Here is a 244,381-nt window from a genome sequence, read left to right as displayed (position 1 = left end):
GCGTCGCCATTACAGCTAATGCAGGCTGTTAAAATGAAGGCTGTCAGGCCAGAAGAGCATAAGAGACCTTAGGAAGACAGTAGCTAAGGAGCTGGCCAGGGTCTGCATTTTTAAATCAATACAGCTGATTTAATCACAATGTTTACCTTTCTCTTAAAAGCATTATGGATTTTATAAGCATGTTACAATAGGCAGATCTTTGATGGCGCTCGGCCTGGGGGTTTGTGACGCGCACCTGTTGCTGCGGGCCGGACTGGCGTCAGCTCGATTCCCCGGAGAGGAGCTACCTGGGGCTCCTGAACTGGAAAAGGTCGGCACGCTGGGTTATATCCTCGATTCAAACACAAGGGTCACGACCCGAAGGAGGAGGCTGGCAGGGACTGTGTTCTGAGAAACACCAGTGTTCTCATGGGCCGTGCAAGTGATCACATTAGTGAGGCCGACACCTATATAAAAGCCAGCATAACCTTTAAGGCATCGGTGGGACTTTCCGCACAGCAGTGGCAACAAAGGGCAACTTTTAAAGACGACTTCTGCTCTTTATCACCTCCTTGAATGTATCAGAATTAGGAAACAAGGCTACCAGCCGACCCTGGGACCCAAGTCCCCCCCCCCACACACACACACACACACATACACCCAGTGCAAGCTGGGGAAATACGGAGGACGTTAAAGGTAACGGTGCTGCAAAAAAAATAAGGTAAATTGGACACCAGTGGAACTGCACGCGCAGGCAGGTACTGAAAGGTCGCCCTGCGATAGACCCTGTAACTATTAGAGTTGCCCTACCTAGAGTGCCTTCACATTGCGAGCAGCCAGCCTGTCACACAGCGTCCTGAATTAAATATCACACACTACCAGAAATCATTTCCATATTCCCCGGTGGATCAGACAGGGTGTGCGCGGCTCATAAATAAACAACAATGCGCGGTACACCCAGCAAAGAGAAATATAATTCTGTGCCCGCATTTCATACAACTGTGTAAAATTTAATGTCTATAAATACACGGGATTGTATAAACGGGAGAGGGAGCAAGAATAAGCATTAAGAATAAAACCTCGCAGAAATCGATTTCGCCTTGGAACATATTATCTCTCCAATTTATTTATTTATGCCACTGTAAATGGTACAATAGTGACTACATACAAACACCAAGAGGAGTTTTATGAGGTAACCTCTCCCCTTTGTTCCCTTCTGAATCACACAGCGCACCTTCCCCCAGACGGAGCCCTTACCGGGAAATGAGGAGTAAATGTGTGGCTTGTATTAATCCCCATAAAATCAGTTTGGGTTTTTGTTTAGGGATTTAAGCAACGGCCACATAAAAACAAAAAACAGTAAAGCCATTCTTATGATAATGCACCTTGCAAACAGGCACACGACGCTGCTTGGGGTTACAGCCGCACTTATTTCTTTTTTTATTACTAAATATATTTAAAGTCAAACTGTGCAGGTACATATACATGCTTGTTAAAATAAATAAACAGTATTTGTATAATAAATCCCCACAGTGGGAATGTGCGGGAACAACCGAGGGAGTTCAGCAGTAATAAACTGAGAAACGCCCTATTGGACAGAGCCAGTGTTAGGGAGGGGCGTGGCTTTGCCAGAAAACTCGACGAAATACCTGCTTTTTAAATGTGTCAGGCGGCACAAAAATGGGGAAAAAAAAGAAAGGCAACGAAACAAAGACGGGGACAGAGAGACACAGATGTATGCAGAGAAAGACAGATATAGACAGATGGATACAGAGAGACAAAGAGAGGGAGACAGTGAGGGAGACAGAGACTGAGGGACAGAGACTGAGGGACAGAGACTGAGGGACAGAGGAGACAGAAAATGAGAAGGGGGAGAAGAAAACAAAGAATGACAGAGGGAGGGAGACAAAGAGAGGGAGACAGTGAGGGAGACGGAGACTGAGGGACAGAGACTGAGGGACAGAGACTGAGGGACAGAGACTGAGGGACAGAGGAGAAGAAAACAAAGAATGACAGAGGGAGGGAGACAAAGAGAGAGAGAATGACAGAGAGAATGAGGCTGTTCACTCAGCGTTTCACACGTTTGCCGTTTTACTGCATCCGTTTCCCGCTATATTAATATGGTATTATGCACAATAATGGTTTTATGGATTTTAAATGGACATCATTTACCAACACTGTGCACTGCTATTACATGAAAGGACAATTTTATGCCCTAAAATGTAAAGGCTGCTCTCCTTTTACTTCTTCCCCGTGACGAGCTAGGAGCTCCCATACACTAACTAAGCTTTATTATTTGCAAGGTCGTTATTAAGCAGGTCGACTCCCCTGGCCTCTGCAATCCCCGACCGCGACAGCGCATTTCCGTCTGCAAGCGTGTGCCCGCTTCATCCGGCCGAGAGCGCTTCCGTGCGATCCATTCTGGCTGCCTTTCCTCCCGGGCAACGGGGCAGGAACAGACCCACTGCGTGAGGCGAAGAGAATCTCTTGCACTGTGGGGCACCGTAGTTCAGAAACTCCTACAAAGCGAAAAAGGTGGGGGGGAAACAACAGAGGCGCAAAGTGACGGGGTCTCACTGCACACTGGATTTACACCCAGTGACCAGTTACATTTGTGGGCCCAGTTCAGTGGGAGCGAGAGGAGCAGGAGAGGAGGCCAGAACTCCTAGGCGAATTACGCAGATGTGTGTAAAGGAGCTTGGGGGGGAGGGCTGCATGGCCTGGCCTGCCCACCATTATTATTATTATTATTATTATTATCATTATTATTATCATTATTTTTATTATTACTATAACCACACTGGAAGGGAAAGCAGCAGACTAGCTGGGGTTATGCAGCAGTCAAAGCTTTAAGAAATAGATCCAAAAAAGAACGGGACTCGATAATGGAGAGTAGAAGTACTAATGAGAAAGGAAGTGGCTCCATTCGTTTTATTTAGGCCTCGCTTGCCACGGCATAAAGCTTCAATAGGCAGCCATTAACGCTCACTCTGTTATTTTCTGCACTGATGACAGAAACACACACCCACACTCCAGCAGGTGCCCTAACTGCATTATGCATCCTGTGTGTCTTACAGCGCCGAGCGAGTGACCTAACAGGGAAGCAATTCCTCAGCATGCAGGGGGGGGGGGGGGGGCGCCACAAATCAGGCCCGCAGAACATGACCCTTCCACATGCTGCTGGTAAAGATGAGAGACACAGACAAACACACGCATGACAGCTGAGCCTCCGTGGGTGGCACGGGCCTCAGCGATCCTGAAACAGGGCATGGCCACGATCCGGGAGACGCAGAGGGCCCGCGTGGCGGCTGGTAGCTGGGCGGGTGGACGGCGGAGGGACGCAGGGCGGGAGGGGCAAGGGGAGGGGGCACGGGAGGGACAGTGGGCCGGAATGGAGCAGCGCCGACAGGTTTACGACATTCATTAATCCCCCCGGGCGGAACAGCGGTCACACAGTGTGGGTTTCGCTTTATTAGTTTGTTTCCTTTATGAGTTACATTAAGTACAGTTGAGTGAGAGGAAAACATACTCTAACTTAAGTGTGGCAGTTGAGGAGATTAACGGCTCTCTGCCTGAGCAACTACCGGCTGGCGGGGGTGTCCATCAATAGCAAACTCAAGGAGCCTCACAGACAAGGGAAAGTGCCACTCACACTAGGCGGGGGGGGATTAAACATATAGAATGGTTTAGGCTCGGGATGCACCGGGGTCCTCCCCCGGACCACCCTTCTGGATTAACGCAACACACTAGCCCACAATCTTGGCGACAATCACTGAAACAAACTATGCAAGTCCTGGGCTGGGGTAGTGGTGGTGGTGAGGGAGGAGCAAATCCCACAATTTAATAAACTTGTGGCATTTCGATAACATACTGAAATTAAAATGGAATATTTAAGGAGGATGTTATGCAAACCTTTGATACATGTGTTGTTAACTGAGGTTGTGGCATGAAAGTCTCCCCACCTCTAGCCGGTGCTTCCCAGCTGTGTGTGTGTGTGTGTGTGTGTGTGTGGGGGGGGGGGGGGTCTTCATTATCTTAGACACCGTGCCCCTCTATTGGCTTTCATCCGCTGGTAATTATCACATTAGATCATTTCACCCAGCTGACATTAATTCAGCTGCAGTGTGATGGAGAAGAACATCTTTGACAAAGGAGAGACAAACACACACACACACCACACACGTGTGCATACACACAGTCCACATGTTCTTATCTTTTGTGGGCCCCGTCTTTCAGCATAACCCTAAGTATGAAAATCTTAACCCCCCCCCAGCCCTAACCTTAACCATAAGTAACCAAACAAAGCACAAGATTTTTTGGCATTTGTAGTTTTTTGACTGTAGTCACTGATATATATATATATATATATAACTGAGTATATCCTTGTGGGGGCAGGAGTAAATGTCCCCATTAGATAAGAATTGCAGGTTTTTATCATATTGTGGAGAAATCTGGTCCCCACAATGTAATAGTTACAATAGCACACACACACACACACACACACACACACACACACACACACATGCACACAGAAATCAACAGACAACCGACAGACACTGTGCGAGCCCCAGATCAATTACAGCTATGAAAACACAATAGATTTTACATTACAGCCCCAATTCTCATTACTGCTGGAGTTAATGTTTGTTGGATTGCGTCCTTCTTGCCAGCATGCTGAAGAGAGGGATCAATGCTGAAGGATGTCGCATCTACAGCCAGAACTGATCTCCAACTTAATCAGAGACCCTCCCTTTCATCCAGACTGCGTTTACACTCTAAGCCCCCCCCCCCCACCAGCAGCACCACCCAGGGTCTGCATTCCCCTGCGTGGCGTGCTCCATTTGAGCAACCCGACTGTTCGCGGTGGCAATGCCTGCCCAGAGGACCACCGGCGCTCCAAAAGCCAGCCTTCGAGGTGCAGAGTTCATTCCCTAAACCGCAACGCTATACGACTGCCTTAAGTATTTCACAGCAGGCAGAGCCAAATCAATACTGTGTAAACCCTGCCTCTGAGAAAGCAACCACATCCATCTGCCTTCCCAACAGATTCCTTTTTCCGGCGAGTCCCGCTGACAAGCGCTTGCTAAAAATCGCCAGATCTCCTGCTGGGCTACCTGACCCTGCATTGCGCAGGGGGTACACAATTGCTACCCTGCCTTTTGCAACCTGGGTCGGTGGGGGGGGGGGGGGGGGGGCGGAGTGGGGGGAGTGGGGGGGGGGTCACCATCAGATCGGTACTGAATCCACAATTAGCGGCGATGTTAATTAAACTGTGGACGAGGCTGGAGAGAGCAGCTGAGCATTAAATATCAAAGACGGAGCAGTGAAACAAGTGCAAGTCGCAGGCAGATGGGCTTCGCCCCCCTGGCTGGGTGTCGGATTCTCTCCCGCATACAGCCGTTCCGATCCGTCTGCGTTTTTAATCATGATAAAGCTGCAACAGGATGCAGCTATAGGTGACAGGAAGGACAGGAAGAATACTTCCTGGAACTACTTTACATCTGCACAGTGAGCGTGTAACATGTGTACACAATGCTGCACTATGTGTGCCTCAATACTGCATGTCTACGTGTGTGTGTGTGTGTGTGTGTGTGTGTGTGTGCGTGCAGGTGGAGCCTGCCGGTGCTTTAAGGAGGTGGGGCTTCGGCAGGACATTAAGCTGCAGGCCCGTGATGAAATAAGAGCAGATATAAAAGCGCAGGGTCTCTGTGATAGTGGACAGTTTTTACAGTAAATAAAAGGCTCATCTCCCAGCATCTGGCCCAGAGCTCCACAGCTTCCCTGGATTCCCACACCCATACACAGCCTCTCCCTGCCTATCTATCATTACTGCAATTAATACAATGGAAGTCCGCTGGGCTACTGCCACCCTCTCTTGGCAGCAGTGTTAAAAAATTAAGTGCACGGGAGCCTATACCTGCCAAATAGTGAATCATCACATTTATGAAATATTAAAGGGGGGGGGGGTGTCTTTTCAACAGTTTTGAATAATGGACCTGCTAGAAAGTATTTACCAGTGGTTACCCCCCAGTCCAGCTCTGCAGTGGGAGATCCCGACCTGCGGTAATTGCCTCTTGGCTGGAGCCTCACTATGGACTCCCTAGGCTATGAGGAAGGGGCTTGGTTCTCCCCCCCCCACCGGTCAGGCACACCTGGTTCCTACAGCCAAAAGATAAACGTGCTACCAGTACTGAAGTGCAGGCATTCATCGGACGGTGAGAGGATTCTGGGAAGCGTGCAGAGCGGCTCCCGCATCCTGACTGTCGTTCGCGTTCACATGAAAGCCCAGCACATGCTCAGAGATGAAAAGCTCTGAAGGGGGTCCACTGACTGGCTGGAAGGAAGGGGTCCCCCCCTCCATGCCTGGAACCCCCCCAAGCAGGCTGGGCCTGTGGCTCCCCACTGTGGACGATGCAGGTGGCTCAAGTTGTTGTGGCCCAAATTACATTTCCTAATTGACCCTCTTGTGTCTCTGGGAGAAATAGGGAGAGCAGAATAGTGGCTTGTAGTCTCTAATTGACCCTCCAGGTACCTTTGCAGAAGAATAAATGAACCCTGGGTAAATAATAGACCCTGATGATTAATAGCAGGGGTTAGGGCAGATCACCCCCACCCCCACTGCCTGGAAACCGTTAAAACGCAGAGCGGGTCCTGGGAGAGTACAGCCGGGGGGCGGGGGGTAGCGCTGGGGCAGGTTAAGCCGGGTCAGTGGTGAGGCAGGGGCCCTGGGAGGTAAAGCAGCAATGCGAGGCCTTCAAAAATAAAAAATAAAAAACAGGAAAGAACCCAAGCACATGAGGTCTCACGGGAGTGGTCACCCCACGGTCAGGCTCCAGTCAGCACTCTGGACCACAGCACTCGCCCCCCTCCCCGCACTCGACACGCTCCACCAGACATCATCATCACCTCCTCACTGCTCTGTGTACCTTTCAGATGTGATAAGCTTGCGTTTAAATCTTTTCCATTTTTGACATTTACACACACCTGCCTTGGCGATGGTTTAATTACATATTACAGTGACATTTACAATAATGCATTTCATAGTCTGGCCTAGTAGTTCCACTTAAAAATATAAGTTTGCAGAGAACAGTCTGCTCAAGGAGCACTGTGCGTAACTGAGGGCTGGACAGCCACGTACAATCGCACAGGCCATAAAATCACATCGCTGATCGTTAGCCAGGCCCAACTGAACCAAACTGAAGGTAATCCAGTGTTTTAAAATATATGACTTGACTTAAGGGACTGCAATGGCTGTAACCCATGGATTGGGGGGGGTGGGGGACACACGTCACCCTGATACAAAAGGGGGCTTTAGAACCAATGGTCTGTCATTTCAGAGTAAAACTGCAGTCAAATTAATTCCCAGTGGATGTTCCTTCAGCCCAACGTGTTTATGACTGCCGTTCTCTCTCCTGGGTTTTCGGCCGAGGTCTGAGGAGCGTCTACTCTAGAGAGACGACCTGGCACCCTGTCATCACCGGAAAGCACAGAGGACGCACACTCACTCGAAGGTGCCACTGCCGTGCCAATATCCAGACATGCACAGCCTTCGATCTCCGACAGGCACGCGGTCGGTGACTCCAGCCCGCTCGACAGAGACAATGAAAAGGCAATAAATTCAGAGTGCGCTGCGAAGCGAAGTGGAGGACCAGGGGTGGGGTCCACTAGGGTACACACCCTCCTGGTGGTTCCCTGGACGGCCACCCCAACAGATAGTGGGCGGATCGGTACGGGGGGTGAGGTCCCCATTTTTCAAGCACGCTGTAATTTCCTAAGACTGTCTATTGATCGAGGAAGGCTTGTCTCCCAAACAATGCCACTTCAATCAGGGCCCTTGGAGCTGGTGCAGGACCCTGCCAATATGAACGGTGACTGATTTAAGAGATGGATAAAAAGCAGATAAGTCGAACTCAGATCCTGTGATTAATGGAGCTCCCGGAACAGCCCTGGACTATGCATCATGATTTAACCAAAAGCCTTGATGAAGAGATTAGGAGGGGTGGAAATGCATTACTACAGGAAAATTTCAATATATAGAGAGAATAAGAAAGTGTGTGGGGGGGGGGGGGGGTGGAATTGGTAAGCAATTGAGGGGAAAAAATCCATCTCAAACATTTCCATGAGCAAATCACTTGAACAAATAGAGCACATCAGTCATGAATCAGACATTGGATTCATTTTGGATTGTGTATTAAAAATGTGTGACTTCCTTAAAAAGGCCCCACTGGTCAAAAAGAATATATGGATTGCCCCCGCCAGAATCATTAACGGGAAAATTTATATGAAGTCACTGGCACTACAGAGAGCAGTCAGATTCCAAAAACCCAGCAATATGTAATGATACCAAAACGTCTCCATTATAGTAAACAACTCTCCTTCGGACCAGATCCTACGTTTTACTGGGTGTGACTGAACACTCCAAGTACCTCCCCAAAAATATAAAAGAAGATGACATTTGAGAAATTCTTCCGCAAGTTTTCCCGAAGATGTTTGTTTATGCGAGTACACGTAAATACGGAGTGAGCTTTACACCGGAGCCTGATCAAGTATTAAAGCTCGAGGCCTCCACACCTCAAGGCATCCACGGCTAGACCTTGGTCCCCGATGGTGACAGCTCTGCTCACACTGCAGCCTGGCCCTCTATAAAGAGTCATGGGCCATCCAGCTTAGAACCTCCAGAACCACCTGGATGAGAGTCACATCACTGCTGTAGCACCCATCAAACTATGGAATTACTTTCCTTAATAGGGCACTAGGCCTATGGACCCCCCCCCCCCCCACCACCATCACCAATTACACCTGCCAGCCCTGGGATTAACAGTATACTCTTGTCAGTATGGGGTACAGATTGACGCTTCTATATTGTACTGCCATTTATTACTATCATGGCTGTTTTAACTACAAAACTGCATCATCAAATGTGATGTTTCTTTGGCTTAAATGAGCCATTTAGCAGTACAATTTATACTTCTAATGAATGAGAGCACAAATTAAGAGGCAGCGTAGGAAAGCATTACTGCTCCTCTCAGTCTGCATCCTTTAAAGCTCAATATCTGGCAGACTTGGATATAATTAAGAGAATAAAACTGTGGTACTTTGAAAGGTCAGGTTCACAGCCTGATTTTTTTTTTGGGGGGGGGGGGGGGGGGGGCTAGGTGTTTAGAGGAATGCAACCAAGACTCGACACATTAACAGAGAGCCGGACTCTCAGGCCACGCTGCGGCTTTTAGGCAACATTACCCTGCACGGCTCACCTAGACGCTGCACGGCCGCCTCTGGTGCATACTGCACTGCTGCTGATCCATGGCTTTCAGAAAGTACTGGAACATTGCGTTCCCACTGACATGGCAGCCCTGTAATCCAAAGTGAAGGCCCACGCACTGTCCACGGACAGGGTGTTTGGGCCCAAGCCTAGTTGAGTACAAACCAGGCAGTAAGACCACTTTGCATTATAAAGAGAGAAACATTAGCTGATATCCCACAAGCAGATCATGCTTTTTATTCTGCAGTCATTTTGTACCTTTAGTTTACCAGTGTGGGTGATGGAGGGCAATAAAAACACCGTAAAAAAAAAAGCTTTCTTTTGGATGAAATGCTGTCATTACAGATTCCTCCTGAGGAAAATGATGGCATTAGCTAAACTCCTTGAATAACTCTATAAGCCTTTTTTTCCCACTTTACGATGCAGTCGCAATACTCGAAAATCACAGCGCTCTCGAATAACAGACACGCAAGGCGCAGAGAACCCTCAAGCCGGGAGGGGAGCCCAAATACACACTCATATGCCCAGCCCAGATGCCATAAAATAAAGGTACAATTTTCTTCTTAAATACGGCAATTACTTCAATTTTTAACAAGAACACATTAGTGTTATTACTATTATTACTCTTAAGCGATTAATGGTATGGCTGACTTGAATACCATTCAGTCTTCGTCTGCCCACAGAGTCCTGGTTTCCCTATCCCAACATACACAGGGATGGTCTTCTCATTCAGAGAAGCCCAGCATGTCTTCAGCTCTGGCACCATCACTGGGTGGAAATCTCTGCACTGGGAAGGTTATTTCTGCTTGCTTCCAGTTCGGTTTCAGATGCCTTCTACAGCCTCTGTTCGGCAGTTCTCCCCTTCCTACTTTTCTCCTCAAAGAGGAGCCTGCGAAACATACCTAGCCACCTGCTTCCTAGCTCTGAGTCATTTGGGGGAGTAGGAGCTGTTGGTGTAACACTGGGAGGCCTGGCTTGCATTGCCAGGGCTTGGCAGAGGCTGCAGTGCAGTGAAGGACATGCACTGACCCCCGATTGCTCAGCAGCTGACAGGCGTTCGCCAGACAGCAGCCCATCTCTAATTTACATCGGATCCGACTGCGCGCGAGGAGGCGGCCGGATCGAGGCTATGACCAGCCCTGCTAATCACAACTGACAACTGGAAATGGGGGTAGAGTAAGGGAGGGGGGGGTAGGGAAATACAACTCAGTGTCAGGAGGGTATAAGGGGGAAGGGTGCAGCAGTTAGGTTGGTCAGAAAGGGCAGAACCTCAGCCCAAAAAAGAAAACTGAGCTTCAAGCCAAGTTCAACACAAGATTAAGTGGCTTCTGCTGACCTAACACCTTACAACTGTAACGTCACTGCAAGAAGCAGCAGTGAATGCAAATGTGTACAACAGCAAGGAAACGCGGGCGGAAGTCTGTGTGGACAACAAAGGGCAGAAGCACAGGTAATTCATGTTTTCAAAGAGAAAACGACAGACCTCAGTGATACGCTGTAACCCAAGTGACCACTTACTCTGGTCCTTTATATATATCTGTGGACCTTGCGTGGCAGGACTCTGAATAAAATGTGCCAACACATGTTCCTTCATAAGGAAATGAAGACACAGCCCCAGACAGTGCCATACCTGTGCTTGCATTACAGCCAGAAAATGCCCCCCTTTCTGACAAAGTTGCCTCTCTATAAAGCGGCTACCATACTTAGCCAGCAGGGCCTTTTGCTTATTTAATCCAATCTGCTACAAGGAAACACCATGGCCAAGGACCCAGCTGCATTTAACACAATTAAAACCGGGGTCATTAGCACACGCCTTGTGGAAGCAGCCCCTGATCCCAAGGACAGACCAAGGGCTGCGAGAACATGTCCGCACCATTAAAAGCTATGTTCATTTGTATGTCGCTAATGTATCAAGCAACGCTAACAGAACAAGGCTTTCTGCATCAAATACATGGTGAGTAATTACTAACACAGGAGTCCCATACAGTACTTAATCAAAATGGAGATACTTGGGGGGGGGGGGGTAGGGATGGGGGGGGGGACGGTTTACCGACACTGCTTGAAGAATAATTCATGTGTTAGTCAACATAACGAATATGGAAAACCACATTTGCTGGGATTTTTGCCCCCCCCGAGTCTCCCGTTAAAGACTACGCATAGCTTCCTGAAGAGCAGCAGGTCATGTGACAAAGCCAAGGTCAGCTGGGGGGAGTAACATTAAGCAGGAGCGAAGGCCTACGGAACAGCCCGGAACTGCCTCCGTGCTCCCAGCCCGAGGATCGTCGCCCAATTAAAAACATGAAGACCCTAATTTCAGCCGACCGCAGATTTGTACGAACAGGACAACACGTCACCTCCTCTTACCCAGAGAGGCCTTGATAACGAGGAGAGTCTCTTTGCAGGGGCAAAACACTGCTGATGTTGGCAGATGTTAAACACGGCGCATTTAAAGTCCCTCTGTCTGACAGTTCTGCTTAAAGTGGGGATTCCTGTGAAGCTAAGCGAGCGAGTGTTTAAAAGGAAGCCTGTGCCAGCCTCCATATCACAGCCCGCATTTTACCGTAAAAAGTCACTCCTTCGATTAGCGTGAAGCCTCACCTTCAGCCAAGGCTAAAGCGAGGGCCGGCTGTGCTGCTTAATAAGTGGAGGCCGGGGAAATGGATGGACAATGCAGAGTGTTCCAAGCACATGGGAGGGGATGGGCGGAAAAAAAGCATCTCGCAGAGTCCTGAGCAGCGCCGCTCACCAGGAGACAGATGAGATATTAGGCCTTACAGGTAAAACTGGCTGCAGTTATGGCTCCTCTCCTTAAGAGACGACATGCCGTACAACTGTCAATGTCCTCATGCATATTTAATGGCTTGTTAAGTGCCTCCGAGATAAGTCCCAATCCCACATATCCGACTGCAGGGGCTCGTGGACCTGAGCACTCTTGGGACTGTGGGGTAACCTCTCAAGCTTTTTCAGACGGGGGCAGGGGCAGGAAGGGTGGGACGCACTGCGTTCTGACTGGACTGCACTGTACTTTCATACTGATGCAGAGATACAGTGAGAAGAGGCTGGATGTCTGCGTAACAAAGTACCTCTAACGAGTCCCTGGAAAAACCCAAATACTCCACAGATCTGACAGCTATCATTTCATCATAGATCATTACTGCACTGCATTTACCCCGATGTTAACTCTAAATTTTACTAGTATGGTATATTATCTATTCGTCTTCTAGGTGTACCTGGAGGACACATGATAGAGAGCATAAGTACGCTTACACATATACATGAACATCTACACAACCATCCATTCATCCATCCATCCATATCTCTATCTACCCAGCTCTCTGTCTATCCATTTTTTTTTAACAAGACTAGATTTGCCTTCCTACAACCAGGGCTACACAGATGCAAGAGAGAGTTCGTTTTCAGCAAATCAACCGTGAAGAGCAGGACAATCAGTACTACATATTAAGAGGAAAACCTCTCCTTCTGCTTCAAATCCAGCTAAGAGAAACATCTCCTGCAATTCAGTCAGCACTCAACAAGAGAGCTGTTTGGGTCGGCAGCCAAATCCAGCAGGGCAGCTCAGAGAAGCACTGTGTGGCAGGGAATCTCACGGCGAAAAACCCGGCTTGACTGGAAGTGATAGACACAGCCTGCAGCTTTGAAGAAGATCTCACCCCAATGGACCGAGGTCCCAAAGCAGGACAGGACTCCTCCACACCTGAGAAAAATGTGGATGTGTAATTCAAACACACAAACAGACTGCCCTGCCTTTCATTCATCATGGTTCGTTACAGGGAGCATAGATATAACAGTGCATTCACACAAAAATGGGTCTGACGTATGTGTCCTGATGCTTATTTCCACTGGGATTCACACAGGTGTGAGATTTACCAGGCGTCATACCTTCCCCACCTCAATTCTGTGGACATGATTATAATCAGGCAGGCTTCCAGTCCTGCAAACAGATATACCCTAACCCTGGCACATCCCCTTTCTGCCCTGGCACCTCCCTCTTCCATGCCGGCACCTCCCCTTCCTACCCGGGCTCCTCCCACTTCCATGTGGGCACCTCCCCTTTCTACCCTGGCACCTCCCTCTTCCATGCCGGCACCTCCCCTTTCTGCCCTGGCACCTCCCCTTCCTGCCCTGGCAGTCCCCTCTTCCATGCTGGCACGTCCCCTTCCTGCCCTGGCACCTCCCCCTCTAACCCTGGCAACTCCGCAATCTGTCCCTGCGCTGGTTCACAGGTCTGCCACCAGGCAGCCACTGAAATGGCATCAAGAGATTCCAGCACTCCGGCATCACCTGTATCCACGAGTGCAAATCGGGAGCAGCACTGATGTGGGTAATGGATGCCAAGACTGTCCCAAGGGTTTCGCTGATTACCCAGAGTGCACTGCTCACTTGCTGGCCCCTCGCCCCAGCCCACCGCCAACCCCCATGCCCCACACCCACCCCACTCCGCCCCCACGGCGGCCTGGCCAGCGCTTCCGCTCCATTACTTATTAGTGGTGCTAAAGAACACCATTTCCTCCCTGTGGCTGATAAAATATTAATCAAAACAGAGGAACAGAGCGATTCTCCCAGTGTGGATGTCTGCTAATGGTAATACATGGGGATTGGAGAGAGGGAGGTGGAGGTCTAATAGCTTGTGAGAGAGGAGTGGTGGGGGGGGGGGGGAGCAGAGGAGTGGGCGTGACATTGGCCGTCACACAGGAGGTCTACAAGTTTCTTCCGCTGACTGACACCAAGCCCACTGTCTCCAGCTCCGAACCAAATGAGTCTCCGCAGTCATGGCCTTTAATCGGCTCCGCGAGCAGCAAGGGGCGTACGGTCAACATCACTCATCGTCATCTCGGGGCCCGACAGCAACACATCAGCAGCAGGTGCCGTGCCCTCATGCAGGGCGCAGGCTGTGGCGGAGGGGCAGGCGTGGCGGGGCGGGGCGTGGCGGGGCGGGCAGGAAGCTGGCTGCCGACCCCTCGGCTCGAGCCAGCACCTGGAATTCCGGGAGTGACTCCCGCGCCAAAGCAGAAAGGGGGCGAATCTGCGAGCCAAGGGCTAAGGCGAAGACGGGAGTCGGCCAGCCAGATGCCCGACGAGGTCCGGCTCACTGGGCGAGAGGCAGCAGGCACAGAGACAAGAGACACGCTTTCCGGTTTCACCCAGACTTCACCTCCTCCTGCCTGTATTGATGGGAAGCAGCTGGTCCGTCTATTGAAGCTCCGCCCTGCTCGACGGACGTGCTTATAATGCAGCCGAAAAAAATATGGGGAGCCAAGATCAGAACAGATCAAATAAAACAAACAGCAATCTTCCAGAGCCTGCAACAGCCCTATCCCACCATGAATGGCATACATAAAACAGCTTCCCTAGCCGGACCAGTCTGCATGTAGGACATGAGCGTTCCTGTGGTCATTAAAATGAAAAAGTGCCCCTTGATGCAGCTGCCGTTGAAGTACCATTAGTAAATGGAGACAAATTCAGCCGGATCCAGGCTTTGCATGAAAGGCCCTGCAAACCAGACACTGACAAAGAGTCTCTGAGCCTGATTATTTGTAGAAGAACATCTCATAACAATCAGGGGAAAGCTGGAGACAATGCAAGTTCTCCAATAAGGTGGTTTATCACTATTTTAACACCATCATTCGCAACAAGCCTTGATATCCTGATTTAACATACAACAAAATTGCCAGAAAGTGCCAGAACAACCTCACCAGATCACTTTGAGGCAGAGCAGTAGAACTGGCTGATGACTCTGTCTGAGATGCACCAGGCAGAGGTGTCACTGCACATACGCAGAGCTTGCAGCGCAGCACACATGCAGCAGTTTAAACACTCCTTCTCAAGCCAAAACCTCCACTGTCACAGGCCACATCACCCCTCAAGTACGGCAGCAGCGCCAACTCAGTAGGTCAGCAGCCTTGTCCTTGAGGGCACTGCCGTTGCTTCCAGTGGGCCATCTCCCATGGGGCACAGGGCTATTACACATCCATATTCAAATCCCCAGGAATGTGATACACCCCAGTGTAATTGTACCAGATAATTGCATTCTGACCAATCAGAGGTTCTTCCTTGGGTGGGGGGGGGGGCTGTCAGGTAGGAGAGGGTGAAAATTTTAATTCAATTATAATTTTTTTCTGCAATGGGTGGCAAAACAGGTAACGTGTTTTTTTTTTGCTGAGGGGTCCACAGAGGCCACACATGACCTTGAATCTCGTTATTCTCAAAATTCATGAGTGTTTCATGCAAGATTAGAAAAAAATTAAGCACCAAATAAGGACAAAAACAAATTTAAGTAGGAGAGGTAAGAAAAAAGGGCAAATAAACGATCTTATGGCAGACAGGTGATCTGTGGATACGCTGCTAACCCGTCTGTCCGCTATGTGTGTCGCTGCTTAACGTGGACAGTTAGACACGGCTAACCTTGCGAGAACGATCGATGCTTATTTAGAATATCACTGATTAACAGTTCTGATTATTGATTATGCCATTCGCCTCAAACGAGCCCGAAGCATCCAATAAGTGGTTAACCTTACAACGGATCTTGCCGTCCCCGGTTTCTGTCAGACGGGTATGTGGACAGGTTCAATGCTCAGAGAATATGCAAACCGGATTGCCTCTTCCCCATTTTATGGAATATGCTTAAGGGGAGACAGCATGCACACACACACACACACACACACACACACACCCGCCAAATCATACCCCGCCTTGCGCCACGTGCATATTAATACCAGGTGAAGAAATTCGTCGGCGGTTTGTTATGTTATCCACCCAAAGGACGCACAGAGGGTGTTACGCTGAGCTGCCGTAATATTCAATTATTGTACGCACAGCTCTCCAATCTGCTCCCAATTGCTCACAACTGCTTCCATTTAAAAGAGGAGACAGAGCTCCATGTTGACACACGGGGATGTTCCCCTGACTGAGACATCAGACTTAAATTACAACACCATCTGTTTCCTCTGTATGCTTTTAGTTCAATTCTGAGTTCTGCTATAATGAATACGTAGCTTCTCCCATTCGTACCCCCGTGACGAACCGCCAGACGCTATATTACTATAATCTTTTCCCATTGTAATTTGAAATTGTTTCATGTTCCCTGTTAGATTGAACCTGGACAGTGGCCCCCACACTGTAATAGAGTTTTTCACCGAAAACGTCACTTAATAATATTGGAAGAGCACGGAAAACATGCCACGACTGGCACTTCGGAAAGACTGGAACACAGACTGCCGACCCCTGAACCCACCCCTGACCCCCCAAGAATGACTTCATATTCACATTCATTTTACACACAAGTTAATATAGGCGGCAAATGTCTTTCTGCTTTATATTTCATTATATGTACAGTGTACGACTCATATTTATGAGCAAAGAAGTCCCACTGGTAGCAGTCTTGGCCACACCCACATAAAATATACTGAGTGATCCGCTCATTAGCATATTCCACAACAGAATATCTATATTGCAGAAAAAGCGGGAAGACAGACACTTGGAGGGATACAGCATTAGGGGACGGACTGACACATTAAGCACGAGCGGTGTTGAGATGCAGTTACATTGATGTAGGCAGATGCTCGCCATGCAGATTGACGGGCGTTACAACCCATGGATGAGAAGGAGCAAAACACCAGGTCTCAGCGAGACGCAGGCGGCTGCACATCACAGCGGCTGGGGGCCGCCAGCGGACTCTGAAATGCACTCAGACCAGGGCTGCAGGCCGCTGTCAGGGGAGGGCGCCTGATTTTTGAAATCAAATTCATTGCTCTTTAATACCTACTTTAAAAATTCAACAGAGAATAAATCATACCTCTGTCTAAGTGTGAGTGTGTGTGTGTGTGTGTGTGTGTGTGTGTGAGAGAGAAAGAGAGAGACAGCGTATCAGGCCGGACACGTGGTCTAGTTCAGGCCCAAGCTCATGTGCACAAGCCTATATTTGTCTCAGGAAAGTTTAAGTCCAACTTTTGCACAGAATTATAGGTTTAAAAACCAGGGAACCAAAATCCAGGGGTCTGAATTTCATTCCATTCTTAAATTGTGATGCTTTACCGTGCAAAACGAAACATTTTTTTGTCCATACAGTAACTGCTGGTTTCATTTTAACAGGGAATCAATGGGACAGTTGTTGGATATTTAAAAGCTCTTGCCAGGGATATTGGCCCCCTGTACCTTACCTGCTCAGCCATCTATGTGGTTTTAGAAACACACATGCATGCAGTTTAGCAGTCTTTCCCTGGTTTTCTTTTTCCCCATTTAATTTTTTTTAATTTAATTTCAGAAGCGTTTTCAGAGGGTCTGCACTCGAGTTTGGTCTTTGTCATATTTTCAGTATGTCCTTCCGAACGACAATGACAATGTAAACATCAAAATAATTAGAAGGTCGCGTGGAATTGTTTGGCCTTCCCAAAGCTGTATGGAATTGTTACATCATTATTATAAAATACCATTATTATAGAATATCATTATTAAAGTGCAGAAACCCTGTCGGTGCAAAACCTCCAACTGGTAAACTCGACTGAACGGCTGTTGTGACTAAACTGCTTCTGCTGCAACGTTACGCCTGATCTGGGACCAGCAGTAGGAGCGGCAGACGAACTGGCAGCTGCTGATGATCCGCCATTCACCCCTTTGAATACCAGCATAGCACTGGGGCTTCTCTCATTTCCCGCGAGAATCGAGGGCCTCAATGCCCATTTTACCCTTTAGGAAAAGCCTTGTGACATATTTAGCATCTGGACTCGAAGCAATCGCTCGTCGATGCCAACCAGCCTTTGTATCTGTCATTGAATTTCCCATTTTCGCTGGCCCGCTTCCCATCCGTTCAGCAAAAAGCATGCAAAATAATGTTAGCTGAAAATGCAAGACACGTGAGAAACACAAATCCACAAAAAACTGACTGAATCACACAAATTGCACAATAGTGATACATTCTGGTTATAGAGCTAAGAGCACTCCATCGGCCCGTCTGTAAAGGAGGTGCGGGAGGGCGTCATAGTCCCCATGAGCTCCAGTGAGGGTCGCTGCTGTAAGACAGTAAGGGGTGTCTGGAGGGGGCGGAGTCCAGGCAGGTCGCAGCACCAACTGCTCACACCGGTGCAGTAGGCGTTAGGAAGCATGCAAACTGCATGGGAGGGGGTAGGATATCTCCACGGTATCATGAGAGGTCACAGATGTCAAGGTCAGCGGCCAGCCGCCTGCCATCGTCATCATTTTCAAGCCAACGCATGGGTCCGATGACCCTCCTCTAGCCGTCCTACAGAGCGTGCTGCCATGCACATCACGGAGAGCTGGGGAAGCCGCAAACACATTTTCCCTAAAATGCTGAAATATGCAGTATGCTTACAAATAATAAGCTGGGTATGGATTGAGTGAGTATTACTCTATATGCTTAGTCATATGAAACAAATTGAATGACCTCACCGCTACACTTCCACTGTACCCACTGCAGGTGCAAGGAAGAGGCAGGGAATCAGCAAAGAGGAGGTGAGAGCCAGTGACTCCTTCCTCTCCATCTTTCCCCCGTCAGAGGCGTGCGCTCATCGCGTCAGCGCACGGCAATCCACTTCCCAAGGTTAAGCCTTACAGAAATCAGTGGCCATCAGTTGTCACCAGCCCCCCCCCCATCCCCCCTCTTGTGTCACCTTCACCTGGGGGGATCTTTAGGGGAAATCAGAGCGTCCGTGTTCAACTGTGTACCCCTAACCCGCCACATCTGTCAGCGCCTGATTGGCTGCGCTATTGGGACAGAGTTCAGGAAGAGTTTGCAAACCGCGGGCGATTAACAAGCTATTCCGAGATGCATGGGAACAGCTCGTGCAGACAGCTCAGAGGCACCCTTCCACCGGCAGGTGAGAGGGGTTACGGAGGAGCTCACCCCCGACGCACCTCAGCGTGTAAAGCAGACGCATCCGCGGCCCTGACACTGACTGTGGACGACAACAATGACAGCATCTGTTCAAATAGGGCGGAGTGGGGGGGGGAGCCGATGAGCTTGCAGTTGTTTGTAATTCAGAGGGGGGGCCCACGCTGACAGACCCTCCTGACAAAAGCCATCGTGCAGCCAGCAGCAGCATCGAGTCCAGCTGAGGACAAATTTCAAGATGAACCAGAAATCAATTTGCCATCAAATTTTCATGCCTGTCCCGCACTCTCGGTGGCATTTTAATTACCACCACACTGGACCAAGGGTGCTAAAGATATTGACACTTAGCTGCGTACAATAAACTTTATTGGCAAGGCATGCCTGATTGCAGTACTAAACTAGAATAACAAGGAATATGTGAAGGTATATTATACATGCGGTGGAGGAATCGGGGGCCATAAACCGCACAGCCCCCCGCACAATCCCGCCCTGACGCCGGCCGACAGGCAGCACAAAGAAGCTGGATCTCAGTGCTTGTCACCATGGCCTGACCGCAGTGCCGAACAGCCCACTGGGTCTCAGCACGGACCGTCAGCCTAAAGAGCCTGCTGAAACCACACTGGGCAGACAGGGCAAGCTAACTGTGGTGGAAATTCACCCCCAGACAAGACCCTGGCACAGAGGGAGAGATGTGCAAGGAGAGGGATTATTACAGAGGGGTGAGAGAGATGTGCAAGGAGAGGGATTATTACAGAGGGGTGAGAGAGATGTGCAAGGAGAGGGGTGAGAGAGATGTGCAAGGAGAGGGATTATTACAGAGGGCTGGGAGAGATGTGCAAGGATATGCATTATTACATAGGGCTAGTAGGGGTGTGCAAGGAAGGGGGTTATTACAGATAAAAGGGAGAGATGTGCAGGGATACAGATTATGTCATAAACGGAGAGATGTGCAGGGAGACAGATTATGTCATAAATGGAGAGATGTGCAGGGAGAGGGATTATCACAGATGTCGAGGGAAAAGTACAAGGAGTGGGATAATTACAAATGGCAAGGAGTGTAATTATTACAGATGGCATGGAGAGATGCGCACGGAGCGGGATTATTACAGATGGCATGGAGAGATTACAGATGGAAGAGAGCGAGGTACAGCGAAAGGGTTTATAATACATGACAGAAATTGATGCAAAGAAACATTGGGTATTCCAGTAAAAAGGAAAAGAGACAGAGATGGACACATAGACAGAAGAAACAGCAAATAGATTTCCTGCCATTAGTGATCTACAGCCAATCCTCTGTCTGTTTCAGATATACTGTTAATGACTATCAGTTGGCATTTAAATCCTTAGCTTTCTGAATTGTTCCCATCAATGTATTGGCACATGTCTGATTGAATGCTCATCTGTCGCGTGGAAATGAGGCTGGATCCTCTTTGTCACATTGACTGATGCATTCAGGTCCGAAACAGCAAATGCGGGAAGTAGAAATGTCACGCTTTAGCCCGCACCCCACTCTTAATATTCATGTGTGAAAGAGGTTGTATGGTGATTTCAGGAGACCAGACCTTAAAGCAAGACAAGCAGATATTATGTGCCTGAATCAGAAAACAAGACAGATACCCATAACAGATATGGTAAGTCCAACACGCCAACATGCACGTGAAATGTGGTAAAACAAAACCCCACAGACGTATGTTTTTAAGGGGGACCGCCCCCTCGGGAGAGGAGTGAGGAGAAGGGCTGTACAGACAGGTCCGCTGGCGGGGCAGATCAGAGGCAAACCCAGGAATGTGTGCCATAACATTTTTAAAAGAGTACAGTCACTTCTATTAATTCCCCAACATTAGAGGCTTGCAATACCTACAGGGTAAATTCCTTCAGAGCGCCACGGAAAGCAAAGAATCCCCCTTTATGCTCACTTAAAAAAAAAAACAGAATTGACGAGTGGATGTGCTAAATCAATTCAGCAAAACTGGCAGCGAGCCCGAGAGACATCCAGATAGGGACACGAGTGGGAAAGGAAGCCCACTTTACCGCCCTGCGGGGGGGGAGGGGGGGGGGAGGAAATCATGGGGGTGTGCTTGGCTGGAACGACAGGCTGGGACACAGCGTCGTGCGACTCTCAGGGAGAGGGTGTCCGATTTTGGCCAGCCAACATGACCACTGGAGGCGTGCGTGCTGCCAACAAGCTTCAGTCTCAGCCAAGTGGGGGCCGTGGGAGGCGTGGGGGTCGTGGGAGCAGAAAAATGTGGACATGGGACAGGTATGGCAGAAGAGACCGGTAAATTTATACCGCATTTATATCAACACCTACATAACTTGCGGGTTAAGTAACAGTTTTTAAGACTTTAAGACTAATTCATCGCAGCTTATTTACGCCGAAGAGGGTTTTTCACTCCAGAAGGTTTCCAGCTCACACCCCAACTCTCACATGCGGACGTGAAACTCGGTGGACCTGCACCAGACTGACCAAACGCTGTGCGGCACACGGCCAGGCAGCGCCACAAGAGGATTGGCAGTTGCTGAGGCCGTGCGATGTGAAAGGTGGCTGACCTGGTTTGGACCTAAACACTCAGAGTTCAGCGAGGGCTTGGTGCGCCATCAGCTGGGAGAGGGGAGGCAGGGGGGGGGGGGGTTACGACCATGTCTACAACATAAAGATTATGCGAGGCAACTGGTAAGCTGGAGCAAGTTCACAGACTACCATCTAGCACTGGTGTTGTACCAGACCACCAGTCCACTGGATTTCTAAGAAGAACCATTGTGCTGGAAATGCCACATGCAAACAGCTTTGTTATCATATTTACTCACAGTTTTCGTTTTACATTTACATGAAGAAAAACACCAAATTCCTGTTTCTTCTGCTTTAAGTGCCAAAAAAACAAATTGTTTTCAATCAGGCTAATCCACTTATTCATTTCTTATGATCTAATTACAGTATTTATATACAGTATTTCACAGAGGAAAAGCCTCAAGCTGGTCCTGGTCTCCAATACTTATGTCTACAACGTCTTAATTGTTTTTCCATCGCTATTGTGAAATGGGGGGGGCTTGTACCAATACTCTTCAATGCTGTTCAGAGGACAAACTGCGGGAGGAAAAAAAAAAATCAAGAAATATGTGACGATAGCTATACAGAGTTGAACATAAACACAGACCAATCTGTGCTTCATAATCCTCTCAGAAAAGGGAGCAGAGAGTTACACCACAATGCCCCCTACTGGATCAAGTCTATATTTATTGGAAATTAAAACACACCCTCAACAAATTTGCTGTTATGTCATAAAAATACATTAGTTTACATAAAATATTATGCATAATAAAAATAACTCGAACCCACACACTGTTCACACCTAGTTTCTTCCCCAGTCATTATCAAATCGAAGGTAACTGCTTGGCACTCAAAAACCCACCTTAATGTCAATGACTGAGTGAGACTTTGGGGCCCAGCTGTGCTCTTAGCAAACAAACAAGGGTGAGGGTGAGGGTGTGGCTTCAGAATGATGTCAGCACACTAGGATACGCACCGAGAAATTTCAAGCCGTTTGGCACTGAACGCCATATGCTTTCTGGGACACCCTCTACCACTACATGCAGGACACACAATAGGCTGTTTCTTCATGACAAGTTGGTCTCCTCACAACTGTGCCCCCCCCCCCCCCCCTACCGTTTTACCCTTTTTCAATACAAGTGATTAAAAATACGTTATTTTAGTATTTGCTTTTCTTTTTGGCCATGAGCTCTACCTCTATACGCCTGCTAAGCGTGACACACTGATTAAACATCAGCTTCTAGGAGCACATCGGCTCCTTACTAATCTCTGGTCAATCCCACAGTGAGATGGTGAGGTGTCCCAGTCCCACAACTCACGCAAACACTCCAGAGGATTAGGCAGGGCACACATGTAGTCAGCATGGGCAAAAATGCCCCTTTTCACTCTACAGGGACATGCTGAAGCACTCTAAACATGTACCGAGTAATGCACCGCGCAGTGATGTAGGGCATGGTAAACACACATAGAGTAATGAACTGTACAGAGCCGCAGGGCACTGCAAATACGTACGGCGTTATGTACTGTACAGACGCAAAGCACAGTAAACATACAAAGTAATGTACTGTAGAGACTTAAAGCACTGCAACCATGTACAGAATACTGCACAGCATGGAGATGTAAAGCGCCGTTAACACACAGAGCAACAAACTATAAAGACTTAGAGCATTGCAAATATGGGCACTGTAATATACTGTAGAGACAGCAAGTACACAAAATTATATGCTGCACACAAAGCACTGTACACTTGTACACAGCAAGACAGAGATACAGACCATTTTTACACAAAGTAATGAGAGATGTTATAGGGAAGTTAAACTTATAGAGAAGTAAAGGTGTGATTCTGAGAAAAGCAGCCATGACTGATTAGGATGGAGAGAGACAGGAAGGCTGAGAGTCTGTATGGGTACAGGACAGTACAGATGGCCGTGGATCCCTAGAGAAAGGAGATGACTTCCATATGGATCGAGTGCTGTCAGGAAAGAGCTTGTATTCTTTAAAGAAATATAGCTGCATGAAAATGGAGGCTTGAACCTTAAAAAAACACCGCTTATATAAACAGCATTATGTTAAAAAAAACACAGGTAAGAAAACACTGAAAGTAATACAGCATTAAATAAGTTTTTTATGCCTGATTTTCATTTCACCGCTTGTGTTTTTCCATCTGTTGAATTATGTAGGAGCCGTTATTTATCATTCAGAGCCACCCTGTTCTTGATCTACACGTTGTCTAGGGATAGCACTTCTGAGATTGTGTTTCAGTGATCAACACACGAGAGGATGAAGAGGCCAGCTCCTCCAGCAGATGGATCCTGTTAGCTGGTGTGCAGCCCAGTGACGAACCTTCACCATCCAGAGGCTGTCCCAGTGCCAGCCCTGGGGGCGCGGGAGCCTTGGCACAGCACAGAAGCCACTCACACTCACTGCACCGTGCCATCTGATGCCTGGCTGCCAGTGAGGTGGGGCCATCGGGAGCAGGGGCCTGGACAGTGTCCGTCCCAATGGTATAGTAAGACACTGCAAGGGGGAAACTGCTCACTGCAAACAGACTGAACTGGAGTCATATTCCATCTGAAACAGACTTAGAAAAAACACAAAATGTGCTAAATCCAGGCAATCAGTTAATACACGGGCGTGCAAATGCTTTGGAAGTGGACCAAAAAGATCCAATAATCGTCCTTTTTTTCCTCTACACACCACACGAAGCAGGAATGCATAAATGACGCCTGCAGGGCAGAGGTACCCCCTGACCAACGGGCTTAACAAGAGCAGTGACATGCCACATTGTTAGCCCAGCCGTCTGGCTTTATAGATAAACATCGTGTGGGACTGACGCGTCGGGCTGCAAATCCCTGCAACGATGCCGATGAGAGGAGGCCAAGAGCGCAATCCGACCAGGCTGCATCTACGCTGTCCGCAAACACAGAAACGAGCGGAAAGAAAAAAAAAAAACACAGAGCTGTAAAGGTGTCTGCAAGTGCAACAGTACATTCACATGTTGGAAATTGATGCAGTTAAGCAAGAAAAAATGCAGCCAAGGTATAAAGAACCAGAAAAATGTTAGCATAGGTGTGTGCAATTCAAATTTAGCCATTCAGTTAGAAACATTACTAACCCTAACAGCTTTTTTTTGCAATTTGAGAATGTACCAATAAGGCATTGGTTGCATTTACTACTTCATCTATTTGAGTACAAAAGATAGCTTAATCGAAACTACACAAATATTCTCTTTTTCTTGTCTTTAAACAGCCGAAATACAATCACAGTAATAACAGTTAGCGGCAGGCTTGGAACACGCTTCAAAGAGGGGGGAAGCGTTTTCACTGCTCTCCTTTTAATTAAACGGGTTTCCCGCAATTCTAAGCCAGGCAATCTAAAATCTCTTTGATCTTTTAACCATGGGACAAACACACACGTTTGAGTGCGAGTCAAGTCACTTTTTAAAAAGTTCCTTGACGCCGGGCAATGCCTGACGCATGTCATACAAACTCCTTAACTCAGAAACGCCTGTGGAATAAAATTGACCATTTTCCTATCGAAAATCATCAAGCATGTTCTGCCATGAAATTATACAGGATAAGTCGAAATACTTCAAAAAGCATATTACTGTAATAATAATGAGCAGCATTTTTTTTAAACTATTTTAATGTTTTTTTTTTTTGTTCCTTGCAGTCAACATTTTCCAATGAGCAACTCTGCATGTTACCAATTCACAATGAAATATTTAGCGTTTCCAGTGTTAAGCTTTTAGAATGATGTTTGTGAGCTGTTTTTGGTTTTGGGATCAAAAGAAAAAAAACATTTTCAGTAACAATTAAGGTACCCTGTCATAAATGGATTCAATTCTGAGGAAAAGGGGGTAATAGAGGGAGACGGAAGGCAAAAGGAGGCAAACGCCAGGCAGAATTACACGAAGAAGCCGGCTCAGTATCTAGGTAACGTGGAAAACTGTTACAAAGTTGTTCCCAATTAAAGAGTCTGTGTCATTTAGTGACCTGATCTGCTCGTCGCTGTACATCCAGATCCAACCCTCTGAGTGCTTGGAATCTCTGAGCCACTGCTGACCGGGCTCCAGCCAGACACACCTCCGGATAAAACGCTCCATCGCTCATTCGCAAGGGCTGAGCTTTCAGCCTGGGGTTTACCAGAGCAGTGATGGGGCGGTCTGGCCCACAGCAGAGTGCGGAGCCAGACCACCCTGTTGCCGGTTGTAAGGTATATCAGAGCCCACTCACACATGCACTGTCTTGTGTCACTGAAGGCAAAGCGGCTCACTCAGACACCTGGTCCCAGGGGTTAGAGGGTCACACAGGGCAGGGAACTGAGTGGGATGCCAGGGTTTGTGCTCCAGAGTCTGAAAGATGAACACTTTGGGCAGATCAGCTAGCTCTGGTTAACCCGACCTTTTCAGCAGAGCATTTACGGGGTTACACTTTCTCGAGCCGCTCGCTTGTTTTCACGAGCGCCAGCCTACATGTTGTCTCATGTTACGCACGATCATGAGGTACAACAGCAGAGTAAAAGCCCCAAGCATCAAAGTGTTTGATGCCAGCTGCCCCCCCCATCACTCAGAAAGATGAAGGCACTCTTTAGTTCGCTTGCAATTACACCTGAAGATAGCCATCAGCAGAGTGAGTAAGCACAGCACCAGAGCCTACGTCACATTTCCGGGCACATAAAAGCAGGGGAACATTAGGGAGTACTTCGACAAGTCATAAGGTATCAAGTAGTGTGACAAGGAGGCAGAGAAGCAGACCCATCACCTTCCCAGCTTGGGCTGGGGGAGGGCGGTGAAGGCGTATCATACCCCCCTGAAGGAGGGGAACCCTGAACAACACCACAAGCTCCCAAATTCCCTGCACTTCAGTCACACTTGCCTCTTGCCATTAATCTGGAATGGCTTGATTCCTCCTAAGTAAGATGATGAAGATCCACCGACTGGGCCCTGCGGAGACCCGTGGGACAGGCACACACCTGAAGAGGCCAAAAGGGTGCCTGATCTGGGACAGCTTGTAGCAGAGTACACCTGTCTGGACAGATCCGCAGTGTAACTGATACTGAAACAGGCAGGAGCGGGTGAAGCGTGGAGGCCTGGACCGCGACGGTATCGATGTTTCTGATGCACCAAGGTAGAAACGTGGTATTCAGCCCAAGCAGGAGACCCCACCATCTGTGTGATTTTTTTCCAGTCTATCAGAGAAAGGCAAAGCTGTTCATTGGAAAGCATGAGGATTCTCATCCACGCCCATCTGACAGGGAATAAAACAGCAAGCATAAACACAAACAGCACCGTCAATTAGCAGTGAGGCTCCTTCCATTCACCTCGCTTTCATCTCTAATTTCCTCATTAAGTGGACAGTTTTTTTTTTTTTTGACTCTTCCAGTGTTACTGTCCTTATTCTACCAGAGCAACCAAACACAATACTTTAAAAAAGCATATTGTTTGTGTATTCAATGGAGGGGGGTGTGTGTTCGGGGGAATCAATCAAATTAAGAAATCATTAATTCCGGATCCAGAGCAGATTTAATGCAGAGACATGAAACAGCCACCTTATTTCCAATAAAGACATCATCTCCCACTTTGTTTAATCCATCCTCAATGGTACCTGCAAATATCAATCGCTTCTGTCCCTAAAAGAGCAATTGCTCACATTTAGGCTCAATAAATGTTCTGTTGAGAGTCTCAGCAGGGCTGGGGGAGAAATGTATGATTTCTAAAGCAGAGTTCTGAAGGTGACTGTCGTGACATTGGGATCGCCAAGCGGTGGCCCGACACCAGCAGATCCATATTGTAAACAGTGGCCTGATCTGCCTAACCCCACACCCAATCTAGCTGGTCTACGGCCATGGCCACGCCCCCATCCTATCACCCACTAAAACCAGCTTGAAAATGGGTCAACAAAGAAACACGTCTGGGGAGGAAAAGCCGGACAACGACCTGAGCAGTGGACGCAGAAGCAAAACACACTAAGCTAACCAGTCTTGCCACGTTAAGTCCGCGTGCGTGACATCACTTTTCCATCTCTTTCTCCTGATGCCCTGAGGCTGTCCCTGCAAAGCCACTTGAAGGTCAGCAGAACTGGCTTTGTGATAATGAGGGTTTGGATGAGTCTGATGCTGAAAGGCACAGAGAGGTCAAGAACAAAAGGGAGTTTCACACATCAGAGCTTCCTGAATATGCCTCGCGTGCTGTGCGTACACTCCTGCATGTATGCCATGCGAGCTGTGCATGCCTAACTCAAGTCCACGCAAGAAGGGCCACCTGCTACAGTCAACCAGCATAACCGGCAGGTATGATCAAGCCCTCACTCATAACACGTCACATTGGCAACCAGAAGTTACATACCAAAGAGATGGGGCACTTTTTAGGGTCCAATGTAATACCCATAGAAAAGCTTCATCCTCACAGTGAAATAAGGTAAGTTTATATGGTCCTAAATATGGAAAAACCCAGGTACTTCATATTCGCCAACTACTTAAAAGCAAATGCAGCCTGGCTTGGGCTACACAAATCATCAGAAAGGTTAGAGAATCCACAACTGCAATCAGATTTATTTGAGCAAATCCATGACCCATATTTAATGATCACTTAATACCCAGCACTGGGAATGTGCAGGTATTCACTGGTGACACCGTGGTATTTGCGTGCATTAAATAATGTCAAAAAGCCACAGAGCTTCTCCCATGCACATTACCTTTCATGTATATGCAAACAGACTTAATGCATATGCAACTGTGCGTGTTCAGAATGCAAAGGGTGGGGAAAACAGGGAGAGGATATGCTAATAAAGGCCTAATACGATTTATCAAAGCCAGCAACAATTGTTAAAGAAAAGCCCATGATTATTATATGATATCTAAAAACCATGGGATACCTGCAGCCATAAAAATACAACAAAAAGAACTAATCTATTCACTTTGAGACAAATAGCATTTTGATATAAATATCAGTCATAGAGGTTTGGAGAAAGAGTAAAGCAGGTTACGGCATAAAGGAAGTTCACCGCTTGGTTATGATGGAGACGGCCGCTGTGCCTCTCCTGAGCCTCTCTGCTCGAAGATCCAGGGCTTTGCACCTCTTCAGAAGTGACAGCTTCTGCACATCCAGCTCTGGAACATCTCGCCACTTCATTCACAGTGTTTTATGACCGATGACTCCAGCCCAGAAATATCAGAGGCTTCAGTTTTTCCTTAAACATGAGCGTCTGACAGACGTCTCTCTTGATTTCACCTATAATCGTACCCCTTCACCATTACTGTTAATCAGCTTAACCGAAACCACTTAGCGCTGTTGTACACGCTGACTTCCCTAAGTCACTCTGGACGAGAGGACCAGCTAAAAGGATTACAATTAAGGTAAATAATGTTGTTTTATGGTCAAAATAACAAGACATGGCATACAAGCTAAAAAACATTAACTCAAAGCATATTTAAAAATGCTAATTCGAATCTGAATCGACTGAGATGGATTAAGATCTGCAACTGCGAAGAATGAAAATCATTGCTATTATTTCCACTAATATTTATCAGTATTCAGGTCAATTACAGTATATTGCTGGAAAGAGCTGTAAAATTAACCCAGCAAACACCGCAAGCATTTGAATCGCTTGTGAATTCTTCTCCCCTTTTTTTATAATATGAACATCAGGCAAATGTGGCCTCATTTCAGTTAATGGACGCTGCAGAAGACCACGATGATGAGTAATAATCTAAAGGATCTTTGAGTGCAGTCCTCAGCCCTGCACTTGTCTCTTCAATGCAAAATGTACTTTTCGATATTAAACACATGAAATATTTATTTAGCATATTGTGTGTGACCAAAAAAAAATCTAGTTTACGCTGCTATTGTTTGAGGGAATGGAAATGTGACTCTGGTTGTCACAGACACACACACACACAAATGCACACACATGTGCACACAGACACAGACACAGACACACACACACACACACACACACACACACACACACAATACACACAGGAGAGGGCCGAGAACGAGGAGGAAGGACACCTGAGAGTCAATATTGTCAGGCCTATCTGCTGAGCTGGCGATATGACATGCAAAGCGGATTGACGGCGAGGCTGTATGGCTTCGGGGGCTCAGGGTGCCGCTATCACTGGGGGGGGGGGGGGTTTCTCCCTGTACTGCCTGTGCAGAGTGCGATGGGTCTTTCTGATCACCCACCCCACAGAAACCAGACAGTCATGCGGCCCTCAAAGATACACCAATATAAATACCAACCCAGCAAGCCAATGGAGAAGCCTATAGACCAGTGGGAGGGGGCTGGCAGGAGTCAAATATAGCAGCACGAATGACTGTGTTTCAGGACGTAGCTTCAGGCATTTCAGTGGTCCCTCCTTATAACAGGGTCATCTTAATTCCTCTCGCGGCGTCACTAAAAGACACGACTCCGTGCCTGGTGTTGACCGCTTGCTTCCTCTTCTCCCCCTGCAGCTTCTTCTACGGGGGGACGTTACATCTTTGAAATTAATTAGCAGCCAGCGTCTTATTGAGCTAGTCACGTCGCTTAACTGAAACTGATGAAATATTGGTAAGCAGCGAGGAGTAGGGGTATAAGTATGTGAAGAAGGTCAAAGGTTAATCCTTATTGATTTTCCCAGTCTGAATACAGCACCGCTGGGAGAGGTCGGTTCTGTTGGCAATCAGCTAGCACAAATACATTATAAATCTTACTGTCCACATCCACTGATCACTGTCGCTAACTCCCTTTGCTAAAGGCCACTGGAAAAGGAGGTGGTGAACCATGGGGACAGAAGGAGGAGAGTCCATGTGATAAAATAATGTGAAATCACACAGTTGTGCACAGCTGGACACTATAGATAGCTGGACAATGTCCATTCTCTGTCTCTGTCTTCGAGCTCGACAAACACAAAACACTGTTTTCACTACAGAATTAACATGACTGGGGTAGAGAGGGAAAAAATGGAATTGCTAATCAATCCCACACGATCACAAGATCAATCTGCCCTTATATTATTGGCCTAATTTTGCCAGATAATATCTAATCAACAATGACTCTCTCTCAATAGCCTGCTAATGCATTTAGGTAGTGCTTAATGAGCAGCCCGTTCGCCGTAGACAGGGGGGTATTTTAAGGCTGCTGCCCTCTCGTTAAGAGTCCTCCTCACCGGACTCACTCAGTGCAAATGAAACGGAGCACGGGAACATCTATCACGGCGCTGCTCTTGCCACACGTCACAATACCAATAGGCAAAACCATGTGGCATTTTTAGAAGCCCGCTTTTACAAATTGACATATTTATATTAAAATCGTTTGATCTACAGCCAAATCGTGATGAATGTGAAACGTGAGCTGATTAAGTCGGAAAGCGAGTCAATATTTTTGTTCGGGGAAAAAATAATGAAATCATAACGACCTCGGCACCGCGGCCGGGCAGTGTGCCGTTGTCGAATTCGCATTTATTTGCATCACCAAAGAGGCACGTCTGCTTACCTACTCATAAATTTTATCGATACCCTCAGCATTAGGGGAAACCACAGAAACATTAGGGAATGGGTCAACGACAAAAAAAGAGAAAACTTTAGGGAAGAGCCTTAAAAATATCAGACTTCAGAATTCAGACTTCAGACTCTGACCTACAATGGCCAAGAAGCCAAACCACAGAGCAAAGGGCAAAACACCAATTTTGATATTTCATAGTCACTTTAACAAGTATGAGAAGAAAGGCAGGAGAAAAGTACTTCTTCAATTTCTTAGGCGCTATGTGTCGGCACAAGAAAAGGTTTTTACCAACAATTACTTTATGCAAAATGCCCTAACAAGTATAGCTAAAGAAAATAATTTTGCAAATGAATTTTATTTTTCGCTTCCTTTCTATTTCTCTCTCTCCTTAATCCTATCATGCAGGCAATAAGTGTATGCACCATGAACACATTTAATTTTCCCAGTTAGTTCTCAGCGAGCCTAGAGGTAAGGTTTAATAAGGATCAATGGCACTTTATCTAGGACAGGACCCACTTCACAGCATGCAAATTAAACACCAACACTTAAAAAAAAGAAATGGATTTAATTAAAAAATGTAGAACCACAGGCTCTGCAAATTCAATTAAAGGATTTATGCAAAGGTTCGCTACCTTTTTGTGTTCCAGTTACTGCTTATATAATGAGCTCTTCATATTAAAAATCAATAGGTAATCTGGAGTAGACGATCGTCCTCTTCTGAACATTTTTGAAATCAATTTGAGATGTAGTCCATCAGGCTCGGCGTCACGGGCGAAGCCGGCCTCGCTTTCAAGCCCAAGTTGGACGGCTTCCTCACGTCCACAGGGGGCACGAGCGGATGGGGGCATGAGGCCAGAGCAGACCAGCAGGTGAGTCATGGATCGGGATTTCTTTGATAACGATTAACTGGGGATGCAGGAACCCAGGATGCTGGATCGCGGCCAGGAATTCAACAGACAGAGAGGAGCCACTGTCCGGGCAAAGTTGAGAACGTGCATGAACAAATTTAATGAACAGAACCTTCGAAAGGCCCATCAACACAAGTCTGTCGAGAGTTATTTAATGTGGGCCATTGGTCATCATCCCCGTTGAGCTAATCAGCCGGGCCCTGGTCACTCACTACTATCCCTCCATCTTACTATGGTCTGAATGTTCACATTTAGAATTAGGCCCACAGCAGCTGGCGATACCCAAAACACTCACAGGGGCATTAGTGGGAATCGGAGGAAAGCCTGCAGCCCCCCACTCCACAAGAGTGTAGCGCTGGGCATCGCTGAACCAGAACAATCCCTGCACCAATCACATTCATTATCCCCGGGTAACTCTACGGTATGGCAAATTTGTCCCTTCCCTACTGCCGCATACACTGTAATAATTATTACACTAATTATTACCTTAATTGATATTTTAATTTCCTTTCCTCAAATCCTGAAAAACAGCTATGCCGGAGTGCGTGAGGATAATAAATTCCTTCACAGTTGCAGATGCCGCGCCTGCTTCCATGTGTGCATTCAAAAGAGTTTTGGCAGATATCAGGCAGCAGGAACGCTTCACGCATGCTCAGGCTCCCATCCTCTCCCCTCTAAGAGCTGCCAGGTTTGCTCCAGGGGCAGATGAAAGATGGTAAGAGGCACTAAGAGGGTAACTTTCCTATGTTAACAGCAGAGCAAGACCCTTTGGTGAGGAAGAGGAGGAGGCTGGCTAGGGAGACTCTGGTGTCCTCCTCCTTTATTCCTTTTTGTGGATCTTCTCTGGTGGAAATGCAGCAGTTCAGAGGCTGAGAAGAACACCGTTTGAAGGCCTGGTGAGTGGTGGAGCCTTTGAATTCAGCATGAACCATTTCACTGAGTGAGACTGAGTTCCCTGAATTATTCCCCTGACTTATCTGACACTCCTAAATCTTTACAGATTCTTTAACCTTACAGGTAAGAGTACTGACGGCAAGTCAGGTCTACAGGAACAAAGAGGGAGCTTAGGATGATAATCTCTCTGCATCCAGGCTGGGCAAAGCTCACACAGGAAAATAGTGGTCCGGGTGTCTGATTTGTGTGGGCTGAGTCGGCCTGGAGTCCTGGACACGGCAGCTTTGAGGGAGCAGGGAGGAAAACAGAGGCACGCTTAAGTCCCATGCTCCAGGGCAAACGCTCCAACAGTACTCTCTAAAATAAAGAATAAAATATTCTCCGAGACGTGATTGTCACTATCGTATTGGCAGCCTATCAAATCAGCAGACAGGGGGCCAATCATATGACAGAGATCTGACCACATGTACACCAGATATAAACAGGAGACAGACACACCATCATCCCCAGAAATGCCGGAAGATGCTGGTAGGTCAATTGTGATCAGGAGTGTTTTTGGCTCATTTTTTTTTTTAATATGCTTTTTCATTGAAATGAAATGGTATCTCAGTGGACAATAATCCCAGTAACTGGATTGTGCTGGGACATGCATGTCAGTGCAGGAAAATGAGATTGCAGGCTTTCAGGTCCTAAACTCTCTGGTTGGCCTCTAAATATATGATGTGTGGGTTACATCACATTCATTCCCCTGTCTGATCAGATTAGAAGATTAAAACCCAGTATGTCCTTCGATACCCAATACTGATACTAAGCAAACATGGCCAGGCAGGAACGGTGCACTGAACCCATGCAAAGAATTAAAGAAGAAAGTCCAGCAAATAAAGTGCTGGATAATTAAGTGATAAATGCAGGTCAGCACTCCACTGCAGTGCAGTGCTGCGATTCGCAGATCATATCCAAACACTCAGCGCTCTGCATTATTTTATTTTTTGTAGCTATACAACACTTGCAGGCATAGACGATGTCATAAAGCCCATGCATACCAATTATATTGCTGTGTAGCACTGATCAGTGCACATATTAAAAAAAAAAATGAAAAAACAATCGATAAGAGAATATGTGGCAAAAATTGACATAAAATGTGCTAACTGGTTTAAAGTGGGCGATGCCATGGACACACAAAAGATGAGTCTGTCGCATGGACACTGGGCCCTGGGATAGTGTGCTATTATGACACCAACATGTACTGGTATGGGGGGTTAAATCAATGCAGACTGAACAAGCGGAGGGGGGGGGGTGGCAGCAGACAAGGCCGGGACAAATGACCAGTGGCAGGCGAGGGTGTTGGGTCATAATAAAAGTACAGTAAGACCTTAGAGAAGAGGAGAAGAGCGAAACTAGAGTTACAGGCTGCCTGTAAGATGAACCCAGACGGTCTGTTCGCAATCCTGTGGCTACTAAAAATAGCCTGCTTCCCGAGCCTAATGCAGGGGCCCGGGGCCAGTCGGCAGACTAGATCCCACTCCCGAGTCCCCTACAGACGTCACCCTATACACATAACCCATTAGCGACGTCCTCCGTTCATTCAAAACCGTCCCATTCATAAAAAAAGTCCATGTCTGTCCTCCCCCCCACATCCTACAAGGTTTCTGTAACTGGATATATGCTAGATGGCATCACCAAGCCCTAACCTCTGTGTCCTTCCTGATTCGCTCATTAGCCGCGTGCCGCATCTGTCTGGGTCGCAGGTTCCGTCTGCTGTCCTGCGTGTGATTTCCGCAGTAACTCCGCCAAACCCCTCTCGGCTCCGCCGTGAATCACTCAGGCCCAACAATGCAAAGCCACCAGCAGGAAAACACTCCATATAGCTTATAATAGACATTCATCTAATACGTCCATGTTTTCATTTGTCTACCGCAGCACAGAGCTCTGGATAAAATGTCTTCACAAACTCCTTGAACCAGCCATCCAGCAGCGGAGTGTTTGGGCTCCTCTGCACCCTGCCAGGCCACATTAAAAGGCTCCCATGCCTCTCCCAGTTCTAATCACCTCTCCCAGTTCTAATCAGCAATTATGACTCTATTAGAGTGGTCTGACAGCTCATTTGGACCTGGCTGAGCACTGAGGCCAAGAGCACCAGACCCCTGTCAGTGATGGTTCTGCTTCAGCGAGCTCAGCCGTGACCGTGAACGGCACACATACGGGGGGTGGGGGCGGGGGGGGTGAGCTCCCCAAGATAGCGACGCTTGACCTTACAATCGTTCAGCGGGGGGGATTTAATGGTCCCCCACGAGACGCCCCGGAAAATGATAACGGAGGAGGCGGGGGGAGCGGGCGGCTGGACACTTCATTAAAGCAACGGCACTTGGTTTTGTTAGGCATTAATAGAAACGGAGCCCTCGTTAGGTGCCATGTAAAAAGATCTACCACAGGGCAAGAGACTTCGGTCAGGTGGCGTACAGGGGAGAGCAGATGAGAGGGGAGGCAGGTATGGACATGAGGGAGTGGGGGTGGGGGCATTCAGACCCCAACAGGAGGCCTCAGAAGAAGCCCTCAGCAAGTTGCCTAAATTACCTCACTGGCAAGCAAGATGAGAGCTAATGCTCTAAGGAACTTGTTAAAGTCTCCCTTTTAAAGCAGGCGGCTGCTGAATTACGGCTGCTGGGCCTTGGTCAAAAGTTCATCATGTGCATATGTAAAAAGGTAGCCAGGCGCCTCGGGCAGGGACCAGGGGAGAGAAACTGCGACAAAATGCTGAAGACGCTCTGCTGCGGCTGAGGAAGCTCCCCCGAAAGGGCTCCCGTGGGGCGGCGGCCTGATTGGAACAGCCCCCAGCCCCATAAGGCCTCTTTCCCATCATGCCCTTCTCCCCCCTTCCGTCCCTATTACAACACCATAAGGCTTCGGCTTGGCCAGCAAATGTCAGACTCAAGCTGCTAATGTCGCCGTTAGACGCCGCAGACAGGCATCTCAGGCCTGACAGGGGGTCAGTAAACGACTTGTTCTTCTGTCTGCCCCTCCCCCAACCCCACTTTTTACAAAAACACACAGTAGACAGAACCAGGAAAACAAGCAACGTCCTCCCACTGAATACACACCCTCCACTGGCTACTAGAGAAAGATCACATTATAAAAAATTACACGGGTTTGACATATACCCGCCCCCCCCCCCCGGCGAACATAGTATACAGAGTATATAAACTATCAGAGTGCATAATGTACAGGCGGGTCTTTTAACAGCCACAGTATGGATTTTGAGGAAGGGCAGTAGACCTGACGCTGCGTGAAATGTGATCCTCCACCCTCTTCTGGAAATCTGACCGCCAGGTGGTTCGGCCCACAAGCAGGAGGCGGCGAGAGCATCACCAGATTAACAGGTGTGCAGGTCCCTCTCAGCCCAAAAGCCAGCTCACCCACAGCCAGCTAATGAGGATGTGCGACAGGGAGTGAGAGCTCTCCCACGGGGTAACCCTGACTCTGATGGCAAAGCGTGCTGCCTAAAGAGGTTAATAAAAGAAAAGGACGTCGGTTCGGGAAAGAAAACAAAAAAAAAACAGTGAAAATATTGAAACGAGAAAAACACGGAGACAAAAGTAAGACCCACTCTTAAAACAAAGCACAACATCTGCAGCATCACCTCAGGAAAATTATGAAAACGTTTACTGTTACCATAAATCATCTCAATGTGTGAAATAAAGGCAAATTCATTTCAAGGAAGCAGTTGCCTCCGCTGGTTTAATATTGTGTTTTGGCATCTCCCTGTCAAAGTTATGCTTGTGTTTGCAGCCTAGTGGAACCTCTGTGCATCCCAGCAGTGTGTACAAGCAATTAAAACGATAGCATCTTTACACCCCGGCAACCAATAAATGAAACAATATCTCCCTTTTATTAAGCCCCTTCACAACTGGTGCGGTAGCCAGGCAAGAATGAATAAAGGAGGCACATCTATAATGCCACGTTGTCTCACAAATTTAACAGAGAACAAGCGTTTAAGTTTAAGGGCTCTGTGAGGAATCTTAGCATTTAACTCGGTCGGTAGACACAGCCACAAGAAGACGGCTTTAAAATTTGTCCTGAGAATGGAAGAACAACCCGAAAAATGCATCAGTAATATTCACTTCAGTGCTACAGGATGGATATATGAAGAATATTAGAGTTGTGCCCATCCTCCAGTCCACCCGCCGTAATGAGGATATTTACAGTCTTACAGATCAATGGGTTGTACGGAACCACAAAGGGTGGGAGAGCAGAAGCTTCCAGCCAAGCTGACTGGGTGAGCCGCTATGAAACCAGCGCAAGAGAGGAGCTTTTGTGTGCAGGGGCTCTGACCCCCAGCTCCTGCGGTATCTGGAGGAGGTCTTGAGAAGCTGCGGCTTTTGGCAAGCCACGCGGTACACCCTGACATCTCCCTTCCACTCCCCCTGACCCCCCCGGTGAGACGCAGACGGCTCGACCACCACAAGCGGATGAAAGCCGGAGTGAGATTCCGCCACCCCGCTCCCCCCGCTAGCCCCCACCGTCCCCACCACCACATCCGAGATCAGAAAATACAGAACCACCTGATATTTACCACCACTTCAAACGCTTGGCGGCCAGAGAACCGCTGCAGCTAAACTGGTCTAGTGGACCTCGCACATTGCTCAGGTCTGCAGTACCGAGGCCAAGAAAAGGTCAGTCCGCCGAGAGCTGAGGCACTCCCTTCGCTCACTCAGGGCAGGGCTGCGAGGAGCGCAGATGGTTACTCTATCCAGTTGACTATGAGGCCATGAAACTCAACCCACAGTCAGAGCGGGAAGCTGAAAGAGGGACTATGTACACTGCCTGCACCTCTGAAACTGTTATGTGACAGGAGTTCCCAGGAGCTCAGACCTGTTTGCTGTGTAAATACCTATCAGCCAGTTTAGTCCTTCAGGAGGTCTTCCTTAGCGGGCAACATGACCTAAAACAATATTTTGAAATTCACTTAAATCCTGCTTCAGGCATTAGAAATCTCTAGAGGTCTGGTGTGTGAATACCACAGGTCTGGGGATTGAAGGGAACCGAGGGGATCGATGGGGCCACCAACAGCACAGGGACCCCGTAAGATGTTCTTCAGAGCGCACGCCACGGGTAACCAGAGCAGTGTGTCCGAGCCCGTCACAGGCTTTGTGTGGAGCCTTGTAGCTGCATTCTGCCACACAGTACCAAGCGATGGAGCTGGTGGGGGGGGCTCCTCTCAGGTTCCCGCGACACTATTTACTTTGGACTGAGCCAAAGGTTTTTATGGCAACGTTCTCCAAGAGGGCCAAACCCCGCAGCTTCCCATTACTTGGATGGGACCTGAGTGCTTGCCCTGTTCCCACCCCGCCTCCGCCCCCTCCTTCATGCAGTCGTTTGCGGTGGTTTTCCTCGGTACCTCAAAAGAGGTGGGCGCAGCTGAGAAAACAGGCCGGCTATGTGCTGAGTGCAGCTGGGCCCAGGGGCTGCGAACCACCCGCCCTTCCGTTTGGGCCTTTTACCTCAGAGACAGGAAAGGTAACCGCGACAGGCCAGAGATGAGGAGGTCGTCACACCAACGGGGGGAAGCCCTGGAAAAGCAATCAGTTCCTTCTACATGCCCATATACCCACACACACAAAGAACAGTCACGACAAGCTGCCCCCAATGGAAGGCTAATGGCAAAAAACAAAAAGAGAAGAGGCATGCCCCCCCCCACACCTCCCCCTTGTGCCACAATATAACAGCCTTTTCAGCAAACTAACAAGCAAAAACAATAAAGAAAGCAATACCGGGAGACTTTCATAAATTAAGATGATTCAGCTGCGGCCATCTGTTTGTTTAGTTCCAACACTTTCATCAAAGACAATAAGCAAAAACAGAGAAGTACCAGAAAGGGCTCTTTTAGGCTCCACTGTTTTGAACTATCTTTTTTAATAAAAAGATTGTGTGGAACCAAGGTGATATTTCATCTTATACAGCTTAAGACTTAAACACAAAGCAGTTTGACAAACGAGTGCTTATAATCTATTTTTTGACCATTGTTATTTTCGGGTAATTTATTTTATTTTAAAAAATGCCTTCATTGTAAACACAAAAGAAAATACTCTTGAAAGTTTTATACATAAAGGCTGGGTCCTCAGTACTTGCTGCTATTTTTATACCAAACTTTCCTATCCTAAATTTCATTTTCATTTTTAGCAAATGGCTTTTATTTCCACCATGGCGGGAGTCTACGAATGGCAGGTGAAATTAACTTGATAAATCACAGATGTTAAATTATCAAACAGGCACCTGCTGCTCTTAGATGGACCACCATTCGCCACAAGCGGCACAATACCGGCACCCCAGCGTGGCTCGGCCCCCGCTTGGGCCTGTCCTGCTTCACACGGCACAGCACAGTGCGTCCTCCGAGTCTCTCGGGTCGGGGGTATCCAGTGGCCTGCAGAGGTGCAGAGTGAGGCAGCGTATGTCCTGCCTGCTGGGACGCTTGTTCGCTGGAAACGGGAGCCAGCTCCGAGGCAAGGACCGAGAGGGAGTGAGTCCAAATCCCGAAACCCAATACTCTCCTGGCTTATGCTTGCTCTGGCGCATGGAGAAGCCGTTTACAAAACAAAATAAACCGAGGGAAAGGGACTCTGGGACAGGAGGAGAAGGCAGAACCAATTGGCTCTTCCAGGGATCCCAAAGATTTTCTTGTTACCAGCAATCAGCACTCAACAAAAGCTGTTCCTCTTGTGCTCAGAGGAAGGCCAAGAACAACAGAGAGGCTGAAAGAGCAATTGTACAGCAAAGCACATACAGACACCCCCTGCATGTCACCGATGGGCCACTCAAATGCAACATCTACTCCAGCACCCAGCAATCAGGTCCAGGCTTCATATTCTCAGGAGCCATCAAGTTCACCACAGCCTTCATCACAAGAATAAAGAGAGGCATTGTGTAATTAATAAACACGCAGAAAATCTCCCTCACGTCAGTGCAAAGGGGAATCAAATGCTAATAGCTATTAAGCAACCAGTACACTCCCACCAAACATTGCAACAGACCAGCAGAGAGCCTCAGACGAACACCTTGGGATTGTGTGAAAGCTTAGACCCACCAAAGACACAACCGACCTGTTACAGGAATGACCAGCTGGCCAAAAGAGAGCAAAAAGGTGCAGGACTTTCCGGTCTTACCATGGACTTGGTGAAGGGCCGTGCCAAGTTGAAGAGCAGCGTCATCAACCACCAGCTCTGGTGAATGGAGGTGTACATCATGTTTCCGGGATGAACTGCGTTGCAAGTGACGCCATGCGGTGAAAGCCGTCGATGGAGCTCATTGGAGAACAGGATGTTGCAGAGCTTGGCACGGTTGTACGCCAACATGGACCAGTACTCCTTCTTAGGAGGGGACAGGAGCGGGAGGTCCACCTTCCCACATGAATCCACCAGGTCCGTAAACCTGCCGACACATTGAACAACCCTTGCATATTTTCTCTTCCAGCAGACAAACAACACAGAAAGGTCCATTAACACTCCAATGGTGGATCTAAATGAAAAAAAAAAAGTTTGCTATTATCACAGATTCTAACCTTATAAATGGACCTGAACCCACAGTCCACTTGACAGAAGAAGGGAGACACATCTCTCTTTGAATGCAAGAGCATCACCTTAAAAAGCTCACCAACAGCTACATTACAGGCAGATTTCAGAAGATGCTCTCCTGGGATTGATTAGCAACAGGACCAACCTACAGCAGAGCCAGTAACACTAAAGCAGTAGGTCAGCAGCATACAGTAAACAAGGATAGAATGAGTTCTGGCACAGTGGGATGCTCAAACTGTATACTAATGTCACGGCTGAATACAAATCAAAGAGGCAAGAAGATGTCGCCCTAATTGTCTCTGACAGAGCTGTTAAGTGCCAGATGTTTGACAGAGTAAGTAGGTGGAGCACAATGAATTCAGTTATCACACCATGTCAGAGACACCTCACCAAAAGAGGCCCTCCTGCTCACAAAGCCTGTTTGCGTTCCATCAGGCAGTGGGACACGCTGCCTATTCACATCACAATATGTCTATTACAACACAATAAATCAGCGCTTTTCAACAAGCACGTCTGGATTGTTTCACAATATCTCCTGGCTGTGGCTGTTTTCTCCGGGATAGTCAGCAAGCCCATCTGGAAACTTTCTTTAGCGGAGCATCTTATAATGAGGCTGTTTGCGCCCAGGTATCGGTAGGCAGCAATAGCAATAATAATAATAATAATCATTTATTGTTTATTTGTTTGTGGGACATCAGGACAGGTTTATAAATGTAAAAGGAATATCCTCACTGTGTGGCATGTGTTTATCATTGTGGCTTTTTGTAGTGTGATGTATGTGTTTGGGTGTAAATGTAATTTTTTCAGGCTTTTGGGTAGTGCATGTGGGACGACAGCTATGCAGGAACGGAGGGGAATAATTATTAATTATTATTATTTCTTTTATATTTGTATCCCATTTTGGCACCTCCAGCCGATGAAATGATGTGCAACCATGCAAGTAACACAGTGACTGTTTTTTTTAATGTGGAGCCAGGGGGCGGGGCCTGATGGGGGCGGGGCCTGATGGGGTGGGGCCTGGGGGCGGGGCTGAGGAGTATAAATAGCTGAGCAGAGGGGGCAGATGCTATGTGCACCTGGGTACAAATAGACGCTTCATTATAAAAAATCAGTATGAGCCGCTGATAAACCAATATATCAGGACCACGAGAAAACACCACATACCTAGAAATATACTGATGGTCTGAAGCATTCATATGTCTCCCACGTGAAAATGAAGCAGTACGCAATGTGTATTGACTTAGTTATGCCCACCTGGAGATCATGCAGGTCCCACTTAGCCGCCACTGGGGTTCTATGTTTAAGGGGAATTTATAAACACTAAAGTGTTCTACCTCTAAAGGAACTCTATAATCCCGTTCATGCAGCTGACAAACTATCGATGGACAGGGCATTAATTAATTACTAGATATCCTGTTTCGACTAGTCATCAGAGGACCAGTGGTGTGGCTTACCTGACTGAAGTTTTTGATGGCCTGCTTGCTTTTCCTTCAAGCCCCGTGGCCGCATAATGTGTCTACATGTAGTGATTTGAGCCCCCCCATAAGCCCTCAGCGCTGGACAGTGATAAAGTTCTGTTTTGAAATGACAGCTTCTCTCAGTTTCCTGACCGTCTCCATTTCTCCCCCAGCCCCCCAAGGTCAAGGTTTTATTTGATTGCTTGGCACCCATAAACAAGTTATCTGCAGCGATGGTCAGAGGTCAGCGTCTGAGCATCCAGAAATGAAATAAGATAAAGTAATTAAAGAGGAACTGAAACATAGTGCCTTCAATCAGTACTACTGGGTAGTGTGAGAGTTATGAAAGTTGTTCTTTTTTTTCTTTTTAATTTCCAAACGTTTTCCTAGTACCATATCCGTGTGAGTAGAAATCCCCTTTTCAGCGATGCGAGCACTGAGATTCTCAGTGTGTGGCTTCCCGGTCTACCCCTACAAATTGTTCTTAAACCTTCCTTTATCTTTTTTGCCTCTCCAAAACCATACACGCAGCAGGACATCGACAGTGGGATGGCTGCAATTTGCTCCCCCACATGAGAGCTGCGTGGTGGCGTTGGGTAAGCAGCGCCCAGCTCAAGAGAAGTGACACGGTTCACAGAAGGTTACACAGACTGTTTGTATTTTCCTTTGGGGTTGTGACCTGCCTTCTTCTTTACCCTCTCCTAGAAATAAAACTGTTTCCTAGCTACAGCTACAGCACTAAAGAAATACTAATTCACCTTGCTTCAACTTGCTTTTTTTCATCGTCCAGTACAGGTCCCAAGCAAGTTCGGAATCCAAGGCAGCAACAAAGACAGAGCCTCAAACTAGAGTCCATCAAACCGGACTTCACCACACCGTTGTCCCCACAGAAACAGCCCCAGCTGTTACAGCCAGCCAGATCTATCTAGGAGTTGCTCCACTCTGATCCAATCAATCTTTATTCTTTCTCCAGCCAAAATCAATCCCCATCTTCCAGGGAGCGCAAACCGAAGCGCTCGGTGAGAAGATGCTATAACTGAACGTCAGCTGCTCAGAAAATACCGGCCACGTGGGGGTTGCGGGAATGGCGGTGGGAGGGTCCACAGAGAAGTCCTGGAAATATTGAGACATCTGTGAATGATTCGGATGGCAAGTCCATCTATCAAGGTATGGTTTGTTTCAGCTCATGTTCTCCCAGTGATAAACAACTAAACTTGGTTGCCATGGGGCCAGGAAAGGCAGAGGAATTCTGCAGGGGGGAGGCCGCGGCAGTAGGACCACGGACACTTACCTGTGGGACTCCGAGGACACCACCACTACGCGGGCGGGGACCGACCGACGCAGCACATCTTGCAGGCACTGCACCAGGTAGAAGTGGCCCAGGTGACAGATCTGGAAGGTGGACTCCAGTCCATCCTCCGTCATCTTCCAGGGCTGGGTGCACACCCCTGCATTACACACCAGAATGTGCAGTGGCCTGGGGGGAGTTGGTGAAGGGAGATCGTTTAGTGTCTGATAAGGGGGAGGGGGGCTGGACATAACCAAAGAATAACAGATTGTAGTGATGGCAAATGCGTACTGTTGAAAAGACTATGATTCTTAATGAAGAAGTTGGAAAAACACTAACAATGAGTTTTAGTAAACAGTGGTATCAATAGATACATATTTTGTGCATTCTTAGGATTCAAACTGAAAAAAAATGTTAATGGAAACACTGAAATTTAGAAAAATCAAATACTGCAAAAAAAGTTTTTGCATTCGTTTGACGTGGTTTTTGTGGAGACTCAAAAAGGAAAAGTGCTATGAAACAGAAGACATGCAAGTCATGATAATTAGTTGTTAAAGAGATATCTCATGAAAAGCGTAGGCCATGGTAAAGTAAGACACATGGGTATTAATGTCACGTTACGATAAATGGCAAATATTAGGCGCAAGACATCCATTAATGGAAACACCTTATTTCATTTTGTTTACTTATTGCAAATTCGCTTATAATTGCGACAAAAATTTAATGGAAAGAGAGTTAATGAGTCCTCATCTGTTTCAGGGGAAGAGATGGAAAAACCGCCCGAGTTAAATCAGTTATTGAAACTGGAGGCCAGTCAGATCCACAGGAGACCTGGATCAGCTCCAAATTGTACTGAAGATGAGTGAACGCGGAGGGAATGAGTTTTAAATGTGCCGTGGTCCGGGCATGAAGAACATATCTGGATACATTGCAGAGGACAGCGGCTTCCCTGCCTCCCACCCCAGGGGGGGGCCAACATCAGCTCGAAATGTCCCATGAGCTCCTGTGGTAGGACCCAACGGCACCGGGCCACGATAGAGAAAGAGCCGGGAAGAAGTTGGCGCGTAATGGGCGACTCAAAGGGGTCATCGACTTTCTACTTACTGGACACTTATTTTCCGTTGAGGACAACCCCCACGAGGCTAACGAGGTAGATGCCGAGGGCAGCCACGCACATGCCAAGACAAACAGCCTTGAAAAGTCATCATAACCCTTTGAGTAGGAGATGCCTTGGACAAGGGGAGCGCAGCCAGGGGGTTTGATCACAAAACCTTAATGGGCATCAGAGTCACACGGGACAGGGGTAAAGGTTCTTGTGCTCGTTATACTTAAAGACCATAAAGCTGAGGATTTGTCTTTGTAGAAGCAAAGACTCAAAAAAAAAAAAAAGACTCCGCAAAACAAAGAGACATTCTGCCTAGAATCGACATACACAAGTCATAAGAGCTCTTACGTGTGATGAAACTGATGGAGAAAACAGAATGGGATTCCCTCAAAAAAGGGAGTGCGCACATACGGACCAGTCAGACATGAGAGAGGGAAAACTCAAGAGCTGCTAGTGGGTCGAAAGTGTAGGTCCCACAGCTCGGACCTTCAGAACCCTCTCAAAGTACAGCTGATACCTTCTGACATACAAGTGATTCTCAATGGCATGCAGCTACAGCAAATGGTTATGTTCCGGTAGGATACCGTACTGTAACACAGGGTGGGGGGGGCATCTGAGGGAGTGGAAGCCTCGTTCCAGTGGACCCAAAACCAGTCCGTGCAGAACAACCCATAATACACCCCACCAATTTTTAATTTCTTCCATTAGAATTAATTATGAGGACCACAGGCAATTTGTGTACTCTGTGTTTAAGACTGCCTGCATAATTAATTAAAAACTGGATGCTGGAAAATGAATCTACAAATTGTTATGCCTAACTATAATAAGCTGTCATGTGCCATTCAAGGGAATTGTATGTTCACCTTCGGGTTATAATGGAAGCTGTTCATGTATTGCATCGCAGTGGGCACAGCCACTCCAGTGAAAGCGAGCTGAGCTCTCCCAGTGTTAAGAACGAACCACAGAAGAGCAACAAGTACAGCGGCACTCCTTAAGCAAGCCTAAATGAATCGCAAATGACGCTGTGCACAATTTGAGAAGAACTGAAGGTCACCCATTACTGGAATGAGAGGGGAAGAACCACAAAAAACCGTCTCGCATCTTAGAAGCCCGGAGCTGGAAGCCACCATCAGCTGCCGAGGAGTAACCTTGAGGTCTCCTCCACAGCTTGGGCCCCTTCCAGCTGTACAGGGCGCCCACAGGCTGCGACGCAGATCGTCAAGCCTGCAGCTTCACTGCCAGCAGAGACACACACTCTGAAACCACGAATCCAGCCGGCGGTTTAAACGGGGGAGGGGCCTGGCGCATGTGAAAATGGATACCCTTGTCAAACAAGGCATATTTGTCTCGCTGGAAAATGACCCATTACTTCTTTGTTTATTTTAGGTTACGCAGAAGATGTTTTATTTCAATTCAAAGGACGGTTAAGGCGTGGTTGTAGGTTTCACCTGTTTTGAGTAGAGAAGGCAGAAAAGCTGCCGCTGGAGAGAGACTCCAGGTCCTGAAGGTGCCAACGGACGGGACCAGCTTGAATGGCTCCCCTGTTCTCTGCTAACTGCTCGGCACGCTGAGGTTTAACCATCTGCATGAAACACTCATCTGTCTTCTGGGCGGGCACCTCGAACCAACGCTACACTCGCAGATGTTTCTCAGCAACAGAGAATAATATTTAATCAAATTGCCTGTTAATTATTTCTTTTTGAAGGTGTGTGCGAAAACTAAATATCCCTGTTGAAAAGCGGAGCCTGGCAAGCATCTGCAGCAACATGAAGGAAAGAGTGGACAGGGCTTTCTGGTGCTTCCAAGAGGATAAGATATATGGGCCAAAGACCAATAGCAGCAGAGGCGTGTGGAAACGTGGAGACCAATAGGAGCAAAGACATGTAGATCATGTGCAGACCAGCTGACCAACATAAGTTACGAGAAAAAAAAACAGCCGGGCACACACCTCACCCACCCTGTCCCGCCAGGGGATGTTGACCTTGCGCTGTCCCATTTCTAGGCATGATGGGCAATCCCAGTTTCACAAACAACGATAGCTGTCTACTCTAATCTTTACGCTTCCCAAGCTTGTGAAACTGCTCAGAAAACATCAGTTTCACGCAGATGTTTAACGACCTTTTTGGAGGTAAATACACAAAGATGACAAGGCCAGAGAAACACTGTCAGTGTAACAAGTGCAGCTGCCTCCACGCCTCCGTTTGTCACTGCAGACGAGTGTCACTCAGCACGTTCTCTGCCTTGGACATAAAACGCAGAGCACAGCGGCAGTGGACACAGTGTCACCGTGCCTCCGCCATGACAGACAGCCACAGGCGTCTCAGCTCTGTTCACTGTGCTCGGTATTTTACCGCACAGAAAAATGAAGTATCCGTTTGACACCCGGGTGTATCTGTAACTGGTGCTGACCACCAACCCCTGGACCACCGAGATAAAAACAGCTTGCCTTTCGGCGAGTTTATCCTTGCCGAACGCACTGCGTTGGCTGCACACCAGCCATACGGTAAACAAAGGGCAGCTGTCATGTTGTGTTGCTACACGGCTATTAATCATGTAGACAGGAATAAGAAAACAGTTCAGGAAACAAGAAATTTGATCGAAGGTCAACACAGTTTCTTAATATACGAATGGATTCAGCGAGTAACTGCAGGGAGTTTGCAAAAGTCCTTATTCCCACCCTAATTTACAGGCTCAAACTTTACAAGCGCTGATATATTTTTATTTCTCAGGGTGAGGGGAAGGCGTGCAGATGGGCAGTCTGGAGTCTGGCTGCAGTAAAGAAACCATCCATTCCAAACAAATTATAAATTGTAAAGATTTATCATCTGAAAGTTACAGGAATATTTGGAATTTGCATATAAAAAAGCAATAAAATCACAAATGTAACTCCTTGCTGTACTGCAAGTTTATTCAGAAAAATTATAGGCTGTTCCACTTTACAAGGGAAGAAACAAACACCTCTGAAGAGAGAAATCGAGGGGAAAAAGCTCGCCTTGATAATAAAAGAAAGAAAAAAAAAAGATAATTAAAAAATACACCAATTGCTTAATCACAAGTTTATTTATTAACAACAAAAAAGGAAAAAGACTGCTTTTAAAATTACAACAGAATCCATCCCTGCAGTGTCTGCCGGAGCCACAACGAAATGCCAAGATTTCGGTTCTGGTTCCTCTCCCATAACGCCGGGCTAATTCTAGGGGAACGGGCCTGTAATTTCACGACGTGGCTTTACAGCTAACGCGTGGCCTTACTGCTGGCCCCACGGAGCTCTCACTTCACGAGCGAAAGCTAACAAATGTTTTTAATAGTGTAGCCTACATTATCGCCATCTCCCCTCCAACACATTAACGCGTTGGAGCTTCTCTGGGCCAGAGCCATTATGCGAACATGTGCAATATGTATATGAATCAGCTGGGAGAAGTAACTACCGCACAGGGAGGAATTACACAATATATTTACTTTAAAAACCCCTGGAGGGACAACCCCTGACCCAATAATAATCTCCCCATAAAGAAAGCAAATGCTTTACTCCAATCTAACCTGGACTTTGGTCATTAAGAGTATCTGTGAATTGTCCATGGAGCCTTAGTTCGGTCTGTGGTACAGTCAAGCAACAAACGCTCGCACAAAATTATATACATGGATCTTTTTAAAAGAGTGTATTAATTGGATTTGCCCCCCCCCCCCAAACAGTTTATGGCATGAAGCTATTCTAGTAATAATTTGACTGTGCAGGGTTTTTTAATGCAAATGGCCAAGCAATGTCATGTGTATAATTAGATGGGTCATTTGACGAGTTTATTACATGACATAAGAGAAAAACAGAAAAACCTCCCCGTATATACATTTTATTATATATTTTTAATTTGTTTTGTTCCCCAACCGATTGGCCTTATTAGATGATGGTAATGGCCCAGACCGTGGAACACGGGCCGCAGTACAAGAGCGACGACGATCTCCCTTCTAAACGTTAGGGAGCAGACGCGAGCCAGCTAGCGAGGTGGTAAAGAGGCAAAAGAAATTAAAAACTTGACATTTGCATGCCGGAGGTCAAATGATTCAAAAAGAAAAAAGGGAGTAAGGGTTTTGGTGAGGAGGGGGGCTCTGATTACATTTCACCTGCCAATGACAATGATTTTGTGTGTTTGTGCCTGAAGACATACGAGCTGTAATAGAGCTGAGAAGGCCCCCTCGACAGCTGCTCACTGCCATTCACACCTGAAAGGATCCATGTTCTGATGAAAATTAATGTACTCTGACATCCTCTGGGACTCCCCGGGCCTGGGGAATAGCTAATGAAGAAATACAACCTTCCCAGCCAGGGAGGAGCCATTTTATGCTGTGGAAAAAAGGAAGGAGTCAAAACCCAGCATGGACCCAACCAAGACTGCATCATCTCTGACCAAATCCCACCCCGCGACTCGAATCCCTCTGCTTGGACCACAGACGCATCCACCCGTATCTCGACGTCCACCTTCCTAGTTGGACTACTGTGTCCTTCTTGGGTTTACTTGAGCTGCAGGATCTCCTGAAAGAACCGATGCTCATGAAGACCATGAAGTCCAGCTCTCAGCTTCAGAGCGTGAAATGTAGTCGCTCACATTATACACATCATTTTTGGGCTCTGACTGTGAACGATGGACATTCCTTGCCCAAATGTGGGGCCGGGCTTCACATCAAAAAGTGGATCAGACCAGATCTCACATCTACAGGTCAGTTCAGTTAGAAAAACTGAACTTCACATTAAAAATTCATCACCGGCAGAGAGGAGTTTCTCTGTTCCTCTCTTTCTTTGTAGTGTGTGAGATGCAGGTGTCGTTGACATTATCAAGCAGCTAGAAGCATCTAGCATTTCAAGAACATTCAAAATAACACCATCAATCTTCAGTGAGTGGCCACAATTGAACAGCCTTTAAATTGAATCGAAGTTACACCTTTCAAACACCCTGTCAAATTGTAGCCACGGGTCTCAGGTGTGTGGTGTGAGGGTGTGGATCAGTAGGGCAAGGCAGGGGACCACTGGGGTCATGGGGGCCCAACGTTAAGGGCCAGACACCAGGTCTGAATAAGTCCCACTTTTTCCACAGGATCGCAGCGTTCAGTGTGGGTCACTGGGCCAAATAAATGATTTGGGTCCCAAATGGATTCCAGCTAATGGATTAATCTTTTTTCCTATTAAATGCAATCGGACTCTATTATGAACCTTCAGAAGATCCATTTCAGAGGCAATGGTATATAAACGGGGGTGAATTTGCACATGCCTGACTGTGTCTCTCCGGAAGCCGCTGAACCATGGCAGAGAGAAAATCTTACAGGACAGCGCAGCCCCCCCCCCCCCCCACCAACCCCCCCACCTCTGTAAGTTACCAACGAACAAAAGTATAGTACATCTAGTTTCCAATCCTCAACCGCCTTTGGCACCGGGGTCACTTTCAGCAGTGAAACAAAGAGAGGTTTTAAATCAGGGAGGTGGGAAATGACCCTTCATTACCAATTCCAAGCCATGAGGCGCAGGCTGCTGGCTGCTGACCAAGGAGAGGGTCTTGGCACAAGGTGCCCAGCCGGAGGGTTTGCCCATGGCGGTCAGAGCCCTGGGGCTCCCAGAAGGCCAGTCAAGGACCCCGGCTGGCTGAGGACACATAAAATTCCTGTGGGACACGTGGGGGGGGGGGGGGTCGAGATACAAACAAAGGGACAACATGGACAACGTGGCAATCTGGCCGCGAGCTGACCGAGGCAGAATTCTTGTCCGGATGGGCGTGTCTGAATGACATGTGCTCTGTTAGTGGCTAACTTCATCGCTGCCGGACGATGCACCGCAGACAGTGCCCTCTGGAACCCTCTAATGGCCTCCGTGAAGGCGAGCAGGCCAGCTTTGGCAGGCCGGAGCCCAGTAGCAGCCAGCTGTCTCATGCTCTGTACCGCCTCTGATTTAAAGCTAATTTAGCTTCCCATCTCAGAGAGCATACGGTGCATGACGTGTTCACCAAGCCGTGAGCGGCTGCCCAAATCCAACCCCTCGGAGGCTGTTTTAACCCAGAAAATTACGTTATGAGGGCATCTCTGCCAACAAGCTGAAGGTGGTACAGCAGCAAAGGTCCATTTGAGCTGGTCCGAATGTCTGCACCACAAATACTGTAACCCTACCTGTCATCCTCTTACCTAAATGCTCAGAAACTGCATCCAGCTGCAGATTTGGGGAACTAAATGCAAAGGCCCCACAAACACAGGAAGTCACACGTGCTCCTATGTCTTCCCTCTGCCTCCTTTTCATTTTCCATTTCATTTTATACATCTGAGAATCTGCATCAAGAAATGAAATGTGGGGAGGGGGAATCACAGGAGTCTGCTTGCGGAGAAAAGCATGAAGACAGGATTCCCTCTTTCATCCACCGTTAAACCTTGCCACACAATTCTGCCCAAACACCTGGAAAGCCCTTGGCGAAGACCTTCAGGACGTGCTCAGAGCCCTTCTCTGTGCACTCACTGCACACAGCTGTGTAAACACTGGCAGCCTGCGCGAGACACATATACAAAACGCAGGCAAAGGCGATTCAATACGGCCGACTCAGATACCGCCATTACCGCCCTCATACTGGTCCATTAGGTTATTATTAGTGCTATTATTACTGATGCTTAGCATAATTTAATCCCAAACAAATTACACTGGCTACAATTCCACCCTTTACTCATAAAGAACACAGCACCAGATTTCCTCCCGGGCCTCAGTGAGTAAGCTTTATTTAAGTTACTTAAGAGCATTATCTACTGAAAACAAAAAAAAGGATTAAACTGTTAAATTTCAACTTGTGTTTACGATGCAATTATTCTAAGAGTGTACCGTGAGCTATGGTGTTTCAGACACCAACCAAGTGCCAATGCAGACGTCAGCCGACCCTGGGGTCTGTACCGAACACACGGGGCAGAAAATGGCCGAATAGGCCAATTAGATCAATCGCATTCCAGAAAAAAACAGCAACACTCTGCCTATACCCCTGATGCTAGGGCCTCTCCGAAGACCTCCAGAAGCTTAACCAGAGGAAGCGTTTGTGAATGCCATCTCTATTTTCTCCTGTCAAGGAAAAAACATAACTTCATCAGGTCTGGGCTATAATTGGTTTAACCAGGGGGCTGTGAAGGACTTATTACTCTCCAGGAATCAGTCTCACATAATTATTTTGCTTATTGACTGGGGATGGAGCGGAATAATGCAGGCGACGCGCCTGTTATTACTCCATGACCTGGTCCTGCACCTTTCCCCAGTTTAATTTCCCTCCAGCCAAGGAGTGAAGAGGGTCTGCCTACCCACTACGGACATGTGATCGCGAAAGCGTGGACGGCATTTACGACACCGAGACAGAAAGCTGACTTTATTATAATTTCGGCAATCAGAGAGTGGGGGGTAGCAGTGTGATTAAAAACAGCAAAGCAAGATGTTTGCTGGGGGGGGGGGGTGGGAGAGTGCGAACGCAGAGGCTAATACTGACGGATGGGCATTACATCCCGGTCACATCCTCTTGGGCTCTTGCTCTAATTAGCTCGCCTTGATGTGAAAACACCTCTGCTGTGATTTTCCTTAAATGAATATTGGCCCAAGGTTAAAAACCCCTCACCCCTCCCCCATCACTCAAAAACCTTGTCTAAGCCAACGGCCTTCATGTTACGTGACAGGTGAACTGACCAGTCACAACCGTGCGTCCTCCATGAAGGCTGCTGGACACCTTAGCCACAGCTACTAAAGGCGCGAGAGCCTCTTCAGACAGTCACTTACAGGTTCTTGGCTTTGAAGGCCTGAGCGAACTCCTTGACGCTGCGCAGCGAGGCCAGGTCCAAGGTGATGGCTTCTACCTGGGCATTGTGCTGCGGAAAGAGCAAACCAGGCACAACGGAGTAACCTTCTCATTCTGTTTATGCAATTTTATTCATTAAAAATGAAAATGAACGAGGCCCGGAGAAGCTCATAGAAGGTTATTGCTACATCATGAGTCAGACACGAGACTCACTGTCATTTAGGGTATTATCTCCAGTCTTAAGATGATAATGATACAAGTACCAATGCTGAACTGCTGAATAACAGCTCTGTGGTTTTATGATTTCATCACAGCAGTAAAGTTGTTCCTCCTAACCCTACCAAAAAAACTGTCACATCAACACTTTGCATGGGAGATGAGAGAGCTGTCTTCTGGCAGGCCCTGGGTTACAGGTTCCAGTCCTGCCCAGGCTGTGTGAACACTCCGCACGCTCTGTGCTTCAGCACGGTTGCCTAAAGTCAAAATCCGAATGCAAGCTTTCAGTGTACCAGCAAGTGCCCGTCATTTACAGATGTTTAACTTTTTTTTTTTCTTTCCTTTTAGCATATATGGAAATATCAATTCCATCAACAGTTCAGACACAATTTTGGTGCAGTGTTTCCGTAACAGATTTTCAAAACACGCACTGACATTTCAATATCAAGCCAAGATCAGCTGCTTCTTGTCGATCAGCAGAAAAAAAAGGGAAAAAACCATTAGTGACTGTTATCAAATACACAAAAAATACAGTTTAAGTGGCCTGCGAGAAAAAGAATGTGGGCAGGTAACAAAATGGCAGCTGTCTTAAACTACACATTACTAACAGAAATATTTCTGCTTTTGGGGTAACACATGTCAGCAAATTGTCAGAACTATATAATCTGCCCTCGAAAAATGCATCATCATTCTGCAATAAGCATTACAGACATTGTCAAAATCTCACTCTCGAAGCAGTTTGGTTCACACCATCTGTTGTATTGCCACAGTAAAGGAGGAAACTAATTATGATTAAAAATTGATAAGTGTTTACAGAAATGGATACGCAGCACAGTGTTCTGGTGTCTGTTATTCTCTGCGTCTGCATGCGCATCCAGGGAGCTTCCAGGACGGGCTCCAGAAAGCCGGGACAAGCTGTCAGTCCTACAGACTAACTCTGCGGAAGGACGCACTATCATCCCCCGTCCCTGGGATGGATACCTTGGGACCGTGGGGTCAGCACCACAACAGAGTACCGCGTCGGGTCACAGTGGGACCCAGACGTGCCACACATGTACCGATTTGATCCTCACGGCACGGACACTAAGTTAGACTCCGGGGCAGCGGCATCTTCATGGCAGAGTTACGGCGAGGGCTTCCCGCCGGCACCCCCCACCTCACCTGGATCAGACTGACAGTAAGTGGGGAGGAAGCGGAGCACGAGAAACAGTGTGCTCACCGTAATGTTCTTTAATGGCATATAAAACAGGCCCCAAAATAAAAATATTGATGACAAAAGCAGGATGCATGATGAAGGGCCTTTTTAAACATTTGCTTTTAGGTGTAAGAGCAGCCATTTCCCTGACTTGTTATGAGTCAGCTGCCTTCGCGAGTCCATAACTCCGTCTGGGGTGAAAGCGCAGCCCCACCGCCTAAATACCACGTAAAAAGCCCATTACTTGTCTTCTCAGGCGACTCCTGGCACATTGTAGACGAAGTTAGATCACATTTTGGAAATTTAGGGCATTGATGGATCCCTTTTTGTAGTCTTCCTAAGCTCTGCCCGTGACAGCGACTGATCGGCACGAGCCTGCAATGGCATTAGGGGGACAAAACGAGCTGCGGTAGCGAATTCAGCCGTATTTACTTCCAGCTCACAGAGGCTCAGAATCAGAAAACTTTCATTATACCAGAGGAAACTACTTGTAATTAGACTCTGCAGTACAGAGCTACACAAAAATACAAACCCAGATAATGCACAGTACCACATAAAATGATTTATACTTGTTTTTATGTAGAACATACAGAAATGGGAATATACAAGAGGGTGAATATGATTATATGTACAATAAATATTGCACAAAAAGATAAATAAATAGATACAAATTGCATGTTCCTTGTGTGTGGCACCTGACTGCCTCTACCACTTTATTTCCCCACTTCCACATCAAATCCGACTCAGCAGGACTTAAAACAAAGCTCATAATTAAAGAAAACAGCTTGCAAACACATTACTGCCACTGGATGAGGTATCAGACATCACCCCACCCCTCCTAACCCCCCCCCCTCCCAAGAAGCTCACAGCGAATGGGCTAACACCACAGCAGCGCCTAAGCCTTCAAAAATCGGTCCCTCGTCAGGGGGCAGTCTGATGAATAGTTAACAACCACGTCTTCAAATTAAAAAGGAGGGAGCGGGGTTCCCACTGTGTGCCGTTATGACAGAAAGTCCTTCGAGGTCGTCCCTGACATTGACACCCCCACACCCCCCACACAGCAGAGCAGGGGCTCGTGACTAAAGCCCAGAACCCAATCTCTGATTAGGACCCCCCCTCATCCCAACACCCCCAGCGCTGCCGGCATGTGATTCCTTCACAGAGCCCAATCTGTCAGCACACAGGAAGGACCCACCTAATAAGAAGCCTTATTTCAGAAAATTAACTTTAGCCTCCAGGATTCACTCAACTTGGAAATAATAGATAATCTGGAGATGTGGAGTCAAGCGGCCACCTGGGGGGGGGGAGCCTCAGACTTTGCAGAGATGTTATCAGAGAGCGGCCGTGTATGTAAATGGTGTTAATTGATGTCAGGGAGTAGCTACTACCGCCTGTACTGTATGAGGAGGCCCAGGGAGATCACGCCGTCTGGCAGGATGACATTAACACCTGCTCTTTTATTCCGTTTGTTTATGTACAAGATACATATTTGGATTTGTTTCACAGTAAAACCAGAGACAGGGCACAACACTCGCTCTTCCCACTAAATACCAGGGAGACTCCTGAAAAACGATAGAAAGTCAAGAGCCATTCTGTGTCATTAAATGCTGGAGGTCGGACAAGGTGGCTGCAGTCTTGTGACTCGCGGCGAACGAAGGCCTGACGAAGGAGAAGCGCAGGAAGTACAGTATCGCAGGCCTGGGATCCAGGCGACATCAGCTTGTTCGTTTGCACTGACGGATACACACCGTGATGCTAAGCGCTACTGTACAGCGCCGGCTGACTAATGGTCTGCATGTCGCCTTTAAGGGGGGGGGGGGGGGGGGGAACACACGTCTTTAAAATATTTTTACGCACTCCGTTTTGAGCTTCAGCAGGCTGTTAACAAAACAGGAACCCTGACAGCAGCTCGGCATGGAGATTTAGGGCTGTTGTATCTCGCACAGCAACGTTAAATCGCCTGTAAGACAAAGCCACTTCCGTGATGTGTTACCCCGCTCGCCCACCGCATGCCCCCCCCCCCCCCCCCCACCGCAGACCCCGGATCCCCCTAAATGGCTAACCTGGTGGATGACAGGTACTTATCTCGGCCTCCGCACTTTCTCTCCCAGCGGCATTAATAACCCAGCGGTAGCCATTAGTACCGATGATTAACAGCGAGCCCCATCACAGGAGACCGGGCCCGAGCACCAAGCGGGAGCGGAGTACAAGTCGCCAGCCTGTCAAAGATATATTACCGGGACAGACAGAACCAGCAGTGCCAGCAACATCCATCCCGAGAGCAGTGTGACAGGGACCCTGTTAGGGTGAAGCTTTCCCGGTGGATGTTCAACTATTCGTGAAATGCGAGTGGCCATTTCCAGACCCACCAACCACTGCGAACTGCCAAGCATCTCCCCCATCATCAAGCTGGCAGCGTCGGTGGGACATTCCCTTCCTGTGGGGAGATACCGCACTGATAGCAGCTCTCTGACTGAAAAAAAAGATGGAGCTGGGACACGATTCTGCTGGCTGCATGAAGTCCAATTCCATAACTCAGCATTAACGGCAGTCCTGAGCCTAGGACACCAACAGCAGCCCATTCAGTGCTCGGCACAAGAGCAAATGGAGAATCAGACCATTCTTTTTAGGCTTATTACAGGAGATTCAAATCTGCAGATCTGAAGATACTCTGCACAACCACGGTGAATTACACCCATTACACAATTCAATTACGAAGCTACCGCGACCCCATTTAGTGAATGACAAACTGATGCATGGACGGACCCCCCCCCCCAAACCCCAACTCGCCCCTGAAAAGAGGACCATGGCAGTAACTGAGGTCGAGCTCTGCCGGGAATCTACTTCTCACGACTCGGCTCTTTTCGCACCTGTCCCACACGACACGCCAGGGCACGCTATGATGCACTGCAAGAAAAATACAACATCGATTTCCTACTAAACAGCAAACATTAACTATTCATCATGGAAAATAGATTTCACAAAATGAGCAGCACTTCATAATACATTCCTCTACCAACTAAACATCCATAAATGAAAAATATCTGAAGAAGAAACCAATTCATTAATTTACATGTGACAAACACTTGAATTGGGAGAACAGAAATGGCAAAAGAGTGGTTGTGTAAGTGCAGACACCGACACTAAAAATAGAATGAATAACAAGGAACGACCGCAGCTATTTTGCAGAGCGGCATGAGAGGGACGCCCTCATGCTTATCCAGGTACAGCACAGTCGTCGACGCACGTGAGACACGCAAACCCCAAAATACCAGAGCACTCTCATTCCATAAAATGACAGACTGAGAGCTGTGAGCGAATGACAGACTGAGAGCTGTGAGCGAATGACAGACTGAGAACTGTGAGCGAATGAGACTGAGAGCTGTGAGCGAATGACAGATAGAGCTGTGAGCGAATGAGACAGAACTGTGAGCGAATGACAGACTGAGAACTGTGAGCGAATGACAGACAGAGCTGTGAGCGAATGAGACTGAGAGCTGTGAGCGAATGACAGATAGAGCTGTGAGCGAATGAGACAGAACTGTGAGCGAATGATAGACTGAGAGCTGTGAGCGAATGACAGACTGAGAGCTGTGAGCGAATGACAGACTGAGAGCTGTGAGCGAATGACAGACTGAGAGCTGTGAGCGAATGACAGACTGAGAGCTGTGAGCGAATGACAGACTGAGAACTGAGAGCGAATGACAGACTGAGAACTGTGAGCGAATGACAGACAGAGCTGTGAGCGAATGAGACTGAGAGCTGTGAGTGAATGACAGATAGAGCTGTGAGCGAATGAGACAGAACTGTGAGCGAATGATAGACTGAGAGCTGTGAGCGAATGACAGATTGAGAGCTGTGAGCGAATGACAGATTGAGAGCTGTGAGCGAATGACCGACTGAGAGCTGTGAGCGAATGACAGACTGAGAGCTGTGAGCGAATGACAGACTGAGAGCTGTGAGCGAATGACAGACTGAGAACTGTGAGCGAATGAGACAGAACTGTGAGCGAATGATAGACTGAGAGCTGTGAGCGAATGACAGATTGAGAGCTGTGAGCGAATGACAGATTGAGAGCTGTGAGCGAATGACCGACAGAGCTGTGAGCGAATGACAGATTGAGAGCTGTGAGCGAATGACAGATTGAGAGCTTGTGAGCGAATGACCGACAGAGCTGTGAGCGAATGACCGACTGAGAGCTGTGAGCGAATGACAGACTGAGAGCTGTGAGCGAAGGACAGACTGAGAGCAGTGAGCGAATGACCGACTGAGAGCAGTGAGCGAGGAACTCATCAGGGCGAGAACAAGGCCAGAGAAACGCCACTGAGACACACTACGCAAACCCATGTCAAAACAGCTGCCGAACTGCATGCTGTGACTGCGTCACTACGCACAAGCCCTGCTAGGCGTGCGTCTTCTGCCATAAAGTGTCACATAAAAGCGGCAGGGCTGAGCCGGCGCACACATGGCATAAACATGACATACGGCACGAGCGGAAGGATCCGGGGCGACGCGGCCGTTACCGGCACGGCCCGCCCCTATCAGCGGAGCCGTTAATCCAATTTACTGGGGGAGGATCTGGGTGTGTGGCGGAGCCGCCGAGATACGCGGTGCGGGGAACGGAAAGTGTCTCCACAAAGAAGAAAGGAGGCGTGGGTGGGGGAAGGGGGCGTGCCAGGCTGGGCTGGAGCGAGCCCAAAAGGAAGAGGCGCAACCTGGCTGCCCGCTATCCCCCTGCAGACTCAAGTCTTGCGAAGAAAATAAAGTTTATTGCCTGGAAAGAGGGTGGTGGAGAAGGGAGGGGGCAGGTTGGGGAGAGCATGTAAAAAGCACTAAGCGATAGAGGTGAACAATTAGACAGATGGCCGGGATTCGGGGGAAAAAGAGAGGGGAAAGCACAGGCGCAATCGTTCAGTGAATTTTACGATTTTACGAGAAGGCTGACAACTCCGCAGCCCTTCAAGGGCGCAGGAAAAGTTAAAGCCGCCAAAGCCGTCGCAGTTTAACATGGGAATAACTGCTGAGTGCGCATCAGGAATGGCGCAGGTGATAACACCAACTTCTGCTAGCTAAATAAGTTCCTCCCATTTATTTCGCCTTTCACGGCAATGAAGGGAGAGAAAAAAAAAAAAGAAAAACCCACACGATTAGAAATAGCAAGGAAAGAAAATGTGCACTTCCATCTTCATGGACCGCAGCTTAGCAGCAAATTATATTTAAAAGGAGCTCTAGGTCGCTGAAGGTGACAGTTAAAATTTGGGGGGGGGGGGGGGGGGAGACAGAGTACGACTATATGACAGAGAGCACCATTCGGAGGATTTGCCTTCGAAAACAAAAAGAAAACAAACTGGCTTTGTTGACAGTTATAGTCAAACTAAAAGCAAATGGTAACAAAGGAGACCGACCGAGTAAGGTGTCGATCACAGTTGGGGAGGGTTATGGGGACGCACCAGGTGACCGCTGACGGCTCTCGGGAAATAAAATGTCGGCCGGACCCATCTCCTAGGGAGAACAGCTGTCTGTAACATGTGGATGACCTTTCTGACACCCGCTGTAGCGGGGGGGTTGGGGGGGGCGGGTGCCTGGGAAACTGGTCCAGAATGAAAATCACCGCTCGGTTCTGGAAGAGCAGCTCCTCAGAGAGGACAGCGTGAGACCAGCCCAGCCCCCCGCCCCACACCACCACCCTTTCCATCTCCGGTAAACCCGCCCAAAAAACCCAAAAGCCGAGTCCCTCCCCTGCAGTTACAGCGGGAAAAGAAAAGTCCGTAACTGCATTTTACAAAGATGCTCATTTGCAGAATCCTTTGTTTCTTTCCTTATTTGGCAGCAGCTGACGCACCACATCAATCTGATGAAAGCAAGCATGAGTAAAATACTAAACTACGCAGGAGATTTAGCTTAAAAATGATTTATGGGTCATTGCACAACTCATGACTCAACAGTGTATCTGTGTACATCTGTGTGGCACTATTCACAGAGCTGACCAGCCTATCAGTGATAAATCCAGCCTCTGATGCAGGTGGACGCGTGTGTTTTTAGTGTTCCATCGGGCCCTGGGAATGCGGAGCACAGCCACTCGGCATCTCCCAGCACGTCCTCACCCTTTGTGGCCCAGACCAGATCCCACGGAGTCAGGGGCCACGCGGAGCCTGTGCAGCACGGCTGATCGCTTTTCACCATGAGCTTAAACAGCAAACAAGTACACAGGGCAAATCCGTCCCCTGTCCAGTGAGCTCTCCTCACTCTCTCTCCCTGTTTATTAATGCACGATAATCTTTATTGGGGGATGGAGTGATATTATCACATGTGTAAATGCCACAATCCGGAGGCACCTGTCTCATGCCGACAGCTAGTTGGAATGACCAGCATCACAGGTAGACAGTCATCATAAACAGTTATTTTCAAACAGGTAACAATAAACACTATATGGCACTATTGGTCTGACTGATGAGGCCCGACGAAAGGATAAAGTAAGGAATGAACGGGCCGGACACAAACGTCAAGTCAGAGACTTGAAAGATGAATGCAATAAAACTGCGAGCGAAGGAAGAAGATTCACGCTGGTGAACTAAGAGGGAAGGCGGGGGGGTGGGGGGGGGGGGGGGGGGGGGGGGGGGGGGGGGGGGGGGGGGGGGGATGTCTCACATCGGAGAGCAGCGCTAATGCAATTAGAAATCTGGCCCTCCGATTCAATCAAATTAAGAGATGAGATGGAACCCTCCTGCCCCCCCCCCACACACACACACACCAAATGGAATGGCAAGACACTCCACTGACCCATTTAACGGTTACAGGCTACCTTGTAACAGATCTGGCAGCGTGGGCCTCCCACATCCTTACCACCCTGAGACCCCAGAGGTTCAGTGCAGTGGCTGTGGATTGACTGTAAGAAAGATATCAAAAAGGTCTAATAATCCAGTATCACATTGGGAACTGGTGATATTAACAATGCACTACATTTTAACAGACATGGAAAAGTCCCTATTTGCCCTATATTAGTGTCTTTTTAAGCTGCATCTTCTTGGCTAGTTTGGTCGACAGCCTCCTCCGCAGTGTTCAGGTAGAGACATGCAACTGGGACAGAAATCAGCAGTGAGAAATCAGCAGTGAGGACATAGGAGCGCAGTGACTTAGGAACGACACCTAATAAACTTCTGCCGTTTCATTCCGTAGGGACAGGAGGCTGCCTTTGAGAAGAGAAAGGGAAAAAATTTGAATTAAAAAAGAATAAAGAAAAACAGTGACCTTTCCTTGACCAACCCACAAAAAATTTGCTCATCGACTTTTTACGGCTGTATTTCACGATACACTTTTTAAAGAAGGAGAAAAAAGGAGGAAAATGGCAGAGCATGAGGCTCATTCATCATGCTGTCACAATTATGACACTTGTTCATAAATACCGTCCAATCTCCTCTCCACCTGGCTGAGTGTTCCATTCAGCCTACCAGTACCCGCCCTAATTACCGCCCCCCGCCCTGCTCACACCTCACCCCGCAGTCCAGCCCGTTATCTCCCCCCTCCCGAGAGAAGCTGCAGGAGAACCTTTAATTGTGCACTGCACAATCCTTCTCACACACACTGGATGCTCCTACAAACACACCCAGGTGTCGACACACTCTCAGATTTTATCTTGCACGCTGCAGCATTTTTTCTTTGAACTGTTTTCAGAACAAATATACATAAGTATGACTACTGAACTATTGTCAAATTGATTAAAATAATAGCTATGAAACTGTAAATAAGTCTATAAACATACAAATAATGGAACCCCACACAATGGGATACACATACATACTACATGCAGCACGCAGTGTCACATACATACACATACAGAACAATTAATAAATCCAGCTACTCTTGAGGAAGTGAAAAAATGTCTATTCAGCACATGAAGGCAAAATATGCAATTTTCGCAGGTTAAGTCTATAATAAATTGATTTCTGTTTTCTCTGACATGGTTCCTTCCAAATGAAAGCCAGATAATTGAAAGATTTTTGCCTTTTCTCCACCCGTTCCGTAAAATCAAGCTGCAAATCAAATTTTGTGTTCTGGGATAGAGAAAAGATGACGTGAGGACTCCGAAGCGGTCCCTCGTCCCACGCTGCCCCCTTTACACGCGCTTCGGAAGCGCGCCGTTTCGTGTGAAATGGTCATGACTTTTCCCAAGGAAAGTACCTGTTTTTAAGAGGAGGGAGGGGAAAAAATAACTGACAATCAATACAAATTGATTCAAATAAGAGCAAAACCATCATGCAGTAGAAATATGGATACACAAAATAAAAACGAAAACGGTAATATTCGTAATACATTTGGAACCTAAGCAGGTGTGAGATTATGTTTTGCTGAAATAACAGGCATTAAAGTTTCACCGTGTTTACGGATGACGTCAAGGGAAACCGACATTCAGGCTCTGACCTGTGTACGGATTGTACTGCTCTGTAAAGCTGTCCAGCTCACAGCTAAACTAAAGGGCGCTTTTCCAGGTACCATACTTTTGGTACTGCAAGAAGGTCCAAAAGTACGGTACTTCAAGGTGTTGGTGTTCCACTGGCGTAAAAACTGGTAACAACGCCGAATAACATCAAAACCGAGGCGGAGTATTTTGTACTGAATTCGAAAAATGGCTATAGTAGGACTGAGAACATGCGATATTAATCCCATCACATGTAATGCACATCCAATTCTCACATCACTAGTCAATTTGATTAAGATCAGACTTTTTCTCTCCTTCAATTTGTTACGGATATTATAGTGCAGGAAGTTTAAGTCTAGCTAAAACATTTTTACTCTGTTGTAGGAAAAAACCGAGCAAGTTTTGCAATTTAATGGTTATTCCTTTTCAAGATTATCTAATAAACATTTAAAAATCAGTTTAAAATTTATCTCCGCTGCTTTTTCATGAGCGTGACTTCTCATCGTAATGATTTTCATCCTCCTTTTTTGTTTTATAAATACCCCAATATTTATTACATCAAAAACACATTGCAATATCTGAAATTTCTCCAAAACTGTGCTATCATTGTATATTATAACAAAATACTTTATTTCTTGTTATGCTATCCTGATCCTGCTGTACCTGTTCTTCCCACCAGATCACAATTTAAGCTCGTGTCACTTCTTTTTTCCATGCATCCATTCTTATTAATTTTAATATTTTTATGTATGTGACGTAATAGGAAAATCCCAATCCTAACAAGGTGAAAGGAGCCATATCGCCACCTATTGTAGCGGAGTCGGACATACTACGATCAATAAATCGATTCCCTTCCCGTGCATGTATAGTGGGACAAGGACAGTAGTCCGATTAAATGGAGTAGTCGAGCCATAACCGAAGCTCGACTTAGCTGTGCATGTAATCGTACTGAGTGATGAGTATAAAGTTGGACCATGAAAGCGGACCGAACAGAGCTGTTGTGTTTGTTACTCGCCTCGCTTCCGGGCCGCACCGAGCCAGTGACCCCGGTAAGTACTGTGAGGCCAAATAAAAATTACAAACGTTTGACTGAAAAATGTGACAAAAAATCACATTAAATGCATAAATTGTGTTGATTTGTGATAATTTTACTGAATCACAATTTCCGGATATATTTCATTTATAAGCCTTACAGCACTTAAGCCTAGTATAGTACACAGAATATACGATCACTGTTTAAATATTTTAATTGGATTGGATCGATGATCTATCACGCCCACTGTCGCCATTAGCCAATGATATTAGGGGCGTGGCCGAGCGTACGGACCCTAACAGCGCCACTGAAATTAGGTCCCTAGCCAATGGCAAACAACGCCGGAGATTATATACTGGTAAATGCCGACACCTCCGAGCGGGGGTCCCGATCCGCAGTTCATCTGGAGTTCACATCCGAGTCTGAATGTAGTTTATTATACCCCGTAACCGTAATTTGCCATTTGAAAGCTTGACTTTGGGGACGTCTCCTATTAAAAACGATTAATGTCGAAACGTACTGATGTTATGCACCGGAGGGAAAAAGAAAACATACTCTTACTAGACACCTTTTACTGTTGCTCTGTGTTCATGAACGGGGGACGTATCCTAAAACACTATCAATGGTGGAATATATCCTTCTAATCCGTACAATTAGGGTTAGTGCTTTGCTTTGAACATTTACCGGCTTCAAATGTTTAGTGCAATTTCTATCTGCTTCCTCTCCTTTTTTCATAGTCAAAGTGTACAATGAGAGAAATCTAAATTTGCATCTGTATGTGATGGAGATTGAAATAATGTATCTTCATCGTCTGAGGGATTGAGAGATTCACACCCAATTTGCCTCGCCACTCGTGCAGGTTTGCATACTGTGCACATTTCGAAAGCTGAGTGCCATGTCCTTCCAGTACCCTGACGGCTGCATTTTAATACAATTTCCTATTACGCCCTAATATTTCAGAGCTACAAATAAGCCCTAACAATCACATATTTACACGGGCCTCATTTGGCAATTCAGCACTGGGCATTTGCAGCATTACGAATTGTCAAGTTTGTCAAAAAGAACTGAAACAGTTCGAAACAGACTGGCGGAAGCACCCACTACACAACTAATAACGAATCGGTAAAAAGGTCTAAATTGGCAATTTCATGTAAATATTTAATCTTAATTAGCACCGTATTACGAATCAAATATCTTTTAATCTACAGATAAATCTTGTTATAAAGCTTTATACCGATTTTGGCATTTTAAAAAACAGTGACAAATCCTTCCGTGTTTCTTTGCTGTTTAAATTAAGTCAAAGAAATTTGTAAACATTTCTGCTTCAACTGCTGCACTTAAGGTATTTAAAGAGAAGTGATGTGAAGACGGAGGCCCGTAACGCCTCTGTGAAACGGAGCGCTATACGTGTGCAACATTAGACTAACAGAAACACAACCTACACTGTCCTCGATTTGGCACCAAATAATTATGCCAAAAAAAAAATAAACACTGTTATGGCATATTGTGCTGTAATATTAAGCATCCTATCAATGCACGACTTTTATTTAGAGTCACATTCCATAAATGCAAGTTTTATTTTGATAAATTAAAATTAATTGGTCAGCATAAGGCAGGTGGCTGTTAATTTGTGAATTATTTCCTACTGCATGCTGCTCAAGTCAGTGTGAGCAGTCGGCTTTGCATCAAAAACACCAATAAGCGGTGAATTCTGTGTGTGTGTCTGATTCCGATTACGCTGCTTATGTTTAGACATCATAATGTTCATCTTTCTGTGAAAAAGATGTAACAAATTTACAAACATTGTTTGAATTCCACAGTAACTTTCGGCTGCAAGGTGTCAGCAGAAAGTTCACTTGGAAGGAAGCGGCATTTTATATCCTGTCGGGTGTTTTTTACTTCTGATGAGATTTTCGTCTAATTGAGGACCCAAAACAAGTGGATTCCAAGCGGAGCGCGTGACCACAGGGGAGGATGAGGGTAAAAATTGATTGTCCTCCATTCAAAACAGGGCTATTCGGCATGAGAGACGTAAAACACAAGAAATGCCTCTGACAGGAGCCACTTTGATCTTCCAAGTTGTCATCCAAGCCACGATATATTTTATTCTCTGCATCGTACAATCTCACACACGCCATTAATAAAGCCCTTTATTCAGACTACACGTACAGTTAGTGCTACACAGCATCTAATGCATCGCTGCGATGCTTCAAACGCTTTGTTATTGAATGTTATCGGTTTTAGTCAAAAATTCTCATGGCTTTTTTAATTTTCAAATATGTTTCTCAAAGTAATATATGATTGTAATAACCCCCCTCCCCCTCTCTTTGAATGCATCCCCCAGTTTTTAGGGAACCTGAACACACAGGCTGAAGTGATGAAATCTGCACCTTCATTAAGGCTCCCCAAATCAACACTAAATCTTAAAACAGAAATGGCAATGAGGCCCCTCTTTATCGCAGTGACATCAGCATTGCTCTTCGTTTAGGAGGGGAGTCTGCTCCCTAATTGGCTCTGAGATTCCGTTGCTATCAAGAGCAAACCGGGCTTTAAGCTACAAGATTCCCATTAAAAATAAACGAGTACGAAAATGAGTCTAGCTTTGATTGCCCTACTCATAATGAGCGACGTCTCACGATTTTAATACGTCCCCCTTTTGCTTAGAAAATGTTTATATTTCATCAACACGTTGGACCGATTCCGCAAACAGCAGGCAAGTTCTGAAACACAGTTTCACTCAAAAATAGAAAAACACACAGCGACCCCCCCCGCCTCCCCCGGCCCTGACCACCCCCCCTGTTTAGTGTAAGAAACATTGGCTCATTTCCTACATGAGCGAGCTCCTCAATTTAACGCCAATCTTTTGAAGGTAATGTCACACCGTCTGATCTCCACAACCTTCAACACGTAACACTGCGTTATCTACATTCTCAAAGAAAAAAAAACGAGGGGAGTGACAGCGGAAAACACCTCCATCTGTTTATTTTTCCACAAAGTAGCCCGGCTTGAGAATGGTAAGACGTTTATGTATTCAAGTCGAATTGGACAGAGACTCACACTCCCACACATGGTAATTAAAATAGGATTAAGCTGCAAATTAAATGGGAAAAAAATATTATTTGGGACAATATCCTGTAGCACACAACGTTCTGTTTATATTAATGCATAATTCACATATCAAGGCAGGCTGGTGGAAGCCTACTGTGAAATAGGAAGAAATACGTATTGTTTAAAAAAATTTTCTTCTTCCAGACTTTTAATAAGGGCTGTTTCTGAATACTGTTATGCAAAATAATAGCCTGACTTATTTACTGTTTTCAAAAACTATGTACAATATATCAAAATCATGTTCTGCTATTATTGCATCTCATTATGGTTGACAAGTCCTTAATTAGTAAAGGCAACTCAACATTTGAGAATATGGTATCCTGAAAAAAAATCCATATATTTTTGTTTGTGTTCTACCTGTTTTCTGTTTAATGACTTTATACACGATGACTCCCAAATCATTTTCCACCAGCGAAATACATATATCTCAAACAGAAGCCTGAATCCGGGTCTTGGTAGTAATCATCACAAATGAAAGTTATCCTAAAACAATGACTCACATTTATTACATGAATACATGACAAACACACAATGACTAAGCTAATCCCCCCTTCAGTCGAACACCCCAGCAACACTGCAATGTTTCATTACAAGATGACCCTTTATGCACAGAGGACTGAGCTGCATTGCATTAAATAGCACAAATAATTAGCCCACTATCTGCTCCGTTCCACCCAAAATATGACCCCTGTCATGTATTTATCCTCAGTTCCGTTTATAAGGATTGATTACCTCATTGATGAAATAGTGTCCCCTTGTTTTACCAGCACTGGGATTAGAAGTAGATTTTGGAAGGTGAAGCTTTCCGTTATCTCATTAAAACTGATTTTATTTAGGTTTAAAACCATACCTAGAATTCTGGAACTACCTCAATGTAACAAAGATCTTTTCACTGGCCGTCATATGAGGGGCTAATGCAGATTGAACGTAGAAGCAACAATGTGGTTTTACTGAAGACGGCTCTTAACTTTTAACATGAAAAGGACACTGAACATGGCCCTGACTTCTGTTTCACTGTCCTATCTATAAATACGTGAAGAAGGGGTTTACTGTGTGTGTGTGTGTGTGTGTGTGTGTGTGTGTGTGTGTGTGTGTGTGTGTGTGTGTATCGGGCTGCAACAGAAGAGTTATATGATAGACCAAGGGCCTTAAAGCGATGCGATGGAAGGAAAAATAAATTAATCAAGCTGCCAAATAAGAGGGCCGGGGGTTTGACCTCTTTCTGCTCTCATTACTTCTCCATTACCCTTTTTAAAAAACATCCTCTTTGTAAGATCACTAATTAAGGATCATGAGTTTGAGGGAGGGTAGGTAGAGCGGGCTGGGGCTGGGGCGGGGGGGGGGGGGGGTGGGGGGTGTGGGCGGTCAGGCTGATCTATCGCTGCTGGAACTTACTTTCATTTGTCATTCTAATACCTCACTTCTGAAACCTTTTTGGGAGGAGGCACTAATGGATCATCATGGACTGTAACTGTCACCCCACCTCCCTACTTTAAGTGCTTTTTTTTCCTTTTTTTTTATAAGAAGCGTTTGTACAATTGCAGACTGTCCTTGTAGGGCTGGGGCTCTGTTCCTCTCTGTGGTTACACCTGGAGGAGGAAAACCGTACGAAGGCAAAGCAAACAGACTCCCCCCTCCCCCATTAAGGCTGACCCGCCCCAGGACCCACAAAACCCCAACATCCCCTTCTCAGGTGCCCAGGAAACAGCAGCTCTTCACCTGAGGAGGCTCACTTGCCAGCATCTAACTTTACACTTGTATTATTCTGACTTTGCTTTTTAACATGTTTTTCTCAGAGGCTGTGTGTTTTTTTAAGGTATTTATTTTATTTTGCATTATTCGGATTTTATTAGTAACAGGACGTTCCTTTCCTAACATAACAGGGCAGCACTGACAGACTGGGAACGGACTGGAAAAGGGGGCCATAAAGTCCGTGAATGTGGTTGACCGCGCCTACTCCTCCCGGAACACGGCAAACAACACACGTGGTAACAAACATCTGGAACAGATGCCGTAAATAAGGCACACGCTGAACGGTACCGGGGTCGTAGGTCGACAAATCAAAGACTGTCAATGGAACAGAAGCTGACAGCGAATAAATGATGGACTGTGGACAAATTGCGTTACTGCTTTAATTCTGGGACATAATCTCATTTGCTGTTAGAGAGACCTTTGGCAGAGAACAGCAAAGGAAGGGTGTAGGACACCGAGGAATGAATCTGAGGGGGTCTGTGTCGGTTCTACCTGTAGATGACAAACGAATGAACAGCCTCCAGTGAAGAAACACAATAGGTAGTTTAAGTGGACCATCCCAATAAGGTTTCAGATTAAGGACGGAAGCTGCAGTATGGAGTGTGGGTCTTGGTGTCTGGTGTTGTCCAGTGTTCCTGCTGTTGCTCCATTAACCTATTAGCAGCAACACAAGATGCATTTGGAAAAGTCCTAACATCAGGACAGTCAACATAATGCCCCATATTTACCATCACCTGTTATTATGAACCTGTCTGACAGGCGCTTCCCTCCAGTGGAGACTGAACTTGAGTAATGTGATATTTCACATGCAGGATAAGAACCGTTTCCATACAGATTCTGACAATATTACTGAGATTCGACGACATACCCAGCAATCGGTGCAAAAGTATTTTGTAGAAAGTGAGCATTTTGTCCCTAATGTGGCTGGCAAGCGTCCTTGAGCATTGCTCTGTCAGTCACTCACTCACTGACGCCACTCTGCGCTTAAGGCGAGGTTCTCTGCCCGAGAGCGGCTGCCGGTGCCAGCGCTGCGTATCGCGAGGCCGGGTGGGGGGAGGCGTTATGAGAATAACCAGCTCGGAGTAAGGATCCAGACCCCTAATAGCACGTAACCGAAAACAACGCCCATTTTCCTCATTAAGCTCAAGGTATAAATTCCTTAAACCATGAAATTACATCTGAGCCCAACTCTCGGAATAACCTGGTTTGCAAACGAATGATCCATGCAAAGCAGTAAAATGCCGATTATTAAAATAATAGGAGGGATTCCAATTTGCATTTCCCAAACTGTTCCGCACACCCTGTTTGTTTACGCCCGGTTCCCCTGGCTGTTTCGGCAGAGGCGTGGTGGGTACGAGCAGCCAGCTCCGTACAGTGCCGGTGGGGGGCGGAGACACAGTGGGCTTACAAAGGCCGTTTGGATTGCATTATATCTCGAAGGAGACAGGAGACCCCAACTCTCTACTTGAGCAGAATAATGCACTCGATATCTAATTAACCCATGGAGACAGCCCAAAATAGGGTTCTTTCACAGAGACCCAATACCGTTTTGGCTCAGGCTCTTTGACGCACCAGGCAGCTTGTGGATAACTTAGAGATTATGCTCTCCTACAGTAGCAGTCCTTGAGGTGGAGCAGTTTAGGAAGAGTGACCCCCAGATTGTCAAGACCAGGGAACTGGGGGGGGGTGGCCTGATCACCAGGTAGACACCCCCCCATGTGTGTGAGTCTCCTCTCCGCAGCCTCCGAACTCACAGTAATAAAGAAAAATATCAAAGTTCGGACAAAAACAATAACCTGCCTCTTTGAGCGCCTGACCCGTCATCCCAAATGCAGAAAAATGACGCAGGAATCGGCGCTAAGGGTTGCATTACTTCTGAGTTATGGGCTGGATTTGCAATTCATAGCGGTGCTTTCGCAGAGCTGGCCACTGCGGCCAGACCTGCACAGTCAATATCCCGCCACAGGCAATCAGACAGATTTACGGAGCTCAGCGGCCCCTCCTGGTACATTACAATACCACCCCCCAGAAACACAGTTCTGAGGCAAGCAATGCCTGTTTGAGGACAACTCCCCACAAAAAAGAAAAATGGCAAAATGTATATTTTTAACAAGATAGACTGGGAAAGTGTAATAATGGAGGGGAAATGCAGACAGACGAGGGCCCAGGTGCTGCCGTCCTGCCCGTCCGCCTCCGTTTTTACACCATCATCACTTTGTTACAGACCTGAAAACTTTTATAGCAGGAGTCAGGATGCTTCTGATTGCCGGAGCCCGTGAACCCCAACTGCCCATGATGATTGAAGTTCCGCGTGTCAGTGGTGACACAACCACCCCCCTCATACCCTCCTCTTTAGCCTCTCGTGATTGGGCGGTGCGTGACAATACACGTGCCAAATTCCGGCGGTTTAAAACAACAACATGGGACAAAAAAATATATCAAGTAATCTGACGTGACCGGCTGAGGTCAGACCTCCTGGCTCGCACTGGAAGACTCGCTCCTGTCACGCATTTGTCCTCACTGTAGACAGACGCGCGGTAAATCCTGTTATTCAACGTCGGATTCCAGCCAGGAGTAGGACGGAGCGCACGGCCATTTCACAGGCCCAAGCCCTAAGTTTGGTAAATCTGACCTAGTCACCAGCAGCCCAGTCCAAGGGCCTTGAGCTCGGTCCTTAATATGCAGCTCTTCATCTGCTCTACCAGGCGAGAAAAACACACACATCTTCTTGAATTAGCCAAGTACCCCCCCATCCTTTTTTTCCCTATAATTTCTTTTTTTTTTTTTTTTTTAAACCTTCTTGTCCCATTATGGCTCAGCAAGACTTCCGCAGGAACCGGTGTCCCTCTCTGCTAGGCACAGCAGCCTAAGCCGGCTCCCGGTAAGCGAGCGAGGAAAGCGCTCACTTCCCACGGTGCGTTATCTGTACGTGACAACACTCAACGGCATCATGGGGGGGGGGGGGGGGGGGGCGATTCACACCTTCTCTGCACACTTCCCATCTTCAGCACTTTGGCTGTGGGGAGACAGTAACGGCAGTGTGTGCTAGTCAGCCGGACAGCCTCTGTTGAGCTTGAGAATAACCCCCTCCCAATCCCACATGAGACCGGAACCATCCCTGGCTCATCCGCGAGTGGGGCTGACTGCTCGGTTGGTTATGCTGGTGCCTAACCACAGCAGCATGAGCAAAGGCCAGCTCTTGGATGACACTGATACAGTAAGTGGCCACTATTCGGATGAAGTTCAAATTCCCCACAGGGTCAGACAGAGCAAGGAGACCAGCTGGGCCGCCTTTCTCCATTCTCCCAGCTGGAAGCGCAGGCTCACAGCTGCACACCATCCAGTGCTGCCACGGCGACCAAACTTCCATCGAGGTCCAGTCACTAACTGATCGCTCCATCAGCATACAGCATGTTATTACAGCATGAAGTGATACATGGACTATTCTGGATATTAGCGGCAATAACAGTAGTATATTTGTTTGGCTGAAGCTCTTAAGTCAACTTAATAACAGCTATAAACATTATTTGATAAAGGTGGTAAGACCAGTCGCTCTCTTCATATTTTAGCTTCCTGTTTTTACTGCTTCCACCTGTTCTTTGCAGCCTGTTCAAGATTAACCTTAAAGCTCCTTCCTGAATCTCCTCCTTCTCCCGCCCCTTCGTCTGCAGGCCGGTTGCCTCGGCCTCCACGGCAAACTCCCGTATAAAACCGGCTGACTTTCCAAATGGTCTACAACAGTCGCACCAGTAAACAGCAAGCAGTCAAGCCATCATTCCTGCATGTTAACGAGGGGGTTGTTCAGCCAACAGCGCAGCGCAGCAGAGAGGTGGGCAGGCGCGTATCTCCAAAAGTATGGATGCGAGAGGAGAGGCGGGGGGGGGGGGGGCCACCGCGCACCGGCGGAAAATTCTGCTGAACCCAGCTGTGGATTTTTGGGGAGGTGAGGCAATCTGCATATCTCACCAGCAACTGCCCCTGCAGTACATTCACCGCCAGTCGCTAATGCAGTCCGATCTTTGTGCCGGAACCTTGCACCATCCGTCCCTATGCACCATATAATCAGAGATTATCGCTGCAATTTAAATTATTATCGGTGAGCAGATGCCGGCACTGAGAGTAACTTCACAGTTTAAAATTTCACTCCGTCTGGCTGATACCGCGGGCCGCGCTAACCACGCTTATCACAGGTGTGGGGGAGGATGCCCCCCCCCCTCTACACTTCCTCTGATGCCTCGCAGTAATTAAGGGAGGCGAACGTTTTCGTTCTCTATAGCCCTGCCAAACACGCAGAAACATTGATCATCGCCGACTTTAATTAAATTGTTCCTGCCTGAGTTTCACTTTCTCTCCACGTAAGATAGGCAGACAATCTGTGTAGCGGTTTTCAAAAAAAATGAAAAAATCCCCCTTTTTTCCCCTAATTGTCAAGTCGCGGGAGCAAGGTGATTAAATCGCTAAGAAATAAATGGGAATGTTAAAAAAAAAAAATGTAAAAACATGATAGAAAGGTACAGTTTCTGGCATTGTAATCGAATATTAGCTGAGAAAATATAGTCCGGGCCGCATTAATCAAACCCTTTACCTAGTGGGTAGCCATATGGTGAAACAGCATGTGAACTCTGCAGACTTGCTGATCTTCAGTAACTGGGTGCAATTAATTCCACTGGCTGCATCCATCTCGCGCTCTCATTTAAGGAGGAAGGGGGCGCATTCACCACCGAGCCATGTTCAAAATTGGGGGGGGGGGGCACGCTTGATGAATGAGCCCGACAGAACCGGTTCTATTAGCATATCTTGAGAACCGACGCACAAGAAGAGGCCACCTTCGGAACAGGCCGACGTGGGCGTGGCTGCATTCATGGACCCGCCTGTCCAGTCCCTGCACACATCCCCGGCCAAGTCCGAACCCTTCTGCACCGGCTCTAAGCTACAATCCTGCTTTTCCTGCGTTCTGGTAGCCCTGATAGCACCTTCATCTGCTTCAACAAACTCCCAATCCCCTTCTGTGGTTTGACCTCCCAACCTATGAAGATGAATGAATCAGGTTACAGAAATGAGTAGCATATGACCACCGACTCAGACTTGCTCCTTGTAATCAATGATCACATGTTTTAATATATGTATGGTCCAATTTTAAAACAAATGGTGTTAATTAGGCCTGAAAAGGAAGGGTATATGCGATTCATTTGGCATGCTAAATTTATGACCATTAAAGTTATTCAATCTTGAATCCCGTTCTTGGGAACAGTGTGTGACACGCCATGGATGATCTGTGATTCCCAATCATTCTGCTCCCGGCTGGTTAAGGCTGAGACTCACAGTCCCTTCAGGTCACACCTGAGCTGACAGTCTGTGGTCTGACAGCCTCTAGTCTCGCAAGGGCGACCGTCTGCCATCGATCATGACTGTTCAGAAATGTTTTAAAGACAACAGGATGTTTTCAAAACGGGGGCAGGCTCTAGGCTTCATCCATCAAGGTGCTCAGGCCTTTTTTGTGATAATTCATCACGACGCTGTGTTAATAGGCCACCGTACTCACGTCGGGGGGGGACTGATAGAAACGAGCAGGTGAATTTATCTTTGCCCCTCCTTGTCCCACCCCCCCATCAGAGCTCCGGAAAGATGATTTGAAACAACATGTTTGTGTCAATAACAGTGACCGGTGACAGGAAGCTGAAGCGTCATCCACACACACACACTTCTCTGGTTCCTCCATCATCCTCAAGACTGAGTGTGGCAACAGCGAAGCCTCAGGCCTGAACTAACAGCCATGGTGAATTAAAACACACAAGATATCAAGAGAATAAAAATAATAATAGTTGGCCTTGAATATCGGCCGATCGCAAATATTCTGGGGGGGAATTCCACAGAATTTTCTCTATTTATAATTACATTTTCTATGTTTTTTAAATATTCTGTTTTACTCCGTGTACTTCTCTTTCAGGTCATTACACAAACGCAATCTGTAAGTGTCGAAAGAATGAACATGTTACATCGTCGCTGACGTACTGTGTAGTTCGCCTTGTGGCGATTTGCATTTGTGTTTGGGGCGGGGACCACTGGAGGCAAGTCGATTTGGGCAACATTCACACAGTACTCTGCAGAAAATAATAATGTAAACATAACATCACAACACTTTACAATAATAAGCGAGGCAACCGCTAACTTTTTTCTATATCCACTTTCAGAGGTCTGTCAATCAGTTTGTATTATTTACTATGGACCGTGGGTATAAATGCGGTTCGACATAACTCAGGTGTAACTCTACGTACGACTATACAGTATAACAACAATTTATGTAACATTTGCATTGAATTAGCTATTATAACTAACCTAGAGATGATTTAAAGTCTACGAAAGAATGTTCATAAGTTGTATGCAAATACTATGTCATTTTATATAAGGGACTAGAGCACCCATGGACTTTGGTATCAGTGGTTAATCGACTGTACAGTTAATCGACTGTACGGTTATTCGACTGATTAACTGAACCGACTGTTTGTTAAGAGAATTAAAAACCCAAAAACAGGGCGACTGCATGGTAAGTGTAAATTGAACTGATTACCCTGACAGGCACAGACTGGGCCCCCGCACTGACACCCCTACGGGTTTGAGCCAGGAGGTCTGGGGAGGGAACTGCGTATCACAGCAGCAGGAGAGACAAACCTGACACACCTGAGGTGCTGGATAAAACAAATGTGTATCGTAGTCACAAAACTTCCCTCTCATTTTCAAAAAAGAATAAAAAAATCATTCATACTCTTTCTCCACAATTTCCATAGAAAGAGACAACTGGAGCAAAAATAATCCTGAAACTCGGAAGCCTGACTTCCCGTTAAATCGAGTGGGATTATGGGATGTTTATGAATGGCAGATACTTTTTTTTCCCTTTTTCGGTTCGAAACTCCTCTCAGCCCTAAAAAAAAAAAACCTGATAGTTCACTTCTACCACGGACACAGAAGTGGAAACTGTAAAAGTAAAATTAAGTGGTTTAAGCTGTCGAATTGCACTCCGCTGGCAAATACCTATGGATAATTATCAGAACATACACAGTATGTGAATTCAGCGTCTAATTAGGGTCTTGTATGTACTTCGTTTAAAGTCATCAGCCTTCGATTGCGTTTGACTTGAGCTGTAACCAAGCTAAGAACCACAGCCCCTCGCCTCCTCCCTGTAAGTCAGACCAGGGCGGTTCATCTGGTTTGCACATTAAATTCAGGCTCTGGCTTTGAGAGACCTCTGAAATTAACTGGAATTAAATTAAAACCTACACTTCACTTCTGTAAGCTGGGAATCTGCCAAGGGGGCGTTTTACATGCCATAAAAACTAAAGAATCGTTTTAAAAAAATTGTAGTAACAAAAACAAAAAAAGAAAAACGAGCAACACATATTTTTGAGACAAGAGAGAAATATATTGGGGGAAAAAAAATCACCAAAAATAGCAAGCAGTTTAGCACATGAAAGAAATACAGAGGCATCAGATTCCCTGGAATTTATGGGTCTCAGAATTAAAAATCTCTTTTTATTTTACGTTTTCATAATATATCACAGTGACTTTTAGATTGCTGCAGTAGCAGGGAAAGTCTTTGAGCAGATGGGAACATATTACTGCAAATGATGACTGCCATGATTAAAACCTACACAGACCTACAAAAATAAATATTCACCAGGGTGAGGCCGGGATGCAAATACAGCGACGCAGGAACGGCAGCCGACCGCCTCCCCGCCACACCTGTGCAAGCCGCCGTGATTTCTGCGCCTGTCAGCTCGCCTCCGTCCGCCACCTCGTTTAAAAAACATTTCGGCCAGCGCGATGTATGCAAAAGTAAGCATTTAAATCTGTGCCTCCCACGACCGAGAGTGGGGACACGGCTACACCGTTAACGCCGAAAAGCCAGATGGCAGAAACTCTAACGCAAAAAATATTTATGTAAAATTCACATGGAATAAAACATACTTCCCATCATTAAAGAGCAAATGTAATATACTGTACATTATTTAGAACAGGGACCCCCCACCACGAATGCATAACTCTCATGGGTGAATAGGACCCTAAGAACCTGTGGGGGGGGGGCTTTAATATTTCGTTTTCTAGGTCTTTTTCATGGTGAACTGGATGATGGTGACGGCATTTCATCAGATACTGCGTCGCAGACCCCCTGCTGGAAAACCCCTGAATTACAACACAGGAGTTACATTTAAAGATCCTCACAATGGCATGATGTTAAAAAAAAACACAATAACTCTTTGGCATGCTGTTACTCTGAAAGGCCGAAATGGGGAAATTCATACTGGGGAAAATCCAGCTGTAACCCAGTACTTTCGACTGCTGGTACTCAGGACAACATCATGAACCAGATCAGAACCAGATGTGGACGACATGAAACTGTTCACGGCTTTCAAAGTAAAAGTCAGAAATATATTACAGCTCCACTGGCCAGACAACTGACTTTTCCTATTGTGAACCAGGCTAATAAGGTCATGCTACAGGAGACCCAAGCAAGCCATGACAGGTAATGACAGGACAGCATGAAGAACACCTGCACTTTTTACAGCTTCAACCCAGTACGGCACCAGTAACCACATCTCCCCATTCCACTAACACACTGGGACTAGTACAGCACCAGTACCCAGACACCTCCTGTTTTCTCCTACAGCTATTTTATTGGCCTGGGTCTTAAGCAGGAACATCTGTAAAGACCATGCAGGTCAAAACATCAACAATCAGACCAAATACAGATTTTATAGGAGTCGTTAAGTGTGCGAGGCCTCTTTTAATTTAGTGCTAAAGGGTTAATATCCAAGCATCACCGGACGCTGCAGCCCTTTTATAATTGCCATTTTTATCATTAACAAATATATATTAGTGTTGTAGTATTTCCCTTGGCAGAGGTCCTCTCTTCCAAAGTGCGGTTATGGGTCCCTGTGGAGATGCCCAGAACTGCTGACAGCCATGAACCACTCTTACAGTAATATTACTGAGCTTGGCACAGAGGTACCTTTACAGCCAGTGATTGGCTATAATTTTGACTGTCACTTCACATTACAGCAGATATTATTTCAATGTATACACAACACTTTCTTAATGGACTACAGATCTCTCCCCACGCCACTGCTACTGACATGATGAATAGCCGCGTGGTAACGGCAGACCACCAACTTTGCGTGGAGGCGAAGCTGCGCGATTGGAAGCGGTCAGGGCCGTAATGCAAACAAATGAAAGGCGATTAAAAGTGCTCATTATTAGTGCCTTCACACGGAGGGAGGGGCCGTACAGTGTCTCGATCTTTGATAATGGGGGGCCACTGCAGAGTTCAGTGCCAGAAAAGGTGCTTTTCATATACAGCTGCTTGATTATAAGGAGCTTTCATCCAACGTGACTTTTTTCTTTTCTTTTTTTTATTTTTAAAAAACACTTAAACGAATTACGAAGCTGAGCATTCTGGGTATTATTACTGCATGCGCCTTTATGAAGCTGGGAAGCTGCCAGCACCTGGGTGGAACATCAGTTTGCTTCAGCACTTATAAGCCGGCTGTTGCACACTGGTCACTGAGCAGGCCCCTGAAACCCGTCTCTCTCTTACAAACTGTTTGCTAGGGGGTTTGTCTTTGGAGGAGGAGGAAGAGGAAGAGGAGAGGAGAGGAGAGGAGAGGAGAGGAGAGGAAGAGGAGAGGATAGGAGAGGAGAGGAGAGGAGAGGAGAGGGGGGGGGGGGTGGGGGTAGAGATTTGCAACCCCAACCTCTGTCAAGTCCCATTTCATTTCACCTAAAACACTAATGTTGCATTATTCATTCACATGACCCTCTCCCCCAGCCCCCACCCCACAATATGAAATTCATGTAACACGAAACAAATGTCTGCTTTTTCCTTCTGTGACGGTATGTAACCGATTACAGCTTTATTTTTTTAACTCTGCCCTGAGATGGACCGGTATCCCATCCAGAATGTACCCTAGCCCTCTGCTGCTTGGGACAGGCTCCAGACCCAGACCAGGACAAGCAGTTGGAAGAAAGATAGATGTATGGATTTTTTAAACTTGACAGTTTCTTACACCCCATTTTCTTGACTTCCAGCCCTGTGCTGGATTTTTCCTTGACTAGACTTTGCCCCTGACATTCTGCCGTCCACAGCCCCCACAGTGCCCCCCCAAAGCCAGATATATTACAGCCTCAGGGTACTGCAGTAGCATCCATAGCCATACTACAATTTCCATACACCATGACAGCACCCACCACTAGCTATACTGGAACACACTGTGATAACAACCATGGCTAGGCCTAGTTTGGGCTTAGGGCCTTATAATAATCCACAGCTAACCCTAACACAACGTCAGGGCACAGTGATAGCATGTAGCATAAGCGCCAATGGTAGCCAAGGGCTCCATGGAAGCAGCATTCAGAGCTAGTGTGCAGGGGTGATGGTGCAAAAATAATTCTGCAGCGTATTAACAGTATCACTTCAGAAGCAAGCACTGCGTTTGCAAGCAAGGGACACACAGCTCAACACGGAATGGGCAAGACGAGGGGGGGGGGGACAGACCTGCAGCCCAGACAGACATTGTTTGCAGACAGCAGCGTGTTTAACAAGGCCAGCAAATGAACCCGGAAACAGCCCCCCCACTGTGACACATTAATTATAAGTTCGGTATACAACCTATCCCAAGCCATGAATATGTAATGCTTTAAAATGAGTCATATTCACATATCAGAACCCCAGCAGTGCATAAATACAAACTATCCATCACTGGCCTGTGAAAAATTAATGAGAACTCACCACTGCTCCTGCAGCTACGGTAGCCAAGGGGTGAGGACAAATGATTAAGCTCTATTTTAAGAAGTGGGTTGGGAAAGTTCATGGGTTTTCTAGGAATGTCTTTGGGAGAGAGAAAGAGGCCACTCTAGATCAAAAGCAGAGGAATGGCAGGTGGCAGGCAACACTCCGAGCATCGCGAATTTGCATCCCTCAGTTCATAAAAAAAAAAGTCTATTAAAAAAGTAAGACTTGAAAAACACTGACCAAGTAATAATGTTAGAATAGACAGACACAGTCACCGAACTCCCACATTGACATGTGGAGCAGACGTCGCTGTACTTCGGAAATTTGGAAGCATTGGAACTGGGAACCAGTACAGTGCTCTGTCTGTGTGTGTGTGTGTGTGTGTGTGTGTGTGTGTGTGTGTGTGTGTGTTTGTGGGGAGGGGCACAATGTAGCATCAGAATTTAAGGATCCCAGTTTCTTCTCATAATATATTGAAAAAGAAAATCACACAAAAATGGTAACAATCGCTACAGAGAAAGCATTTGCTTGGCCTGCAATGGCACATTTATAATTTAAATGAATGCAAATGAGTCAATGAGAGGTGAAAATGGGTCGTATTTTCGGGGTCTGAGCCCCTGTGTTTACTATTCCTGATCTCTGCGTGAGCCCTGTGTTGGTACCACTCCGGGGCCTCACGACAGATGTGTGACGATGAGGCGGCCGCGCTAACTGCCCGCCAAACATTCCGGGCTGTTATTACAATTTCCGCAGCGCCACGCGCTCATTAAGCCGGCGTGACATTTTACGGCCCTGTGTTATGCAGGAAAAAAAATACTAGTTCTATTATTCGAGAGCAGGAAGTTGAAACAGCTATGCCTGTACAAGTTAATTAAACTCGGAAGGAGAGGGGGTATTTACGAGGGCAGGAAAACCGGGAGGGGTGAGTTCGGGAATTGGCGTCTGGCACCCCGCCGTCAGTTACAGTTTGCCGGATAAGTTTGCGCTCAAAGTGGCTAATGCAGCATCAGTCTAAATCTCGTTTAAGGATGATTCCAAAATATCATCACACATTCATCCCAGGCCAGGAGCTTGAGGTGTCAAAATGCCTTTGGCTCAGATTAAATCAAAGGCATAAATAAAAGCGGGATCATATGGAAGCTGTTTCATTACTGGCTGTAACGGGGAAGCGCAAGCACTCTCCAACCGATAAACACAGTCAAGGAAAATTACGGCGTCGCACTGCAAATTGTCCATGTTAATATCGCAGTTTGCTTATCTAACGGCACTCACCCAGCATGACATAAAATACCAGTTTAAATGAAATCGTTTGCATATTTTGAGATAGGTGAGACGATTTTTACAGGAGCGTCGACCCCTTCAAACAAGCTGCTCAATTAATCAACTGCGCGTTCCTTTGGCGGCACCCCCCCCCACTCCCAACCGACACATACAGACACACTCCACATAACCACAGCAACATCATCACTGCCTGCCAAAAGCAGGCCCTGGAAAGCCAGTACCCCTCACGGCAATAAGCAAGCCATCACAATGGGCCAGGAAGCTCAGAATCCAGCAGTGAGGGCGAGGGCTATATATATGCGTGTGTGTGTGTGTAATTGGAGCCCGCATTCGGAGACTCATACTGGATTGGACTGGATTGTGATCTATGCCAGGTATATGCTGAATGTGGTACGTGCCCGGTATATATTGGACGTGGTATATGCCAGGTATATGCTGAATGTGGTACGTGCCCGGTATATATTGGACGTGGTATATGCCAGGTATATGCTGAATGTGGTACGTGCCCGGTATATATTGGACGTGGTATATTCCAGATATAGGATGAATAGGGTACATACCCGGTATATATTGGATGTGGTATATGCTGAATGCGGTACGTGCATAGTATGTATTGGACGTGGTATATGCCAAGTATATGCTGCATAGGGTACATACCCGGTATATATCGGACGTGGTATATGCCAGTGAGCAGATAGTCTGGCACTTCTAGTGAAGGTGAAGGTCTCCAAACCAAAGCCAGGTTCTGGGGACCTTTTATTTATAAGTAGCGATGTGGTGATGAAGAGGGAGTCGGAAACCAGAGATTAAAGCTGTAAATCTTGCGATAGACGTCCTTCGTTTTATTTTGCATTTTACTCTCTCTCCCCGTTACCAAGGACAATTAAAGTAATTTAACTCCATTTTCTGGATGTCTGAATGCGCGCTGTGCTTCTGCTCCCTGGTCCGGCCGGTGGGGCCTGCGTGCCGATGACCATTAAGCAGCCTTTTTTTTCCCAGGAATCAGCGATACGGTTGTTTGAGAGCAGAAGCAGCTGGCGGTCGCACTCCCACAAACGACACGCCCCTTTCACATCTGCAGCGCAGAAAATCGGGCTTCAACCAGCAGTAAAAAGCGATGCGTTCATGGTTCTGAGTGCGCACACCCCAGGCCTCTCTATAATCTGCAGAAGAGCAGTTATCCAGACTGCTTTATTTTTCGCAGATTTATTGGAATTAATATGCACTGGCATCCCATCCACGGCGTACCACTGCTTGGGACAGGCTCCAACCCTACCCCTCCCACCATCCAGGGTGAATAGTTAAGTGATGTATGAATGGAATTAATATGTAACAAAAATTCCAGGAAGACAAAAACAGTCTTTACCTATAAAACACAGCCTTGATTTGTAATTAAGAAAAAAATGCTGCATATTTAACAGTTTTACATAATGACCTTTTTTGGGTTCATTGCAGCTCAAGGCAGACAAACCAAACTCTGTCTGTGGCACAAGCCAGGCAGTGGATCAGGCCGCGACCTCTGACCTGGACCCACGTGGCGCTGGGACTGCACCGCTAATCTTCCAATTCCCTGCTCCGGCACAGACGTAAAACAATATTGCCAGAGGTCCCCGGCAGGCCCCGAGCGCAATAACAGTCTAAGTATGAAGAAAAGGCAGCGAAGCACTTCTGTCATCTCCCTGGGAACAGATCCGATCACAGGTCAATGAAAAGTTTGTTGGTTTTCTTTTCAAGCTCAAAATGAGGGCTTAACCCATAATATACGCTACAGGTCCCCTGGTAGCAGTTCAGGTTTTTAGCGCCTAGAAATTACAGCTGTTCCGGCCCTTTCCGCTCAGGCTCTGCGACAGGTGCTGCTCTGGAGTGGAAAATCACGTGCGCAGAACTGATCGCCCACCCTTTAAGACGCTGTCTCTGTACTGACCATGTCCCAGTGTTTTACATTTATTACACGTTAAGAGGAAGAGCTGTTGGCTACAGCTTGTCCAATAAGCACCCAATTCCCAGACCACATCTCATTCATGGGGATCGCTGGCCATTATCTCTAGCATGGGTCAGCTTACCAGAGATGACACTGCAGGAAAGTACAGCTCCAAGCTCCATACCATGAGAGTCCTGACCTCTGTACAGATGCTCTTATTTACGAATGCCATCAAAGATTCTGCATAAAGGCGATAATGCGGTCCTGATTGACAGATATAAGCTACAGTCACCTCTTGCACCTTTTCTGTGTACCGGAGACGCATGCTGTGGCCTTCAGACTGTAATAACGCGCCTGAGGCAGGGTGAAGGCTGTCCTACGCAGTGAAGCCCCATCAGAAGAGCAGAGCACAGCAGCATGCCACACACCATGCGGGACAGGCTCTCCATCTGAGCCGCATTCCATCCACCCATGCCCACAGGAAGGGAGGCAAATGTGGTCAAATAGTAAGATTTATAATAATAATAATAAATTAATATATTTTCTAGACAGGAGAAAAACAGGAGGCTAGTTAAAGGAGTCCGGAGGCATATTTATAGACCACACACAGAGAAACACACGGCAGGGTTGACTGGAAAACAGAAGATTAATGCCAGTGTTCTCTAACACCGGGAAACCAGACCACAACAGATCACATGACCCAAGACAAGACAGGCCTTAAGTAGCGGGGTCCCCAGTTTGCGGCACCACCCTTAAGCTACCCCCCGTTAACAATACCCCACTGCAGAGTGTGTCCACGTCAGCTCTGAGGGGTCCTGATCGTGGCTTGGAGCTCAAAGCCCTGGAATTTTCTCCTCGCCGCCGCCACCACCTAGTCAGTGATTCCCGCCCCCCTCTCTCCCCTACCCCCACACGTGGGCACCTGAAGCAACGGCAGACGCAGTGGGGCTTCCACCCTGCCAGCATGCGGGCGTGGGCGTGACAGCTGCCCGCGCGGACGGAAACGCACAGAAGCATATGCCTGATGGCACCCTGGCCGTGTGATTCTTGGCTCCAATTAGCGCCGGGCTTACTGCGAATCCATCATACCGGCCGCCGGTTAGCGACCGCGCGATTGGTCCGGGTGCACCGCGGTCGCGAGGTGCTCAACATGCTGCGCTCGGCTGAAATGCCGTGCTGGAGGCCATCACCGCGGAGAGAGAGAGAGAGAGAGAGAGAGAGAGAGAGAGACGCTCTGTTCATCTCACCAGATCTTCTAAAGCAATGCTACCCCCCAACCCCCCCCAAACCCCCCCACCTTTACCTGTCGGCACTGAAGAAAAGAAAACAGGCCTTGAGCGGCTTCCGGCTTATTCTAAATATCGATGTGTTATTTAATACGCTGCATTATCATAATCAAAATACCAGAAATAATAAAGCAGAATAATATACACACAACCAGAAAGTGGCTCTGACATCTGGCCTGCAAGGAATCTAGATATTAAGTTCACAAACAAATTAGCATTTAAATGAGGCAGGGTTTTATTTTTCAAGGTTAGGGTGTTTTTTTATGAATATTAAACCGTATTTCTTTTGTGGCGGATCTCATTTCTACAGCCCACTGTTCCAGGGCCGTGTGTCGATGCCGGTACAGGTGGGCAATATCACTGATTAATGACCTGCTAGCGAGGAGTGGGTCCGCACCAAATGCAAAGAGTCATTTAGCTAAAGATTCCATCCTCCCTGCAGTAATGATGAATTAACATCACGTACCCCCCGTCTCCTGTCTCACGGGAAGTTCTAACCCAGCACGGTGTTCCTCTACCAGGAGGAGGGCGAAGTGCCCGGTCAGGCAGAGGCGAGACCAAGGTGAAGAGCGCTCTGAGCATGGCGAGGCCAAGGCAGACACATTCAGCTGCTTCATGGGCCCAGCCGCTGATCCAGAACCATAAATCAGCCACGTCCGCATGTCCGTCAGACGTGGCAGCTGCTCGTACACCAGCTCTGGGACTATGCTTCCTGCGTGGGGTCATAATGCACCCCACTCCAGAATCCCTTCTAAAACCCACATTTTTATTTTAATTTGTGTTCAGACAGCAGATGATTAAGTGCAGGACTGAGGAGGAGATGGTCCCTAAATGTCCTCTAAATGGGGGGGTAGCCAGCAGAAGCTCACCGACCTGAGGGCACCGAGAGGCTGGGTTGTGTTTATATCGGAGCTAGGAGCGCAGAGGCTTTGCTTATCTGGGAGCTTATCGAACGCTCTAGGCTGCGGTATAGTAACAAGCTGCTTGGTTCGCACGTTTAACTACTGTTTGTACATGGAGATAAGGGCGATGTTAGCTGCAGGCATGACAAACGGTGAACACGAGGCACGTACACAGCCGTTAAGCCCTCTCCTGTCGAGGCGACAGACTCGCCCAGCTGCCATCAAGCAACAAGCCCAACGTTTCTAAAATTAATCTCCCTCATAATACGGTTGATTCATGAACCTGTACAAATGCAAGTTATTTCCAATCTAGCGCTCGTGAGCGCCGCCTTTGTAATGACAGGTGGATTAACTTGTAAGCCTGGCGACGTAGCTGCCTGCTTTTGCGGGTTTTCCCCAGCGCTGAGCTCATGGTGCGCTCACTGTAAATAAAGTCATCAGGATACTCCATCGCCAGGGGGGGGGGCGCAAATGCTATCCGCCAGCCCCTCAGCTTCACACTCACCCGCTGGCCTGTTCAACCATCCAGGCCCCCCCGATGGAAGACTTTAAGTGCTCCGATCAGTCTGTAGCCAGGATTCGCACCCCCCTACCCCGCCTCCCGGCCCACCCCCTTCAGTAACGGAAACTCAAATCGAGGCTGGATTCATTTCTGCTAATAAATAGACCTTTGCATTGAAATGATTAAATAGTACCCCCCCCCCCCCTTTAGCTGGACTGACATTCACAAATTAAATATCCAAGATGAGTTTAACGATTCCTTATAGGGAGGAAGAACAGCTCTGTTTGTTTAGGGCCTACAGAAGGTGTGGCATAATCAGAGCCTAAGAAAAAGCCCTAAAGCAGCGAATTGGGAACTTTAGATGACAAACCAGAGGCTTCTGTTCAGTGACACGATGAAGCAGCCTGCAGGATCTACCTCACCGCTCACTCCGGATCTTCCAGCCAGGAGAGGTTAACCTCTCGAGTGTGTTGGGGAGACACTTAATTCCAGACAAAGAGCTGGACCCGAGTGAGAATTAGGCTTCTCCGCACAGCCCACCCCCTCCACGGCACCATCAGGCTGCCCCGTCACCAGGCCCCGACCCCGGGGCCGAAGGCCACACCACCAAGGTCACACTGTGCTACGCCAGGACAGCTAAACGTCCCCCTCGCTAACACGTTCTGACCCACTGTACACAAGAGCAACATCTCTGCCGCCTTCAAGACAAAGTGCTGAATCGTGAATTTGGACGCGGTCAGGTGGGACCGGGGGGGGGGGGGGACGCGAGGACGCTTTCACCGCGCAAACGGGCGACGCAGTGTCGCTGGCACACGCCACCGAAGACGCTCGCGCTTCCGCAAAATGAACAAATACGCGCCATGATTTACTGGCAATCTGTGTCTGCAAATGAGGTTTTGCGGGCAGGCCGGGCTGCGGGGGGGGATTCATGACGCTGCACAGCCTTCGCCATTTAACCCCGTGAAGCCAGAGTCCCATCTTCAGTAGGAGACGCTGCTATTCTACTACAGCGATAGTGCAGACGGCTGCCGCGGTCAGCTGACTCACGGTCGTTAAGGAGCCGAATGCGAAGGATCTGACTTCAGAGAGACGTGCCGGTTGGATCTGCTGAGCCCCAAAATGCGCCCCCCCCCTCTCGACGGGACCTCCGTACTCCTTCTACAGTACATCTCAACCATCATTTGATACTCTGGGGTGAGGGAGGCAGGGCAGGAATCCCAACTCGAGGAATGAAAACAAGACTTTGCTTTTTTATTCACCAGGTGCAGACACAGGGAGCAGGCAGCCAGGGCGTCGGAACTAAAACGCGGGAGACTCAGATAATATCTCCGTGGCAGCTGGGGGCGGGGGTGGGGGTGGGGCAGAGGCAGCTCAAAGTCAGCTTTTCACCCAGAAGACAACAGCTCACAAGGCAGGGGCATCGCCTGTCATAGGCTCCGTCATGCACAAACAGATCCTTCCTCACCCCTCTGAACACCACCCCCCCACGCGCCTACAATCATAAAATGCCATAGATCTAAATCCACACCCCCCCCCCCCCCTTGGCTCAGGCTGTGGTTTCTGCTGCTGCAAAACAAACATATAAATAAACTTTCACTCGTATTTCACAGGCCGGATTTAATCATCCATCATCTTATCAGCGAGGACTGCTGGTTTCTCCCCTACATCTCCGCCCCTCTGTGTTCACCTTCGTTTAAAAGTGCATACAAAGAAATAAAAATTGCCACCGGTGGCCAGTTGCAGGGTGAGGTCAAAGATCGCGTAATGGATGATGTCTTTTTGGGGGTAGCGTTCCTGTAAAGCGCTGATACGCTTCTCCGCACCGGTCAGCGGTTCCGGCCAGATGATCGCGTCATGGGGGGAAGGTGGATGTGGCCCCGCGGCGGATACCTGGACCGCGGTGTAAACAATGGCCGCCGAGCAGGTGTATGAGCGCGTGACCAATTACTCTGTTCTGCAGAAGCAAATGTTATAGCACACGGTCAGCAGTGCTGGGTCCCGCCTCTGTATTACTGGCAGGGGCAAACCAGGCCTTAAGCCCCCCCAATTAACAGTGGCTTCATACAGACATATACATTTCCTGTAAAACTTGTCTAAATATACCTCAAGAATCAAGATTCTCTATTTACCTTTTATACATCAGTATACAGGAACTCTTATCAAGGGGGAAATATATATATATTTAAACTAATTTCTGAAGGTTGGATTTTTCCAGCTTTTCTCCCCCATATCCTGTGGCAAGCGACCCTGGAAAGCAATTTATAGACCCTTAGCTTCACGGCAGGAAAAATTCCCGTTTTTACTCTCAGAAAATATTGCATATTAAGCAAAAGAAGGTTCTAGTTCCCCTTTAATCAAATCTCAATTGCACCTGTGGGGAAAGGAGCACCTTTTGTGGCAGCTTTCGGCAGTCTTTGGAACCACGTTCTCTTCCTTCCTGTCGTCGCCGCCTTGCAAAGGACTCTTTATTCATGTTTAAAAGCACCGGCTTGCGGCGCGAGCAGCCACGTTTCCCCCTCGGTATAAAAATGTGAAAGCAGTTAGGCGTAAATTAAAACAAAGTTTTCACTTCCTAACTAAGAATAATATGTACATACTTTGAAACAGCCCTGTACTGTTAAAGGGCCGGCAGAAAGCCAAAGGCACGCGGCAAGACGAATAGGAGTGCAGCTGCAACGTCCATGAAGGAGGAGGGCTGCAAGGTTCGGGGTGGCTCAGAGATGGGCTCCGCGTCTCCGTGCTGCCCTGTCACCCCGTTACAATCCAGGAAACACTGCATCCTGATTCGCACAGAAACTGGCCATTTACACTCTCTCAGCCTCACGCAGTGCAAGGCTCCCCACGCCAGCTCCGCACCCACTGCTTCCTTCCTCCTCCTGTTCCTCTGGAAGGCATGTGGCGAGAATAATGAGATGGCCCATAATAACCCCCCCCCCCCCCCCCCATAATGTACAGAGCATAGGCCAGGAAGGGCAGCGGGGGTCCAGAGATCATGGGACGGACGACCCGGATTTGGCAGAGATTGATGCTCGTAAGTTGGGTTTGACTGGCAGGAACACAGAGAACATAGTCAGACATGCTCAGCGAGTCTCATATGTTCAGCGAGTCACACATGCTCAGGGAGTCTCATATGCTCAGGGAGTCACACATGCTCAGCGAGTCACACATGCTCAGGGAGTCACACATGCTCAGCGAGTCACACATGCTCAGCGAGTCACACATGCTCAGCGAGTCACACATGCTCAGCGAGTCACACATGCTCAGGGAGTCAGACATGCTCAGGGAGTCACACATGCTCAGGGAGTCAGACATGCTCAGCAAGTCACACATGCTCAGCGAGTCACACATGCTCAGCGAGTGTACAGGACAAAGATATTTTTGAATATATGAGAAGGGAAAAAAATAATGAGAACCACTTAAAACTAATGAGAACTGAGTGCAGTTCACCAAAGGGAACGGCAGACACAGCGCCGCAAACGGAGAGCAAAGGGGACACAGAGGCTCAGGGGCGCCTGGCAGCTGGATCCTTACGCACACAGTAGCCAGCTCTGGCTGTGGGGGCTCAGCATCCAAGCCGAGGCCTGTAACACGCTGCTCAGCAAAGGCAGATAGAGAATCACGGACAGGAGGGAGAGTGTAGAAGGAGAGGAACGCTGATTCACAGACACCACATGGACACAAGAGGCTCCCAGCTGCAATAAGCAAACACTCCAGTGCAAGTTCCATGCAAAAGAACAAAAGGGGCCCTTTCGGTATGACCCTAACTTACTATTAAATACCGCAATCACGTGAACTCCTTTCGATATAACCCTAACTTACTATTAAATACCGCAATCTCATTGACAGCTACAACTGGACATTTACTATAGTTCCCTGAAATTTTGTTTCCCCACAAGTGCCTGACAAAAACGATAACCTCCTTGCTCTCCATGGGCAAAGCCTGTCACATCTTTTCCCAAATTAGAAGCGCAGATCTGCACGTTTGTGTACACAGGACACAACCACAATATGGGATTCTGCCCCAGGTCCTGATAGCTGACCTGGGAAACGGAGGTGGGCTTCCTTACGGGTCATGGGAACGGAGGGCCGTTACCACAGGGTCGCCCCCCCCCCCCCGCCCAACACTACTGACTTTCACTTGGCATCAAGGGCCCCCCCAGGAAGGTTGTGAAGGTGACACGGGAGATTAATGCGCAGAGCCTGGGAGGCTCCTCTGCACTGCAGCGGGGGCCGCGACGGGAACGCATGCACACACATGCAGAGAGGCGCAGCACACCTCCATCTGATATCGCAGGGGAGGCACGTCGCAGGAATCCACTCTCGGGGCGTGAGAAAAGAGCAGGCAGCGGCGGTTCCTCCCGATTGGAGGAGGGCCGTCCCCCGGCGGTGCACTCATGCCGACAGGGAGCGTCGAATACGGACGCCTTTCCCGTTAGCTTATCACGCGACGGCGGGCAGGGAGAAGCGTTGATGTGGTGAGAGTTTAAAAATAACTTCCAGACGGACTCTCCAAACACACCGCTGATAATTAGCTGTTTACTGCTACACTTTCACTTCTCGAAGTGGCAACAGCAGAGCAGCGAGAGACCTGGTAGAGCTGTTCGCAGCTGGGGAGAGGGTCCAGGCTGCCTCTGCAAAGACCCCCCCCCCCCCACCAAACACACACCTGCAACTCCCCTCTGGTATGACCCCCACTCACATGTATCCACACCTTTACGAGTAACACATCCTGAGCAAGAAAGAAGCATTTCTAGGAATCAGATGTGAGATTAATGACACATCTAATCTAATGCAGAAGGTCACAGGTTCAAAGAAGCGGAGGGTTCTTCCCAATCACTTCCAGGGAATATCAATCTTTAGTTATGTTAAGTTTAGCAAAAATAATGTGAAGTCAGCGTAAGAGAGCCCAGTGCCGTTTTAAATTAGACCCGCTGCTGATGGAAGACAAAAGCAGCACATCCCTCCTTCTAGGTTCTCCTCTGCCGCTGTACATTTAAATATACGGAGGATTTGTGGTGTTAAAGCCCAAGCGGCACAAGTGCAGTGGGACCGCAGCACGCACTCTGTCTACCCCAGCCGTCGGCCTTTCAATGCTTCTCACACACTAAAAAAAACACAAGCTATAGAAATGCAGCAGTTTGTAGCTCTTTTCCTATCAAATACAGCCTTTTTAAAGCAGTTACTGTCATCGCTCCCCCTTCACGCCAGCGTGGTCCTATCAATCAGCGATCTTGGGCCTTCTTCACACCACAGAAATCTGGGGGGGTCTTTTTATCCGTCAGCGGGGAGATGAGAGTGGGGTATGCAGGGAGTTACAGACTGACGAGGTTACGGGTGTGATCTCACTGCGAATCCAATGTGACCTGCGGGGCTCTGAGATGTGTGGAGCATGGCTGCAGGCAAACTCGCTGACCACGCCCCTCTCCCCTGAGAGCAGGTGCAATGTCAGACACAGCAGGCCATCCTCAAGCTCCTCGGCACAGCATTCACCACCTTCTACAGCCCAGCCTCCCTTCGCGTGCTCAGGCCGAGCCGAGCCGGGCTCAGAGCCACCCCACTGAAGACTCCCTAAAAGCCACAGGAGATTTCAATCGTTACTTCCCTTCGAAAGGGACAGAAATGTGAAGGAGATAAACATCTCCTATGCATGCAAAAGGAACATGACATTTTGCATTTTTTTTTATTCCTTTTATAGCTTATACTCGTGGCTGCATCCTCACTGCTAGTTCTACATGATCAAAGGTGTTGCTCCTGAGTGTGACTGACAAACCGAAAGATGCTCCAACCTCCAGGATTTAAGAGAATCAAAAGCTTCGAGTTAAAAATAACAATACAGGATCGTCTGTGTCCATTTAAACATTGCGCCCCTCCTACTGACAGTAGAACACAGAGCTGACCAGACGGGCACATTGGCCCGGGAGGACGGCCAACCAGCATGTGTCCCCAGTCCTCAGGGGCCCCGGCAGAGCCGCCGGTGGCCAGCACCTGCACCCGTCAGGAACAAGACGAAGCAAAACCCCCGGCACGGCCTGCATAACTCTATTTACCGCCATTTACAGTAACATATCGCCCAATAAAACCACTCTCCGCAAAACGGATGCCACAACTTAACATTCTATCTGAGCCAGATTAATAGGAATTTAATGCAAACGGAACAGCATTTAGATAATATTTTCCAATTCAATTTCCTTAACAAATGTCTCAGGAAGGAGCCGAGAATGGGGTGATGGAGCCCTTCCTCTTACGATACAGAAAAAGCGAGCATAATGGCAGGCTAACCGCATTGTAGCTGCTCTTTAGCGTACGTGTTCACATGCTATCAGAGCTCAAACTGCACATGGAGCCCTTATACACGAGAGGACTCTCCTCCACCTCAGAACGCCACTCCAGGTCCAGGCTGGAGACTTGGTCCCAGCGGCTCGTTGAAGCCCATCTGACCAAACGGTTAGGGAACCTTGTGATGGTTCAGCATGGACATAATGTCACATTCCCAGTATAATGTGCTGAAGCTGCAGACTCACCTTCCGGCCAGTTCTAAAAGGGCACAGCAGCAAACGAGGTGGCCAACCCAAAACTTACAATACATCTTAAAGATACTTGCCCGTCTTCCTCGCTGGGGTCAAATCGGACTTATAAGGGGATCGCCATGAGACCCACAACAGAGGCATCAGGCCACCCATGATGTGGTAATGTGATCACAGGACGCGACCCTGTGGTTACACTCTGTGGTTACACTCTCATTTGACTCTGCCCAACTCCCTCCCCCCCAAGATTTTTGGGAATTTTTCCTCCATCCGTCTCCTCAAGTCTCAGAGGATCTTTGGTTTGCCCTAATTGGTTCCCAAGCCAGCCTAACCCAACGGCCTTCTGTAGGGGCTGGTCGCTCCAGCACCCACCTGGGGGGGGTGGGGGGGGGGGGGGGGCATGGGGGTCTCACAAACACCACATAGGCTTGTAATAACAGGCAAGGTGGGCAATTAACAGGGATACAAAGAGACTCATTTGCAATGGTTATTTATATTTGGGAGTGGGGGGGGGGGGGGGCAAAATGGCAAGTTTTTTTTTGGGGGAGGGAATTAAAAAGCACCTTGGATCTGGTGATGTGCACATGGAAGCCTTGGAAGGAGCTTCCATCAGTAATTACAGCCTTCAGGGGTCCATTATACGCATCCCTGGGGAGGTGCAATGAAAAGATGTGCAGAATTTTAAATGGGACGACCCGACGCCTTTACAGCCACCGCTTAACAAGTTAACCGTCAGCTTAACCTGAACCCACAGTGAACGTTACAGTGAAGAGCCAAGCAGACGTGCAATGCCAGTGCAAGGGGGGCAGCAGGTGTTGGGGTTAGCAGCCCCCAAGGTTTTCTCTATGGAGGCCCTATTGCAACCCACTAAAGAAGAAAACTATATATCATGGATAAGAGTATGGAACTAGGGTTACGCTGCAGCACTAAATACAATCTTAAAGTTTAAAAACTGATTTGGAGGAGTGATGCATTGTTGGGTCAGCAGCGACTTTTTGAGAAACTGATATGACCAGTCTGCTTGCTATGCGGCTGCGTGAAACACAGCACACCTCCGTGCCTGGTGGGGGCAGCAGAGGGCCAGAGTAGGGCCACCCGGTGGCAGTGAGGCACAGGTGCAACTCGGCAGACTTGCGCTTTTGCCAAGTTGCCTGCCAGGAATCAATGTTCCAGTGTAAGTAAGACCGAGGACAACCTGAAAATCCTGACCCAGAGCTTTGTACCGGTGACATCGGGGAACAGATGACCTAGTGGGCCTTTCAGATTCACGCGAAAAGCCAGGGAGCTGCCAACAGACGCTGGCTACTTATTGATCTCTGGCTGTAGCATCATTTCCGGGTACGATCTGCTGCTAATTGACATTTAACGTTGCTTTCTTTAACCATGCAAAATGGGCCATTCTACTAAGCCATTCTGCTTCTTAAACTGAGCAGAGTTGCTGTTAAATGCTATTTCTGGCTTGTGAACGAAAGACTTGAACATCCCCTGTTTTCAGATGTCTCTTTGCAATACCAAGCATCCTCTTGAGAGGGCGCCAGAGAGCCCAGTCATGATGCCTGGCTCAGCACATCTGCTCCTTCTGTTCTTGTTTTCTCTTCTGCAGTGGTTTATGGCAACTTCATAACAGACCATAAAAACTACCAGTGGAACTGTATAAACAAGATGAACAGAGTTTGTACTGTAAAACACATTTGGTGTATAAATATTTATCTTTCCTTGACTCCAAACTCCAATGATGAAGCCGAACCCCCCTGCCTCTGAGGACGAGCTTGAATGGTTGAGTTGCTAGACAAGGAGCAGTGATTTAAGGTGTGAACTCCAGTGTGGAAAGCCAAAGGAATGTCACTGCGGTCCTTTGGTGCACTCACACCACCCCTGCTCTTCTGCCAAGAGATCCAGTCCGGTTGGGAGGGTCAAACAGTTGTAACCAGTATAACAGACTTGGAAGTGAACCACCCATACAACATACAAGACTAGTGCATTTATTCCTTTGAGGGAGGAAACTTCACCGAACCAACAGCTGATCTCCACGGCATGGTAGGGGCTCGTCGAAGGTCCTACCATTTGACCTACACAGGCTTCGCTTTCCTCGACCTAATGGGTGCCATCGAGGCCCTGATGACGATAAAGAAAACGAGGTATTCAGCCATAACTCTGCCAGCCAGAAGCTCACGCCGACTCCAGACCACTCGGGAGACTCCACCCACATCCAAAGAAATAAATCAGCCCATCCCAACCTGACCTGCACCTCCCCAATGATCGCAAGGTGAGGAAGAGGTGCCCTGGAAGAAGGCCGCTCCGCGTGCTGGACAGCTGCTGTAAGTTGGCGGTTTCCACAGGACTGCTTCACAACACCGGCGCTAGCTGCCACCGACGGTAACCAGATGATCACGAGTAAATAATCCCACAGCTATTTATCATTTCTGCAACCTGGCCTGTCTCCAGACGTAGTACTTTTCATATAATCAGTCATCTTCCCAATAAAATTCTCAGCAAAATAACTTTTATTATGGAGGGGAAAAAAGCCACTAAAATGCAAAAATGAGACATAAAAACTAAAATGTCCAGTGGCCTGAGTCAATGATACCGTTAGGAAGGGAGGCTTGAATTTCCTCACATATGAGCAGCTGATGTGGGCTGAATAAAGTGGCAGTGAGCAATAGGTTGGGACCAGTGTCTGCAAAGGAGCAAGACTGCTGTCTGCCCGGTGTTAGTGTTTGCAGACATGCAAACGCATATTTCTAATATACACAAAACCTACTGCAGAATATCACCCTGCATTTGCTCAATTTATGTTTCATTCGTCATGGGTATTTAACGCTAAATTTAATTTCTAAAGCTATTTTATTTTTTGGCTCAAGTATCTGTGCTCGTTAGTTTTTCGCCCCAGTTGATACATTCGCAAAGTTTGCTGCTGTTCCGGTCTCCAGGGCGACACTGCCGTCGGTATGGCAGCAGAGCCCGTGACAGGTTCATCGTCTCCATGTGTACGACACCCCTCCCCAATTATACTGCATGAAGCCTTACATTCCAAGAGGAGAATTTTTTTCTCTTAAATTAAAAAATAAATAAAATTTGAGCTGCAGTCTCCAACGTCCCACTATCCTGAACCCCATCAGCCTCTGCTCTCATAATAAAATGCTGATGCAGAGAAATTAGCACAATGCAAAGATGACTGCTCCATTCAATGACTCTTCTCCAAGTCCTTGCCACGGAGGAATGTCATACTTAAACTAGATGTACCTTGTAACAACATAAAAGCGTTTGTTTTTTTTTTTCTGCCATCTTATAATGGAGCCCAAGACTGCCATTTCATAGGATCCTAGGTTTTACTATGGCTTAAATAAGAAACTATTTATAGGTAGACATATCAATGGCAAGCTCAGTCATGTCTAATTAAGCTCATAATAAGGTCTGGAATGGCCCTACCTGCTAGGCTAGGCAAGCTCATTACCATCCAGAGTGTTGCCGGCTCCAGGCTTTCTTATTTTTCAGACTTCAGGAAGTCATTGTGGTCTCATCACTTCCTTTTCAGAGGTATGTTTTGATCCCACAGCAGTATAATGCACTGACGTTCAGCGATGGCAGGAGCCCAGACAGATGAGTGTGTATGCACACGCACACATGCGCGCGCACACACACACACACACACACACACACACACACACACAAGTACACGCACCTACGACGGCCGACCACAGGAACTAATTACAATGTGCTGCAGAGGACAGCTGCATTAACAAAAAAAAAATGTAATTTCATGTAATTGCGTGTATTTGCATTCAAGCCAAGGACTGCAATATTAAACAGGTGCCAATTACGGATTTCAGGAGTTTCAGCTGCATATCACGCTGACCTTAAAACCAGCAGTAGTTTTTTGCTGCCATTCTCATGTTAACCACACAGACGTGGGAGCCTACTGAGGGTACACTCACCCGTTCTCATGCATATAGACCCAGAACCTGAAATCCCAGGAGAACTTTGGCATTGACTGTTGACTTAACGATTTTAAGCTTGTTTCTTCTGGCTCTCGGTCAGCATCTAATTCTACTTTCTTTCAGGTCATTCTGCCCAAAAACTTCTTCATTAATCAGACTCCTGTTAAAGCTACAAACAGGACAGCTCATGCCAGTCTGCCTCCAAGATGACAGTCTGACAAATGGCCATATCAGCACCATCTCCAACTGAAGGGGCCCAACGGCGGAAGCTTGGCCAAAAGGTATACGAGGAGGCCGGGGGGAACCTGACAATCTCCGAGCTGATTGGCACACACCCAATGCAGACAGCAAAGCTGCAGGTCACAAATACAATGTAGGGGACCACAGCAGATCAGCTACAAACTGACCACCACTTGGCCATCTAACGGCCACTGCCATTGGTCAGTTGTCTGAACCACACCCTTTACACCAGGCTCAAAAGGCCCCATGAAGAATCGACACGCACAGGCTGCTTTGTGAGGTTTACGTGCATTTTGTACTTCGTATGCGAAGCAAACGCGCATTCGGTTCCGTGGGCCTGCGTTCGCAGTGTAATTTAAGCCAGCACCTCACTGGTGGCTGTCAGGATGTCGCTGCACGGCACGTTACACTGACAGCGTGCTACGCATTTCTCTCTCCAGTGACTTGAGGTAGGTCAATGATCTACAATAATCTCATAAAAAAAGGGAGAATTTCATTTCCACACTCCAGCTCCCAACTTGTGGTACATTTTTACATCTGGAAGAAATCAGCGTTTACAAATCCTTCCAGCTAACGGGTGCGGGGGGGCGGGAGGGCTTGCCAAAACTTGTACCTCACCCTAAAATAAAAGATGCCTTGTTTTGAGCCCAGTATAAGGTGCATAAAACCCATTCAATCCCCTGTTCTACAATGTTAAGGCCTCAAAGGTGCTACTGTATTGCAAAGCAAGTGCATAGAAAAAAGCAATACCTGAAATATGAAGAGTGAAGCCTGACTTAGACCTTGTCAAAGACCATCACTTTCTCTGTCAAGACCCCTACTTTGCATATTTTAACTGTTAACATGATAACAGAGAGACAAATGCATCTTAAGTCAAAGTCCTACAGACAATCTGCAGTCACCTTGCCGGCATCCTCCCAGTCACTCCCAGTCACAAGCTGTGGAAACATGACGAAGGCAGCTGGTAAGTTTCTCCGCAACAATCACACCAAAACTTTAACTAAAAAAAACAAACAAACCAGCTGTCAGTGTGTTTTTTTTTAATTATTCACCAAGTCAAAATAAAATAAATGACACAAAATTACCAAAATTAAATTAAACCACAAAACCAATAAAAAAACACATCTTTTCAGGTTTGCAATAATGCAGTGAAAAAAATCAATCTGATGGCATAACTGAGTATGGAGGGACTCTACCCAGACTGTTACAAAACACTCACTGCAAAACGGAATAGTTTCCAAATAATGTAATTATGCTGCACGTCGGTGTAACAGAAGTACAGATTCTAAGAGCTCGCAGTGCGGAGTGCAGTGAACACAAACTGGCTCCCACTGCCTTTTCATTACATTTTTAAATCAATTAAGCAGTGAATTGGAACAATTATTCCTTTTCTCGCTCCTATTGATATTTTTCTCCCCGACTGCTTTCAGACCGTTTTCTCTCCCCGAGGGGAGATTTATGTTAGATAATTCCTTCCTGATTAAAATAAATCAGACCCCCCAAATTCCTCATTTCCTCCACTCAAGGCCAGGTAAAAAAAAAAAAAAAAAAAAAAAAAAGTTAAAAATAGAAGATCTTAACCAGCTACACTTTCACTTTAGCTGCCAGCGGAAAATCCATGTTTTATATTCAGAAAAATGCCATAAATTTGACAAAATTGCTTCTGCTGCAAGGCTGGTCACTCGGATCGCGCTGCAGAAGCCTGGTCAGTCCTCAGAATGTGTGGACCAGACCGGACCAGGCCCAGTAGGAGACGCATGAGTCATTCGGGCCAGTCAGGACAAGGACAAGCACCACCCGCCATTCACCGTGAAATCATGCATGAACAACACAATCTGCCCTCATATGACCAAACCAGAGGTGGACACTTCAGGTCCAGAGAGTAAAACTCCAAACCAGGATTTTGTTTCAACCAACCAGTTGAGCATAAAGAGTCACAGTCACAGAGTACTCAGCTGGTTGGCTGAAACAAAATCTTGGTCTGGATTTGTGCTTTCTGGACCTGAAATGCCTCTCTCTCGACCAACCTATTATAGCTCAACAAGTAGAGCATCTGTACTAAAGATGCAAAGATTGCCAGTTCAAGCCCCAAGGAGCAAATAGAAACTACACCCCTTCCCTCTACTGTCAGATAAATGTAAATATTATGATACTATATTACCTACTGCTTGTGAGCTTTGCCCCAGTGCCAGTGTCCCAGTGTGGCCAGAGCTGGCCTGTCCCCTTCCCCCAAGGCTCCAAAACCCAGCCAGCTTTGGATAGATTTTAGCCACCGGCCACGCCTTTTCATCAGAGCTCCATCGCATCGTAAATGGAAGCCCTACAGCCCTCGACGAGCTGAGCTTTCCTGCCGTTAGTGACTGCAGGAGCGAGGACTGAAGGCCATCCCGACAGCAGCCACGGTCTTGGCTGCGGGCGAGCAGCTCCGCAGACGTGAGGCCCTGATGCAGGAACGGCTTCTACGCAAAACGTGGGTCCAATTAACCTCTGTTACAGAGCGGGGGAGAATGCCGAGAGAGAGCCATCCATCATATTACGAAAGGCTTGATGTGTGCCTGCACGCCCCCCCCCCCCCCCCCCCACTCCCCCCCACTGTCCTGCTTGCTGTTCCCGGAGCGGGACAGGCATGAAATAAAGTGCAGATTTGGGGAAGACGGCTGCAGGCCTGAGTTAAAAGTAGCCTCTTTCCCCATGGAAACCCAATGCAGTAACTGGCCACAGTGGGGCGCTCACTGGAGCAGGACACGCGTCATAAACAAGCAGTTTAAGAGCAGTTTGGAAGAAATGATAAGTCCTCCCAGTCCTTTAATTAGGTCTGTTAATGTTCCTGTCCAAAGACGCCCCCTTGTCCCAGGCTTCCTATTGCGACGTCTCACACTTTCATTTGTTGTCCGGGGTGATGGATTGTATGGGACGGCTGTCATTTCACTTAAAAAGGTTTAAATGACCATACTGACCAGGGAAATATACTAAAGGCAGGATTACGGCTCCTGTAAAGGCTGCTCCAGGGCCATTTTTCCACATAAACGGCCGCACTGCCATCTGAAATGTATTATTTAAACCAAAGAGCTCCGGTCCCAATAAAATGGCTTACAGCAACCAGTACATTTGTTAAACAAGCCAAGACAGATTGTTGTACTGTCAGCGCAGACGAATTAGTCAAACTGGCAGGGTCTCTCCTTTAAAAAAATAAAAAAATAAAATATATATAAACGCATATATATATATATATATATATATATATATATATATATATATATATATATATATATATATATTTGGGAGTCGAAATGCATACGATTTGCTGTAATCTATAAGCATCCTGTAATTAATCAGCTAATTCCCCCTCAGCCCCAGGATCGTGGTAATTAAAGTTCTGTAATCGCTTATTCTTTCTGCTCCAGCACCTGCATTTCATTTGCTTATTTTCCCAGAGTCATACATCTGTGTGACTGTCAAACTGCCATAATATTAGTGCAATAATCAAAGTTAATTATCAGTCCCTTCCCCCCACGTCCCACTGCTCCAAATAAATGCTATTACAGCGATCGCTCTCACTGTCCTCAAAGAGCATATTTTTAAAGGTTTACAGGTGCATATCCCTATGGGACGGAGCTTACAGATACAGCCCCTTACTCTTTATTGGATAAGGCTGCCCAGCTCACAGACTGTTGGAAGGAGCTGGGCTTCGAGCTCGCTGATCAAAAGGAAACACGCAAGCCCGCAGCAAAAAAACTCGAACGTGGACACTGACCTGTAATAAATGGACATGACACATAGTGTTTGCCTCAAACCAGGAAGCACATTTTATAAACAAAAGCAGGCCTACGGACATGAGCAGAGCTGAGAGTGTAAAACTTTCACAACAATGTTCTGAGGGAAGAACCAAAAAAATGATTGGTTCAGAGAGACAACCAATCACATTGTAGAGGAGGTGGGTCCAAGCCTCTAGAGGAGGCAGGACCAACCAATCACATTGTAGAAGAGGTGGGTCCAAGCAATCACATGTCATGGTCCTTGGTTTTGATCTCTCTAAACCCAGCATGTTTCATTCTGCCCTCAGAACATTTTTGTGTAAGTAAAACTCCCATGAACATAAAACACACCTTCCCTCCAGCACAGCAAATCCACCATCTATTATGGGTGATGGAATCCGTGATATTCCATTCTCTACAACACTGACAGACTTGCAGGCCCTAGTGGGCAGGCCGAACTCACCCACTCCTCCAGAATGAGGCGGACGGCTTCGCCAGCACGGGTCTTGTTCCGGCATGCCAGGATGACACGAGCTCCGTGGAGAGCAAAGGACTTCGCGGTTTCAAAACCTTCAGGAAGAAGGGGAAGAGAAATGGACAGTTAAATGTATGGAGATGAACATTTATGGGAAGTTTTAAGGTCCCTGTTCTTTTCCAGGGGATTGTGGATTGGGATTGAAAATTGGAGATAGATATTACCGAAAATGTTTTATCAATATGAAAGCCATGGGCTTTAATCACATGCCTTTCAGCTTGATGAAGCTCACTGAATTCATTTGGGAAGAAACTACTCATATTGTACAGATAAGACAAGCAGCAGCACAGTCACAATTGTAGAAGGCATCAAGACTAATGATTTAGGAAAAAACATAAACCCAGAACATGGAAAGTAGAGCTGTATTTGGAAACAGTCTCAATAAACGAATATAGCAAAATGCAGCTCGATCTCCAGCTCTTAGCATCAAAACGCTAGCTGTTCGCTTGTGACTTCAAAGGAGCGATGATAAGAATGTTTAGCCAATCAAAACTCCCCTAACAACCAATGCGAGGAGGCTTCTGACTTCACGCCTCTGCTGAAATCTCACCCCAAACACCATGTCGGACTCCTTGAACGCTCAGTTTTACACCCAGGGCGAGGATAAATCACCCGCCAAGAGCCTTGGGAGATTCAGGACGGGGCTGCTTTGGAATCAGTCTGACTTAGTGAAAGTTTAAAGCTGTTGGCAGGTATACAGTCGGGGATCTGTCAGGGCGGACGATACTAATAGTCGGTTTGGTGCATCGCGTGACTTTTTCATAGATGGCCGAGTAACGGCGGTTTGACTGACATCAGTGTCTGACCCAAGAAGAGCAGCACGCTGAAAAGGCTACAGTACAGAGCCTGGAATTAAATGCTGCTGGACACCATCTTAGAACATCCCCCGAGAGACCTGGAGAGCTCCCAACAGCTCTGAGGCAGCGCGCGGAGAGCACGGGGGCCGTCTCGGGTTAACACGCCGCGTGAGAGATGGGGGAATTCTCTGGACCCGTTTAAAGTGCCTGGCAACTCCTCAACCACATAAAAACACAGCCATGCTTCTGTGGCAATCAAACAGCACCTTCCGAGTTGGCCTTCACTGCCCCCCTGTCATTATCCCTCGCAACACCAGCTGTGACACATGCCACGAGCGCATAATATGTTCATCAAAAAACTGGGAAGGAGTCTTTGGACGGTATTACGCCACCGGGGGGGAGGGGCTGTGACCTGCCGTTTGATGTGACAGCACGGCACGACTCTCCCGTCCTAAAGCACAGGCCATAAAAAGCACCATAAAACTCAGACGGACCGGACCGTCTGCAGCCAAGCCAGTGCCACGCTTGGCGCTGTGCACCTCACACTTTCACGCAGTTTGCAGCAGGTGGGACAGCAGGAAGCAGCAGAAGGAGGGACCATGGAGGAATGTCGTCAAGACAGCCCAGGGAGCTTCACCTCCCATAGGGAGACGAATATTTGCACGTCTCCAGGAGGCTCCAGCTACTACAACCAGCAGTGTCTTAGCCACTCTTAATTACTGTGCCTTTTCTGGGAAATAGAGCAGTCAGAGACCAAAAAAGACAGACGATAGATATAACCAGACCCCCCAGCTTCAGGTATCATCTAAAGGCCAAATTCACAACAGTGTGCACTCTGTTGACCTGTCATTCATGGCTATGGTGACAGTACCAACACAACACTCACTCCCCCGTTACATATTATCAGCTTCATATGCTCATCCACTACATAAGCACCAAGATGGTCTAATGACAGCCAGAAGATTTTTCAGACTTCCTGAAATTTTCATTAAAACTGGTGACTGGTGAGATAACTGTGAAGCCAAGTAAAGTCAAATAACTATGAAATGAAATTATTCTGTCTGAAGCAAATGGCTTCATGTGTCACATGACCTTATTAGATTTGGGGGGTGGGGGGGGTGGTAAGGTGGGACAAACAACGCAACAAACTTCAGAGGTAGTGAACAATATACGAGGTGAAAAAATGCAACTTTTATCTGCAAAAAAAGAACAACTTAATTAGCGGCAAATGTCAGAAACCCTCTAGCTGGAAAAGCAGAGTTCGGGAATTCAGCTGCCGTTGGACGTCGTCCACATGTCCTCTATTCGGCGTGACCTCAAGCTGCGCTCCAGTCAAGGAACATATTTAAACAGCACCCATCAACCTATTCCTGACTCCGTTATAAATCTAAAAATCTGCTAAGTGACTCATTTCTGGATCCATTCCATGATTTCCATCCCCGCAGATAAACGTCTTGCATTTAATATTTTTATGTAATGTCCACCCTACATAAAACCTTGTGTGCTGTCATTCAATGGGTGGGGGGGGGCTTCATGTTTTCCAGCACAATTATACATGATTTGAGACAAAGGCAGGAATGACAGAGAGAAGATTCCTACAGTCGATTTCCACCAGTGTGTGGATCCAATCAAAACCAGGGCCGGAATCTTCACAGTGGGAGTTCGGCCCCGAATCCGGAGCTGACAAGGTTGCAGAGGCAGCTCATTGAAACACGAGTGTGGATTAACCGCATAAATAACACCCGACCTGATTCTGCATACATCATACCCGCACTGCCAGCAGCTAAAACTCAGTACATCCCCTCCAGTCTCAGCAAAAGCATTTAAATACTTTAACGTGACAGGTCAGAAGTCCAGCATTTCCTTGGTGGAGTAAGTGAGGATTCTGTGCAGGGAGTCTGGGTCAGAGTGGGATTTTGATAGTAATGTCAGTGTTTCGAGGGACCGATCAGTGAGGGTAACTGTTCCGTTTTTGCAGTAGGTGGAGAGAGGCAGCTGAGTTTATGCTTACATGCGATCATGTTCGACATAAGCTATTGCGGTAAGTGTCTGCCCTGCTGTCAATCGACCAATCAATCAGCCACAAAACCCTAATGATGGCATAATGGCCATCTGTTTATCCTATCTGACACCACTAAATGGCACCCAAACAGGCAGGCTTCTTCAGGACAAAGAGATATTTTAACTACATACATCACAGTTACCAAGACGTACAAATACACGCCTTCAAACTTAATTTTACACTCCAAACAATTCTGAAATCAGAGTTCAAGCCAAGTATACTATCTGCATGCAATGCAAAATTTCAAAACTTTATTAAAATCTGCTAGGATAACATGGCTACCCTGAGTTACTATATTTGTAATGGAATAATCGTGTCTCACATGTCAGTTACAGATGTGCACAGGTCAAAATGGAAATCACACAACAATGCCAGGCTGTGTGTCTTTTCCAGCAATAACAAGGGCTTGACTCTTATTCTCAAGTTGGCGTTCCAACGCAGTCAACACACACTGACCTTTCACCCCTGCTGCTCACCATGGAAACGGTGCACAAATTAATTTCTGGGGAGGTGAACAACAGGACAAGGTTGTTTTTTGAGAAGCAGAACAATAGACGTGACAAGCAGCAGGATTACAGGCCAATGCTAAGCATTACCACTGCAGCTGGTTAAGGATACTACATTGTGACAACAAAAAGCAGTACATCACTAAGATAGCAAGGAAAAAACAAATTAATACCAGATTCTTTCTTCCAAAATGCACCATTTTATGTGTCAAAATCGGGCATTTTCACTAGAACTATCGAAATGATAATAAATCTGTCATTTTAACTTGGGTCACCATGGTTGTGCTGGAAAACCGATGAGACCAAGGAACTCTGGTTCTCATCACCCAGTCTGAACTCTGATCTTATAGCCCAAGCCGCTCCCCAAGTTTAATCTGGGCAATGCGCCCTCCACTTTGTCTCAAACCAAGCATAAACTTTTTTTGATTAAGAAGTCCTGAGAAATGTCTCCATGGGGGTCTGAGAGAAATGAAAGCAAGAACTTGCCCACTGGATGTGCCTGGACATTCTTAACGGAAAGGGCTGAAAATTATGAAGTGTTAATGGTCTGTTAGCACAGGAAGGAGAGATATACATCTGTGTAAGTGGCAATTCCAGGTGCAGAATTCTATATGAGAAAGAACTTAAAACTCTCAAAGACAGACAGAGACAGACAGACAGACAGACAAAGAAAGAAAGAAAGAAAGAAAGAAAGAAAGCCAATGACTCAATAGTTGTAACAGCACAACAGCCAGTAGAAATTGTGTTATTTTCTTAGTTACTTCTGCTACATCTCTTCAAATAATTTCAAAGAGATGCTCATTATATGACACTAAGACTTCAAACTCAGACAGCAGCCTGTAGCATAAATAAGGTCAGAATCAATTGTGTAATAAACAGCACTGTGTCCATCACACTGCATACCAAGAAACTAACACAGAGAAATACAACATAAAATTCCTGGGGTTCCTGTGCTCCATCTATGACGTTCTGGGCAGGGCTGTCAGTATCAATTACATTTATAATCATATAATCTACCTTTTAATTGGACAAGTAATTCAGTAATTGTTTATATCAGATGCCAGCAGGGTGCACAGTCAGTCAGTCACTCACACATACGGTCAATTTATGCAATTCCCATTTACGTACGTTACACGTTTTTGGACTATGGGTGGAAACCGGAGGATCTGGCGTAAACCTATGTACACGCGGGGAGAACACACACACTCCACACACACGGTGGCAGCGTGCAGTGACAGCACTACCAACTGTGCCTCATTGGCCTGAGCAATGTGCAACGTTAATATTGACACTGTATTGGTTAGTATCACATCAGAAGCACTGCTATAGTGACCTAAATTAAGAAAAAAAAGTTGTGCTAAAACATTTTACCCTGTCATAAAAAGCAAAACTTAATAACTCCTTTTCAAGATTACCTAGAACGAGTTTAAAAAACCAGTCTGACAGCCCAAACCGTTCACAAAATAAAACTATACACAGCTATCAGCTACCAAGTAATCGAGTCTAATCGAATAATCGAAACAGCTCCATCTGCTCGATCTTAAATTCTGTGACTCAGCCGTCACGTTCTGTGCGTGACGTAATGCTCATCTTACGTGTCAGTCTTGGTATTTTAGGCGGGCGCAGTGCACAGGGCTTTGGACCTCCACTGGAACAAGGCCGAAAGCTTCCGTGCAAAGCACAGGAAACCCTGACGATGGCCTTGTGAGCACGAGCCCAGGAAGGCAGCCAATAAGCCACAGTAGAGACCGCAGGACCAGCCCCGGTGTGTTCCCGTGCTTTTCCGCTGCGTCGGGCAGCGTCCCGATTCCAGCCAGGCCACATATGAAGACGACAGGCATGTAGCTGTTGGAAGCTGCCAGAAAGGCAGTGGCCAAGCTAAACTTAAGTGGTGCAGTTTTTACAGAGTGCGCCTTGCGGGCCGGTGGACATTAATACCAGTTTTCACATTTTCTCCGTTTTCCATTTTCTCTTCCCCTTCTTGAAGGTTCCTTCCCACAGACGAATTACAAATATGAAACATTAAAATACCCCCTCTACTTTTAAACATTATCACAAGGACCCATGCATGAAACCACCTTTATTTTTTACTGAGTTTTTTTTTTGTTTAGTTTTGGAATATCTGTCAATATTAAAGAGATAAAACTATAACTTGTAGTTAATAGCAATTATGGCATATTTAGGTTGTTATATGATGCAAACCATGGCTACACCAGTATATCCAGCTCTTGTAGTCAATGCAGTCTTTTAAAATATAATGAAAAGTGACTGTCCCCCGGACTCATAATACATTAAGAGCCCCCCAGCCGTCACCCACCCCGGATGCATGTGCGTGTAGACAGAGGTCCCCAAAACCCAGATACTCCGTGTAACTCTGGCACCAACTCATTTACAACTCAACTTCTACACAGACTGTGGGGAGAGTGTAAGACCTTCAGTTTGAAATAACCCAGTGTTAAAACCTCAAGCCGGTTCGTCTAAGTGGGAGGGAATGGAAAGACATTATTAAAACATAATGAGGGGTTAACACTGGCCAAAGCCTCATTTAATAGTATTTCATAGCATGTAACATAATAATCCAACTCAATGGGAGGCCCAACCAGACAGAGGACAGTCTCTCTGTCTAGATGGCAAGAAACTGAACTCTATCTTATATTAGGAAAATAATATGTGAAACATGTCACATTTACCACGAGGAGGTTCAGCCGTTAAACAGTTCATCTTAAATTTCTTGTGGAATTAGCAGGGAGTGAGGAAATCGTCAATAAATAAGCGAAACTGCAGGCCGAGTCTGTATAAGTACAGAAGTGCACTGTAATGGTCTGAAGGGTAAAGCACACGCTGCAGTGGACTGGTCTGAAGATACAGATCATATGTTCAGATCAGCCGCCATAGGCAGTTACGCCCGGCTCACCGTGCCACCCCCCCGCCCACCCCGCCCCTGCCAAGTAACCCCAAAGACTGCAAATAAGGGTAATCCGTGAAGTATTCAATTCCACACGATAACACAGTAATTGTCTGGCAGAGATGTAAACATTATTCATATGAATATATGTACACATCTTTTATGCTTCCTTTTATTCCTGCTTTCACTCCTGCCATGTCAGTTATATTGAAGCTGTAATCATTATTGAACCTTTAGGGCTCACTGTAATTTCCTTGCATGTTACAACAGGTTCGCTGCACGTTGTGAATTTCATCCAAGGTTGATAAAGTTCAATAATTTGACTAACCAACCATGTGTGGTATTCATTACAGAGCCAATAAACAGATTCATCAAAAAGGACATGAATCGCACATTATAAAAATCCGATTTCATTTCCACAACTGCTTCGTTACAACCGCTACTCGCAGGGACCGAAGAACAGCGACATGGAGGCAAAGCATGGGGGGAACAGGGAGAGAAGGCTGTATCCTTTAATTCCCCATCCCCTCCCCCCCCCCCCCCCACGCCCCCATCACTCCTACAGAACGAGGGCCATTGCAACCCTCCCGTGTAAAATAACAGGCCAGTAAACAGGGCAGTTTGCGATCCAGTACAGCGGTTTGATGCTGCTGCGTGTTCACTGCACGATTACTGTTCCACAAAACTGCAGGTTTATAAAGCTTAAAGTGGCAAAAACCTGGTGAAAATAAGCGAAGAGGCAGCAGGAGAGGGGAGAATTGATGTTCAAAGCTGACACAGCTGACCACTGTGTAATTTATATTTGCACAAATAAACAGCCAGATGTGCAGTAACTGGTTTCTACATATTTAAAAGGAGAGGAACTGACAGGAATGCATAGATCAATGTGCTAGAGATTATTAGCAAGCCTTCATCTGTGCAAAATTACTGAACACCTGCATCCACAGTGACTTATTTTATCAGTTAATTATTAATACACATTCTCTGAAATTACACTGGCCTAAAAAGCGTTTTGATCAAGAGTATAAAAGAGATCACTGACACACAGAGTGATAAACTAACCACAGCTGAGCCTGCACTCACATACATCTGGCAGTTTTAAGGTCACAGCAATACTTCAGCTAAGAGCCACAGATATGACTCACCAGACTCCATGCTGTATCACAGCCGCACTGCATGCATTCACAACCAGAATCCCAACTCCACACTGTATCATACAGCCGCACTGCATGCATTCACAACCAGAATCCCAACTGTATCACACAGCCCCACTGCAAGCATTCACAACCACAATCCCAACTGTATCACACAGCCACTCTGCATGCATTCACAACCACAATCCCAACTGTATCACACAGCCACACTGCATGCATTCACAACCAGAATCCCAACTCCACACTGTATCACACAGCCACACTGCATGCATTCACAACCAGAATCCCAACTCCACACTGTATCACACAGCCACACTGCATGCATTCACAACCAGAATCCCAACTCCACACTGTATCACACAGCCACACTGCATGCATTCACAACCAGAATCCCAACTCCACACTGTATCACACAGCCACTCCGCATGCATTCACAACCACAATCCCATCTGTATCACACAGCCACACTGTATACATTCACAACCAGAATCCCAACTGTATCACACAGCCACACTGCATGCATTCACAACCAGAATCCCAACTCCACACTGTATTACACAGCCACTCCGCATGCATTCACAACCACAATCCCATCTGTATCGCACAGCCACACTGTATACATTCACAACCAGAATCCCAACTGTATCACATAGCCACACTGCATGCATTCACAACCAGAATCCCAACTCCACACTGTATCACACAGCCACTCTGCTTGCATTCACAACCACAATCCCATCTGTATCACACAGCCACACTGTATACATTCACAACCACAATCTCAACTGTATCACACAGCCACACTGCATGCAGAATCCAGACTCTTCCATATCAGATTCCACAGACTAAAGAACATTTACCAGATTGGTCAAAGAAGCAATGGCAGTGAAATATAGCTTTGCTGTACTAATTATGAGTAAAACAGAATTAAACACACCTGTAAGGTTCTTAGAAGGTCTAAAAATTTCATTTTTGATATCATTATATTTTTTACCCACTGAGCTGCCATTAAATGAAACATTACTAAACAGAATCATGTTAGTTCTGTTAGCGACTTGTAATTTTGCTGAAAAGACAGCAGATTCCCCCCCCCAAAAAAAAAAAATGAACCAGATATCCATGCCTGCGTCCCTGTGACCAGGAACCACTCCCACATAACACCGATCAGAGGTAATAAATCCTGTTTAAAAAGCCAGGGTAACCCAGAGACCTTCAAGTAATACCCTACAGCCATGGGTACTTCTCCTTCACAAGTCTGAAACGATTATTTGATTATTTTTATTCTATTTGCTTCGATTTTTAGTTCTACATCAAGAAAATCGGGCTGCACGGAAAACTGAAAGCACTTCCTAGAGAAGCATAAAAAAGAAGATTAAGACAATAAAGTGGAGTTTCCTTTAGCCGGCTAAAGTGAGTTTCAATAAGAATCCACATTTTTTCTTTTTTATATACATTTCTATAAATGGGCAGATAAAAATAAAGACAAATATAGATGTTTCCCAGCGTACATCTATCCACGCCGGCGTGTCACAGTGTGACAGAGTGGAAATCTCCCCAGTGCACGATGTCTATTGCCCCACATACATCATGTCCACAGCACAGGGGCAGCCTGCGACAGGCCTAGCTGTCACACAGAAAGTCACAGCTGACTTAAACCTGACCCCCAACGTGCCGTCTGCATCTCTGGGCATCACGGGGACAGCGGCAAGCGAGCCGGCCCCCGGGCAGCCGCCACCGCGCGTCCGCTGCGCGACGGTAAATAACTTTCGGTTAGTTCAAGTGCTGCAGAACCGCTAATGGGAATGAATGGGAGACGTCAGGAGGGTGCAGGATCAATGCTCGGGTACAGGTGTAGCAGAGCATCGTGGGAGTGTGCTGCACCCGCATTAAAGAAAGGATGGGGAAGCTGGGGGGGGGGGGGGGGTCATGTGACAGCTGATACCAGTCACCATCTATTTCCATTACAACAATTAAAGGTGCAACTGCATTGCTGGTATTTGTTAAAGGAAAGTAAACCGTCTGGCCCCATAATTCAACCTCGATGTTGGGCAAAAATAAGTATATCATTACTTGCCAAATACATAGTGCATCAATTTTTATGCAGTGTAACAAGAAGGTGGTGTCTTTAATGAGACAGAAACAACATAATTATATGCATTTAAAAATAACTCAATATATTATAATGCTTGAAGCATCCAATCCTATTGGCAGAAATAGATTTCACCAAGAGGCTTCAGTGATGTCACAGAACTAGCGGCAATTACTATTGACATCTTGTTAATTGTTACTGAATAATTTATATTTGTTCCCCTAGAGCTGAGGAACCGCTAAAGCTGGGACAAGCGTCCAGCTCTCAGAACCTCTGCCTGCTTTGGGGGGAATCTGAGGCATCACAGAAAAACCCACTTTCACCTTCTTTTTTAAATAAAAAAATTGCTCCGTTAATATTTTTAATGAAATAAAACAAAGTATATGTGATTAACAGAAAGTCATTTAAGATATAAATATACCAAATACATGTATATGTACACAGAACAAACACAAGCACCTATGCTTCCGTAACAGGAACACGTTGAACAGCATGTCCTCTGCACTGACGTTGTACTCGATGCTTATGGAAGAGCTTGTCTGCCCCCTACTGGCAAATGTTTGCAACAAACACCACAAAGGTGCCAACAGCTCAGTTTCAATATACTTTATTAGTCAACAACTGACCAAACTGACAACTGATGGATCTGCAAAATGCTAAAATAAATGTAGCAAAAATTACAAAAAAATATAACATGCAATATACCCAGAAGATACAGAAGACTTCTGATGTCAGCATGAAATTGTTCTTCGTTGTAATTAACTTGGACGGTAAAAATGCATTTATTTTAAATTAGTTAATTTCCAACTTTGAATATAAATTGCCATAATTAGAAATTTACACAACAGTGTCCTACATACTATAAATCAGTTCAACACAAATAACTTGCAAATGCAGTCTTTTAACGGCTGCTTGACTCCTGTCAGTGCCATTATTTCTATGTATTGCAATGGATGCTAAAATGTGATCTCAAATAAATGTTGTAATTTACACAGATAATTCGCTCGGACAGGACAGAGAAAACGTGGTTTAAAGACCCTTGTATAATGATCTATACAGCGCTTATATAGAGCGACTCATTTTAGTTAACGATGACATCTAATTTCGCACAGTAAATAGAGCCACATTACCAGGATTTGCAATTTCTGAGTTTACTGTGAAGAGACTGATTACAAAATCAGTGCTCTAAGGAAATAAAAAAGATTTTATGAAAAACAATTCATACTGAAGGACAACAGCACCACCCAGTGGATAAAGACTAATCTAAAACTTTCTCTCTCTGCCTTTACATGGAGTAATTTGGTTTCAAGTATTTTGCATTTTGAGTACTATTAGTTAGTCTGGTATATTTAACTGAACACCTTTTCCTAACAATATTCTCAAAACATCTGCACGTGTCATAAGCACTTCGCTACCACTCCTCTGCATTGGAAAGATAACCGCGTTTAATAATCGTGTTTCTGTAGTAGAATTTTAAACTGCTTCACCTGAATTTTTCAAAATGTTTCCAACCCAATGCTATGTCACGCATTCTTGTTTACATCACTTATTTGTGTAAATTCCCTGTGCAGCTTTGGGGTCTGAGAGCAGTACTGTATTATCAGCCTAACAAGTCTCTTACGATTTTGTACATCCCCCCATTTTCAGTATTTGCCTGTCGGAGAACCAGTCCTTCAGTCATGCATAGATATTTATAATAAGAACTTTTTAGTGTGAATATGGCAGATGAAGAGGGGGGAGGCAGTGGAAACACACAAATACATGAGGAGAACAAGCCAACTCTGCACAAACGGAGCCTGAGGGGGATAATGAACCCCAGCCCTGAGGTCTGGGAAGACACTGACCCTCTGAGTCTCAAAGGTGATGAAAGAGAGATCACATGAACACTCACCAATGCCTGAGTTGGCTCCAGTGACGACCACCACCTTATCGGAGAGATCGCGACCCTGTAGAATCTCCAAGGCTGCAGTGTTGCCATCGTACCTCTTCGGTTTCACCTGAACATCCTCCACGGTGAAGGCCTGCCGGGGGTCGAAGTACGTGCTCCGTTTGTTGATGTGGCTGAAGAGGGGAGACAAACCAATATTAGCAGGCAGCATTTTTGTGGTGGGAAGGTTACTGGCAAATTAGCAGGAAATGCACCGAATAGGAGCAGCTGAAAATCACACTGGGGGGGAAACCTGGTTATCATCACAGGGTAGAGTGCGGCTTTGTAGAAGTGCGGTATTTTAGGGAACTGAGCGGAGACGAACTAAGAGGTACCTGCTATCAATTACACTGGCAAGCAGTCTACACTGCAGAATAGATGGAAAGCATTATTCCAGTTAAATTAATTATACACTTAACTACTCGACTTTTGCTGACCTGCAACATTTACAAGGCATCTATATGCATTTACATACAAAATGCTTTTACCTTAAATATGCATAGATCAGCAGGTGATTAAAGTTTTATTAGGAATATACGACTCTAATCAAAACTCCCTCAAACCCTAATAAAAACTGTTGAGTGATGCTTGATTTAGCACTTAAACGTTACTCCAAATACCCCTTCGTTTAAGCCCTGGCAAACAGTCACTCACTCGACATAGAAACTTTGTCCTTTCTCATCCGTCTCCTGCTCCCAGCCATAAGGTAAAGCTGTAAAATAGAAAGTTTAGAGCCGCCATTAGAAAATGTGAAAAGCGTGAACCACAAAATCAGACACAGGTGTAGGACTACACAACGCATTGACTAATGATGAATGTCATACTATTGTCAGTCAGCAGGAGGCAGACTATGGCAATGAATTCTGCTTGGTTTCGTTGCTGTGGAGACTGACTGCCAGCCCTGTACCTGTTAAACAGCTGGCTGTTATAAGACTTTCAGATTTCCAGCTGTAAAATGTAAGGATCACATAGAGGTAGTCGTCTTTCACGTTTATTTCTTTTGAGATTCCATTTCCTTTTTCCATACAAATCTAGTCTGTTGGTTTGTGTATCATCCATAAAGTTTTGATACCGGCTAACATGGTTGCCTGGAGCCTCTTGTCCCAGAACACCATCCCTGTAACATAATGTCTTATATTCAAACATTTCACAGAACTGAGGTTCTCTGCAGTTGCTTTTGTGCAAGTTATACAGAGCACAGGATGCACCGTGAGGTGGTTTAATAACTCAAACTGTTAATAAACTGCATTTTTGTGGGGCATCCTCTAGTTTCCAGTGCAGCAAATTTTAACAGGATTTTTTTTTGATTAAATGACATATCAGCAACTATATGAACATTTTCAATAAATATTTACAATAATAGAAAATACGGAATGCATATTCCCTTTGTACCAATGAAAGCTTTATAACAATTCTGCACTTTCATTTAGACAGTATAGTTTAAAAACCGGATTGTCACAAGATAGGGACCACATTCTGTCAGAAATGTTTAAGATGTGTATCAAAACTGTACGCTGAAAACGCATGACATTATACTGCGAGAAAAAGCTTAACTTTGCTCTTTCTGGTTCTTCGCGATTTCTTCTGAGAAAACCGTGATCTCATTCGACAACAAATAGATGAGGTAACAAAGAACCCACAGATAAATACTATTAGTAAACTAATCAGATATTTCTAATTGCACCTACGTGTGGGAAGGTCTCCATGGCACAGAACGGCACGCTTAGAATTGAAATAACCGGATTTACAATGGGTGGAAATAAACGAGGTATATGATAGCTTACACAGAAAGCATAGTTTTCATTCCTTTTATATTTTTGATTTTGCGAATCAAATTTACATTTTTTCCCAGGTTATTTGGAACTGCGCTCAAAATTTCGAAAACAAAAGAGAGTGGATTGCAAGACAGGTAAGATGTATCAAATAACATTCAACAGGAGTCCTACAGAAAATGTGCATAATTAGTAAAATGAGTTAAAATGATGAAAGGATCTTCTGTTCATGTTTGCTGATCACCCAGGTAAACCAGGCTATAATTAAAGTCAGTTGTGTTTGCCTAAAAAGGAAAAAAAAAACATGTCCTGATCTATCTAATATTGTTATTCTTTTCCAAACTGAATCGTTTATTTTTCTTGGCCATTTATTTAACTTTATTCCAGTACATCAATATGTATTACTAAGCAAGTTATTGTACCTATTCAGTCTACAAAAAAAAACTCGAATTAGCCACTGCTCCGGCCCCCCAATCATTTGGTGCAATGATATTGTAATTCCATTTGTTAAGAACTACGAAAATGTACATGTATGCGTAGGGATGAAGAAGCAATGTTAGGCTCTCTGGAGTACATGGTATAAAATAATACCATGTAATCAAATAACAAATTGGTAGAAAAAATAAATAATGAGGCCACTCCCACCTCCCAACTTCTGAAAAGTTTTCATTTTTAATCACAGGATATGATGCAGGGCACTCCAAGACCAGATCCTCCTATTGCTTTGGATATCAATAAAATAAAAGGTACCTTCCTTGTGTTATCGCCTTATAGTTATAGGGGGAATGCTAATAATTAAGAATGACAGTCCTACCTCCAGCACAGCGTCTCTTCTTCCCCGTCTTAGGGTGCTCCCATTGCGTCTTCATTTCTTCGTGACTAAAAAAGGAATACGACATCGGCATGTCCAGCGTTTCTAAAATATTACCATTTATCATCGAAGGTGTAATACAGATTGACTACTCAAATAAAACGTGCAGGGCTGCAACTAGTCCCCATTTACACTTTGTGATTATATACATATAGTTAATTGTTGGGTCATCGAAGCTTTCTGGGATGCTATGTGACTGGGTAATTCTTCCTAAACGACATAGTTTCTAGCTTATGGTATGTAAGGTGAGTAAACTGTAACTTCTATATGAAGATATTTCTGCTACCGTTTGCCTGGTGATTGTGACTGTCATGAAAACAAGAGTCGATATAGTCATCAGCTATACGGATAAATACTTAATATCACGTGAGTAAATTTTATTTCTCTCTTACTTTGCATAGTACACCCATCCATCCTTTGTAGTTCTCTCTTCCCATCCAGGTGGTAACTCGTCTTCACTGTCAGTGTCATCCAAGCCTGCATATTTAAGAGCTGCCATTACGCTTTATTGTGGGAAATTTATGTTATCTCGAGTGAACGTATCTGTTTTTCCTTTTGCTCAGCTCCTTTTTTTGCTATCGCAAAACTGTCACAACATAAAATTCACATCCAGCCGGTGTTTTCTGCTTATGTTGACTGCTTCTAAAACATGCTTCCGGAACTATATAAACGCTCCCATCGAAGGGGATTGTGGGAAATGAAGTCATTGAGTAGTAGACCCCGAGCTTCACGAAGTTAGGCGTCTGACCAGATTGACTATAATATATCGTTTAACTAGAAACATAACATATTACCCACAAGTGGCTTACAACTGCTATATACTTTTAAAAATTTATGTGTAAAATGCAAAACTAAATTGATTTTTGACTCGCTCCACCGGTAGATCGATTACTCTGGGTTTGACTGAAGATGAGTTCACAACTGTCAGCTTCGCAGCAAGCACCTCCCCTTCCGAAAAGTCACTAATAACTTCCGTTTCCACATAGCAACGGAGACGCCGCAAGGGAAAGGATTGTCAAGTGAAACATGGTAATGTGTTAGCGAAATCCATTTTAAAGGCTTTGTCTTTTCAGTTAGTTTCGGTTAACTCTATTAAACAAATGTCGACATAACGTGCATACGCAGAGTTTGGTTGAATGTATACTTTACATGTTGTAACCTAATTACTTTGCAGACAGAAGTTGAGGAGACCCTGAAGAGAATAGAGTCACGCAAAGGTGTAATTGGAACGATCGTTGTAAATGCCGAAGGTAAAATGAAATTTGTAAGCATTAAGTTTCCCCAAGATCCTTTTATTCATTGTGTGAGGTATTTTGCGTAGAATAACTGATGGCATCCCTTCTGTGCTGAATCAGGTTTTATTTGTAATAGTTAGATTTCTTTCCAGACTGTTATAGATGATTCTGGTATGGGTATTCACCTATAACCTTGGGCTCATTGGTCAGGTATCCCAATCAGAACTACTCTGGACAACTCCACCACCGTTCAGTATGTTGGATTGTTGCATCATCTTGCCATGAAAGCCAGAAACACAGTGAGGGAGCTTGACCCCCAAAATGATCTGACATTCCTTCGTGTTCGATCAAAGAAACACGAGATCATGGTGTCGCCAGGTAAGAATCATAACAGCGACAGTTAACCTTGTACTTGCTACGTGAAACGTACTCAGGACAAAGATTGAAGGGCCGGGTCAAGGTGGGGTTAGGTCTCTGAGAAACTTGCTCAACGGGGGGGAGGGGGGTCCTTGGTTAAATTTGGCAACTGCCAAACAAAGTGTTTGCCAGTAATTGAAAAGGGGCACTGATGACTTCAAAGTACCCCCCCCCATATCCATGGAGACAGCACAACATTGGAGGAGCAATAAGATTCATCTCCCTTGAGATTCCATTGCCATTATACATTTATGGAGACTCAAAGGGCATGATTAATCTCAGGAGATAAATGCTAAAATATTTTACATATTTCACATTTCCCATATCAGCTATAAAAGCCTTCATGCAATTTCAACATTTATTCTGAATATGTATGTATATATATATATATATATATATATATATATATATATATATATATATATATATATATATATATATATATATATATACACTCACCGGCCACTTTATTAGGCACACCTGTCCAACTGCTCGTTGACGCAAATCAATCACATGGTGGCAACTCAATGCATTTAGGCATGTTGACATGGTCAAGACGAACTGCTGCAGTTCAAACCTAGTTTCAGAATGAGGAAGAAAGGTGATTTAAGTGACTTTGAACGTGGCATTGTTGTCGGTGCCAGATGGGCTGGTCTGAGTAATGCAGAAACTGCTGATCTTCTGGGATTGTCACGCACAACCATCTCTAGGGTTTACAGAGAATGGTCCGAAAAAGGGAAAACATCCAGTAAGCGGCAGTTCTGTGGGTGAAAATGCCTTGTTGATGCCAGAGGTCAGAGGAGAATGGCCAGAGTGGTTCGAGCTGATAGAAAGGCAACAGTAACTCAAATGACCACTCGTTACAACCAAGGTATGCAGAAGAGCATCTCTGAACGCACAACACGTCGAACCTTGAGGCAGATGGGCTACAGCAGCAGAAGACCACACCGGGTACCACTCCTGTCAGCAAAGAACAGGAAACTGAGGCTACAATTCGCACAGGCTCACCGAAATTGGACAACAGAAGATTGGAAAAATGTTGCCTGGTCTGATGAGTCTTGATTTCTGCCGCGACATTCGGATGGTAGGGTCAGAATTTGGCGTCAACAGCATGAAAGCATGAATCCATCCTGCCTTGTATCAACAGTTCAGGCTGGTGGTGGTGGTGTAATGGTGTGGGGGACATTTTCTTGGCACACTTTGGGCCCCTTAGTACTAATTGATCATCGTTGCAACGCCACAGCCTACCTGAGTATTGTTGCTGACCATGTCCATCCCTTTATGACCACAGTGTACCTATCTTCTGATGGCTACTTCCAGCAGGATAATGCACCATGTCATAAAGCTTGAACCATCTCAGACTGGTTTCTTGAACATGACAATGAGCTCACTGTACTCAAATGGCCTCCACAGTCACTAGATCTCAATCCAATAGAGCACCTTTGGGATGTGGTGGAACGGGAGATTCGCATCATGGATGTGCAGCCGACAAATCTGCAGCAACTGCGTGATGTTATCATGTCAATATGGAGCAATATCTCTGAGGAATGTTTCCAGTACCTTGTTGAATCTATGCCACGAAGGATTAAGGCAGTTCTGAAGGCAAGAGGGGGTCCAACCCGGTACTAGCAAGGTGTACCTAATAAAGTGGCCTGTATGTATATATATACATACATACATACACATATATATAATGTATGTACTCAGCTGTACTCAAGATGAGTGGAGACTAAGATCCACAGACTATCAGCTTCTTCTTTGCTCATGGAGTTTCCCATGCAGCAAGTACATTTGTGCTTCAGCACAGAAATCAGTATTTCAGTATCTCATCTGTGTCTCAGGTGCTGCTGACCTTGTCTACATCCATATATTGTACTACATTTCCCGATGTAAAGCAGTCTGGCCCGGTTTCTGCTGGATGAGTCTATGGCCAGTGCTCTGTTCATATTCCATTCATAACTGGGTCTTTTTTGTTCTCTTTCAGATAAGGATTATTTATTAATTGTGATCCAGAGCTCAGGTGATTAGCTCCTAACTCCAGTGGTTTTCACTGCAGGTATCTCCAAATCCTCCACTGCCTGCTCCCTCTACTCAGTTACACACCTCCGCCTTATAATGTACCAGAGAAATATGTCTGCCTTCATGCCATTTGGCTTCATTTCAAGAAAGCATGTAAAATAAACTGAATTTGAGGACCTTTCCTGCCATGTTAAGTTTTTTTCGGACTAGCGTAATTTGTGTTGCATTAATTAGCTACTATATATTCTGAAGCTTTAGTAGATCGACACTGATGTCTTATATTTAGTGTTTCTGAACCTCGAACAACAGAGTTAATGTCAACATACGTGCATGTGCCTCACACTTTATTTTATGTTAGTTTTTGTTGTTACATATCCAGTGTAGTGCAGTGTAGTGCAGTGTAGTGCAGATGATATTCTTTGGTTGGTTGGTGAGCTGTCTAATCCAGCTGGACACATGAAATGTTAATAATAAACACTAAAGAGAAACAGCATCTACAATTAACTAACTCTTTACTTTCTCTGCAGTTTCTTGTCTGAGTTCCTCTGCTATTAATTTCAGCACCTGCTGCATGCATTTCTTGATGTTATCTTGAATGTTGTTGAAGAGTGGGAGTGAAAGCATTTCAGTTGAAACTACACTGTGCAGTACTATGATATTGAATTAAAAAGACTTTAATTACTGCTTTATTACAATTAAACAAATTATCCTCAATTAACCTCAGTCCTGTGAAATGCTTGAATTCACTACAGTCTGTATTATGGGAAGACCCAAATATTGTATAGCATATTCTAAAACGTTTTATTGAATTTCTAAGAAATCTGCTGCCTGACCAAGTCTAACTTTTATACTGATTTACAGTCTCACTATTGTTCATGTAGAGAGTCTCACATTTGTCAAGCACTAGTACAATAGTATGACCTCCAGAATAGCAACTGAATTCAAGGCCCTGGGCATCTTTCGAATGAAGAGGGGGTGCCATCCCAATGTCCTGGCTAAACTTGCTCACTGTGGCCCTTTCAGATCTGGCCTCCTAATCATCCCCTACTGTATATCTAACTGGTGAATTCTCTCTTGCCTTTCCACCACCTTAACTACTGTGTGGTGAGCGAACTGGTGCAGAAAGACTGCTGTTGTATCATCCAGGTAGATGCTACACAGTGGTGGTGCTGAAGGTGGTTCCAAATTTGTTCTATAAAGCTCTTCGGGTGTCTTGAAAAGCGCTATGCGAAGGTCGCATTCATTAATTCATTCACTCCTCACAAATCTCAGAGTTTGAAGTAACTAATTCATTAACCGGTGATTGAGTAGATTAGACCGAGTCTTGCATTCCAGCGAAGTTCACGGGTGTTTTATGTTCAAAGAATTCCAATGTTGTTTGCCTGTTGGCTATGCTAATGCCCCCGAATGACGATAGGATCGAGTTCAGCTTGTTAGCTTACTCCTACTGAAGTGCACCTTAAGAGCAGTGCTTCTGCCTGTGGGAGGCTTCAGGGTCATGCAGGCGACACCGTTTGGATCTGCTGTAAGGACAATAGACCAAATCCACACAGCTCTGGGAAAGCCGTAAGGCACAGTTTACAGTATGCTGTCAAGTGCCTTTGTGCTTAAAAGCAGCGAACGTCAGCCCACAAACAAAACTGACATTTCGTATTCAAGCATCTAAATCTTTTTCAGAAAAAGTTGCGGAAACAATGGGACAATAAGATGATTTTAGCAGATTTTGAAAAGATTTGAGTGCCTGTAACCAACTGCGTCTCTTTTTATTATAAAAGAAAATTTATAGAATAGACATTATAGAAATATCGAAATATTGTTAAAATCCACATCAAGAATATGGACTCTAACAGTTAAGTCGGATCTTTTGGATTCATATATGTTCTCATGTTCCTCAAACTCTCTCCATCTAAAAAGATAATCGAACTGAAAGGTTTGTGGGTTAAGTGCAGTAATCCCTACAGCTCCCTAAAATGCCTCCTGTCTCTGCTAAGAAATGAAATCATCGCCACTATCTGATATGATGGAAATGATCACCGGGCAGGGATCCGTTATTTTCCCCTATGTCTTCCACCTCAAAGGGAAAGAAGAAATAGCACAACGGCAGAAGAGGAGGCTGAAGGGAGTAGGCGACCAGCGAAGGTCTGTGTTTGTGTGTCTCTTCAGCACAGAGGTGCATCATAATCTTCCCATTAGGGGCCTGACAGATGTCAGAGACATCATATGTTTATTTGTGTAAAATGGCATGGCATAATCTGTGTGACTCGCACATGTCCTGTTGAAGAACAGCATGTACTAACCTTGACCAAAATAGTACCACGAATGGAATTGCTATTTACCAAGTGTATACTTACTATTAATGAAATCCAATGTTGCACAACTGTCCTGAACTTTCAACCAGCAAATTCCCGTACAGGGTCTGTTTGACACTGACATCATTATTTTACATCTGGAAAAAAGTCTAGAGCAATCAAATAGCGACGACGCTTAGGAGCCCTGACAGGAAGCATGGGTGGTCACATTGCGCGGTCTGAACACAACAGCATGACACTGCCGTGAGGTGTTAAGAAGCTGTGTCGCTAAGTGTGAGAAGTGAAGACGCGGTGACCGCGTGGAAAACGGAAAGTCGGGCTCACAATTTTGGCTTAGCTCCCGGCTGCAGTATTAAAAATGATGTGAAATGGCATTATGCAAAAATGCACCGTATTCAGACTCATCGTGAAAACCACCTGTAGATATATAATGCAGAATGACAAAAGATGACTAACTACAACAGGCCTTTTTTGTTTGCTTTAACCAGCACGTACAACTAGTCTAACATGTCAGTGAAGTAGTCTGGGAAAACAGCAGACACATTGTTTTTAAAGTTATTTTAGCTTGATCGCAGCGATATATTCATCTCCAAGAATTTGGCTGCCGTGTAACATATTTGGCATTTAGTATTAATGCCATCAATAATGCAGGTAAATCTGATCAACAAACAATTTATGGTGGTGCAATTAATACGGCACAGAAGTGTTTACAGTGATTTTGTGCTTTCATGTCACTCCAGTTACTAAAATTATAAGACTACAGGTTCAAAGCATGGAAATAGGTGAATTTTAATGGAAAGCAACAAAACTCTTTTTCTGGACATCACTAATCGAGTAAATTGAAACGGTTTTCCAGCTGACATTAATTGTTTTTAATTTATGTCTACCACTGTTAGCTAAGTGTCTGCTTATTTAAAACTTATAAAAAAAAAACATTTTCTTACTAGTAGTTTGAGTGTAAATTAATAGCTGATGTTTGTTACCACTGGCAGTTAGCTGGAAGATAGCTTTCAGATTTATAATCATGCTACTTTCTGGAGCTCCATAACCGTATCGTGAAGACCCTGCTGGAGGATGGATGGATGAATGAATGCTATCTATTGTCGGCAGTGTTTGATGGCAGTTAAAAGGCTGCTTCTCTTGAATGCAATCATCTTCCTGCAATGCGGACAGGGAATATATCTAGAACAAATGGCTGAGGCTCAAGATAGCTGCAGCCTCTCCTTTGTAATTGGCACATAGCAGGAAACCACAGAGGGACTCGCCGAAATCTGTAACCTACTAGCTGTGCTGGGGCTGTACAAATCTTATCAGATATAATAAAAAAACTGCTGTAAAGATCTGGAGTAGACAGAACCTAATAATTACTCAGAAACCAAAATACGTTATACTAATGCATAATTCAAAATGAAGTTATGAAAGGCATGAGATTGATAAGTACTCCATGTAGAAGTACAAATTAGTTAAATAAGTTAAAGTCACGGTGATCAAAAATGTATTATAAAAAATAGGAAATGACTCTTGTGCTTTAGGTGTGGGGATCATTGAGATTCTTCGAATTACTGGATTGGTAAGACACGACAAGCCCCGATTATATTTTGTAAGCTCTGTGATTAATCTCCTTCCGGCAGTGTTCCTCATTTTACTCGGTTTGATTACGAGTGCGTTCTGTCTAGTCCCCGACTCAAGCCATCTCGCCAGTGCCTTCTGAGTGCACCAGCTCGTCAGCTGATAGCTCATGTTTACCTTTGAACACAAACTATTCTGTATAGTTTCTTAGCCATATGTTCCTTTGCTTATAATAAGTGGACGTTTCCTATTGTTGTTTACCTAGAACCGCAGACGCCAGCCTGCTCTTATTAAAGATACAAAAGCATTAGTCAATCTGAGACGCTACCAATCGGTGGAGCAGTACCAAGCGGTTCCTGAGTCACATCAGCACCAAGAAAGTAAATAACAGGCCCGCAAGTGCTGGTACAGCACATTGGCATAGAAAATGGGTTACCCTTGATGTTATAGGCAACGGTAAATGCAATATTCATTACCTTTTCTATTCATCACCTTGTGTAATTCATGCATTAAAAAGAAAATGCTTCTTAGCTGCTTTGTAACCACTTGGGAAATGGGATGAAGGTGCTCCCCAGAGCACATGTGCGTGTGTAGCGAAACGCAACTGCACTATAGTCTGCTTACAGCGATCACACCCTGCCCCACTTTTATAAGACTTTCCAGAGAAAATCTATTTGAAAAGCAGAATACATCAATGGTGAAGCACGTTAAGTGTTACGATACGACATGAAGGTTGGAAATAGGGTTGTTGGTGCCGTTTGGCTGTTCTTTGAAAAGTTTTACACTCCTAGAAAAAAGTGGCTCTCTGTTTACCACGAGGATGGACCGTGCAGAACATCATTATGTTCTGAACAATGGATATCAAAATCCAGTGTAAACCCATGAATAGAGTTTGGTCCTTTGACCCGGTTCCTTAAGGTCTTGCCAACCATTTATTCTTAGATAATTAGACAGAATGCAGAACTTCATTTGTGTTTCATTGTGGATGTTTTATCAGTGTGGCCAATTGCTTTATGGTTTTGTATTAAATATTTTAAACTATCGGTTTTCAATGATGATTTCTATGAGATGCGCTGCAGTGGTCCTCAATCACTCACTTAAGAGTTTGTGGTTTTGTAGTAAATTCAGCAGGACTGAGTAGTGCTGAAGTGAATCTATATACATATACATACACATATACTGTAGGTACATGTATAGATGGCCTGTTTCTCCAAACAGCTGCATCTGAATACATTCAGCAAGCAGACAGGGTCAAGAGGTTTGGTTACTATTTGCCTACGTGCGAGAACAGCTAAGAAGCCAGACTTTAGCTATTTTTAATGTGGTGTGATTGTTAGTGGCATATGTGATGGTTCCACCATCTGAAAGGAGCCTCCCTCCTGGGATTTTTATGCACTACAGTGTCGAGAGCTAACAAGGAGACCACAAGTGCAAAAAAACAGCTCAGAACAACAGCGGTGTGCAGAGAGGCATCTCTGAGTGCGCAATCCATTTACCTTGGAAGGATTTCTGGGCAGTGCTAGCTGTACCAATGTTAAGTAGCCACAATGTGTAAATATACTGTACATGTGCATTAAAGGATGACTGTATATGAAGGCAACAGTTTTCCGAATATGCAACGTAAATTCCACTTAAGATGTCTCTGCTCTTCTAGTAAGCACTAAAAGACCACTGTGTTTCCTGGGAAACTGATGGTTGGGCTTTATGGGAGGTTCACACGAATGGCCATGCTTGTTATGGGTATAGCAGAGAGATTATAACAGCTGAATATGTGCTAGATTAGATTAGGGACTTAATTGGCCTCAAATAAATCTGATACAGAGAAAGGGGAGCGAAGCACAGTTTATGTAAGTAGGCATTACTTAGACGTGCATTATGAAAATGCTAAATTCCTATTTGCTGTCATAAATGGGAGATCATTGCAAGAGAAAACAAGACACAGATGCGAAATACCCCAATCTAAACATGCCACCTGCACTGCTAGTTTGTCTGCCTGATGATTCTGGTGTCCGCCGAGCAGGAAACGTCAAGAAACAGGTACTTGCTGGGACTCGGGGCCACAAACTGGAAGGAAGGTTCCAGAATGGGTTCTGATAGTTTGGCGGAGCAAGGGAGAACCAGAATCAGCACTGACCTAAAAGGCGAAGAGCCAAACAGATCACAATAGCAGGATTACGAGCATATAGATCTACGCTATAGATGTGCAACAGACGACATACAAGAAACAAGAGCACAAAGTCTTATGTTCTGGAAACAACCAAGCAAACAAACACATATATATACATATAAATGCTACGGAATGCATCCCTAGACGGTGAAACCTGCCATCAACTTTGATAGAGCACATATCACCCATAAGTAGCACCTACAAGCTTACATCCAACTTAAATCTGATTCTTCTCAGATACCGAGTGTTATTTTTTCTCCTATGAAAAACCATAAGCGTTTGTTGTTTTCCTTCCTCTGTTGTCTTCTGGCTTTTGCTGCTTGGCTTTTGAATGCATTATACTATTAACTGCTGTCATAGAAATCTGTGCTATTGTTCTCACTGTTAAATCATTGTTAAATGCTTTGGGCCCACTATGTTGGGAAGGGTGTCGAACAAATAAATAAACTGTATTTAACTGGAGCTGCAGAATAAATTACAGGAATAAATTTAGAATTTGGGCTTTTTTTTTTTATAGATCTTACTTCCGATTAATAGGAAGTACCACAGCATCACAGAAATTCATTCGTGGGCAGGTTTACCCCATGTGGGTGCCATGTAGCAGGGGCGGTACGATGATGTAAGCCATAGGTTACACTTACTGGTTCTTCATAATACCTTCTCCTGGCAACATCTTCAGAACGTTTGAACACTCTAACTGCTACCTTGAATTACCTCTTCACTGAAGGCTCTATAACTTGGGTAATTGTAATGACAATTTTTTTTTAGACTAATCATCATTATATCAAATTATTATTATTTAAAATCTATTTTCAACAACATTATGCTCAATACTAATGAACAGGTTTCTTCTGTTTCAAAACGGACTCCCGTTGTGAATGTGTGAATCTTTTTCCAGAAGCGATAACAATTGTATTATTGATACTATTAAAAACAAAATTACATCTACAACCCACCAGTTGTCAAATAAATAACCCTATAGCTCCCTAACAGTGATGTCTCACTAGACAAAGTCAAAAATACATGCTGAATGCCTTTCTGGACTACATAATTAATTTAATGTAGAGAACAGCGTAGCAGCTTCTGTAACAAGATAATAAAAATGGCATGTCATCAAACAGCTTTACTGAACAAGAGACAGGTTGTTCTTACTAACAAAAAAAAATTAATTAAAAAATTAAAATGTTCCCCTATTTGAAAGAGAACCCCATCTAAAAGTATATGTTAAAATGTATTTGCTATACATACACTGTGGGATGTCACAAGTCCTGTTGCCTCATACCTCTGGACCTGGGGTTAGAATTTCGATCCTCCCTCCATTTGCATGGAGTTTGCCTTTTCTCCCTGTCAGCTTTCTGTCAAGCATTCTGATTTCTTTTCTCTCCACAGCCCAAAAACATGATATGGTGAACTGGATTTTCCAGATAGTACCCGGGAATGAATGTGTGTTCCAGAGAGCCATAAACCTGCATAGGACAACTGGGAATGGGACAAAGGTAGGCAACCTTGATCCCAGAGTGCTGGTACCCAGCAGGTTTTCCATCCTAACCGGTCTCTGATGAACCACATCTGATCTCAGGCAGATAGTAACTTGTAGTTAAAGTTACATGTGAAAGTATTACTACTGGAAAATTAAATATTAAAAGTAAGCTTTCCAATTCGGTTGTTTTTACAATGACACCACTGTGTCTGTAACGCTTAATATGGTCATGAACCTTCCTTGATTTTTTTTAAACTGTCCGTAACACACTTCCTCTGTCCCTGTCTATCCACTGCTCCAGAAACTGTCGTGAATGGGATTTGTGGAGGATGTCTGTGATCGTACACAAGGATCTGAGAGAACCTTCAGCTGTGATTTTGGAGATAGATGTACAGGAATCTATTCGCATCACTTGTACATCACTTTGGACAAAAGTATCTGCTAAATATAATTAAGCGTAAAGTGTGAATGTAAAGGAGTCGTGCTGACCTGAAGTCTGAGGTCAGTCTTTCTGAGACTTACCTGTTGTGTAAAAATGCTACTACTTGTCTTCTATTTCTGCCAGTGATTGTAGAGCACTCCTGTGAATTACTATACACGATATTGGCAAGACAACATATAGATGTACTTGGTACATATAGTACTTGGTACATATAGTACTTGGTACATATAGATGTGCTTGGTACATATAGTACTTGGTACATATAGATGTACTTGGTACATATAGTACTTGGTACATATAGATGTACTTGGTACATATAGATGTACTTGGTACATATAGTACTTGGTACATATAGATGTACTTGGTACATATAGATGTACTTGGTGCATATAGTACTTGGTGCATATAGTACTTGGTACATATAGATGTACTTGGTACATATAGTACTTGGTACATATAGATGTACTTGGTGCCAGGGGAAACTCATCTATCGCCCAGGCAAGCTTCACCATCAGTTTGTGTGAAAGTGGGGGCGCTGGTGGTTGAACTAGCCATTGGTGGGGGTGGCGGTTAAAATTGGCACCCCTTAGAAGATGGTGCCCTAAGTGGCTATGTTCATCGTTGGGGAAGTTACTCACATGAGCAATCCACTACATACAGAGGTGGAAAGTTCAGATCCAGAAAGAACAAATCCAGACCAGGGTTTTGTTTCAACCAACCAGCTGAGTCCTCTGCGAATGTGACTCTTAATGCTCTACTGGTTGGTTGAAACAAAACCTTGGTCTGTATTTGTACTTTCTGGACCTGAACTGTCTGTAACGGATTACGTCTGTGAGTAACATCTCCAAACTGGCTATGTTGCCTATAGATTTTCTTTTCCTCAGTTTCTGTGCTAAACTAAAATATAGATATGTACCGTGATTTTCGTTTTCCTGTGTCACTTGCCAATGTAAAAGGGTCCTTTTCAGTACAGTTCATGTTCACACACAAAATGGAGACTACTAAAAATAACTGCCGTGTGTTATGAATCAGCACTGTGACTTTATAAGTACACAGAGGAAATCATCAAAACCACAGGAAATCATAAAAACAACATGTAACATTTAAAGTCAGGACTGACACATACAGCATGCACTAAGAACTATGCATGTAAATGAAGTTGTTACATATTAAGAATTGCAACAGTTTATTTCTTTAGTCTGCAGACTTGTATGAAACTGCATAGTCACAAATCGCTCATCTAGTCACAGAATGAAACTACATTGTGATCATTTGATAACTGTAGTCTACTCCCAGACCCTGTACTGGGTAAATGGTTGGAAGATGAAACATTTACATATAGGCAGAAAAGTGTGCATTACATTGCAGAATTCATATTCAGATCCTTCACTGTTAAAGCTATACAAAGGTCAGTGTGGGACACTAACCAAGATTACAAGTTACCTAAATGAAAGGAAACCTTCAGATAACTATGCATCATTGCAGTACATCACTACAGCAGGGTGTCCTAATTCCAGTCCTGGAGAGCCAGTTTGCAACACAGTTTGTAGATATCCCTGCGCAAACACACGTTATTCAGCTCACCAGCCAATTGCAGGTTTAGTAGGTATGTGTGTACAGGGAAATCAGCAAAGTGTGTCACAGACTGGCCCTCCAGGACCAGATTTGGGGAATCCTCAAGTTCAGCATTAGCTGCTTTCATCCAGGCTGAAATCAGTCTGGGACACACTGCTCAGGGCCCCTACCACAGGATGTTGTTCCAAGAGAAAGAATAAAGTGCAAGTTTACAACGTTGACATATCACAGACACACATAGCCTACATATTGTTTCATTATGGAATATCTTTTTCCCATAAACTGCCGAGTGAATATGCAGATCAGTAGCCTACAAGTTTTAAAACACAGACACCAAGTGTCTTGTTCCAGATGTATTATTAAATGCAAAATGTGGGGCACATAAGTCTATTTTTGTCTATATATGGTTCATAAATGTATGTATATATCTTTATACTGCACACACCAATTGCTCTGCACATCCTTATAAGAGCCAGATGCATAAATAAATGCATGAACTGTGAGATACTGTGAGATAGGTTGTGAGACGTGTTTGTGTTTTACAAAAAGAGTTAGATACATAGCTACCAATTTACGCAGGATTTAAACATTGTCTGTTTATTATTGTCTTGCCATAAAAGTAAATATAAAAAAAATCTCAAAAGTATTAAATAGTGTAAAATATATTGTTAAATGAGAATGTTCCTGGGTGTTCAAAATACCTACATACAACATAAGCTGTATTCATGTCCAAATTAAATCATTTAGCATGTAGAAAGAAGTCTATAGATGTACTTCTATATATAGTCTATAGATGTACTTCTCTAATTGACTATTTTGTATGTATAATGAACTAACAACATGGGAGTCAGTGGGAGACAGGATATTGGCAGAGGACTGCATCTAAGTGAACTCAGTTGGATATTGATCATCATGCAGGACCCATTTCTTAGTTGAAGAAATACATGTGGCCTGTATTGGACTAATTACCTCGTTATAAATAAATTGGCCCAGCTGGGTGGCACGTCCCACTTAAGAAGTAGTATATTTTAGTCACCTGTTAAAGTAATTGGCCCTTTCAATTAAATTACGGCGGTTTTGGTTTGGCCAGTTGACCTTTGGTTTTCAGCACTAGAAATGTCAATTAAAATGGTGCCTCTAATATCTGGCTAGAATCAGAGAGTAGGACGGATAAGTTGGGGAACAGAAATGGGCTGGAGATAAAATAAATAAGGCATCCCAGCCCCATACCAACTGTGTGCCAGACCTTGCTGTGAATGCTGGTAGAAGACCTCTGAACACACTGGTGGCAGTAACATCAGTACGTGCACCCAAAGTTAAGCTCCTGCAATGACTGGAATACTGTCAGTGACCTGCAGTAGCAGGGGGACAATGAAACAATGGCAGCCTAGCTCCAGACACTTGCTGGGAAAGCCTAGAGCAACTTCAAGGTCCTGGATGTTTGAAAGAACAGGCAAGAGGACTACATTCAAAACATATATTTTTCACAAGCAGTGAAGGAAACCCAGCAAAGCATGTTCTACCTTTCATTGGGTAGAAACCATAAAGATCTGATTCTCAGCACCATGGGTGGTGTAGGGGCTTCAAATAAGAACTTTTCAGTTCTTTTCAGTTATCAAGCACGAGGTAGGAATCTCATGTGGGAGACTGGAGTTGTCTTTGTTTCATGTATGTGGAAGATCGTCGGGAACAGAGCTATGCATGATGGCATTCTAGATGCTAAGATGGTCATGTCATGCTCAAAGTCACACACAGTGCTATGGGGAAGCCTGCTGTTCTGTGCTATGGCTCTTGCTGGGGCATACTGTATCCCTCGTTTGTGACTCCTGTGTTGCGTCTGAAGCTCGGAGGGGCTGGTGAATGCTCTGGAAGAGAAGCTGGAGAAATGGTGCCTCAAAACATTGTCAAAGCCACTGATTTACCGCACACCCAGTGAAACATTCATAGCCTCCACCAGCTCGCTCTACAATGTCTTACCGGGTTTTACCCACTATCCAGCACCTTGGTGACCTATTGATGCATCTGATCCATCTTATGTTATAACCCAGAATGATATAGAAGATCTGCACCTCCTACTGGTCTTCTGACTCACTCATGGCCCACGTGGGTCTGAATACAAGGTGGAAAATTATGAGCGTGTAGGAGGTAGAGGAGATGCATGGAGATGACTTCAGTGATCAATCACAGCACTCTACCTACAGATACCTCAGTCAGTAAAGGCCCAGCTAGCCCTGATTAGATTTAATTCACTAGCATAAATATAAGGTCAGTGGGTAACCTCAGATGAGTGCATATTTTCAGTTTAATTTGCTTTATGTCGTGACCTTTAGGGATAATTTTAAGGGTAATCTAAATAATTTAAAAGGGCTTTGTCCTAATTTTGTTTGGTTTTTGGAAATGAAGTTTACTGATTCCTTCAGTGCACCATCCAACTCTTCTATTTTCATTGTGCATCTAAACCCTGAAACTACAAAGGAATTCTAAGAAATTTGGATGCTTTTGACTGATTGATGAGGCATATATTTATTGTTTATATACTCAAGGTTTGCTTTGCTGGACTATTAAGATAACCATGTTCCACTTGCATATTTCTCACAAGTTTTACGTTAAACCAACCTTTGACATGCAAGTATTACATTTACCGAACTAACAAACAAAACACTGTGATGGGCTGGCCCCCCGTCCTGGGTTGTTCCCTGCCTCGTGCCCATTGCTTCCGGGATAGGCTCTGGACCCCCCGTGACCCAGTAGGATAAGCGGTTTGGAAAATGGATGGATGGATGGACAAGCAAAACATGAATTCTGTATAACAGAGATTTAGATACATTACGAACTATATGCCCTAAATAGGACCAATACTCTTAAATTCTATACTGAAGAAGATGCAGAATGAGAAAATTTGTTTTGAATCAATGAAGTAGAACAGTGAACTAATCAAATTCAACGGAGGATAAGGATTTGTTATATCGCATCTGAACCTTTATATTCCATAGAATAAGTACCTCTGACCAGCCACTTTTTTTTTTAAATGGAAGAGCAGCTGATTTTCATTTAAATGTACATGAACGCAAACATACACAGTACCAGAGCAGAAATAAAATGCATTTAAGTACACTGATCGGACTGAAGTGCTAGAGGCGGGCATGCTTGGTTAAGGTGATATTGCTCTGTGTCTAACCCTATTAGGACTGCCAGTCTCTTGAAACTGATCTACTAATTTACTTGGTAATCCTATAATGTCAGTCTCAATCAGATGAATTAGGTCGTTCAAGCAGATAGGTTCAAATTCTACCCATACCTTATTTCAGAAGATTAACATTACATTTGATAAGACTGAGATCAGTGTTAAAGGTCCTTGAAAATCGCTCCTTCATTCCTGGTTCACGATGTTCTAGTAAGCCTCAATTGTATGCGATATACGTATGTGTAAATTGTAAAGCTTTTCACTTAATTTTAACTGTCGGTTACCGTGTGTTTGCTGAGCCACTTATATTGACATAAGACCAACAAATTGTTGGAATCCAGTATCTTCTTTCTTGAAATACTGAAAAAGTGACAGTTTAAAGATTTTCTTAAACATTGTGCAGATGGTTATGAGAATTAAAGTTTAGGAGAATTTCCAATTTTCAACAAGCAAAATATGCCTGAACAAAAAAAGAAATTAATAAAAAATAAAAAATTGAAAACTCCAATTCATCACTAGTTCTGAAATGAAATGGGTCATCGAGAAGGTTCTGCATTTCACATTCTTATGGACATGCCTATGTATGCAACTTCAGCCACGAACATCCGGTTGAAAACATCCAGTTTCTCATCATTAACATTTAATTGGCACCACATGATCCATTATAGCCATTTTCTAAAATTAAAGTAGCAATTAAACGTAGACATTGCAAAATATATTGGCATCACATTGGGTCTATAAGTGGTTATGTGTATGTATCCTGACACCAATAAATAAAATTATTCTTTAATTGTGTATCTATGAAGCATGACTTTGAAGGTCAACCGCATGCGACCGACACGTATTACAATAGGCTACTGTATAATGGACAATGCACCAATCACTTGGCTCCTGTAATGACTGTTTAGACAGTCAACCCCAGAAACAAAACAGAAACCAACAGTCGTTGCCGTAAACGTTGCCGATGTGTCTATTTTTTGACACCATTAGTGACCCGATGGCGAGGAGACCGTCTGAGGTATGATCAGGTTTGTCAGTCTGAGCAAAACCCATAGCCATAGACGTATGAACAGCACCGCCCCGTTCTCTGTCTACTTGTTTGTTTTAATCTATGGCAGCCGGGCTCGATTGACGCTGCCTGCTGCTCCGCCGCTGCGGCTGCCTCGGAATAACAAGGCACTTCGTTAATACCAGTCCATTGGGGCTTTCTCCCATGCACCGAGAGAGCCGGAGATCCACAAAAACCAGCGAGGCAGCCGAGCCACACTGCACAGCCCGAGCTCCGCACCCCGGCATGGCTTCGGGAGACCTTTACGAGGTACCGTAACCCCCTGTCATGGGCTATGCTTCTTAAAATTGCCATATAATGGAATTAGGAAGTAATGGAAGGTCTCTGCGTATAGAAAAAAAACCCAATGTCCTGAGCCCTTTAAAAGGCGAAAGCGACCCACCATTCAAGCTTCATGGAGATGAAGGTCTTCTTTAGTGGCTTTTTAAAATTGTTCCATCTCCTGGTAGTTGGAATTTGGTATCTGTAAAGTGGCACGGCGTGGTAGAGTTATCTTGGGCATCTGAAGATGTGAACTCCCCCTCTCTCAGCGCACCAGTCTTGAAAGTCGTGATAAAGTGCAAAAATGACAGATGGACTAAACTGTCTCCTCCATGGAAAATAGCTGCAGATGGGGGGGTGATCATCTGGGCAGCGAACATCCTACAAGAGGTTTATCATTAGTAAATGGTAGCGGTGGTGCTTAGTGACAATTTAATACCGGTTACCTCTGCTGATTGTAATATCTGTATTTTAATTGATCCGACTCTTCACTCATATTATTTGACATGCTGAATTTATGGTGTGGCATATAGGGTTAAAAGTTGGTGACTGTTGGCTGGCTGTTCGTCAGATGTTCCCTGTACTGTCGAATCTTCGGGGAATATTGCGTCCATAATTTAGTTTATCTCGCCAAGTCAACGTGCTCTTCACGTGGCGTTGCGTGGTTGTTCATTTATAATAAACTGCTGCTGACTTCAGCTCGGTCTTGGAGGAGTGATGTCATGGCGACGGCCAGCGTTTCAGTTTCTCTTCCAGTCGCCAAACGTGCTCATCCAGCGCATCCTGCGATATGATCGAGAGGGGGGTAACTCGTAGGGCACGACCACGCCAAAGCCACGCCACGTCGGGCTTAGAAACCATGCTGCATTTCTACATCTCATGATTTAGTTCGAACTGTACTGATAGTTCGAATCTGTGCCGACGTGAGGTTTCAGTACCAATTAGACAGCTCCCTCCCTCACTGGTTTCTGAAAGGGCTGGTATGTGTATTACACTGCAGGTTACCCAATTTGATGTTTTTGACGCGTTAACTATTAATTGATGGCGATGCGTAATTGTGAATATATTGATGTGCATAATTTGGATGACTTTCGCAACAATCACCCGGGACTATCTGAAGTTTTGCCGTCGACTTGAGTTTTGTTTTGTAAATTTGGGTCTTAAGCAAGACCGGTGTTCATGGGATGAAAAAAGCTGTTCGTCTCTTTAATGTCTTGTTCCCTGAAACCTGTAGAACTTCATGCAAGAAGGAGAAAATGTTAAAACTGTTTACTGAAGGAATGATATGCACACCAAATGCATAGTTGCCCGCTGCTTGTGTTTTCATCTGGTTCCATCTCTTCATACCCCTTTTGTAATCAAGTAACGCTAGATTAATCTTAATCTATGTTTTCAGTTTAGTGTTCATTTCAGAAAATATTGAACTAGAGGGGCACATTTCGAGCACATATACCTTCCGCACAACATTTTTGAACAATGAGGTAGTTGTTGCTCAATTATCGTGTATGATTTCACCAATTTTTCACCAATAATAATTATTATTATAATAAGACTTAATCTGCATATGGAGTTGAGTATGTTGGGCGTAAGGTCAATCAGTTTTAGAGGAAGCATTCTGAAACGGCAACATTGAAGGACTGGCAGGGCCAATCAGCATGGCCCTTAAAGTGTGGAGGCCACAAGGAGACTTTGAAAAGAAAAGTAGAGACTCCTGGAAGACCGTAGCCTGTAGTTATCCACACAACATTGTTTTACACAATGTTGTGCTGTAAGGGTATATGTGCCTTTCATTCATGCTTTCAGCTACTCTAGTTAAAGCAAGGTAATGGTAGTTGAGGGTCTTTTATTCTGAGTGGATACAGACACCAAAAGGCAGCCTTTCATGGTATGTTAACTGCCTAATGCTCAGAATATCCAGATTGAGTGTCCAAGCCAGAGCGGAGAGGATTTAACTCTCATGATTCATGCTGTTATTAGATACTTATATTTTACTGCTCCGAAGCAGTAAATCTGGCTGCTGCAGAAGCACATGCAACACAAAATGCATTAAGGCTAGAACAATATAGGCAGAACAAAACAGAAAAACAAACAGACATCAACAGGTTAATAGATGAGTAGGTCTGCCAATTAATTTTATACGTGGTTTAACTTAGTCTGGTCATTGGTTACCTGGGCACTGGCTCCGTTTGCGAGAATGAATTTGGAGCCATTGGGACGACACATTTTACAGTTTTGAGGCCCAGGAGCACCTCTTGGTTTGTTGTGGCGTCAAGTCAACGGCTACCGGTGCTTAAGGATACGACATTGTAAAGGGGAGGAGCAGTTTTCCTCGTTATGGCCAGTAACTTTTGCCATCATTCATCTTTTGGCGACTGACTCCGGGGTCAGCCTTGTAACGGAGCCGGGCCCATTAGAACATCCCCATTAGCTCGCTGCACACATTGACAGACCTGAGCCTTCATAGAAAATGGACGGCCTACTCTGGCCTTTTGTGCAGAGTTCTGATTTTTTTTGTCCGTTTAGTCCAATCAGCTGCTTAAGTGGGCCTGCAGGTTCTCACACCACATCCTCAGCCTGAATGATGAATGAGGCACAATGGAACAACACACAAGACGTTCTGCCAAAGTAATAGCTTTTAAACAGTGAGCTAAAACACCAGTATAAGTTTACACAGCACTTAATTGGACTTGGTAATATCTTAACCAATGTGGTGGTCATGGGGGGTGGAGAGTTAGGAGAATGTACTAAATCACAGCAACTTCACAACTTCTTCATATATAATATCTATTTATGTAATTCTGATAGACAGCAAAACAATTTCCCCGTAAGGGGATCAATATTGTTGTGTTGTGTAAAAAGTACAAGTATTAGAAAAGAAATACTGGATATTAAGGTTATTAAGGTTTTAATGTTGTTTGGAAAGTATGTTTCCAGAATAAAAGAATCAAACTGTGAAGCAAAAATGGAATTGAATGCAACATCATGACTAGGTACAGTATTTAAAGCAAATACTGGCAGGGTTAGAATATACATTAAAATAATATCATATAATGTAAGCTTGGCAAGTGATTAAGCAGTGGCTTGGCTGGGTGTAGCTGAATGTTAAATCAGAGGAATTATCTATATATATATGAATTTAGAAGTTTAGATATTCTGTAATACACGGCCACACTCAGTGAGATTAGAAAATTCGGCATCTTTGGTGAGACAAGGTTATTGGCTAATTTCAAAATAACTAAGAACTTGAAATACACATGAGAAGGACGGTGAATGATTCTTAACACGTGTATTAATCTGGTTCCATCTAACTATCAGACCTTAGTGAGCTTCACAGTGATAAACACTGCAAGGGACTGTGGCAGCACTGCAGTGATAGGAGGACAGAGCATTGCTGAGATGACCGTGCAGTGTCGACGAGCGGCTGGTGGAGCCAATGGGAAGCAACGGAGTAGCCAATGAGAAGTGGGTTAGACTAGTCAGCGACTGATTGCTCATGATGACCACACCCACTATGGGTTTCGATTCATGATTCTCCCACCACTTCAGCTTGGTCAGAATTGCCCATTTTAGCAGAAGTATATCACAGTGTGTAAGCTTACAATTTAAAAAGAGAACACTGTGGAAAAACAGTCCAGGTAATGAGCAGTGGACAAGGAATAAATGGACTAAATCTATATTGTCAACTTATTTTTTTCTGGAAGAAATGTACACTATAATTATAACATTTAGGTGGCCGTGTACGTCTTTTAAATATTTCAGCAGATGTGTGCAATTTCAAGTATCATGCTGTGGCTGCAGAGAGAAGGAACACGATGTAGAACTTTGGGCGTTTTATTTACAGAAAACATATTGATATTTCCGGGCGAGTTCAACAGTGACAAGAACATTCCTGATGTTCAGGTTGCCCTGCAAGGACAGCTTAGTCATGATAAAGCTGTTTTGTCTTCCGATGACTATGGGGGAACATGTTGCAAGAATACAAATCTTGAGGGAAATGGGTAGACCTAGAAACTTGTGGGAGTTTCACTTGCGAAAAAATATCTTGAGGGCAGAAGGAAAAAATGATTGGTTCAGAATGATAACCTATCAGATTGTAGAGGAGATGGGTCAAAGCAACTGGAGGAGGTGAGACCAACCAATAAGACGTCTTATCTTTCTGAACCAATCATTTTTTCCTTCTGAAGAAAAACTTGTGGTAGAACTGAAGACACTGTATTCGTATACAGAGAACCTGAGCTAGCTGCATATTTCTGGAGCTCCTTCCTCTCCCTAGTTGCTCTGCTTTCAACAAGAGTAAGGAAGATTAATCAACTTTCAGTGAAATTGCGTAAAGATTTCCAAAGCTATGGAGCAATGACAGAAAACTTGGCCTCTTGTTGCGTGTTTGTCCAGTGTTTGTTTTAGTTGTCCAATATGTGCTTTTACTGGTTAGTCCTCTGTCTAATGGCACAAAAAATATTGGAGCATTAAGTCATGCTTCCAGCCTATTAGATTCACTTAAATGTTCAAAATCAGCAGTAATTTTTGCTCTTTCCTGATGTGCATCCAGAATACCTGCGGAAATACTGTCACCCAGATAGCTGCTCTTCCGACTTAAGAGCCGAGGTTGAAAAGTACTGGCAATAATATCCTTTGGGTTCCAAAGCAGTGGCCTGTGGACATTAACATTCAGTTTAGCTATCTTGATATAATCAGATTTGATAGGGTGATATTCCGGAGGAATTGTAGAAACCATGTGTAGCATAATCGCATAAATATTAATGTTTTCCTCACCACACATGGATTATCTGGTCACTCATTCAGCATATATCAGGCCACGGTTCCACATCAGGCACCTGTGAAGTATACATCATCTCAGCTTGGGCTGAAGACTGAACATTCAAATTAATTGTGCATTTACTTTGAATAGATTATTTAGTTGTTCTGTTTTTTTTTTTTGCCTGTGTTTTTCCAAAACGGGCTGCAGGTCTTACAGTGCAGAAGCCAGTCAAACTCTCACCAAGACATTTTAGGCATTTTAATAGGAAAGAATCTGCAAACTTCAAACCTTTTTCATTTTTTTTGTTATTTGGGGAGCTGCAGTGCAAAGCAAGCCAGCAGGACAGGAACAACTTCTTGTAACTAGCAATGTCTGGAATGAGAAGACTGTATATATTTATGTGAAAGTCATGCATTATAGTAGAGCTATTTGAAAGAATAACTTTGGTTTAAAATCATGTCTCATTATGAGATCTTAGTTTTGAAATGTGAGTGGATCTCTGGCTGAAATGTCCCCATAAGGTTATTTCTGGTTAGAATAAGTGCAGCTATTTTTCCTGTATTTAAAATTGTACATAAATAATCTTTGGTGTTAACTTTTAAGATTTTTTTTACAAGTTATTTCTCATTGCTGTTGTTTCTGAGTCCTGTTTTCATTTTGACTAGCTAGAATGATTTTTTTGTGGTAAATCTGAAAACAACTTTTTATGTCTTTGTGAAAGCATGACATGCATTATCTCCATAGTTTGGTCAACAATGTAATTTGCACACAACCTAGTCTTTTTTTTGTAATCAAGTTCGGTGGTTTCTGAGATCGATTTGGAAGGTTTTCATGGGTGGCAAAATGCCGGGTCATCAGCAATAAAAATTTAAATTGCTAAGAAATGCTTGTCTGATTTTCTTTATAAAATGAACTCTTCTGAGAAGACTTGTCTTGAATGCCAGCAAATAGACGTAACAGTCAGTTCTGCAGGACGCAAAAGTGTGAGTGTGCATCTTTTGGCATACAAAAGACGAGAAGCTTGCCTTTGAAGTGAAGGACTTGCTACATCTGAGAAATGAGTGTAATGACAAAAACCTGTGACTATAGTTGCTCTCACTGCTATGACATGTAAAAATGTGGTCTTCATCCAAACCATTATTTCCTCAATAGAGATGGTGAGATTGATAGTAGTTGTAGAGACGATTGGGGCAGTACTTTGGTGGATTTGTATGTCTACAACATAGCAGTGCAAAGCTATTTCACAAGCAATGTAGTCTATATCTACGATAGCAATTTTCAGATTATGATTGGTTACAACACCAATGGGAGACTCCCTTTCTTAGACATGTGATGTAGGGTGGAACCATTTTGGGATCGTACTGGAGAGACCAATGACAAATAAGGCAGATGCATCAGCCCTGTTAGGGACACCTGTCACATGTCCATGTCAGGAAAGACTGTCACTGATTAGTCATCTCAACTTTGATGGAGCCTGTGTCATCCCTGTATGTGTGAATGTGAGAATCCCATAAAAGGGTATGCATTTGACTAATGCTACTGAAGAGAAACAAATAAATATCTTTAAGTAATGAAAATGTGACCTACAGCTATACTAGACTATAGCTATTTATTGTGTACGCCTTGTTAAACAAAGAATGGAAACAGAATTGGTATTTATTTTGCCCTTAAGCTACTGTCCATCTGGGGCCTCTAGTGGTTGCCTATGTTACAGTTCACCTTATATTCATTTGAAAAGAACACCTGTTTAGTTAATATATATATAATGCTCAGTCATTAAGATGGTGTAGAGGTTAACCGGGGATTAACTGTCCTCTGAAAGGAAGACACTGTCATTGTTATCAGATAATGAAATCATACAGATTTTTAGATCTAAAAAAGCATCAGACGCATTCTAAATCATTTCACAGCTGGGGGAGCATGTATCTTTAGCACTTAATGACAGCATTTTGGGGTTAGGTTACAACATGTGATCAGAACTTATTCTAATATGTATTTTTTATATTTCTAATTTGTTTTATATATAAAACAGTTATTCATTTGAGTCCATTTTAGAAGAGAAATTAGTCTTATAGAATAAAGGGTTGAGTAATATTACAGTCCTAGAATTTCCACACAAACAAATCATGCATCGCGCAGCAATCAGGTAATGCAGTGGTTATCAAAGTCGGTCCTCGGGTCTCACTGCCCTGCTTGTTTTCCTGCTATCCCTGCCCCACACACAAGTCCCAGCTGTCTTTCAGCTTCTGATTGACTGAACACACCTGATCCAGGTAATCAGCAGTGTTTAGGGCAGGGATAGCTGGAAAACAAGCAGGGCAGTGGGGCCCGAGGACCGAGTTTGAGAACCACTGAGGTAATGGAAGCTTCAGATGTCTGACACTTAGGAAAAATCTAAATTTATTGGTATATTAAAGCAGTGACTAATATAAATGCCTAGACATAACATTAATATCATATAATAATACTATAATACAAATTTTATTGACAGCTAAATCTGCAGGATATTTTTTCGGTTTGGTTATATCCAAACAACCGAATGTCTGCTCATAGTCTTTGTGAGGGTAAGACGAGACTGTAGTACATTTGGAATGTTTTCTGTCACCTTTCATATTTAATGATTTGTTTGTGATAATTACAAACTTTATCAGATATCCAGCTGCGGCAATGAAGCCTGGGGATGGTTAGGCTTTGATTTGTGATTAAAAATGCACCTTACTTACCCTCTTGTGGGAGATACCATAAGACTACGAACCTGTGCAATTCCCACAGAGGTCTGATGACAGACATATATTTTGCTTCATAAAGGCTAAAGTCCTTGTGTTCACCTGTTGAGTTGAGGACTCCAGGACTTGATCTCTATCTACAGGACTTTCACAGAGCCTTTTTTCCATATCCAACATAGTGTGTTTGGAAATTTTCACATAAACAAATTTAAGGGAGGAATACGCATATGAATACATGTTCAGTTCTTGGGAGGTTCGCTGTATGGATAAAAGTATTGGGACACACCTCTTAATCATTGAATTCAGTTGTTTCATTCAGACCCATTGACACAGGTGTGTAAAATTAAGCCTCTAGCCCTGCAGTCAGGTTTACAAACATTTGTGAAGGAATGGGTCATTCTGAAGAGCTCAGTGAGTTTAAGCGCGGTCCTGTCATAGGATGCCACCTTTGCAATAAGTCAGTTCACGAAATTTCTCCCCTGCTAGATCTTCCACTGTGGACTGTAAGTGGTTTCATTGCGAAGTAGGAGCATTCAGAAATAACAAACTCAGCCATGAAAAGGCCGACCACGTAGAGTAATAGAGCGGGGTCTCCGAGTGCTGAAAACCGTAGTACATAAATGTCACCAAAGCTCTGTTGGCTTAATAACTGCGGAGGTCCAAAGTTCCCCTGGCATTAATCCCAGCACCAGGAGCTTCAGACATGGGCTTCCATGGCCAAGCAGCTGCATGCAAACCTCACATCACCAAGCGCAACGCCAAGGATGGAGTGGTGTAAAGCATGCTGCCACTGGAGTCTGGAGCAGTGGAAACGTGTTCTGTGGAGTGACAAATCACGCTTCTCTGTCTGGCAGTCTGATGGACAACATCAGAGTCTGACCTCACAGATGTTCTTCTGGGTGAATGGGAAAAAATTCCCACAGACACACTCCAAAGTCTTGTAGAAAGGGGACCAACTCCATATTGATGCCGATGTGTTTAGCATGGTATGTCATAAAAGTTCCTGTAGGTGTAATGGTCAGGTGTCTCAATATGTTTGTCCATTTAGTGTATGTGCTTTCAACCACTTATTCTGGACAGGGTCATATGGGTGTGCAGCCTGTCCTAGGCAGCATACAGGGGGACACCCTAAACAGGATGCCAGTCCATCACTGGGTACATACATGCAGACACACTCATGCATTTTGTGCAATTTAGAGATTCCAGTTGGCCTAGTCACCTGTCTTTGTACCACAAGAGGAAACACCCAGCTAAGGGAGTGTAAGCAAGGTCAACACACACATACTGTAGCAGAGGTGCAGCTTGTTTAAGCTTCATGTCAAATACAGAAATGAATCTCATCAACGGCATTAATGTCAAGAAAACATAAAAAATGCCATTCTTTATCTTTGTCTTTGAATTTTAGACAAACAATTTTATGACTGTAACCCATCAGTCCCTAGTCTACCATTGCAAGAAAACCAAACAAGTTGCAACATACTGTATCTTCTGAGATTAATGGTCTTAACTCTGTCTTTATTTTGGTATGTAACCGTGTGAGTTTCTATATCTTGCAGTCTGTGGTACCATTTGTATTATACAGTATGTTTACCAGTTGTAAGTCCAGTAAGTTGTGTAATTTACTGGTTTTGGCAGGTTTTTTTGTACATACAGTATGGTTTTAAGGTCATACACTATGATCTATACGAATGCTATTTGAAATATGCTGACCTGAAATCTGACACACATTATTACACAGCTCGCAAATCCAGCTGTACAGTTTGCATCAGTCAGTGGTTAGTATTATTATCTGCTAATGTTAGTATTATTTTCTATTAATGTTATTCATTGATGTTGGACAAATTATCCATATTGTGAGACATCTGGTCACAGCAGCTGAAACTAGACAAGGTTGATATATTAGTATTCAAAATGCATAGTCATGTTGACTATAGGGTGCAATCAATTGAACACAAATGGCTTTAAATGATACATAATGGAGAGTTACAAAGTATTCTGTTTGGAACTGTGTTCAGCTAGGTGTTTTTGACGGAGGGTGGGACCGTGGGTGGCACTGTGGTCTCAAACCTCCTTGACTGTGGGTTTGATTCCAGCCCCGAGCGCTGTGTGTGTCTGTGTGGAGTGTGTTTGCTCTCGCCATGTTTGTGCAGGTTGCTTCCCTAAGGCCCGTTTTGTGCATGTATACCTTCTCCCTTTGATGGACTGAAATGCAGTGCAGGGTGTCTTTGCGGCCCCAGGCTGGCTGGGATACTGTGTTGCATAAGTACTTATGGAAGGTGGATGGATCCACATACAAAGTCATGTGAAGATCTGCAAAACATTTGCGCAACTCGAAAACATGTGACCAGTTTTGGAGCGTATAAGGGAACTGTAGTCCAATAGATGAGTTAAATTGTAAACCACATTTATGGCAATATCATAATTTTCTTGGTGTTTTTGCTATGGTGGTTTCGATGATGTGAAAATGTAATTTTTTTTGCTGCCAAGCTATAACTCTGATATATCAAAAACTGAAGCTAACTATGCCCAGCGATTCCAGTCTTTGCTGATAATATTTATGATACTTATCATCTACCATATCCCATGCTCAGCTTCTGAAATATCAGGTACACCCTGGATGAATACTGACGTTGGATTTGAAGCTGTTCTTGCAGTCACACACATAAACATGTATAAAAATGGTAATCGAATCAGAGTGTAGGGTCCTCGTTGCGTCAGACAATTTCTATCTCACATTAAACCATCTGTGATGTATGTAAATTGATGTAAATAAATGCTTTTGCAGCCCCTTTCACTCCTGTGGTAAATGATTGCTTGCTTACTGCATATGCCCCAGTTAATAAGGTTAAAATCAAATAGGGAGAAGTTGTTTTTGTTGTTGTTGTTATTGTACAGCTGTTGTTTCAGTCACTTCAGGCAATATTTTCAGCAGCTGGGCAGGTTATTTGTTATGTATATGTCTCTGTACCTCCCCCTACACATTTTCATATGCTTAATATTACCATATTAATACATAATCTCTGGCACACACACAGATTAGGTATCTACATCATTGTGGAGGCTCTCAAGCCACTTCACTGAGCATAACCCTAAACCCAACTACAGTATGAGCACCGTAACTGTTACCCAGCCCTAACCTTAATCATACGTAAATACAACACTTTTGGTAATTTTTTAGTTTCTGATTGTATTCACAGATTATTATGAAACTGACCGAAAAATTGTCCCCACAAGGTCAAAATATCAGGTTTTTATAACATTACATTCTGGGGACCAAATGTACTAAATACTTCACGTGCGCACGCACGCACACACACATGCACACACACACACACGCACACACACACGGACACACACGCACCTATTCTGTCACAATTTGCAAGCTGTTTTTTTATATATATATATATATATATATATATATATATATATATATATATATATATATATATATATATATATATATATAATCAAGCATCATTTATTGCAAGCTGTTGATGTGACTGTTGAAGAAATGCTCATGCAGGAATTGAGTGGAAATGTCATCCAAAAGGTTGGGTATGAACTTAAAAATCTCTAGTTCTGTCACCAGCAATGTGTCTTGTGCTCAGAGAGGAAGGAGAGCTTCTTACCACTGCCAGGCCAGACCTCCCCCAAATGATTCTTCCATGTGGCAGAATTTTTGTCTCAACTATTCTTTCATTTAACATGCCTTGTTTTGAAAATTAGCAATTACCAAACACTGATCTCTGATTTGCTTAATTTCAGCAGTTGATCTAATTTCTATTCTTAATATATATTTTTACAAAAAGGTAGCCTTATATGCAAAATACAGCCAAGAACAATAGCTCAAATAGAGTAGCTCTACAAAACTGAAACTCTGCAGTCAGAATTTTAGCTCCTAGTTACTCAGGGTACTTGGAGTTGGAGTCCCTGCGACCATGACCAAGATAAGCGATTACATCATGGATGCATGGCTGAATTGTCTGAATGTTTATGGATTGCTGCTTTCGTCAGTGCTGAGTTGAATGTTAGATTGTAAGCATCCTATAGAGCAGGGTTACCCAATTCCAGTACTGGAAGGGCAGTTTGGAACACAGCTTAATCAAAATGTGTTTGAGAACGGAAATCTGCAAACTGTGTTGGATTCAGGTTCATGGGTGTTTTTCTTACCCAAAAATATTCTGTTGGTAGAAGGAAAATTTATTGGTTCAGAGAGTTAACCAATCAGATTTTTGAGAAAGTAAACCCAAGCAGCCAGAGGAGGCGGGGCCAATCAGTTTTCTATAAGTAAAACTCCCATACGCTGGATTCAGACCCTGCAGGTATCCGGAACTAGGGAACCCCGTTGTAGCGAGCCATGATGTCTATCTGTCAAATGCCTGTTCTTGCTACTCCTGAAAGCTTATGAATACATGGCCACCAAGTTGTTCAATGCATGGAGAAAATGATTTGGTGTGAGATATGTGAATTTATTTCATTTAAATGCAGCTTTTCTATGGTATTCTTACTCTGCTCAGGGCTAAGTTGAAAGAATTCCTCTGTGAACTGCGTATGAGTTTACAACCAGGAAGTGGTGAGATAATGTCGATGAGCAGCATTGCTGTGACTCATAGTCCTACGTGATATTTGAGTGTCCATTGTTGTTGGCACGCAGCTGGGAAACGGGGCTCGTTGGCTCACTTTGCTTTTCTGAACAGTGTGTGCGCTTGGAAGCGCGCTACACACCAGTGTCCCTACGACATGCATTATTTTTTTAATTATTTTTAACTCTGCTTCTGTTTGAATGGGTGAGAAGTTGCTAGGAACTGAGGAGGAGAAGCTTCTGCCGGCATAGTGTACGCTGGACGATATGACAGATTTGGTATCTCATTCTGTTTTTGCAAATAAGCATAATATAAGAAATGATCGAAAACACATTTCGTAATTCATACAGTTGGTTGTATTTTTTGTATTCTCATATAGACCTAGGGAAGTCTAAAATTACTTCATATAAAATTCCTAATATCCTAGATTTGAGTCACTTACCTATATTTTTGTTGCTTCAAGAGATCAAACAAATGCAGTCATATAAACTGTAATTTACTTTTATTAACTAAGCTATAAAATAATATGGCCCTTTTAAAGAAGTGCATCCCCCTGTTAATTGCCTTGCTAGATGGTTATCTGTGCACTGAGTGCCCCCTTATGCATGTATGGGATATATAAAGCCTTCCGTAATAAACATGTCCATGTGACTCTTCATTATGAGCCATACCATTTTTATTTACTCTTTTTAGCTTTTTTGGCTGCTGTCCTACTGTCTTATGTTGAATAAAATACTGCACTCACAGAAGTAGTGAAATAACAGTTAATGCAACCAAGTGTCTAAGGATGCTGTGCGTAGTCAGTTTTTACTGAAAGAAGACCTTTGGGACTGACTGTAAACCTTGCTCACTACACTACATGCATTGTCTCCGAAGAGTATGGTAACTGTAAGAATGTTATTGAAACAGTTCTAGAAGTAAGTTGTTCTACAAACTCTTACGTAAGTCAAATTTTACGTAAGTCAGATATACCCCCCATAACATTCAGGTCTCCTAACACCAAAAAACACAAGGCAACAATACACTAATAAAAGTATTTCTAAAGAACACATATTGAATAAAATATTTTTGCATTAGTGCTTTCACAAACTTTTATGTATCTCAGATATTTTTTGCATAAGACCAGATTTATGTGAGCTGGTTTTACGCAAATCGAGATTGGGCTGAACTTCTTTCTGAACAAATTACTCGTTCTACCGAAATGCTATACAAATGCTTGTTTTGTTCACGTTCTTTCAGAGTTTGATTACTGTGTACTAGATGGTTCTACAGTAGAACATCAGACATATGCTATTAACATCTGCTAGATTGAACATGTCAAATGTGAATCCGGAATCAAAAGCATGATCTTCCAAATGAGAAAATAGTAGTGAAAATGCAGACGGCTGAAGGAACGTCAGCGCAGATGAGCGTGGCTGTTATGCAACAACTAAGCCAACAGTATTACCCAGCGTAAACAAGCAGAACATGCATGTAGCTCCTACAGAGCCATTTGTCATATCCTAGCCAGCGAGGCTTACGCACAAACTGCCCACAATGGGTTTTGTTTTTCATTGATTGGCTTGTGCTCCAGCTGCTGTGTGTTGCTGCCTACTAAATGTGTCATGCTTCTCAAATGAGTCCACAGTATGACGCTCCGATTCATTCATTATTCTCTTCCTTTATATTTCTTTTGAACACATCTACCGCGTTCACAGCCTAAACAATGAGCCAGCCCTTCACATACACATGCAGTTATCCTGTCTGTGAGGTCCCGTCTAGAAGCCGAGCTCACTCTTAATGACACGTGTAGAATTGCAAACAGCGGCCAAGCGTCCGTATATATTTGCGTACAACCCTTATATCTGCAGTCATTTGGAAAATCTGTGATTTTTTTTATGTGTTTGCATGGGTGTACCTGTGAATAAACAGCATACAGGCATATTCGTGTTTGTTTCATGCATCGTGTTAAACAAAAACCAGGCGTGGAAAAAGTCCACAAAAGTGTTTGTCATCATAATAAAACAGTGGCAGCACATATCAGCATTGGAAGGAGCATAGACATAAAATTTCCACAGATGTAAACCGCAAAGCCTACAGCTCATCCTTGGTGATATATATGGGTTCGTCACCTTAAAAAGTGCATAGCAGAGTCTCCCTTGCTATTGATGAAAAATGCATCAGGCAGTTCCAGTTAGACCAGTATAGGAAATGTCACAGTCATGGATAAGGGAGCTATATGATAGGCAGTATGCAGCAGTGAGCTTGTGCTTATCTGTAGCCAGCAGTAACTGTGCCCCCCAGGGGCAAAAGACTTGGTTCATTACTTAAGCAGAATTATTTTTCAGTAGTTTTTTTGTCATAGAGAGAACGGAAAATATTGTCCTTCTGGGCAGAGTATGACTTCTGCGTGCTGTCATATATACGTTTATAAAATACATTGTTCTGTACGTTCTTCTGCTTCTGCTTTCAATGGAGATTTATTGACGAACGGCATTCACTCTGACGTCAGCTGCTTTGCGTACATAGGTATGTCATGTGACATAAACAGGCAGAGCTCCGCGTTCTCCCCCATCTCTTATCACCTCCAGTCAAAGTCAGATACGTCGGTCAGCCTTGACTGCTCCTCCTCGGGGCACTTTTGTTTCGTCATATGGGAGCGAGGAGCCCAAACCAGCTGACTTTTTTGTTTGTCATACATGCCTCAAAATGTTTATCTCATCAAATTCTAAAATCTTAAATGCCTTCATGAACGTTTTAGATGAACAGATACAACTTTGTGGTTTGGGCCAAAGTATTACACAGTAAGAAAAACAAGGAAGTGTGGTTGAGATACTTGTGAAGATGATGATTTTTTCAGTATTATCCATAGAAACAGATCATAAATGTATTTTGTGTAACAGGGCGTGGGATCAAGGTCTACTGTAAGATATGAATGAGGTGCGGGAGGGCAGGATTTAAGCAGAACTAATGCAAGTGAAATGTAAAATTGGATCATGACCCTGGTTATTGAACGTGACGAAGAGAGGTGCAAAAACCACAAAGAAATGCACAGGAAACCTCTTCTAACACAAACACAGCCATTGTTCTGAAGAACATGACTCCAGCTGTCTCAGATCCACCCAGCTACACCCAGTCAAGGCGGCCTGTCCAGCTGCAGTTAGTGGATGTTACCCCACTAACAACACGATAAAGGGATGGAAACGTTCGACTTTTTCCTGATTTTCCTGGAACATTATCCTGCTACTACAACAGATACTATTAAGATAAAGACGAGCAGGTAGCAGAGCAGGTAGCAGAGCAGGTAGCGCTGTGGCTCTACACCGCAAAGGTCATGGGTTCAAGGCTGGCCGGCGCACTTGCAGAATGCACAAGTAATATAAAGATAAATATGATAGTTATATTATAAAACAATGTTTTTCAACATTAATTGCGTAAAAAGGATATTCGGGTAATACCGTTATCGTTCTGTCATCGACAGAGCCTTTGTGAAAATGTAAGATGTGGAAAAAAATGTTCCAATAACGTCACAGTAAGAACGTCGATTTTGAGAAGACCTTCACATAACGTTGGCTGAAGGCACTCAGGCTGGTAATCGATTGCTGTGGCGATGTTAAAGATTAATTAAAACCTGTTCGCTTTCGTTGTGTCTTGTTGAGTTGGCTAAAAAAAGAAAACACAAGCGTGAACTAAATCTGAGCTTATTCCAAGTACCTCAGACTTCTGCTCATTATCCTGCTTTTTCCCAACAAAGAGTGAATGGGGAAGAACTCCGCACAGGGCTGATGTAAGAGCATTAAGTGCTCTGTGGGTCCTAGCAGTAGGACTGCTGGCGCCCACAGTGATGATTTCCGCCTCTACATTACATTTCAGTTTAATCATTAAAATTCACTATTTGGCAGTCAGTGATTATTACGTGGCCGCGTGGTTGTGTGGTTGTGAAACCCTCCTCTCCCACCTGCATCCTATCTCTCAGGCGCAGGCCATCGCGTAGGCAAGCCTAGTGATATCGGCGCTGGCAAATGAATCAGCACAAATTATCGCCATGGCTGATCTATTCTCTGGATGCCTGGGTGTCCTTCACGGAATGAGGGTCATACAGGGAGCATGCAAGCGGATCGGCATGAGAGCACACGTCAGTGTTTAGGTCGCTCTTGTACAAATCTTTGGTCACGTTGTCATTTCTGCCTTATTGTGATCTGTGTTTGGTGTCATGTTGGTTTATGTTTATTTGTTTAACCCATTATTCCGGTGACAGTCATTTCCGACTGTGTGCGAACTTCCCCTACAGCCTCCTCCCCTCATCTGTGTCCCTATTGACCAGCTTCCTTTGTCATGTAAAGCGAGTGACACAGTGGAGAAATCGATTGGAGCAGCAGCGAACTCGGCAACTCAGGGGTGCCTGACAGATTAGCAATTATTCATCATCAATTCAGCAGTATTTCCAGGACATGAAATATCTATTGTGGAAAGGAAAATGACACCGTGCTAATTCAGTTCAAAGTTTATGGGACTTTTCTTTCAATGCATGACTATAGATTTGTTTATGTTTTGTAAGCTAAACATCATACATTCATTCTATCACCTTCACTTCACTTATCTAAACGTGAAAAATGCTGCTATATTTTCTGGTCTTTAATACTGAGAGTTTGCCTGAAAGAAATCATAACATTTGTAAAGAAATTGTATTTCTGCTTTGCTTGCCTGTTATGTGGTATTAAATCATAATCGTGGTTATCAAAAAATGTTTTTAAGATTTTCCTCCAGGCAAAATTGAACAGTAATAGTGTGGCTGAAAATATTCAGTTTGAAGATGACTTTGTGTACATTATTCGCCCAGTTCTTTGTTGACAGAAATGGCTGTCTGCCCCCCCCCCCCCCCCCCCCCCCCACCAGGATGGAGTTTGGGTGCCATCCATGGTTATGGCTGTGAAAATAACTGGGATGCAAGCAGATTTCCAGCTGGAGATTTGTGGTTGGTGTTAATGGTGGTGTTTTACATCCTGCCTGTCCTCTGTATGAGTGATTCATGGCACTCGGATGAAAGCTGTAGCCTCGATGGCACCTTCAGTGGCTCTCCTCTCTCCCCCCCCCACTCTGGGCCGCCGCCCGGTCAGAAAGCCACTGTAACACATGGTGGAAAACGGGACTTTGTAGCGTCTCTGTAAGAAAGAAATGGCAGAATAGTAATAGAGCATCAGCTATTAGATTAAAATGTAAGAATGTGGCACAGTGACAAATAAGGTTTGGCAAGATGAGCAATTAAGATCTTTTAAAAGCTTGTTTTACAAGCTTACACCGCTTATGTTGAAATGGAATTTCTGTATTCATCTTCATTTCATGTCATTTGAAATGATTTTGCACAATTTTTTTTTTTCGAGAGCTAAGACTGTATGCACCTGAAAATGTTAAATGGTGTAACCACAAAAGAATGAGAAATATTAAATATTTGTCCACCTACAGTGTAAGCGTACTCCATAAAAAATAATTGCTTCATAATTACATTTTAAAATATCGCAAAAACAGATTTTATTAGAGTTATCTCTAAGTTTTTTGCATTATTGAGCAGGACATATGCTTAAAACACCTGTTTTCTAAATACCCTTTGACAAATTATGAAAAAAATATATTTAAAAAAAAACGTATTACTCTGTAATAGAGGATTGCATTTTATTCCACATAATTTTTCCTATATATTATCATATTTTTATGAAAGGTACTGATTATGATAATTGAGACAAACCAGTTAGACCACCTGACCATGTTGCTTCAACAGTCAAAGGGTTTTGTTTGTGGAAGAAATTGACATTGAAAATCAAGCATGATAGTCAACAAGGTCAACTGAACTTGGTGTTTTATTTTATAGTATAGAAAAAAGCATATAACAACAAGAATCAGGAATGCATGTCTTCTACTGTAATTCCATCCATCCATTTTCTCCCGCTTTTCTGGGCTCGGATAGTGGGGACAGCCGTCTGAACAGGAAGGCCCGGATTTCCCTCTTCCCAGCTGCCTTCTAATGCCTGTAACACCTCAGCAGGCATCCTAGATAGACGCATGAACCTCCTCAGCCGGCTCCCATTGATGTGGAGGAGAAGCGACTCTATTTCGAGCCCCTCCCAGAAGTCCGAGCTCCTCACCTCTAAGGCTGAGCCCAGACAGCCTGCGAAGAGACCTCATTTCTGCTGCTCATACCGCAGTCTCATTCTTTGGGTTACTACCCAAAGCTCGTGACTATAAGTGAGGGTAGGAACGCAGATTGACCAGTAAATCAATAGCTTTGACTTCCTGCTCAGCTCTCGCTTTACCACTACAGAATGGTACAGCATCTGAATAACTGCTAGCGCAGCACTGAACCGCATGTCGATCTCCTGCTCCTTTCTTCCCTCATGCTTGAACAAGACCCCGAGATACTTAAACTCCTCCGCTTGAGGCAGTAATTCATCCCCAACCTGGATGGGCAATCCACCCATGACCTCAGTCATGATTTCAGTTAAGAAAAATGTCTAGCAAGAAAGATTCAGGGTAAAAACATGTCTGTGTGTTTGTCCGTCGGTGTCTTGTGTGTCTGTGTATGTGCGTAACTTACCTTTCACACCCTTTGGCAAATTAATTGGCCCTTGCAGCAGGATCACTAATGCTCATGACGAGGCTATATATTAGGGGAAAAGAGGCATCATTATATTAATTATGAAATATGAACATTTCTCCTATCAGTGAATTATTGGAGTTTAAGGTTTTTTTAAATGCTGCCGTAGATGTTCAACAGTCACCGTTCTGCTACATTATGAAGCTACATACATATAAAACTGAAAACAGTTCCACATAGTGAGTTATTTTATATTACATTTATTCAGCCTCTAAGTGGCCTCTAAGACAGACTTGTAATAGGAGTCAAATGGTGTAACTGGTTACAAAATTAGACATTTCGAATTTAAAATCAAATTTTATAGTCATTACCATGGCTCCTGTGTAAGTACATGGCCTAAGTGTGAATTTTTGAAGTAAATACTGGTTTTTATAATTATCGTGAATTGTCGATGTTTTCCTGGGGTCATACCATTTGACATGTGAACCTAATGCCAAAACCATACCCTAAAAATGTCAAATTATCTGCTATTTTACAGTTACGAAGCTTGGCATGCAGTTAGGGTCACCAAGGGTCCTTCTCTCTGATATTATTTCCTGTTTCACAATTTGAACAAAATGGCTCCTTGAATAAGCAGGAAGTTAACCTGACTAACATGATTCTCCAAATTAATTATAATATTCAGAACAATGGTGTTTTGTTACTACTATTTCCTATTAAGTTATCTTACATCTAATGTAAGGTTACACCAGACTAGTTGAAAGCACGTTTTATTGAGAATTTCACTTTTGAAATTATTTGGTTAAGTTCTTTTGCCATCATCCCCGAAATATTCTCTCAAAATCGATTTAAGACACAAACAATTAGCATGACGTCATTGACCCATGGATGCCCTGTACTATTCTAATTGGATGAAAGTTTTTTAGCCAAACAATGTGACTATGCATTATTCTCCATTTTCACAATATGGCTGTAGGCCGTTCCGGCTGGATGATTAAGATATCGATTAGAAAACAGAAAGTGAGAATCTGCCATCCACAGATTCTCGGTGGTTCTTTTCTGGTTTGGTCCATGTATGTTGTCGTTAGGTCCTGCTAAATGGCTAATAATCCAGTTTGATCGCCATGAGTTTGTATACTTTGGATTACAAGGGTTTCACAGTGTTTAGAGGAATAAATGGCAGCTTACTGTACATCAAGCCAAGTAATTTGCTTTGGCATATACTGCCCAGCAGGCCGCTGCGGATGTAGTTAACAGCAGTGAAAACCGTGCACTTTGCTCTCCAGCGCCGTGCTCTTCCTGAATTGCTGATTGCTGTCTGCCAGTCATTCATCCCCACCTCTTTATTTTGTTCCTACCTTTAAATTGTTGAAGATGAGATGGAATGGAAGCAGTTTGAACCTCATTTGGTCACAGCGAAGCGCACAGAGCCATTTATGGTGTTTTTTTTTTTTTTTGTTCAGTTAATTTAAATACTTTTATTAAACGTTTGGTAGTTTTATAGATATGTACTATACTTTAAACATAGGAATGCTGTGCGGTGTCCGAACTTCCTGAATTTAAGCCAATTCCACTGCGATGGCCCAAATATTAGCCTCGGTGTTTAAGGAGCTCTTGTCTTGTACGGGGTTCGGACTCAACCCATTACAGCCCCCCACATATATCAACCCCTATTGGCCCGGGGGCTCAAGAAGATTTAGTCTTCTGCTTCTCCTCTTGGTTTCTTAACATTTTCTCTCGTCTTCCTACAGGAAGAAAGTACTCCTAAGCAAAACTACAGAAGATCTCAGGAGTCAGATACAGGATTATCACTCTTGTCAACATGTTCGCTAATCTGAACCAGCTCATGGGGTCATTCAGCCTTGTGAAACAGCCTAGTTGAAAAATCAAGTTTGTTTTTATTAGCCTCCCTTAGAGATGCTGCAAACCCACACGCTGCAGTGTATTTTGGTGAATTTTAATAATGTTATATTTTCTAGCTACTTCGCTTTCTGCTTCTTTGTAGCTGCTTTCTGCACGTATCCCTGTTCTTTGGCTTATGTCGTTTGTCGGCCATGCGGTAACATTAGCTATTTAAAGGTATTTTAGGACTGTGATCTTTAGTGTTGTCCTTCTGGTTTCACTTTGACTTTTAATTAAAATGACATGAGCAGAAATGTGAATAAGTGTCAGTCCCTCTTTACTTTTCTGATTGCATCGTTCAGCCTCTCCGCATGATGATGTTTTGATTTGGTTCAGGTGTTTTGCTGGCCTTAATGTTGGGAATGAAGCCACTGTTAAATGGCTTCATGTTGGTGAAGTGCTCTCTTGTTTGGCCCTCCAGCATGCTTACACATCTATTAAGTCTGTTGATGGTTGGGAGAGCCTGTAAAAATTTATGGAAGTGTGGAGTGTTGATAAGCTCTCCTCAGGCCATTTGCTTTTATGGAGTAATATACGCTCCAATAGCGGTGGTGCTGACTCTGCCCCCCTGTCGTGTTTCCTGCAATTGTGTTGCCTCAGGTAGAGCGAATAGTAGACAAGCGCAGGAACAAGAAGGGCAAGTGGGAATACCTGATCCGGTGGAAAGGCTACGGCAGCAGTGAGGATACCTGGGAGCCCGAGAACCATCTGCTGCACTGCGAGGAGTTCATCGACCAGTTCAACAGCCTCCGTCTCCAGCGGGACAAGCGGCCCAGGCCAGCTAGACCGAGCGAGGCCGTGCGGGGCCGGGGGGAGGCGCGGAGGAAGAAGAGGAGCGGCACGGGGGTCACGCTGAAGCCCAGGAAGATCAGCAGTGGCACCAGCAAGCAGGCAGGAGACAGGGTGACCAAGACTGTGACTTATAGGACGGCGTCCGGCGAACTGCAGCCTCTGCCTGTGCAGAAGGTGCACAATGGGGTGGAGAATGGGGACATCAATGCCTTGGACTACGACGGCGCCGCCCCAGTGGACAAAATGATGCAGGACCTGGATGTTACAAAAACACCCCTGCTGAATGAAATAGGTGAGGCTTTCCTTTTACATTGTTCTTACCATGCATATGAGGGTCTAAACAACACTGTCATGCTTCAGTAAATGGCAAGAGAACTAAATGTATCGTCATGGTTACTCAGTAAGACCAGTTTACCCAAAGTGACTCAGTGTACAGTTTTAAACTCTGACTAATTCTATCCCTGTAGATATTAACCAAAGAGTTAAGTGTCTTTCCTGATAGTCACAGGATGATAATTATATGTATTTGATTTATGAGAAATATCTGTATAATGCATAGTATAACATGCATAATATTTCATATTATTATACAGTCTACTCTTCCAGTGTGTGATTCCAACAAACTGTGAAAAAGCTGATGTCAACAGGCCATGATAAGTAAGGAAACGGGATGGTCTTTATCTGGATTACTTGGTTGTAAGATCGGTTCGGGCACACATTTGGGACCCTGGGGTATCCCACACCCTCTCGAAAACCCTGCGTGTTCTACAAACTGTAGACAAGTCACTGATCACTTTTGTCGATTTGCAGGTTTAATCTCAAAATACTGGGTTTTGTGGTTGTAAAAACTCCGCTTGTTTTTATGAACATATAAGGTGTTTAGAAAGATAGCCATCCTTTCTATCCAAGTTTATATAATTAAAGTTCCCATTGTCTAATAACATTAGCTATTTAAACGAGCACTGGCAAAGCCTTATAATTTTCATTAATTATCGGTTTGAAACAGGTGTGTGTTTTGAAGAAACGTCCAACCTACAGACAAAACCTACTTGCTGTACTACCATAAAGTCTATTATATAAAAAATTTGAGTTAGAAACTTTGGCTTAGTGACGCTCATCAAACCGGTGTGTGACTTCACCGGTTTGTCGGCTAGAGGTGCAGTATAGTACTGTATGTAGTTTAATTATTACTGTATTATTATTAAGAGGCGGTATGGTGGTGCAGTGGTTAGCACTGTTGCCTGACACCTCGGGGCCCAGGATTCGAGACTCCTTCACGCCTCCGTATATGTGGAGTCTGCATGTTCTCCCCGTGTCGTCATAAGGTTTCCTCCAGGTACTCCGGTTTCCCCCCGCAGTCCAAAAGCATGTTAATTGGAGTTACCAAATTGCCCATTAGTGTGCATGTTTGAGTGAATGGTGGGGGGTGCGCCCTGTGATGGGTTGGCCCCCTATCCTGGCTCCAGTGACCCTTAATACCGAATAGCAGTTACAGAAGATGGATGGATGGATATTACTGTTTTTAGTAGCAGTGTGTACTTTATTATTTTTCCGACTACAAATTTGACTTACAGACAGACTGAGATAATGGATCTTCTGGGTAACCTGGGGGCTGCCTGTAATTAGCACTTGCGTAATAAATATCCCATCTTCGCACTGCAAGCCCAGCAGGTCAGACCAAAGCTCTCTCATGGGGGAGTCCTGTATGTGCCAAAGCCGTTTGGGAGATCCCATTCCTGGCTTCTCCCCCCGGTGGGACATGCCCGGAACGAACTCTCCCGGGGAGCCATCCAGGTGGTGTCATAAGTTGCACAAACCACGTCAGCCGGGTCAAAAGGAACAGCGACTCGATTTCAAAGTCCCTCCGCAGCTCCAAAGCCCCCGCTCCGTTACGGAAAGTGATCAGACCTTGGCAGTGTATTAGAGGTTTATGCTTCTTTTTTCCCAGTGAAACCTGGAGAATACTTCCCCACTGATTTGGAGTAAACAGATTACAAACACTGGGGGGAGGGGTCTGATGAAAGCGATCTGGTTGTGGTTCAGTCTTCTACTCCAGGATATTCCTTGGTAGTGCGGAGTTATGAATACGCGTACCACAGCACACTCAACTGCTTTGTGTAGAGTCATGCTACAGTGGCAGCAGGCAGTGGGTGTATTCTCGATGGATAAAAGCGTGTTTAACACCCAAATATTTGTGTTTGTTACTGACTGGTCTCTTCTGTAAAACGAACGCCAATACTGCTTCGGTTTTTCGCCCTGAACAAGGTCACACCATCGGGCATGTTTAAATAGGACAGTTTTTTCTTTTTTGCGCTGAAATTCATCAAGCATGCCATCTTTTGTGCTCCTGATGCATTGCTACTCACTTCCAGTCAAAGGACTTTCTGCCTCTGTATCATGCAAAATGTATTCCTGTAATACTCTGGGATTTACTGCATGATTTCCCGAGCACGTTGTTATTAATGCCACTAACTGTATAATCCTATGAAGCAGCCTTAACAAGTAGCAGTGTTTGGTTGCTGGCTGAATCGATCAGAGGCAGTGGTGGGCATAGAGAATAGGGATGCACCACCTCGGAGTTCACAGAAAGCACTAGAACTGCAAATTGAATCTGTTGGTGCTGTCGTAAAGCCACTGGGAATCTCTCCCTGTCAGCCTGCGGGGGACCCCCTCTCACAGTGGAGGGGAATTGAAACTCCACTTCTGTTTTTATGTTCTTCCTCTGACTGTGGTTAAGCCCAAGGAGATGGTAATCAGCGTCTCGGGGTTTCTTTTTTGTTATGAAGACGGCATCGATTTTGGGTTCCTCAGCAAGTGTGTTAAACTTGTTCTAGTCAAAGTAACGACAAGACAAGGATTTAATGGGAATTAAGCTGCAGTTGTTTGTATTTTAAAACTTTACATTTTAACATGTAAATCGCATGACCTGGTAGAATCACATGATGTTATGTTTATTTTTCGTTTTTATTTCTCTTTTTGTTCTTTTGTTATTGTTGCTGCTGATGTTATTATTATTATTATTTATTATTTTTTTATTATTATTTATTTATTTATTTATTTATTTGTTGTTGTTTTTGTTCCCAGTCGCCAGGCTGTGGTCCAAGGCCAGTATTTCACTGGGCTGTTGAACACTGGGGGTTTGGGGGAGGGGTTGGTTAATTTCCAAAAACTATATATTTAAAAAGTTTTTACGACCCCCTCACGTTTGCATGTTCTATCTGCATCTAGAACAAGTGGAAACGATTAAAAAAAAAAAAAAATGTCCGTGAACGTCAGACGTTCGGGAAAAGCCCCACTCTGCAAGACACCAGTCAGGATACTGTGTTTTGCACTTCGGGGGGAAACCAGAGTACTTGGAGCAAACTTGTATGGCACAGGGTCAACAAACTCCATCCGTACACAGAAACACACACACACGCACACAAAGCATGCGCAAAGCGGAGGTGTGAGGTAACACCACTACCCACTGGGCCCCTGTACTGCCCCCTTAAGCTAAACATTTAGATTTTGAGGTTTCTTATCTCCCTGAACTCAGACCTTTCGGAGGGTCCACTGTAATAACCAAACGCTTCTGTCACTTTAGCAGACGGCTCGTGTGTGAACTGTTGTGTCAGATTTAATGGGGAATTAAGAGTGAATAATTCCCAGTCAGGGCACTGTCTTGCTGCATTTGCATCCTCTTAACATCTCTCCATCTCCACTCCGTTGAATTAATTTTTTGCAAATTCATTGTTATCTTATATAGCTTGATATTGGCTGCATTCGTGGTATATTGGTTTAGGGATAATTATGCAATGGCTTTCTGTTGGTTTTACTCAGTAATTCAACATGGGTAGTTTGCTTTGTGGAGGAAATACCTTAATGACATTCCATCTTATTTCCATCGTTTTTGGTGACAAAACCTTTGGCTAGATCATCTAGGGGTGTATATTATTAATGTGCACAAGGAGTATTTTCAGAAATGAATACATCCATATTAAATATTTGTTTTTGAAAGCTGCCTGTTAAAACATTTTGCTTTTTTATGTGTAATGTGAGGGGTTTGATATTGAGCTGCTGAATATGTTTTTTTGCCAGAGATTTATTTTGTATGTAGATTAGATGTCATGCTTTCCACAGTTTAGTCCAATGTATTATTAATTGTTTTACTGAATGTGACATGTTGGAGTTATTGTGCTGCATTAGTGTGAGTTCAGTGCAGAAGGTTTGTCAGAGTCCAGGGTTTGTCAGTGGTAGGGAGTATGGTGGTTTCGAAGGAAATTCATTTTCAGTTTTTGGAAATATGCTTTAAAAATCAGGATAATGACTACTCACATCGTTCCATTTTCAGCACAGTAAAAATTCAGCTTTAAATCAGCATCACAGTATCTGTACGCATTGGTAGTGTAATGCGTACAGGTAAGAAGCCGACTCGTAATTTAGTTCGCAGTAAACCTTGGTAGGATTACATTGCCTTGTGTTCACTCTGCTGAGACACAGTGCAGTCTACACACAAAACAACAGTATGCATCACACTTAAGTGTGAGAGCTTGACACACTCCTGCTATTCCTTGTAAATGGTCGCCTGATGACGTTTTGGAGGAGGGGAGTGACACCTAAACAATGTCAGCTATGGAGAGGAGGCTGTACACAGCGAATCAGTGCCAAGTTGTGGCTTGAGGTCTTCTGTAAGCTCTCTGTAGGCACTTGTCACATCAGTTTGCAAATCGATGGAATGCCTTGTATCTATTTTTTTTTTGGATTTTCCGATGTCAAGATCTCCTCCAAAACAAATCTTAAAATTTGGATTAGGCCGTTTTTCCTTGCCACTGTCACCTCTGGCTCGTTCCCTTATGGCTTTGGGCAGGATGATGCAAAGCACTTTGAGACAATGCAAAATATGCTATACAAATAAAATTAAATTATAGTAAAATTGAATAATAAACATTTTGAAGGCCTTTTCGTAGTCTTCCATTAGTGAAGATACAGAATGCTTGTTTATGAGTTATTCAGCACTTGGCACAGGATCACTCAGTGGTATGTGCTTGAAGGGGACACAGGCCATCTCAGGCCATTTGGGTGCCCGCAAAAAAACCCCAGGATGAGCCTCACACCTCACTTCCTTCCTTTATTATGTCTCCACACAGCATCTACGCTTTCTAACGGTGGGATGAACTTGCACAGTTCTGTGAAACGGAAGCTGGTGGAAGAGAAAGACTACGTGTTCGACAAGAGGCTGAGATACAACATCCGACAGAATGAGAGCAACTGCCGGTTCCGGGACATCGTGGTCAGGAAAGAAGAAGGTTTCACGCATGTGCTGCTATCAAGCCAAACGTCAGACAACAATGCACTGACCCCAGAGGTAGGTTGCTGGTGTTTAGGCTGTAGAAAGCTGTTGTGATTCACTGTTTAATGGACAGAGGCATGTATTTCACCTCTGCTTGATCTATGCTGCGGTTTGCTGCCTTCCATGAAAGTGGTCTCTGACCTATATTTGCTTAGAGTGATTTATTTCTTCCTACCACAGGAGTTATGAACTACACCAATGATTTATTACTACTTTTATCTGAGAGGTTAAGTTAGTGCTTAAAATGAATTTTTTCCACTTCAGGTAAACAAGCATGACAGTTGTCATATTATTGTATCCAAAGAAATATCGTCAACATGGAATGTTCTTGATGACAAATCTTGGGATGCAGAAAGACCACAAAAGCACTATGGTAATTAGTCACCTGGAATATTCCCAACAGTTCCGCTATTGAATGCTGAAATTATATATTTATTCTCATCCTGAGTCCCTGAAAGTTCACTACCTGAGGACATTTGGAATTTAAGTTTTTAAGTGACGCTACATTGAATACACCAGCTCCGTAACCATCCACGTATGTTTCTAAGCATGGAGAGGTATACTCAAGGTGATGAGGTCTGCTTGAATGATCCCAGGAAATTATGCTACATGCATGAACCAAAGTTGGCATCCTCTAAACCCAATTTTTATATATATATATATATTATTTATTTATTTTTTTTTGTATATTACATTTATGGTAGCACTGATAGTGTGTTTCATATGTCAGGTTAAATAAAAACTATGACAAGTAGGTAAACATTCTCTTCTACAAGGGTGAGATTAAGGTGTTATTTTGTTGACTGAGCACATGGCGCACGTGTCATGGCCGTAATGATCATGAACAGAACACATACATTCATTTGAAAGCATTAAAATTCTATCATCATGGATGAAGATAAGAATGGACTCTTTCTGCAGCAGCCTTGTAAAGTGGATTCATTGGAAAAGGTATCCAACACCTGGTGCTATGGCTGTACTGGCATGGGGATGCATTTTAATGTTGGGGTGAAGGTCAGAAGTATGAGTCTTTGACTACAGTGTGAGTAGAAAAGCTGTTAGTGGAAACTTGATTGTGTCTCTCAGCACCACATGCTTGCATACACTGGCCATGTTTGTAGATCTTATACGATCTACATAAGTCATGCAAAAACTAGTCTAACGAGCAGTTGTTGCTGGCAGCCTCTGGCAGGGTTATTGTCCTGTCAATGGTCTTCTCTGTGAATTTTTATTTGATATACAGTTTTTTTTTTTTAAATGGATGCATGTTGATGTTTGAAGACAGTGATGTAATGTGAACTGTGCCCTTCAGAAATTAAGTCAAAGGAGAAGCTTCCTGGAAGTCACTGTCTGCAGATCTTAAAATGTGCATTAGACTCTTGTCAGAATATACTCCTGCGTCATTAGCCAGTGCTGTATAATTTTCCGGATGGACATTCATCTATTTAAATGGATTCCTCAATGTAAAGAATTGTTAAAAGGATGAGTATAGATCTGCTGTGGAAATGGCTTTGAGTTCGTTCAACTGTGTTGGTCAGACTGGATGTATAAAGAGGAGTTACCATCGGTGTGGCGTGTTGCTTGGTGAGTCTCTGCGCGTGTGATTGGAAGGTGACTGGTTTGAGTCTGGCTTCAGCAGAATAGACGCATGTTTGAGGGCCCTTGAGCAAGGCCCTCAACCTCCCCTCTCCTCTCTCTCTCACCTATATATGTTTCATGGAGAATAATATTGGGTAGGCGAAAAGGGATAGCGAGCAGTAGAGTGTCATCATTAATATTATTTAGGTTTTTAAATACCTTTATCAAGTTAGATGCCGTTTAGAACAATGCTAATGTCTCAGAAGCTGTTCAGGAGTAAATTGCAGTGATATAACATATTATCACTGTGAGCTGGCTGGCAGTATGCACAATGGCTTCACTGCCAGTAAAGTGAGAAAGGTGTAGTTCTGAACACCAACTAAGTGTTCAGTGAGCCTTGTCTGTATGTTCATCTTACCCTTAGCATATACCATGGCTATATGACACCTAGAAATCCTCTCTTTCAGTGGAACAATGGGTGACTCATACCTGGGATGGGAATTCTCATTACCCAGAACACATAGGGCTTGAGTGAGTAATTTCATGGACAATGCATTGTGTGGTGTACAGGTTCACTCGTTTTGTGAGTGATGTCACAGCGGAGCTGATCTCCAGCGGCACGTCACATGATCCATCCTATTACAGCGAGGCTTGTCACATTCTGCATGCTGCCCTGTCACCTTCTGAGTGCTGGGGGCCGTGTTGTTGTCTTAGTCTGTCAGTGCTTAGGGGCTTGCGGTTGGGGATCCGTTGCCGTCTTCTCTCCTGACTGCCCCTCTGCGCTTCCAGCACTGTAAAGAAACTGAAAGACCGTTTAATTTCCACAGCATATGCTCAGGCTGAAGCATTCCTGGTGAGATACCTCCTCAAACAGTCAGCAAGGCGGCATCAGTCAGTTCCCTTGCGGTGATCATAGACACGCAGTATGCCTAAATATACTGATCATACAAGGATTTTATCCTGATGACCTTTTTTCTGGGTTTCCAATGAAGAGCGGGATGGAATTTATGTGTCTCCTGCGAGTTCTGAGAGATCGACCAGACTGCTACCGCATGCTGCTTAGATCAAAGGACAGGCTGCATTCAGCAAAGGCAGAAATCTGACGGGCTTTTTCATCTCATAACCATAGGGGTATGTAGACAGCACAACATGCTGGATTCTCTGCAGTCATCTATGCAAAGTAGAGTCCATACAGTTACTGTTTGTGTAACCAGGAATTATCCAGTAACTTGGCCTCCTTTTCTGGCTCGAATCCAGTTCCTGCTTCAGCAGATGTGTTTTGAACATCTTAAAAGTATATCTTGTAACAAGAGTAATGTCAAGGGAATGTGAAGTCTATATCAGCTGTATTGAGAAAATGTGTAAAATATATGAAATACAGGTTTAGGTCAATAATCAGCCTGTCTTCAAGGGTTGGTTGGTAATGCACATTACTTAGGAAGACTTGCTAGCCTTTCATTATATTCAGAGGCAGGTCCAAAAAGCTTATCTTACTTTGTCTGCCCTCAGCAGTTAATATAAAACCTCATCTGTCTTTGATATGTATGGCAGTTGTCAGCCTACAGGAAACTCAGCGCTAACAGGCCTATTGCGGGAGACGTATCAATAAGGGGTTTCAGCTTAGTAGTTCCGCCCACTGTGACAGGCAGATGTAGTCACATGACCGATCTGTTGTGTTAAATGCGCATCTCTTTGGGTTTCAGTGCAGCTGTCACAGCGGGTTCCAGTTCTCACTGCATTAGTTAGGACTTGAGCTTGGCTTCTTTAAAGGACTCATATAAATGAAATTTATATCTGAACTTCCCCAAAATGATAAAAGGCTCCTCTAGCAGCTCAGCTGGTGAAAGTGCATTTGTCAGTTGAGGCAAAGGGTCTCTAAATAAACTCCCCCCCCCACACACACACACACACAGACACATTTAAGGGGGCTCCTACCGTGAAATATACGTGTATTAGGTCTGATGTGAGTATGACTGCACGGCCCTCCTACCTGGTCCAAGACAAATGAGAGGTAGAAAATATGCGCCCTGTGCCTCCTAGTGTGGACTGATGAGACAAAATGCCAGTGTGTGCCAGTATGGTCAGATGGTTACAGAATCGGGGCTCAGATCAACATCTATATATATGCATTTCTGTACACATTTAATGATTGCAGAAAAAGCGTTGATGTAGAATATGTGGTATATATAAATTATTTGCTGTCTTTCCCAAAAATCTCAAGGTGGTCGTGACAGAAATGCTTCTGTTGCCGAGCGCTGTTTCTGTGACAGCATTCCTCGGAAATTTTATCGGGAGCTGTTATTTTGTGGCATATCACATTTCTTCCATTGACATTTCAATGCTGGAATTCTGGGTCAGAGTCTAAATTTTAAATTATTTTGTATATCTAGCTGCCATGAATCTTAGTTCCATCTTACCTCTTGAGCACATTTCAGATAGTCCAGAAACTATCATATTCTAATAATGCTTGTCAGAGACTGAGTAAGATGAGTGTGATCTTAAAGACAGATTCAAGTCGAGTGTGTGTTTCACTGTGGATAGCTCTGGATTCATCTGGTACCCGCTGAAACTAATCTTCAAGTTCACTTTTATTTTGAGACATGGTAGTTTTCTTGGCGTCCTGCGATGGGCTGGCCCCCCATCCTGGGTTGTTCCCTGCCTCGTGCCCATTGCTTCCGGGATAGGCTCCGGACCCCCTGTGACCCAATAGGATAAGCGGTTTGGAAAATGGATGGATGGGATGGATGGATAGTTTTCTTGGATGACACAGGAAACTGTACCGTCTCGCAGAAACCAACTGTTTGTATCTGTATTGAATTTTGCTCCACCTTCGTTCAGAAACTCTTCTAGTTCTTCTTGATTCCAAGCTACAGGACAGCACTTAGACAGTTTCTCATCAATTTCAACACATCCTTAAGTAATTGTGTCCTGAACTGCTCCCAATTTAAGATTTTCTGTTAAAATGAAGGATTCCATGCTCTAGAGCAGTGTTACTTCAAAGCCCTTTAAAGCCTGTCCACAACAGCACTGATTATCCCGCCCTTCAGTCCTGTTCAGTTCGTAATTCATTAGGCTTCAATAGGTTATTAATTAAATGTGTTGCATGATGCAAATTGTAACAGAATGCATTGCTTGTAAATGTGAATCTTACTAATCCCCTGCATGCATTTGGACTAATACAATGTACACTCTTTATTCTATCATTTGATAGAATCTTCATTTCATTTAACCAACCCTTTAGTTAACTGTTAATTAACTACCACTGATTTATTTAAAAATCATTTTCAAAGGCTGTATTACTGGTTACTTTCTAGTGATTAAAATTACTGGTGACAATTTGATACAATGGAAAATTATACCACATCTTCACCAGCAGTTACATTTAACATGTTTTCTTCAGTTTATTAAGCTGTAAAATGAACCTATGCGCGGAGGACCAGAAATGGATGCTGGTTTAGACATTTAGAAAATGAATTATCAGTAACTGTTTTTGTTCCAGTTTTAGTGGGATGCTGTAATTCTCATACAACCTCCAATAACCCCCCTTTAAAAAATGCACAACTCTGAAATGAAAACATCACAGTCCCTGATTTGTGATATCAGAATACATAATGCAAAAATTTACTACCTTATTCATTCCTTTAGCCTTTTTACTGCACAAGCACTAATTGATCCTTTTCATCAACGACAACGGCATCCTCCATCTCAGGGGCATCTGCAACTACACCTGCTCTGAAAGAGTAGCAACACGCTTGGAGATGATGTTAGATCAGTGATTCTCAGCCCAGTCCTGAGGGATCCCCCCAGACCGTCTACATTTTTTGGTCCCCTCTACCTAACTGGGGCTGGGAGGGAGCAGAAATGTGGACTGTCTGCGGCTCCCTGAGGGCCGAGCTGAGAATCACTGCTTTAGACTGCCCCTCCTCGGTGTCCACGCGTCTTTATCAATATTTAATTGTAGACTGAAAGTTTATAGGTGTAATAAATTATTTAAATTCCTATATGGGAAGTATCTAGAGGAAATCCACAATACACAAGGAAAACATTGAAAGTCTACGCACACATACACCCACCAACCGGGAAGGTGTAAATTACCAGGCCGGAGCCTGAGTGGCCGGAACTCCGAGTCTGTAATGTGCAAAGTTAGTCCAAGTTGATGCATGGCTGAGATGAAATGATTAAAATGTCGGGGCTGAGGTGGGATGGAGAGGTTGGGTGTGATGCCCCCCCCCTCCCTCATATCGATCTGCTGGCTTGTCCCCCACCTCTCTCTACCCACAATGCCGCCCCTAATTTAAACATTACCAGCTCATATAGCTTTTACTATACTTAACATTTACTGCAGCAATAATTCAATCAGCAGAAGGACTATAAGAGCTTCTGAACCTTGAAAAAGCTGCTGGCTTCATATTACACTACAGCAGCTGTAGGTCGTCATCAGACTAAAAGACATTCAGTAATACACCCCCCCCCCCCCCAAAAAAAAAGCCCCTACAGAGTCTGTCCACTTGCTCCGCCAAGGTTTGTTATATTTAAAATGTATTTTGGTAATGCAGCCTCATTGTCATTTGCTTACTATCTTAATCCTTTGTGTTTTTTTTCCCCATCTACACTTCTGTAAAATGACATATAACATGTATGACGTGTGGAATCAGTAGGTGTCAGTACTGGGTGCTCCAATCCAGCGGGTCTGTGGAAAGGCCTGGTGTTTTTACTGGGCATTTTATTCACGCCCCCACAGGCAGCGATGGGATAGTCATTCACACCCACCACAGTCCCCCGCCTCCAAAAAAAGGTCTTTGTATTCCCTCCCTTTGTGTTTCTATCTTTGCTTTAGTCTAGAACAGCTTCTACGTCTAGAGATGTAAAGGGTCTTTTACGCATATTAGAAGCCAGTTGTTAAGGATTTCTGACTAGTAGCAGTATTAGTAGCAGCAAAGTGACCTTAGTCGATATCTCTGCGGCTCTAAGTCAAATAAGGCTTGTTGGCCGAAGGAGGCCGATCATGCGTAACTCCGCGATGGAGGTCCACTCTTGAAACCGCACATCACCTGAATGTCTCCCCCACACCTAGGCAAGAGGCCGCAGCGGGTGACCTCCGGCTCCGTCACCCAGCTCTCTCTGTGCCGTTCCTCTGCAGATCATGAAGGAGGTGAGCCGGGCTCTGAGTAACGCGGCCACCGACAGCAGCAAGCTCCTGCTGCTCAGCGCCGTCGGCAGCGTTTTCTGCAGCGGGCTGGATCACTCGTACCTCATAGGCCGGCTGTCCACCGACCGGAGAAAGGAGAGCAACAGGATCGCAGATGCGATACGGTGAGAAGACGCGTGGCCGCGCTGTGCGTTAATGTACTGCTTATCTGCCGAATGTCCCAAAGTGTTCCGGTTTGTGCAGATGGTGCCCAGGTATTTTTAGCAGTGATCGTTTACAATAACGGAAGGATTGGCTTTAAAAATAAGTGGTGAGTCTCTACTTACTGCTGTTCTCTTTTTTTTTTTTTTGAGTCTTTATTTTTCATGCACAAAAACACTCATATATGTCTACCTAAATTCTGGAGGTGAAGAACGTGATCAGTTTCCGAACATCCGCTTGATTTTTCTGTGACTTGCGTACAGTCTTGGTGCATGAGGGTTAACCCGGGGGAGCTCAGGAGGTCACACGGAGTCTGCTGGGTCGCAATGAGGCTGGGGAAAGCACCTCCCCCCCCCTCCACCCCCACCTGAATAATGTCTCTCTCACCTCCCTGAATAAAAAGCAGACGAACACAAACCTGTATGACATGCACAGAGGTGATTGAAAATTCAGCCACAGACGCGCTGTTTGCCATCAGTCCATAATGAAACAGTGGGGCGGTGATGACAGATATTTATTTGTAACTTATCATAACAGAGTTAAAGATACTTTCCTGTGGCAGAGAGCAGCCACTCACTTGTGGTTACATGTCAGCAGAGAACACCGAGCCACTGTCCCACTTACTTCTACCTTTCAATTTCTTCCAGCGCAACATGTGATAGAATGTGAACAATGATGCATTCAGTCAAAACTCCAGAGAAATAATTTCTACATATTTTACATCACTGTATCTCCGTTCTGTATGTATGACTGACTCCGTGAAGGCTTGTGATTGTTGTTGTACAGATCATTGTTGTTCTAAGAGTTTTTCCATTTCCAGAAATGGGAAATGTGTAGCAGCGATGTGAAAATATGTGTGGTGGATGTGAGGAACATTCTGGCACTGATATGTTCACATACCTGTATAGGTCTCTTTGGGAATGAGCGTGAATGTGTCCGCAGGGTCTTTGCCTCCAGAGTCTGATCATGCATTCACCCATTTCCTGTAACTACCTGCCTAATGCAGAGTGAGCCTGGACCCTCTTCCAGGAAAAATTAAGCAAAATGCACACTCGATTGTTATCAGTCCATCACAGTGTGCAGGCGCGCACACACACACTCACTCACACACACACACACACACACACACACACACTCACACACACACAAAAAGAAAACAGGAGCGATTAGGCAAGACCAATTCACATACCTTTGGATTGTGAGAGGAAGACGGAAAAGAAACTCACAATGGAAAGCGATTTTAAAGCTTTTGCATATGAGTTCCGGAAAACGTGGTTGAAAACTATGAAAACTAGTCTGTAAAATACTAAATTTATAACTCATTTCCTTGAGAAAATCACAAGAATATTTTTTTTTGTTAACAGAAATATAAAAGAAAAATCTAAAGATTATGTAGGCAGGAGAAATGTGCCGCACTGTCCACATGTAAAGCACTATGATGTAGCAGTAATGTGAGCATCTCTATTAAACCTTATTTTCACTGTCGAGTGTCTTTATACTCTCAGTCAGAGGCAGATGTGCCGATTGGAAATACTGACAAATTAACGCAAATTGAAAAGAATTCTTCAAAGAACATTGAAGAAATGAATTCTTCAGAGTCCAAAAGCACCTTCCGAACCCATGCATGGGTTCTGCCAAGTCAAGTATGAGAAAAACGGTCTGAGCTTGTTCTCGGCTCTGTAGGTTGTGCATTCAGATCCCTGGTAATGTAGTGAAGTGCTCTGACAGAAAGACTGAAGCGCTTATTCAGTCTCAAAGCTTAACACTGCTGCAGTGCAAGGCAGCTAGAGGAAGCATGTAGGAGGACAGGGCTAAAGCGTCTGTGTCAGAACAGCAGTTTCAGGTTTCAGCTTTTATTTGTCACATAAGTATAACATGAGCTCAGGGTGTGGCCTGGTTTGGACCCCCCCACCATGACGTGTGCTTCGGCCTGCTGTTGTAATTATACTTAGCCTCCTTGTGTGAAACTAAACGGCGTTCGCTGATTAGTTTTTGGCTGGGGTGGATGGTTGAGAGTATTGATATTGATAAGAAGGTGAACTGGATAAATCTGCTCTTTATCTAGGTGGATGGATGGATAGATAAATGTTATATTAGTCCTGCGAGAATTACGTCATTTTTCACGGAGAAGTCTATAAATGTTCGTGTTTTCTGTTTAGTTAGCACTGTTAATTGAGGCAGGGGTGAGTAATGGGGGGGGGAAAGACCAAAGAGTTTGCACCTCCTAGAAGTGGCAGTGAGATCGCAGTGCAGATTGAATCGTGCTCTGGCCTCCGTCAGGATACCACCGGGGCTCGCCAGTGAGGACCAGGCTGCTAGCGAGCAGCGGGAGATCTGTTGTCAGTCACCTCCTGTTGGTGTAATCTCATTAAAACACAACAACGAGTGCTTTAATACATAATTGGGTGTGCAGTAGCCCTCATTTGCATGTATAGCTCTCTCACGAGGTGTTTGGAGCAGACGTGCCTGTTATCCAGTCTCTTCAATAACTGAAAGGACGGCTCCGTGCTTGTTTGCTCCAAATTCCAGCAGCCTGCCTTGGCTGAGGTGCATTTGCCTTTCCTGCATGTTTACAGGCCTATACTCTGTAAGATGATGACCTGTTTGTAAGATATTGTACAGCGCTACCCCAGAATAAGCTTTAATGGTGTTTGTAGCTTAGAATTTTTCCTTCTTTACCACTCTGTATGAAAAAGGCATGGATTTTGGCTCATACGTCTGAAAGAGTGTCGCATGCAATTTCAGGGATTTCGTGAGAGCTTTCCTGCACTTCAAGAAGCCCATCGTGGTGGCCATCAATGGGCCAGCTCTTGGCCTGGGAGCATCCATACTGCCCCTGTGTGACATCGTGTGGGCCAGTGAGAAGGCCTGGTTCCAGACCCCATGCGCCAGCACCCGGCTCACGCCCACCGGCTGCTCGTCTTACACCTTCCCTCAGATCTTGGGAGTAGCCCTGGTGAGTCACTTCGCTTGGAGAGAGCCTGTTCCAAACCACCCACAAGCTAAAGATCCCCTGATTGGCAGACGCCTTCAGGGGGGAGGGGCAAATAATTTGGGTCTTACAATCCAACACTATTCTAACATAATGTTTTAAATTATGTAAACTAAATAAGTTTGCAAATAGCTTAATGTTTTGTTTATATACAATCAATATGGGTTATGGTTTTGTTTTATATATCCCATTAAAAATTGGCAATCTGGTATTTGCGATATTTATCCGTGATGGTTTCATGTCCATAAACATTGGTTAAAATATTATGCTATATCGTGACAGAAGATATGCAAGTATCATTGGTGCTTGTGACTACAGCCACAGTTATTATTATTTTTAGAAAATAAACGTCTTACAGGGTCTAAGGATGGTGGAGTTTTGTGTATGTAGTGATGGCAGGGCTATCCTGTCTCATGTAGGAAGCTGTTACGTGAATGATAAATTAAGCAGGGTAGCTCGTCCCTGTGTGAGAGAGGAGGAAGTGATTTGCACACGGTGTTCACAGAACGATCATATCTCACTGATAGTTCCGCGACATGCACAGCACAAACTCTCTCTAACCTGTGACCCCACCCACTGGTTTTTCCTGGCAGGCCAATGAGATGCTGTTCTGTGGGAGGAAGCTCACGGCTCAGGAGGCCTGCAGTCGAGGACTGGTTTCGCAGGTCTTCTGGCCAACCACCTTCAGCCAGGAGGTGATGCTACGCGTGAGGGAAATGGCCACTTGCAGTGCTGTGGTAGGATCCTCTTGAGTTTGTGGGTTTGTGTGTCCGGGGACGGGCAGAGCAGTGTTTCCAGTCTCAGTCCTCGGGAACCCCCGGACGGTCCTCGTTTTTGCTCCCTCCCAGCTCCCTGCCAGACAGTGCACATTTATGCTCCCTCCCAGCTCCCTGCCAGACAGTGCACATTTATGCTCCCTCCCAGCTCCCTGCCAGACAGTGCACATTTATGCTCCCTCCCAGCTCCCTGCCAGACAGTGCACATTTATGCTCCCTCCCAGCTCCCTGCCAGACAGTGCACATTTATGCTCCCTCCCAAAAATGGGCTGTCTGTTCCTCCCCGAGGAGAGGTCTCTTGGAACTGTGACTCAACACAGAAGTTGAATGTTTTGCATTAGAGGGCAGAAATGGAAGAACATCTGCAATATATGGTTGTTTATATAAGTATATAAAAATATAGTTAGAGTGCCCTAAGGAAGCGGCATGGTGGTGCAGTGGCTTTGTGTGTGTGGAGTTTGCACATTGTAATCATTCCTCTGGGTGTTCCGGTTTCCCCCCACATTCCAAAAACATACTGAAGTTAATTGGAGTTACCAAATTGTCCGTAGGGGTGTGTGCGAGTGAACGGTGTGTGAGTGTGCCTGCGATGGGTTGGTGCCCCATCCTGAGTTGTTCCATGCCTTGCGTCCATAGACTGCAGGTCCTCCCGCATCCCTGAAGATGGATGGATGGATGGATGGATGGATGGATGGTTGCCCTAAAGAATTACATACTGCATAAATTGCTGGATAAACTTCCTTTGTTTTTCAAATGTTCATTAATGTCACAAATTTATATTGATTTATATGGGCTCCACTGCTCAGATGGAATATTTTACCCAAAAGCATTTTTATTCCTCATTAAAAAAATCACCTCTGCATTCAGCAGCCTCTCTTTGGTGTAGCATAGGGGGCTGAAACCATTCCCCTATAAGGAATATCTCCATATTATTCCATATATTAGAGTTCATGATTCTTACTTGTGGACCGGTTGACTGGTGTTCAGTGCAGTTCAGGTCAGGGAATGACCATCGCGAGAGCATGGCATGTTGTCAGTGTACCTTTTTTGTGTGGATTTGGAGCTATGGTTTGGGTAATTATCCTGCTAGAGGATCCAGCTGTATTCCAGTTTTAGCCTCTTAGCAGAGGGAGCCAAATGTTGAACTAAAACCTATTGGTCGATGATCAGATGTATGACATCACTTGGTTCCCAGGAAGACAAAACATCAGACATCCACCATCAAACTTCAAAGTAAAGCAGATTGTTTTGCACATGCCTCTCTTTACACCAATTATGCTTCTCGAATTTGTTGTTGAAATTGTCTAGTTTTGCTTCGTCTGTCCAAATAACTTAGTTACAATCAAAAGTTTAGCAAACTTATGGTTTGATGACAGCATCCTCCATATAGGTTCATCACAACTGCAGTTTTAAGCATTTATTATTCCCCTGGATGCTGTTGTTATTTTCAGGTGTGAAGCTATTTTATAGCCATTGTAGGAAACTGCAGCCTTTTGATTGAAGGATTCTAACACACCTTAACAGCTTTAATACACATCGATAAACATTATATTGTAATAGCAATCATTATCATTGTAGAATCACATAATATCTGTTATTAAAGTATATTTAAGCTGCTTAGGTATGTTAGGATGTTAAGGTGTACTTACAGTACATGATACTTACGAACGGTCTATGAATGCGTAATGAATGCATTATGAAGGTGCAGTTAATGTAAAGCATTACCTCATTTTATACATGCATTTCCACATTAGACAGGTTTTTTCCTGGGTACTTTCCCTTGGAACATTTCATGACCATGAGCAAAGCAGGGATCTCCCCGTGTCCTGGTAGTAAAGATAACAAGTGGATGTGGGTTTTCCTGCTCCAAAGGTCATGCTCTCTTCATCACCCATCTCACTCCATCTGGTGTTTTCCTCATGCTTCGAAGGTTCTGGAGGAGTCGAAGTGCTTAGTGCGGAGCTTCCTGAGGTCCGTGTTGGAGGAGGTCAACGAGAAGGAGTGTCAGATGCTGAAACAGCTGTGGAGCTCCACTAAAGGCCTGGAGTCACTCTTCACGTACCTGCAGGAGAAGATCTGTGAAGCCTGATGCTCATGCTCCTTTGGGCAATTGGTCAGGATCAGTGCAACCAGGACCCCAGACCCCAACCCCTACCCAGTCCCACCAACCACAAGAATAAGATCCAAAAGGCCCGACGTTGCCCATCTCCAACTCGCAGAAAGCAACGCCATGCAATGCGCAGGAATCAACTGCTAGTGAACAACTTTCCAGTCCATGTGGCAGTTTGTCCTCCTCGGGGCTGCACTGTGGCAATGCGCTGCTGACGGCCATCATTCCTAGTAGGGGGCAAGTGGCAGTTCCATCTCCCCGAGAAAAGGGGGGCAGCCCGTACCCTTGGAATACTTGGCTGCTAACTGCTGGGATGGTGTGAAGGACTCGTCTCCATAGTAACCACCCCGACACTCTCCTGACAGGTGCCTGTCATTGCATTCCACAGACCTGATGACATCGTCAGGTGTCGCAAAACAACATTATCGCTCATTTTTTTATTTATTTGTAAATTTATGTAATGCTTCCTACTACAAAAACAGGTATTGAAATTTTGTTTTGGTTTTGAAGGCATAAGAGAAAATATTTATGTGGATCAGTTGAGAATTCTTTGTTTTCTTTTTTGGTATCACAGGTTATGGGTTTTGTTCTTTTTTTAAACCAAAGCTTTCATGAATAATTTGATCTGCTGGTCGTCTATGACACATTCCTATATTTTGCCTGACAGAGCCGAGTCCACACAAAACCACATAAAAGCTTTGTCTAATAATGTGAAAATAAAACTGTTTATGGTTTATGTTCCTAACATTTATGAGATCACTTCATTCTGGGGAGATACTATCAGCATAGACGAAGGTATGAATTATATAATATAATGAAATGGGTATGACAGGGTTTTTTAAAATGTTCTCATAGGATTGAACTTTCATCATTCTCGGGTTAGCAGAGACCAGATGACCACCTTAAAATGGACATTTTGTGACAGTCTGTCAGCCAATAACATTGTACCTAGCAACTGCCAGTACGCAAAAATTTTGTCTAGAATGTTCTAGAGGCTTCCCTCGCCTGGAAGTGGATTGTAAATAACAATAATGTGCAGGTTCCGTTTGATGCATGATCTGTGGAATCCATGACCTTGTCTTATGGTCGCACATCTTGACTTGAGTTTAACGTATAAAAGGGAGGTGCTTGCATTTCTCTTCTTTAATCAGTCATAGTTTTCATTGTATGACATCACCACATTAATTAAAACCAATGTTTTTTGTTAAGTGACAAGGTACACAGATTTCTAAAGCAGCCTTTCCCAACCCAGTCCACGCTGAACCCCGGACAGTCCACATTTTTGCTTCCTCTCAGCTCCCAGCGCACCTGTGCCATGTATTCGGTGCTCCTGATTGGCTGGGAGCTGGACTGGGTTGGAAACTCTGTTTTAAAGTATCCATTTTGTTGTGTGTGCCTTGTTAAGGGGCATATTATAGATGGAAAATAGGAACATCCTAACCTGCAAAGGCTGTTCAGGCCAATGCAAGGGTGTCTTTATTTGATGATAATTATATCAAGCTGGGGATTAAGAACCTCACACAAGGGCGGCTGCTAAGGCTGGGTTTGAAGCAGTAAGCTTCTGATTACAAGCTCAGAGGCTTAGGCCAGTGAGCCCCACAGTACCTCCAAATTGATGAATTTGAAAAAGAGGAAGAAAATGGCCCAAGGTAGCAATGACATACAATGAAGACTGCGATTGGTTACAGAAGTGAAACACAAGTCCCTCCCTTGTTTACCCAGGAACGCATTGAACTCAGGGGTAATCGGGATGTGTGACCGTGGTCTGAACCTGGAATTCTGTCTCCCTAATCTGGTTAAAACAGACATTGCCTAAGATCGGGTGTAGGGAACTCGCGTCCTTCGAGTAATGAGAAAGTAGACTGGAAAAATGTTATTGTTAAAGAGAAGTCATGATCAAAAAAGAGGAAGCAAAAGCTAGAGAATCAGCTGTGCGAGGTGATCAGTTAGATTGTCCGTGAGGAAGCATCGGAGTCATGACTTCTTGTTATGTTTCATTGTGTTTGTCAACACAACAAAGGGGGCCCGTCTGGCAGAAAGTGAAGCACAAATACTGCTCTTCATGTTACTTGGCTTTTCGCCTTTCTCTTCCCTTCTATAATAGAATATTGGATGACGGAATATCAATACCTGTAAACCCTGTAATGTGTGTAATAATGATCTCTATAGGCCTGACTCAATATAACATGTTAGGCTCAAACCACTGAGACTCTGTCTGACTTCCATCCCCACTTTGGAGCCTGGCTTAACCACAGAAGCAAGCTTACTTTGTTTGGCTTCTTGTGAGTCAGGGCAATGATTACATAAACTTAAAATGTGATATTTGATCAGGGATGTTGTTATAATTTTATCTCCTGTTGTTATTTTAACACTGTTTGAAGATGGAATTCTCCATAAAAGCTGATATGCAATTTCAGTTTTCACATTTGATCGCAGTGTGGATCTCGTATGTAACTAAAGGGTAATATTATATAAGGTCCTTTTCTGAGAGTCCCCTTTAAAAGGTTCATATCGGACTATATAGATTATTGAACAAGGACAGGCTTTGCAAAAGGACAGAGAGCATAACCGTATCGGCTCGTAACCAGTGCAAACTACATTGATTCTTCCACCTGACTCTAGATTCTTCCATTAAGTCTGCGACTGAGCACATCAATAGACTGAAGGGTGAGGGCACCATTCTTTACTGGTCCCAATTAGAAATGAGCCAACTTCCAGTTCTGGTATCAAATCATGTTTTTATGGTCCAAGCCTAGTGGAACAGCTGGAAAATGGGCAGTACCTGTTTCATCTTTTAGTGTATGACTGACTATTTTAGGACAAAAGATATCGAACCTGATGCCCTGCTTCTCTACCTTGGTCCAGTGAAGCGACAATACGTGCAACAGTCTCTAAACCATTGATAACGTTGGTGCGGACAGGAGCTACTTAATTGACTCTACCATCAAAACTGTTTCAGTGAACTGCATGCATTGAGGAGAGCATGAGTTTAACACCCCTGATTTATGTACGGGTGAGGAAAAAAAACAGCATTTGCTTCTGCTTTTAAAATTAAAATAAAATTTAAAAAATCGAGTGTGTTCACCAGGCCATGCAGTTGTGCTTTAATCCTGCTGCAGCACCTTAAAATTTCAATTTAAATGTAAAGTCAATTTAAAGTTCAATGGCTTGAGCAACATCGCAATCTGTACACTATAACCTTAAATTTCCACCAGGAAACACATTTAGCATAACTTAAACCTTTCCATTGCTATCATTGCCTTAGCTTTACTTTCTACATCTCTGTCTTGTTTATCTGGTAGCATTATGTTTAATTAGTAAAGCAGTACTTACTAGCCTGTCCTATGAGCATAAACGGGCTGCTTATTTCCTTGATTATGTTGATTTGATTGCATCTTGCACACTTCTGCAACAGAACATGCATCGAAGAATTTTGTTGAATATCTCTGATTAATGGCCACTCTCTAATCAGTTCCTGCATCTGGGGGGCGGGGGTGGCATTTGTAAATAAGGTATGAATGCCACATGGAGTGGTCAGTGGTCATCTGGGAAGAGAGGAATTATTCAGCTGCGGTCTACGGAGTAATGACTTATGTTAACTGTCAAAACATTAACCTTAACCTTCTGCATCATCACCTGTCAGAAACTGAACGCCTAGTTGACCATTGTTTGGATATTGCTTTTGTTTGTTTGTTTGTTTGTTTGTTTGTGTCTGAAATCTCCATCCGCCTTTCCAAGAGGCATGGTGTGGTTTCTCTGAAGCCACACTCTATCCTTACACGACTGATGACTCATTAGAGACAGGAGTCTTACCGATAGTCCGTCAGTTCCACTTTCATGGTCACAGACAATCCTGGCTTTACATGATGCAAACAACAGATGCTGTTTATGGAAGGATACCTGGATTACTTGTAACTTTATGATACGATTATTGCAGAGTGATATTGACTTGCAGAGACATAATTTATTAAGCTTGTAATTATATTTGAAGAGGTCAAATGTATTATTTTGGTATTTCCAATGCTCAGACAATGTGTATTTTTGTAAATGTATTTTGCCCTAAAGTGATTTGCTTCTCCACCACATTTTTCTGTTAATTAGGCTGATGTGTGTTGAAGTTTATGTGCAGCAAGAAGTAGTTTTAACTGCATGTGAGGATGGATTCAGACAGCTGGTATCTCTGTGTGGGCCTATGTATTCATTTGTACAATAAGTAACAGTGTTGTAGCATTGTGAAACTTTCGTATAATCTTGAGTAAATTGACAACTGGTGAATGAAATATCTGTGTAAACAAAGTAGGCTGTTTGTGTAATTATGCATGTACATATTTTTGTTGTTAATCGACTTCGCCTGTCAGAATGTTATTTTTTCAGGACTTAGTCTTTTTTTTTGTAATTACTTGGCAATGCTAGAAACCTTGCACAATGTATTTTTTATTCAATTCAGAATTAATTTCCTGTTTTAGATCTGGAGGCAGGGATGGATGTGGAGTTGTTCGGTGCCATAGTTTTAACCATCCAGAAAAGTATTGTTTCATCAAACTGAATAGTTCGTTTAACTGCTTCAGTTTGTGAATTTCTGGGTGTTGACTGACTGGCACTTCTGCAGTCGGTACAGGAGTAGATTAGTATCGAGTGTAAAGTGGGAATGGTGGATATTCTACATGCAAAGAACACAAACAGAGCCTCCAGATGAGTCTATAAAATTTGTATGTTGCTTTACACACACAGCCTCTATGTATTATGCATAAATGCATGTCTTTTCCTAAGGCAAGTTTAATAACAAATGTTCCTTTTAATTTATGTAGGATAAGATACATACAGTTTAATAGAGATTTACAAGTGAATTTCCATCTCCTTCACAAGAACATGCAATCTCACAGAATCTAAATTTATTTAGTGCAATAGAGATGCTTTATATATATTGCATAAGAGTAAACCTTTTGATCTGCAATTTTACTTATTTCTGCCCAAGTTCATTATTTTTTATTGATATTTAGAAAATATAAATGTTCTATAATTTTATATAACATTAGTTTGTTAGAGCTTGTTATAGTAAAAAATACGTATTGGTACTAAATGCTTCTGAATATCACCAGTTACCAAAACATACTTTATTTTACTCTTTATTATGTTGCTATAGGACAAATCAAAACACTGACCTCTAAAACTGTAATAATTGACTTTATATTGGATGCAAGACATTTTAAACATATTTAAATGCTGTTGATTTATCAAAATCTATCCATCCATCCATCTTGCCCACCTTCCAACTGCCCCTTCTGAACAGAATTGCGGGCTCTTACCAAATTTATAATTGAAAGGTTAGAATATCTAACTTAATGAAAGTTTTAAATAATTAAATGAAATATAGTACCACAAAGTTTACATCCCTGTTTACTGTTTATTTCCATCTCTGGGTTGAGACTGATTTGCTGATTGTGACGGTTAACCCCTTCATTTTCGCCAATAAATATCAAATTGATAATGGCCTATAAATTGGCAGATATATCTCACACACATAGATGTACGACTAAATTATAAAACATTACATTAAATACCTCTGTGTAACGTTTTCCTTTAAAACTTGAAGTGCAGCTGCATCCCATATTAGGAAGTATGGTATGTACTTGCTCAAACAGCCCCCCCCCCCCCCCACCTTCTTGCTCTTACAGTGGAGAATTTCTCAGATGTAACTTTGTACAGTATGTCCTCTTTACCTAGTCTATGAATTTCTGGGTGCCTTAGAAGTTGTATTTTTCATGTCTGTCGATGAGATTCAGTATTTATACTTGTGGATGAGAAGCTGCTTTGAATAAACCATGTAATTAATTTGAACACCTTGGCTTTTGTGTGGTGAATTCTGCATGTTGCGTTCTGAGTCACGCTGTGATGCTTTCATATGTCACAGGTCCTTTCGGTAGCTTGTGCAGTCAGGGCTCAGGGCAGTTATTCAAAGAACATGGCTGCATGTAAAGCTTAGTCATCATGAAAAGTATGTTTAAGTTTCATGGAAACTAGTGAATTCAGCAGAAGTTTCCTGTCCCTCCTGGACTCTGTTGAACGTTACCAACACATACTGGGACCAACACATACTGGGACCAACACATGTTCACAGTCATACACTAGACTTGATTATCACTCACGGAGTTTATGTTCATCGTGCATCTGTCTGTACACTGAATAAATCCTTCTCTGACCATTTTCTAATCACCTTCGTGCTTGAGCCACCCTCTTAGACTATGGCAGAGAAAATTATTAGGACAAATCACCTAAATGATAGAAATTCCTTACGATTTATTAATGCAGTAAATTATGTGAACTTCATGTCTAGTACAGATGTCAATGAAGACATCCATGACTTCAATACAGCGGTTAGTAGTTTTTAGACAAAACAGCGCCTTTGGAAAATGAAATGGTGAAAACCAGCAGATGCTCCCTGTGGTTTAATGATCACACACACTCTTACAAGCAGGAGGGCCACAGATTGGAGTGGAAATGGAAATCCACAGGCTTAGAAGTGTTCAAGTCGGGATGGTCCGACAGCCTGCAAGCCCTTTATAGGGCACATTCAGCCCATTATTCTAACCTTATTGATGCCGATAGCTCATTACCGTTTTAAAGCAATAGTTTATCTAACAAATAAGGCTGAACCTCTGCTGCTGAGTAATTTCGGTAGTGAATATTTTATGCACTTCTTTAATGATAAAATTGTAAACATTATGCTTCAAACATGTTCAAATGGCTCACAATTACCTCCAAAACTAACAGAACGTGAAAAACAATCAATACATGGCAAAGAATGATTGTGAGGGAGCTCATATAGGCATTGTTGTTGTTTCAGCTTCCTGAATGGGTGCGGGACCAGGGTGCTGGACAGCCAGATACATGGCCCACTCCTAATCAAAGTGGCTGGCAGCCAACAATTAGGGAAGATATTTCGGCACAGGGAGACAGGCACAGCATTAAAACACACGTCCTTTGAAAGAGCCAGAGGCTGAGCAAACCAGCAAAACCACCACAGGAGAGAAGTCTGCTCCCACAGCACAGAGAAGCCCAGTCTGGTTTGCAGCCTGCCTCATCACCACACTAGCACATCGTCCTGGGACCCCTTCTTTCATTCACCCATTATAGACACCAAACAAGTTAAACACCAGTCTCTCCAGGTTGCTTTGCCAAGGTTATGTGAAGCCTCCATGGAGCAATGGGCCCAGTTCTTCTCAGAACAGATCACCACCATCATCCAGCACATGGCTATGCTGATGGGGACAGCAAACACGACAGCACCTGACAGTGGAAGAGCAGATTCCTCTTTCTGTTTCGGCGCATGCATGGACTGTTCATCAAGCTAACCATGATCAATAAGGTAGCAGCATATCTGCATAAGGAATGGACGACCTTGGAAAAGGTCCAGAACGCCTACTACAAGATACCCCATAATCAATCCCTGTAATATCCCTTCTGGATTGGCTTCTCCCCCCTCCATCTATATAAACTTTCCATACCACCCTTCAATGGCAAAACACAGTAACTACACTAACACCGACGGAGATAAGGCAGCACCAGGCTGGAGAGGGACCAGCTACAGAAGCCCAGAGCTGGTCACCGCAACCTCAGAGCAAAAATACTGTGAGGCTCAATCTCCAGACTGATTCCGATTAAAGATCCATGGCTTCTACAGTATGTGTTTGCACTCATGCCCTGCTGCAGCATCAGTATTTACTGTGATGTCCACATAACGATGTAAACGAAGGATCACTGCTTTGTCTATTCTGGCTTTCTTTCCAACTTTTTCTTTCCAAATATTTACACCTCTAAGTAAATACGTTTTTACACTTCTCAAAAAATGTAAAGGAACACTTTGAAAACACTTCAGATCTCAACAGGAAAAAAAATCATGTTGGATATCTATACTAATATAGACTGGATAACGTGTTAGGAATGATGTCTGTTTGATGGAAATGAAAATTATAAACCTACAGACGGCTGAATTCAAAGACACCCCAAATATCAAAGTGAAAAGATGATACCCCAGTCTATCCATTTTGCTGAAATTCAACTCAAAATCATACTCAGTAGTTTGTATGGCCCCCACGTACTTGTATGCATGTCTGAAAAGGTCAGGACATCCTCCTAATGAGACGACGGATGGTGTTCTGGGGAATCTCCTCCCAGATCTGAACCAGGGCATCACTGAGCTCTTGGAAAGTCTGAGGTGCAAGCTGGCGGCATCGGATGGACCGAAACAATGGTATCATTTCCTTCGTCCTCCAGGAACTGCCTGCATATTCTATCCAAATGAGGCCAGGCATTGTCATGCACCAGGAGGAACCCAGAACCCAATACACCAGTCTAGGATCTGACAATGTGTCCAAGGATTTCATCCCGATACCTAATGGCAGTCAAGGTACTGTTGTCCAGCCTGTAGAGGTCTGTGTGTCCCTCCATGGATGTGCCTCCCCAGACCATCACTGACCCACCACCAAACTGGTCATGTCCAACAATGTCACCATCAGCATAACATTCTCCATGGCTTCTCCAGACCCTTTCATGTACGTCACTCGTGCTCAGGGTGAACCTGATCTCATCTGTGAAAAGCACAGGGTGCCAGTGGCAGACCTGCAAATTCTGGTATTCTATGGCAAATGCGAATCGAGCTCCACGGTGCCGGGCAGTGAGCACAGGGCCCACTAGAGGACGTCGGGCCCTCAGGTCACTCTCATGAACTCTGTTTCTGATTGTTTGGTCAGAGAAGTTCACACTAGTGGCCTCCTGGAGGTCATTCTGTAGGACTCTGACAGTGTTCATCCTGCTCCTCCTTGCACAAAGGAGCAGATACCAGTCATGCTGATGGGTTAAGGACTTTCTACGGCCCTGTCCAGCTCTCCTAGAGTAACTGCCTGTCTCCTGGAATCTCCTCCATGCCCTTGAGACTGTGCTGGGAGACACAGCAAACCTTCTGGCAATGGCACGTATCGATGCACCATCCTGGAGAAGTTGGACTACCTGTGCAACCGCTGTAGGGTCCAGGTATCGCCTCATGCTACCAGTAGTGGCACTGACTGTTGCCAAATGCAAAACTAGTGAAAAAACAGTCAGAAAAGATGAGGAGGGGAAAATGTCAGTGGCCTCCATCTGTTAAACCATTCCTAAAATACTAAGTATTTTCAAAGTATAATGAATTAAACGCAAAAGGAATATCATGAAAATGGAAAAAAACGTCGAATTTTTTTATTTTTATTACTAATTAATTTAACTACCTGGTGCAGGTCTGTACAGGAAATGGCAATACGGAATCTCAGAGACACCAAACGGTGAAGCACAGCTCACACTGAAAGGCAAACATTCAAACAGGCCAATCTCAGTGCCCACAGTGCTAGACACAGCCTGCTCTGTTCTTCCCCGTGATTCAGAATAATATGACACTGCACAAATGGAACATTTTAAATCTCTATGGAGACTCTATGGAGACAGCAGGAAGAGCGACGAGTCACTCTTAAAGGCCAAAGTGTCTGCTCCAGTCTTGCAAAGTTCAGTTTTCCAGATTCTTCGGTCCCTCTCTAATCCTCTTCCTCATCCTCTCCGCGTGAGCCTTGTTCTGCTCCCTCTTAGCCTGGTACTGGGGGGCAAGACAAGACCAGGGGCCAGACAGCATTAAAAGGCTTTCACCAGTCTTTAAATCCACCTAAATGTACCATGTGAGCTTTGTCAGCACTCTGGATGAGAATGTTCACCTTATTAATAATACGTCTTTGTGATTTTAAAACGTCAGACTCATTGAAACTATTTCCTAAAAAAAGAACATTATAAAAGCCGTTACTCACCTCCTTCTTCAAGCATGCACGCATAGCCCGGTCAAAATCATTGCAAGTGCCGACAAACCTGAGGAAGTTATGCTGTGAATTGAAATTAAAATCAGACACCTAGCTGGAAAAGGCGAAAATTTGAGGCCTTCATTGCTGAAAGGCCTCAAAACTGACTGTATGGCTTGTATACTGTATGCAGTAATTACTACCTATTGCTGAGGTCAGTAATTAGTCGCCTAGGCTGTTCAATAAGTTATGATCATCCTCAGTTGTCAGGATAGTGTGTATCCCTCCAACTCACCATAAAAAGGAGCTACCCCCCGCTCCCACAGGGGAATCAGTAGAGTAACTAGCTCAACATCTAGTTTCTCACTCAGTGCTTCTTACACAAAGCAACTTATTGTATCATTTTTAGCCATCTTGATTAAGTACCGCAGTTAGGATGATGTTGACAAGTAGCATGATGTTAACATTTAGGTCTCACCAACAAGACATTTGGCAATACCATTAATTCTGTTCTCATCCATACATTTTCTATACCTGCTTGTCCTACGCAGGGTTTGGAGTCCATCTCAGAAGCTACAGATGCAAGGGAGGGAATAACCGAAGACAGGGTGCCAACCCAGGGCACACACACACACACACACGCACAGACACACACACCATTCACAATTGGGCAACACTCCAATTCACCTTTGTGTCTTTTTAGACCATACACAGAGTCAGGCAGAGACTCAAACCCTGGTTCCAAAGGTATGAGGCGGCAGTGTTATCCATGAGAGCGCCAAGCTGCCCCAAACTCTGCTCTCATGTACTCTTTTATTACATCTATAATTAATTCTGCATGCTTACATATGACATAAGAGATACTCACAAACATACTATTAGCATACGATAGTGCACTTTGACATCTTATTATGGTCCGAAAGCAGGTGCCAACACTAAATTATAGTGGAGTGAATCTTTAATGTTACAATGGGTTATAATAATTTATGCTTTTACTACGAGTTCAGGTACGGTCTACAAAACTGCTTCGTTAAGCAAGAGACCCACCCACCTTCTAACTTACTGTTTCCCCATCCGGTCCTTCAGGACCACAGTCATGCCACGTTTTTGCTCCCTCCGAGCTCCAAGCCAGGCTGCCTGTGGGTCCCCGAGAACCGAATAGGGAAACACTATTCTAACTGCATCCTCTTATCAACATTAAAGAGGAGTCTGGAGCCTCTCACAAGAAAGTATAAGACAACAGGCAGCAGTAGACCTTGGAACTTTTGCCAATCAAGCATATGCACACAGTGTTCTATGAGCAATTCATGAACACAGTCTAACTGCATGTAGGCAGAAACCAGACTAGTCATACGAATCCCACACAAACTAGGGAGAGGCGTGAGATTCAAACCCTGACACATGAGGCGATAGTGGTAACCACCAAGCCACAATGGCACCCATAACATATGTATATACTTACATATAAGATTTAACTGTTTTTCGATGTTTACGTTTTTTAGATGATAAATCTGATGAAATAATGAAAAAATCCAGAATTTCCCCTCCCGGAGATCAATAAAGTTCATTAAGTAACTGATTTTATCCCAAAATACTTGTATACTGCATATACTTTTGTACCAGTATGGAATTCACATTCACTTTCAAGTGACTTTGTCAAGATACCATTTGGTTTGATTCACAGCTTACCTCCTTGTGGCATTGTTTCAGCTGTGCGATCAGCTCATTGCACTCATCTGTGTGCAGATGGGGAGACAAGTCTGGGTGCATTTTCAGGTAAAGGCTCTATATTGAAAAACAAACAGGAGATGATGCGTGTGTAAGAGCAGCGATATCTCCCTGGTCCTTTCCGTCACGTGAACTGCAGATACTTATAGACAAAGCGAGAAAAACTACATACAATATCATGAGTGGCCACAATTTTAAACTATTAATAGAAGGTGCATGAGTTTCCACCAAGAACATGTATGAAGACCAGCAGAATGCATTTACAGAAATTCTACCCAGAAGTACACAAGACACTGTAATCGCAATGGTGGTCGGTCTGTACTGCTACAACAACCACAGTTCATATGGCACAAAATACACAGAACCTCATTCACGAGTGACTTTGTAAATGCAGAGAATGACATTCTGTTGGTGGTATTTGGCTATGTGGGGTATAACTCCGTACGTGTGACTGGAAGGTCACTGGTTTAAATCCCATGGCCAGCAGAGTGAGACCAGCCCTGGAGCAAGACCTATACACTCAATGGCACCAGGGACTAACTGACCCCGCTTTCTAATGCGGCTTTGCACTTGCTTATGGTGACAGCTGCTATACCGCGCTTTACCTTGCATTTTACACTATTGTGGTCCAGGCTTGCAGAACACGTTTACAACCATGACCGCATTTATTCACTATACTCCGTTTGCAAAAAGGAGCGATATTAAACGGCGTACTTAGAATTGTGATTACAAGGACACAGTAAACATGTTGTGAGAGCTCTTATCGTCCATTCACTTGATCTATAGTGTTTAATGTTTATAACAAACTATATAAAGTTTCTATACGCAAAGGTGCATTTTTACACAGCTGTATAAATGAGTTCGTACGTCTATCTTAAAACTATCAGAGTAGACTCAAAACGCAGAATATGGAACGGAATCTGATAAACTGTAACTTACCAAACAAATAACGGAACGATCGTGACAGTTTATCGGTCACAAAATGACATGCCACCGCTCAGGACACCCCCTGCCCTTTGCAACGCAATCTAGCTCCTTTTCCCTGCAAACTGCAAACGTGTCAAAATCCAAAGCAGTGCTGTGCAACCAGTCCCTTTCTATCACGAATGATCTGAAACCTTAAAAGACTGAGACAGTAAGGCACTATTTTGCCGGATCTCTATATCTAGTTCGCTAAGGGTGACCGTGTAAAGCAGACGGAAGTACATAATGACGTCATTTGACAGACTTTTACAAGCAGCCGTACAAGAGGCTGCTTTCCTTTTCCCGAAATCCCTCATAGGCTACAGCCACAAAACACGACGGATGTACTTATAGCGACAGTCCCAGCACCGGTCACACTTTACTTGATGGGGCACAGATATTTAGTAGTAGCTCAATTACTAACAAATCATCAACAAATGCAGTCGGCACTTAAGATAAAAGATGCGTCACGATTCAGTAATGATGAACAAATATGACATCAGTATGACCTCAGCATTTCACTGCATGGTGATCCATTGCTTGTTCTTTCAGTAGTTCCTTGGTAGTTCACAAGGGTTTACAGAATGAACAAATATAGTAACAAATATAGTAACTGCTTGGGATGAATGATGCATCATGATTCGTTAATGATGAACAAATATGTGATCAGTATTCAGCTTGTGTTATTAATTACTTCTTCCTTCAGTAGTTCCATAAGTAATTCACAAAGGTTTACAGAATTAACAGATAAAGTAAGGATAGTGACTGCTTGAGATGATTGCGTCATGATTCATTAATGATGAACTAGCATGATAATAGTATATAATAAAGACAGTTTGTGAATCGTTGATGCATACGTAATAGCATAATACTGTATTATTTGTGCCCCGTCAAGTAAAGTGTTATCCAGTACCGCTTGGCAAAGCGGCAGCGGGAATGCAAACCTGCAAGTCTTATTCCATTCTGAAATACCGACATAAAAATGAACAGATTCATAACCTAGACTCGCCATCGAGGATGCTTGTCACAGCGATCATAGTCAGTTTTTATGTGTTATTTAAAGTGTAGTAAACAAACGAATTTGAATTACGGGATTACAAAAAAATCTCAGATGAACCGCAGATTAATATATTAAGCACATTCATGTGTCATCCGCAGCCCTCATACGTGGGCAGTGTCTGAGCTTTGGTAGAATATACATTTTGATTAATTATATTAAAGGTGATACAGCTAAATGAAAGGTGAAAAGGACTGTTGATGTTTCCACTCGTCTCAGGGTTAGATGATGACGAGGACCAACCTTGATCCAAGAACTTACATTAGAGACAAAGTGCTTCTTTGTAAACTGGCCGTCAGTTTGTCCTCCTCTCCAGCAGTCGGAGACAAATATTACTGGTGAGAATGCTGTGAGTGTTATCTTGGTCTCTATTATATTGTGTCATTTTAAATTAGTTTAATATCACTACGAAATATGACTCAAACGTAAAAGTACCAGGTGGCATCAGGCATGATGTATAAACCACTATTCCCAGTATTAATTTGAAAAGGATGACTCGAGGTCTGTCAAATGATTCCTTGTTTGGACCAGTATTACCAGCTTCAACGGTTATATGCTAAGCCGTGACTCTTTTAAATTGCATTTTTCTAATATAGATGAGTATTTTATGTGAGCTTCTCTTAAAATTGCTTATTTTGCTTTTGAAATAATGTCCCATCCATCCATTTCAGCTCTACACAAACAATTCACTGCATAGCTGACTACACAATAAAACATGTACTATTTAAAGATAAGTGTTGTTTCGGAACACTTACAGTAGCGTGAAACCAGCTTTAAATATCAAGTGTTTCGTTTGCCCAAATATGAATAACTCTCCCAATCCTTCTATTATTCTCAGTATGACAATTTGAAGCGAAGCTACCGATCTGCGCATGCGCCTATGGGCGGGACGTCGGCTATGATTGGCTCACAGGATGTCCATCAGTTTCAACTGCGCGCATTGGCGGCTTGTTTAAATTTTTTTCAACTCGCATGTTTTCTCTTCCAAGCCTATAGAATCAGGCGTTTTAGGCAGTTATATGGTGTATCAGTACAGTAATGATATCTTATAAATAAGCATATAGTTATGTCTTAAAACATTTAACGCCGGTCTGTTATATGGTTCCAGTGGACGCCGATTTTAAAATCTAGTTAGCCAGTTAGCTTTTCGGCCCAGTTGGTGCTGTAGGTGTGTCCGCCTCCCGCAGCGGCATGGACGCTGCAGCCGAAGCGCTTCTGCGGCAGACGGTGCGGAGGATACCCTCCAGCAAGCTGAACGGCGTCCTGAGGCGGTGGGGCTGCTTGTCGGAGACGCAGCTCGGATCGCTGAAATCCATGCAGCCGAAGTGGCTGCTGTGTGATAACCTCCTTTCTCTCTGCCAGGTTTGTTTGGCTCGCCTCGCTTGGCCTGCGACCGCCTGCCGCTTCTCGCATATTTTTAATCGTTATATCTTCTTGCTAATCGACTCATTCCTTGTCGAATCCTTGAACGCGCGTATTTTTGTGTTATTTCGTTTACTTGTATGTTGTTTTGGAAAAGGGATCTGCTAAATTAAAAGTATGTAAAAATGTAAATGCTACAGTAAAAGTAACAGGGCTGCCAACTCCGGTCAGCTGGCCGGAGTGAGATTTCCGAGTCACTCCTGCACACACATGCACGCGCATTTTACATAGATGTAACAATTTTATTATCTTGTAAATAGTTTGTCGGGTTTGCAAACTACCCCAACACTTTTTATGTAGCTAATTTTAGGTTTATACTGGAATAATTCAGATTTGCCGTAAGATTTCTTGCGTGAGAGTCAGATAATCGTGAGTCTGGACTGTTGGTAGCCCTGATCTAAGAATGTAAATGGTTGCTGTGAAAATTCCATAGATTAAATATCTGATGGGACAATGAGGCATGATAATATGACGTCAGTGAGTTGCACTTCAGGCGATGTTGTGTTTTTAAGTGGCTCGGATAGCATTTTTTATTTCTTTTAGTGAACAGTTTTCCGGACGCGGCACGTACTGAATGTTTCCCTTCGCGTGAATGTTTTGACCTTTTCCCATATCTCTTCCATTGTGTTTCCTATAGGAAAACGACCTGTCAATGAAACATGTCGCGCAGATTGAAATGCTTTGTAAGTCTTGTTTGACACGTTCTTCCTTTCCTTGACGTATTCCGGTTATCTAGCCGTACTCCGCACGCAGTAAGTGCGCTTTCCAGGCCTGTTAGAATTATTGTAAAATAGTGCAAACTGCTTTATGTGATACCTTTAGTGATCCAAGGTTGGAGCCCATCCAAGGTAAATTAGGGCACAAGGCAGGAAAACACCCTGGATTGCAATCTAGGGCACGTCTTTACTCACACGGTATACAGATTTTCCTGTCTTTTGCACCGAAAGAGGAATCCCACACCACCTAGGGAAAACATGCAAACTGACCACATGGATCAGGGGTGACATTCAAATCTCCAGCTCTGGAGCTGTAAAGCAAACCCACTGAGCCACTATGTTTCCCTACCTTAAGTAATTGGAGGCATGCAAATTGTTCAGTAAAAAGTGTATAATGAGAGAGATCCTCATGATGTACTATTTCTTTTGCGTTACTGTTTTTATTCCGTTTATTTATTGTAAATAACTTTCCTTCTGTCAGACTACATGGAAAACCCAAAGCGGGGGATATGGTATGCCTTCCAGATGGTGGAAGCTGATGGTAGGTTGATGCCGGCTCTTTATTTTGCTGTCGGATTTCAATAATTCCCATCTAATATTTGTTTTTAGCCATAAATTGGCCTAGGTGATATAACAATATGCTGAGTTATTGACATATAAAATTAATAATAATAATAATACATTTTATTTATAATGCCTTTATATCCCAAGATCTCAAAGGGCTACAAGTTAAAATTAAACCTGTAAGAGAATGGGGAAACCTGGATGAACTTTTGATGAGGAGCATTGCTTCATAGCACGAATCACAAAAATTAACGATATTCGAACCAATGGAACGGTAGTCTTTTCAGAACACACAGCAGTAGGACGTGCAAAATGTAAGCGTTTACAGATGGCCAATGGTTAGATTTGCTGAGTGGAAATCGTGAAATGCTGGAATACGGCACAAATCACATCCTGCATTGGTTCAAGATCAGACACGGTATTTTATCCTCCAATATGGGATTCCTGGTAACTCAATACCATCAATGTCAGTAAGGTTCCCTGGAACAAGCAGCAAGGCTGCAGAACAACAAACCACACTGTTACGCCCTATGCAAAAAAGTTTATTTTTGTATGATTTAGTTATTAAAATTAGATTTCAGCTTGCAGATCGATCTGTCATCTTTTTTTAAATATCCTGAATCGGTTTAAGGAGAATCCTAAGGGAATTTTCAGCCAAAATGGAGCACTGAACTAAAGAATCGATTACTTGAATTATATAGTAATAATTATCAATATTGAATGCTGTGAGAAAAATTATTGCAATAAAATACTTTGCCATGTTGACCAGCCCTAGTCACGAAGAATTGCGTGCTGGTTCTGTTTCTCTCTTGTTGCGTTTTGGTCCATTTATTTTTTTGGTCATTTGTCTTTGTGCAGATGAAGCCCAGTCTCTGGAACTGATGCATTTTAGAGAGCGATTCAAAGCACATCTGAAGGACCTCATCAGTCATGTATGTACCGGCCTCACAGACTCCTAGACGGATGAGAATAGATCACTGAAATCTGAATGCAGACAACATTCATGGTACTGAAAGGTGCTTTGAATGCTTTGCAGGTTTCCATAAAGCTGAAGAAGCACCAGGATGAGTCCGTTTGGATTCGAATTGCTTGGGGGGACAATTTTCACAGACCAAACCACTTAAAACCAACGTATGTCATGCACCATCTTCAGACTCCTTATGTGTTTGTTTCCAGTTTGACCACCAAGCACAAGCATCTGTTGTTTCAGGTAAAGTGAACCTTACTTAACCTACTTTGTGCCTCCTGAGGATATTCTGTTTAAGTCCATTTTATGTTGCTGGCCCATTGTCCTGTACCTGTATTCGGTGTAACGTGTAGCCCGATCCACAGGCTTTGGTTCTGGCCGCTGGGTACAGTTCAGTCAGAGATGTTCACCTCAGTGGGCGTTGCCTCACTGCCCTGAGAGATCTGTTGATGAGGCAGTACAAGCAGGTATGTGCAGCCAACTTTTCCATCTGTTATGGGGGAATGAGGGGACCTTGATGATGCCTACCAGCGAAACATTTTCCCTTTTTTAATTTTTGATGACACATTTCAGGTATTCCCGTCAAGTTGTCCAAAGCCACCGGAGGAGAGCGATCCGCTTCCAAGTATGAGAAGACGCTTTTAAAGTTGTATTGTAGATATTGTAGATGTGACTTGTGATGTAGAGATTAATTCTGAGATTTTTTTTTTTGTCCTTTCCTTAGATCCCAATATTGAAAACGAACACGCTAAAGTTATGGAACATAAACGGCAGGCAGCCGCTGAAGCCTTTGGCTACGAGGATCCACCAAAATTGGAAAGTGCTACATACAAGGTGCAGCAGCTTCGGTCTCTTTCCTTGCCGTCCTCTCCTGCACCACCTGTGCGCGCGAAGGTCAAAGGTCAGAGAGAATGCTCCATCATCCCAGTTTCCTTTTTTTTTATATCAGCTGGAAACTATGTACAGAGAACATGGGAACGAGAGTCTGAATGGCAGGGATGAGCCTTTCCGGGGTGTGGTCAAGTTCACCAGCAGCAACCTCCTTGAGTCACTGAAATACTGCATTACTTCAGGTGCGTACCTTTTTCATTCTGGAAAGTAATATACTCTGGAATTTTTAATCTAAATTATCCTTCCTGTTTTCCTTCCTTCCTTTTAATGAACTTGCAATACTTTTCATGTCCCTCAAATTCATTTTTGTGAGCATTTGTTTGCTGCACTAACATTTTAATCTGGATTTGAATTTAAAGGTGTTGCTTAAAGGTGCCAAAGGACCAGAAGAGCATTTTGTCTGGATAGCAAAACACATTTCGTTAATTAATTATTAGGGTTTGGAATCACCAGTCACCTCCCGATATTGTAATATCATGATACCTAGGTGCCGATTTGATGTGAATTGCAATCCTATGGATACCCTGATACGACACTTTTTTTCTGTTTATTTCGAATTTTAAAGCCTTGTACCATGTAAAAAGAATTAAAAGTTGAGTCATGCCCCTAAAAGCTTTACACAATAGCTGCGCAGCTAAACATAACATGAGTAAACGCAGCGCACTCCAAATAATTTTCTTCCTCAAAATAAACCAAAGGCAGCATTTAAACAATGCAAAACAACTTCAAATACAAAAAGTATAAATTTAAAAGTAAAATTAGAAGTTAGCAAAAAGCTACATTTGCTGCTGTCGTAGCATAAACTACCCCGAGCTTTTATGCTTCTCCGCTGCCTTGTCTGTCTCAGGATGGTTCCAGCAATATGTGCCTGTATGTTCCTCATAGTACCACTGTGCTTAACTTTCACAGGACAGAGTTTGCATACAGCATGGCTCGTGTCCATCTCCTTTTTCCCATTTAAATTTTGAAAGCCAAAGTTCCTCCATACATTGGATTTAAACTGGAGGAGCAGCACGAATCTCTGTCGTCAGCCATTCCTGTTAATGCTAGACAAAGTCAGAAAATGACTGCCTCTTATTACATGGGATGCTGTGCTGCTTGTCAGTGTGGGAATAGTTTACAGCGCACCACATATAGGATTATAGAGGCGTCGCAACATTTCAAAATGGGCCGATACTAGTGTTTTGAACATCTGTCAGTAGTGACTACAGTTATATTCTTGTCAAATGCAGTGCGTCATTTCGCCACCAAGGGGCAGTAACATCCTCTGCATTTATTTTGCCTGCCTCTTGAGAGGCTTGTTAACACAAAGCCAGCGCAAATTAGTTGAATCATTAAGATCAAGATACTGGTTAATTAACCTGCTAAATAGTGCAATAGCAGATACCTTCTTGGAGCTAAGCTGTGACATTCTTGTTTTTGTTTTTAGGAATCACTTCTACACCACTGACGCCTCTGCTGTCATCCATAACGCAGAAAGGAAGGAATTATTTCGTAATCAGAGACAAAGGTCCTGGCATTGCCTCTGATACACTAGGTCCAAATCTTTGAAGTACAGACTGGAGACCGGAAAATATTTTATTTTACAGACTTGTAGCGAACTGCCTGGAGTGCATCTATGTTTCTGTTTTGTGTTCATTTGTATGAAGTATGTATTGTTGTGCGGCTTTTACTCATTTCATTCTACTTTTAATGTATATATCTTACAAAACTCCATCTCTGCTTTCCATAGCAGCTGCCTTGTCAGGTGAATTTGGAAAAGGCAGCAAATTCTGAATAGGTATATTTGCTTTCTACTGCTGGAAAACGCAGTTTTTATATTTTGTTAAAATAAATTAGTGTTTCATTTGTATGTATTTTGAGAGCTTTTACTTAATGAAACTGGAATTTTAGGCAGAGAGACTAAAATTTGAGACACTGTAATGGAGACGCAGGAGACCTACATGCTGAGAAGGGACATTTATTAAGGGAACGGGACGTGCTAAACCTCATTTAGGACAGTCAGCTTTGCTATTCCTTGCCCTACCGGTAGTAGGGTGGTGGTCATCCTCCATATCTAGCTGCAAAAAAGGACACTTGCCCCAGCTTCTGTCCTCTTCCCAGCCTGGGCTTTGACAGACATCCCACCTCTCCCAGATGTTCCCAGAGTCTTCTGCAAATTGACGGTAGCTGCCTGAACCTGCAACTGAAGCCTTTGTTCCAGAAATCTGTCAGTCTGCTGTTCCGCAGTGGTAAGATTAGCCATCGAGGAGTTTTACTGCTGCAACCTCACCTCAAATTTCACCGCGACTCTCTGGTCCCGGTCAGCAAATTTTGCCCATTCATCCAGCCACCCACACCTCTGTCATATGTACCCTCCTGCATGCCCCTCGTCTGCCTCCCTAAAATGAGTATCCCCTAGGTGGGATGTCTGCTTTAAGCCCAGCGGGAGTGGAATGTCTCATTCCATGGCAATCTGAGGCTGCCGGCTAGGTCCACTACCAAACCCTCAGTGTAGACACCATAACTACTGCTGGCCTGCATGGTGCTGTCTGCCTTTTAAAAATGCTCAGCACATTTCCAGCTGGGATCGATGGTTCCTCACAGTATTTTACTGTATACTAACAGTGTGCTGCCACAAATCAGACCGGCGGCTACAATCAGGTGTGTTTAATTTCAGGTAGGTTAATAATGTGAGGTGGGTTTTAAGTCTTGGCTGCTGCATTAATTTAATTGCCATCTTTTGTGGGTGTCATGAGGCAAAAAGTGCAGTGAATCATTCCTTGAAATGTTATTTCGTATTTGGTAATTACATATTATCGGGAGTTAAAATTGGGTGGTATGCTCAGAATCTAGTATTTCAAGGGAGGGTTGTCTTTGGTCTCGTGAGTATGTGCACCCTGTACCTGGGACCTGAAAGTCAGGGTCCTATGGGACAGTAATTAGACAGTATCTGATTAAAATGCATTTCGAAATTAATGCAGGAAGTAACGACAGCTTGAGGCACCATGTAAACAAACATGTCTCAGATTATAAAACAGGGCAAAGTAAAAAATGATTGGCACAGACGCTGCACAAACCATTGAGACAGTTTGGTTAAAGTCTGAAATCTACGGATGGAGCAACAGGTTTATTTTGTAACGTTTTTCAGGGCACGTTTCAATGTTTGAAGAAATATTTACCATTTAATCGTTTTTTACACGTTTGTAGTACGAAGATCATAAAACATGACATTAAAGGGACCCTACGGACGATTCCAGAGAATGAATCCTTGATCCTGTTAGAGAACACATTTAGATGTGCGGCCAGGCCTGTTAGTGTAGGAGAGGGTCCTCTGGAGGTCACTGGCCGGCTCTGGTTAGTGTACCCTGCTGACATGTTCTCAGTGCACCACACGCTGTTAAATGCGTACTGGAAATCTACCTTTCTCTGAAACCAGGGGTTTGACATACGTGTATAAATGTTGCGTATAAAGTGATTATTTCTGAATCTTATGTTCTGAATTGCATAAATCCGCCTCGCAAATGGCTGGGGCTCCTTAAAAGGCGTGAGCACCGGAGGGATTATCCCCCGGAAGTGTCGGCTCTGCTGCGCCGCCTTGCTCCGCTTGTTCTGCTTGACAGCAGAAAGATGGCTGCCGCCGCATCGGAGGCAAGAGGAGCGCACCTATATAGCAACAGCAAGGTCTGCTCCCCCAGCCAGGAAGATGATCGGCCGCCATCTCAGCCCCGGGAGATCATAACGCCCTCGATCACCGAGCTGACCAAAGAGGTGCGCACTAACATCCTCTGCACGGTCGAAGGATGCGGGAAAATCCTCCCCAATACCCCTGCGCTCAACATGCATCTGGTGAAGTCACACAGGGTCAAGGTGTGTACAGAGCGGCTATTAAACTACATATACATGCTTCCAAATGCTCAGCGAGTTGTTGGCTGTTTACATGAAAGTTGCTCAGTAGCAGCGTTTTGGATGTACGTCTGTCGGCAGCGGATTGATGAACGCTGGCTGTTTAGCGCGGCGCTCCGTGCATTTCGGCCGGCTGCAGATCGGGGTCGTGCACGCAGAAATATGTCCGCAATAATTATGTATCAGTGCTGTATGATGCGCGGACAGACACCCCCGGCAGCATGAAACATTTTGAGAAACGTATTCCAGCAAAACACCACTATTTATTATTATTAATAATAATATTTGGCGTTGATGTTTACGCATGTTCTCAGTGCAGTTATCTTTTACATTAAGACCTTGATTCTGTCGAAATTACAAATGATAGTCCAAACAAATGATAGTGATAACTCTTTAATTAATAAAAATAAATAATTTAATTAATTTATGCTTTAATGGACGCGGAAGGCTATTTTTATATGTTTAATCTGACTGTCGTGATTATTTGCATGACACTAAACTACCGGTCTGTGATATAAGACCCATGGTTAAAAAGTTCTACCTAAACGCCTTTTCTGCTCAGTTTCACGGTGTACTAGAATGGAAAAGGGTCGATTGCAATAATGCTCAACCCCAAAAACGCATGCATCACTTAAACATTTTAATCTGTGTAGAATAGAACATAATCCAATCTGATTCACTGTGTCTCCATAGGCATGTGCATGTACAACTGGTCTGCAACTTTCATCCAATTCCTGACCCTGTTTACCCTTAATTTTGCTTGGAGAAGTGAATGAAAGTTGTTGTACGGCTTTCATGGAAATGTGCCTGACACCGTCCACCGATCCTAAGGATCTTGTTTTTGCCGTTTTTGTCATTCGAGTTAAATCTGCATGCTGAGAAGCAGACGTGTGGATCCGTTTATGTGTGGATTTTGGCTGTTGACCAATTTTCACTGAGCTTTGTAGAATACACTCTTTAATGCATTCCACCGGAAAAGCTTTTGCTTAAACCTTTGATTATTAACCTGATGGAATTTCTGCTAAATATCGGTGTCACTTAAGGGTCCTGTCCCTCTGTGCATGTTCTGTGCGGTCATGTAAGAATAGAACCAACTAATTTCACTTTTCGAATTGTTTATTGTTTATTGTTCTGGTAACCTCAGAGCTGTAACTTGGCTTGTTTTTCCCCTGTGTGCCTGCATCGATTCCTGTGATGTTTCAGGCATTGACTCCATAGCAACCATACGAACCTATAGTCCGTTAAAAAAGGCATTGCGGATTAGCAGCCATTTTTAATCCGTGTTTATCCGAGCTGTGCATGTAGGTCTCTTGCTATCCCTGTTTTCTTATTATCCTTCATATCACGGTCTTATTAGCGATTTTATTTTGTTCTGAAAAAGCACAAAATATTTACTCAGATTAACTTAGATATGCCTAGGGGCATTGTTTCAACATAAAAATCTTTGTGTGCCTTTATAACAGGGTTATATTAAATGTTTGGAAATTTATGATTGAATATTGTTTATTCTGTTTGAACACCTTGAGTATTAAACTACTGTCAGTATTCTAATCCTAAATTTGACCAGATTTGGTAAAACATGCTACAATAAATCACTCGTGTTCTTTTTAACGAACCTGATTTCCTAGTGATCAGACCCCATTTGAGATGCTGTGTTTCTGCCCTTTGCAGGATGGCCTCATCAACCCTACAGTCAGGAAGGATATGAAGGGATCACAGAAATTGTACTGCTGCCCCATGGAAGGTTGTCCCAGAGGACCACACCGACCGTTCTCTCAGTTTTCCCTGGTTAAACAGGTATGACTCACTCGCTACTTTCAGATCTCTTTGCTGATGTTCTGGAATGGAGATTCGGTCTCTCACCTCTTTGATCCATTTTGTATTGAAATTGTGTAGCAATTCAGTTCTCTCTCCTGCATGCTGGGTTTTGTTTTTTGAGGCAGTCGTCAGTTTAAAAATTGTTTTAAGGGCGCGTCTTCTATCACGTCGTCATGGTTTTCTTATGTGTTTCGGAGCAGCATTTCATGAAAATGCATGCGGAGAGGAAGCACAGGTGTGCCAAGTGTAGCAATTGCTACAGCACAGAGTGGGACCTGAGGAGGCACGCTGAGGATTGTGGGAAGACCTACCACTGTACCTGCGGCTGCCCCTACGCCAGCCGGGCAGCTCTTCTGTCCCACATCTACAGAACAGGTCATGAGGTGCCAACTGAGCACAGGTAGGCCACCCCCCTTTCAGGGATCTGCATCCACAGGATAAGGACGTACCGCTGTTGTATGAATTAAGGCAGTTTGAGAACTTTGAGAGTGGTTCTCATGACGGGACTTTATTTGTCGTCTTGGTTTTGCAGATATCCTCCAGTCAAAAAAAGAAAGATGGAGGGATTAACTGGGGGCTCTACAAAAGTCAAGTTTACAGAGCAGACTTGTCCATTGGAGAAAGAGTTCAATGCAGCAATTCCCTCTGCTGATGGAGTGTCCAAGTCTGATACAACCAACCAGAACCTCAGTCCAAGTAAAGGTGTTCCCAAGCTCCTGCTCCCAAAGCCTAAGGTTGCACTGTTGAACGTACCAGTGATGCAGTTTGCGCATGTGCCAGTTCTCCTGTCCACTGCAGACAGCACCCCAGTCAGGTCAGTCGTGTTGGCTGTAAACAATCAAGCCTCCTTAATGAGCACCGTTCACCTGGTACCTCAGCCAGCGGGAAGTGTGATGCCGACAGTGAACACAAAGACGTGGAACCTTAGGGAGACGGTGCCCTTACCCAGGTTGGGCCTGGGTCCTGTTAGTACTGGAGTACAAGTAAATTTGGAAAGTATAGCCTCTGGTCAAAACTCAGGAGACCCCACAGAAAAGAATAGCACCTCCACCAACATTCAGACTGATATCTCTTACCTTTCGAAGAGCTTCACCCCAGGGAGCACATGCATCCTGAGTGAGTCCTCGGTTTCGTCATGCTCCCAAACAGACATCAGTGTTAGTGCTCAGGTCCAACTTCCAGTCAGTGTTGAGACCCAGACCTTTCCTTCACAGTCCAAAGTAACCACCTCCATTGGAGCACAGACAGACACCTTTGGTCAGACTTGCCTGCCTACCTATAACATCACTAGAGAAACACAGACTAGTGCCAGCCTAGATGTTTCTGAGGACAGAGGTCAGATGGACCAGGCTATAATGTGCACAGACCTTTTTGATGGCAGTTCCCTTAGCGTGTCAACACAGACCACCGTGAAAGAGAGACCTTTCAGAACAGACACCGTGGAAGAATCTCTGAACTGCAGTAGTTCCGGTCTCTATGACCATAAGTCAGTAGGTGTCATGTGTTTTGGTTCTCAGACAGAACTGCTCCAAACGAATCTCATGGCGGACAACCAGACTCAGACTATGGCGTTATTCAATGACCTGGAGAACATTCTGTCCCACTCAATGACCAATAGTCCTCTGTCTAATGCCACCGTGGTCTGTGAACCAGGTCTGTCGTCTGTCCCAGAACATAACGCCAGCATTGATTTTGATTTTGAAGAGTTTTTGAATGCTGCACACATTCAGACTCAAACAGAGGAAAGTGAACTTGGTACTTTGACCTCTGAAACACCTTTGGAATCCCTAGACATCGAAACTCAGACTGACTTTCTGTTTCTCGATTACCCGGCCCAGAACGACAATAATCCTAGGCCTCAATCAAATTATCTCGGGCAAGAGACATTTGACACCCAGACTCAAACGGATCTCAACTTCCTCTTGGACACAAGTGGCCCCCTTCCTCTGGGGAACTTTCTCAAACAATCGGGCTTCTCAATGAGTACCGAGGCCTCAGGCTCAGAGACGCACAAGCCTGTCCAAGCTATTTCTCCAGCCAGTGCTCAGGACAGCCAGATTAAGCTCAGCAGTACAGAAACGCAAACCGTGAGCAGCTCTTTTGAGAGCTTGGGTCACTTGTTCTTGACCAGCAATGAGACTCAGACAGTAATGGATGACTTCCTGATGGCTGACCTCGCCTGGAACATGGATTCCCATTTCAGCTCTGTGGAAACGCAGACATGCGAGGAACTGTGTTCTCTCTTTCAGCACTCAGAGAAACGCAGCAACTGAATGTCGCTCTGATCGAGTTTGTTGGGACAGCCACACTTCTGGGGTTAGTGATGGCAGTCAGGTCATTTAACAGGGCATGATTGTCACATAAACTGTCTAAGCGTGAGGAAGAGTGAGCCTTTATGTTCAGCTTACCACATTTTCAGTGCACATTCCACCAGATTTGTTTGCCATCCTTTTTATTTATTTCAATTTTTAAATACCTCAGCTGAATAATTTCTGTGTGCCCAAAACAGAAAATGCTTAATGGCATGTTGGTTGTAGTACTTCAAACACGGAACCCTAACCCTACCAAGCTTTCCGGTGAAGGTGGGTTCTCTCTTTTGAGATGCACACCTTTATCTGTGCCATCACACTAAAGGTTCTGCATGTCTCTCACTGGTGCGCAAGTAGGTCCTGCCTGCTTGAGCTATGCGATTGCCAGTGCTTGTCTTGTATATTATAACAGAACCACCTTGTATTAAGAGGTAGGTATAGACCTTTCATATTGTGATTTCATGCTGTCTAATGCAGCCCGGTGTACTGAAGGAGTAGCATTATTAAAACCAACAGGGTTTCAACTTCTTGAGTAAGATTGTGGTTGGAGATCCCTCTTAGCAGGACTATGAGGAATAGTAACTGACCAGAGCAGGTGTTCTTATTTGAAGATGTCAGGAGATTCATCTGTCAGCATGCTGAAAGAATGTTTTCCGTTTCTTGCATGATGTTTGTATTGTGTGTGTGGAAGCGCTATTGGACGGATTTCACCTGAAATTGCAAGGGGATATTTATTATATAAAATTTAATTTCTGTGTGTTCTGCCAAAATCCAGTCTTCATTTGCATCTTGATTATTCATCAATAAGTGATGCAGTTGTATTCACTTTAGAAAATTTATAGACCACAAGTTATGATACAGAAACACAATAATTGTTTGGAGGACTGAATTTATTTTTATTTTTTTCCCCTCCACCAAACTTGCGGTATACAAATCTGAGGCGTTCCCTTGTTAAAGGTTTGTTTTCTTTTGGTGCCTTATTTCAGGTATTTAATTACTTTGTTCCTGGTTTTTCCTTTTTGATTATGGTGTTTGAAAGAGACACACTGTGCTGCTATTTTGCGAAGGGATCCAGACTCACAATGAATGTATAGATATATTTAAGTTTAAGACTGAAGACTTTACCACTGAGAAGTCTGACTAATGTAAAAAAAAAAAAGGGATTTATTTTCTTGCCATCTTGTTTTTGTTGTATGTTACTTTGTTTGGAAATCACAATTTAAAAGATGTCACTACAGAAGAAACGTCTTATTCATTTCTGGCCTTCCTGTCTGGCAACAGGAGGCTGATTCTGCTGCATCTGAAAATCAAAGGAATGGACTGTACTTCATACTGGAAATCCCGTTATTACGTTGTGGGCTGTATGTCGTTTTTTCTGTGCCATTGGGGTTGTTCTCCCCTGGCTGTTGGCAATGGTAACGCCTCTCACGCTGTCCTAAAATATTTGGGAGCTATTTTTGTTTAGATTTCGTTTAGTGCAATATGTGCAGATTCCAGGAGTGTTATGCAAATTTATGAAGCATAGTGTCCTGTTTTCTTGTATGTTTAGTTCATAATCTTGCCTCTCCATTAGAGAATATGTCCATAAACGTAAAATCTCGAGTGCTCCAGTTCTGAGAGGTTAAAATATATATATATTCTTTAGACTGCATAGGTAAATCCGGGACATTTGTGACGCTATGTATAAAACAATTCATGGGTAGATGAGCCCTGCTTCCAGTTTAAGTTGTTGCTGCTTTCGTTGTTATAATTAACAAAAACAGTTTGTCTTACTACGGGGGGCGGGGTATTCCATTAAAGTGGCTAAAGAAAGCCAGACTTTCCCAAAAAAGTGGCCATCGTTAAACTTCTCCAAACTAGCCTCAGGTCGTTCCACTAACGCAGTTCAGCATTAACTAATCAAGGCTCATTCGAGGCAGGCTTGCATAGTCTCACTTATTGCGCACACCGTAGATGTCTAATAAGCGCAAATGAATGGATGAACGATAGATCGATCAAATGAGTCAAAAAGCGTGTAAAACGAGAGCGGTGTTTCTTTCCGCTGCAGTACAAACGCTGCTGATAGAGCTGTATGAAAAAAGATGTAATCGCTAAAAAGGCCAGGGAGTTGACTTGGCAAAGAATTGCAGGCTAAATGCATAAGTTATGTAAATGTTAGAGGTGGCGAATACAATGCCTCGGTGATACGGTGGTTTATGCTGTTGCCTTACACCCAGAAAGTTCTTGGTTCGATCCCCATAGCCACCGCGGAACCTTCTAGGTTGAATTCATGTGTCATTCTTACTACATAGTGTTATTCGATCTCCGTAGAATACTTTCAACCGCATTCGTGTGAAATGTTCTGCACAAATAAGCGTGTCTTGTCTGTTATTGACCATTTTACTGGCTTAATTATTATTGACAAATGAATTGGCTGTTTTATTAATAAACTTTAAAAGTACACAATGGCTAAACAAAATATAAAAATATCGTCCTGTTCATATTATTTTCAGTCATTCCATTTCATATCTGACCTTTGTAATAGGGGTAACATTTTATTTTAATTACTTTGGAAGTAACTGGAATGCTGAGACGTGATTTTGTGTAGGCTTTATTATATTGATCACATGACCATGAGTAGTGAGAGCGCGGAATTTCGTCCGTCGGAACGATCTTTTGGGACTCTGTTCCCACACGTCGGACGTTCTTTGAGACACCGCTTAACTAAAGCGAGACTGGCCTAAGTTACTATGGTATCTCAGCAGGGATTCATTTAAGACACGTTGATGGAACGGAATTCCCACTTAAATGAGCCAGACTTGTCGAAATAAGTCAGACTTTCCCTTAATCCTGCTTCGTGGAATACCCCACAGGATTGTACATAAACTGGAAGGATCTACTTTATAATCGATTAGTGCTTTTTTTCCCCTCTGGCCAATGCATGTGCCAATTTCGGGTTTTGTTTTATTTTCTGCTTTTCTTAACTTGTGTTGCCTAAATGTAAAGCGGGTTAGGCAGTTACAGCGGTACCTTTCTTGTACATGAGCAGCACTGTATGTTCAGTTGTGAAAGCTATGCAGTAGATGCAAAATAAATTAATTTCTAATAGAGAATGTTGTTTGTTTTCCTCCTTTTAATATGAATTTCACTTAGTTTTGTATTTCATATAGCATCTATGATTTCTGGTTATATATAAGATAAATGCATGCATTTGACTTTGATTGTGAGAAAGGTCTGAAGGTATATTTAAAAATTGCATATAACATATAACTAGTAAAATTTGACCTTTTTAATGTGTTCAGGGTAAAATGTTGAAGATGACAGTTAAGTGAACTGGTCACTTTGAGGTTGTATATACATTGAACTACTTTTCTGGACTTCATGCTTTAAGATTGTGAAAGCCTAACCTTTGAGGATACAGACATACAGTGACTGGAGACACCTGATACCTACACAGCACTAAAGGACCCCTGGTATTAAGTAGCCTGAGACTGGTCATATCAAAGATGTGTGAGGCATGTTTGTGTTAAAAAAACAAACAAATGCAAATCTAATGGTTCTACACCATAAACTTACTCGCATTGTTTAAATCTAGATTAATGCAAATTTCCCATAACTTTTCAGTCAAGTACAGTATATTGGTTGTAAACATTACTGTAGTGAAATGTTAATACTGAGGGCATTTATGTAACGCATCAGAACGTCTAACCTGTCAGCTATCAGATTTTGTAAAAAGGCCTACAGTTGCTTAGCAACGAAAAAGCTCATCTGTGTAGTAGTAAGCACAGCCATGAAATTATGCAATCTCTCAGTATGGGTGTCTGCATTGCACACCTATTTTTATATAGATGTTTTTAATAATCTTTTCTCCCCACTTAATCGTGGTTGTACATATTGAGGAAAGTATGTGTACCTTTTCATCCACAAGAATTGACTTGTAATTAATCAAGTGGATCAATTTCAAGTTATTTTCATCTCACCTTGCTTTGCATTATAAAACCTTCCCAATAAAACTGTTTACATACCTGCAGCAGCCTCGTGCCACCTTAAAAACACACAAGAACAGAGGCTGTGTCAAACTGAATCGAAACTCCCAGACACCTGGTCTCTTCATCAAAGGTGCCTGAATTTTATGTCATATCCAAATTAACTGAAACCACTCGGTAAGTGAATATATCATTTAATTTGAATAACAACGAAAAGGCATTTTAATAAGAAAACAGTAGTACATTACTTAATTACAAAGGGGTAAGAAGGGTTCTGGAGATGCTGAGTTGTCACGGAGATGGATTTGGCTCTGGACCACAGCAGTATTTGGCTGTTTCACTCGCCGCTTTCACAGGAACACGCTGTAAATCTTCTCGATCCCTGAACTCCCGTCTACTGCACTGCTGAGGTAGTTCTGTTTTTCTGTTGTTTCTCAGAAGGACAGGAAATGGGTGGCAGTGCAGCCACATAGGGGCTGAATGGTGCATCCCCCTTCTTGGGTATACGGTTGCTGAAGGTGGCTGGTAAGTCCCTTGCAAGACAACCGTGGCTGATGCCCGCAGCTGCATTTTCTATGGGAGCACTGGGAACCATATTCCCTCTTCGCTTACCAGTGGCCGCCTTCTTCGCTACGTTTGTGCAGTGAGACCTGTCCTCTCTCGTGACACCACCAATGGCATTCTGTGTTTTCTTCAGGATGGGGGGAATCGTCCGATTTCCAGCTGTCACCCCTGGTGGCAAGATATCGATAATACTGGTGATACAGCCGCTTTTTGCCAGCACAGGACCATGGATGTGTCTCTGCCTGTCTTCAGGAGTTTTCCTACCCAGCCGGACAATTCCAGCTGCGTTTTCATGGCTTTTGTGTTCCCCTCTGCCTCTTGGCTGATCAGCAGACATTGAAGACCGTTCTGTGGATGAAGGGTCATTGTGTGTTTGATGGCCGTCTGATAAAATTGGGTTTCTTGGGCAGTTTTCCTTAGATTCTGGGAGCTTTGTTGGTTTGATCTTGGCACACAGAAGACAATGGTAACCTGTTTCTCCACCCGTGTAATTTTTTCCCTTCAGAGCATGAGAGAAGCAGGCAAGCGGCGGATACCTATGCCAGCCTGTAACCTGTAAACAGCACAAAATGTTTATTTAAAGTTAAAATGTCAGCTTAAAACAGGGGTGGCCAGTCTTATCTGCAAAGGGTCAGTGTGTATGCAGGTTTTTGGTGTAACCTTTCGGCCAGCTATTCAAACTCGGGTGTGAGGACTTTTCAGTCAATCAGTCCTCTAATTAGTAATCTAATTAGGGAGTTGTAGTGAAAACCAGCATACACTGCTGCCCATTCTGGATAAGACTGGCCACCCCACCTTATAAACAGCATAAATATTACCAGTGACCATTTCAATTAGTCTCTTACTGATGCACACAGAAGAAACAGAAGCAATCAATCCAAGCTATACCTAAGTGTATTGGGAATTTATTAAATTGTGCCCCCACCCTAGCAAATATCAAACTCCCTCTTTCACCTTTGCCTGTTAAGTTCATCACTCACCGCTTCGTCCCAGCCTGACTCGGCGGGGCTGTCGTACGGACCCGATTCCAGCGCCGAGCGCTCATCACTGATGTCCAGGAGGGCGGCAACGTGCTCTCTGCCGGGACCTTGGCAGTATTCCACGCTACAACCGCACTTCTCTATGAGTGGTTTCTGGCCGTTATTTTCAGCAGAAGCACTTGCGCTTTTCTTGAACGTTTTCGATTTGAGAGAAGCCTTTGGCATTGTGCGCTGAGTAGAAAGTTACCGTTTAAAGCTGAAATGGTGTTAAGTATTTATTGCATTGTGATAGTACCGATTCACGGCATGCCACTACGGCGAGGCAAAATGCACAAAAATGTACACATTCGTACATAGTGATGAAGCAGACATATTTGGAGACCTGTGTGCTTCCTTAGCCCCCATTCACCGCTAAACATTGCCCTTGGCGTTTGGATGTGCAAATCGTACATAGCGACACTTCATCGGCGGCATGATGTGTTTAGTAGGTTTGGACACGTGACCCGTTGCTACGGAACCCACCGCGACAGCGTCACTTCACCAAGGAAGTGACGCTGTCAGGAAGTGGATGTATTTTTTATGCATTGTTATGTATGTAGATTATGTATGTAGAAAATATTTTCTCTCTGGTATTGTTCATTGTTATATTTTCTGACGTTGTATGTAAATTATTCTCAAAATAAAAAAAATATATATACACACACGCGCGCATGTACACATACTTAGGGGTAAAACACACAGAATATTGATCATAATGTGTCTCAGTAAAGACAATTGCAGTTAGTAATCAGTCATTTATATTCAAATAAATTTATATTCAAGATATATGCAGAATTGTGGGTTAAATTGCTTACATTTTCTGTGTATTATTCCCGAGACGCATATTATATAATTTTTAATTATTTTGCTTCTACTGTTACTGTGGCAACATTGTTGCTTCTTACTTGTTTGTTTACTTGAGATATGTATTTTGATGATCTGTGATATGACAAATGCGAATGCACCACGTCGAATTTCATAAATTATAAAAAAAAATCTGATAAAACCAATGGTAAGAGTCTATCCTGCCGTTGGTCATAACTTTAAAAGGAATCCTGGATCACTATATTTCGTTTTTATGAAAAATAGAAAATGGACAATATATCATTAATTGTTATTCTAGGAAATAATGATATACTGAATAAAAGGAATACTCAAGTGGAGTAATACCTTGACAGGAAATAAGTATCTTTAATGTTAAGTAACTCATTTTCTGTCAAAGTAATGACCTCTTTAGTTCGGCAGTTGGCCAAAATAGGAACGAGCAATCCAGCACGTCGCCTGCTTCCTGTATCTGAACCCATGTGCCGCATTGTGGGTTTGCGATGCGCTGCAGTCACGCAAGTTCCTTTTATGAGAAGATGCACGGTCCGCGTGCATACACGCGCCTGCAGAGGTCCTGCCGTCAGGGAATCCCATACATTGATGTCCACGAGTCGGAAAAATTTCACCTGTGAATACTACATATGACGTAAGAGGAGTAGCCTCTCCGTCGTGATGTCATGTGCACTTGCTTTAACTCTAAGAAGATTGGTTCAGAAATCCGCAGTGTCACAGGCACGACGACAGAAACGACCATTCCGGTGTGCAAATTCGGGCACCTGACGGCTGCTTTCACGACTACGCTCCTTCTAGGCTCTTTTACTGTTATATGGAAAACCTAGCCGCGCATTCAGTTGTTGTAATGTTGCCTCCTAACAGTTGCATCCCTAGGAATTACAGCTGTATGGCTGGCTTATTCGGAAGCCTGGCAGCGGCAAGCCACAGGAAAGAGGACGGGGAAGAAGACAGCGAGCCTGCCAGTGAAACCGCCGAAGATCAAGTGGTCGACGAGAGACCGAGAGGCAGGGAATGTTTCCTGAAACCTCCGCAAAGTCCGACGTTGCGAAGAAGATGCAAGTCGCTGCCGACCCCGGTAGAGAGAGCCCGGCTGGAGATCGCGCGGAGTCGCAGCCCGAGCAGCCAGAAGAAGGTGCGATTCGCAGATTCCCTGGGTCTGGAGCTGACTTCAGTGAAGCATTTTTGCGATGCAGACATGCCGGAGGTCCCGCAGAGGATCCTCGACAAATTCAAACGGGGAAATACCATGCACTTAAACAACTTCCCAAAAATAACCAACCAGCCGGCGTGCATGGAAACCCAGTTTGTCAACCCCGGTCACTTACCGGGATTCGTGGAGAAAGTGCAAGAAGTCAAAGTGTTGCTGGAATCAGTGGAGACTGACGAGTTTAGCATGTCAGGTGTGGTACGCGTTTTAAACCTGGCTTTCGAGAAGAGCGTCCTGCTGCGGTACACCCTCAATAACTGGTTAACATTTTTCGACGTGCAGGCGTCCTATGTTCCCCAGTCCAGCGATGGGGTGACGGATAAGTTTGCCTTCAAAATCATCACACCTGCGTTTTTGGAGACCGGAGGCACCCTTCAGTTTGCCATCAAGTACACCGTTGGTGGCGATGAGTTTTGGGACAACAATAATGGCAATAATTATAAAGTGCGCCGGCACAGGTTTAAAATCTCTCCGCCCAGAGAATGGGAGAACGGCTGGATTCATTTTATATAGCGTCCGTCGTATTGATGCCACTAAGGGGATCGCGACTGCATTTAATATCCCGTGTTTTAGACGGTTCGTGGACTGGCTGTGAGTCGGAGAATAATTCGTCTGTCAGTTCAAGCGGCTACGTCTGAGGCCCCAAAGTTTTATTTATCCTGCATTTTATGTTCCTTTATATCTCAGAAACCCCGATGATGGAAAGAGGAGGTCTGCTTCCGCGCATGTTGCCGAATGGTTTAATGGTTCAAGCTTTTGCATCGATCGAATGCTTTCCGCCAAGTGCAAGGCATTATTTAGCATATATAGGACGAGACGTCCCCATGGTATATAAGACAACCTTTTTGTTTTTTTTATTATTTATCTCCATCCGCTTAACGACTGTCCTTTCGAGTCAGGTCCATATAACGTTAAAATGTGTCTGCGTTGTCTTATCGTTGTTATTTTGTCGTTGGTTGTCTGTCCATCCGTACTCCTGAAATAGGCAGTTCCATATTCATTTGATTATGGCCAATGGACAACAATTTACTTTGCACTCGCCTTGCTGGTTAACCGACTTTAACCCAAAATAACACAATTTAGCAGTGCAAAAGAACTTGAATTTACGTATTTTACTTTAAACACTTACATTTTTTGGACATTGTTTTTATTTGCATATGGGTTATTTCTAATTAAGGATGTGTCGCTCCTGTTCTATCGTGTAGGCTCGAGAGAAGTAATGTTTTTTTTTTGTTCTCAAACTGTGACCTTGTGAGCTGACACCGTCAATTTAAAATGGCTGCAGAACACTGTGAAAGTAATTTACCTCTAGAGAACTGTCCACTGTACAACCATTACATGATCTGTTTTATGGCAAAGTGTAATGCAAATTCTTCGCTTCAATGTAATGTGTAGATTGAATATCTGAATGAGAAGTTGACCATAACGGAATTACAGAATTTGATTTTTAGTGACTGTCCTCAAATATGCGTAGAGTGTCGGGAATTGTCATTAGTAATATAGTACAATAATACATTTATCAGCAATTATGCTTATAATTATCTGTGGTGTGGAGCCATGAAGGACCAGAACAGGTAGCAACTTGGTATTTCCTATTGGTTGTCAGTTTAATGGTGTGTTTAACGTGCAATGAAGTATTTTAGCTTTAACTGTGTTCTCTAGAAGGGTGTATTAAAAGTAGCGTTAGCCTCTGTTATATCAAATTAGAAGGGAAACGGGCTTCTGCGTGGAGTCTGATTATAACTTTTTTTATTTCTTGGAATATTTTTACCTCAAACAAATCAAAGGCATTTATAGTATGAACTTAACATAGTTCCAGTAAAAGAAGATGATATATTTATTTAGGTTTGTCATATGTTTAATGAATGTAAATATTTTTACAAGATCCAACAAAATCAGTATATACTAGCCATAACTGAGACTTTAGCTGCTATTCCAGAGCAAGAATATTTTAATTATTAAATATATATATTGTGGATTAATCCTTTGTTATCCTTGTGACACTGTCTCCCTCTAGCCCTAATATTAGAGATGAAATAATTGTAAATACTTGCTATTTTGTGCAGTCACATATATTTTAATTGTACAAAGGATATAGGGCCCCTTAAACTGTCTTCACAGCTGAAAATATGTATATTTATGACAAGTGCTTGCTATTTTTGCATTAGCAATGGTGTATCACTGTACCTATATCTCTCCGATAGACATTGCAAGTCCTACTCAGGAAATGTCCCAGAAAGGCTTTTAGAGAATGTCTTTCTCTTTTTGTCAAGATGGGCACCATTAGCATAAGAATGATGTGCGCTGCTGGTAATTCTGAAGGCATCGCTGGAAGTGAAACTCTTTGGGACGAGAGTGTTAGATACCGTTAAAATACAGAGAAGTCGTTTCTAGGGGGGCTTTTGAACTTTTAACTAAGATGTAACTTCCGGCAACTCTTAAATAGCAGCTTCAGATAGGGCAGTGATCTTCTGCTGATTGTACATATAGTCAAGAAGCATGCTGAAGGTTCTCTTTGGTGGTAAACATTTTCTGAAGCTTCTCATAATATTTATTTTTGACTCAGTTTGGCTTGTAATTGTTTTAGATGCTGGGAATATTTTGGCTTTGAATACGAAAAGTATAAATGGTATTTCCAATAATATAAAGTTAGTGTAGTTTGTCCTTATTTGTTCTGAATGTGGACATTGTCTTGTAAACACCACCTGCTAACATTTTTACTTGATTTCTTGTTATTGCGGTTAACATTAATAAGAATGTCTGTCATCGTGGCCTTAAAGTCCCATCGTTCTCGAGTGGTTAAATGTAGGCCGTCCTTCTCTGGGTTTACATCCCCACCATTCCCACTATTTCCCTCGTATTCAGCTTTTGTACAAAGTCATGAAACGTATCACCTGTGAGATGTAGGTAAAATGATTGAACTGCTACAGGGGCTGATTGCATTTTGCCATCTACCAAAGGCTGTAAATGATGAATTATTCTTATTTCTTTTGCTGCATTTAATTTTGCTTTAGAGTCAGACTGGTTAAGAATATCAGCATCTTTCCTCGTTGTAATGGTCATGTGTTTTCACCTAAAGAGAAATTTTCAGCATGACTGCTGCTAACTGCTGTTGTCTTTAATGCTAAGGCTGATCTGTGCAACATATAAAAGCTGTTTCGTCACTAACATGCGGGACCCATTACCGATAATCAGCTCATGAAACATTTGTTTAGTAGAGTTGCATAATACGAGTTGCGTTGCAGAAATGGTTCTCAATTGAGGAAGCATATGTCATTTGCCTTTCCAGCATCTGCTAGGCTCATTAGCTTATTGTGCTTAGAGCTGATGTGTCAGGTTGCAGTTACAATGTCAGTTTGATGCTCTTCTACTGTTTGTTCTCACCAGCAGATTTAAATGAATTAGTGCTGCTGATTGGCAGCTCGTCGCTTCCTTAGGTTCGGTCTCATGCCTCCTCCATGATGACTTCAGGTCTTTGGGTCGCCATTGTTGACAGCAGGTGGAATTTGCTCACATCACATGTGGCAACGGAGCACAGTGAGGCAAGGAGGGGGAAAGTGTGTCAGCCATGTCAACTGAGGGCTGGACCTGAGACACGGGCACATTTCCCACTTTTAGTGCACTTTTAGGAAAACCATTGGGGCACTCGGTGTCCACACCTCTTTACTTGACACCTTTGCTGCCACTTCTCTGTGAATAGTTTCCAGTTAACGTACCTGTTCTCTGTCACGGAGTGTGCTGTCTAGTATATGTGACATTATGTCATTTCCGGCATAAGGTAAATCTATATTTTTTTTAATCTATGCAATGCATCCGATGTGTAGCACAGCTTATGTCTTCGTCTTGTGTTGAAATGTTGTGTCTGAATGTGCTGAGTACAGTATTTCAGCTGTTTGCATGTACTGCTGAATTTTTTTTTTTTTTGTATGGTGAATTTGTAATGTTGCCTACTGTACATTTTGTTAATACTTGTATTAAAGGCATTTCTGATGGAAATCAAGGCTTTGCATGTTATTCTGTGAGTGTTTCAGCAGTACTGCATCAAGCTGGATTCATGTATTTCGTGCAGTTATTAGATTAAAGAAAATAGTACATTTTAAGAATTCAATAATGTGCAACAGTTTCTACTGTGGTTTCGCTTCTCCGCATCCATGTTATTTCTAGCTGCCATGTGGGTATTCATATATGTCCGTTCCCTAATGAGAAAGCACCTAATCCAGAGGCGTACGTGTGTCTGCAGCGTCGAAGTTTCTTGTCTAAATCATTGCGTGATTTGCAGGATCAGTCCAGTCATCTGGTGCTCCTCCGGTATTAATGTCAAGGTCAACCTGAAGGGTGCCAGTGAGGAGGTGAGCTTCTCTCATTGGGGAATGCAGTGGCTGTACACAAAGACCCACCCAGCAGTTAATGACGTCAGAAGCACCAGCAAACCGTGTCGCGTTCCTCGGTTTACCTACGTAGACTTCAAGCAAAGCCTGAACACTTCCAATCTGTAATTTCCGAGCTTCCTTCCCAGTTCTCCGTGTTATGTTATGTTTACTACACTTCTTTGTTACCTAACTGGCCTGGTTTGGAAATATGACATTACACACGTCGTAGTTCTGTGTCATAAAATGTGAAGATGTCCTGTGCGGTGACTTAATTGGTGTTCGCCGTCTTTTAAAATCTGACTGAGCTCCAAAACGAGGCAAAGTTCTCAGGCAGTAGGGGCACCGGCCCTTTATAATGAATATGATGAATTTGATGTGACTTTCCATGGCAGTGTTCCTATGCCGAAGCCTCCTGTCCGTGGTGAATGTTGCAGGTGGATCATGTTGCAGGTGGACGCTGTGTGTGTGGATGCTGTGTGTGTTCTTCCCTGAGCCACTCTGTGTGATGCATGAGGTGCCCCGAGATCGATTCTTTTAGCCGGGAGGGAGGAGCTTCTCCTGAGAGCAGGTAATTTATGAGAAGCGTCATGTTATCCCTTTAGATAATGTTCTTCAACAGCATGGCCAGAAACTGAGAGCATCTCCTGCAGTGCATTCAGTCAGTAATCTAATATGTAAGGTTTCTAGAGCGACGTGCACACCATGCACAATGTGGCCTGGAGGAAGAAGATCAGAAGGAACAGGTCATTATTGTGAAATTCAACGTCTGTCAAAGCTGGCCTTGTTGCTATAGTTTAAAGGGTAGCTTCACGAAACAGATTGATGCCACATAGATACATGTCACTTTTAAGTAGTTTTATATTAACATTTTATCAAGAAATAAATAAACATCTATCTACCACAAAGTCACAGAACTAGGCAGTTCTCTGTACTATCTCTTCAGGGCAGAAAACGGCTAAAGATAACTAGGCTGTTAAAATTCCCGTATCACCCCATATAAACTAACTATGTCATGTGACGTTACGCTCTTTGTCTTGGGAAGGACTCTGGGTGATAAAACAACAGGGAAATCTGGGGGGTTTTCACAGAACTGGGAAAGGATCCAGTGAAATGTCCCTGTGGGCCTTTCTTCAGTGGCTGGGGAGCCTGATCCTTACTGGTAAACAGAATAACTATGGAAATGGCAGTGTTTACTTTAGCAGGATTTTCCATAAGAGGAAAGCATTCCCAGAAGAGCTTGTCTATCTCTGCTTAACATTCCTTCTCAGAAAGAATTCCTGGAGAGTTACACATATAGGACTGCTGTCGCTAAGGAATGTGACATGAGGTGACGGGGATGAAGGTGTACATGTGTGACATTCAGTTGAAAAGACCGTAGCTGAATATAATGCAGGAGAAAGTCAAGAAGGAATCGTGTCCATGTTTCTCCTTCAAAGTCAACAACATGTTGAATGACAGGATCAAAGGCCCACAATGTTTGATTAAATGCCTCTAATCTCCTTGTAAGACGTACTATTGGAGACCGAGCATCCAAAAATCATTATCTACAGCAGGGGTCCCTAATTCTGCTCTTGAAGAACACATTTCCTTGCTCAGATACACCTACTAAACCTAGTAATTCGCTGATGTGTTAGAGCAAGGAAATCTGCAGTCTGTGTTGGATTCTGGCCACCCAGGGCTGAAACTGGGGAACTTTGTTCTACACACACGAACTTCATGGAAGTCCTTCCTTCTTATTAGCATGTGTTTTGTAGAATGAAAATATGAAGCTTTAGCTGAGGTAGCCTTGTGCCTGCAGGCTACCTGTGGTATCAGACCAAGATACACTGCTGCACTGTGATTCCTAGGTGAGTATTTGATAGCGTACCCAGTATTTTAGATCTCTGATCATTCCATAATTTTACTTAAATCAGAATGCTTACATTCAAGGGTAGAAATAAATGATATAGGCCAATTTACTCAGAAGCATGGCGTAGTAATCAATAATTCAATGTAGCATAGAATCTATCCAAATTCATAAAATCTTTATTTATAAATTTTTCAATTTCAGAAACATGCCATCTCCATTACAGATCTATTGTACAATTACAGGTGTAGCGGAAGTGGTAAATGTCATTGAATACAATATTTGTACAACTTTATAACTATTTTAATCATAGATACATATGTGCATGGAATTCCTGTGCAGTGGGAAAGGAAGGAAGCTAGGAAAACATGAAAGGTCATGACCTGGAATCCATGCACTCTGATTGGTGCAACATTTGGCACCCATCTCCGCATTGGTCCCCGTTGACCTTACTTGCCATTGTGTGTCTTACAATGGGCAGCAACCTCTTCCAAGCTGCAATTCATCAAATTGAGGTATTCCTTCCCCCTCCATTGGCCTCCTTAGGATTCAGGTTTTTAATTCTATTGCTGGCATTGGCTGGAGTTTCCTGTCTGCCAAAACATTTCCTGTTATTCAAAGTGGACAAACAGAGAGAGAGAGAGGGAACACAAATAAATTATCCCATAAGTGATTGCGTGGGTCAGCTGACCAGAAACAGCGTCCAGAAAACCATGATATATATTTGCTGTAAAAGCCTAGGGACATTAACATTTTAACAAGAAGTTTAACGACCGCTCACAAAATTAGAACACTTCGTGAGTTTGTTAATGTTACTAAGATGACTAAATATCAAGCATCTTTTCAGGTGGCATGCACTACTCATGGAAAACGTAGGTGATTATATGTAAACTAGAAAGCGGATGCATTTATATGAATGCTTAGGTCACAGGCTAATTTATCAACTTGTAAACAGTTCACCTGCAGACCACGGGAGCACACAAAACCAAAGGCTGTCGCTTGAACTGCTAGCGAAACACATGAGCTGAAAATGGTGTAAAATTTCACTGTGCTGGGTTCATGTTAACCCTCTGCTGATCCTTCACATGGTGGCTTCATTACTTATCTTACCCTTTCAGTGTTGGCATTCCTGCCAGATCAGCCCTCCCTTCTCATCTTGTATTATGGTGACTTTGCCGTTTTTGTAGTACCTTGGGTTGCGTACGAGCATCACTTGCGCTGGGAGTATTCGGTAGCTTCCAGCACGTCTGCAGACTGTGAAGCGGGTGACAAAGGACAGCTTGGCGTCATGCAGACACAGTGCTCTGTGTTCTGCGCGGTATCTTCCAGGGGACGAGGTCTTCCTCCGCGCATGCTTACTCGGCTGCGGCTGATGTAATCCCCATGGCCAATGGGCTGTAATTCATTCTGGCAGCCTCAGCGAAACCATGTCCTGGCAATCCATAACGCGGACCTACCTCCCAGCAAAGGACCCAGCACACCTGGCGAGGGAGCACAGAAAACACGTCCTCCGACCTTTGCTTTTTTTAATAACAAAGATTTAAATCTAATAGTGTCAGCTGAAATTTATTCAGAGGCCCCAAATTTGGAATCATTTTTATTTGGACCAAACCATTAAGGTTGTAGCCCTACTGTGCCCTGATAAAATTGTGTATCGATTTACTGCCTGTCATTATTGCCGACATCTCACCTTAGGCATATTGATTTCAGGGAGGTGGTTCAAAGCAATGAACCGTGCGAGTGTTGGGGGGGGGGGGGCGGGGGGGGATGATTGTAGCAACAGTAAAAGTTGTTGAGATGAGGGCGTGGGCATACAATCCTTTGTGTATATTTGTTTTGGATTTTCTGTGAATAGATTTCCAGGTGTCGGGTAGCTGCCATCCATGTTCCGGAGAATCCCAGAACATTCTGCCAGAGGTGGATTTCTGTTATATGGCACAAGTTTAAGCTGAAGCTCTGTAAGTGTTATAATATGCAGTTTTACAGTGAATATGTCTGGCAGAGAACGACACGTCACATTGCCTTGGGAAAGTAGGACAAACCCACTGTGCATGTGCTGTGTATCTACCCATCCTGGACCGGTTTGGATTCCCAGGGGTGTGAAGCGAAGCTGCACAGAAGCAGAACAGATCAGTGGTCTGTTCCCCCCCCCAACTATCTGGAATGTGTGTGAGGGTCCCATTGAATGCCCCCGCTGGTGAAACGGCTGGGGCCACTGGGGATAGCTGCAGCCAGCCAAACGCAGCGTGCACGCCCCTCTGCCTGCTGGGAGCGCCGCATAGCTGCCCTCTGTTAATCTGCTGCTAAATGTGATCCATGGTGGAGGCACCTGATATGCACAAGGGGAAAACGCTGTCTGCTCACGTCCCCCAGCAACAGAGCCTGCACAGGCACTGGGTGATAAGCAGAAATGCTAGTCTGGTCACTGGGTGAAAAACAGCCACCGAACAAGGACAGGGATAACGAGATCAAAAATAGGTGTGATTAAAGAATAGAGATTTCTCCTATTATATACAGCTCTGGAAAAATCAAGAGTCCATAGCATGATTTTTTTGTTTCACTAATGTCTCAATTTAGGGGTGCGCATCTGTCAATAATACATATATTTTTTGCTCACTTCAGCCAGGTTCTTTGCTGTTTCTCATTAATGAAGGGCTGCTTCCTTGCTTTACGGGACTTCAGTCCTGCTTCTAGGAGCCCGGTACGAACTGTCCTAGCAGTGCACTCCACTCCTGCACTTAATGTTTCCCATTCTTTTTCAAGGTCACTTGAGGTCATCCTCCGATTTATGAGACTCTGCCAGATAAGTTAACTGTCATCTCTGCCATTATAAAGTCTCTTCTGCCCTTTGCCTGGCTGCTTTCTGGTCGTTCCCAGTGTCTCCTGCTTCACCCTATTCTTGTGTACTGCTGTCTTAGGAACTTTGAATCTGGTAGCAATCTGCTGCTCAGCGTAGCCTCCTGCCAGCAGAACCTGGATTAAACCAGGATTTAAAAAAATACAGATTTACAAAATATAGAGTGATCTCAAAAGTTTTTCCAGATGTACGTAGAATGTATGTATTCATCTTGAATCTTTTGTACTGGGGTGAAAATGGTAAATATAGATACAAAATATGCCTGCATTCTAGTTGGAAGCTCTTATTTATACTAAATACACATAAAAGTGGGTGTGTTTAAAAAGCACAGGGTTTGTTGTTTTGTTTTTTTACACGGTGAACCGATATTTTCTCCTCCCCGGCCACTTTTCCAGGCAGCCTTTCCGTGAGAATGCAGACGGCTCTTCTTAAGCAGCTCAGACTTGGGCTTGCATGCCCCATATTCCTCACTCACGCTCATGCACTTTAGGACGGGAATCGAGCTGTCAGCACACCCAGGGCCCCTGGGCACAGCACTCCAGATGCACAAAGCGTCCTGGTGCATCATGGGAAAGCATTCAGTTGGTCTCGCTCATTAGGAGGCACAGCTTAGTTTCAGCACTGAGGTCCAAATGAGCTCCCCCCCCCCTTCCCCCCCCCCCCCCCCCCGCCTACCAGACTGTCGAGCCAGCCCCCGAGTTCCCTACTCCCCCGCGCTCTCTGACCCCTGCCTGCTTTCACAGGTGGGAGCCAAACGCGATAGCGTCAGCAGTCGGACGGTGAACCAGCATCACTGCACTTGCATCTCGAGGAACCTCTTTATCATCATCTCCTCCATCGCAGAAGCCGTCTGCGTCGCCATTGCTGGAAATTTATATTTATGAGTCTTTCAACCAGACGGTTGTCAATTTACACCAGTGTTACACCAGAAATCAGGATCCCCCACACAGCTCACATTTTTGCTTCCTCCCAGCTCCCAACACACCTGAACCAAACAATCTAGACCGCCAAATACTTGGAACAGGTGCATTGGAAGCTGGGAGGGAGCAAAAATGTGGACCCCAAGTACTGGGATGCGAAACAGTTTATACACATCCTGTAGGGGCTGAGTGCACTGACATCCTGTGTGGCTTAAAAGAACATTTGGATGCCTTGATATCAGGTAATATGTGTTGAGTAGGAATCCTTATGCTGACTCTCAGTAGCCCTGTAATGTGTTTTGGAACAAACCACTGAAAACCTAGAAGCACCAGTGTTCCCAGGGTTCAGCCTAGCTGTCTGGTAGGGGATTCCCCTGCAGTGATACATGGCTGTGTCACTGATTTTATGATGCCAGGTTTTGGTGTGGAATTACAGCCATCTAAATTGCAGCTGACTGGTTAACTTTCCCTGATTTGTAAAGAACCTAAATAGCACTGAGTGTCTCAGTCTTTCCAGCTGAGCCCTCATGTAGCGTGCCTTGCGGCCCAGCATGCATTGCTGCTGAACAGACATCATTGCTGGGATTGTTTTTGGGTGCGCATGCATCCCTGTTGCTTTATGGAACACAGCGGTCAGGGTTTGGGAATGTGGTATCAAGTGGTGTGCGGGTCACTTGGTTCAGGTGCTGTTCCTGTAATCAGAAGGTCACTGATTCCAGTCCCATGGTTCACTGAGTAATTGCACTTTTGGGCTCTTGAAGGATTAACCTCTAATTGCCCTTGGAATCTTCTGATACTGCTTTCTCTATTATTTGTTGGTTCAGCTGAGTATTTTTGCTTCAGTAGCTCAATAAGTAGGCTGCTACACTGCTAATGTGAAGTTCTTGGATTCTAATACCAGTAAACCCAATTAAATTATGGCCCTGCCCTTTACCATCGGTTGCTTTGGATAAACGTGTCTGGGACTTCTTGTCTTTGCAAGGATCCTCCCCACCACTGGGTGGCAATATTAGTCAATGCAGTAGAATAAACAGCAACTCTTCACATCCCTCCTTCCTGTCCCACTGCAATCATTTTCACAGCAGTACATTTGTAAACACTGAATCCGAACAAAGTTAATAAAGCCAAGGAGCTGAGAACATGAGTTATTTTCTACACCAAATCTAATTATGAACAATATAATTAGAATTATGAATCTAATTATAAAGACAGCTGATTACACCAAGTCTGGCTGTGATACTTCATGCATTGACAGTAGTACTCTAATACTTTGACAAATCACAAATGAAATTAATGATGTTTGATCCTTTTATATCATAATCATGTGTTCTAGCTTATCCAGTTCCGTAATTGTTTTCTTCATTGGCAAGAGATCTTTACACTAGAGATCATTGTGCTTGTCTGTATCTTGGGTTCGGATGATGACCAGTGTGATGATCATATTAACGAGAAAACAATGAAACACTATCAGCTTTGGAACGTCACACTGAGTGTGCGACATTTTAGTGTTAGTAACATTCTGCTATATTTATAAAAGCACAATGAAACATCAATCCCCTGTGGTTTTAATTACTGCTCCTTCAAATCAGTGTATCCAAACAAACTCGCAGAACCTTATTCCACTTCCAAACTCGCAGAACCTTATTCCACTTCCAAACTCGCAGAACCTTATTCCACTTCCAAACTTGGAGAACCTTATTCCACTTGATTAACTAAAGCGTGCTTGCTTAATGTTTTTGCATGGAGCAACTGACACAACAAAACGACTATAGGCAGGTTAGTGCACTTCCCTCAGCTAACAGTATTAGTCCCGGCTGACTGGGTTTCACATTTTAACAGAGCACTAACATGTGAGCTTCAGACACTAGTTACTCTATGGTGAATATGCTGGGATTACGACATTTATTGCATTCTGATGAACAGCAACCAAACTATGGAACCCATGTTTCGTTATTTACAGTATTAAGGGATTTCGCTACTGTTGATTGACACCTAAGGGGTTTTTAATGAATATATGGGTAATATTTCCTAATGAAGACTATAGTTATGAAACTTAGAGAGTTTAATGGAGAACTACCCTGAGTCTCTTTGCAGCCCCTCTATCAACAGTAATCTACAAGGGGGTGGGAGTGGTGTGTAAGCTCTCAGTCCTCTTGGACGGGACTCGCGTCATCTGTAGGGGATACAATAAGACGTCCTAATGATGTGTTTCACCTCCACAGTGGCCAGGCAAACGTCACCTAGACGTTATTCAATCATAACGCTCGACACAGCGGGGCTCAGCTGCCATCATTAATTATGAATGCACTGACGCTCTCTGTTCCTGGATGTACAGTCAGCTTCCCAACCAACCTTGGTCTGAGTGCTTCTCTGAGAGCTATTTCATCCTGTCCTTCCTCAAGGGTGAATCAAGGGGACGTGTAGACTGTTTATCCAAGGCCACTGGGTGTATCGGTGAAGGTTAAGTGTGTCTGTCAGCTTCAGGGGATCTCCCTGGTTCTCCGCTTTGCCAAGATATCAACAACAAGCCAGATACCCCAGAGAGAGTCACAGATTTCGCCGCGGTGGGCTTTTCGCCACATTTTTCCTGGATGTGCTGCAGTTGCATTGTGGGTAAATTACTAGTGTCTCAATTTCAGCATTTTATTCTCCTCTACAGTCACCTGACAAGCTAGTATGTTTGTGACTTGGCAAAGCAACATCGCCATTACATTCCAGCCTGTAAGCAGTGATTTATAAATTCATTTCGTGTAATGAGTCATAAAAATGAGGTACCAGAGTATTAAGTACATTTTCCTTCAGATTATTGCTTAGTGAGGCCTATATTATTCCTGTGGGCACAATAGGGTCTATAGGAGTGAACATATTCCTCACAAATTAATAAAATCATGCTACTACTTGGAACAAGAAGAAATAAACAAACAGTATTGTAATATGGCATCTGTGTCGATGTATAATGTTTATGCCCGGAATGGATCTGTTATTGGCGCTAGCATATGCTATGCTTCATTTGTTCCAAAACTGTAGAGGGCATTATGGCCTCCGACAGCAGATCTGTTTACATTCCTGGTCACGTAGGTGATGAGGTAGGGCAGTGGTCACCATTTGGCAGATCGCACCCAGATGGAAATGCAACTGAATCCGGACCATGCAATCGATGCCTACCCCACCTCCTCGGATAAGCAAATCTTACTACTGAAGGACTCCCCACCTTGGCCCTTATCTGTGTGTTGGTTGTTACTTCTCTAAACCTACGTGACAGATTAAAAATATACGAGTAACTCTCTCATGTTTAAAGTTAAATATAGAGAAATAGGAAAAAATTGAAAATAGGGAGAACATCCACGGAAAGTTAAAGGTGGGGCTGTAATTAGGCCAGGCTGATCTATTAACAGTGACAGGAATGACATAGCCCCGTTTTCGATGTTGTTACCGCATGTCTTCGTGTACTGAGGCACGTGCACGATCTGCAGAGCTGTGGTCCGGAGAAGACCTGTTGCTGCCCTCTAGTGGTGGAGAGGTGATTTTTTTTTTTTAGTAGGATTTTTCAACTTTTCCTGAAGCATGTACCCAAATCAAAACAGAAAAGAGTTAGGGGCCACCAACAACTCTAAATATAGAGCTTTGGGGCTGAGCATTTAGTGGTTTTTGAAACAAATCTCTGGGGCCCATTACATACGTTTTGCCTGTGTTTCTGTGAACATTCAGCATGTTGACTCTCACAAGCCCCAGGTAAGTGCATCTGATGGTGTGGAAATCAGCAAGGCCACACTCAGATTAGGATTTTAATGGCACATTATCATGGCGGAAAACTCAACTACCTTAATCATTTACAAATTGAATATGACTGTGATGATGTGGTTATGAGTGTGGCTGGATGGATGTTGTTATGAGTATGGCTGAATGGATGTTGCTATGAGTATGGCTGGATGGATGTGTTCCTGAATATGGCTGCGTGGATGTGGTTCTGAATACGACTGCGTGGATGTGGTTCTGAGTACGGCTGCGTGGATGTGGTCCTGAGTATGACTGCGTGGATGTGGTCCTGAGTATGACTGCGTGGATGTGGTCCTGAGTATGGCTGCGTGGATGTGGTCCTGAGTATGACTGCGTGGATGTGGTCCTGAGTATGGCTGCGTGGATGTGATCCTGAGTATGGCTGCGTGGATGTGGTCCTGAGTATGGCTGCGTGGATGTGGTCCTGAGTATGACTGCGTGGATGTGGTCCTGAGTATGGCTGCGTGGATGTGGTTCTGAATATGGCTGTGTGGATGTGGTCCTGAGTATGGCTGCGTGGATGTGGTTCTGAATATGACTGCGTGGATGTGGTTCTGAATATGGCTGCGTGGATGTGGTTCTGAATATGGCTGCGTGGATGTGGTCCTGAGTATGGCTGCGTGGATGTGGTTCTGAATATGACTGCGTGGATGTGGTTCTGAATATGGCTGCATGGATGTGGTTCTGAATATGGCTGCGTGGATGTGGTCCTGAGTATAACTGCGTGGATGTGGTTCTGAATATGGCTGCGTGGATGTGGTCCTGAATATGACTGCGTGGATGTGGTTCTGAATATGGCTGCGTGGATGTGGTTCTGAATATGGCTGCGTGGATGTGGTTCTGAGTATGACTGCGTGGATGTGGTTCTGAATATGGCTGCGTGGATGTGGTCCTGAGTATGGCTGCGTGGATGTGGTTCTGAATATTACTGTATGTCTGTTTCGCACATCATATCTTTTTAAAGGAAGATGGCTGTGTGACTGAGTCTGGGTCTGAATGGGGGGCATACCTCTACATGTACATCCGCAGAAGGAAGCAGAAAGCACTTCGGCCTCTGACTCATGAGGAAAGCTCAAATCTGCTGTTTGCTCTGGCCGTGACGCGGATCAGCACAGCGAGGGCCTTCGCTGTTGTTTCAGCTGACTGGATTTTCAATCCGCACCTGCCCAGCCACCACTCTGGCACCGGCCCGACTCGGCTGTGAGTGTGTGGCAGTGCCCATTACCACCATTTCCTCTAGACACATGCTCACACTTGTACAAGGCTTTTAAACTCAGGGAGTGATAATGAGCATCATTTCCTCATTTCTGCATCATGCGAGAGAGAACATCTGTGCTCAGCATGGCCTGGGCCTGAACACAGACCACCCTAAAGAAGAAGTGCTGTAAGACCACACTCTGTGTCACCGGTATCATCAATAAATGTTCACTGTTTAATAAACAATAAATTGAAAGCTGTATATGTTTCATTAAAGATTTAAAGAGTATTTTTGGCCGAAATTCTGCTGAACATGTTATTTGGCTGAAAGAATTACAGACGCTTTGCATATTTAGCAAATGGGAAGCAACTGCTTGAAGACTGGGAAACGTAATTAGCTAAAAGTCAACAGTAAATGTGGCTAAGGAGAGTGCAGAGGTCTTTCTTTTTTTTTGGGGGGGGGGGGTAAGTCTGGAGACAAGCTCAGCTGTAGTCAATCTCAATAATTATGAATGATATAATGATATGAAGCAGTGTTTTGAAGAGAAGCCACAAGGTCACATGAAGAGTGGAGAGAGCACCGACTGTCAGCAAACTCTTACCAGAAGAGCTACATGCAACCGCATGCAGTCCCATCTTTCACCTCTTGGATCTTCCATGTCTGCTGGTTATTTGTTTACAGTGAAAATGGAGATTTTAGTTTTTTTTCTCTCCAAATCTCTCCAATGAGATGCATTATAACGTCTCCAGTTCCATCCGACAAAATCTTTGCGTCCTAAACGGTCTGTTCATCACAGAGGATAGCAGATAAATCTATAGCAAATTCCCCAATACAAACATCATATCATAAAAGAACAATTTACTTTGAATTACTACAACACTGCCTGCTGTAGTGCATTGCTTGTGCCATTATCGTCACAAAATCATTTCCTGATACTGGATCTTGGATCTGAACTTCAGCTGTTGGGGTGAAATCTGCCACCTGTGATATTACTGATCAGAAAAAAAGATTTTTTTGTCTCTGTTCCTGTGAGGGAACTGGTAGGTGGGTGGTAGCCAATGGTTACTGCTCCCCCCACAGCCCTGACATGAATACGCCACATACCAGTCTATTAAATACGACAAACCAATCGGCTTTCTCCCCAGTACTGCATTGCCCAGACGGCCTCAAAGAAATAGACTCGCTGCATTGTAGATGTGGATCACATGGAGAAACCGCTTCACTGTTCTGTTCCAGGGTGGTTTCACCTCAGGTGGTGATGTGGAGCACCCGGCTTCCTGCTGGCAGGTTTTAGACACCTTCTGCGCCCCACTTAGCACCTTCAGAAGGAGCCACTCAGTGCCCAGTCATGTGGGATGTGCCACTGGCTGGACTGGAGCTGCTCAATCACAGGCACTGGGGGAGAAACACAGACGACATGCTCCATCATTGTCATTAATGGGGAATCTATCCTTTTTATCCACTGAGCCAAGGCTCAGCTGGAGTGAAACTGGGAAATATGAAATGTATACAAAATATCGTACAGATCATCTTTTCCTTTGTAGTACTGCTATAGTTTTGTGCTTTTGGTTTTATTATTGTAGACTTTGTTAGTAATGAAAATACTGCTCTCCTTCTCTTGCTTTGCGATTTAACACAGCACTTCTTGGACGAATGACCAATGGTCTAAAATCTGTATACAACAGGCAGGGGAATTGAACGGGTGTAGGGTGAGGGAAAAGTGTATTAGAAGCACATCCTGGGGAGAAGTAAATGCCCCAGGGCAAAAGCAAGTCAAAGCGGAAGGAAGGTGGCACTCCTGAGTCGAGGCTGAATACTAGATGACCTTTCGTTGTCAGCTGAGACAGTGAGGGAACAAGTGGTAAGAAGACCGTGTGCTTAGATATGGGTGTAAAAACTGATTTTTCAAGGCCTGGGAAATGGTAATTTCTCAGTATGATAATGAGACATGAGATAATCGGAAATAATAAGGGTTACGTTGGCGCATGCTGTCCCTGAGAAGGGACAGTAAATATAATTTATTCCTTTGGCTTAAAATCAGGAGTCACAGGAGTCATCAACCACCAGTGAGACGACTTTGAATTTAGAATTCAAATTAATTTGAATTGAATTAATAATGAATGATTATATTAAACAAGTGATAGATAAATTAAAAAGCAATAGATTACAGTAACAGAAAAAATCTTTATTTTTAAAGTGATTTTTAAACTTCCAAAGATGAGGATGCTATGTGCAACCCACAGCTTTACAGAAATAACATTAAAACAGGTGTTAATATCTTCAATAAGTTCTGTAAAGATTATTTATAATGCAGTATAATGCTTGATAGTCGTGACAGTTTGTAACTACTTAATTCCACATATTTTATATAAAATTATTTGGTCACTAATGTGAAATCATTGTGTGAAATATTAAGCCACAGTGTCTTTTGACTAATTTATATTGCATTGTGAAGAAGATTTACATTGGAAGTGTTGTCATGGAGACCATAGGGGCCTCATAAGCCACCGTATTGTTGTCGTTTCATTCTGGTGTACTTGACAGCGTACGACTCTCTTTTTTTCCCTTCTTCTTCCTCCTGTTCTTCTTCATCTTCCTCCTCCATTTCCTCCTGCCGTTGCAGTGTACTTTCATGATGCTGCTGAGCAAAAATCATTGTCTGTTAGGGTCTCACTCTGCATTGAGGAGGGCGACACATTAGCGGTCATGCCATCCTTCACACGCAACAAGAAACGTCAAAGGCTTTTGTGCAGTAACCAATGACCTTCTGGTTCGAAAATCCCTCTGATTCTTAGCAACCAATCAATGGTCAGCCTCAGGAAGAACCAACTCAATCATTTGAGACAACCCTCACTGAAAAGATCACGTGGTAACTATTGTTAAATGAAAAGTCATTCAACTGACCCTTCTGGGATAATCTGACAGTTGTTTTAAAGTCGAAGGAGTTGGGCTGGGATAGCGAGGCATTGTGGAAGACAGAGGAATGGAACTCTGGAGAATTTTATTGTCCAACAGCCCATCATGCACCTGGATCCTTGACCTAAACCTCTGGAAGAGGGAGTTTGAGCAAAAAGAGATGTGAAGAATCACCCAAAACATGGACAAGTCATGCTAACACAGTTATCAGTTTCTTCAAGTGATATTATTAGCTGACAAATTGAGGGATTCTTACCACATGATTCTCATCATTTTTATAGTGGTACCTTCCGTTCAATCACATTCTGTTTTGTTGCCTAATTGGTTGATTTCTACCAAAGTGCAAATGGAGCCAAGTCCTTACCAGGAAACCTGAACTTAAGGTCTTGTTTTACCTCTAAGTCTTTGTCAATGTCCATGTCGTTCAGACTCTGGAAAGTGCTTGAGTAAACTTCCAGCGATTTTGTGTGGAACAGCATTTCAATGGTGATGAAATCTGTGAAGATCCTCTGAAATGGAGAAGTGTTTTCAGTTATGGAGCTCTGCTGAAGTATTCGGGCCTTAAAAGCTGGACTGCTGTCTCTTGCGACAGACCTTGATGTCCTGCAGCTTCTGCATCTGGAAGTTGTTTATGGTTTCTTCCAGCTGCCGGGTGCTCCGAAGCATGTTGGTTGATGCTATCTGTGCGCTGGCCTCAGCCTATCGGAAAGAGAGGGGTGGGACTAGCCTGTATCTGGAATCAGTGAGTGGTTCAGGGGGTGAGGATGCTGTGCCTGATTGGAGGGTGGCCAGTTCAAATCCCCGGATTGGTAGAATGATTTAACTTGACCCCTGACCCAGGCTTTTAACCCGCATTCGCTCATGGGACTGTCAGACCCCGTTTTCTCAGTTCAGCGTCTCTTTGGATGAAGGTGTCTGCCAAATGCATGGACTGTAATACACCATTGAAACGTCACATGACACATTGAGGAGTGAAGGTCTTCGGCATGATTTGGCAGATGTGTAATGTCTTTAAATCTGTCTGCTCTTAGACAAGTGCTATTCAATGCCCAGACGTAGAAGTGCGGGCTTGCAGACACTGCGATGCATGAACTGACAGTTAAAAATAGGAAGCAGATTAACAGACAGACTCTTTATGTTTGATTCTGAATATGAATATAAAGACAGGAATTGTCGTTGTCAGGGTACAAGTGCAAACAGTTACCTGGGACTGATAAAGGAGAGTTAAGGATATCCTGTACGCCACATGGCCAGATTAAAATACGGCGTTAAGCAACATACTCTAGCTATTGGCATGGCCTGTGGTGATGTCACATGGAAAGGAAATACACACCACAGTCTCCTTAAATGGAACTCAAACTTTCATTTGTTAGAAATGTAACCATTAATTAAATCTTCACTTAAAGTTGATCAAATTGAAAATAATTCTCTCGTGTGATATTACTATTGTGATGTCATTTTACCTTTTTTTTTTTTAAAAAAAAAGATGCTTAACAAAGAAACTTCACTCCGCAGAAGCACCACCTCTCAAAGGATACGATACCCTGTCTGTCAGATGGATTTTTAATCCGAATTCTTTCCAGCCTCTGTATTTCTTTCAGTTCCCGGTTGCGATCATTGGTGAATTTCTTCAGATCAGCCTGATTGACAGACACAGAGAGCAGAACAAACGAGGAATAGGATGCAGAATCACAGGTGTTCTCTTACCATGGGACTGCTAGTATTTGTTACTGTGAGTAGGACACTGGGAACTAAATATCATGGCAGATCTAAACAATGCCAGTCATAAACCAATGAAATGAGTAGTGGGCAGAGAAGAAGTGAGACTTACGCGTTTGTTTTTCACAATGTCACCATATGCTTTCAGCGGAGTCACAACTCTGGTCTCCAGTCTCTCTACCTTGCAAGGATAATGATGATCATTGGTTAAACACGGGCAAAGGAGGCACGGTTCATGTCTTTTGTCATCCCACGTTCATATATCATTTATCACTCTCCATAAACACGTTGACAGGTAGCTATGGAGGCCCAAATGAGCTGGGTCCAAGGCTCAAATGATATTTTAAGGAGGTTCCTGCACATAAATAGAACACATAATTGAGCTAATTACGTTCAGGAGAACAGGGGTGGGGAATGTGTTCCATGGAGGGCCAATGTGGGTGCAGGTTTTTGGAATGGCCTCTCAATCAACCAATAACAGTGGGTCTCCAAGACTGGAGTTGAGAATCACTGTTTTATTATTGGCTGTTTGAGAGGTCATCCCAAAAACCCGCACCGACCCTCCGTGGGACAGGCTCCCCACCCCTGCTGCAGAAGGTGGGTCACACAATTGGTTTGCACATGATTCTTTTTATTGCTCCACAATCCTGAATGCATGTAACACCTAATTAAGCTGGGGGTCAGGGCAGTGTTGTGTAAACCCATCATACAATGACATGTAACTGGACCATCTGCAGAACTAAGCTACGTACGTGTTGAATGGGACGGTGGTCAGTGCTGCTGCCTCACAACAAGAAGGTTGTGTTTGGTCCTGGGATTTTCTGTGTGTTTGTGTAGGTTTTGGCCGAGAGTTCTGGTTTTCTCCCACGGTCCAAAAGTGTGTAGGATAGGTTGATTGGTGAGTCTAAATTGGCCCTGTATCTGTGTGTTGGTGACTGACCGAGGTTAGTTCCTGGGAGAGGTACCAGTCCCCCCCCCCCCATGACCCTTGTTGGGGTTAAGCAGTTTCAGAAAATGGATGTGCTGAATGCAAAGATTTGTTTATCCAGATGCCGAACAAATTGAAAACAAACCGAAACGGTATTTGAAAATATCTGTCAGTGTAATTGATTTCTTGGGGCAACCGATTTTATATGAGGAGGATTAAGTCTCATAGGGAATGCGGTGGCGTTCTTATTGATACGGCAGACGTTGCATCTGTGATGATGCGGCCTAATCCCTGCGAGTGCTGCGTCTCTGGCTGATCTGCGCTGGAGCCCACGTGTCTCCGCTTGTAACAAGGCTTTGCTGAAACACCGCGATCAGTACCGGCTTGAGCTACAACACACACAGAGACATAAGCTGCCAGTTCTCATTGCTGTGCTACCCCCCGAAGACCCTTCCCATGCCGAAATATTCCATGCAGAGTTTAATGGAGGTCTGTGTCTCTGTGGGTTAAGCCGCTATGCGTGTTTTCCGGAGATCACCGGGTGCTAGAATGGTAACATTCCATTGGGCCAGAAATGCTGCAGGGGGTCTGGATCAGCGCCCCGACCCCTTGCTTGGACCCCAGACTTCACTCTCAGCGGTATATACAGCTCTGGAGAAAATTAAGAGGCAAAGCAAAATGTTCAGCTTCACTCATTTCTCAGTTCATGGGTATATGCCCGTGTAATTTTTTTGCAAACCGCACCCTGGTACTTGTCTGTTTCTCAGTAATGAAGGGCTGCTTCCTTTCTTTACAGGACTTCAGTCCTGCTTGTAGGAGCCTGATATGAACTGTCCTAGCAGTGCACTTCACTCCTGCACTTAACATTTCTCATTCCTTTTGAAGGTCACTTGAGGTCATCCTCCGATTTATGAGACTCTGCCAGACAAGTTGACGGTCATCTCTGGCATTAGAAAGTCGCTTCTGCCCTTTACCTGGCTGCTTTCTGGTCGTTCCCAGTGTCTCCTGCTTTTTGAGCCTGGAAGCAACCTGTTGCTCAGCGTTGCCTTCTACCAGCAGAACCAGGATTAAACCAAGATTTAAAAATACAAATTTATAAAAAATATAGATTTTTTTTTTCCAGAGCTCTATATTTGTCTAAAAGGAGAGCAAGATGGGGATGAGGTATGTTTAAAGAAGCATTTCAATGTACCTGTAAATGGTAAGTAAAGATTCATCTCAACTAGGCATCATGTTCTGAAGCACAAATGATGCCAGTTACATTACGCAGAGCACCCATGAGGAAGCAGTCTGTAAGCTACCAGCAGAGGGCGCTCTGCTTCCCCACACGGCTATCTAGCATCCTGGCTAACCGGAGGGTGGGGCTGTCACTGCACCTGGGCTTGCCTGTAGTCCTGGAGCATGGCCAGGTCCTCAGCCAGGATGCGCAGGCTGGTCCGCAGCTCCGGGTCCTCAGTGTTGGCAAAATCGTTGAGCTGGTGCACAAGCTCGTCTGCCTTGTCCCGCAGCTTGGCCGTGCGCCGGGTGTACGCAGCCAGCAGCATGCACAGCTGGCCCAGGTGCACCTCGGCCTGACTCACTGTGGACTCCATCAGCTTCACCTGTGGCTCCCTGAAAGTAGACACTGCAGCATAACTACCCCCAATGGACCCCCACTACCGTCTGCTTCGACTTCAGAATCCAGAACGTATTAAATGAATGGTGGAAGACGCATAACCTTTCACGAAGTATTCCTGGGAATCAGTGAGAGTTCCAGAACATGTTAAACTTTATTTTATTTGAGTGGCTTTACAGGGCTCATTTCTATGGTAGTATAACATGTTTTAAGAAGCATGAACGTATTATAAGTGCAAAAGATTTACTCTTTGCAAAACATGCCAGGAAAAAATGGCATCATATTAAAGATTTAATTGAGTAAAAAAACATTTGTAACGACACAGTTGTCTCGAGCAAAGTGGGAGCATGTTCCCTTAATTATATACGTCGTCTCTGCTTCCTAGCAGTCTTGCGTGCCTAGATGACGTCAACATATAAGACAGCAAATACCAAGATTGCATAAAAAAATATCGACGTACCTGGAAATAAAGGTACTCATCTCGGTTTATGTGGAGATACCAGCTGGTCTAATATCTGCCGTCCAGTGTCACCTGTCGCAGGTAAAGGCATCCGTTTCTAAGGAAACGACAACAAAAGCGCTGCATCTCCGTAATGCATTTCCCTTCTCTGCCAGCAGAGGGCAGCAGGCCCCAATCTTTACGCTGCTGTTTGAGGCACTGACATCAGAGGAGTCGATCTGAGGTTCAAGTTTGTCAATGAAAAACAGTAAATTATAAGAGCTGTCTTGCCCTATTTTGTGAAATGTTAAGTAAATCAGGAAATCCCATTCCACAGAACTGTACTGAAATGGACTTAAACACATTTGCAGAAAACAGATGCAAGGCTAGCTGTCTGGGGAACTCTAACTGTATATTGCACAGGCTGCAGTTATGAGTGCCGGCTGGGGACGCAGTTTAACATACAGCACAGTTTCATGCTTATCTTTAGTCCAAACACGTGTACAATTGTCTTACTCATCATTTGCTGGTAGACCAGTCCTTTCTCCCTTGCTGTATATGTGTGTGTGAAGGCACATGCTCGCCTCAAATCGAATCTGTCCTTCTAACAACGATGCAAAAGAAAAGCACACAGGAGCAGCTGACGAGTAGCCCGTCCTTGCGATCAAAAGCCGCCTCCATAATGAAGACCTCACAGTCCTGACTGGCTGCTCTAAGGAGCTGAGCTCGTGGTGTGAAAGCAAAATGTGCACGTTTGTTTGCAGGTCACAGCTTTTACTGCCTCTGTGAGAGCCGTGCGCGGGAGGACGGCTGTTTGAAGGGAACGTTATGCGTGTTATCTGCATGTGTGAAGGGGGTGGTGGCAGAGGAGAGGAATGCGGAGCAGCGAAGTGTTAATGTCTGCGTGTGAAAGAAAGGAAGGAGAGAAAAGAGGAAGAAAAAAATGTTTGTGTGTTTGTGTGTGAGTTAAGGCAGAGGAAGAGGTGGTTTCAAAATAAGGCTTTGAACTGCCTGCCAAACATCCCCCATGGACAGCAGCTGTTATCTGCTATGATAAACACTCCTGTCTGGTAGCCAGAGATGGCTTCCCAAGATGCATTGCTCTTCCCGCATTTCCTTATTCAGTGGAAGGGAACATGAAAACAATGCCAGCTTGCTCTCATCTAGGACAATGCAGCTCGCGGTGTTCTGTCCTGTTCCAGCAAGCTGTCTTCGGGGGCCAGCTGAGGAAACGAGGCGAAAGCCCTCCAATCAGGATGCGACGGTGTTTAGAGAGGCGACTTATCACGCGAGATGGGAGACGGGACAGGGAGCGGGACCCAGCCCTCGCATGTCGCCTGTTAGAATCTAAAGGGATCCCTCCCCCCTCCCAACAGCTTATTTACTGGGTTATGGCTTTGAGACGCAGGAACGAGAGGAGCCACATCTCACAGCGGCAGACGGCCGTGACAGCAAAGGAGCTAAAGCGATAATCTTAGCCATTTCCCCTGCACTGCCACATGAGTAATCAGAGCACGACGCAGCGTGAAACCTCCACGCTCCCAGAATGCACTGCTCCTCAGTGGCTCGCAACTGTGCCCGGCAAACGCCTGCAGTCTCATCGGTGTCCACTGTCATTAGCACATAGCAGTAACGAGGAATGGATGCGGGGGGAGGAGTTATCTCCTCACACCTGTATGCTTAGCCCTGTGTTCCTGCTGTGCTTTATCAGACTATCTGAGTGTTTTTCACTCAGATAGTCACTGCCTCTCCGTGCCCTGTGCCCTTATCTTTTGATAGCATCCTTGGGTTCTTTCAAAGAGCTGTGTAACTTAAATACTTTATTATTATCATTATTATTATTATTGTTGTTGTTTCAGCTAATATGTAACCTAACTGATGCAGAATGCTTTCTGGAAGACGGCCTTAACCCCCATGGGTCTCCTGCATCCCCTTAGCAGTGCAGATCCTGAATTATGCAATGTCAAAACACCTCATTAACCAAAATGTCAGGTTTCCCAGTAGGGCAGGAAGGTGGGCGGAGGTTGGGGGGAGCTCTGATGGAGGGAGTGACTTATGATCAATGAGCGAGGGTGGAAAATGAATTCTTCTCCGACTGTTAGTCTAAGCGATATTCACCCCAAATACATTTAGGTTTTTTGACACTAGGACCAGCACTGGCTTCAATAACAGTGGCCAAAGACACTATTCTGGTGCAGAATGTGTATTATATAGGAAAACGGCTTCCAGAGACACGATGACCCCTAACTGCTTCTTCATGACTACAGGAAATGTAAGTGGCTTGGTTGGCTCCAGGCTTTACAATTACATCCATCTCTGCTCCTCTCTCTCTGCTCCTCCTCTCTCCTCCACCACCCTTGTCTCCCTCTGCTCCTCCTCTCTCCTCCACCACCCTTGTCTCCCTCTTCTCCTCCCATCCCATTTCATCATCACATAATCCATCTGGGCTAAACTGCTCACCTAGAGAGATTTGACATCTCCAGCACATACCACTGACATCTGTTTTTCTCATCAAGTCCCACCTCCATCCCCCAGTAGTGACCATGCACCAGGAGCATGTCACACCAGGACACACAACAGGGCACTCGACACCCCTGACAGAGCCATGCTTGGACAAACACTCATTTTGATTGTTATTTTCTTAGATGGTTTGGCGTAGGATAGCTAAGCTGGGGGGGGGGGAATCTTGGTCAGCTGATACAGCACAACAGAGGCACCAGGCCCTGGTCCTGCATGACTCCCATGTATAAATGATTCATGCACATACAGTATTTTTAGCTGTAGTGAGGACAGGGACTCATTATTTTAGGACTAGAAGTACAGTGGGTGGGATGAAAAAATGGGTACACATATCCCTGGAAGCTCAAAACTGGGGGATGCGATGTGTCACGCACTGTGGGTGCAGATGAAGGACTATATGACAGGGTAACTGAGGGGGTCACTGAGGGTGTAGTTCAGGGAGGAAGTGATGGGGTAGCTGAGGGGGTCACTGTGGGTGTAATTCAGGGAGGAAGTGATGGGGTAGTGAAGGGGGTCACTGAGGGTGTAGTTCATCTGTGATGGATGGTGAACGTGTCATGGCAGCTCCCTGAGGGAAAACCCTGATTGGTGCCACAGCAGCACAGCCAGCTGAATGAATCTCAGGGTTTCATGCAAACGTGAAGCTGCAGCTGCATTAACCTGAAAGCGGCGCGTGAATCTAGGTGCCGGCGTGACGAGGTTCAAACGGTCTTGGGGCTGACATAACAGGCCTGTTGTTGTCCACACCTGGACACGCCGTCCGCGTGGAGCGACGAGCACGAGCGGCCGCCCGCAGGACTGGGAAGGGAGTGTCGCCATCGCAATCCTGGCCTTGTGTTGGCCTCTGGCCCCTGTGGTCACCGCCACACTGCCAACAGCAACAACTGTGGAGGGTTCCTGAAAGAGGGCTTTTCACTGGACCTGAAAAAAAAGGGGGCAGATTATTTATTTCTGTCTACAAAGGGCCCAGAGCTTGGGAGAGGGATGAAGAACATGAGGGGGAGGGGGGCTGGGCCAATCAGGAATGACTCTCTGTGAAATGCACCCCCCTAATGCTGTCCCTGCTGCCCTAGACCCAGCCAGACTGGCCAGTCCTCTGCCAGCCGGCCTCCCCGTAAGAGAGCATCTGACGGCACATAAATCAGGGGCCGCCTTTGGAGCCCCAGGGCAGCTGAGAAAGTAGCATGGCGGCTGTTAGCGCAGCCCCTGGTCCCGCCGCCCACGGGGGCGACACACAAGCCCCCCCTTTCCACTTCCCGCTCACACGGCAGACATGGCAGGCGCCACTGCTGTCTGAGTGCATGGCGATTTATTTATTTATTCGCCGTTTAATCTGTTTCCTTCTCCGGAGAGTTCCTGCGTGTGAGGTGAGCAGCTCCTGGGGGGGGGGGGGGGGGGCTCTGTGCCTGAGCCTGGCCAAACTGGGGGGGGGATGAGGGGGGATTAGGTGTTTAATCTCTTCTATGTGCATTATTCCTATATTTAGCTGCAGCTTTATCCAAAGTGACAACTCCAGATTTCGCCCTTTTTACAGCTGCTGAAGCACCTCGCTCAGGAGTGCAGTTTGGGCGCTGGAACTTGGACCAGGAATCCAGCTTCATAAATCCAGTCAGCTTCCCTAAAGCAGCTTCCAAACACTTCTTCACAGCATGCTGCATATTAAAGGAAACAAATTACAGTCCCAAGTTCGGCTATTTGCTTTGCTGCTACTTAATATTCTGCTTTGGAAATACGTACACGGTCTATTCTGGAGGGTGCAAAATGGGTGTCGTCCCATCCTGGGCGCATGCTGTGCTTCCTGGGATAGGCTCCACCTTCACTGGATTAGCAGCTTTGTGAGGGTGTCCTTTACATACATCATGCAGGCTGTGGAATGGCAAGGTGGGCTGGTCCAGTATGCGCCATGTTCATGAAACAAACCAGTGTGGTTTTCCTGTGACTCTGAACCGAAGGGCACAGTCCCTCCCCCCCCCCCCCCCCCACCCCCCCGTGTGAGGTAATCTGATCCCGCTCTGGTCAGTCTCCAAAAAGGAATGTGCATGTGTTTCTCTCCACTCCTCCATCTCTCACCGCACACAGAGACGTGAGCTCCGGTCACTGCGTGCTGCTGTTGACACTTGGACTGCCAGCCTGACCGAGACTCCGGGTGTTTTCGCTCCGGATCCGGAGCCTGACTCTGCGTCACTGTGTCCGGTGCTGAACGGCACGGTGACACAAAGCGGCCCAGAAACCCTAACCGCTCCCACATCATCACGCGGATCATGAGGTGGGGCTCCCTCTAAAACGATGGGCAGGCACGCAGTGGGAGCTGAGTGGATGCGGGCAGAAAATTAATCACGAGATGCCCCCAGTGGCAAGTCGCATGATAGCAGCTTCCAACAGGAAGCAGACTGAGGACCTCAGTCATTCAATTTTATTTGCTTGTTCTTCTTCCTCAACAGGTCCAAGTATGCTAAGGATGAGGAGGGTCCGCATTCATAGACCCCCATCAGCTTCCATTCATGAATCTTCTTTTGTTGACCCCCTTTAGAACTTAAAAGCAGCCATTAATCAGACAAAACTAATTGCAGCATGGTGTTCCATGCCAGGATACAGGCGCATCTAGAACTACGTAAGACTTCAGGAAATCCAAAAACGTTTACATTAGAACTAACTCAAAAGGCGTCATACACCAAAAATATATTTTAACTTTATTTTATATATAACTTTACTTATATATTAATATACATAAGGCTTTGTGGAACTGATAGAGAATTGCGTGTGATATTTTATTAATCAGTCCACAGAACCTTATTCGCGGCATCAAGCACATGGATGAAACGGTTACAGATATTGGTGGTCTGGGCCCTGCTCTGTCAAAGCGGCCCTTGAAGTTCCAGGGCTCACAATGAACTGTACTTACAAGCTACGGCTTCCAAGTGTTACTCTGTTATTCAGTCCTGCTCTCTGGGCATTTATGGCCTCCAGTCCCAAGCCATAAACTGATAACGGCAGTGACCGAAGGCCACCAAGCTCAAGAGGGAGCCACTGCCATCGTTTGCCGACCATCTGAAATGCTGGCCGCCCACCTACAGCACCCCTGGGGGGATAAGAAATGCTTATGGAAGTTTCACTATCGCAAAAATGTTTTGAGGGCAGAAAGAGAAATGATTGGTTCAGCGAGATAACCAATCAGACTGCAGAGGAGGCGGGTCCAAGCAGCTAGAGGAGGCGGTTGTCTTGGTCCTCCTCCTTTCTGAACCATGTCTCTGAACCAATCATTTTTCCTTCTGCCCTCAGAAAATTTTTGTGTAAATAAAACTCCCAGAAGTGCACAAAATGGCCCCAGCCAGTACTGAACTCATGACATGCAGGGCAACAATCGCAGCGGAACCAGCTTGTGATGTCACTGACAAGGCCGAGCTGAACATTCCCGTCCTGACAGACGCCTTTCCGGGGAATTCCACTCGACTACGGCGGGCAGTGGGACGTCTCTGTCAAAGAGCCATCAGGGGAGACTGGTCCAGTGGCACCTATTTACTACAGCTGACCAAGCAGAGGGAATCTGGCACCCAGGCATAAAGCCCCCCAAAGAGGCTCTATCGAATAAATAGGGGGGAGGGGTGAGGCTCTCAGAGGAGGAGATGTAGCTACACGGTGTTTTCCACATGCCTTACGGGAATTGTTTAATACTGTTTGTTTACATGGCAACCATCCTGAGCTTCACAATACTTAGCTGCTCACCAAGACCTTGTTGTCTCACCTGACCTTTGCAGTGATTTTCCCATTTTACAGCCGGTCGTTTACAGAACAAATGTGCAGTAAGTACCTTGTACAGGTGTACAAACAAATTTCCCCTTTTGGGCCCCTTGGGAATAGAACTTGTGATCTTCTGTTCAGTAGCCTTAATGTTTCTGCTGCCTGTGACCTATTAGGACCACAGCAATACAACTTCAAAAGTGGCAGAGAACGATGACTTTGATTTAAACCCTCAGTATTCCTGGAGGTTCATGTGTCTTTGCTTTATTTATGTACATTATCTTCCACTGAGGCCACATTGTCCCACATGACCACAAAGCCAGGAATAACAGGAACTGACCACCACCGTTTGTATGTTGTGCGCTTTGGGATGAAGTCATCAATACACCACGAGTGGCCCCGGGCCCTGTTGCCTGGCGACTGGCCCCACCAGCATGGTGATGGACTGGGAAGCTGAGAAGTTTGAGAGCTACACACCTTCTACATTATGCTTCACAGCCCTTCACACTCCAGCATTCTCCTTCTCAGCCTTCCTCGTCAGTAACAAACCCCCCCTCCCCCACCCAGACTGGGCAACACGCAGCTCCAGACGCCCCCCCAGCAGTAAGATCTCCCAGAATCCCATGCTGGAGCTGTCCACCAGTGCGCTGGGGAATCTTTCCTCCTGTGTGCCGCCCAGGTCTCCTTCCCCGAGACAGGAGGGGGTCCGTTGGTGGGAAAAAGAGATTTTTCTTCACGGCTTCAACCTATAAGTGGCTTCGATATGTTAATCTGGCCCAGATCCATCTCTAGCTGTATATCTTTGAAATGGCCAGAATGTATGAGTGCAGAGCTATAGGGACAGAGGGAAGAATGAATAAATGCAAACAAAACCTCATTCTTTAGAAATAAAGACTGCGGTTGCTCCTTTAAGCCTTACAGTGGAAAGATTTAGAGAATGGGGGGCGCCGGGGGGGGCGCCGGGGGGGGCTGAGTTGTAGTGCAGGAAGCCTGGATTAATGCGGTCTCTCTGTGTCTCCCATCAGCTCCTGACCGGAGGCATCGCCCAGCAACTCCGTGCACAGCTTCACATGACATGAACCCCGGAGTTCAACACACAGGCCAGGCCACTGCTGTTCTTGTGACACTTACTCAAGCTTACCGACCACAGGAGGTGGACTGAACACCAAAAGGTTCCAGGTTCAGTCTTGTTTACCCCCGACTGACGCCGCGTTAACGCATTCAGGGTGCGTCGGGGTAGTTATCAGCGTGTCCTGCGGGCTCTTTTGTCCAGGAGATCCGTTTAACTGTCCCTGGCATCGGCGCTGCGGCTCTCAGCAGAACTGCACGCTAAACGGGCCGCCCGAAAGCCCCTTTGGCGCTGCAGCGATTTCCTTTAATTATGAAAAAAAAGGGCCTTTAAATAGTGTTTGGCTCGTCGCAGGGAGCACGTCCTGCCACTGCAGGCTCCTGTAATTGGATGTGAAGTTAAATCCAAGGGCCGGGATGGCGGCCCAACTTTCATCCGCCCCGCTTGCAGGAATGGACCGAGCTTTGACACCCGGGTGCAGAAACTGGCAGGGGGCGATTGTTTCGTAACAGAAAAGGTTTGGCAGGACGGAGCCTCCACCTCACAGGGGAATTATTAACCTGAAGATTATTTACTGAAGAATGTATTATTTTCAGATCAGATTCTGCCGCCCTGAACCCGAACAGACTGACCGCAGGTGCGATCTGCAGAGTCCGATCGCCTTCAGACACTCGGTCAGTGAGGCGGTCACCGATGCCAGATGGTCAGCATTCCTTGCCGCAACAGGCCGGCCATAAGCTGACCCAGTTAGGCGGCAGAGACACAGTGATACAGCAGCTTGTGGCGCCTCGTCGTTCCAAGCAGGTCAAGCTCAGCCTCTCTGCATCTCCTTTAATGATGATGGGTAGAATTATGTCTCTTCAACAGGTAGGAACAGCTTATGGCAGAAAGTGATCCTGCATCACAAATTTCACAAAGTTTCATGCAGGAAAATATTCCCTGAGCTGACATTTCACATTGAGGTATCAGTTGCTGTGGATCCCTCCAAGTGACACACGGACGGACCTCTGCCTGGGTTCTACTTCAGCCAAGTGCACGCACAGGTCTGTAAGATTCAGCCCCTTTCCCTTCCCCACTGTGCTGGAACAAATAATATTATATCAAGGTCCCAAGTGGGCTCCGTGCATGTTTTTCGTAAGGAATGTGTCCGATGCAGGAAATGTCGGACAGGTCGACAGTTTTTGTAGAAAGGAAAACGGCACCACCAAAGCATGTCTGGCTGCAGCCCGAACATCACAAACTCTTCTGCTCCCATGGTGATTACACACATCCACTTGGGTGAACACGACCTGCATTTTTGGTCAGCAGTCTTTGCGTAACCTCTAGTTTCCCTTTCACAAGCTTTTTTTTTTCCCTTCTGAAATATTGGAAAGACTTTGCAACCCACAATATGAAACTGCATAATCTAACATGGCTCCTTTTCTATGTTTGGATCATACCAGGGTGCAGTGAACAGAGCTGTTTGTTTTGCCAACTGGCGTTTCTCTACGGCCATTATCCACCACTTCAGATCGGATTTCACTTTTTCTCCATTTCAGAAAAAAAATTGTTGGCCGGCTCAAAATTCCTTTTCGTGAATCACGACAATGTGCACGTCGATCACTTTGAAATCAATTCCCCGCTGCATGGGGGAGTGGATCAGTCCATGTACCTTGGACGTCGCAGGCCCTGCGTGCATGCATGAGGCTGCGAGGGTGTTTCCTTTGGGCCAGGCGGCAGGTAGCTGCGGGATGAGAGAAGCAGACATCAGGGCTGCTGGCTCAAGTACCTGCAGTGAGCTCGGCCATTGTACCATCAAACTAAATATTTAGAAGAATGACAACATAAACAAATCACATAGCGTTACGTAATAAACCGAGAGTAATAAAACGAGTAAGCCTGCCCCCCCCCCAGTAAACATAAAGGTGGGAAGTGTGTGTATGTGTGTGTGTGTGACAAGCAGAATTAGCCATAGGTGTTCTCGGGGCCCTTTGGCTGCAGGCTGTGGAGTTGGGGGAGGGGGGGGGCGGGAGGGGGGCGGGGACTCTGTCATCTTTTCCAGGGGTGTCGTGTCATCTGTGTTTCTCCGGCCGTGTGGCAGGGAGATTTTCTTCCGAGGGGGCAGGACGCCAACAACAACAGCCGACTCCAGTAGGTCGGCACAGGAAGAGAGTGGCTGGAGGCTGATTTGTAAAGCCCCCCTCCCCGACCAGCAGGCCTTCATGTGCGCCGCTCCCACGGGGGCCATAACGGCTCAGAGGCACATTCCATTCACGTTATTCCTCAAGTCCATTTATGAGGAGCCTGATTTGAGGGGATTTAAACCTTTTTTAACATCTTTCACTGGTACCGGACTGCTGTGTTTGCTGTGTGGGACTGAGGGAGGGGGAAACTCCTCGTTCAGGTGGGGGCGGGGGACTGATATCCCTCCCCATCTCCAGCTGACATGGGGGTCCAGTGGTAGAAACCCCATCGGCGTAAGTGGATGCCCTCCCCCTCCCCATGCAGTAAATGTGAGGAAAATGGAACATGCTTTTGTACCAATACGTTGCCTTTGCTTCTCCCACAAAGTGAATCTGCTGTTGGACCTGATTCAAAAGATCTCCATTACCAAGCACAGGCTCTTTATACCGCACTGTGGATATTATGGGATGGAGAAGCTTCCTCTCTCTAGATAAGTTATGCTTTCCTATAATCACACGGTGAACATTGACGAGTTTGACGCATCGGCAGATGCCAGTGGCTGGATGTATTTTAGAGCATGTCATGTGTTTGGGATTTTCTGAATGACCTCTGGCAGTTTCAAGAGAATCTGCCAGTGAGGATTTAACAGCTCAATATGTCTATAGCACGACACCTTTTAACTGCATGACTATGTTAAAAAGCACTTTGTCACAGTAGAGTTGAAGACCTTCAAGGCACCACATCTAAAGCAGTCCTGGAGCCGTACTGGAATTGCACTGGACACAGATACACACAGTTCAGATATCTTCTGACAGCAGCACTGGCTCTTGTTTCTAATCCAGTGCTGTCAAATGTGATTGTTTCAAATCCGTACATGTTTATGAAGTCATGTTGCTTTGAGGTGTTTCCCAATCCAGTCCTCGGAGACCTATAGTCGGTCCATGTTTTTACTCTCTCCCGGCTCCCGGCACAAAAACGCTGACTGTCTGCGGGTCCGCGAGGACCGGATTGGAAAACACTGGCCTATATGGCTAAAATTATTTTTAAAGAATGACTTGGAGAAATTGCCGCTTCATTCAGCTCAGTGCCCTCTCCTGTCAGTCAGGGTTATTTTCAACACACAAGATGAGGAAATTTACTGTCACACACAGCTTTATCCCGGTACCATTTCCAGGCTTATTTGGGCGCTCAGCACCGGCGTACATCACTGACAGTCAAGGTGACCGTTCCAGTGAGGGAAATGCAATTCTGAGACACCGCAGCAGGGGGCAATATAGGTCATTCAGGTCAGGAATTTGATTGGCAGGGACAGGTGAGACAACTGGAGGGGGCGGTGGACGGGGGGGCCACCAGTGAGCAGCCGGACAAAGCGGAAGCGGAAAACAGAGGGTGGTAGGTTTTCACGTGACTCGGCTTCAACGCCGCCAGCTTCCAGGCTTCAGTCTGAAATGCAGGAGGGGCGCGTTTAGAGCGAGAGAGGGAAGATCAGCTGAAACACTCTCAGCGGCATGCCGGTATGGGGAAAGATGGTCGGGGCAGATCAACAACAGGGTATTATGGGTTATTAAGGAAAAGAAGGTCATCAGCTCAGCTGGATGCTGTTTGTTTTGTGTGAGCAGATGCATTCCACACAACAACGTCTAACCTTGTGTCAAGCACCCCTGGAAAACCCCCCCAGATGGATATCACTCCTCTTCCAGCGGATTGTTTTATTCCCTTTACCCCTGACACAGTCACATTTTTGCCCTTGAACTGGTGTCGAGTCATCGCCTTTCCTTTAAAAACGAGCTCATAGTGAGCATCTGACAATCTTGCATCATCTATATTTCACTTGAAACTTCTCTAAATGGTGAGGTGGCGGGCCATCTGGGGCGCGATCTGGCAGATCGCTCCGCCGCTGAAAAACAAGAACACAGAATCCAGTCACTTGCGGCTGGCTGTCTCCTTCCTCCCCAAATAAAATACACCCTGAGTGTCTCGTCCTTCCATTTCAGCTCCTTCTCTAATCACACCACGGACAAAGGAAAGCCTGAAGTTGTCTGCTCACGCAGAGTTAGATGTGCGAGTCTGTCAGAGGCCTGTCGTGCGCACTTTCCAGCTGGAGTTGGTGACTTTTCAGTTTTCAAAACCCCTAGACTTGGACACAGTGATTAAGATGGGGGGGCGGACATATTCTTCACTGCATTTCCATCCTGTGCCAGTCTCGTTACGGAACTTTTAGGTGACAGCACTGAAGTTTCGGTGTCCTCATTTACAGATTCAGTCTTTTTCCAGCTGACATTTGCTTCCAGCTCCACCAGCACCAATATGGCCGCCTCACCTATCACTCCAATATAATGTTCGTCTTCTGTTTTCAAAGCTCCAGCAATACTTGCCTATAGGAAGCTGTTCATTTAGCAGCCCGTACGCAGCAGGCGCAATGGAAAGATGACAGAACTGCAGCACATGATACAAAGCACTCACATCTACTGAAAATCAAAGAGTCTTTGAAAGCAAAGAGACTCTTCGTATTGTATTCATTGTGAAATAGCTCAAACAGATTATTCCTGTGCTATTAATCATTTTCCCATGTTCTCCCTTGGCCCCGACTGTTGTTGCAAGCTGGAAGCACTGAGCTGAATCTGTTAGCCGCCCAGGCTGGCCCACTGCCACAGAATCCTGGGAGACCGAGCTGCCGGCTCCAAGACGGCGGCTCCAGTCTGGGTCGCGGTAACACTCGGGCTGTGTGGGGTGAACAGAGGCGGCCTGGCGCCGAAATAACCAGCGTCACGGGAGAGAATCCCAACCCGTTTGACAGGTGAATGCGGACGATAGCACGGCCTGTTGGGACCTCAGAGAAGGACTAGCATCGCTAACAGGCTAACGTGAGAACCTGTGACACATGAGAGAAAGCATTAGCCTCCCATAATGCATTCTGCATATACGCTATCATTTTCCAATTTCTGAAAGGAACCCATAAATGAATGAAGAACAATCACATTTCTGTCGGATTCTCAATCGCTGGTGATTTAATGAGTGCCTAGACGGTCAATGCGGAGACAAGTCCTGCATGTATGTTTGTCCGTGTGCATTTTCCAAGTGCATCTATGGGAATCTTCTCAGATGGCTCAGAATCTAACATTTACAAAGCAAACCACTGGAGGTGTTCTGGCCCCTTGCAACAGCCATCATTAAAGCTCTGTTGCATGACAGGAGAAAACTGCTTATTTATCAGAACAATGCTGGAGGAGACCATCTCCTGGCCGGGCTTCCTGTGTTCATGCATCTCTTGCATCATGCTCTGAAACATGTATCCATCAAACCGTTTCAGGAGAATCTTGTGGTAAGTCAGGGTCTTTTCTGTGAAATTATTCCTGATTCCATAATGAATGCTTAATACCTCCCAGATGGACACAATCTTTATGTTGCCCGCCAACTGTGACCAAGAATTCTGCAGTGGTGGGGTGTAATTTGAATCGTTCTGTTTTAGATGTCAGCTGGGTTCAAGTCGGCCATCTCAGCTGAGGGTATCTCAGCTGGCTGCTATGTGAACATCTCCTGCAGGCCTTAAATAACAGCGTCGATCTCTGTCAACAATGTGCTTCTCCCTCAGACAATGCTGTTGCACGTGCGTATGAAAAAAGGTGCCTGCAGCAGATATTCGCAATAGGGGATTCGCATGACTTGCTAGAGAACTGGAAACGTCTAGATTAGAACTATCTGGGAAAAATGAATTCATAAATCATTGAAATGGACTGTACTTGGACTCCAGGGTTGAATTCCTATCTGACTGCATGAAATGACTCTTCTAGTTAAAAATTATGTGGGACTACTATGTCAAGGACAATCTGCCAGGGAGTCCTACTGTCATGGAATTTATTGTGCATGCTGTTGTTTCATTTCTTATAGGCAAGACCCATGCAAAAAGTTACACGGAACTCTGTTTTGAATGTCAATATACTTCATTCATTCGATTCACTGATGTGGAACTGCTTAAAGCTATATAAAATCAAAAATGGAAGCCTATTAAAAGTATTTAAGAACAAATGGCATTCGCATAAATCTCTGTGAAGCTGAATCATTTGTCATGGAGAGTACAGTCAGAAAAACAAGGAGTGCACATGTCATTTGTTTGGAAAGTAAAGTGTTTTGATTTCCTCCTCAGTCGAGCAGCTTAGCTGTTTGTAGGAAGCCATCACTGACCAAGGTATCTTTCTAACGCATTCCAGCTGCTGCAACAAGACGTGCATTGTCTCTTCTGCAGAGTGCTGTGGGATTGTGAATCACAATCACTGCCGTCATTTGTGACACAGTCGGGCGGCGGGGCGGAACTCGGGGTTGACATGGCGGCCCAAGATGTCGGTCAGACATTTGGCTCTAGTGTTGATTTTTCCACCACTGGCTCCACCACCTCCTCTGCCATTCATGACTGCGAGCTCCCTGGAAATGTGTTCAACAAGGGGATTTTATTCCCGCTGGTGGCTTTGGTAGAAGGAAAGAGTTTGTGGGGGAACGCTGCCTTCAGAGGAGACTTAAAGAAACCACCAGTGGGAGACAGATTTGCTCCAGGAAATAAGAAAAAAAGCACATCTTACGGATTAGTTTGAAATAATCACATTTGCACAAAAGAATACTTAAATAGATCGAGTCTCTAGTATCATTGGATCTGCTTGATCGTTTACTTCATAAAGATTTTGACTGAGTAGATAATCTAATTCAAAAGGGGTGAAAATAAAACCTTTGGTGATCCTTAAACACAGAAGACGCAGAGACAGGAAATAAACTGCTGCGAGCAGTGAAACCGGAACAGCTACAGATGATTATGGGTTTGGAATCACAGATTTGCAGTGTCCTTTGAGAAATAAAAGCTAAGGCACATCTGCAGATTATGCCTTGTAAATGTCGCAGTGAAGGTCCCAATCTGCATTTGATTTTCTGCCACAGCTGGGTGTTATGGAAGACTTCTGCCACTTGGGGGCGATGTTGCAATCTTGGGCAAAAATAGAGCTATTACCGAGTGAATTGCAAACCCTGTACATTTTTCTGAATAACAGTTTATTTTCCCAATTTCCCACTTCCGATCACAGCACAATGTCATGGTACTGTTAGACTTGAGCAAGCAATGACGTTAGCTTGGGAGCATGCCAGAATTCCCTTCTTGCCCATGACAGAACTTCGCTCCCCCCTCCCGATCAGTATCCAAGTTGCATCTGTCCCAAAACATGACACGCTTCCCTATCAGCGGAAAAGAAGGAATGCCAAATCCTGCTAATGGACAAAAGTGCTTTACAGGCCGCTTTGGAGCCATCAGCTGTGCTGGGGGACAGGAATCAGCTCTCACTAGTGTCTGAATTACAAGAAGGCTATTCATTACACAGCAGGGGGCGTATAATTGTAGCTGTGTTCACTTTTTATGCGAACAGTTATATATCATTGTTCTTCGGCTCCTGCTTCCAGTTTTGGTGGCAGGACGATATTTCCAAGATGGCCCCAGAAGGTCTGCATCTGCTTTGGTTTCGGTCGGAACCATTTGGCGACAGCGACAGAACAGGGAGGCGTTTTTCTCCGCCGACGGGCAAGTTAATCTTTGAGCTGTTGGCATTCAGGTTGGCGAGACTCATTCTGACGCCCAACTGTACTTTGAGACCGGAGGAGAGGACTGCTTGAAAGGATAAGGTCTGTCTCACTGACGACTCCCAGCTTCTTACTCAGTACCCTGATAGACTAACCAGGGAAGGTTATTCAAGGTCAGTATCAAAAGGATGGGAGGCTATCTGTGTGTTTGTGCTCTTAATCAAATCTCATTGTTCCCACTTGGCTGTGCCTCGCCGGTTCGGGGGTAAGTGATTGACTCGGCATTATGCTGTAACCATACTTTGCCCCCCCCCAGGTCACTTATGCTCGCTGAAGGTCACAGGCGGTACGCCTTTATCAATGGCTGTATTTATAGCTCTGAGAAGTCAGGGAATGCAGCAGCCATCTCTGAACAGCGCGATAAGAATGCCATTTTAAGGTTCGTGATTATTAAAACCAGACTAAGACCAGGGTGGCAGCTAATTAAGGCATTAAACTATCTTAAAGACTCAGTGTGCCACTCGGCTGTGACTTGCTTTAGGATTATCGAACAAGACACCTCAGCTGTGATGTGATCTTCATCTCAGCATCCGAACAATGCTTTATGATGACGACTGAGCAAAAAATGCTAGCCTTAATGCTTCCTACGGAGCACTGAAGTTATTCAAGCATATAGAATATTCTGACGACTCACCCGAGAATCTCATGGACACTATTTCGGTGTCAGAATTAAATTGCCAATAAGAGACAAAGCTGACACTATTGTGATGGGTAGGGATTTAGAAGCAGCCCGGGTATGGAACGCTGCCCTCGAACAGCCTGACACTGCACTGTATGGTCCCCCCCATGCTCACGCTTGTTAATGGCTGGGGTGAGTCAAGCTGACCTCCGGGGGCCAGGCGGCTGTGAGAGCAGCTTCCACCAAAGGGAAACTGGTAACGGAATTCTTGGGTCTCCTGCCAACTGTGGCCAGAAGCTTCTCCATTAAATATTACTGTGAACTGACACACAGAACAAAAAAGAAGCCCCAAATATCTGGGGGGAATTATTATTCGAAGTATCAAGTTTACCAGCAAAATGTGTTTTAAGATTTTGATGGGCAGGAAGGCTGCAGTCGCTCTTGCTCGTGTGCAGTGGTCTGGCCTTTTTGTGCTATTTCATCGCCTACTCCATCGCTGGAGAAAATGCTTTCTTCTCCATCAGTTTCCCTTCTCCGAATCCAGTGTCTATCCCCTTTTTTAAAATTCAGGCATTAGTTTTATGGTGGTTTCGTGACTCATGTTTCATGGCACCGAAATCAGTGGAGTCCTCAGGCGTAATTGTTATTGGTAATGTTCGCCATCCAGCTTGAGAATGAGAACTTGTTCAAAAAACACTGAATTTGGGACAAAACGCAGCATTGTCTGGGATATTGCCTTTGACAGCATTGGCCTGTAATGATTCTCATCCCGGCCAACACCATAAAACAGTAAACATAACTGTGGTGAGCTGGTTTTACGTCTATGTGATCCGTCGATAATCGTCCACCATACACATCTTGCTCCCTGATGCCGAATCTACACAAGTGACTGCCCACATTGGGCCGTGCAGCTTATGGGGGTTAACTAATTACTTTGTTCACAATTCTTAAGGGCATTTCCCTATACTGTCTCCTTTGGCAGGCTTTAAAGACAATTATCTGAAACCAAGCAGTAAAACTATTCAATAAAAGTTACTGGCTTTCATAAGGGCCAGCAGAGGATTACAATACTGTGTACAAGCGTTCAGACCCTTGACAAACATTTTGCTGGGTAACAATCAAAAGCCAGTGTAAAACAGTTGTAGATGCTTACCGAAAAAGACTCGAGGCTGTAATTTCTACAGAAGGTGCTTGCAACTAGGTTTGAGTTCAAGGGTGTCCATGCTTACATAAACAGCATATTTTCAGTTAATTTAAAAAATGTGATGTAAAACTCATGTTGACTTCATTTGGTCTATTATTATTTTAATTAAAATTCCACACAGAATGAAATATTAGAGCATCCTTTTGTTATCCAGTAAAATGTGTGATTTTGGCACTGGCCTGGATGTACTGCACGGTTCGGCCTCTTTCGGTCATATGGCACGGCTTGGATCCCCGGCACGGGAATCGGCCCTCGCCCGTGCGTTCCCAAAGAGAATGGTTACCGGCCGAGCTGCTGTTTACGTTCCAGCTCTGTTTTGCATTGTAGCTTTCAGT

At 44.6% G+C, this 244,381-nt stretch overlaps 9 protein-coding genes and 2 long non-coding RNA genes across 15 annotated transcripts; 6 read left to right on the top strand and 5 right to left on the bottom strand.

The window, feature by feature from the left end:
* Positions 1-39,032: 39,032 nt before the first annotated feature.
* wwox (WW domain containing oxidoreductase) lies at positions 39,033-114,298 on the bottom strand. The gene is made up of 8 exons (XM_049005016.1): positions 114,009-114,298; positions 113,560-113,624; positions 111,628-111,685; positions 110,938-111,107; positions 99,462-99,568; positions 52,128-52,216; positions 43,255-43,440; positions 39,033-40,363 (listed from the first exon to the last, which is right to left on the bottom strand). The coding sequence occupies exons 1-8, from the start codon at positions 114,113-114,115 to the stop codon at positions 40,039-40,041; spliced, it is 1,107 nt and encodes a 368-aa protein (XP_048860973.1). The 5' UTR covers positions 114,116-114,298; the 3' UTR covers positions 39,033-40,038.
* A 197-nt stretch (positions 114,299-114,495) lies between these two features.
* LOC125727996 (dynein light chain roadblock-type 2) lies at positions 114,496-117,468 on the top strand. 2 transcript variants are annotated; one of them, XM_049005017.1, is made up of 4 exons: positions 114,496-114,645; positions 114,791-114,866; positions 115,062-115,229; positions 117,325-117,468. In XM_049005017.1, the coding sequence occupies exons 1-4, from the start codon at positions 114,643-114,645 to the stop codon at positions 117,447-117,449; spliced, it is 372 nt and encodes a 123-aa protein (XP_048860974.1). In that variant the 5' UTR covers positions 114,496-114,642; the 3' UTR covers positions 117,450-117,468. The 2 variants fall into 2 exon arrangements, with proteins under 2 accessions (XP_048860974.1, XP_048860975.1); XM_049005018.1 differs by having other exon boundaries at positions 114,503-114,645; positions 117,253-117,468.
* An 882-nt stretch (positions 117,469-118,350) lies between these two features.
* On the top strand, positions 118,351-125,450 carry LOC125727993 (uncharacterized). The gene is made up of 3 exons (XR_007388892.1): positions 118,351-118,433; positions 124,722-124,828; positions 125,114-125,450. It is a non-coding gene; the product is annotated as an uncharacterized LOC125727993 (long non-coding RNA).
* A 5,514-nt stretch (positions 125,451-130,964) lies between these two features.
* Positions 130,965-176,646, top strand: LOC125727986 (chromodomain Y-like protein 2). Of its 3 annotated transcripts, XM_049005007.1 has the most exons (8): positions 130,965-131,031; positions 131,132-131,331; positions 152,482-152,965; positions 157,800-158,017; positions 164,721-164,893; positions 167,676-167,886; positions 168,516-168,659; positions 170,629-176,646. In XM_049005007.1, the coding sequence occupies exons 2-8, from the start codon at positions 131,227-131,229 to the stop codon at positions 170,785-170,787; spliced, it is 1,494 nt and encodes a 497-aa protein (XP_048860964.1). In that variant the 5' UTR covers positions 130,965-131,031; positions 131,132-131,226; the 3' UTR covers positions 170,788-176,646. The 3 variants fall into 3 exon arrangements, with proteins under 3 accessions (XP_048860964.1, XP_048860963.1, XP_048860965.1); XM_049005006.1 differs by having other exon boundaries at positions 131,010-131,331; XM_049005008.1 differs by lacking the exon at positions 152,482-152,965 and having other exon boundaries at positions 131,012-131,331.
* Positions 176,647-180,008: 3,362 nt separating this feature from the next.
* Positions 180,009-185,226, bottom strand: cmc2 (C-x(9)-C motif containing 2). Of its 2 annotated transcripts, none has more exons than XM_049005012.1 (4): positions 185,124-185,226; positions 182,310-182,405; positions 180,633-180,704; positions 180,009-180,427 (listed from the first exon to the last, which is right to left on the bottom strand). In XM_049005012.1, exons 2-4 carry the CDS (start codon positions 182,388-182,390, stop codon positions 180,341-180,343), a joined length of 240 nt encoding a protein of 79 aa, XP_048860969.1. In that variant the 5' UTR covers positions 182,391-182,405; positions 185,124-185,226; the 3' UTR covers positions 180,009-180,340. The 2 variants fall into 2 exon arrangements, with proteins under 2 accessions (XP_048860969.1, XP_048860968.1); XM_049005011.1 differs by lacking the exon at positions 185,124-185,226 and adding an exon at positions 183,288-183,567.
* A 71-nt stretch (positions 185,227-185,297) lies between these two features.
* On the top strand, positions 185,298-190,780 carry cenpn (centromere protein N). The gene is made up of 10 exons (XM_049005009.1): positions 185,298-185,730; positions 186,428-186,473; positions 186,988-187,047; positions 187,929-188,002; positions 188,107-188,280; positions 188,403-188,504; positions 188,611-188,662; positions 188,762-188,871; positions 188,987-189,110; positions 190,358-190,780. Exons 1-10 carry the CDS (start codon positions 185,560-185,562, stop codon positions 190,477-190,479), a joined length of 1,035 nt encoding a protein of 344 aa, XP_048860966.1. The 5' UTR covers positions 185,298-185,559; the 3' UTR covers positions 190,480-190,780.
* A 140-nt stretch (positions 190,781-190,920) lies between these two features.
* On the top strand, positions 190,921-197,685 carry atmin (ATM interactor). Its single transcript, XM_049005005.1, has 4 exons — positions 190,921-192,777; positions 194,485-194,610; positions 194,832-195,031; positions 195,164-197,685. Exons 1-4 carry the CDS (start codon positions 192,538-192,540, stop codon positions 196,902-196,904), a joined length of 2,307 nt encoding a protein of 768 aa, XP_048860962.1. The 5' UTR covers positions 190,921-192,537; the 3' UTR covers positions 196,905-197,685.
* A 3,401-nt stretch (positions 197,686-201,086) lies between these two features.
* Positions 201,087-204,770, bottom strand: si:ch73-103b9.2 (uncharacterized protein LOC100150067 homolog). Its single transcript, XM_049005014.1, has 3 exons — positions 204,654-204,770; positions 202,450-202,680; positions 201,087-202,022 (listed from the first exon to the last, which is right to left on the bottom strand). Exons 2-3 carry the CDS (start codon positions 202,672-202,674, stop codon positions 201,300-201,302), a joined length of 948 nt encoding a protein of 315 aa, XP_048860971.1. The 5' UTR covers positions 202,675-202,680; positions 204,654-204,770; the 3' UTR covers positions 201,087-201,299.
* On the top strand, positions 203,831-208,531 carry LOC125727992 (protein phosphatase 1 regulatory subunit 3E). The gene has a single exon (XM_049005015.1). The coding sequence runs from the start codon at positions 204,140-204,142 to the stop codon at positions 205,046-205,048; it is 909 nt and encodes a 302-aa protein (XP_048860972.1). The 5' UTR covers positions 203,831-204,139; the 3' UTR covers positions 205,049-208,531.
* A 2,383-nt stretch (positions 208,532-210,914) lies between these two features.
* Positions 210,915-212,435, bottom strand: LOC125727990 (uncharacterized). The gene is made up of 2 exons (XR_007388891.1): positions 211,862-212,435; positions 210,915-211,359 (listed from the first exon to the last, which is right to left on the bottom strand). It is a non-coding gene; the product is annotated as an uncharacterized LOC125727990 (long non-coding RNA).
* A 9,249-nt stretch (positions 212,436-221,684) lies between these two features.
* On the bottom strand, positions 221,685-227,655 carry LOC125727989 (CBY1-interacting BAR domain-containing protein 2-like). Its single transcript, XM_049005013.1, has 10 exons — positions 227,637-227,655; positions 227,142-227,238; positions 226,443-226,677; positions 224,251-224,319; positions 223,958-224,059; positions 223,624-223,629; positions 223,014-223,118; positions 222,815-222,928; positions 222,408-222,551; positions 221,685-222,144 (listed from the first exon to the last, which is right to left on the bottom strand). Exons 2-10 carry the CDS (start codon positions 227,159-227,161, stop codon positions 222,001-222,003), a joined length of 939 nt encoding a protein of 312 aa, XP_048860970.1. The 5' UTR covers positions 227,162-227,238; positions 227,637-227,655; the 3' UTR covers positions 221,685-222,000.
* Between the last annotated feature and the right edge of the window lie 16,726 nt (positions 227,656-244,381).

The sequence above is a fragment of the Brienomyrus brachyistius genome, unplaced genomic scaffold (genome assembly GCF_023856365.1).
Source record: "Brienomyrus brachyistius isolate T26 unplaced genomic scaffold, BBRACH_0.4 scaffold142, whole genome shotgun sequence".
NCBI classification, from domain to species: Eukaryota; Metazoa; Chordata; class Actinopteri; order Osteoglossiformes; family Mormyridae; genus Brienomyrus; species Brienomyrus brachyistius.
This window is presented reverse-complemented; position numbering and strand designations above follow the sequence as displayed.

Excerpts from the sequence above, each read along its gene's own strand:
- si:ch73-103b9.2 (XM_049005014.1), bottom strand. The coding sequence starts at position 202,674 with ATGCCAAAGGCTTCTCTCAAATCGAAAACGTTCAAGAAAAGCGCAAGT. Across the intron at positions 202,023-202,449 it reads AGTCAGGCTGGGACGAAGCG|GTTACAGGCTGGCATAGGTA; the intron begins GTGAGTGATGAA and ends TGCTGTTTACAG.
- cenpn (XM_049005009.1), top strand. The coding sequence starts at position 185,560 with ATGGACGCTGCAGCCGAAGCGCTTCTGCGGCAGACGGTGCGGAGGATA. Across the intron at positions 186,474-186,987 it reads CGCGCAGATTGAAATGCTTT|ACTACATGGAAAACCCAAAG; the intron begins GTAAGTCTTGTT and ends TCCTTCTGTCAG. Across the intron at positions 188,003-188,106 it reads TGAAGGACCTCATCAGTCAT|GTTTCCATAAAGCTGAAGAA; the intron begins GTATGTACCGGC and ends AATGCTTTGCAG.
- LOC125727986 (XM_049005007.1), top strand. The coding sequence starts at position 131,227 with ATGCACCGAGAGAGCCGGAGATCCACAAAAACCAGCGAGGCAGCCGAG. Across the intron at positions 131,332-152,481 it reads CTTCGGGAGACCTTTACGAG|GTAGAGCGAATAGTAGACAA; the intron begins GTACCGTAACCC and ends GTGTTGCCTCAG. Across the intron at positions 168,660-170,628 it reads TGGCCACTTGCAGTGCTGTG|GTTCTGGAGGAGTCGAAGTG; the intron begins GTAGGATCCTCT and ends CATGCTTCGAAG.
- LOC125727989 (XM_049005013.1), bottom strand. The coding sequence starts at position 227,161 with ATGAGTACCTTTATTTCCAG. Across the intron at positions 224,320-226,442 it reads AGGACTACAGGCAAGCCCAG|GTAGAGAGACTGGAGACCAG; the intron begins GTGCAGTGACAG and ends TATCCTTGCAAG. Across the intron at positions 222,552-222,814 it reads ACATTGACAAAGACTTAGAG|AGGTTTAGGTCAAGGATCCA; the intron begins GTAAAACAAGAC and ends TCCCTCTTCCAG.
- LOC125727992 (XM_049005015.1), top strand. The coding sequence starts at position 204,140 with ATGGAAAACCTAGCCGCGCATTCAGTTGTTGTAATGTTGCCTCCTAAC.
- wwox (XM_049005016.1), bottom strand. The coding sequence starts at position 114,115 with ATGGCAGCTCTTAAATATGCAGGCTTGGATGACACTGACAGTGAAGAC. Across the intron at positions 111,108-111,627 it reads GGACAAAGTTTCTATGTCGA|CCACATCAACAAACGGAGCA; the intron begins GTGAGTGACTGT and ends TCCCCTCTTCAG. Across the intron at positions 40,364-43,254 it reads GTGTCCTCGGAGTCCCACAG|GTTTACGGACCTGGTGGATT; the intron begins GTAAGTGTCCGT and ends ATGTGTCGGCAG.
- LOC125727996 (XM_049005017.1), top strand. Across the intron at positions 114,867-115,061 it reads GATCGTTGTAAATGCCGAAG|GTATCCCAATCAGAACTACT; the intron begins GTAAAATGAAAT and ends CTCATTGGTCAG. Across the intron at positions 115,230-117,324 it reads CGAGATCATGGTGTCGCCAG|GTATCTCCAAATCCTCCACT; the intron begins GTAAGAATCATA and ends TTTTCACTGCAG.
- cmc2 (XM_049005012.1), bottom strand. The coding sequence starts at position 182,390 with ATGCACCCAGACTTGTCTCCCCATCTGCACACAGATGAGTGCAATGAG. Across the intron at positions 180,705-182,309 it reads TGAAACAATGCCACAAGGAG|CATAACTTCCTCAGGTTTGT; the intron begins GTAAGCTGTGAA and ends TTCAATTCACAG. Across the intron at positions 180,428-180,632 it reads GTGCATGCTTGAAGAAGGAG|TACCAGGCTAAGAGGGAGCA; the intron begins GTGAGTAACGGC and ends CTTGCCCCCCAG.
- atmin (XM_049005005.1), top strand. The coding sequence starts at position 192,538 with ATGGCTGCCGCCGCATCGGAGGCAAGAGGAGCGCACCTATATAGCAAC. Across the intron at positions 194,611-194,831 it reads AGTTTTCCCTGGTTAAACAG|CATTTCATGAAAATGCATGC; the intron begins GTATGACTCACT and ends GTTTCGGAGCAG. Across the intron at positions 195,032-195,163 it reads GAGGTGCCAACTGAGCACAG|ATATCCTCCAGTCAAAAAAA; the intron begins GTAGGCCACCCC and ends TTGGTTTTGCAG.